The sequence below is a fragment of the Paroedura picta genome, chromosome 15, assembly GCF_049243985.1.
Source record: "Paroedura picta isolate Pp20150507F chromosome 15, Ppicta_v3.0, whole genome shotgun sequence".
Lineage (NCBI taxonomy): Eukaryota > Metazoa > Chordata > Lepidosauria > Squamata > Gekkonidae > Paroedura > Paroedura picta.
Window position 1 is genome coordinate 1,083,723 of NC_135383.1, and position 235,883 is coordinate 1,319,605.

The 235,883-nt window shown below is 55.6% G+C and overlaps 9 protein-coding genes across 20 annotated transcripts; 2 read left to right on the forward strand and 7 right to left on the reverse strand.

Moving 5' to 3' along the window:
- Positions 1-23,168: 23,168 nt before the first annotated feature.
- Positions 23,169-29,620, reverse strand: TAS1R2 (taste 1 receptor member 2). The gene is made up of 5 exons (XM_077311504.1): positions 29,345-29,620; positions 26,898-27,668; positions 25,875-26,087; positions 24,413-24,533; positions 23,169-24,176 (listed from the first exon to the last, which is right to left on the reverse strand). The coding sequence occupies exons 1-5, from the start codon at positions 29,603-29,605 to the stop codon at positions 23,248-23,250; spliced, it is 2,295 nt and encodes a 764-aa protein (XP_077167619.1). The 5' UTR covers positions 29,606-29,620; the 3' UTR covers positions 23,169-23,247.
- A 2,584-nt stretch (positions 29,621-32,204) lies between these two features.
- Positions 32,205-46,512, reverse strand: ALDH4A1 (aldehyde dehydrogenase 4 family member A1). The gene is made up of 15 exons (XM_077311505.1): positions 46,154-46,512; positions 43,587-43,680; positions 43,090-43,182; positions 42,347-42,394; positions 41,855-42,010; positions 41,470-41,619; positions 40,329-40,403; positions 39,710-39,897; positions 37,928-38,001; positions 36,731-36,927; positions 35,742-35,789; positions 34,740-34,892; positions 34,458-34,579; positions 33,889-34,007; positions 32,205-33,540 (listed from the first exon to the last, which is right to left on the reverse strand). Exons 1-15 carry the CDS (start codon positions 46,243-46,245, stop codon positions 33,428-33,430), a joined length of 1,722 nt encoding a protein of 573 aa, XP_077167620.1. The 5' UTR covers positions 46,246-46,512; the 3' UTR covers positions 32,205-33,427.
- Positions 46,513-47,112: 600 nt separating this feature from the next.
- On the reverse strand, positions 47,113-78,397 carry IFFO2 (intermediate filament family orphan 2). Of its 2 annotated transcripts, none has more exons than XM_077311651.1 (9): positions 77,586-78,397; positions 60,449-60,509; positions 59,450-59,545; positions 57,391-57,531; positions 56,069-56,211; positions 54,243-54,363; positions 53,770-53,859; positions 53,138-53,268; positions 47,113-52,132 (listed from the first exon to the last, which is right to left on the reverse strand). In XM_077311651.1, the coding sequence occupies exons 1-9, from the start codon at positions 78,380-78,382 to the stop codon at positions 52,027-52,029; spliced, it is 1,686 nt and encodes a 561-aa protein (XP_077167766.1). In that variant the 5' UTR covers positions 78,383-78,397; the 3' UTR covers positions 47,113-52,026. The 2 variants fall into 2 exon arrangements, with proteins under 2 accessions (XP_077167766.1, XP_077167765.1); XM_077311650.1 differs by having other exon boundaries at positions 53,770-53,862.
- Positions 78,398-87,943: 9,546 nt separating this feature from the next.
- UBR4 (ubiquitin protein ligase E3 component n-recognin 4) lies at positions 87,944-162,749 on the reverse strand. Of its 9 annotated transcripts, none has more exons than XM_077311640.1 (107): positions 162,511-162,749; positions 159,125-159,222; positions 158,774-158,877; positions 158,375-158,504; positions 158,130-158,266; positions 157,652-157,754; positions 156,863-157,004; positions 156,477-156,601; positions 155,687-155,811; positions 155,461-155,520; positions 155,171-155,361; positions 154,716-154,815; positions 154,420-154,557; positions 153,919-154,033; positions 152,939-153,126; positions 152,177-152,336; positions 151,854-151,942; positions 151,397-151,566; positions 150,722-151,004; positions 150,083-150,215; positions 149,463-149,542; positions 148,630-148,758; positions 147,660-147,842; positions 146,478-146,600; positions 145,684-145,913; positions 145,104-145,228; positions 144,716-144,813; positions 144,192-144,349; positions 143,561-143,770; positions 143,143-143,244; positions 142,557-142,657; positions 141,919-142,117; positions 141,438-141,626; positions 140,471-140,534; positions 140,147-140,338; positions 139,241-139,311; positions 138,939-139,086; positions 137,790-138,017; positions 136,969-137,139; positions 136,350-136,532; positions 135,770-135,928; positions 135,286-135,438; positions 134,856-135,083; positions 134,284-134,441; positions 133,843-134,014; positions 133,141-133,342; positions 132,686-132,849; positions 132,338-132,554; positions 132,036-132,252; positions 130,422-130,454; positions 127,391-127,454; positions 126,662-126,796; positions 125,976-126,150; positions 125,506-125,646; positions 125,252-125,373; positions 124,690-124,801; positions 124,144-124,271; positions 123,279-123,456; positions 122,923-123,027; positions 122,088-122,225; positions 121,256-121,430; positions 121,015-121,111; positions 120,678-120,785; positions 120,139-120,255; positions 117,957-118,166; positions 115,951-116,100; positions 115,607-115,834; positions 114,543-114,621; positions 113,822-114,061; positions 113,406-113,574; positions 112,747-112,891; positions 112,409-112,494; positions 111,734-111,821; positions 111,432-111,625; positions 110,091-110,330; positions 109,514-109,652; positions 108,744-108,869; positions 107,910-108,065; positions 106,661-107,004; positions 106,264-106,354; positions 105,842-105,926; positions 105,209-105,336; positions 104,578-104,707; positions 104,120-104,277; positions 103,630-103,739; positions 102,992-103,133; positions 102,389-102,470; positions 102,121-102,294; positions 101,690-101,811; positions 101,012-101,209; positions 100,543-100,623; positions 96,934-97,021; positions 95,969-96,114; positions 95,476-95,583; positions 95,250-95,369; positions 94,200-94,390; positions 93,768-93,941; positions 93,027-93,126; positions 92,724-92,942; positions 92,457-92,570; positions 92,123-92,265; positions 91,597-91,722; positions 91,173-91,367; positions 90,550-90,774; positions 89,131-89,221; positions 88,753-88,915; positions 87,944-88,360 (listed from the first exon to the last, which is right to left on the reverse strand). In XM_077311640.1, the coding sequence occupies exons 1-107, from the start codon at positions 162,732-162,734 to the stop codon at positions 88,296-88,298; spliced, it is 15,660 nt and encodes a 5,219-aa protein (XP_077167755.1). In that variant the 5' UTR covers positions 162,735-162,749; the 3' UTR covers positions 87,944-88,295. The 9 variants fall into 9 exon arrangements, with proteins under 9 accessions (XP_077167755.1, XP_077167757.1, XP_077167761.1 ...); XM_077311642.1 differs by having other exon boundaries at positions 122,088-122,219; positions 124,144-124,274; XM_077311646.1 differs by having other exon boundaries at positions 95,969-96,096; positions 107,910-108,038; positions 124,144-124,274.
- A 2,218-nt stretch (positions 162,750-164,967) lies between these two features.
- Positions 164,968-183,010, reverse strand: EMC1 (ER membrane protein complex subunit 1). The gene is made up of 22 exons (XM_077311648.1): positions 182,836-183,010; positions 182,127-182,251; positions 181,541-181,606; positions 180,898-180,991; positions 180,683-180,811; positions 180,176-180,302; positions 179,723-179,872; positions 179,318-179,485; positions 179,089-179,160; positions 178,269-178,391; positions 178,060-178,156; positions 177,436-177,552; positions 176,067-176,266; positions 175,089-175,238; positions 174,135-174,296; positions 173,936-174,055; positions 173,499-173,636; positions 172,880-173,053; positions 172,358-172,568; positions 171,849-171,933; positions 171,212-171,341; positions 164,968-165,823 (listed from the first exon to the last, which is right to left on the reverse strand). The coding sequence occupies exons 1-22, from the start codon at positions 182,940-182,942 to the stop codon at positions 165,644-165,646; spliced, it is 2,925 nt and encodes a 974-aa protein (XP_077167763.1). The 5' UTR covers positions 182,943-183,010; the 3' UTR covers positions 164,968-165,643.
- Positions 183,011-183,055: 45 nt separating this feature from the next.
- On the forward strand, positions 183,056-186,522 carry MRTO4 (MRT4 homolog, ribosome maturation factor). The gene is made up of 8 exons (XM_077311655.1): positions 183,056-183,289; positions 183,919-183,977; positions 184,233-184,336; positions 184,601-184,682; positions 184,773-184,840; positions 185,139-185,290; positions 185,597-185,673; positions 186,215-186,522. The coding sequence occupies exons 1-8, from the start codon at positions 183,262-183,264 to the stop codon at positions 186,404-186,406; spliced, it is 762 nt and encodes a 253-aa protein (XP_077167770.1). The 5' UTR covers positions 183,056-183,261; the 3' UTR covers positions 186,407-186,522.
- A 445-nt stretch (positions 186,523-186,967) lies between these two features.
- On the reverse strand, positions 186,968-191,125 carry AKR7A2 (aldo-keto reductase family 7 member A2). Its single transcript, XM_077311663.1, has 7 exons — positions 190,910-191,125; positions 190,132-190,319; positions 189,615-189,719; positions 189,094-189,190; positions 188,565-188,667; positions 187,881-188,010; positions 186,968-187,474 (listed from the first exon to the last, which is right to left on the reverse strand). Exons 1-7 carry the CDS (start codon positions 191,106-191,108, stop codon positions 187,313-187,315), a joined length of 984 nt encoding a protein of 327 aa, XP_077167778.1. The 5' UTR covers positions 191,109-191,125; the 3' UTR covers positions 186,968-187,312.
- Positions 191,027-197,527, forward strand: SLC66A1 (solute carrier family 66 member 1). 2 transcript variants are annotated; one of them, XM_077311665.1, is made up of 8 exons: positions 191,027-191,160; positions 192,634-192,870; positions 193,606-193,735; positions 193,927-194,014; positions 194,756-194,913; positions 195,428-195,520; positions 196,281-196,466; positions 197,026-197,527. In XM_077311665.1, exons 2-8 carry the CDS (start codon positions 192,704-192,706, stop codon positions 197,122-197,124), a joined length of 921 nt encoding a protein of 306 aa, XP_077167780.1. In that variant the 5' UTR covers positions 191,027-191,160; positions 192,634-192,703; the 3' UTR covers positions 197,125-197,527. The 2 variants fall into 2 exon arrangements, with proteins under 2 accessions (XP_077167780.1, XP_077167779.1); XM_077311664.1 differs by lacking the exon at positions 191,027-191,160 and adding an exon at positions 191,268-191,408.
- An 894-nt stretch (positions 197,528-198,421) lies between these two features.
- Positions 198,422-229,865, reverse strand: CAPZB (capping actin protein of muscle Z-line subunit beta). Of its 2 annotated transcripts, XM_077311666.1 has the most exons (10): positions 229,683-229,865; positions 219,823-219,912; positions 211,831-211,952; positions 210,728-210,841; positions 203,932-204,073; positions 203,069-203,185; positions 202,790-202,855; positions 201,673-201,749; positions 200,659-200,771; positions 198,422-198,713 (listed from the first exon to the last, which is right to left on the reverse strand). In XM_077311666.1, the coding sequence occupies exons 1-9, from the start codon at positions 229,683-229,685 to the stop codon at positions 200,669-200,671; spliced, it is 834 nt and encodes a 277-aa protein (XP_077167781.1). In that variant the 5' UTR covers positions 229,686-229,865; the 3' UTR covers positions 198,422-198,713; positions 200,659-200,668. The 2 variants fall into 2 exon arrangements, with proteins under 2 accessions (XP_077167781.1, XP_077167782.1); XM_077311667.1 differs by lacking the exon at positions 200,659-200,771 and having other exon boundaries at positions 229,683-229,863.
- Positions 229,866-235,883: the final 6,018 nt, after the last annotated feature.

Below are 235,883 nucleotides of genomic sequence, written 5' to 3' on the forward strand. Positions count from 1 at the left end.
TGGCTGCAGAATCCCGCCCTTGGGATGGGCCACTCCCTGCTGCGTTCCTCGTTTCCTTGTGCGTTTGTATTTACAGGAGCAATGGCGCGCACACACGTGCACACTCCCACACTCCAAATTCTCAGAGCTTCCCTGGCCAATTCCCCGGCCACCCCTCATAGGCTGAGGAAGACCAGGCAGGGGAAGGGCCAAGGGGGCAGCGAGCCACAAGAAGAGGCCTCCCCAAAATGGCATCTTATGTGGGAGGAGCCTCGAGCCTCTGTCGTGAGATGGGACTCCCTGATAATGCACGTGGCCATATCCCTTTGCCTAAAAGAGCCCATGCTCTGACGCGGCCACTGTAAATATTGGGCTTAGGAGTTGGAGAGGGAGGGAGGGGCACAGCTGTCTTCTCGGGGCTCCCCTCCCACTGAGGGCGCACTTAATGTCCACGAACTGGGCAGCCTGGCCCTGTGCAGCATGTTTAGAGAGAGTGGCCATTGTTCCCCCCCCCCCTCTCTTCCTCTCTGGGTTTTTTCTTTCCTTGACCCACGAGGAGTCCCGTGCTGGCTGGCCTCAAAGGGCTTGCAAAGGAGGAAAGGTTCAATTGTTCCGTTGGGTGTTTTCGAAATACATTCCAGGCGCTTTTGGGACAGCAGGGGCTGGATCCGTTGGCAGGGGTGGGAAAGGGGACAGGTCACTGTCATGAACTATATATATATATATGTATGTATGTATGTAAAAAATAAGGGTTGGCCGTTAAAGCAGCAGCTGTGGGCGGTGGGGGAGGGTGGGGGGGGGTCCAATTGCTGTATTTTATGCCTGGCAATCCAGAGCACTGAGGAATTCGCACTTGGAGGGGGAGAACGCATCACCAAGACGGACAGGGAGACTTCCGCATTGTCCACATGAACCAGTGGGCAGGATCCAAAGAGCTGCTTTAGATTCATTTGGTTTCTTTTCCATGGGGGGGGGGGCATCAACAGGGCCCAAAGTGTGCAGGTGCATGGCTGCAGCGTCTGACCCGGCCAGAGCATGTGGTGATGCAGCAATGCAGAGCAGGTCCGGCCAAGTTCTCAATGGCCTGTGGGTCTGGACCAAACTTCCTCCCCTTGGCTGACATTCCCTCCCGTGGGTGGGGAGAAGCCCTTCCCCCTTTGGGCCCCCACGAGGACACTTTTGCGTTGTCACAGAGCCGTTCCCCTCGCCCTCTTGGCCGCCCGACTCCTGGGCCGCCTTTGTCCGCAGGACTGCCTGAGTCCCATTGGCAGGCCAGCCCACGTGATTTTGTCAGCCACGAGATGAGGCCACGGATGGCAGGCAGGTGGCGAAAGCATGCGCGGGGTGGGGTGGGGTGGGGGGTCACTGATCAGACTCAAGAGCAGGTTTGCGCAAAAAGGACCAAGAGAGGATCAACCAGGAATGGATCCCAGAGATCTGGGGGGACAGGAAGGCGCTAGACGGCAGCCACACAAGGCAAACGCTCTGTAATTTTAGGTATATATAATTGTTGGTGTTGAATGTGCTACTTTGAAGATGAAGACTGGAGTCCGGGTCCCTTCAGTGGTGCTCAGCCATCGAGGGACAGCAGAAGAGACGGTCAATCCACGGTGATCCAACACATTCCAGGCTTTCCGATCGTTCCAGAGACTGACTGTCCCAACGTCTGTCCAACATTCTGTGTGCTGCCCACTCCAGGAAGGACACGGGCATCCCCAAACGCATGAAATCCGTGTGCCATGTGGGCGCTCCCCTGCGAAGCAGCCGTGGGATTCCAAAATGAGGAAATGCCCTTGTGTTTTCTGGGGTGGAAAGCCAGAGGCCGTTCCCGCCCGCCCCTCCCGGGCCTTTCCCTCTCTGTCATTCCAGCCGCCTCCTTGAGCAGCCCCCCAGCCAGGGCCTGGCCCCCCCCCAGCGAGTCCCACTGCTCAGCGATTTTGTGTACTTAATGTTTCTAACTCGACACCCCTAACGCCTCCCTGGGCCCCAACCTGGAGAGATATTACCTGTAGACCCTTCCCTTGCGCCTCGTGATTGCCAATATGTCGCTTCTGTGTTCAAGTCCTAGCTAATTTTCGCTCCATATGTACACGTGTGCGGATGCGTCTGTGTGGAAGTCGGGGCGAGTGGGGGCGCATGCCAAGGTGTGTGCCTGGGCGGATGTGGGCATGAGTGTGTGTATATATATAACCACCCCATAATTTATTCAGCTATATGGAGTAGTAGGCTAGCAAAAACGAAACTGGTATTTGCTTTAACTCCCAGCTGCCTGTAGGTGTCTCTCTCTGTAACTCAGGCGTAACTGTTATACATTAAAAACAATAAGAATTAAATGCTACCTTGCTTGTCTTTCCTTCTAATCTGATCTGGAGAGCCGGGTTTGATTCCCCACCCCTCTTCCACTTGCAGCCAGCTGGGCGGGCTTGGGTCAGTCACAGTTCTCTTAGAGCTGTTCTTGCAAAGCAGTTCTCTCAGGGCTCTCTCAGCTCCACCTGCCTCAGAGGGAGAGGAAGGGGAAAGTATTTGGAAGCTGCTTTGAGACTTCTTTGGGGGAAGAAAATCAGGGTGCAGAAAACAGCTCCTCTTCTTCTGAGACAGGGAGAAGGAGGAAATTTGAACTGTTCTGGGCCTGGGTGCAGAGTGGTACCATGGAGGCCGGACATTCTTTCCGAAGGACTGAGAAAAGGTATTCTCTGCCTTATTCCGAGCCCAAAAGCGTCTTGCACTCCAGCTCCTAGCCCTTCAAGTTCCCCAGAGAGCGCTTCGGTCAGCAAACGCCGACACGCGGAGCGTCCCCGGCCACGGGACTAGCAACCTTTGTGGCACAACAAGAACTTTCATGAAACAGTTCTCAAGAAGTGAGCAGTGACTCCCAAAAGCTCCTCCCCTGCCACAATTGTTGTTCAAGGCGCTGCTGGACTGTGACTCTTGAAAACAACGTTTGGGGCAGGAGAGGAGCCGTCGGGAGTCAAGAACTGGAGATTCCATTTAAGAAGAGCTTTTGTTTTCCACCCCTCTTTCGGTGCTGGTCCTCCCTCCCTCCGGCCAGGCCAGGCCAGGCCAGGCAAGCGGCTGCTTGAGGCCCCCCAGCCAGGAAGGCCCAGTGCATCAGAAAGGTCCATTCCTCCTCCTTCAATCCACAGCAGGAGACTTGCCTGGCATCTTGGGTTGCCAGCCTCCAGGTGGGAACTGGAGATCTGGAATTCCAACTCATTTCCAGAATACAGGGATCAGTTTCCCTGGAGACGATGGCTGCGTGGAAGGTGGGCTTTAGGCATTTTGGCACCCCCATCCTCCCCAGGCTCCACCCCATCTCTGTAGGAATAATCCCTAGGTGGAGCTGACAAATCTACCGGCTCCCCCTGCCAGCTCTGTGCCACAGGTGGCCAGGCCTAAGCCAAGCCCCTCCCCCCTTTACCTTGCTGTGAGTTGTGGGGGGGGGGACATGTTCCACACCTGGGCAGCCAACTGCCCCGGAGGAGCCCTGCCAAGCGCAGGTGATGCCTTTCTTCTGCCATGTGTAGACTTGAGTCCGGAGGCACCTTCAAGGACAGCAAAGGTGGGAACGGCAGGAGCCAGCACTCCTGGGGTCAAACCCATGATGTTGTGGATAGTGTGTGTCTCTAGGCTCATCCTGCAGAGAGTGAATCTGTTTTGCAGGAGAACCACAAAAAAAGAGAGGAAAGCCCACAAATCAAAGCAGCAGGCCAGGAAAATCCCAAAACAGCCCTCCTCCCTGCAGCTCTCGGATAGATCCAGGGGCTGGTGAGGCCGGGGGTGGGCCACGGGGCTTGGTGCCACATCAGCATTGGGAGATGGGACCCTCTGGATCACTTCCGCCGGGTTGGGGAGGGGGGTTTCTTCTCCCTGGCCCGGCCTTCGTGGCTCTTGGGAAGCTGCCAGGCGGCCAAATCTAAGCCCGGAATACTTTAGCATTAAAGAATTGCATGATCAATTTTTAGCCGTAGCGACACGGAGGACTCTATTATCATAGGCTGTGGGCCTGCATAAAATAAGGGCCTTTTCGTTCTCTCTTTTTTTCCCTTCTTTATTTGGGGGGGGGGGGGGTAATAAGAGGAACATGAAGCAAGGAGGAGCTGGAGGGCAGCGGAGAGGAGGGTGCCAAAATGCCTTGGGGTATCTAAGTCACATTCGGAAAAACAACTTTTGGGGGAACAAGTAAGCCCAGAAAACAAGGCATGATGTCACTGGCTTGGCTTGCCAACCTCCAGGCAGCCACCCCCTGGCTCGACCCCCCAATTCTCCAGGGGTTTGCCAGCCCGGGTCAGGGAGCCCTTCTGTTGGCCCATCCGGAGTGGACCATTTCCTCTGACCTGGGGGTTCATCTGAGGCCAGCCATGAAGCTGCCTTGTACGTCAGTTCCTCCCAGTCAGTCTTGTCTGCTCAGGCTGGCAGCTGCTCTCCAGGGTCTCAGGCTGAGGTCTTCCCCATCCCCTCCTGCCCAATGCAGTGAGGACTTTCTTCAGGCCAAACACACACTCTACCTGTTGGACTACAGGCCTTGCCAAGGTATCTCACACAATGCATTGTTTTTGTGCAATAAGCAGCCAGGTAGTAAGGCAAGGCTGTGCAAAGGGGCTGGAGTGCACAACTGGGAGCTCCGGGTTCAAGTCCCCTCTCTGCCAAGGAAAAGGGCTGGGTGGCCTCAACCTTGCGCCAGTCATGCGCCGTTCCAGCCTTGCCTACCTCACAGGGTGGTTGTGCAGATAAAACGGAGATGGGGAGAATGTTGTAAGCCCCTCTGAGTCCCCACTGAGGAGGAAAGTGGGGTATAAATAAAGCAAGCAAAATAAAGCAGGCCTCCAAGGCCCCAAGGACTCTCAGGGCCAAAATGTGCTGAGGTTTTCAGGAAGAGGATGTCACTGTAAGATGATCTTGGCCTTCAGAATATTCTTGGGATGACTCTGAATTTCTCTTCCCTGCTCCTCCCCCCCAAATTCCCTGTTTCAGTTTTGCCTCTCCTGTGTGGGAATCGAACCCATCCCATTTTCTTTCCCCTCCCAGTGAATGTTGCACGTCAGTTGGATGCCTCCTAGGGCTCATTTCTGCATTCCCAAGTCATTGTCCTAGCCAGGGTGCACAGGGTGCCTATAAAGGATTATAAACGGCCCATAAAAACCATGCAGATACGAATAAGAATCCATCATCGGCTCCCGGTCGCTGCTTTTAAGGACCGGGGAGCGGGCCAGTCTCCTGGTTCCTGGTCAGTTGGCAACCCGACCCTAGCCTGGCCTCTGTCGTGGGCCGCACCCCCGGACCCCTTTGCTCGCCAGCCGATCGACAAGCCTCCCGTCAAGTGAGACCAATCCCATTGGCTTTGCTTGCTGTAACAAGGCTTCAGGGGCGAAGGACTCTGCGTCTGGCCCAGCCCTCATTCAGCTTCTGATTGTCTTCAAAATACATCCCAACTAATTGCTTGTATTAGCAGATATGAGTATTTCAACCAGGAAATAGCCAAGAGAGGAAGGCGGTGGGGGGGGGGGGAGGCAGAAATGGACTGTGGAGACAGCGGGGGGGGGGGAGGGAGAAAGAAAGGGGGGGGAGAGCAAACACAAACCCACAAGAAACTCTTCACATTTCCCCAAGACGTCCACAAAGCTTTTATGAATATAACTGGATTTGCAACAAGGAATTGCAGCTGCATATAAGACACTCAGACAAGGAGACAATTTTACTAGATAATAGACTATCACGCAGGATACAATTTAAATTAAAAAATGCAATTTTCACCTTGAAATGAACAAATGATTACAATTTCTATACAAATTAAGGCATCCCGGCTGCTTTCAGGAGTGGCACCAGCCCATGAAATATGACATAATTGCCATGAAATACATTTTCAAATATTTGGGGGTTTTTATTTCTTTTTTTGTCTGCGGCTTTAAAAAAAGAGAAAGAAAAACACAACCCTGGCTTGTGTGTGTGTGTGTATGTGTGTGTGTGTGTGTGTGTACACATATGCAGCGCCTGCATTATCCCACCTTCTGGGGGAAGAAAAAAACACATTTAAGAAGAAAAGAAACTACCCGAAGATTAAGCTTTTCGCTCTCTCTCTCTCTCTCTCCCCGCTCCCTCCCACCTCCTCTCAACTTGCAAGATAAAATTGAAAAAAAGCAGATCAGCCTGAAAGAAAGAGTGGCAAGAAGCTCCATAATGCCTCCAGATTTATCTAATCTAATCTAAATTACTACGCTTATCTGCAAATATCACATCTGTTGGTTATCTACCAGCTCTGCAGATCTCCCTCTTTATCCCCCCCTTGCCATCAAATGATTATTTTTTTTATTCTCACTCTTTTATTTTTAATTATTTTCCCATTATGTCTCCTTTTTTCCCTATAAAGCTGGAGTTACAAGGCTAATCGGGGAGATTACTACACAAGAATCAGAAAGGCAAAGAAACTTTTCGTTTTTTAAAAAAAATCACATTATCTGTTTCTTTAAAGAGCAGGAAACTGGCCAAACACAGCAAGGCGGAGGCACAGCTGGGCCGCCATCTTGAACAGCCCTGGACGCCCATGTGGTCACTTGGGCTGGCGGGAACAGAAAGCCCACCTCTGGCTTCTGCACCTGACCTCCAAGAACCCGGACTGTGAGACACCCATCCTCCCCAAGCTTTCCTGGTTTCACATCCGTGTCCCTTAAGGTTTCTGAAGAATCTGGATGGTAGACGCCATCTCCAAACCATGCAGAGCTCCAGCTGCTGGCTTCTGCCCGTTGGGCTGTCACCAAAGGCGCAGGAGCATGCCAGGTTGGCCTCTCCCCCTGGGCAGGGGCCAAATAGTCCCTGCACTAACTCTGTGTCCAGGTACAGGTCCCATTCACACCGCAAGGAAAGTGCTGCCCGGGACAAATAGCCCACCTCCATCTCCTGTATTGTGGTTATCTCTCCCCCTCCCCAACCTGTTCATATTAGATAGAAATGTGTCCATGCCCTTTTACCCTGCCACTGAAATCCAGGGTCAATACCCGCATAACATGGGGTTTGTATGCCACAAGTTCAGCTGTATACAGCTTGAATGGTGGGTACATGAGAGCAGGCCTTTTTGGTGGCAGCCCCACAGTTATGGAACACCTGCCTAGAGAGGAACACCTGGCCCCTCCCCTTTGCTCTCTAGGAGGCGGCTAAGACAGCTCATTTAGGACTCCATCCTGTTAAGTTTAATAGCTCTGCAGAGTTTGGATTTAAATTCTGCTTTTTATGTTTTAATGTGTTTTATTCTGTGTGTTTTATCTCTGTTTGTTTGCAAGCCACCTTGAGCTCTGTAAGGAGAAAGGTAGTTAATAAAGGCTTCAAGTAAATTAAATAAATAATGCATCATGCACTGGCTGAACATGTGTTCGGGGTAATATCTGAATTGGGCTACTCTCATTTCTGTTTGATGTAGAGAAGGGGTAGTCAAACTGTGGCCCTCCAGAGGTCCATGGACTACAATTCCCAGGAGCCCCTGCCAGCGAACGCTGGCAGGGGCTCCTGGGAATTGTAGTCCATGGACCTCTGGAGGGCTGCAGTTTGACTACCCCTGATGTAGAGTATCCAACCAGCCTTGTTTGTTACCTTGAGGGGGGGGAGTGCTGGCTCAGGGAAAGGGGTAAAAAGAAGGGATCCCAGACAGACACAGAAATGAAATCCCAACAGGAGCCCTTAAGTGAGAAGAGCAAGGCAGGGAAACTCTTAGATGGAGAGCCAGAAAAGAGCTGCCATTTAAAAATGCAGGTCTCTTAACAAACCCAAGATATTGGCCCACAAATGAGGCAGCCTGCTGTATCTCTGGGTGATTTACTGTTCTGGCCTCCCATTACAAGTAGAAGAATCTTTGCCCCATCTCTGCACTGGATCAGTCAATCTCTGCTAATGAAAAGATGCACTGGAATTACCTTGCTTCCAGATGGATCCAGGTGGGTAGCTTGTATTTGGAGAAGGCTCACCTTCAATATACTTTGGTGGTGTTCCAGGTGCCCCTGGATTCAACCTTTGTTTTACCTTGCTTGAAACAAGACATGCCTGGAACAGTGACTCATGCAGATTCACAGCGATTTGACTCTTCTGACACAACTAATGTGGCCTTCTCCTTGGATGTGCCAATCGCTGCCTGCATTTTGCGCCACTCTTGATGAGTCTTTGGGCGAGGATGACGTCATTTCAAACTCTTCTACAGCGCGTGCTGTTTATATGCAGCCGAAGCTCCCCAAAAGTGATACATTTCATGGGGGAAATTCAGCATGAGGAAGAAGAAACGGGTGCAAAAACAAAGGCAAACCAAGGATGAACTCAGGATGTCCAGACAAAACTGCCCTGGCTTGAAAGATTAATTCTCATCCTTCTTCCTGCAGTTTCCTCATTGTGACTCTGAAATATTCCCTTTTGGACTCTCCCAGTTGCGGGGGGGGGGGGCTCCAATTTTAATTCAAAATAAAAATATACCTCTGCTGTTGAGGTCTGGGGAAATTCCAAGGAGCAGAGCTAGAGCCAGCCGGCTGAGGAAGGTGGATGCCCCCTCACCTTCTGTTTTGGGCCAGAAGCAAGCTTGGTCTCCCCTCCCCTTAATTCCCCCGAAAGCACAACAGCCCTGGGGAGAAGTGGGGGTGCAGGAGAGGAAGGGGGAGAGGTCGGCCGGGAGTTGCAACTTTTCACCTCCACTGGCAAATCCAAGCGAGGTCACGGCAAATTTGAGAAATAACTTTGAAATTTGATTACCCTGAGCTTGGAAAAGACCGGACTCTCCCCCCAGAGGCCGAAGAGCAGTGAACAGAGCTCTTTCTGCAGCACCCATCAGTGGCTTGAGAGGGAGGGGGTCCCTGCCCTGAGGAGCTTCCCAATCGAAAATTCAGCCCAGGGGAGGGGAGGGAGAGGGAGGCAAAGGAGAAGGGGAAGAAGACCCATCAAAGTTCAATTCCTCGAGTCAAGTCCACATTAGAAACCAGGAAGAACTTGGGGGCAGAAGGTTCCCTGAGGCAAAGGCCCTTCCTGCAGGTAGCAGAAGGGAACTCAAAAGGTTCTACCCCCAAAATCACAGTATGTTGATTCCAGACTCAAATCTAGCTCTGCTTGTAGGAGGCGTTTAAGACAGGGGGGGATTCTGAAAGGTTGCCTGACTGTAGCCCCAAGCAGTCTTCTGTCCCTTTACCTCCTCCCCCCCTTGCCCCAATTCTCCTGAATGTAGGAACTGGCTTAAGCAGGGCCTGAGGCTCAAGTCCACAGGGTGGTGTCCAGGGCTCCCCGGGAAAGGTGGCTGAGAAAGGGAGTGAGCCAGCACCAGGCAGGTCTCCTCGATGGGAACCTTCTCCGTGGGAAAAGAGAAGGGAGCTCTGAGCCACTTGCTGACGGAGCGTGTCCCTAAGGGGAGGCCTTCTCCCAGAAGCAGCCGGGCCACTCCCAGCCCACTGCCCACGAGGGCTGACCCGCCTGGGCCATTTCGAGGCATCCTGTTGGCCACGCAGCCCACTGAAGTCGCCCCTCCTGACCTGACCCCGGCGCTCACCTACGTGGCTCCGTTCCAGGCTCCCGGCTCAGAGCCTTCGGGCCAAACCTTTCAATTGCCAGGCAGCCGTGGCCCAGACCCCTTCTTGCTGACCCGTGTCGCTAGCCAGAACGAATCGAACGGGGGGGGGGGGGCGGGGGCAGGAGTCGAGAAAGGGGGGCTTGCACACAAAGCGGTAAATAAGCATATGGAACAAGTTACCGGCAAAAACAGGTCAAGCAGAGAAAGTAAATGAATTCAAGAAACACCTCGATTCCCCCCCTCCCCTCCCCCCCCAATATAGAAGGAGCCTGGTGGAGGCGGGGGAAAGCAGGCATTTAGGATTAAGATCAGCCTGATAGACTCTTCCTGTCCTTATCGAGGAGCGGGAATTACAAGATTCGTTCTAGGGAAATGTCCCCCAGCGCCTGGTAAAAGCACACAGCCCCCTGGCTGTACCACTGGGAGACCCAGAAGGGGGCTCTGGGGCCTGGCTTGGACTTGACCCCCATCCCATACACCCCGACACAGTGGCTCTGGAGGCAGGATTCGGAGTGGGCCCGGCCTCGGGAGGGGCTGGGTCACAGCAGGCAGGCGGGAGGTCCAGCCAATCTCAGGCGGCCGGAGCAGGAAAGGCCAAGAGTCCCGCAGGGCCACCACACCTGAGGCATGCCCAGTCGGTGCTCCGTTCTCCAGAGACCAGGCACCGGGGACCGAGGGGGCACGCGGGGATGAAGGGAAAGCAGGGCGTGGGCATGCACACAGAGACTCCGGCCCCGGAGGATACTTCTTTGGGCTGGACCCAAGGCCTGTTCTGCCTGTAGAGTGTGGTGCCTATGCTCAGGAGAGGAAGCGCACCCTGGAAAGAGGCCACTTCAAATGCCGCAAGCATGTCCAGTTTGCTTTGCGCCGTTCTACCAACATGGGCGTGTTCCTCAGGCACACAGAAGGAGGAAAGCAGTGCGATCGACAGAGTGACGGAGCCGAAGCCGGCATGTGGCAGAACGGGCCAGTCCCGGAATTCTTTCGGAAACTGGTTTGGCTGAATAGAAGTTAAAGAGGACGGATTCAGGAGAGAGAGAAAATCCAAGAACAATGGGACGCGTCCATTTGACTTGCAATCGTGGGAAATCCAAGAATTCCATTTTGGGGCACCCCAGAAAGGCTGCAGTTGAGGTCCTACTTACTTGGGAGCGAGGCCCTCTGGGGAACTGGGTCTGATCCCACCCCATGCTCCAAAGCCAAGTTATGTTTCCCTTGCATGTATGACTGTTGACAAGGAGCCTGTCCCAGGGAACGCACTGGGTTTAGGCTGGGCCTGACCCCAAGAGGCTGCCTGGTCCGTCTGAGCTGGTCTGGTCTACTGGAACTCGCACTGCTCTCCAGGGCCCCAGCCAGAGGTCCTTCACATCCCCTCCTCTCCAGACCCTTTACCTGGAGATGCTGCCAAGGCCTGGACCAGGCCCAGATGCTGCTCTGCTGTGGAGCCAGGACCTCCCCGGGTCCAGATCCCCGCCCAGGGCCACTCACCCTGGACAGGCCATCCCTGGACGGGCCCCTCACCTCCTCGGAATCCACCCTGCCTCTCAAGATAGCCGGGGAGACAAGAGAGAGCGGGATGTCCAGCAGGCTCCCCAAAGGAAGAGCATGGCGGGATGGAGAAAAGGAAGGGGAAAACGGGCGGTGGCCGAGGCTGAAGAGGACAGGCGCACCCCGCCCTTCTCCCCACGCCTGGCCTTGTCCAGGGCAGGTCCGGCCAGCGCAAGCCAAGGGCCAGAGGGATCCTTGGAAGGAGGACCCCAGCTGGGGTTGTCACAGGCTAGCGGAGAAGGCCGCCCGCCGCCCGCCCCAGTTCCCGCAGCCACCCTAGAGGCAAGCCGCAGCCGGGTCGTTATGTATTCATGAGCTGCGAGGAAGGGAAATAAAAGCCTTCATTACCACGCAAAAGTGTTACTAATGACATCTACCTGCCGCCCACCACCTCTGGAAATCTAATGCGACACACTCCGAGAGAGGGAGAGAAGGCGCCTTCGCCTATTCAGGGGGCCGGCCGCAAATGGAAAATTTCCCCTCCTTGGCCCGGCTTCATTCTGCATTCGCTAAAAGCGACACTTAAAATTCTTCTGCCATTATGTCCGACCAGGGCCTCTGAGCTCGCTGTCACGACCTTGATATTAGCTGAAAATTGGAAATTCGGCGGCGTGGCGGAGGTGGGGGGGGGCCCGGGGAGCAGAGCGCTTCTTCCTCTGGGTCGGCCAAGCGGGGAGGGGGGGAGAAAGGGAGGCTGGAAGGAAGAAAAAGGGCCTGGCGGGCAAGAGGGGTCCACGGGTGGGAGGGGGACAAGGGCACCTCCTGGCCTCTCCTGCTGCCCAAGGGCTCCTGGGGACAAGGGGGACGTCCCCACAAGCAGCCCTCCCAACACTCCCAACCCCAAGGAAAGGCAGGATGGCCTTCAGCTCCCTGGGGGAAAGGACACCCTTCATTGCCAGGGAATACAGCCTTGTCCCTTGGGGTGGAGAAGCCCTGAGAGGGCAGGAAACGGGGTTTGCCCCCCACTGCCCATGCCCCTCACCTTTTCTGCCTGCTCTTCTGCCCAGGACCTTGGGGCAGCAGCCCCTTTTCTGCACCCAAAAACAGCCATGGAGCGTTTTGAGTGAAAAGGGATTCGAACCCGGATCTCCCAGTCGCAGTCCAATGCTCTCATTCAGGGACCCCCAACCTTTTGGAGCCTGCAGGCACCTTTTGACATCTGGAACCGCTCGGTGGGAGCAGCCACAAACAGGTGCCATAAAATGGCGCCTGCAGGAGGCGGAGCCAGCCACAAAATGGCTGCTGCCACTTCCCTTTGGTCACGCAGCGAAGAGCCTTGTGCTGCAGTGGCAGCTGCCTAAGTAACCTTTGCAGAATCTGCACAGCCAATCCAGTCTCCGTGGCCTGTCGGAAACCCTGCTGGGCCACAGCCCCACCCGGGCCCACCCACTTCCTAAAACACTGGGGGGGGGGGTTGCCAGGAAAGGTGTCGGGGGGCCATGTTGGAGGCCCCAGCTGAAATGATGACATGGCCCCATCCATCCCCCCCCCCCCCAGGCCTTCTCTTAGGAAGGAGTGGAGTCTCCTCTGGGGCTTCACTCTGATGTGGTGCTTCCCGAGCATGGCCGACGCATGCCTTGGAGCCATGGTGCCGGTGGTGGGCCCTGTGCTGGGCTCCCGGGCTCCCTCTCCCCTTCCAGCCGAGGCACCGGTTGGGTTGGTTTTCCGAGGGCCGTCATCCTTCCGAGCGAGGCACCTCCCGACCTTCCCGCACCTGGCGAGTGGCAGAAGAGGGAGCCGGGGCTGAGATGATGCACAAGGCAGAAAAGCGCATCTGACGTCCTGCGAATTAATCAGCCCAGCCAGGCAGCCACCAGGCAAGCAGCCTCTGTCCAGCCCTTGATTGAATTAGAAGGTTCTCCAACTGATACACAAACGCCCTGCAGTAAACAGGCCAGAACAGGCCTAATGAAGTGGATACAAGGCAGGCTGACAGAATGACATGGGGGGCAGAGGGGGGGGGGTTGCAGCAGGGATAGACCAGCGAAGTCTATCTTATATCTTGCAGAAAGCTTTGTGGGTCTTCAAGGTGCCCCTGGACTCAGACGTTGCTCTCTCCAGGGGAATTGCAAAGTGGGCCCTCTTGCTCTCCTTGCTTTCCCTAAAAGTTTGCCTTTTTTCACTCCTCCCACTTACTGGGTGGACATTTCATTGAGCTTTCCCTACCCCCCCCCCCCAGGCCCCTTTCCTTCTCTTTCCCAACCAGCTCAGCCCCCACCAGCACATGTTTAAAATTAGGACTCTTTTGAGTCCCAGGCTGCCTCACCTTGTGCTCCCCCACCCTGCACAAAAGGCCATCTAGCCCAGCACCCAGCAGTGGCCAAAGTGAGGCCTGCAGGAAGCCCACAAGCAATGGACCAGGGCAGCACCCCTTCCGATAGATTGCCTCTCGCCATGGAGGTTCCATTCAGCCACTAACAAAGGGCAGAGCTGCCTCGCCCGTCATGGGTCACCACCACAGTTGGCGGAAGTGGGTGCAGCCTGTCAAGTGGGCTTCACTTCAGTTTGGACTGAGCCCCTGAACTTAAACCTCTTCTTTTGGGATCGGCAGAGATTCTGCTGGGGACTCCCCCGCCTTGCTCGCTTCCTCTAGTGCAATCCTTTCCCGGTCAGAAAAGAAAGGATGGAAAAACACGGCGTCCTTTGGAGGCACGGCTTCCGCCCTTCTCCTCCGCCCTCCTGGCCACCTGCTCCCAAGGAAACCCAATACCTCTTTTTTGTTTGGCTTCGCAGAGGCCTATTGAAATATTTGCTGGGCCCAAGAGGAACCTCGGATTGCGCTACTGTTCCTGCTTCTTGGGTGTGAATTCAATTAGCCAGGAGGTGCGAAGAGGAAGGCAAGGCTCTTTCTCCCCAAATCACCTGGAAGGGGGAGGGGGCATCCGGGCTCCCTTTTCCTGCTAAGCCCGTGGGGGGGGCAAGGGGGGCAGGATCCGCAGTCAGGGGGCTGAGGCAGAGATGCCCTCTCCCTTGGCACAGCTCGGCCCTCCTGGGAAACAGGGTGCTGGCCTAGACAGCGTGCCCGGCCCAGTTCCTTCCACAGCACCGCCCACTGGCTACTTGGTTTTATTTCGTTTTATTCTTCTGTTAGTGCTGGTCAAGGACTGTAACCGATTCACTTGCTAACCAGCTAACTTCTGCATGCCAAGCAGGACCTCTGCCACACAGCCATGTCCCCTTCCCACAACCCGCTTGGCAGAGCTTTCCTCCACTCTGCCAATGCCAGGCTCCCCCCCCCCTCCAAAAAAAAGAAAACAACAACTCCAGGCATTTCCTGGCTCCGAGCTCCCACCCTACATCCACCCAGAAGGGGGGGGGCAGTCCTGGCGAGGAAGGATCCTCCCCCAGCAGGGGCAGAAGGCAGGGGGGAGGGGGCTCCTCCACAGGGGCCATATATCCAGGTGTGCCTGAGGGCCCTCCCCTCTCAGTCTGACCACAGGTGCCCCTGGCCATCTGAGCCTCCAGGGGGGGCTCTGCCCACAGCCCCCCCCCTCCCCGCTCACAAGCCGGCCTTCCAAGATGCCTCCTTGGCCAGCTTCCCATATCTGCAAAGACCCAAGTGGAAGGAAGCATTTCATTAATCCCCCCCCACTGCCCTGTGCGTGGTGCCAGCTGGGGGGTTGGAGACGGTCCAGTTGTGACTGTCCCTGCCCACGGCCAGATGTGCCGTTCCCAGAAGAAGGGGCAGGGATCAGGGCTCCTCTGGCTGGCGGGGGAGGGGTTCCTGTGAGGAGGGTGCTTTTTGCTAATGACAAAAATGGGATGGCAAGGGTGGGTGGGGCAGGCGCCAGCCCCAGGCCAGCCGGGGGGGGGGCAGGAGAGCCAGAGGGGAAGGCGGCTTCCCAACCCAGATTCGGCATCCCAAAGGGTAGCCTGGGGGGCTCAAGGGGGCCACCGAGGGAGCGGAGGGGCTGCAGGGAGGGCGGCCGGCAAGGGCGGCGGGGGGGGGGGCTGCGAGAAGCTCCTGCAGAGGCCATCGGGGGCATCCCGAGGCCAGATGAGCCCTTGGCAGAGCAAGTCAGCCGGGCTATGGGGGCGCCGGATCAAAAAGCAAGCGGAGGCGGGGGGGAGGGGCGGGAGAGAGCCAGGGCAGGCAGGGGGGCAGGGGGAGGGGCCGCCACTCAGATTTCAGGGTCCCGGGGAAGAACTGGGGGCTGAAGTATTTTCCCAGGCTGCCTGAAGGCCGGCAGCTGGGCCCCTCCCGCCCCGGGAAAGCCAGGCAGGCGGAGGCGCCGCCCGAAGCGCGGAGAAGGGCGGGGGGGGAGGGGGGCGCGGGAGGCTCTGCCGGGGCTGGGCTGGGCTGGGCTGGGCGGCCGGGAGAGATGAGCCTCGCCCGCCCCGTGTGCAGCTGCTCCCGGCCTGGAGCCCCCTCCCCTTCTCCCCTCCCCTCCCCTCCCCTCCCCAGGCTGGGGGCCGGGGCCCGGGCTGCTCGCGGCTGAGCTCTGCGCACAGGTGTCGCCGAGGAATTAGCGCCGCCAGTTCCGGAGCATGAATCACAGGGGCGCCGGTGCCCCCGCAGCAGCAGTAGGGAGGGAGGGAGGGAGGGATGTGCCCGGAGCAAGGAAGGCGGCTGACCCCGGGGCAAAAGGAACTTAGGGCCAGCAGACAGTGCCCCCCGCGCCCCCACGCCCCTGCACACACCCAGGAGAGCCGGCTAATGGGGAGAATGCCGGATCTGGGCCCGGGGTCCCTGGCACATGGGCTCTGTGATGGATTTCGCCCTTTCCCAAAGGGAGCTCCAGTGGCAAAGTGGATTGGCTGAGGCCCAGGAAGCACACAATCTAAGTGAGGATTTGAACTCAGACCAAGCGGAGGAGGAGCATCCACCCTGGGGAGGTTGATCTCTTGCCACGTTGCTTTGCGAGACGGGCAGGTCCTCTTGACGTCTCCCCTGAGTCCCTGGCCTCGGGCTCCCCCAGGGCATGGCAGCCTCACAGACCGGAGCTGGGGGCGGGGGGGCGGGGGGCTTGGAAAGGAGCGTTTTGCCTGGCTCTCCCGAGCAGTGGAGGAGGTGCTGGGGCTCCCCTTCAGCCCTGGAAGGTCTTAGCCCTTTCCAGCCAGGCCTGAATTCTAGCAACCCATCAAGATGGGCAAGTCGCCCGCCACGTTCGGCCCTGGCCTCCTTCGCCTGACGCTCCTCCGTCCTCCCGACGGCCCGGCAGTGGGAAAGGGCCGGGTGGCCGCCGCAGGCTCTTGGCCAAGACCTCCCTCGGGGTCCCAGCAGGGCAGGTGTCCCGGGGAAGGCCCGAGAGAGCTGGACTCCGTGCCCGGCGGCAGGAATGCACGAGGAGAAGGAGGCGGGGGAAGCCGGTGCCCTTCCGCTCGCCTGGCCTCACAGCTGCATTGGCCTGGCAGGGCCAAGCTTACTTTGTTTGTAGTGCGTGCCCAGCACATACCCGGCCAATTCGTTGTGCCCCGGGCCTCCGTCCAGCTGGGAGGTGCACAAAGCGGGGAGATGGGAATGGGACCGGGGGCCAGGAAGCCAGGACAGAGCGGGGCTCGAAAAGGGGCAGGGAGGGCAGGAGAGGGCCTTGGGCCAGTTCCCCCCGATGGACCCGCCTAAGAGCATCTGAACATCTGAAGGGGAGGTCAAAGGCCAGGAGCATTCGAGAGACCAGCCACACTAGCAGACTGGGAGTCAACAGTCCCCCCATCCATGGCCATCAGCCTCTTCCGCGGAACTGCAGTCCCCCTGTCCTCAGCTAAAACAGGGTCCTCCACAACCCACAGCAGACACAACTGGGCGGGGCAGACCTCATCTTACGAGCTGGGGGTGAGTGGGCCCCGAGGAAAGGGTCCCTGAGAAGCCCAGAGGCATGTCCAGAGGTGCCATAGGCTTGTTTCTGCCGGCCAGCACCACTGGAATTATTTCTCAACTGAGATCTCCCACACCCATTTCTTGAGGACGCGTCAAAATGCAAGTGGGTTCAGACCAGTTTCACTCCACCAAGCAATCAGGTTCTTGAGCCAGGGAGTTCTGCTCCAGACAGGGCTTCGTTTTTCAGTGGGGAACAGGCAGGACACGGAACAGTTTATTTGAGGTTGACCTTAAGACATGTCTGCACTACCAGCCTGGACCAGGGGTCTGCATTCACTGCAAAATGATGGGCCAAAAATATTCTCACACATGAAGGCAACTTTTTTACCATTAAGAGACCCAGGAAACATTCTTTAGACTTCGAGGAACTGCAGAAATCGTGCAATTGTGCAAAATAACCATATGTGGTCATATCACCTGATAAATGTTTAACAAATTTAAAAAACATATGAAAATAATAATCTCCCAACCAATCAGGAAACCCAGGGCCATCAAAAAGCCCTAGCATTTTACAAAACCCTGGTTGAGAAATTTATTTATTTTATTTATTATATTTATATATTATATTATATATAATATATTATATTATATATAATATAATATAATAAATCCTGCATTAACCAAAGCAAAAGGGAAAAGCAACAACAGAACAAACACACATTAATTCATTCATGCCATCTCCTGGTGCCTGACTCAAAAAATCAAGGAGCTCAGACAGAGAAGCTGACAAGACAGTCAGGAAATAACGAAACTGGCATTGATACTTTCCAATCAGCCAAGACACATAAACACATAGAGGAGGAGGGGATTGATTTGGGAAACAGGAGAAAACAAAACTGGTGCCAATATGGTCCAGTTGGGACAGGAAAACAGATACTGCGAGGGAAACCAGAGAGGGTGGAGACAAGAGCCAGGAAATATGAAACTGCTAGAAGAGCCTCTGTTTGTTGCAAACAATCTGAATGGCACGCAACCGAGTGACGCTTTGGAAATGAAAGCAAAATCACACCTTGAGCCTCTATTAAAAAGGGGGGGGGGATAGGCCAGGGCAGCGTCAAGAAGTTTCTAAAGCAAGGCCTTGTCCAATGGCCAGAGCTGGGGCCTCTGCAGACCACCCCTTCTCTAGCGCTCCCCCCCCCTGTTCCCCCTTCTTCTCCCAGCCAGGGAGATGCTCTCTCCTCGCCCCGCTTCTTCCCGGCCCTCATAGCTGGCTTGTGAAGTCAGGGGGATCGGAAGACAAGCAGCTGTCTCCAGACGTTCTGTGACTGCCATGGGATTAGGGCGGGGGGGGGGAACTCTGAACACATTCTTTGGCAAAGTACGTCAGTTTGGCACCCCCGGCTTTTGTCTTAGGGTGGAGGGGGGGCTTTCCTTTTATACACACACACACACACACACACACACACACACACACACACACAAATATGAGTCTTGACCGGAGCCCGGTTGCTCACAGTCTGGACATTTCCATGCAGCATTTGGGAGGCATGAAGGGGGGGTCATGTGGGTCTGGGGAGGGCAAAGATCAACTCTGCCAAGGATGGGTGAGCACGGCCCCCTCCCACACCAAGAACTGCCCGATCTCCCGTCCTCACAGGCAGAATCTGGAACTGGGCTGCTCTGGCCAAACTTACAGAGTGGGAAGGAACAAATGTCTCTTCTAGTATGTTGGACCCCAAACAATTACTCTGCTTAGGGGTGTTTTTCTCCTGAGGAGCCCGTGAAAGCATACAAAGGACCTTCCTCACAACACCCCTAGGAAGTAGGGAAGGATGAGAATGACTAAGGTAAGGTTACCCAGTACATTCCTTGGCAAGTAGGGATTGGAATCCAGGGCTTCCAGTCAACAGGCTAGCAATGCTGGCTGCATTTATGGCTTCAAGTGGCTGAGACCCACCTTTTGCATTGGGCTGAGAAATTGAAAACAGGCTGTGCCATCCACAGGTGTAATTTGCTCATACCAAACAATCAGCCTGACTGGACAGGCTTCAAGGGCTGTCCCATGTAGAGCATGCAGCAGCAGTCTAACCTCCAGCCAATGAGGTTAACCAGGCTGGGTAACCAAGTCAAGAATGACCCATCACCTGCCTTGAAGACAGTCCCCCCACAAGGGATGCTACAACAAAGATGGCTCTATAGTGGCTAAGGGAAGACTGAGATCCAAATGGAGTGCCCCCCCCCCAGTCCTGGTCAAAGCTGTCCTTCATTTTTTTCGGGGGGGGGGGATATCATCCAGATTATTTTTGGATAGGAGTGAAAAGATCTTTTGCAGCTTTTCCATCAGTCGGTATTGTAAGCACCACAAGAGAGATTTCTCCTCTCCCCCCGCTGCACTCGGGGATGCAGCTTGGCGACGGGGAGGAAAAGACAATTAAATAGGTCCACTTCAGCCACGATACCATCTTAATTGGTTTTGTTCGTTCATTATTGTCCATTAAAGGAGTGTGTGTAAACCCGGCCAAGAAAGCGATAAACACGCCGATGGGGGTGCTTGGGAGGATCCTGCATGGAGCGAGAACCAGCCGGGAGTCTCTGGGAGCCAGAGAAGGAAGAGGATTGGGTTGTGCTTGGGGGGGGGACCAGAAACCAGACCCCCCACTCACACAGAGACACACTTTCCCCCTCAAATACTGCCACAAAAACCCCAGACTTTGGGGCAGAAGAATCTCTCAGACCACGGACAAGGGAAGCCCATCTTTGCTGGCAGCTCCCCAGTTTGACGTTTGTGAGTCTGATTCAGCCGGAAAGAAGCCCGGCGTCAGATTCCCACAAGCTTTTGCCCAGTTCACATCTCTGCTCAGCAGCTTCCCTTTGACGCATCTGGCTGGCCAACTGGAAAACTGGAAGGGGAGTCAGATGCTCCGGTGAAGAAGAGCTTTCCGTCCTCCGGCACGTGGTCAATGGGCCATTTTTCTCCTTTGGGGGTGGCCAAAATGGAGGGAGAGGGAACAGGATTCCCCACATGGGGAATATCCACAGGAGAAGCCCCCCCCCTGCCCAGGCCTAGGAGGACCTGCAGGGAGCAGCCTCCATCCATGGCTAGAGAGGCACCTCCCCAGCCTCCCCCCTACAATAGGGGCCCATTCCGTGAGGCCCAAATTGCCCCGTGCAGGGGCAGAACCCAAAGGATGGGTCTGGTGTCCCAGGAGGAGAAGGCTCCTCCTGCCCTGGCTGGGATGGCCCCAGGGGCTGGGTGGGAGCTGGATGGTGTTCATAAGGGGGCACCAAGGTAGGAAGAATGGTGCTTTGGGAGTCATTTCCTGGGTGCTGTTTACGCAGAGGCAGAGAGAAGCGGAGAGAGGCAGAGAGATGGCTTATCTCTGGGTAATGGAAAATAGAAACCCAGATGGAACTCTAGATACATTTTAAATACACAAATAAGCAGCGCAGGAAAGAGCAGGGTGGGAGTGCTGCAAAGGCCAACGTCACCATGGATCAGGACCCGGCCCCTGCCTCTGTGCCTTGTCATCAGAGTCCCCCCCCCTCTCCATTGGCACCTGGGAGCTCCAAGCAGCAGCAAGCCGGCATTGCAAGAGTGGAGCTCCAGTTATACCCCGAATTTTGGGAGGCAGAGACCTGGGCCGGAGCCCCCCACCCCAAGACCTGCGGATGCTGCCTCCCGGGCCTCAGGCCAGCCAAGAGCTGGAAAGACACGCTGCCCCTTCCCCCTCCCTCCGTCCACCTCCAGATGTAGCCCCCCCCCCCCCCCCGCTCTTGCACGCAAAGCCACCTCCAGTCAGCCAGCAGGGCTGCCAGGACAGCTGGGGCAGCAAAAGCATCCACAGAGGGTACGGGGGGGGGGAGAATATGGAGCGCCAGCCAACACCAGCATTCCTTCCCGGGCTGCAGCCACCCCGGGCCAACTTTCCTGTGGTTTCCCCGGCGGTCAGAAGTCTCTCCCCCCCACCCTCTCCTTTCCTGCCATGTGAACCAACCTCGTGGCTGCAACACAATTGCAAATAATTTATCTCTTGGGGGGCTCCCCAGAGAACCATGAGAGGAGGGGGCAGGAATTCGCTGGCAAGGAGGCCGACCAGCCCTGTTCACCTGTTGTGCTTCTCAAACCTCCCTGGCTCCAAATCAGGAGGCCTCAGACAAGGCTTCCCTGGAGGATCCTGAGAAATGTGGGGGTAGGTGGACTCCCCCCTCCCCTCCCTGCGAGGCCTGCCCCTGAACAGGATTCCCTACCTACGGGCTGGGAGAGAAGGGAGGCACGGCCAGAGCCCGCCGGTCCTCACGCTGGTGGGTGGGTGGCCGGGAGGTGGCGCGGGGTGGGCAGTCACCGGACCTTTGAGAGCCGCACATTTCTGCCAAGACATGCAGCAGCAGAGGGGGTAAATCTGTACCAGGCCTCCCCAGGGCAAGCTAGGCTTAGAAGAAGAGCTGTGTTTTTTTTTTTTTGTATCCCGCTTTTCACTACCCAAAGGAGCCTCAAAGCGGCTTATAGTCACCTCCCCTTCCTCTCCCCACAACAGACAGCCATTGAGGTAGGTGTGGTGGAGAGAGCCCTGAGAGAACTGCTCTACAAGAACAGTTCTAACAGAACTTAACAGCTCATGGTCATCCAGCTGGTTACATCTAGGGGAGGAGGAGTGGGGAATCAAACCCAGTTCTCCAGGTTAGAGGCAGTTCTTTCATGTGGCACCGCTCAGGGGCCGGGAGGGCAGCCCACCTTTCCGGCTGGTGTCCCACCTTGGGGTCTGCCCCCGAAAACACCCTGGATTCAGCAGCCGGGAAGAGGCAAGGCGGGCCGAAGACGCGTGGAAGAGCGCCATCTGGTGTCAGGCTGTGGGGTGGCACCCTGGAGGGGAGAGGAGGAGCCGCCGCGGAGATCTTGGGGCAGTTTCCGGAAGGCGAGGGCTGTTTGCAGGTGGCATTCCCCACTCTCCCTCAGTTCTCTCAGAGCTCTCTCAGCCCCACCTCCCTTACAGGGGAGATGAAGGGAAGGCGATTGCCAGCCACTCTGAGACCTTTCTCTCCTGACTGTCACCCTGTTTTAATCGAGGCAGTGGGTGGGATGGGGGCACCAGACTGACCCCACAGGGCTCTTTGACAGCCGTCGTGGGGTAGATGATGGAACCCCCAGGCTCTGAGACAGTCTATCTGTGAAGGCTTTTCACTGAAGGCCTCGAAAGGGTGAGAGGCGTCTGCAGCCTTTTTCTGCTCCGGGGCTGCCCAGGTTCTTGCGGCCGGAGACTGGAGACTGTAGGAGGCCCCTTGGTCTGATCCTGCAAGGCTCTTCCTGTTTTCAGTCTTGATTCAGACCGCCTTGGCCTTGGGACCATGCTCTGAGTGCGAAACATGCCAGCCAGCTGAGAGCAAAGAGTGGCCCGACACATTTCAGCACTTGTTTCCATCTCACACAACCGCCCCCTCCCCCCCATTCCCCCGCCCATGTTGCTCCTGCTCTTCCCATGTGGTTTGCGTTGCCACCTTGGGCAGGGTAGGCAGAATGGGGGGGGCAGAAGCCCCAATTTTGGGCTCCCTCCAAGACGCGACACACATCAGCATCAGGCCTGAAACGATCATGACTTCTCTGACAAGGGGGACGTCAGGCAGTTGGATTTGCCAATTAGACTCACGCCGGGGTCCTAACCAGAAGCAGACTGGCCCATGAGGCCTCACGGGCTGGCCCAGAACGGCTGATCATTCGGAAGCACTTTCCTTTCTGAACTGAAACCGGACACCGTGGTGGCCAAAGAAGGGCCAGCTCCTGGAGCACCTTAAGAGGAGTCACCCCCCCCCTCATGTCTCTGAGAATAATTCCTCTTCTGGGCTTCCCTGGGCATCAGCAGGACTGCCCAGAACAGTGCTTCATCCAGAGAAACAACAGGCACCCAGCCCTGCCCCTACACGCAGCTCTCTGCTCCAGCTCAAGACAAAGTCACCTGGTCAGGCTCCCCCAGGGAGGGAGAGATGCCAGGGCGGCCTCCCCGTTGAGAGGGGGCTGCGAGGAGTTGCGTGCCATCCATGGACGTTCCTGGACACCCTTGATGTCCCCCCGCCTCCTTCCAGGCAGCATAAGGCACACTTCCCAAAACGAATTCAAAAATCTGGGCTCCCAGAACTCCAGCCGGGACATCTAACACAACAAGGACCACCTGAAAAACAGCCATGGCCTTTAATCTCCCAGTCTGGGCATGCAAATGACCCCGTCTCCCTCTGGATCCGTTTGTCCAGCTGGCCGATTTCGATGCCACCCTCCCTCCCAGGAGCCCAGAGGTGCACGACACCCCTCTCCTCCGCTTTAGCCTCCCTGCAGCCCTGTGAGGTGGGCTAAGCTGAGAGTGAGGGGTGGACACCTGAAAATGTCATGGCAGGGAGGGGCCACTCTGGAGGCAGCCTGGCCCCGGGTCCCCTCCGAGCGCTGCCGGCCTCCCTAAGCGTGCCGCATGGTGTAGCTCTGGATGGCCGTCTGGAAGAAGGCTGCCGTGTTCCGCTCCGGCTGCAGGAGGATCACGTAGCACTTGGGGCCGAAGTAGCTCGCGAGGAAGCCCAAGAGGTGGGACAGCATCGTGGCTGCGTCGAAGACCGTGACCCCCACCCCTTCGTGGAGAGACGTCACCAGGAAAAGGGCGACCCAGGAGGTGAAGTAGCCGATCATGCACAGCGAGATGTACTTGGCCTCGTTGTAATTCTTGGGCAGCGCCTTCCCCATGTAGGCCAAGCAGAAGCACAGGGAGGACAGCGCCATGTCGAGGGCACTGGGCACCATCCTGCTGGACTTGTAGCTCGCGTCGCACATGAGGTTCACGACGGCTGGGTCGCTGCTCAGGGCCAGCTCCACGGGCCCCGGGGGGTGGGTGTAGGCGGTGGCCCCCACAATCAGGAGCTTGGCGGCAAAGGCGGTGCCCATGAAAACCCACTGCCCGTGGTACTTCTGCCAAAGGCCGTGGGCCACGGGCAGCCGGGCCGCCATCCTGAAGGCGCAGACGATCTGGAAGGAGCGGACGGTCATGCAGGCGACGCAGAGGGTGAAGCAGAGGGAGAAGACCGCCTGGCGGCACACACACTTGGCTCCTGTCGGCCGGCCCACGTAGAAAGGCACGATGAGGAAGCCCGCGGAAAGGGTGGCGAGCATGAGGAAGCAGAGCCGCCCCCCGGCAGACTTCACCACCGGGGTGTCGGAGTAGCGGAGGAAGAGGGCCAGGACCCCCAGAGCGGCCGAGAGGCCCAGGGCCGCGCCCACCAGCAGCAGCAGGGCGGAGAGGTCCCCCCACGCCAAGTACTTCACCAGGCGCTTGAAGCAGCGGCCTTGGCCTGGACCGGACCACATGTCCCGTGGGCACCGCTGGCAGACAAAGGGGTCTGCAGGAAGAAACAGAGGAAAGGCCAGGAGGGCCTCAGGGTCTCATCGGGGGGGGGGAGGGGGCAGCAAGGCCCAAGCGCCTCCGTCCCACCCCAACAGGAGCTTTCTGGTCCTCGGCAGCACCACCACAGGGAGTGGCCAAGGGTGGAATTGCAGCTCCCAGCTCAGCTGCGGAAGGGGGGTTCATGGGGTCTCCCTGGCCCTAGAATAGGGAGGGAGGGAGGGACTAACTTACTACTTTTATTGAGAAAAGTCCCCGCTTGGCAGGGCACGCACTCAAAACAGCAAGAGACGCTGCCAATGAGTTTCTTCTTGTGGCCTCGTTCACACTGCTCCGAGCAGATGGACCTGGGGGGCTGCGAAGGGGAGCAACACACAATAATCGGCCGAGGTTCCTCTCCAGACTTCTTCCCCCCCCCCCCCCCATCCTGACTCCTTCCTACGTGAACGCTTGTCCGGGATCCTCCTCCAGAGAAGGAGTTGGGGCCCCTTGCCAAGGCCCCGGGAGGGGCTCCCAAATTCAGGGCCGGTTTAAGGGGTCCAAGGAAACGGCCCCCATCTGCCTGGAAGAGCTCCCGGCGGGGAAATGGGGGCGGACGTTGTGCTCACAAGGGGCAGGAGGCTTCTGGGAAGGCGGGAGACGCTCAGAGGTGGAAAGCCCAGGACAGAAGGAGGCAAGCCGGAAGCCTGGAACACTCCTTAAGCATTTGAGGGTTTAAGAAACAACCAGCCCCCTAGGCTCGTGGAAGCAGAGCTTGTGCAACCTCTCCGTTCCATGCATGATCCGGGAGCCCGTTCTGGTCCCACTCTGTTGCTGCTTTCTTCTAAGCCCGATTGAATAGCCAGACGCTGTGAGCACAGTCAGTCAAGGGGCACCCGGTGGCCCCGCGTCCCCCTCAGCATGGAGCCCCATAAAGAGAGAGCTGCCCTTTTGCCAACCGGCACTGTCTCGTGCAGGGGGGGCGTTCCACCCATGGGGTGCCACGACCAAGAAGGCCCCGTCTGCAGCCTGCCCTTGGCCGAGGCGTCCCTGCAGAAGGCATTTGGCCCAGACAGGCCGAAAGCCAACCTGTCATTTGCATTCCCCACTGAGGCATAACCCAATTTTGCCTGTCCCCATTGCTGACTGACAGGGCCAGCCCCCCGTGGGGAACCGACCGGCTCTTCCTCCTTTGAATATTCTGACCCATTTCCATCCACGAAGCCAACATTAGTCGCCACAGGGGAGCGGAGAGGGAATGAAGGGGAGCAAGATGGCCACACACACACACACACACACACACACACACACACACCCCATCAGGGTCCCGCAAGGGAAGGCTCCGTTTCAGGTTGGGAGGGCACCGGCCCCCTCACGGGTCTGCAGGGCGGTTGGAGAGCCAACGACGGCCAGCCAGGGAGAGGTCCCCTTGGCTGCCAGCGGGGCAGGGGGGGATGGGGCTGCCAGCGTCAGGCGGAGGGATTTGGGAGTGCGGCTGGACAGAACGGAGGCCTCAGTGGGGCAGGATGCCCTAGAGACCACCCCCAAAGCCTCCCGGGATACTGAGAGCTGTGATTCGTGGGCATGCCCAGGTCCCCCCGGAGGCTGGCACCTCTAGCCCCCACCTCAGAACTGACTGGGCGTCTGCCTCTGCAATGGAAGGGTCTCCCACCCCCAAGTTTTGCAATGCGTCTCCCTCCCCCAGCACCAAACCGACCGTGTTGTTGGGGGTGTGCCAAGTGATGGCTTCCGTGGAGACGTGCAGTTCTCCCCGCAGGGCGTCATAGGTGGCCATCGGCTTAAAAGGCCGGCCGGGGACGTCCCACTGCCACTGGATGACCTCAAAGCCGGCCGGGGGGTCGCCCTTCTCGTCGAAGCTGATGGGGGTGTTCAGCAGAGAGAACTGCACCCGGCCCACCTCCTCCAGCAGCTGCGGGACAAAGAGAGCCACCGCCTGTGAGGGGGACCCTGCCGTCTTGGGGACTCAGGGCCACTCACCAGCAGGGGGCAGCATGGTCTAACGGCCGATCTGGTCAGAAGAGGAGCAGGGTCCGGCCTTGGGCGGGAGACCACCAAGGACGCCTCTGCAGAGGAAGGCCACGGCCAACCACCTCTGCCTCTCCCTTGCCTGGAAAGCCCCTCGTGGGGCCGGGGTGAGTCAGCACTTGGCACCAACAGGGCAGCAGGCAGAGGTGGTCTTTGAGGAGGGAGACCCAAGTTCGAATTCCTGCTTAGCAATATTCTACTGGTTTGGCTTTAGGTGACATCTGCCTTCCGCACCGAGATTGTTCCCACAGCCAGGAGACCCAGCAAATGCCTGGCAGCCCAAAGTCCCAACTCTTTAGCGTTATTTGGGATCCACCATGAGGAGGTGAGCCAGAATTGCACCTTTGTACCCTCCCTCCTCTGCGACTGAAAACTTCGACATTCCTGTTTAGCATTTGGGGGACTGCCCAACCTGTCTGCTGAGGGGCTGCACCCACTTGGCAAGGCCGGCCCTGCCCGACCTCGGAAACCAAGCAGGGCAAAGAACGGGCAATACCCAGCAAGGGGTACGAGTGATTATGGCCAAGCCTCCTCCCCTGGCTTCTGTGCCCCTGCCCGAGCATCAGGCTGGCCCTGTGACACTGTGGACTAGGCGGCCTGATGCAGCAGGGCTTTTATCCGGAGCCCTCAGTCAACCTGCGGTGTGGGAGACCAACAGCCCCTTCCCCGCAGAAAGGGCTGGCACGGAGCTCACCTGCCAAGGGAAAACGTGCTGCTTCCGGCACCCCTCCGGGCGGCCACAGCCCAGCAGCCGGTGCAAGGCCCGAGCGACGACATGGACGGCCGAGTACACGTTGAAGTCTATGCGGTCCCCGCTGTCCCTGAGCACCTGGTGGCGGAGCAGCATCTGTGGGAAGCACCGGTCACACACTTGGTTGCACGCCCCAGCGGCGCCCTGTGCCCCGGCCCCCTCCCCCGTGGGGCTGGAGGGAAGCCTGACGCGGAAGTCGGCGAACCCCGGCATGGGCACGTCCTGGGCAGCCACCCCAAAGACGGTCCCGATGCCCGAGAGCCCGGCGATGCCGTACACCGACGGGTCGAGGGCCCAGGCTTCGGACGCAATCCACACGCGGCCGGTGAGGTTCTGCCGGAGGACCTCTTGGAAGAAGGCCGGGAGGGGCAGCTCCAGGCTGAGGACTAGCACCACTCGGGCCGTGCTTTGGCCCATCTGGCGGACGGCGGCCTCCCTCCGCTGCTGGGCGCGGCCCTCCTCCCGGCTGTCCCGCGGGACCGGGATGGTCTCGTGGAGAGCGATGCAGAGCCAGGCGGCCTGGGCCCGCAGCATGTGCAGGCTCTGCTGACCGTAGCCGTCCTCGCTGGAGAGGACAACGACCCAGTCCCACTGGAACTCCTGCAGCAGCAGGACCATGACCGAGATCTGCTGCTCCATGCTGGGGATCGTGCGGAAAGCCACGGGGAAGAGGCGGGGGTCGCTCAGGGCCTGGCTGGTCGCACTGTACGTGATCTGGGAAGCAAGAGGAGGAGGCGTTAGGACAAATAAGGGGGACCCCTACCCAAAAGGCGGAAGTGGTGGGGAAGGGGGAATGGCGCAGGAGATGAGGGTTAATGAGGAGGGCAACAGCCTTGAGGAGGGCCTGGGGATCGCCCAGGCAAGCCTGACCCCGTCAGATCCCAAAAGCGGACCCTGGCTAGTGCCTGGAGGGGAGACCTCCAAGGAACATGACCCACGAGTGGCCATCATGACCATCGCCAACCACCTCCGAACGTCCGCTGCCAGGCAAGCCTGAGGTCTCCTGGCTACACGATACAAATGCAGAACAATCAGTGCATCATAAACAGGGACTGGAAAGCCCTGGGGCACCACACGTCCCCGAATTTTGTTGCTCAGTTGGTGGCCACCTTATGGCGAACAGGAATCTAGATGCAGATTGGGGCCATTTTAAAAGCATCCAGCTCCCAAACCTTGATCTTTGTTTCCCTTGTCCATGCCCTACGGTTGAATCCTGGGCAGTCGTGCCACTAGCTTTCCCCATAGAGAGTCCTGTCTCAAGCGAGGGCGCCCCCTGCTGGAGAGGAAGACCCCCCCACTAGCCGAAGGGAGCAGAATGATTTTACCCCCTGGATGGTTCCATTTGCAGCACAGAGGCCACCAAGCATCCAGCTTTCCAGAGTCAGGTGCGCACTAACAAACCTGCATTCCCTTGATAAACGAGGCATACTGTAAATATACCTGAATCCAAAAATATGACATCACCCTGTACAAGCTACAAAATTGGCAGCAAAAGCAGAGAACACGAACTGCTGGTGAACAACGGACACAAAGCTGGAAAAGCAACAAAACTGGGACCCCCCCCCCCAAAAAAATGGGCAAAGAAAACAGCCGCTGCTCTCTGGCTCCGGGTCGCTCGGTCTCCAGGCCGGCCGCGGTTCTGTGACTCGTGCTCCGTCCCTGAGTCGCCCGGGGCTCCTTCGTGCTGCTTGTCGGTTTATGGTCCGCGTTGTGCGCAGGCTGTGCTAAATCAAATTTAAACTCCGTACTGCATTCTGCGTTGGGACTAGCTGGATTCCACGGCCTGGATTTATTTGATTGGCTTGCTTTGTTTAGTTGGTTTTTATTTATTTATTTTTTTAATGCCATGGTTTCGCTGTCTCCATGGCTGGGCCTTGTTTTCATTGTCAGGAGCCCCAAGCAGGTCCGGGGAAGAAAATGTTCTAAATAGTGAAGAACTGAAGTGGAAGCCAGGATTCTGTAGGAACCCAGCTCTACGCTTCAGAAGAATCACCGCCTGAACCTCTCTGTATTGGGCTGATCCTGCCGTGAGCAGGGGGCTGGATAACATTCCAGGAAAGGGGGGGGGGGTGAGAAATCTGGGAGCACCTTAGAGGTGGACAAGATGGTGGGCACGGGAGTTTTCCAGAGCTGCAGGTCCCTTCCTCAGCTCAGACTCTGGAGAACTGGCACTCCAGGAATATCCAGGATGGGGAATTCCTGGACAGGTGGGTGGAGAGGAACCTTGCTTGGCTCCCCTCTCCAAGGCAGCCCTTAGCTCCAGGGCAGCGGATCACTCTCACCTGAAGATCGACTGGAATGGCAGACCCCCCAAGCCCCCCCCCAGTGGTTGGCAAACCCCACACTTCTGCCCCACACAGGCCACCCTGGCGGGGGGCTCGGCACCTCACCTGCGGGACGAGGAACAGACTCAGGAGGTGGGCAACAGGGACTGCCGCCAGCGAGGAATCCGGGCCGATGACGGCCACAACTCGGGGACGATAGTGAGTATAATTTGTCTGTATCTCCAGCTGGGAGTGGTGGTCCGAGAGGAAATAAAGCACGGGGTGGATGATGTTGGTGAGGTAGCAGACGTCCATCATCTCGTAGCCCAACGAAATGCCCGGCAGGAGGGCGCTGGAGTTGTTGATCTCTTCCACCGCAAAGCGCATGGCCTGCAGGGAGCTGTAGCTCACCACCCTCACCTGGTACCTGAGAGACTGGGGGGGGGATGACATGGGTGGGATTCCTGCCAGAATCTCAAACTTCACCGCCGGCAGAGAAGCAGATTCTGTCAGTTTATTTACAGCCAAAGAAGAGCTGAGGGAGGGCTAAACCTAATTCTTCACAACCTGAAGGGGTCTCAAAGTGCCTTCCATTCCTCTCCACACAACTGGGCACCCTGTGAAATAGGTGAGACAGAGAGAGCTCGGAGAGAACTGAGACAGATCCAAGGTCACCCAACAGGCCTCATTTGGCTCAAGGCGCCTTACGATAGCCTTCCCTTCCTCTCCTCACAAAAGATGTGAGGTAGGTGGGGCTGAGAGAGCCCTAAAAGAACTGTGACTATCCCAAGGTCACCCAGCTGGCTGCATGGGGAGGAGTAGGGAATTGACCCCAGCTCTCCAGATTAGAGGCTGCCGAGAGATTTTAATGATTTTAAATGTACAAATCTTAAGTTTTATTAATTTTATTTCTTGCTGCTACCTGAATTGTTGCAAACTGCCATGGGACAGTCACCTAAGAGGGGAGATTAAGAATCGAATAAAATAAATAAGTAAACCACACACGCTCCCTTCTGTCTGTCCTGACCTCTGAGTGCCCCTCAGTTTGAATCTCAGTACTGTGAGGGAAAAAAGCTCCCTCCGCTTTCTCTCCCCATGCCGTAATTTTATAAACATCTCTCATGCCCCCCCCCCCCCCAATAATCTTTTTCCTGAACTGAAAAGTTCTGGCCTAACAGGAAAGTTGCCGCAGTTCTTTTCTCGTCTCAGTTCCCGCCCTCGGTACCTTTTCCAGCTCTGCTCTATCCTCTTTGAGAACTGTACCAGAACTGTACCGTCTTGCGAAGGGGGGGGGGCCACGGCAGAGATCTCCACGAGGGCGTGACCATATTCGCCTTCATCCCCTGCCTCATAATCCCCAGCGTGGAGTTTGCATTTGGGCTGCTGCTGCTGCTGCTCACGGAGGCGACATTTCCTCCTGCTCTCTGTGACGTCCCTGAGATTTATTCCAGTCTCGGGCTCAGGCAATTCCGATCGCATCAGCATATATTTAAAGTTGGGGTTTTTTTGTTCCAGCGTGAATCTCCTTATGCTTCCCTCCACCGACTTCCCTTGGCCACGGTGGCTCCTTCTCGCCCGGCTTGGAGGGGGCCTCCTGCAGCTCTTCCCCATCCTGAACTCCCAGCTGGCTTCTTCGGCCAACTGAGCTCCCCTGGCTCCAGGTCACTTATGGACACATTAAGTAGTATCGACCCCAAGACCGATCCTTGTGGGGCCCCGTGGCTCACTCCCCTCCCTCCCTACCCTTCCTGTCACTGACCCCCCTCACATCCATAAGGGGATCTGTTATCTTATCCCAGGACTGTTAAATTCGCTCAAGCGCCTTTGGGGAGGGAACTCTGTGAGCACAAAAACCAACAAGCAGCAAAATCCTTAATCAGTGCAGGTACTGTTATTTTTCTTTAAAAAACAAGAGCTGTTTTTTGCAAACAACCCTGTAAGGTAGGCCAGCATTGCCCTCCCCCCAAAGCATGGCAGGGGAGAGGGGGATTAAGAGTGTGGCCTGGCAAATCTGTGGCAGACCCTGGCACATTAAGTGGGCAGGCAGGACCCCGCCCTCTTTCTGGCATTATTCCTCCTCCGTACTTACTCTTTACAGGTGGGCACCTGGGAGAAGCTGAGGTGAGGGCGGCCCGTTACGTCGGCGTGCAAGGAGAAGAGCCCCCCCAGGAGATAATCCCCAGCCAGGTGGAAATGGGAAGGGGGGGTGCTGGTGAAGTTCCCTGCAGCAACCACTGTGGTGAAGCAGGCGCCCACCAGGCTGGCCAGCCCCATGGCTCTAGGGCAGGTGTCCAAGGCAGGGAAGACGGTGGGCCTCTCTGGGCCAATCCGGCCCCCTAAAAACGCACTGACTAGTTTGCATCCGGGGGTGGGGGGCTCATTTGCATGCATTTACATCCGCTTCCCCACGGCTGCTGACGCACAGGCAGGCCCAGCTCCCACTGCAGCCTGGAGCAGTTCCATTTGGGTCTCATTTGTTTTTATTTATTTGACTTTGATTTTATACTGTTCGGCTGCCTGATCTCTGGCATCTCCCCCCGTTTCTTCTGTGGGCACCTTTCTGGGCACTGCCCATTTGGTCTTCATCCAAGAGACACAGTAGCCATGACCAGCTCTTAGGTGGGCCAGCTGCCAGCCCCAGGTCTGCAGCCGAAACCGCCTTGCCTGCAGGTGTCACTTGGGGCCAGTTCTGCAGCATCCCTTCTTCAAGGTCTCGGGAAGATCGGTCACCAAAGCCCCAGACTTGGGCGGGTCCCCAGCCAGTGGGTTTTTCCATCCCGTCTCCAACGGGCTAGTTTGTTTGCATGCATTTCCCTGATCTGGCCTTGACCATGAAAGCGGTGATTTGGATATGCACCAGAGAGACACCTGCCTCTCGCACCCACTTTCGGGGCTCTGAAGCAGCCCCTCGGCATCTGGGAGGGGCAGGAGGGCTCATTGACAACCGCAACCGCTCAAGAGAAGGAAAGCCCCCACACTGCAGCTGTTCAGAGTATTAGTTTAAAATCCTTTATTGGCAGAAATTATCCACAAACGGTCCCCCCTTCTGCATCCACCCAGCTAGCCACTTGTCATTCTCTCCGGGAAGGGCTGGCGGAAACACAGGCAGCTTCCTGGCCTGCTGGGGAAGAAGTCCACAGCGACCCAGTTTGACCTCTCCAACAAGGCCCAGCCTGGGAGCTGGGGGACCCAAGGGACCTCCATCGTTAAAGGTGCAGGGTTCCCTTCCAGTGTCAAACATCCAGTGTGGAAACCGCCAGCCGGAAACAGTCACAGGGCCTCCCAGGCTGGGCTAAAACTGACCATTAACATAAAGGGCCCTTTGCAGAGATGCACTAAAAGGTCTCAAAGAGCCCTCTCCTCGGACGTTCTGGCTGCCTGCTCTTTTGGGCTGGTACCAGCCCAGGGGTCCTGAAAGCAAGAGCACTGCCATGGGAGCAAAAGGCACTGACCGAAGGGAGCGTTTCCACTACAGGAGAGCTCCCAGCTTTAAAACGCCTCCAAGCCGAACCTGAGAATTTGGTGTCTCCAGCTTCAACTTGGCCAAAACTCAGGCCAAGGAAATCCCCGGACCACCTCCAGAGGCCATCCGGCTGGGCCTGCAGCGCCCCGCTCTCTCCTGTTCGGGGAAGGAGATGGCAGAAGGGAAACAGCCTCCGTTCACCAATAGAGAAGGGGTCCTATTTTGGAGACGATCTTCCCAGAGTCCCGCAGGGCTTCAGCTTGGCCCTTCTTTGCTGCTGAGCATTGATCTGAGTCTCCGGAAATTCCCTCTGGCTCTTGGCAGTCCTTTCTGGCAATTGCAGGCAGCTCTTCCTTCCGCCGGCTCTTCCGACGCTTGCAGGGGGGGGGGGCTGCTCTGGGTAGCGGCAAGCAGACGAGCCAGATTTCGCTCTCTCCCCCAAAGGGGGGGCACAATTTAGGACAGACAAAAGAGGGGTCAGGCATTTCAAAACTTCGATCCACAGCAATGTCAGACTTTGCTTGGCTTGATTCAGAAACGTGACGCAGGCCACCTCCTATGGTTTGTGGGAACCAGTTTGGGACCCCAAATGAGAACGGTCTCCTAAGTGGCTACTGGGGGTGGGGGAGAACACACAAATGCAGCTCCTACTTCCGAGTTGCCCCTTCCAAAAACCGCCCAAGCAGGTCAGCAATTGGGTTGGGCATCCCAGGGTGGCCCCAGCCAGAAGGGCCTTGGAGGGGGTCTCACTGCATGTACGGGTACATCCAGCCCCCCAGGGGCGCGTGGGTCTCCTTGACGGCCAGGGGAGACGTCCAGCGCAAGATGTAGTGAGGACTCCCTGGCTTGTCGTTGGTTCCTGTTTGCAAAAGGGAGAAATGCAGCCGTCACATGCCGAGAAAACACCAGTTTCCTTTTAGGGAGAGCCAAGAAGGCCACAGGAAAGCAGTGGAAAAGCGACCAAAATTCCCAACACCCAAAAAGGTTGGAGGAGAAACTGCAGTGCCCCTGAGGTATGGCCTTGTTTGGTTCCCAGCAGCATCTGGTAGACTGCCTCTGCACAGGAAGGCTCTGTCGCCTGCTGGGTCTGGCCCAAAGGGCCCATCTAGACCCCTCCAGGAGGCTCACAAAGCAGGCCACAAAACCCCCTCCCCACGGCTCGACCCGGCCCCCAGCATCCTTTGCACTCCCCCTCAAATCGCCGTACCGGAAGCCCGGGAGCCCCCAAAGGGCTGCTGGGCCACCACGGAGCCCGTCGACTTGTCGTTGATGTAGAAATTTCCTGCTGCATTACGTAGGAGCCGCCTGGCTTCCTCAACAACGGCCCTGGGGAGGGGGTGGGAGAGAAAAGAAGCTACACTCCCAGGCACCCCAGCAGTCTGCGTGCTTATCACTTTCCACCCCACCCCCCATACATGGGTCCCTTCTCCATTTCAGAAGACCAGCACCGCACAGCTGCGGATCCGGACCCCTTCATAGAGCCCCCCTCCCCCGGGTGCCTGGCCCCTGAACCCTCCCTTCCTGCCGCTCTCATTGAGCTACGGCAACTCTAGCCAAATCCAAAAAAGGAGGGGGAGAGGGAGCGGCCGATCACGGCGCCCTGGGCTCAGATCCTGAGAAACCCCAATGGAAGATGCCCGGTGGCACACAGGCCCCCGCCCCCCTCTTTGCAAGCCAAGGGCCCTGGCTCACAGGCAGAACTGTGGCCGCAGTCTGTCCACTTGGGCGCCGGATCTGGCCCCGGCAGTGGAAGGGGGGGGGAAGGGGGCTCCTTACTTATCTTGGGCAAAGACTGCCCCCGTGAGGCCGTACGGGGAAGTGCCGTCTATTAGCCGGAGGACATCTTGATACTGCTTCTCCGGGTACACGTAGACCGTCAGGACAGGGCCGAAGATTTCCTGTACGCCGGAGGGAGAAACCGGTAAGGGTCAAGGAGTCTGACTCACAAGGAGAACAGTCTGGAGGGATGCATGAATTCCTGCACCACTCCCAGAGGTCTCAGCACACGGCCATGAGTGCATGTTGGGGAGGGGGGGGGCACAACAAGAGCTGCTCCACCTCCTGCATGATGGGATCTCTTGGGTCCTGGGTTTCGATTATGCACGGCTGGACAAAGTAGCCCACGGTGTCGTCGCATTTCCCCCCAGCAAGGATGCTGAGGTTGGGGGACGTCTCAGCGTGTCTGATCCACTTCTGGATGCGCCCAAAAGACTGGAAACAGCAAAGGAAAGAGGGGCTGTGAAGAGCAGCCTGGGCCGCCCCGACCCCCTCCCCTCAGGGCCTGTCAGGACCAAAGAGGCCCAGGTTCGAATCTCTCCCACCCCACTGCCGGGTTGGAGCCCCCCCTCCTCCTCCACATGCAGCCAGCTGGGTGACCTGGGGCCAGTCCCAGTTCTCTCAGAGCTCTCTCAGCCCCCTGTCCCTCACTGGGTGTCTGTGGGGGGGAGAAGGACTGTAAGCCGCTCTGAGGCTCCTCTGGGTAGTGAAAAGCCAGCTTCTCCTCAGGGCAGCCACACAGAGGCGGGCGATGGCAAACCTGCAGGGCCACCATGGGCTGGCTGGGAGGGCAAGGGAAGAGGGCCAGGGATGGACCGGCAGCCATGTTGAATGCCAAGGGGATGCTGGGAAATGCAAGGTGCCCCTCCCGGCAGGCTGGCGCCTGGCCCCCCCAGCCCAAAGGGTGTCACGCGATCAACAGGAGACTTCAAAGGGTTCCCGGGGCTGGGAAGGGAAGCGCGGAGGGAGGGGGGGAGGGGGGGGAGGTGGCAGAGGCAAGGTTATCGTTATTGACAGATGCCGGCTCTTAAGCTGTGGAAATACGTTTTTAAAGGGAGCCTTTGCAGGCTCAGCCGTAATCTCAGCAGGGCTCCTCTCGGCTGAAGGGAAGCTGCGGAGCTCCGGAGAGGCGGAGGCGGCAAGCGATGGCAGAGGGAAGCCGGAGGGAAAACCGGGATGCGGACCTCGGAATGGGAGCAGGAGTGGGAGGAAGAGGACGGGGTGGGCGGCCACAGAGCCCCTGCAGAGACAGGCCCCCTGGGCAGTCAGGATGAGGCCCGTTACCTTCTGGTCGATCACAGCAGAAAAAAACGTTTGGAAATCTTCCACCGGCTGGAGAGGAAACCAAAGGAGAGAAGCCATGAGAAGCCATCAGCAGTGCCTCCCCCCTCCCCCCAATCCCCGTATGGGTCTGTCTTCCCAGAGAGCTGGGGGGCCCAGGATCCCGATCCCCCCTGGGCTGCAAAGCTAGTCCTTCTCGCCCACCCTGCAGGACTGTTGTGAAGAGACCGAGGGGTCTCTCCCACTAAAAGTTCTCATCAGAAGCTTCCGCCAGGCCGGGCCCTTCTCTGCTGGAGAGCCTATCAAGGGGCTGCCGGTCAGAAGAGACCAGACTGAGCAGGGCGGCCACCTCTGGGCTGGGCAATACCTAGAGATTTTGGGGGCCTCAGGTCAGGAGGGTTCCCAGCAGGATGGAATGCCACAGAGCCCCCCCCCTCCCAAAACAGCCCTTGCCTGCAGGGAAACTGGCCTGAAGCCTGGAGAGGAGGTGTGATCCCAGGGGATCCTGAACCAGAGGGCCCCACAGGCCGACCCAGGGGAAGGGGCCTCTCCACCCTCTCCAGCCCCCCCCCCCAAGCTGCAGAGAGAGAACTCCCGTCCCTTCAGACCCTGCCTGGAGAGTCCCGAGGACTGGAGTGAGCCCCTGGCCTGATTAAACCTGGTGGGAGACGGCCGGGCTCTTCGCTTTCTTTCTTTCTTTGGGGGGGGGGGCAGTTGCATATCCGGAGTGGGCGGGGGCACGCAGGCCTTTTCAATTAGTCCATGACTGTAATCACTCGTTCGGCACAAACTACTACAAGTTAATTTCTAATCACGCCCACAGAAGGGACGAGGGAGAGTACCGGGGGCCGGGGGGGGCCGCCGAGGGGAGGGGGAACCAGTGGATAAAGCCGCTCCCTCAATAGGTATTAGCAGCCTGCCCGCACAGCGCCTAATCCCATCAGCCACCCGTGGAGCAGCAAAACCCTTCAGCGGGCGAGAGCATCACTCACGTCCCCCACTTTGATCTTCTGGAGCTCCTCCAGGAGCAGGCCTTTGATGCGGGGCCACAGAGAGGCGGGGGCGTAAAGGCGGGAGCAGGCCGAGCACTTCTGCCCACCGTACTCGAAGGCGGCGCGCACCGTCCCGCTCACCACGCTGGGCACGTCGGCCGAGGCGTGCACAAAGTGGAAGTTCTTCCCGCCACACTCTGCCGAGGAAGGCAAGACTTAGCGAGGGCCAGAGGGAGGCAGATTTGGGTCTGCCCTGGAGCCTGGCAACCTCGGAGTCGCCGTCCCTGGAAATCCCGCATTTGAACTGCTCTCTGCGGACAAAAGGACTTTCCTTTTGTCCGGCCGCAGCCTGGCCCATCAGGCTCATTGGATGCCCTGGGCTGTGGGGAGAGGAAGGCATTTTTCTTTCTGCCCCCTCTCTGCACTCCGGGCATAATGGTATAAACCTCCATGAGGTTCCCCCTTAGTCATGTTTTTCCTAAACGGCAAAGTCCCGGACCCTTCCTCTCCTTTCCGCAGAGGGAAGGTCCTCTTTGATGGTTGCCTGCTGCACCTTTTGCAGCCCTGCAAGGTCGTTTTCAACATACAGGGACCAGGACGGTGCACAATGTTCCAAAGGAGGTTGTGCCACACAGCTGCATTACGGTACGGGACGTCTTATCCCCAGTCTCTTTCCTAATAACCCCTGGCATGGAGTTTGCCTTTTTTGCTGGATTGACACTTTCACTGAGTGATCCACTACAACCCCGAGAACGTTTTCCCTCTCGGTCTCAGCAGGGTCAGACCCCATGAGCCTCTCTGTGAAGTATTTATGTAGGCAAATTCTACGCTATCTCTCCCGGGAACTTGGGTCAGAGTTGCTTTTAGCGGCTTCCCACCACTCAGCGTCAATCGCAGCAGGGGCAGATTTTTCAGATCTTGGAAGTCCCAAAAACCGTGGCAAAGCCACCCCCGGCACACTGGGGACGCTCCAGGGGCAGTTGATTTTGAATGTGCCGAATTGTGAATCTACAATCAGATTTGTTCCAACCGGCCATCACCAGCAAGAGAAATTCCCTCTGGTGTTTTGCTGCAGACAGATGGGCTGCTTTGGCTCCTGGACACAATTCACGTCACTGCAGTCACCACACGTCCCACAGAGGAGTGAGATGAGCCGTGCTCCTTCATGCACGGAAGGAGAAACACACACAGCCTTACCTCCAGCCAGCCGTGGAAAGGTGCGATAGCGGTCCAGGTTTTCAGAGACCTGCTTCCAGAGGTGCTTGAAGGTTCTGAAAGGGGGAGGGGGAGATGGTGGGAAAAGGCACAAAGCAGCTCCAAGACACGGGGTAAAGCACCCTCCCACCCAACAATTTCCGGCTCCCTCTGAGCTCTCCCTGGCCTCCTGTATGCCTGTCCTGCCCCGTCTCCTTTCTCCAAACCACCTTTGCAAAACAGCAAGAGCCCTTGATCTGGCAGCACCTCCCCCTCCCCTCCGTCAAAGAAGGCAATCTCCTTGGGGCAGAGACCTGGGGGTCTTTTAAAGCCTTGTCCTACTAGTGCCCTGGGGCAAGGGGGGGCACAGTCTAGGCAGGACAATAAGATCGCCCTTTGGCACTTTCAGACTCGACTCCTCCCCGCCCCACAAGGACTAGGGCCTTGATTTAAGGAGCCTCCTGTCAGCTCCCTTGGAATGTGGAATTCCCTTCCCTCCTTGCCTAACTTTTTCCCAGCAGGGGCCTTCTTCCACCAGATGCTCCCCTGGGGAGGGGGCTGCTTCCACCCCACCCAGTCCCTCTCCTGCCTCTGCTCACCCCCAGCCTCCGACTCCGAAGGCTGCCAGACTATTAAAAAGCACGGAGGGCTCTGCAAAACCTCGCAACGCGGCTACGGTTGGCTGAGCCTCTCGCTTTTTAAAGATGGGGAGCTCATAAATTAGCGCCAGTGAGTGGAACTCCTGGTGTGAGGCATTAGCATTTTTATTGTTTTGAAAAGCAGGGGTTTGGTCACAGTTGGAATCCAAAAGAGGCAATTGGGGGGGGGGGGGGGAGAGAGAAGGGAGAAAGGACTGAATCATCTCTCTCTCTCTCTCTCTCTCTCTCTCTCTCCTGCTTTGCCAGGGCAGCGACGGACAGGAAGTGGAAACAGGCCAGCAGGAAGTGCAGCACAGAGGGGGGAATCTCATGCTTGGTTTTTGGTTTGGTTTTGCCCCACATTTGATGCCCCACCTCTCTGGTTCGTTTCTCACAGGGGCTTCACCCCTTCCAGGACTGGCCGTCACGCGTGACTTGAGTCCATGGGTGAAGGCTGACCAAAGTGCGGCAAACACAAAGACAATGAATGTGCCGTTCCAGGATCAGAGCGAGGATCACGGCTGGCTTTGCGCACAGAAGGTCCCAAGCGTGAACCTTACAGAAATACGGGGCATAAATATATAAATTAGTGAAGAGGCTGACCCCCCCTGGGCCCTCCAGTTACGAAAGCTCAAGCAGCAGGTTCCCAGGGAAAACCCTGTCGGCCGGAGACCACGGAGAGCAGCAGGCAGCGCAGGCCCTGGCAGGAGTGGCATCGGCCACATCTCCTCAGCCGTCCAGCTGCAGGCGGGAGAACCTCTCCGCGGGAAGGAAGCAGCTACTCCCGGAGGAGGGCATATTCTACCCACAGGAGAAAGGGAGTCTGGTCTCCCCAGCGGTTGATGGGCAGATCCCTTGGACTGCCTATTCCCTGTGGTGGAAGACCCCCACTCAAGGCCTACGGTCTCCTGTTTCAGGCAATGGGGGGGGGGCTTTATTCTATGGAAAGCTATGCTTCCTGCATGCAACTCTGCCATGCGACAAATTATAAGTGGCTTGCACTCCAAACATCTTTTACCAGGCTTGACTACAGCTCTTTAATAAACCAGTTAAACTCAACTCCCCGTCTGAAAACCATCTCGGCAACATTCTCCCCCCCCCCCGTTAAATGCGCCCCCCCAGCAGGCTGCCCACGCCCCCCACTCACGGGACGCTGCCGGTGAAGTTGAGCCCGCAGAAGTGCTCGGAGGCCGTCACCGTGCTGCCAAAAACGGGGCCTTGGGCTGGGACGAACTGGATGACGTTGGGAGGGAGGCCGGCTTCCAACAGGATCTTGTAGACGGCATAGCTGGACAGGACGGCCGTGTCGCTGGGCTTCCAGAGGATCACATTACCCTGACGGGGCAACAAGACCTCACGTCAACCCTCTGCCTCTGCACAGACCCCAGAGGAGGCCAGACCCACACGAGACAGGGGGACCTTTAAAACCCTGCACGTCCTTAAACTGTATCAGACCGAAGGTCCACCCAGCCCAGCCCAGTCTCCAGAGTAGCTAACCAGATGCCTCTAAGCCCTCCAAGCAGAGGCTCAGAGGCCAGGTGTCCCCCCCCCCGATATTCCCTCCCCCCTGCAACCGGCTTTCAGAGGTGCCCAATTTTCCTATGGGATTTTGTGAAGTTGCTACTACTTTTGAAAGCCCCAAAATGTTTCTCTTTCGATTCTCAGCTCAGCTGTCAGGAGGGGCCCCCGGATGGCTGGCTCCGGAGCAGATTCCTCGCAAGTAAGCCGTTCTCCTTTAGAACAGATGCAGCACCCCGGATGCTCACCATCAAAGCAGGGGCCCCGGCCAGGTTCCCTCCGATGGCGGTGAAATTAAAGGGAGAGACGGCGGCGACAAAACCCTGGAGGGGCGAGAAAGGGAGGAAAAACACGCTGTGTGAGGAAGGAAGAGGCGGGACAAAGGCCAGCCGGAGGAGGAACGCCGGAATACCTTTAGCCTCATCCTGCACGGGGAAATTTCAAAGGGACACGGAAAGCCGCAGAAAGGGGATACAGAGAACAGAATTCAAACCTCTGCTCTCAGTTTTAGTTTTTTCGGCAAGGATGGGCAGCAAATCATTACTATTTATTTATTATTAGATTTATAAACTGCAACTCCCTAATAGGATCGACTTTTTCAAATAGGCACGAAAATTTTAAATTCTTCATAAATATAATAAATGCTGATAAAACAACAAAAACAGTGAAAACCATAAAACTACAAACCTGAGTGCCCCCTTGCCTCATCTCTTATTCCTATTCCAATGTCTTGGGGGGGGGGGGCAAATGATCGTATTTGTTGGCCCTGGCCTCAACCGCATGGCTGGCGGGAGGGGGCTGTTTTACAGGCCATGCAGCACTTTGCTAGCTCCGTCCGGGCCCAGATCCCCACAGAGTTCCACCAGGCTGGGGCCAGGACGGAATGAGGGGCCCGAGTCAGTGAAGATAAAGCCCAGAAGCTGGTGCTCCTGCAGACGCCCAGGCGCCAGGGCTGGCCCTCCCCCACCACACCCCAAAGCAGAGACGTTGCCGGAACAACTGCATCATTTGAAAAGAGAAAAGAGCAAGCGACCAGGAGCACCTGGAAGACTTCAAGGCTTCTACACCGCGGCTAGAGCTACGCTGATGTTGTGAATTTTAGGCAGGAAGGGATGAGCCCAGCGCACAACGGCCAGGGCCATGCCAACCACCAATTTGGGGGCCGGAAGGAACTTTCTGCCAGGCCAGATTGGCCCAGGGATCCCGGAGGTTTTTTGCCTTCTTTGGGCATACGGCAGGGGTAGCTAGGGAAGGGGAGCAGGTAGCCATGAATTCCCTGCAGAGTGCGGGGGGAGAAAAATTCAGTAATAAAGGAAGCCATCCATCCTCCCAGTTCAAAGACCCCCCTGCCCATGGCTGGCTAGAGCCCGGGGTCCGCCTTCCCCATACCTCCAGCCCCCGATACACCATGCTGTTGGTGCTGGGGGGCACGCTGAGGGGCTGCTCCTGCTCCAGCTCCACGGCATACTTGGCATTGAAGCGGAAGAAGTCGATGAGCTCAGCTGCTGCATCGATCTCAGCCTGAATGACCGTTTTGGCCTAGAGAAGGGAAAGGAGGTCTCAGCCCTTCTCAGGAGGTGACCACACCGCGCTGGCTAAAGGAGCGGGGCCCCCTCCTGGGCCTGGTCCCGAATTCCACTCAGGAGAAGAGCCACAAAGGCGAGGTTTGTCCAGGTGAAATCCAGAGGACGAATTATCCCAGCCGCTGCTCCCACAATCCCTCGCACCCCCAATCCCCCCCCCCCGAGTTTTCAGTCCGGCCACCTTGACCCACCTGTCCGATCATCGTCTTGGCCAGGACTTCTGCCCTCCTGGGTCCACTCAACATGTCGGCTGCTTTGAAAAATATTTGCGCCCGGTCTTGGACAGGCCGAAGGTCCCACTCCTTCCGTGCGGCCAGTGCAGCATTTATGGCTTTGTTCAGCAAGTTCTGTTGGGGGGCAGAAGAGCCACCCTGCAGGACCACATCCAACAGAAGGCACCCGCCTCTCACAAGCCCCCTTCCGCCCCCCACCCACCAAATCCTGCCTTTCCGTCCTCCACCCCAACAGTCTGCCCAGCTGCTGGTAGAGGCTCAGTGCTAAACCCAAGGCTTCTTGACAAGCCACCAGCAGAGACTCCTGCAGAATCACAACAGACAGCCTCTGCTGAAGAGCTGTCCATCTGCCGGAGCACTCCACCCACACCTGATGCGGGGAGAAAAGTTATTCCCTGGCTGGCGGGGAAGCAGCAGCAGGCAGGCTTCTCCAGGCAGGTAGGTACTTACCTTATCGGCATAGCAGTATTTGGCCACTTTGTGAGAATGCTTAAACGGCTGGGAGGGAAAGGAAACAGGGGTTGAATGCAGGCTAAGGGAAAGAAAACCGCCCCAAGATAATTCTGCAGTTGCCAGAGAAAGTCTGACCAACTGCATTTCATCAAAAACTAGATTACATTGTACTACTAATGGTTTATTTATTTATTATATTTCTATCCCGCCCGGTCTTAATTGATTCCGGGTGCGTTAAAATTCCATTACAATATACATTAAATTAAAAACCTTTTCTACGTTTAAAATCAAAGTGCAATCCCTGTGCAATTATTAAATGTCTTAATTGATAACGTTAGGCACCACATTCTTTTCAGTAGCTGACTTTTGTGTGCGGTAAGATAGAATACATGGAATGCAGCCTGGAGGCAGAAGAAGCGTTTTAAATGGAAAAACCCACAAAACCAAATCAATCGATCGCCTGCCAGGTGACTTTTGAGAAACGGCAGTTCCGCGGACTTCTGTCTGCTTGCAGAAGCACCTGAATTTCCAGCCTGGGTCTTTTTGGGAATGGAGTGGTGGAGGCTGTTGGGCAGGGGGGGGTAAGCCTGCCCAATTAATAGGACGGTCTTCATTGATTTCATTTTTTTTAATGCCCTTTGGAACAAAACTCCAACATCAGCATTTTCAGCTGCAGATTCTGACTCTAGTTTTGAAAACAGGATGGAACCAGGTGAGACCTCTGTGCCCGTGAGACTCACCGACACCTGGTACTGCAGGTCTGCCGTCCACACCTCCTCCCCCCCCACCACACACGGGATTTCTTCGGTCTTGTCTTTCAAGTCGTTCAGAGCCTGTAAAGAAAAGAGGCGCAAAAAGAGCCATTAGAGTCCTAGCCCTGGTAGCCAAAAGGCCGCAGGCTCCATAAGGGGAATTTGCAACCCCCCCCCCCCCACACACACACCCCTTACCTAGGTCACAAGCATTGCAGGGAGGGGCAGTTTCTATCAAAGTGGAAGAAGTCGCCCCTGCCTCGCCCACTGCTACAGCCCCCCCTCACACCCCGCTGCCCCCCCCCCCGTATCGCTTTTCAAGACTAAGCAGCATTTGACCCATCCACGTCTCTTTGGGGTCAGGGTAGGAAGCACCATCCAAAAGATTTCCACCAGACTGAGCAAGGGTGCAGAAAACACAGACCAGAGGGGGGAGGGGGGAAAGAAAGACGACGAAGAAGGGACCCCCCCCCCCCCCGCAATACCTTCTGGAGAGCCTGCCGTTCGGGGCTCCCTGGTCTGAACTCCAGGATGGGTTCGTTGGCCACTTCCACAGCCGCCTGGTGGTGCCATCGCAGCCTGGAGAAAGGGAGAGGGGCTGGTGATCCACTCGGCTCTCACCCGGCCCCCGGGAGTCCCACCGCCTGGCCAGGCCCTCAGGATGTGGCCGAAGGTGCCCACGCCTCCCCCAAGGAGGGAGCTTTTGCGCTCCCTTGCCCACGCCTCCCCAAAGCTTTGCGCGCAGAAGGCCAGGATTCCAGTCTGTGGCATCTTAACCCAATGCCAGCTTGCCAGGCGTGAGAAGAAGGTTCCTCTGCCAAGGGGCACAGGAATGACCACCCAGGAAGACAAACTCCCTCTCGCTGCTGTCCTGGCAATTCCTTCCTTTGAGCCCAATCAAGCACCTTGAAGGCCAACAAAGGGGGTATTCAAAGCCTGAGCTCTCACGTGCTGGCACATGCCCGGAATAATCTTTGTTGGTCTTAAAGGTGCCTGATTGGACCCAAATGGCATTGTACTACTTCAGACCCACATGACGACCCTCTTGAATCTTGAAAATTTGGCTTCCTGTTTGCCAGGGATATAGTTCCTCACTTCTGCCAAAAGAACTGGAAAACTATTGTGCCCAAGTTTGTTCGGGACAAATAAACTTCCCCCAATTACTAAAAACGGGACTTCCGGTTTGAGCTCCTTGTGGGGACCATGCCCCAGGCCACTATGGGTTTTGGAGAAGGGGAGAAGTATTCTTAAGTCCCTCCTAAAATACATTTTGGGGCCTAAAGGTTCTAAGGTTATTTTCTGTGAACTATGGACAAGTCCGTTTTGTTCTGCCCGGGTGCACAAGCCAACCCACGCCGGCACAAACTCTGGCTGGGAAACATGATGACAAACCTGCGAGGTCAGCCAAGAAAGGGGGTTTTGTACAAAAAACATTAAGAAGGTGATGCGTCTGCAAATCCGTCCTTCCAAATGCCTGATTTTGAAGCTCAAAGTCCAGCGTGGAAAAAGTTTGGTCAGCAGCCTGGAGACGATCCTCCCAAGACAAAGGTTGGGCCACTTGGGCCTCCTGAGGCCCAGGCGGTCAGGCCCTGGCACACAGGAGGAACTTGGGCCGAGCCAACCCACAAGAAGTTCTGAGGGAAACAGAGCAGCTGCTGCGTGTTTCCTTTCTCCGGCCAGCGGCTGGGCCCTGCACAGTTCCCGGACAGCTTCCTATCGCTTGCGGGGCTAATGAACCTGCAGCCCACATCAGCTGCGATACGGGCCATGAGGAAAGGTGTGGGTCAGATGGGGACAGCAGCGGACATTCCTGTGGGGCAGGACAAGGAAAGTGAAGCAGGAGAGATAAGGAAACAGCTTCTGAGTAGGAGATGTTGATTTAGGGCAGCAGAGGGGGCTACTTTCCAGCCCCGCCCCCCCCCTTGCACAAGCACTTTCGATTCAGCTCTGCAGCAGCATATCTCCAAGGGCTAAACTTCGGGGGGGGGGGGGGGGGAGTCAAGTGCTTCGCATTCTAACAAGCCAAGCCCAGCCAAAGTTGTGGGGCCGCCTTCTCTCTCCCCAGTGCTGGGACTTCTGCTGCTTGTTTTCTGGCTGCACTTCTGGTTGTGCTGGGAGATTTTGATGACGCTGTTTTGTTTTATTCGGGCTGATGAGGATGAGGATGATTCTGTGCAGCTGAAGAGGCTGCTGGTGGACTGCTGCTGTTGCTGCTAGCTACAGTTTTTATGCCACCTTTTCCACTCATTTAGGATCCACAAAACAACAAACATTTTTTTAAAAATAGCTAAAATAATTAACATAATTCAATCAAAGCCACAGACAGACAACAGTAGAAGGCGAGCCGGGATGTCAGACAAAATAAAAAAGTCTTCGTCCACCGGCACAAGAGTGCCCAGGTTCTGGTGCCAGGACCGAGGAGGCCCCGCACGGCTCTTGCTGGGGCTGCAGTTCCAGGCTGAGACACCTGCAGCTTCTGGGTGCGGAGCCCAAGGGGGGGGGGGGGGGGCTTGGGGGGGCGCTTTCCCCAAGGGAGCTGGAATCCCAGGAGAGCTGCAGCGGGCCCGTCGAGGGTGACATGGGGGGGGGGGGGCAAGCAAGGCCTCTCCAGAGAACCGGAATGGCGGGTCGGAGGGGGTCCGGGGGGGGGCTGCAGCTGCCCGGAGGGCAAAGGGGGCGGATCTCCCAAGACGCCCCCGAGTCAGGAGAGGCCAGCTGGGTGCGCCGGAGGGCGCCTGCAGTGCAGCCCCCCTTTCTCCCGGGAGGGGCCGCGGGGGGCGCCGCGGGGGGCACCTCGGGGGGAGCTCTGGGCTCCGGGGGGGAGGGGGGGGTTTCCCGGAGGAGCCAGCCCAGCCCAGCCCAGCCCAGCCCAGCCCGGGAAGGCGAAAGCGAAAGCGCGGCGGGCGTCGACGACGGGAGTCGGGGGGGGGCTGCGCGGGGCGCCTCCCGGAGGGACCCTCCCTCCCTCCCTCCCTCCCGGGGGCGCCGCCGGCAAAGGGCGCCAGGGGGGGTCACCTGCGCCCCTCTCTCCCTCCCCCCCTCTTTGACTCACCCCCCCGGGCGCGGGCGCGGCGGAGCCCCCCTCCTGGGCGGCAGCGGCAGCAGCGGGGGGCGCGGGAGCCGGAGCGGGAGCCGGAGCGGCATGCCTTGACTGCGGGCGGGCAGGAGGGCATCCCCGGCGGGCGGGCGGCGCAGAAGGGAGCCCCTGGCCGGGCGGAACCATCCGCGGGCGCCTGGGGGAGGGAAGCAGCCGCCGCTGCCGCGTCGCCCGGGCTGAGCCACCGCTCGTCGCCCGCCTCCCCCCTCCCCGAGGGCCGCGTGTGGTTTCGCCCGACCCGCTACGAGAAAGGGGCGGGAAGGGGCCGGGCCAATCAGCGTCCGCCCGGGCCCCGCCCCGGCCAATGGGAAGGAGGCCCTGGGGAGGGCGGAACCGAAGCGAGCGACACCGCCTGGAAGCGGGGGGGGGGGGGGGCGATGGACGGCCCCGATCCCGCAGACGCCGGGCGCGGGGAAGGCGGCGGCTCCGCTGCGCTTCCTCCCTGCGGTTCGGTGGGTGGGGGGCGGGTCCTTTCATCTCCTCGGGGACCTGCCGGGGCGACCTCCCCCCCGAGGCGCGGAGCAGCGACGCCAGGAGCCCTTCGAGAGCCCCGGCTTTTCCTTTCTCTTCCTTCCGCGTGAGCTTTCGCATGATGCTTTCGGAACTGGCCGGAAGTCCGAGTCTGCCGGGTGTTGTTTTTTTTTTGATGAAATCTTGCGGATCACAAGGGAGACCGTCATATTGATTGGGCAGGCTTCCTCTCTCCGCTCCCCCCCCCCCCCCGCCCTTTGCAGGTGATTCCCCAAAAGACCGCGGCTGGAAACTGAGGTGCTCCTGCAAGCGGGCCGAGGCGTCCCGGCCTTCCCTTCGGGAGTGCCCGCGGCCAGTGTTGGGGGTTCCGCTGGGTGAATGCCCCTGAAGAGACCCCGGGCTCTGCCATTTGCCCGAGGAGAAGGAGAGACAGACACCAAGAATTCAGGCACCAGGAAGTCTGGCATTTATTTTTTTTTGGGGGGGGGGGTCTTCCTTTTCCCCAAAGGATCCTCCTCACCCGCTCCCCCACCCAAGAGAGCTTGACAGCAAACCCCAATCCCCAGAGAAGCCCATTTGGTGCACAACGGAGGGGAGAAGGGTTCTTTAGCTCTTCCTTGGGGAGTTGAGGGTGAACCGTGTTCCACAGCTCTGCTCCGGGAAGTAGAGCCAAGAGCACAAGACGGCCAAGCCGAACCAGCGGGTCCCTTTTCAAAATGGACGGAACTCATAAAGGGAGGAGGCCGGCTCTGGACTGGCCACTGGGGAGGTCAGAGGAGGGCTCCTTTTGGCACTCACAGGTGGGTGGGTGGGTGGGTATGAACCACTGGACAGGAAGGGTCAGGAGGGCCAAGTCGCCCACAGCTTTGGTAGGTGCTCTGTGACCTTCAGCCCCGCATGAAAGCACTCAGGGGGTCTGCTACTGCACTAGAGACCAACAAGTGGGGAGGAGGGTCCACATCGCCCAAGTGAAACAAAAGGGGGGGCCCACCGGAGCACACTTAAGAAACGGTTCACCCCAGGACCCCTCTCCCCACCAGAGCACAAATACATACACCTGGTCCTATCCCTCACACCCTTAAAATATGCTCATATACAGAATACAAAGCACAATATGTACAACAATACAAGACATTGCTTCCTTTCCCCACTCTGTTGTCAGTTCCAAGACTGTAAAATAAATTGGCATCATTTCAGGAATTCCTTGAGGGAATAAGCCACCTATGTTCTGCCCACCACCCAGCCCCCTTGGAAGCAGATTTCTCCCACCATTCAGGGAAAGCCATTTTCACCCCAGTTCAGTCAGGTGATGCCAACGGTAACCGTGCCCACGCTCCGTTGCTCCTGGCATTGCTTACCACAACGCTTACCAACTATCAAAGGTCCAACCAGGCACACTTTGGGTCTTCCCCACACCTCAGAGATGCCACCTGGCCCAATCAAGCACCTGCTCAGATGCCAGAGAGAAGCTCCACAGGTGTCAGCAGCTCCACAACCGCACTCTGACCTGCCCACCTGACAGAAACAAAACAGTCCCTTTCACGGTTGCCTGGAGGACACTGGTCCCCCGTCATGGTGAAGCAAGTGGCATTCCCACGCTTGTTGAAGGGACTCCAAGTAGATCAAGATGAACAGAATCTCTTAAAAAGAATCTTATTCTTGGCTTCACCTGCCCATCTTTTCCTTCCAGAAGTGACCAAATGTACCAAGAGGAATCCAAATTCCAGCCCAAGAACTAATACTTTAAAAGCAGGTTGCTTAAAAAAACAGTCCTTTCCTGCCAAGATGGGCCCAACCTTCCAGTTTCTCCCACAAAAAAAGTGAGTCGCCTTCCAAGTGATCCACAGACCAGCTGCAGCTGCACCACTTGCTGAGAAGCTGTGGCGGCAGCAGCAGCACATTTGCACAATGGAGACATCCCCCCCCCACACACACCAAGGCAGAGACTATGACAGCGGGATCTGTGATGGAACTCTGCCATGTGCAAGGTCCCCCTTTGATTTGCAGTCATTTCCCAGAGCCCCCTTTTCTGCAGAAGTAGCGTTTGACCCGTTTAAGCACACACCCACAATTCCAAATGGAACATCTTCATTTTCACTCCCAATTGACACGCAGAGGGAAATCGGATCCTGGAAGAACTCGTTCGGAGCCCCCTGGGAGAAGGAAGGCTACGGTGGGCTTGCTCTCCAGCGGCTGGGGGGGGGGGGGTCCATGCCAACACAGAGGGAAGAGCCCATCTTGCAGCACCTGCTCCCCAGTGCTGTCAAGCAGGTTAAAATGCCTGAACTTCACACCTCTGCTTCCAAGAGAACACATGAAGCCAAATAAAATCCATCTGTCTCGTGTCCTTAACATCCAACGTGGGAATGTTTCGACTTCCTCCTTCACCACCTGAGCCAAAAGGAAAGGATCAAATCCCCCGGAACACGTTTCATGTGTAGAATCCTTTGGAACCGTTAAAAAGACGCCTCTGCTGAGGAGTCCAGGGGGAGAGGTCGTGCTCTGGGCACAGGCTTAGGAACTGGATCTGGCTGCTAGCAGGCAAACCAAAGTGGGAGCTCCACACCCCGCCCCCCCCCTTTAAAAATCCTGACAGAAAAACCATTTTCCCATTTTACATCTAAAAGTGTGTCAATATGACACTTCCGTATGGACAGAACATAAAGTATTTACAGCTTTACAGAAGAAAAAAGGTCAAAGTTACCTCCAGCATCTTCACAATCTTTTTTTCCTGACAAGCTTTAAATCTGGTTGTGACCCGCATACAAAAGCCAAATGTAACAGAAGCAGGGTCTGCGTGGGGGCCGAGAAAGAAGACAACACAGAAGGGGAACTCCTCTGTGCTGAAGCGATTCTCTAGTTATGCTTACACTCCTACTCGCATGGTGAAGACAAATTGAAATCCTGGGAGCAAATAAGACACTGACCCCCCCCCCCCCCGCCAACCACTAGCACCAGCATCCCATTCCACCTTGACACCCCCCTCCCCACACACAGCTCTACACCTACCAAGAACACACCCCTCCTCCAGGAGCCCCACCCCCATGCAGCTCCAGGGTGAACCCGGAACTACTTCCCCACGGACACGCCCCGACAAGACCGACTTCCCCCAACCGTTCTCTACCTTAACATGCCCACCGTTAAAAGCAAAAGCAGGGAGCCATGCTTGGGAAAACAAATGTTTTTAAAAGCAGAAAGAAGCTTAGCAGCAACGAACAAGGACAGTCTTTAAATGGCCTGATTTCTCTCCTATGGAAGACACCCCCAAACAGCCATTCCCCTCGACGGACACACAAGCGCCCCCAGGCAATGCCAGCTCTGGCAGAGGATGCCCTGGCAGCGCCTGGAGAAGCCATGCAGAAAACAGCAGCAGCAGCAGCAGCAGCACAGAGAAGGGTCTCCGCCTCGGAGACCTCGCCCTGATGAAAGAAAGGCCCCTGTTCCCACCTCCCACAGGCCGGTGTGGCCCATCTTGGACAGATCCCATCCGTGGGCATTAAGGGGGACGATGTCTTGGCCAGAAAGGAGATGCAAAACAATCTGCACTGGAATGAAAGATTCGGCCCGCAAAGCAGAGGAAGGAAGTCCTCCACACAAAGGGCAGCTAGCAAGCACTGAGGAGGCCACTACCACACAGAACAAGGCTTGTGACTAGAGATGAGGAACCAGCACACAGTTCCGGAGAGCAAACCTGGACGCACCAGAAGTCTCAAGAGAGCAGGAACGCTGTCTCACTTCGGAATCTGCAGGCAGCTCTCTGTCTCCGCAGCAGCGACCTGAAGAGGTCAGACACAGCGGCGGAAGGGGGCACCCCAGGGCCCTGTCCGGCCCACGCCCTGGGCATCCCCTTCAGCGACCCCTGGGGCTGAGCCAAAGGCCTCCAACTCTGCACCTGCCTTCCTGGGGCTCATTTGCAATGTCTCCTCCAAGCTCCTCAAACCCTTGCTGGGCCTCCAGCTAGGCCTCCAAGTCTGGCCGCCCCTTCTTTTGTGGCACAGCAACGCGGCTGAGAAGGAAAAGAGGCAGCCGGAGGCCTCCAGCCCAGAGAGCTCTTTGGCAAATACCTTCTGAGGCAGAGGTCAGGGCACAGAAGGCCCCAAAAGAGCTCACGGCTGCGAGCCCTCCACTTGAGGGAGCCAACACTGCCACGTGGGCATTCTTCAGGAGACCCTGCTCCATACACGGGGCCCCAGGGCATCTGAGGGACAGACTCAGACTCTCGAGCATGGCAGCCTCAAGCAGACAGCGTAAGCCATGCTTCCTGCCAAGGGGCCTGCCCGCCCGCCCACCCCCCCCCCCCCGCCAAGGCAGCCGCCCCCCGGCCACTGTTATTGCTATTGCACTTGCCAACACCGCCCCCCCCCAAAAAAGAGAGAACAGAGGCAGCCAACGGTGGTGGTGGTGGTTGTGGGGCTTCGGAGGTGGGCAAGGGACGCCACACTCATCCACAGGATGGCGAGGGAGCTTGTCCACGTTTACGAAAGTGGCACTGGAGTCCCGTCCCTGTCCTCTCCCCCCCCCCACCCCCAACTTCTTTAGAAAAAAGCACTGATGGCTGAAAGGGGAGAACCCCCAAAAAAGCCAGAAGGAAAGAGAAGGATCGTGGAGCAGCCACTGCCACCCCCCGGCCTCAGCCCACACGGACTCCACTCTGCAGCCATGGGCAGCACAGGCCAGGCAGCTCGCCCTCTGCCCAGAGACACAGAAGCCCGGGGAGGCCCAAACGCTGCCCAGGAATAAGGCGAGGGCTGTTATTTTTTGCATAGACACGAACAGTGATGTTCCCGCCCCACTTTTTCCTGCTGGCAGCCTGCCCCCCCCCCCCCCCCACTGAGCATTCCTTCGGAAGAGCTTTCAGCTCTGGCAGAACAGTTCTGGGCGGGGCACTGGGAAGCCGCCTCCCACGTGCGCCGAGGGGTTCTCAGAACAGGCACCGCAAGATCATGATGGAGGGCAGGGCCTGGACGTCGGTAGGGGGATCCATCAGCACCCCCCCCCCGGCCCTGGTGGCCCCCTGTGCATCCTCTCCGGGCATCCTTTGCTTCTGCCATCCACACATCCCTTTGCTACCAGGTTTGTGATTACAAAAAGAACTCTTATAGTCCAGAGGAGCGCCAAGTGGCTGAGCTTGGGCAAAGGCACAATTTAAACACCATTTTCCCCACATTTGTCTGTTTGTTCCACAATAGAAAGTATCACAGCACCAGTCCTCAGGTGGGGGGGGGAGCGCAAGAGTCTTCTGGAACCCTGGGCCAGGGCTTTGAAGTCTTTGATGTCTCCGTGTTTCTTAACACATCCCTGTTCCCAAGTTCCCCCCCCCCTCGTCTCCCTTTTCAGCTGAACACTCTGGTTCTTCATCAGCTGACCATCGGCTCCACATCTGCTTCTCTGTCGAACTCATCTGGAATCTCGTCTGTGTTTCCTGAGTCACTGCTGGCTAAAGAGCTGGGAGAAGAGGCGTTTCTGTGGAGAGAGAAGAGGCGGGCTCAGGTGCTTGTCCCTCATGGGCCGACAAGCCAGGAGCAAGAGCCCATCTGGGCCTGGGCAGGAGGCAGCCGGAGGGCGGGCTCTGAGGGGCAGAGAGCCTCCTGCCAAAACTCGTGTAGGGAGGCCCCAAGGTGAGCTGGCCAACAGCCCTCTGAGAAAGCAATCCCCCCGCATGCCACCCACTCAGCCACAGAGCTAGATGAGCTCCCTTGAGCCCGTGTGGCCCACTTCACGGCAACACGATAAAAACAGGATGCCTCCCCTGCTGGCCACCTGGTCTCCCTGGGAGGAAGGCAGGAGGGACACATGAACTGGGACAAAAACTACATCAAACAGATTCAACCCCCAGCTTCCTTCCTTCTTTTTGCTTGTTTGTTCAATTACACCTGAAGCCAGACGGGTCACCTGGGGCCAGGCATCCTTCCAGAGTGACTGGGGCACGCGGGGGAGGCCCGTCATCCCTGACTGGCACTCAGCAGTGGTTTGAGTGGCCCCTCCAACTGCCCCGTTTCTGCGTTTTTGCAGGACAAGAAACAACCTTCATGGAGTGCTTTTTACGAGGGCCAGCCTAAACGACAGGCAACACGCTGCCAGCTTCCAAGCTGGTCAGAATTCTTCCTCGGGCGAGAGCCGCCTGAGGAGCCTGCAAGCTGGCCCAGTGCTGGCAGGTCTCCCTCCCTCCTGCCCACTTCAGGAAGCCTCTTGGGCAGAGCGTTCCCAGCAGGCCTTCCCCACGGAAGCGGATTCAGCCTGCTGAACGTGCGACTCCCCACTGTCAGTTGTGAATTGCTTGTTTTTCTCACACTCTGTACTTTAGATGGTTTAACTGCACTTACGATCTCGGTTTTAATATTGTTGTGAACCAGTCTGAGCCCCATTTTGTGGAGGAGGAACAGTCTTATAAATTGAAATAATAAATTAATAACTAAGCTGCACTCCTCCTCCAACCCTTGGCACACCAGGGAGTTGCCCCCCACTTACCTTTCTGCAGAGCCTTTAATGAGCCGGCGGCAGGTCTCCATCTGCACGTCCAGGCCCCGCTTCATGCTACACATTTCCATGTACTCGTGGAGGTGGCGGTTCATGTCACTCTTGGCCGTGGCCAGCTCCAGCTATGCAAAAGCAGAGGGACACGGCAGTCAAGGACTGGGCCAGGAAACGCCTGCACGGTCAACCGCCAGAAGCTAGCGGAAGAAAAGCCCCTGGAAACCAGGATTCTACCGGACCCTTCCACACCACGCAAAACACTCGCATTTGCTTGGGTCTGCCCCCAGAGGAAGCCCACGCCTGCAGGAAGCAACCTGCCTTGGTCTGCTTTTCTTGGGGTCACACTCTGTGCCCACTGTTCTGCCTCGGCCCATGCACAGCCCCCCCCCTCCATCAATAACCTTCTTCTCAATTCTCCAGCCCACGCTTCATCCTGCAGAAGCCCTTTCTTCAGTCCACACTGCCTGAGAATCATCCCAAGAGCAGGGCTGCCCTTTGCTCGCTCCTCCCATTTCCTGCCCCGGCAGGGTCCCTCGTGGTCCACATGAACCATCACCCACAGCACAGGGGCAGAAGGCAACCCGGACTGCCTCCCGCCAGTGGAGCAGAGACGTTTGGCTCCTCACCTCAATCTGCCCTATGGTCTCCTGGTATTCTTTGTCTCTGGTCTTGAAGAAGGACTCCGTTTCATGGATCAAATTGCCCAAGTTCTCCTCCTGCTGAAAGGAAAGGTGGCGGACAAGTGAGCCAAGGAGTGCCACGTGGGTCTCCAGCACAGGGACCGGGCGTGCAACTGGGTTATTACCACACAATGATACAAGAGGGCCCACTGAGGGGAAAACAAGAAAGAGGCCGGCTCAAGGGCTGTTGCCGCTCCAGAGCTTAACGGCTGAAGCCAGCCGGAGCATCTGAAGCGCCTGAATCCCACCTAGGGAGCCAAAGCCCCGAAGAACATGCAGAGCCAGACCAGGGCCGTTCTCCCACTCTCCAACCACAACGCGACACGCCCGTTTCATTATGTAATTTTCACCTAGAAGGATGTCAACCTCTTAAGCCTTTAGGGCTGCCGGGGGGGGGGGGGGGGTAGGCAGCTCCTCACCTCTCCCTGGAGCTCAATCGAGGGGTTGCAGTTGGTAAAGTCCTCCCAGAGAAGCAGAGTGTCCTCATTCTCCTCCCAGGTTAAGCTGTCACAGTCATCGTCAAAGTCAAAAGTCTCCCGCCTGTTGGGGAAAGGGGAAAGGGCTGACAGTCCCCCGCTGGAAAGGGGAGACAGGAAAGACTGTGCTGCACAGAAGAACCTGCTGGGGCTGGGAGCGAGGTCAGCTCTTCCCCTCCAGGGGGCGCTGTGCGTTAGAACAAAAGCAGCACGGAGCATCCATCCCCAGGCAAAGGATTTCGGCAAATTCACACTCTCAAAGGGCAGCTCATTATTATCCTGGAGCTTCTGGCATTGCCAACTCCCAATGTAAGCAGCTACGAGGGGACCACAGATCTGTGCCCACATCTGGGTCATCCTTTGCGCGCCCCCCCACCCCGGTGCTGAAGTCCCCAGAGTGTGAGCTGCTTTCGGCTAAAGCAGAGGGGGGGCACTACTTCCAGCCCACGGCCCCTGGAGCACAACAACTGCCTGCCAACCAAAGGGGGGACACAGCCTACATGTCTGAGTAAGTCAGCACGCCTGGGTCAGTTCCAGAGAAGGCCAAAAGGTACTCCCTCCTTCTTGTACATGTCCAGGGAATTTCCATGCCCTTCTATCAGTACAGGCCAGCAGCATCACAGGCTGGAGGCCTGAGGCCCCTGCAAAGCAACCAGACCCCCCACCCCCCCTCCCTTGCTGGAAAGCCATCTCCTGCACCGTCATGGGAGAGTCCCAGCCATCCTGCTGAGCAAGGAGGCATTTTTGTGTCCTGAGTTCATTTCCTTCCCAGCCAAGTTCACAGGAAGCAGGAAGTCAAGGTCAGCTCAAGTCTTCTGAGAAGTTCAAACCCTGCCAGAGCAGAAGCTTCACTGCGCTGCCCCACTGCAGCCAGGCACTCTGCAAAGGTTTTCCTGAGCCGCAGCTGTGCTTACTTTTCCAACGCTGCTAATCCAACCCCTTCCCTCAATACAGTGCAAGGCGACAGCATTTTAATTGGCAGTTTTAAAGGGACTTATTTGCTCTTGCAGTGTATTAACTAACGATTAGTCTACAGCCACCGCTGTCATTCTAAGCCAGAAACCAAACGGCTTTTGCAGAGGGCCCAACAAGCCACAGAAGGGAAGACACGTTTCTGGGGAGGTTCCTAGCCCTCAGTGTGTTTCTTCGTTACTTCAAGCTGTTCCTGCCAGGATCTCAGGAAGGAAATCTGAGTGGCAGAGCGCTTGGCCCCCATTACACTAATGCGTCACCGGGGCTGTGATCTGTAGGCAACAGGAGCAATAAATGCCAACAAAATGGCCCTTCAGAAAGAGTGGCTCAGCCACGGGGCTTTCCAGTAACAGCTACTGAGCATGAATAGACAGAATTTATAGGCTTCCTCCAGGTCCATCTTTACAAGTCGCCCTTACAGCTTCTGGTCTGGAAGTGGTCAGCAAAAGAGTGGGAATGACACCCCCTGTCGCTTCCCCGGGTCTATTTCCCCTTCCTTCCCTCACCAGGGCTGCCAACCATTTCAACCTCTCCTCCTAAACGTACTTCATTAGAGCAACTTTTTAAAAAAGGACACACAAAACAGTAAGGAGGAGAAGCCAAAAGTCTTCACCTGCTGGCGGAAGTCAGCCCCAGGAGGAGTCAGACCAAGGAGTCCTCCACAGCAAACAGTTAAAAGCTGCTCTGAGTGGCAAGGCTCAGGGACTGCCCAGGAAACGCCTTGGCTGAGGGGAGCACACAGACCCCTCCTTCGAGCGGCCTCAGCGGGAAGGAAGCAGAGCCGTCGCAATACTTACAGTTGATTGAACATCCTCTTCATTTCATCTGTGATGTTCAGAGAACAACTGACTTCGTCATCGGAGAACCTGCCGTTGTCCGTGTCCTGCTCAGAGGGGTCATCATCCAGCGCCGGCTTCCGCTCTTTCTTCTTGGAAGCCACCTTCATTGGGAGAGAAAGGCCGTGACTGGCAGCCCCAAGGGAGCCGGAGGGGTGGCTCGAGAACGGCCAAGGCGAGGCAGGACAGACAGAGCCTTCCCCAGTGGCCGTGGGGTGTAGGCAGCAGCTTCACCGCCAGGCTCCCCCAACATCCCTGGAAGGAGGCGGGACCAGAGCACAGGAAAGCAGACCAGAGCAGCACACAGCAAAGCAAGCTGCCTTCATGGCGCAGCCACCTGGGCCACAGCCTGCCATGCACAGGCCAGGATGATGACGCACAAGCAGCTGCAGGTGCTTGGGGTGAGAAAGCTGGAGAGCGGCAGGAGCCCCTTAGCTCTCTCCTCCCCATGTCGGCCAACGGTGACCCCAGGATCAGGAGACAAGCCCCACTTCTCTGCCACTTCACCCACGTTCAGAAGCAGAGCTAGACGGGAATGACATGGTGCAGAAGAAGACTGGAGCATTTGGGAAGCTCCAAGAAATGTTTTGGAGTAAGAGCTACTCTCCCCAACACACACCCCCGAAAGAAGAAGAGGAAGGGTTAACAACGGCCATAAACACAAGATTATTAGTGGAGAGCACCAGGAGCTGGTCAGATTCGGTCCTGATCAACTCAACACTTAGACTGTACACATTTGGTGGAAGAGGTGCTGTGCTGGGGGGGGGGGTGGCTAGGCATCTTGTGCACCAGTGCAGAACAATACATCCCAGAATGCAACAAAGGCTGCCCGCAGGGGCCGATTATAGCCACCGCCTTCACGCTCAACGTACTTCCCTCTACAAGGTTTAACTACTTACTGATACCTTAACTTCCGTAGCAAAAAATCTTTTTCTAGAATCCACAGGTTATCACCTGAGCCTATGCTAGTTAGGTAGTACTCTGCACTGCTTCTTCTTTTTTTGGGGGGGGGGGGCCCTACTAGATGCAAGCCTGCTCTCAGAATTCAGAGGCTGAGGTTTATTTGGTTTCTTTTTTAAACACTGGCGATCATCATGGTGCATTTGGGGGGAACAGGGGCCAGATCGCAGGGGAGGGGGCAGGCAGGTGCCCTGTGCAGAGGCCTGTCCTATAATCCAGCACCTTGCCTTACCAGTGGGAGCTGCTCAAGAGCCAGCACCAGCTGTGCCCCCCTCTCCTTCCTAGCCCTGCTCTCCGGAGGACAGGAGGGGCCTCAGCATCACCTGGAATATCTTGGAAACATCCTCCGAGTTGCGCTGCTGGGCTACGTCACACAGCTTGGCTGTGATGTCGATCCTTCGGCAGATGTCCATGTCCACCTTCATGGCTTTTTCTTGGATCTTTGTGTCCAGGTCTGTCATAGGCTGCAGGAAGGACAGCAGGGGATTATCTCCCATTGACACCGTTCAGAGGAGAAGGAGAGAGACCCTCCAGTGCCTCTCTCAGCTCAGATCACGGCTGCCTCAACACAACTTTTGAGCAGAGAGGGGCCACGTTCACGGGGCAGCAACACTGCAGCTGGGTGGTCAAATCGGAGCAAGTTAATATTGATTTCTAATAAACACGGGTCCACGAGGACAGCTACAGAGTCTGAGAGGCCCCAATTCAAAGACTCAAGTGATAAATCCATTTCTGTATAGAAAACAAGTCGGAGCATTCATGGAAGGGTGTTATGGGAAAAGACAAGCTTCCTATTAAACCATTCTTCAGGAGCTAGAAGATGAAGTTTGCTACAGCATCGCCTTCAGGAGCAGGAAGTATAACCTAAAATCCTTCCTTCCATCCTTCTACGTTTCCTAACTTTGCTCAGAACATTTTCACTTTCCAGACACATCAGTGGAGATACATCTACCAAAGCCTTTGCTGAACAGATTGCCCTGAACTCTACAGGACAGATTTTCAATACTACTAAACGTATTCTTCCAAGATGTCCTGGGCCCTCATCAAAAAAGCCAGGCAAGACAGAAGTCTCTCTGAAGCCAATTGAAAAGGAACCCCACACTGATCAACGCCAAGTCTGCTTGCAGCATCTTTTAATGCAAAACTCTCATCAACCCAAAGTTTCTTCCAAACCAAATGACTACATCAATATTTCTCCAACACTGTATCAGAGCACTGTTGTGAAAACACATTTGGAAAGAATTCTTGTGTCGTATGTGATAGGCCAGTAAACTGGAAGCTCCTAACGTCCAATGAACATATCATCTGTGATGCACAGAAGTCAAAAGTTAAGCCCTGTGGGTTTGCAAAATGCCTGTTTGAAGGCCGCTCCATTCCCAGCCATCCTCCTTTAGTCCAGGCAAAGGGCCCTCCCCCTCATGAACAGGGCACCAAGATCCCAGTGTGCTTCTGACGTGCTTTGTTGGCCTGGGTATTTCCCTGGAGGGAAAAGGCCGGGGTCTCCCCCAGGGTGTGGACACATTTCATGCTTCCCGTGGCAGAAACCAGCACAGCCTGACACACGCACTACTAACGAGGAGCCCTCAGTGAGGTGGCAGCAGACAAAAGAGAAGGGGATGATCAGGTAGGCTGGCTCTGGAACCGCAGGGACACGAGCAGTCTAGAAAAGGGAGAATGCTGCAGAGGGCTCCTTCCGCCCACCTCTGACAGGCAATGCCCTCTTTGCTGCACTAATCCGAAGTATCAGCTTCTCAAGTCAAGTCTACTAAACAGCTGTCCCGTACAGGAGATCTCCCATCACTTCTGGCCATCTGGCTCCCCAATTTATTCTTTACAGCCTCCGTCAATTCTCTAAAAGAGGATCGTTCGCGTTCCGAGCACAAGCCCTTGTTTATATGCCGCGCTGATGTGCATAAATACCAGCCTTGGAATAAAGAGATCCTGAGAAATGGGCTTCAATTTACCACTAAGAGGATTTCAGAATCTGAAGGAATCATTTTAGCTTTGCTGACTGACACGTTCCGGGAAATGCTCCTCAAATCCTGTGCTTAACATGAATGACTAAACCCCTTAAGTACATGGGGATTCTCCCCTGCATTCTTGTCAAAAGCTGCAGGCAGGGGCGGGGGCGGGGGAGGGGCATCAGGGCAGCGTGATAAGCAGCAGGTTACGGCATCTCTGCGGACCGGTCGGGAAGCAGGGGCAGGGCAGGGCGACCTGGCTGATGCCTTTGATCAAACCAAGCAGCCAAACACTAGGCGCAAGCAGGCCCACTGACCCCGCTGCCACGTTTCCATTAACAAAGCTATGGAAATGATTTTATATTTTATATGCATAAAAAGGCAGGGGGACCGGGCACAGCTTGGCTCACCGGATACTTACGTCACTCATCAGACCCTTGAAGACCACCAGCTCAGCTTTCAGCCTCTCAATCTTCTCGTTTAGCTCTTCCCGGAGCGCTTCAGCTTCCTGTGCTTCCTAGAGGAGAAACGACGGGCCAGTTTTAAGAGGGAAGATCCAAGAACAGAACATGTCATGCGCCAGCTACGCAATCTGCCGCTTGCTTGCTTGCTTGGGGGAATGGCAAAGATTCCCAGGTGAGCAGAGACGGCAAGCTGCCCTCCCACCACCGCTGTGGCCCTACTTGCAGGGCTTTGCTCTGGACCCGGTGGGAACCAGGGGTTGAACGTGAGAAGACGCATTTCAAGGGCCGGGTGAAGCAGCTCTCTCACGCTGTGCTACCAACCGTCAGCCATTTATTTATTACGTTTTATGCCGCCACTCCTAGGCCAGCTAGCTGGCAGCAGCTCACATCAGCAATAAAATACAGTAAAACAACAAGACACAATTCAGTCTCCCCACCCCAAAAGATCCCTCCCCACAATCCCCCCCAAGCCTCCAACCAGCTGTTCTCTGGACCAGGGATGATGGGAGTAGGTCAATGGAGGTCTCCCTCAACCCGGCCTGCACCAAGCGCCTGGTGGAAGAGCTCCATTTTACTGGCCCTGAGAAACTGAGCCAGCTCCGTCGGAGCCTCAGCTCACTTGGGATCTCCTTCCACCAGGCAGGGGGTCAACACCATTCATCGGATTAAGGGCAAGGTGAATGAGGCCCCCAAATTGCCAGCAGCTCAGAGGGCCAGGCCAGGTCTGAATGCATCTCCCAGGAGACCTGATAGCTAACAGAGCATTTCTGACCCATGCGGGAGGGGTTGATATACACCCAGAACAAAAGAGAACAAAAAGAGAGAGAGAGAGAGAACAAAAGATATACACCCAGAACACCCAGAACAAAAGAGAGTTGGGTCAAACTGGAGGCCAAATAACGTCAAAGCGGACCAGACGTCAGCATCTGGAAAACTGCTGCCCCGCCAACACCTACCTCTTGCAGTGTCTCTACCACTGACTCCAAATGTTTTCTTTTTGCCAGTTCTTCTTCCCATCTAGAAAAAGAAAAAAAAGGGGGGGAGATGAAGCAATTACACAATAAAGCAAAGTCTGTATCATCTTACATATGTACCCAGTGATCTAACTGTTTACTGTTTACAGGGCCTCACATCAAAACCACAAGATGTCCTCGTCCCGCTTATACCGCACTGGTCAGGCTGCACAGGAGTCCTGTGTGCAGTTCTGGAGGCCTCACTTCAAAGTGGAGAAAAAGGCAGAAAGGGGATGATCCGGGGCCTGGGGACCAAGCCCTGTGAGGAAAGGCTGAGGGACTTCAGCCTGGAGAAGAGGAGGTGGAGAGGGGACAGGAGGGCTCTCTTGAAGGATCTGAGGAGGGCAGGGAAAGGTTCCTGTTGGCAGCAGAGGACAGGATCTTCAGCAATGGGTTTAAACTGTGTGGAGAATGAAATAAACTAGATATCAGGAAAAAGAAATGCACAGTCCAAGCAGTGGAAGGGGCTGCCTCAGGAGGTGGGGAGCTCCCCCTCACTGGCCGTCTCCAAACAGCGGCTGGACAGATCCTTCTCCTGGATGCTGGAGGCTGATCCTGCATTGAGCAGGGGGGGTGGGACTAGAGGGCCTGCATGGCCCCTTCCCACTCTAGGATTCTCTGATCACCATTAGTCATCTGTTATTCAGTTAACAGCATATCCACACTGATGATTAAAATGCTCTTGGGTCATCTGATAACAAGGCAGGAAAGGGAAGCTGCAATTGCTGCCATTCGATTTCCGAATATTAACAGGGCCAGAAACCAGATGGGCAGGGGAGAGATACCCATATCAATTTAGTCCAATTACAAAAGGAAGGATTGGTGCAAGAGACAGGAAAAAGTATTTCTTTGGTAGATTGAGACCATCTTTCACTTGCATTCACTCACACAAGCACGCCTGGTAATAACATTAACCCCTCAGCCCCACTCAGAATCCTCATTGCAGAGCCACCCCATTCCCACCCCCAAGGGAGGGGGCCTGCATTTAGAATACAGCCACATGCCGAGAGAGGAGCGTCTCAGAAAGGAAGAACAAAGGCAGCTGTCACACCCGCATGTTCTGGCCTAATCCTCCCCAGCCTACCCTCCCGCAGGCCGTCTTCCTTGGCCCAAAACAGGAGCTCTGAGTCAGCTTCGCCCAGCGCAGGACGGCCAGTCCCACTTTTGCCTCAGCAGGCCAACTGCTGGGGCGAGGTGAGGGCTCCAGAGAGTTCCTGCACCCGGGAGCAGAAAGTGGCCTCCAAAGAGATATTTCGAGCCTGGCCTTTCATCGCCAGCCATTTATAGGCTGACTAAAATATTTGGCCTGGAATGTATTTGGCGCAAGTGTTTAGACTTACGCCAAGGTCACCAAACTTTTCGCTAATGAGAACTACTTCCGAGTAATGAAAATTATCCCATGCTCATCTCCGACTCCCTTCTACCAGATTGTTACCAAATGTTGTTCTGTTCTAGAAACAGAACAAGGACAGGAAGAGCATCGGAACGGAAGCTACCCGCTAAGCACCTTGCTGGGTCTTCTCAGAGAGCTCTGCAGCACCTGCGAGGAAGGCCCGTCTGAGTCGCAGGACCCCGTTCCAGCTTCTGATATGCAGGGAAAACACAATGTATCTTATTGTCCTTCTCATCATATAGGTAGCTAGCTAGCCGGACAGATTCCTGCTCCAGATGTTGCCTAATAATTCCCCTGCAAGCCCTGGCATGGAAACGCCTAGGAGCAAGGGCCATACCATGCGTCTCCAAGTCATCCCTGTCATATCCTAGAGCTATGCTGGCTTATTCCAAAATCACATCCCATTTCCCACAAACCCCTTAGCAGGAAGAATCTTGGGTGGCAAAACTCTCATTTTGCCCAGCAGCAAGGAAACCGGAGGTAGAGGCCGGGCTAGAATTCACGCCTCCCGGACGTGGGAGCAGTGCTGCAGCCAGCCAGCTTCCCCCCTCTTGCCTCCTCCTCCCACTTGCCACGCTGGTCCGTTCCCCCTAGGGAGCTATGGGGGCAGCCTTTGAGGAAGGAGCAGACCAGCACGGAGACCCACTTGAATATAGGAAAGGGGTTTCTGACAGTGAATTGCTTGGGGGTATCTGTTAGTCTCTTGTCACACCAGCTAAGAGATGGGGAGTTCAGATGAAGTAGATTCTCGTTGAGGAGAAAAAGCCCAATCTGACCCCCACACCTCTGAGAAAGGAGCTTTGCCCTGGGATCGCATGCACTGCCTGAGCCTCCGTCTGAAGAACAAGCCAGAAACCTTTAAGTTTTCCAGAGGAAAGATGGGCCATGATCCCCCTGAACAAGAGCCAGCTGCTGCATTTCACTAATGGGAAGCCAGGGTTCCCCGTCATCAGCCAGCCAGCCAGCGAAAGAGCTCGAGATGGCTTCTCTCATGACACTGATTCATTTCATGCCAGACCTGCATGAAAAACTGCAAGGGAAAGGAGTAGGGGGGGGGATGGGAGTCCTGCAAGTCCCCCACTTGTTTGTTTGTTTATTTATTTTATTTCTATATCGCCCTTCTTCCGTATGGCTCAGGGTGCTTTCCATACAACATGGGGGATGCATGGAACCTTGGTGTCACGGTTAAGAGTGGTGGCTTCTAATATGGCCAGCTGGGTTTGATTCCCAGCTCCTCCACATGCAGCCAGCTGGCCTTGGCCTAGCTACAGTCCTGTTCCCAGAGAGCAGCTTCTCTCAGAAGCCTCTCAGCCCACCTACCCCACAGGGAGGAAGGGAAGGTGCTTGTAATCTTTGAGATTCCTTCAGGTAAAGAAAACCAACTCTTCTTCTAATGTTGTATTAACATTTAAAAATTTCAGACTATTCATTAAGAAAAACCTTGCCTTTAATTTCACTCCTTGCAAATTGGGGGGGGGGGTTGCATTAAGTTTTCATTAGTGTTCCCCCAAATGTCCCAGTTCTTCCACTGGAAAAAATTAAGGAATTCCTCAGACTTTTTCATATTATACATCTGGAATGGAGTGAAATGTTTTTCTCAAATAAAGCATTCATAGGAGGCTTTTTCTCTCCCTTCCCCCCAATGCTTCCCAAAGTTCTCCCAATTTTCACACACTCACACACACACACACACACGCCGGCCTTCATACATCTCCCTGCTATCTTTGCCAAGCACTGCAGAGCTGAAAGACTCTGCTGCAGCATGTTTTGGCTGCCCACAAAGAAGCCTGACTTTGAAGCAACCCGAGAGGCTGTGCATGGAAGTGGTGCTGATGTGAAAGAGCCTCGGAAGATGCTGATGCAGCAGTTCCTGAGCACATATTTCTCCTCCCCCCAAAGAGAAAAGGCCAGGCTGCTTAATTAGCATCTCTCAGGCGGCAGGAACCACCAACTCCCTCGCTCATTGGGGAGGCAGCCCTCCTTCCAGCCAGGCCGGGATGCATCTGAGCCCACAACTGGACAGGAGTTCTCACACTTCCGCTGCAGACAGCTGCTCTCGCTAGTCTCAGGTTTTTCTTGGCTCCAGCTTCGCTTCCCACAATGTCCAGCTGCAGCCAAAACAGGCTATTCAGGGCCTGAGCAAAGCGCTGCCAAGCAGAATTTACAGACTGCAATCATGTCATTAGCAGCCTAGTCAGAGTCTGCTGCTGCTGCTGGGATTTTTTCCTTTTTAAAGATGTCACTTCCAAAGCATTTAAACACTGAGCATGGCCTCCCCAGGGAAATGCCTGCCCTTCGTGTGTTATAGTTCCCAGGAACTAATGGGCCAGTCGGGTTGAAGGGAAGCAGCCAGGCTCTGGCCCTGCGCAAGACTGCATTCCGGAGGCATTCGGTCACAGCGCCTTCAGACCTCGAGCTACCTCCGACTCCACATGTTTCCTCTACTGAGCCCAGGAGAGGAGGCAGAGAAGATGCGCGCTTTCTAAAAGTAGCCACATGCTTGAAGCATTCCAGATGAAGCCAACCCAGGAAAAGCCGTCAGTGGCTGAGAAAAGCAGGGTGACGGCCAGGTGAGTCAGAGCTCAAATATGGAGCTCAGTCACAGCAAGAAAGGACTGCCCTCAATGCAAATCACCGTCCGAGAGAAAACTGAACACCGGGACAAAACAGTGGGCACTACATCATGCACCTCTCAGGCAGTCCCCAAAGCCCCCCCCCCTTCCCCATTTGTGTTTCATTCTAATTCCCTGGCCGGCCAGACAGCCCCATCCAGGGAGTGGGCGGAGCCTCCTGGCAGATAAATAAGTCTATGCATTAATTCCAAGAATGCTACTTAGATAAAGCTGTCACTTGGGGCTCGGCCTTCCAAGAGGCCACCAGGTTGCAGATGGCATTCCCAGGTCCCCTTCCCTGAGTGGAAGCACCACTGGGAGCCACCAGAAGAGTTTGGAATGGCCTTGAGGTCCCGGAACGGAGCAAAGGCACAGACTGCCCCAGACCTCTCGACCGCAAGCAAGAAGGAAGCTCATTTGCTGCATTCCGAAACAGAAGGAAGCTGCAGAGAAAGAAAAGTCGCCCCTTCTTAAGGGAGGTGTAGATCATGAACGCTCAGAACCATTTTCGACCCTCCAGCCCCCAAATGCATAGAATTACTACAGACCACAGATGTCAGCCACTGCTTCTGTTGCAGCCTCTTGGGGAAAACGGCCTACTGGCAATTTCTCCCAGTTTGTGGCGAGAAAAGGACCATCCTCCTTTCGACCAGCAGCTGCCATCCCAAAGTCATGTTACCAAACTCTGCACCTTGGAGAGCCTCAGGCAGGCTAACAGGAAAGACTTCTGTAAGAGGGAGAATTATGGTGCCTTTTGGTCACACCTGCTTTGCTCATCTGCTGCCTGGAGAACCCCCAGCATATTGCCCGGAGCCCACGCCGAGCAGCCGGGGAGGTGCCGATTGCAGCATCCCGGCTAAGAGTCACCTTCAGCTACACAGGCCCAGGCCGGAGAAATGCTTCCCTGCCTGCTGCCCCACGGCAATGTGGCTTGCTCTTCTGGCGCTTCCTTTTGGCATGCCCATGCTCTCCAGAGCAGAAAGGTGTGCCGCATCACTTGCTGACATGGACAAAAGCTCGATCGCTCACATGCTCAAGACTGTCAATTTATTTCCTTTGATGATAGGATATTAGTCATGGCGGCCTCGTTTGGTCCTCTTTCCTGGGCCTGTTTCAACAGGCCCACTAAACCCTCCTCTCAGATCTAACCATTTGCCAGGCCCGTATCCTGGCCTGCATCAATGGCTTTTCTCTTCACATCTAACTAAACGCAGATGAAAACCCTGCTCTGGAGACTCTCGCATGCATGGGAGAAGGCGGGCAGGACTGGCGAGGGCTTCAGCTCTCATTCCACTGTCCTGCCTCTCTTCCCTTCACAACCCGCAGCTTCTTAACTCCCACAAGGGAGCTTTTCACAGTACAGAATTCAGGTAACGCAGGATGCAAGGATCTGAGGACACCTGACCAGGGCACGCTGCATCAAGAGGCACATCCGGACCCTGGCATTCCTTGTTGGTCTCCCTTCCAAATATCTGCTCAGCTTCTGATAAGAGCAGCCTCGCCTGGGCTACTCAGGCCAGGGCTGCTCAACCCTTCCCTAGCAGAAAATATCCTGCCCCAGACTGGAGCCATTCAGTGCTCAGTAAACACCTCGCGGCCGGAGGTAGAAAGCCAGCCCCACATTATCTGGAATAACCACATGCATTTTAGCAACACTGTTTATTTTGAGACTCTTCAGTGGATCCCGAGGACTGGGTGTTTTAGCTCCTAGCGTCTTGGGCTCTTATTGAAAGGCAAAATTAAATGCTAGCTGAACAGCTCCATGCAAGACCTTTTAATTTAATAGGAACATGATCCCATTAAAGCCTGGCTCAAGTGCAAGCCCAGCACAACTGTGCTCTTGCTAGTCAGGGGGAGGGTCCTGGGGAGCTCACCACTCTAAGCCTCCAGACGAGAACTGGCTGGGCCTTTGATATTGCCCTAAATCTTTATCCACACTGACCATTCCCCGGTGCCACTTATTTTAGGGGCCAGACAGGCAGTGAGGAGCTCTCAATTTAAAATTTACTCTCGGGGGGGGGGGGGGGGGCTACAGAAAAAAATAGTTGGTAAATGCCTCAAGATGGCTGAATGTATTTCTAACCTAGTTCTACTGACATACAAAAATGGAAGGGACTTTCTCCTGATAACCATGTGAGTTCATGAGAATGGCAGTTCCTCGGGGATGAGCTTGTAAGCACCCAGCAATTACACGTTCACCTGAAGAAAAGCATGCCAAGCATGCCGTTGAAGCCGCAAGATCAGGAAGCCATGAACAGGGACCAAGCAAGTAGTCAGCAAAGCTCCTGCATCCTGAGGCTTCTACCCAGCTTCCAAAGGAATGTGCTGGGCCGTGGTTTTAGCTGCATTCCTTAAAGTTCTGGTTTTCATTTGAGCAGGACACGCCCAAAAGCAGCTCCTGTGCAAGATCCCCCAGTTTAAAAGATCTCAGGCTGCTGTGATCAAATCTGCAACGCTCCAGCCCCCCCCCCCCCTCCAAGATATCCTGGGCTGGCATCTCTGTGTCCCAGCACTGCTCTCACAATGGGGAGCCTGTTCCTCTGCTTGGCACCACCCAGAGCCAAGTCCAAAATACTCTTTTCCCACAGACAGTTCAGTGTAAAAAGCTAAGCTGGCGCCATTTTTGCAAGGGTGCCACCGTGATGACTCCGCATACCCTTGTGATCTGGGTGAGAGAAGGGAGATAGGAAGGTGCAGAAAACAAGGCGCATTCTATCTTGAAAGCTGACCTGGGAACAATGCTCCCGCAGGATCTGGTTAACGCGCTGATGCTGTCAGGCAATTAACTGACGACCCCAGACAAAGTACAATCCAGAATTTAGACTAGTTCCCAATTGTGCTCCTTTACTGAACAGCACACACTCATTTAAGGGGAAATATCAGGCGTCTTCCCCCCCATCCACCCACCCACCCACCCACCTGCGGCCTAGGGGTCTTTCCATTTAGCTCACACAGTCATCATTTCTGCTGCCTGTTCTTAAGAGAAGACCCTCGTAGGGACGGAGTGGAAGGCCAGCTTCATCTGAACAACCCGCCTGAAAAGTGTGCAGAAAGCTAATTGTGGGGTACGTTTTTATTCCCAAAACTTAATGTTAAACTGCTTCCATATGATCTAAGTCCTCCTGGAAACACAATTAGCAGCATGGCTTATGAAACAGCTGTGGCGAAAAAGCCATTCTTTGCTTTCTGTACTCCTGTCATGATTATAACTGGAGGTAAAAACAGAACTCTTTTGAAAGAGGTAATTATTTTGGCAATCTGCAGAACAGAGGATTAGGCTCACTGAAAAGAGCTCCAGGGTGCAAGATAATTAAATACAGAACTCCTCTTTTAGAATGTGTTTTCTTGCCTAAGCAGTATCTATATCACCACATTGTAAACTACCTGTCAGACTAGCTGCATTACATGAACACTCGACTACTGAATTTTAAGCAACTTTACTGGGAAAAACTGAGATGTTGATGCTCTACTAGCGTTGCTGGCATCACTGACCATTTGAAGATTCAACAAGTGGAGGAAGGAAAGTTGGCTGAGTGTTCCCCCAAGTTAATCAAGTTAACAGAAGTTGAATTAAAATCATTCCCCAATGCCCAGCCAATGTACAGGAGCCTGACACACAGACCATCTGCACGACATAGACGCTAAGCAGCTTTACCTAGTTAACTGTACAAAGTACAGGATAAATTGATATCGCCACGTGTGCTGCCTTCTCCTTAAAGACTGCAGCCTCGTTTCTTTGTAGGACTGACAAACTGCTGCTTTCGAAAACGGTGAGAGTTTGATATAACAAGTCAAGCTGGTCGAGAACAAGGTTACCTGAAAATGCGAGTAATCTAATCTAATCTCCAGCCACCTGGGAGCCAGTTCTTCCTATCAACACAGGATGGATGGGCTTGCCATGTTTGAATAAGACCCCGCTGCATTCACAAGAGGCACACGAGCTTATCTGCAGGGCTCCACACCAATGGGCATCCTTTAAAGGCCACAGAGCCAGAACCCCTGGATGGCTTTTCTCCAGAAACTGTGGCTGGCACCTTCAGAAGTAGGACATGGCAAAGTGGGAATTTCTCCATGCCAAAGTGAGATGCTCCTTTTATTTATTCATTTTTATACTTGTATGCTGCTTAAGGTCCCCTTTCTATAAACTTGTTTGAACATAAGCATGTCATCCCCCACTTTTTCAAGTTTGATGCCAACAGGTATCAAAATCTAGAGCTCGGAGGTATCCTGCTGCGTTTCCAGTCGCACGTAGGAAGCAGCCCCTGCGAGGCGGGCACCCCAGCCTCACGTGCTTACTTTGCAGGCACCACCATAGTGATGCAGGCCACTTGGGTCTTGCAAAGGTCTATTCCCATTTGCAGACTCTTGCTACTTATCAATTTGCTTGGGCCTCATCGTTCATGGGCCAGCTTGGTGCAGTGGTTAAAAGTGGCAGTTTATTCTCTGGTGAGCCAGATTGGATTCCCGGCTCCTCCTCCTCCACATGCAGCCAGCTGGGTGACCTTGGGCTTGTCACAGTCCTGATAATGCTCTCTCAGCCCCACCTCCTTCACAGGGTGTCTGCTGTGGGGAGAGGAAAGGGAAGGCGATTGGAAGCCACTTTGAGGCTCCTTCAGGTAGCGAAAGGCAGGGTATAAGAACCAACTCTTCTTCTACAGCGCTGTGTCCTGCTTTAATATGCAGTGCTACTTGGCCAAGTTTCCCAGCACAAAGCTCCCCAAAAGGACACCAAGGGGATGTCTCCCGGCCTCGTTCTTCAGCTGGGCCCTGGGAGTCCCAAGTTCTCACGCTGATTTCTCAGGCTATCTTGCAAGGACATTCAAGAGCAATTCTTTGCCCTTCATTAGTGGAGCCTGATTTTTTACCCCCGGCCCCAGAGAGCTCTGTGAAATCTGGCAGAATTAGTTCAGGGAGTGAGTGACTGTTTGCCACATGACTGCCAGCCACCCCTTGGCAGATCTGCACACACTCACATGCATCAACTGTGATTCAGCTTCCCACGAACCATGCAAGGCCAGGGCAGACTTGTGCTATTAACTAGACACATCACTAATGGGCAAAAGGCTCTTCCCCTAATGGCCCTCGCTTGGGGAGGAGGCTTAGGGACAGGGCTGATGTCATCGCCTAGATGAAGCAACTCTGTGTTCGGGGGCCTGAATGGGAGAGCGAGGGGACGCCTTCCCACAGTTTACACTGAAGACTAATAATCAGGAGGTTGTGCAGCAAAGGAATGACTGGGAAAACTCAAGGTCGCCAATTACGAGAGTTTGCTAAATGTTTTGCGGCCAGGATCTAAAGAAGGGAGAAATTCCTTTCTGATTAGGATCAGCGGAAGAGCAACAACTTATGATTAACCTGCAGAGTTTCTTTCAAGGTGGAGGCAAACTATTAGATGGACTGGGAGTTGTCATAATCCTTTAAGAAGTCAGCATATTTCTTGTTTATGCAACTGGCAAAAACAGAACCACCTAGGCATGAGGCACGAGCTGCAGAGAAACCAGACTCAGCCACGGAAACTACTGGTAGACCCTGCAGGGTAGGGCCCCAGGAAGGCCGGGGGAGGGGGCAGGGGGGGGCGGGGCAGAATAAGCAGCATGCCCAGAAAACGGTTTCGGCCAACAGCTTTATGATTCTCTCCCAGCCCTTTTTCCTCTTGTACTTCAGGCATTTTGTACTTAGGCTGCCTTAAACACTATGAGAGGAAAGTACCATTCAGACGTATTTCACAGAACACTGAATAAAACCTTGAAATATTACTTCTGTGCTGGCTAAATCAAGTCCTTCAGCCGGATGGACCCAGGCTGGATCATGGCCATTCGGTGGAAACAAGCTGAGGGCCACTGAACGTCTAGCAGAAGACGTCTTAGAGTTCAGTTGAGTCAAATGCAGGCCTGGAGCAGCCTTGGTGGCCCTCATTGCCGGGTTTCCTGCATCATCATCTGTGGTTTCATCTCTGTATACTGAATGCAATGCAGCTGACTACTTCAGAAGCAGCAAGTTTTAAAGCCACAGCTCTGAGACAACAGTCCTGGAGAGAAGTAGCTGCTCGGGAGCAGCTCCTGGAAGGGCTCCTGCGAAGCCCGAACCACAGAAAGCTCCACCTCAGCCTTCTTCTTACTTTAGCTGCAGACTGGAACTGCATGATGCAGCCATTTAAGCTGCTAAATACGTATAAGGAAGAGCCAGAAATACCTTGTGCCTAGGCTTCTATTTCATTGGAGTCTTACATGGCCATGTCTTCAGATACTATTTGAGCTGAAGATTTCAAATCCGTTCAGTTACACAAGGGCCCAGCTCTTCAATGGGTGGAATTCCTTACACACCAGAACATACAAACAGCAAATGCACCTTTCAGATAATTGGCCACCCACCCCCAGCAAGCCAATATACTCATGGCTTTATGAACCAATCTTCTCAGCTCGCATCTATCGCTCATTATTTGAGCTTTTGCAAGGGAAGATGCTGGATCACCCGGATTCTGACCTGATCTCATTTCCATGGAAAGCTTGGAGGATATCCAGACCACATCTGACACAATAAGCAGTCAGATCCCATCAACGGAGACAACCTAGAGAAGGTCCCAGGATGAAATAACAGATTTTTAAATAACCTCTGAAGCAAGAAGGCAACGAGCTCTATCAAGCCTGGGATTTAGTGCTGGTTTACTCCACTGTCTTGTGGAGTCACTATCAGTGCAGAGTCTTATCCTAATCTTTGCAAAACAGTTCTTTCAAACTTGATTCAATTTTGCTAGAACCACAAGAGTACTGGGGAGGGTGAACAGACTCCAGTTCCCCACCTGAGTACTTCAATGTACAGATCTACCGCATATTCCTCCCCTTCACACCAAACCATGTCCCACCGGAAAGACATGTATTGCATGACATTTGTAAATTAAAGAGTGTCTCAGATTAAAATTTAACTTTAGCAAGAACAGCTTTTTTAATGGATATGCAGCATTCACCCTGAAGGAGGCTTTGCCACACTATATGACCACTCCCTGTATCTAAAAATATGGGCTCTAGTCCACACAAACACAACAGAAGAAAACCTTAGATTCCAGTGGGGAGAATAAAACCTTGCAAGTCTTCCGAGGAACCTACAGAACCTTGCCCGCTTGCCTGCGCAGTATGAACTATTTATGGGGGGGGGGGGGGGGTGTTTTCGCACCATGTTTTTGCAAGCAGATGAAGATGTAGCAGTAAAGATTTTTTAAAAAGAAAGACGAAGTTAATGAAAAATATTTGTGTTACAATTACTAGCATAGTGAGACAGGCAGCCATGAAAGAGTTACTTCTTGGCTGGAATTCCTTTCCATATCCAAAATCATTTGTTTTTGATTGGTCTGTAGTATAACATTTGCATCTTGTTAAGAGTGATATTTTAACTTAAAAGTTGATTTAGACATTCCTCTCAGATTGCTTTTAAGCACATTTTTATTAAGTTCCTTATTTTTGAAAAACAAGAGTTTGTTAGTTTTGTCACGCTCTCCCTTTGGCAATGATAACCTTTACCCTTTCCAGCTGCAGCAAATTTGAAACAATCCCTATCCTCAACTGGACTTTATTAATCTGCCGAATCAAAGTGCAACCTGAGGAAAAGCAATTATTTCCAGCTCAACCACCATGAACCGTTTGTTTCTGTCCACTGCGGCCAGGAAGACCCAACTGGCCCAATTAAAGACCAGTTTGGAACCATAAGACACAAATGCATTCAAACGCAAGAACTGAAGCCCCAAACAAACTGATCAAGAGTCTTTGTTCAGAAACTTCCAAGAGGAAAAGCCTCTTCCCAGATGAATACAGAAAGCTCTAAGGTTTTCAGCCACTGGTCCTTAGATGGGCAAAGTTATTGCTCAAATCACACACAAAGCCTTCCCCGGGGTGGTCACCAATACAGTGCAACATCAAACAGCAGTTTGAATTTTGCTGTGTTTTAACATTATTCCTAGGGCAAAAACAAAAATCTAGCCCAGCTGATTTTAGAGTAAGCCTAATTTGCTACCAAGATATTTAGGGCGGCAAGTTTGGATCACAGGGCTGGTTTGTTCAATAAGCTTCTTTTTCTTTTCCTGAAAAGGGTTGTTAGATGGTCCTTGGGACCATCTGCAGAGACCAAAGGCCTTCAGGAGCACCACTGTCACACCAGAGAAAACCAGCTGAGCATCCTTCCGTGGGCAGCAGAGTTGCCACATGTCATGCCATCCCATGTTAATCATAGCCCCAAGCAGTGATGTGGGTTTCTCAGGAAAATTCTCCTATCCAGATCTAAATTATTTACCTGTTTGAAAAAGGTACTACACACTGTCTGTGCGGTTTGCACAAGCTTCTTGCCTCCCTTCCATCTCACCTATAAGACCACTGATTTGCAGCCCAACAGCCCTGACTTCTACAGACAATCTATATGCACTTACGTGGGGCAGAAAAGTAACCGTTGAAACACTTTCCCCCCAAGTCTTCAGAAAAGGATTCTTCCTCATGTTATATGATCAGTGAAAGTTAATAATCAAAGAAGTTAATAGCTCGACCCATAGGCTGGGATTGCTAGCTAGCTTTGCAGGTTCCCATGCTGACACTTCTCCAAATTTCAGAAATGATTGGCCAACCAGGATGTTCAAGGAACAGAGGTCCAGACCTCTTGGACACAGAGAACCAGCCACTTCACTCTCTGCGTCCCAACTAGAATCCATTAACATTTTCCATGCCAGAGTTGAAGGGGGGGGGGGAGATAAAGCTTCAGATGTTACAAAACTACAATGTGCAGTGGCCCCCATTCTGAGTACCGGCAGCAGTTCCCCAATGGAGAAGCCGAGAAGATTTCCCATCTGGCTGTATGGTTTATCTGCACTGGGCCATGTTTCACGGCATCTTCGGGACTAAAGACACGTTCAGGCAACAGCGGTGCTCCTCACTTATATTACCAACCACCTAACAAAGCAGCAGCAAGAGAGTTAAAAAGTGCCCTCCGGATGTCAGCAGCAACACAAGAAGAATCCACGGCATCTAGGAAGCAGCTTGCAGCTCCTTCTTCCAAAACAAGAGAGGACTATTTAAAAACAGCACTAGGCATGTGTTGCACAGACAAAAGCCTTTTACGGTGGAAGGCCGAAGAATGAAGTTGTACTTCATCATTTTGTTATCAAATACCGAAATAAGAAAGCATTTGTCAAATGCCTTTGTCGCCAAGGAACAGCCTCTTTGGATTTCCAGATTGGCTTCCTCTCTTTGCTCAGCCTCTGGACGTTAGCCAGCGATACAAAGGGAGGTTTGTCAGAGGCTGACGAGTGTTTCAAGCCCATTTCTACGGGGCAGACCAGGGCACACACCAAAGGGCAGCTTCTGGCTCGTGAGTCAGGCGATGCTGTAAGGACAAGCCGGAAACCAGGCCAGCATCACACGCATGCCCGCAGGCCGGCCTTTTCGGTGCCATAATATCGTTTGGAAAACACGAGGGGTTACTTCAAAGCAGATGCAGGCACTCAAAACGTTCACTTTTTACGGGGGATTGCTCAGATCAGGTCATAGCAAACTATTTTCCTTTATCAGAAGGCAATCAGTTCATTAGCTGTGTGCTTAGAAGGGTCAGCAAAGTTCATGAAGGGTTTGTCTGTTGCCTGATCAGTCAACTGTGAATTTCCAAAAGACCGAGAAAGTAATCATCACACAGGCCTCTGCATGTCATAAGAAGCTTACACAGACAAGGAACCCAATTTGTTAATTTAACAGAAGCAGGAGAGGTGGCGCAGATCTGAAACAATCTGTACACCGCCCGTGGCGCCGCGGGCGCCACGGACTAAATAAAACAGTAAGCCCTTGGAAGGCGGGCTGTGTCCGGGATGAGGAAGGGTGCCGATTGGCCCCTTCCCCCGGACAGACTATCGGAGGGACCAATCGGCAGGCGCGAAGCGCCTGCCGATTGGTCCCTCCAATTCCTTGCTGGAGCAACTGCGAGCCGCGCGCAGCGCGGCTCGCAGTTGCTCCTTGGCTGGTGGCCTGACGCCTCGGGAGGCGCGAGGCGCCTCCCGAGGGGTCAGGCCGCTGGCAAGGGAGCACCCGCCAGCCGCGCATAGCGCGGCTGGCGGGTGCTCCCTGCCCGGCGGCCTGACGCGGCCGGAGGCGCGAAGCGCCTCCCGCCGCGTCAGGCCGCCGGCTACTGAGTCCCCGGCAGCTGACGGACCTCCCAAAATGGCCGTCGCTGCTGCCAGCCAGCCGCCGACGCCACCAGCCAGCCGAAAGCCAGCCGTCACCAGCCAGCCGCTGCCCCCGCCAGCCAGCCCTCGCCGCCGCCAGCCAGGCCCCGCTGCCGCCGAGAATGGCCGCCGACGCCACCAGCCAGCCGCTGCCGCCGCCAGCCAGCCCTCGCCGCCAGCCAGCCCTCGCCGCCTTGGCTGGTGGCCTGACGCCTCGGGAGGTGCGAAGCGCCTCCCGAGGGGTCAGGACGCTGGCTACTGAGTCCCCGGCAGCCGACGGACCTCCCAAAATGGCCGCCGACGCTGCCAGCCAGCCGCCGATGCAACCAGCCAGCCGTCGCCAGCCAGCCGCGGCCCCGCTGCCGCCGAAAATGGCCACCGACGCCACCAGCCAGCCGCTGCCGCCACCAGCCAGCCCTCGCCGCCGCCAGCCAGCCCCCGCTGCCACCGGAAATGGCCGCACATGGCCGCCGCCGCCGCCAGCCAGCCGCTGCCCCCGCCAGCCAGCCAGCCGCCGCCGAAAATGGCCTAAAATGGCCGAAAATATCCGCCGCCGCTTCCGTCAGCCAGCCGATCCTGCCGAAAATGGCCGCCGCCGAACATCGCTGACCTCCGCAAATGGCCGCCGCCGGCCCCAGCTAGCCGCCGCCTCCAGCCAGCCCAGGATGCCCCGCCGCCGCCGCCCGCCAGCCCTCAACGACGGCTCCGGTAAGGTTCGCTCATTTTCTGCTTGCTGCCCTTCCCTTCCCATTCTAGCGCCCATTGTATTTGAATTACAATGGGCTCTTTTCCTAGTATAGAATAATTAACAATGTTTTGCTCTCTAGAAAACCATCTCCAAAGAGTTATACACAGGTGGGAGACATCCAACCCTGTCCCAGAACACATCAGTGAGGACAAGCAAAGAGGCCCTTCCATATAGCAGGGGGAAATTATTAGTTGCTGCACTCTTCAATCGCAGGCCCTACAGAAAAGGCCTTCCTCCAGCAGACCTCTCTCAGCAGCCACTTTCCCCTGGACCCCCTTTCAGATCCATAAGCAAGCCTAAAACAGACAGTCGGTTAAACAGCCGACTCAATAAGCCTAAATTCAGTTTGCACAGAGGACAAAGGTTGGCAAGTAGCTTTCATTTCAAGGATTTCTTTGTTTAAAATAAGCATTCCTATAGTTGTGACTGGATGCAGGCCTCTGTAGTGCCTTCAGCTCAAACACTGCAGTACTGAACCAAGTAATGACAGCCAGAAGGCAGAATCAACCAGGAGCCACCAGGAAAGCAAACACACAGCAAGGAAATCCCCCCCCCCCCAAACACAGGTGCCGGCTGGAGTTACCTTTGAAACCAGCCCATTCTCCAAGCTCCACACTCCAAGGAATTTTCCGAGGAAAACACATTTTCTACCCCTAGTTTTTGGCATTAAGAGTACAAGTGGTTCATTCTTCCATCAATTGCTCTGGCAGTGTAACTCTTCCGTCTAATGGGGCATCACTTCCTACGCGAGATTCTACCCATTCTAAAAGGCATTTCCTTTCGGTTAAGGCCTCCATCTGACCATGTCTCAAAACAGAACACTCGAAATAACATCCCACAGGGAGAATGATTCCGACACACCAGCCCACTCCGCTGAAGACGATGGGTATTATAGCCATCTCCCTCCTGGTGCATCACAGCCACTGGCCAGGCAGGATGCCCATCTGATGGATATCCCTGTCAATGTGTCATCAGTCAGCTCCCGTTGGCTTCTCCCCATGTTGCCCTGGGGGGAGTGTGGAGCCCATATCCCCTGACACCCACCTCCTGCTCAGCACCTTCCAACACTCGCACTCCCAGAAATCAGCAGAAATACTTCCTCTCTCCTTCACACTTAAGCAAAGGGGATAAAACCAAACCCCAATCTATGCTTCACACAGCTAGAAGGCCAGACAAGAGGCAGCCCTCCAATCTCACTTCCTCCCCAGGACCTGTCAGGCCACAGTGCTGCAGTAAGTCAAGAAACCGCAGCCAGCAGTATTTTCCTTTACGTGACACCTCTTAAAGGCACAGGAGACTTCTCAGGGCCTTGAGCTTTGCAGCTCTGAGCTCTCTGGGCATCCAGCCTTCTCCTCTTCAAGCCTTTGTTTCACTGACCATTCCCTTCAAGATCCTGTATCCACTGCTTGTCCTACTCCTCTCCTGCGATCGCTCAGCCTCTGGAATACTTTGGCTTCCCTCCCACTAGTTTAGCCTCCCCCACCAATTTCCTTGCCCAACAACCATGCCTTCCCTTGGCAACTGTGCTGGCAGAGCTCCTTCTGGACCAATGGGATGGCGGAGCACACCAACTTCACCTATGTTTGGGGATGGACTACCAAAAGCCCAATTGGCTATATAAATGCCCCAATGGCATCCTGTGCCCCATACGCTGCTCCCCTAATGCACCCCAAAGGTATTTGTTCCACCTTATGCTAGGGCAATTCAGACTCCAACGTCTCCCTTTGTCCTTCATGGGGCATTTACTCCTCCCTCCATGCACCAGAGCTGTCATGCAGGTCCCCGTCATGGTCCTTCAAGTGGCCAAAAGAAAGAAAGAAAGGCACATCCTCACGTCCACTGCCATCCCTTCCCCCACAGCACCCAGGCTGTCACTTCCTCTGACACAGGGGAGGGTGGATGCGAGGAGGGGGGCCATTCCGGGCACTGGCATTGCTCACATCCTGCTCCCTCTGCACACTCACAGTGCTGGGCTGCAGAAGCAGCAAGAGAAACTGGGCAGACCCAAAGCCGGACTCCCATCGGCCCCCTTGGAAGCCACCCATCCAGCTGCGCCACTTTGCCCATGGGCTACTGGCTCCCCCCCCACATCACACCCCTCCGGGCCCCTGGAGCCCCGTGCACTTTGGGGGCCTCACCTGCGCTTGTAGTCGTCCCTCTCGCGCTTGACTTTGGCCAGGACGTTGTAGAGGGCGCGCACCTCGGGCGTGATGGTGTCGATCTGGACGCCGACGCCGTCGGGGTGGGTCCACGAGACGCCGGGCCCCTGCAGGGTCTCCAGGCCGCCGCCGCCCGTGCGCCGCACCTGCGTGTAGCTCCAGATGGTGCCGGGCAGGCGCGCGTAGGCCGGGGGGGCGGGGGCCGCCGGGGGGGGGCCCTGCGGGGCGGGGGTCTGCGTGGCCTGGTGGCGGGGGAGGCGCGCGTAGCGGGGGGGTCCGCGCCCGGCCTGCTGCTCCTGCAGCTGCTTCTCGAGGAGGCGGTTGCGGCGCTCCAGCTCGTGCACCTTGGCCAGGAAGCAGCGGAAGCGCACGTTGAGCCCCTTGAGCAGGTGCAGGTGCGAGCCCAGGTCCTGCCGCAGCCCCCGCGCGCCCCCCGCCCCCGCCCCCGCCGCCGCCTCGCCCCCCAGGGAGCTCATCGCCCCGCCCCCACGCCCCCCCTCCGCGGCCGTTACGAGACGACCGTTGGGCAGCAACCGCCGCCGCCGCCGCCAACCGCCCGCCGCCCGGCCGGACCCCGCGAAGCACGCATGGCGCCCCCAGCCAGGGAGGGAGGAGGAGGACGAGGAAGGCGCCGCTCTGCGCTCCCGGCCCGGCCCGGCTCGGCCCGCGTCCCCTCTGCAGTGCTCCGGCGGCGGCCCGCGGCGGACGACGACTGGCTCAGGGGCCGCGGGGGCGGGGCCTCCAGACGGCGCCACGCCCCGCACGCCCTCCCCCATTGGCCGCGCCGCCCGCGCCGCGCCACGCCCCCTCGGCGCCCTCTGCGCACGCCGGCCCCGTCGCCCACTGGGGCTCCCTGCCACGCGCCGGCCCCGGAGACGCCGGGACGCCCCTTCAGGGAGGCGCAGGGGGGGGGGGGAGCCTCGCGGGCATGCGCACTGCCCAGACTCGGGGGGCTTCAGGGGCCAGGGGGCTCAACGACCCCCCGCAGGTCCGCCAGACTCCCCGGAGCCCCCTCCAGCACCTGCCCGCCCGCCCGCCTGCCGTGAAAACCTTCGAAAAAGGTCCCTAGAAAGAGGCAGTGGCTTGCACCCTTATTTATTTTATTATTTATTATATTTTATATTACCTTTATTATATTATTATAATAAAGGTAATATAATATAATAATATAATAAAGCCCCCCCCAATGCTGCCAAGCCGTGCCAAGACGGGAGAGAAGCGAAAGGGACCCCACTGCCCCCCCCCCCCCCGTTGCTGAGGCCGGCAGCGAAGGCATCGAGCCAGAGGCGACTGACAGAAGGATTTCCCCTCAAACCATAGCTGCGCTCTAAAGGAAAAGCCTTCAACTCATTCATCAGGCTTTAATTCGCCTAGCAAATAAAAACGGGGAACAACAATAATAAAATGTTACAAAAGCAGAGGGAGCCCAAAGGAATGCTCTCTGAGGACAGGCAGTTTGTCCAACATCACGTTGCGTGGGAAGGCGAGAGGGCCGGAGCTTCCTGCCCAGAAGGCCGCCTTTGCATTTCACAGCCCCCCATGTGGGGTGGGAAGGTTCCCATTTGACCTCTGCCGCCAGGGCTTCTGAAGGGGCCCGCGAGTGGTCTGAAAACCCCCAGGTTTGGGTTTGCTGCGCTGTGGCACTTTCTCTGCCGGGCCAGGTACAGCCTCCTTGGCCTCCCTACGGCATGGGAGCTGCTCCCAGGGAAGGGCTTGTTCTGGCTGTTAACTTAAACAATTATCTGGGGCGGGGATGCTAATAAGGGTGAGGCACAAGCCTAACAAGGAGGCGTAAGAGCATCAAGAGGCATTACACCACAGCCCCAAAGAGTTGCTGTGTCACCCAAGAACTCAGTGGTTTGGCCATATTTGGGAAGGAGGGACTAGGCTGGCATTAGAAGCATCAACTAGCTGACATGATAAATTTGGGGGTCAGAGAGAGCAGCTTGGAACAATACTTATGGTACAGGTGGCCACCAGAAAGTCATGCAGTTGCCACAAATATTCAACGTAACAAGCCATGGGGGAGGCTGCCCGCTGCATCTCTGTATGAGTCATTTCCTGCCCTTTTTCTCTATTTTATTAAGCAAACCTTTCAGCCACCTTTCTCAGGCAGCTCACAAAGTGCAAAAAAACCCTGCAGCCTCTTTCCCGAGGAGGCGGGGGCTGGACTGGGTAGCCCTTGGTGTCCTCTTCCAGCTCCGTCCTCACTCTTGACATGACTGGCTCTAGCGGAGCATTGGGCCTCTGCTTGGCATTCAGAAGGCCCTGGATCTCCCCTGCCCTGGATCTCCCCTGCCCTGGATCTCCCCTGCCTGGCCACCCAAGACTCCGGGGGCTCCAGAGAGATGCTTTGGGTCAGGTGAGACAGTGGTGGGCCAGAAGCACTCAAGGGAGACTCGTGGGCTCATCCTTAAGGGCCATCATGTCCAGTTCTGGTGGACAGCACATCTCTTGTAATGCCAGAGCAGCGGCTGCAGCCGGACCCCTCCACCCCCCCCCCACCACTCCATGCAGCATTGGGCCCCAGTCAGAGTGCCGGGAACTCCTGAACTGTCCCAACCTGTGACGTCTCCTGCCCTCACCTGCTCCCTTGGCCTGCCCAGGGAGAAAAACCCTGAGCAGCACAGGAGGGCGTGTGACGCCCAACCAGGATCAGTCCGCGTAAGGTGGACAAGAACTTGCACGCTAGAGAAGGTATCCAGGGTGACTTCATTGGGGTGATTCAGGGCCTGCAGCACAAAGCAAGCATTGACTCTGACGCCAAACCCGAGCAGCTGCACCTCTGTTTGCAGGGAGGGGAGAGCAGGCAAGGGGGGTGAGTCACCCAGGTGCTCCGTGTCTTGCCTTATAAGGGAGGGGGCGGCCTTCCCGTCTCTGTGCCGGGAGCATCACCCATCACCCAGTTGCCCGGGCCAAATGGCGAGCCCTGCCTGGCTCCTTCCCGGAGGCACAGGGGGAGAAGAGGAGGAGCACCACAGCGCTTTGACTCACGGCTAACATGGCGACCAACACAACAAACATCCTATGGGCCGGCTAGGAAGGACTGGGCCGGGAACTGCAGAAGCGGAAGGAGACTTGATGGCGACACTTCACATTTTTAGTTTCACTTGTCAGAATATATACGCCTGGCATATGACGTCTTTCAAAAAGCTGTGCCATTTCCCTCCAACGAAAGGAGTCTTCCCCTGAAGCAAGAGAATGGATCCGTGGACTCCATCCCAATCTGATCTAAACAGCCCACACAGAAAAGCCTCCCAGATGTACTGTGAGCCCCAAATCATCGAGCTAGAAGGGGCCATGCGGGCCACCTAGTCCAGCCCCCTGCTCAATGCAGGATCCGCCTCAGGGATCCAGGAGAAGGATCTGTCCAGCCACTGCTTAAAGGCCACCCGTGAGGGGGAGCTGGCATCTCCAGTGTGGGTCTTCCACATCACCTATGACCTCTATACAGTTTACAGTGCCAGAGATTGACCCTGGGATCTTCCACATGCCAGCAGACACTTGAGCCCTGAGACGTGCCCCTCCCCAGTAAGACGCTTCTTCCAGGACGAGATGGATTCTCAGCCCAGGGCAATTCTGGCTGCCTGGCTCCCTGCAGTCCCTCCCTGAGTCCAAACTTGGCTTAAGAGTTTTGACAGATTCCTCCGAATCTTCTTACTGGTTGTTGGCCAGCAGGCCTGGAGGTTTCATGCAGATTGACTAGCACGGAAGACAGGCTGGAACCTTCCAGAGCCCCCTGGGCTAGAGGTCCAGCCGCCATCTCCCACCATGGTCTTCTGGAAGAAGGACAGGAGGACCTAGAATGAAGCTGCCGTGTCCCTCCATTGGTACAGGACAGCACGGGCTGGTGGTGCTGGAAGCCCCAAAGAGGTCCCTCAGAATGGAGATGAAGCACGTTCTTCTACTGTTTAGTCCATGACTCCAGTCGGTTCAGTCCCCAAACCAGGTCAAAATACAGATTTGGATCTGGCTCTAGCTAATGAGTTCCAGAGCAGCTTGGAGGAGACACCACCGCCCATTCCAAAACCTCCTGTGAAAAGACACTGGGGGATAATTATCTCCTGGGCTCGATGAGGAGGGCCAAGTGGGCCACGCCCTCCCACAAGGAAGCACTAATTACTCTCAGTGAGTCCAAATAGACAAAGATCTAAAGTATTAGTGGCGGGGCCCATATCTCTGGGGATCTTTGCCCCATCTTTGGGTGGCACAAGATGAAAGGCATCCTGCCTCTCTGGGTCTCTGGCGCCATCAAGAACCAGCCCTCTCAATATGGTGGCCTCCAAGCTGAAGCAAAAGGATGAGCAACATTCCCTGCAGAGCGCTCAGCAGCAGTCCTGGGGGGGCCCCACGAGGGCTCCTCTATCTCCCTTTGTGAGGCAGAACATCCAAGTGTCAAGGCCTCAAAGGGTTGTTGCGGGGACAAAATGGAGAGGAGGTCCATATCAGCAGTTTTGGGTCCCCTTTGGGGAGAAAGGCGGGTACTCCATGACACAAGGGCTGCCAGTCTGAGAAGTCAACACTTACCCTGGTAGGCCGAGGACCTGATTCAGAAGGAGGCAGCTTCACGTGGGGATGAGTTCATGTGAGGGTTTCCGGCCTCACTGGGGCCAGAGACTTGGTCGGGATTTGGGCAGTCGTCAGCAAGAAAGTCGGGGGCCGGTTTCAGGTCACCTGATCCCAAACCGGGCTCAATGTTAAGGTGGGACCCCACAAGGAATCATTGTGCCGGGGGGGGGGGTAAGCTCATGGGGAGGGCCTCCAGCTCACATCTCTGGGATTGGGCAGACCAATTCCAGGGGACTGGAAGCTCCTGGGGGCTTGAAGGGGCCGGTTGCGCCCTCCATGGAGGCTCTGACAGTCACTGACGTTTGGCTCCCTAGAGGGCAGGAAGGAGCTGGTCTTGGGGAGCATCTTCCTTGGCAGCCTAAGGGCACAGACTGCCCCCTCCCTCTGCCCGGAGGCTCTGAAGCATCAAGGTGGCCCCCAGAAGGAGCAGCCAAAAGGAGCAGCCAAACAAACACGTCCAAAGCTCAACAAAGCGAGCCTGCGGGACTCTGGTGCGGCTCCTCCAGAGTATTTGCTAACATCCCAGGAGTCTTTCAGGGCAAGGAGAAGAGATAGGAACGGCACCCGCCCAGCCACAGCGCTGCCAATCTCCCTGGGTGCAGGCTGTTGCACCAACGGGTGCCTCTGCCAGGCACATCAGGGTGATATCCAACACGTCCACACGGAAGGGAGATCTCTTAGGAAACGTATCGGTGTGCCCAGGCTTGCTTGGACCCAGGTGGTGGCAGGGCAGGGATGCCTTTGGGCCAGAGTTCAGCCCCTGCCATGCATTCCCCCCCCCTCACTGGGACAGAGGTCTTGGGCAGAGAAGAGTCTGGCTGGAGCTCTCGGCCGCCTCTCACCACCAACATCGAGCGGAGCGAAAAAGAGCAGCAGCGTTGCCATCGACAAGCCTGTGCAGTTGCCCCACTTGGCTGCTCCCGGGAGGAAGCCGGTGCCCAGGGAAGCCTCCAGTTTTCACTTGCCTGGCTAATAAAGGGTAAAGCTGGGAGCTTAATGGCTCTTCCCCTGGGATCAAAAGAAGAGGCTGGAAGCAAGCAGGCGCTTTGATATGCCCAGGTGCAGATTATGGTGGAGGGGGGGGGGGGGGAGAGCCGAGAGCTGCCCAGAGGCCTTGCCAGGGGACTGCATCACTGTGATCCCCAAAAAGCTGGGACACAAGGCAGGACAGGCAGGGAGGCTCCTGCAACTTGAGCCCCCCCCCCACACACACACACACATACTTGGTCAGTAGGTCTGTCCTGATCAAAGCTGAAACGGTCTACTCTGGTCCTGCTGCATTGCTGCAAATCTTCCTATAAGCCCTGGGCTGGGAAGATCCCCCCCCCCCAAGTCCTGCAGCTATTCTGACCTTGTCCACCAGAACGAGGCCACAGAGTTAGGGGCAGCGGAATGGCTCTCGAGGCCAGGCCTGCAGCAAACAGTGTCAAGGCCTTGGCTGGGGCTCTCCAGCCACGGCAACGGAGTGGGCAGGACACGAGCCGAGCCCCTCCCCCTCGGGGCAATCCCTTTTCCAACGTCTCCTTCCTCCGAGCAGCTCAGGCCGGCCCTCCCTGGGGCAGAACGGGCACTCCAGGGCCTCCGAGCCTCTCACGGCTAGAGAAGAGGCATAAAGGAATTCCTCTTTCTCCCGGGGCCCAGCTAAGCCGCCTGGAATGTCCCCAGCGGAGCATATCGATCAGCCCAAAGGTGTGACGACACAAAGCCTCCCACACGTTCATGCTTCTGGAATGAGAGCCTGCCCAGACTCGGGTCTCGGTTGTCCACAGCCACGTGCACGAGCCACGGCCGTGCGAGCCGTGGGGGTCACACAGGGCGGCATTAAGTGCCACAGGCCCCCTTGGGAAGAAGAAAGAGTCAGAGGAACAAGTAATCAATAAGAGTGACCTGGATCTGTGTCCTCGTGCAGCTCCCATCTGTTTGAAGAGAGCAGCCTTTTGGCTGGGTGAGCCCAAAATCTCTTTCTTTGGGTCTTGTAAAATGTGCTTCTTTGTCTGGAGGAGGAGGAGGAGGAGGAGGAGGAAGAGAGCACAAAGGACAGCAGGAAGCGTCGGTCCAGAGGGAAGACGGAAGCAGACATCTTAAAGGCCTTGACATACACAACTGGGGGGAGGGGGCAGGCAGAACCGGTCTGGTATGGCCCTTCCTTTTCCTCTCCCACCCGTCAAGAAGCTCGGATGACCTGGGACTCCCTGACAGCTAATCCAAGACCCACACCCTCCATTCCTCCCCACAGGCTCCCTGAAGGAAAGTGGCACAGAGAGAAGCTCCCTTCTCAACACCGGGGCGGGGCGGAGCAAGTCTGGTGGAAAGGCAGCCCCTTCCCCAGCCGGATAAGGAAGGCCCCCCCCTGTCCCCCGAGGGCTGGGGGCCTTGCTCCAACAGCAGCTCCAGGCAGGCGGAGGCCACTCGGTGCCTTGTGAACATTTTATAAGCGCCAGTTAAGGAGGGATCTGCCGCCAGGCTGCAAGTTGCCACAAGGGCAGAGAAACAGTCTGCGTTGGCACATTTTGGGCACAGAATGGGAACAAACCCTTGCGGTCCAGATAGGAGGATTGCAAGGCTTCTCAGCCGAGCTTCCCAAGGGCAGCACAGAAGTACTCTGGGCACTGATTCAACCCCCCCCCCCCACAGGTTGATTTGGGGTCTGTTTTGCCCAGGTGGTGCTGCCTTCCTGGCCGACCGTTTTTGCAAGAACCTGCTGGTCCAAAACGTCCCTCCAGCCCACCCCCTGGCCAAGAGACCCCAGCCAGAGGGGCTTGCGAGTTCTCCTCCACGGCAGCGGTGCCCTCTGGGTGCCCTCTTGTCATGAGCCCAGCCACACGCTGGAGAGAGCATGGCTTCGAAACTCTCCTGAAGTGGCCAGGAGGCCCCGCCGTCCCCACCCCACCTCAGCCAAACAAGCATCCCTGATGCAACCACTGAAACAGGCTGGATAAACACCCTTTGATCCACCCACCCTGGGAGGCGTCTTCCCACACCCAAGGTGCCGATCGGCTTCTCCCGCCGAGGTCCTCTCCTTCTGCCACCACTTCACCCCTGGCGGTCAAGGCAAGCCACCCCCCCCTCCAGATCCTGGGCTGGCTTGTGGAGACCTGGGTGGTGGGACCAGGTGGGCCTTGGCCGGAGCAGGGAGAGTGGCTTGCTGGTGCCAGGCGTGGGAGAGCGAGCAGGAGCTGCGTGCTGTTTGGGGTCACGCTCTCCATAGTAACCTTTGTTTCTCCGGTGCTCTGGGGCCGAGGTTAAAACACACAGGAGCCTGGAGCACCTTAGGGCTTTCATGTGCTCCTGGCTCCAGCTGAAGCAGGGCGATGGTTGACCCCCCCCCCCCCGCCTCCTGGCTTCCATGTTCTGTCCGGCCCCTGCCACTGAGCTGGCGGGAGCCCAATGGAGCATGCCCGGGCCAAGCAAGGGAAGGCTCAGCATTTCAGGGCGTGATCCAGCTTGGGAAGAACAGCTCCTTGCCGGCTCTTGAGAAACCATCTCCATGGCGCTGAAGCAGAAGTAGTGCTGGGGCAAAGAGGGGAGGGATTGGGACCCTGGAGTTGGGCGCTCCCCCAGCCAGGAGGGACTTGTGGGGCTGGCTGCTGGAAACAGGCAGTCCCTGAGCCACACCAGTATTCTGCCCCCGCAGCAAGAAACAGCAGCTCTGAGCCCCAACGAGCACTGGCTAAGGAAACGAAGCTCTCCATGAACCCTTCAGGGCCAGATCCTGCCACGACTAGATTGGAAAAGGGTTGGCCGGGCATGTGCAGAGCCGTTGCCGAAAGGAGCCGGCTCCTAAAACCGCTCAAAAAGCGCTTTACAAAGTTGCCCTCTGATAGACTCTTGCTTCCAGCTGCTGCTGCCAGGGCTTGGGAAGCCGGAGCCTGCCGGTCTAGGCCCATTCGTCTCGGAAGCCAGTTTTGTGGCTGCCGCGGAGCGGAGGGAACGGTTTGCCCTGACCGCACAGCTTCACTCTTGGCGGCCGCTTTGGCCCCCGGAGCAGCCATCCCGGGGCTTCAAAGGGAAGGCGAAAGTACAACCCTGAGAGAGCCCCACAGCGGGCCAGGCTCCCTCGCCACGAAGGCTCCCTTCCGAAAACGCAAAATAATAAGCACCTTGTGTGTCTGGCCCACGTGCTCCTCACTGCCCCTGGCAAACAGCTGGGAACTCGCTTGCGGGAAAGGCCTGCCCTGGGCCCCAGAGGGGGATTCAGCTGCCCTAGGCAACGTGCTTCTGAGGAGGGGCCGCCCCAGACCACATGGAGCACAACTCCAGCCACTCTGGAAGGGCAGCAGCAAAATAACTCAGCAGAGCTCCATGTGCAAATCCAGCAGACTGGGCCTAGACAGTGTTCTGCTCACCCCCTCCGGTAACTCCCCCCCCCCCTTCTCCCTGTGATTCAGGGGCACGGGATTCAGGGGCAATTCAGCAACTGGCCGACTTGGTGTAGTGCAATCGGGCGAGCCAGGCGGGATTCCCCATTCCTCCCCCACAGGCAGCCAGCTGGGTGACCTTGCCCTAGTCACAGTCCTGATAGAGCTACTCTCACTGAGCAATAATCTCAGGACTCTCTCAACCTCCCCTCCCTCACAGGGGGTCTGTTGTGGGGAGAGGAAAGGGTAGGCGAATGGAAGCCGCTTTGAGACTCCTTCGGGTAGAGAAAAGTGGCATACAAGAACCGGCTCTTCTTCTTCTCCTTCAGCTGGAGGATGGCCCAAAAGCAGCAAGGGGCCTTGCTCAGGGATGGGGAATGAAAGAATGTAACTTAACTCAGTTCACATGAATAAGCTTACAGTTGCAATAGATTGAGGGGCAATCACCCAGGAAGTCCAGGGCTGGTCCGCAGAGGCAGGTGATGGCAAACAACTGCCTCTTGTGTGTCCTGTGCTCTGCCTTCACTGCCCACCAGCCCAGACCCTGGTCAGAACTTGCTTGCGAGACGGCCAAGGAAGACTCTGCAGAGTCAGGCTGTGAAAAGCCACCTCTGAGCATCTCTTGCCTTGGAAACCTGCGGGGGGGGGCTGTCATTTGGAGATGAGTGAAAAGGGTTAGCCCGACTGCTCAACATCTCCCCACTTGCCCCCCTCCCTCCCTCGCCTGGCCCTGAGCACAGAGCAAGAGGGACACATGGCGATTCCCGCAGGCCCACGTGAGCGGCTTTCACTTTGTTCTTTAGCAAGTGGGCAAAGCACACCCACAGCTGCCAGGTACCTCAGGCAAACCACATCAAGGATCCACCTTGTGAAGGGCGGGGGGGGGGGGGAGGCCTTGCCAAGAATGCAGGACGGAACAAAGCCGCTTCGTGTCTCCTGTTTACGGACCACCTCTGGCTTCTCTTCCCTCCTCTTTCGCCCGAGGGGAATGCAGGAAAGGGCCACGGAAACACATTTCCTTGCCAACTGGGCCGGTGGCTCAGGCGCTGCATTAAGCTGCCCCTGGTGGGCATCAGAGATGGATTCCCCCCACCCCACTCCGGTTGCCTGCATTTGCACCGCAAGGGCTCTGTGCAGTGATTTTGCTGCTCTCATTCCGTACACAACGAAGACACGTCTCAACAGAGGGCTCCTGGGCAGAATTGCCACATCCTGATATCCCAGCTCTGACCCAAACCGGGTTCAAGACGAAATTGGAACCAGCAACTGCCAGGAACCTCCCAAGGAGAGCAGCCGGCTTGAGGGGAGCAGGGCTCTTCTCCTCTTGCAGCCCACCCACTGGGCAAAGGGCCAGCTCTCAGGACAGAAAATCCGGACGGACCCAAGCCCCTCCTCAACAGGCCAAACTCCTTGGACTTAACTTATTTATTGGCCGGTCAAACAGTCACACGCAGCACACAAAAGCCAGAACACGGACTGGGGCGGGCTTGGGTTCTGCACCTCCGGACGCGATTCCTGCCGGGAACGCCAGGCAGAACGTGCTGAGAAGCGAGGAGGGCCCCGGGGAGGAAGCAAGCCAAAATCCAACGTCATTCCAAGAACAAGACTGAAGGGAGCAAATTAAAAAAAAGGAGGGGAGGGTGTCGGGGGTAAACTACCACGTTCTTGCAGCGGGGAGGGGAGAGGGGAAAGACAGAGGAACGACGGGACGGGCAGCACGTCCTGCTCTCTCTCTTCACGGCGCAGCTCCAGGCAGGAGGGCTCAGGGGATGGAGGCAAAGAGGTCCTTGACAAAACTGTCCGGGTCGCTGATTTCAGACAACAGCCCTGCAACCAAAGCAGGTCAAGTCAGTGCAGAGCGGCCAGGCACTAGGAGCAGGGCGCCTCTCCCTCCCTCCCTCCTGCTACATTTCAGCCTCCAGCCCCAAGAACAAGAAGAGAAGCCCGGGCCACCCGAAGGCCCCCTGGCCCAGGGCCAGCTGCTCCCATTCCCTACATCAGGCAGCTCTGGGCAAGCCCCCAGGGGCTGCCAACAAAGAACAAAGCAGCCATCCCAGCCAGCATGATCCACGCTCTTCCTGGGTCTGCCCAGGGCTGCTGCTGTGGCTTGACAGCCTTTTAGCTAAAGACGGAACAGAGAACCTTCTGCTGGAGCACTGCTTACAGATGCCTCGAGTAAGCGAGCCAAGCTGCGTGCTCCAGTGAATATCAGCACTCACCAGCCACATCCAGAAATTCCGAGAAGGTCTCCACTGGCATGAACTCCTCCTGGAAAGTCTTGAGGACCTTGTCTGCCGCCTCGTGGATGGGCATGTCGTTGTGACGGATGTACTCGGCCAGGGAGTAGGACCAGCCCCCCTCTGTGTTACTTGTAGGCACCTTCTGAGTGGAAGGAGAAAGAAGGGTTAGGCGGCGGCTCCCTTGGAGAGGGTGCTGCAGCTCAATGGCCAGGGTGCCTGAGACTTAAGACAGAGGCATCTCCCCTTCTGCAGGAGCCCAGCGGGGAGCAGGGCTACAGAGGGAATCCCCCCCCTTCTTTTGCCTAATGTTTGTGAGGGGGGCCACCTGTGGGATGCTGCCCAGGCTGAGTTCCTTACTTTGAATATGTTGTAAGTCAGATCCACGAGGGCCCAGAAGAGGAGGCCTGAGCGATAGGCAGCGTAGTCCTTCACCGCTTTGTCCGTTAGCCTGTCAGGGAGCCGAAAGCAAATTCAAGGCCTGGAATTAATTGCTTCCTGCTGCTGCCTACAGTCCTGCTGATGAATAGTCTGGCTGTGATAACAGCCAGAAGCCCATCAATGAGCCATGGGGGAGCTGGGAGAGGCCGGCCTTTCTCACAGAAAAGCAGTCCTGAACTGAGTGCAGTTACAGCTGCAAGGATGGCGTGCCATGCCAACTCTGGCAAAGGTTCTGAAAGGCAGTCTCTCGTTTCGAGGGTCACAACTTTAAAAAGCAGGCATGCTTCTAGACCTCAAGGCAGGCAAGCCACTGATCACCACCACCACCGTGTGCCCAAGGGTCAAGTCAAGTGAACGGTGCTTCAGAAGCAGTTCTCCCCCCCCCCCTCACTGACAGCCAGTGTCAGGCAGTGGCTACAGCCCTGGACCGGGGGGGGGGGGTTGGGGGCTGGGAGTCCCCGCTCTGTCAAGGAATCTCACTGGGGGTGGCCTCAGGCCACCTAACCGGCCTCACAGGACTGCTGTGAGGAGAAAAGGTGGTCAACCACTTTATGTCCCCGCTGCGGAGAAAAGTAGCAGGGATGCGTGTTTGTATATATAAATAAGTGGAATGGGCCTCTGCTCCAATTCTCCCTCAGGCATCCGAAACCTGCAGGCAGCCCCTTGGGAAATGCCCCCCCTGGGAACCAGACCTCCTTTCCCAGAAGTCAGCAGCAGACGTGAGTCAAGGTCAGATTTTCCCAGCGACCAGCAGAAAGCTGCAAAGCAATCAATAGCGCAGTGTGCAGCCCCTCTGAAGGTTGCCAGCCCCCTCCGGCCTGGTCATGAAGCGCCCGAGCAGCTGCCTTTCCAGGGCAGACCCACGGCGCAAGAGCCAGCCCCTGACTCCCTGGGAGGCCCCCTTCCTTTCCAATGCAGCAAATCCAAAAGTGGCACTCCAGTAATTCTTGGTGAGGAAGACAAAACATGAGGCCTGAAGCCATTTTAGCTCAGCAGGGCTGGAGGCACAGGCAGCCAGGGCTAAATCCAGACCCAGAGCAGGGCTGCAGCAGGGGGTGGGGGTGGTGGAGAGGGAGCCTGAACCAAAAGCAGGCAGAACTTTCTGCGCCAGGGACAGGCTCTATGAATCACGGGGGCTTCCCCTGATCTCTTCTGAGCTGGCTTGAGCAGGCTTGAGCCTGCTAGGCAAAGGAGGCTTTTTGCTCCTGCACGGTGCGTCCCAAAGAGGAGCACGCCTTGGCCTAGCCAGGGGCGAATCTGACGCAGAGACCACTCGGAGCTCAGCCGGAGTTCCCGCCCAGGGCAGGAGCCAAAGGAAGAAGGGTGCGGGGCTCTCACCTGCTGGCCCCCCCTGGCGACACCACCCGGGCCTGGCAGACCACCAGCAGCCGCCTGAGGATGTCGATGCGCATGGCCTGCCACTTCTCCGGGGGCAGGATGTGCAGCGCCATCACCGTGTAGTAGTGCGGCCCGTCTACCTCGAAGGCACTCTCCACCCACTTTTCCTTCGGCTGCTCCAGGAAACTCTGCAGGCTCTTCTCCTCGCGGGAGGTGGCTCGCGTCCTGCAGGGGGGGGGACACCCCATCCCTTAGGATCTCTGACCACACAGGCAGCGACAAAGTGCATGGGTGACCCTTGGCCTCGGGCCACACAGGCTGGATCAGGGCCACGCTCAGCTCGGTTCCTCAGAGGCCAACCAGACTTCGACACCCCCTTCATCAAATTCGGCCCCCTTAGCTCCACGCCCCGGACCGACTGCCCCCCTGGCCACAAGCTGTGCAGGCCACTCCCAAAGGCTCGCCTTGAGAGGGAGCGGGACGCGGAAGCGCTGGGGAGGGACCTGGCCTCGGTCCCTCTGGGCCCTGCTCCAGCCCCTCCCGCCCCCGGCCCCAGTGAGCTGCCCTTTGAATCGTCTCCCGCGAGCCCAGAGGGCGGCCGAGAGAGCAGCCGGGGAACTGACGTGTTGAGGACGTAGAGCACGGTGTGGATGATGTAGGGGATGAGGTGGACGTTGCTCTCCCGCCCGCCGCCGCCCGTGTCCACGCTGAACGACTGCTCCATGGCGAACCGCAGGAAGAGCAGCTTGGTGTCGTGGACGTTGAGCTGGTACGTGGGCTCCCGCTGGCCCGTGCACTCCTGCAGGTAGGTGTTGTGCCTGCGGAAAGACGCCCCCACCCCCGATGAGGCTGCCGCTCTGCTACCCGGGCAGGCCAGGAGCTCTCCAGGGCCCAGCTGGCCTCAGGCAGGGCTAGAAAGGCACAAGACTGTCTCTTGGCAGGCCTGCAGGATTCCCAGGGCAAGGCTGGCTCCCGTCCTGCCACCCCTACCCCAGGAGGGCACATGGGGGGGGGGTGAAGGGCACCGTGGCTGCCCCCCAGACTCACCTCGCTAAGCAGGTGGCGAAAGCGGATTCAGGAACATGGGGGCCCCACACTGGCAGCAGCCCATTGCACTTGGTGTTGGCGTTCTGCAGGGCAGCGCTCTCCCACTCCTCGCGTCCGCGGGCCAGCCTGCGCAGGGAGGGGAGGGGGAGGGAGGGAGAGTCAGGCCCCGCAGGAACGACGGAGCCCACCCAAGGCCCTGCAAAGAGCCAGCCAGGCAGTCCTGCTGACACCGGTGGAAAAGGCACTCTGCTGGAGTTTCACCCAAGCTGAAGAGGTTGGCTGGGCATGACCTCCCCCCCCCCCACCCCCGCCCGGGGCTATGTGGCAGCAGAGGGAATGACGTGGGGCTGGGGGTGGATCAAGCCACTACCTCACTCCCCTATTTTCAGCAGGGGATCTTAATGCTGCCCTCCTTCACGAGGATGGTGACGAGCTACGGTCTGGTTTGCGCAGGAGCCAAGCAGGAGACCACTGCCCAGCCCCCCTCCGTGGCCGCCAGCCATGCTGGGGAGGGGCCTGTCCTCACCTCACGGCCGCCAGGTGACAGTCGTAGTGGACGATGTTGAAGTGGGAGACGGTGCTGTAGCCCTGCTGCTTCCGAGGCTTGTTCTCAAACTCCTCCAGAGCTACCCGCTTGGTGAAGGTGTAAATCCCCAGCACTTTGGTCGGCTGTGAGGAGAGCACAGAAGGGACGGCCCAGAGTTGGTGGGGCCGGGCTGCTCACGCTGCTCCCCTCGGCTCCCTCTTGAGGGCGTGGACAAGCAGTGACCCGCAGGCTTCTGCTGCTCTGGGCCTTGAGAGGCTCTCCCCCCCCCCCGACTTGCACCCCCTTTCCCAGTGAGCGGCCCCTGGCAGCCCACCTGGAACTTGTAGCCCTCCCGGCAGATACAGCAGGTCAAGCCGGGCTCTTCGATCAGCTCCTCCATCTGCTTCAGGAGCGCCGTCTTCGTCACCACTTGGCCTTTCTCGTTGGTCTGGTGGGGGGAGGGGAGATGGGGGGATGAGCCCCTCCGGAACTCTCTCGGGGCTTCCCGGCTGCTCCTTTCCCCGTCAACGGCTGCCTGCCCCCCACCCCAAGCGGGCCCTGGCCAGTGGCCAGGAGGAAGGGGGTCCCTGGCTGCTCTCACCGTCATGCCCAGCGTGCCCAGGGCCTTCTGCCGCATCGCCATGGCCATGCGCTTCTTCTCCGCGCGAGTCTCCCTCCGGGCCGCATCAATCTTCTTGTTCACTTCTGGGTGCTCCCGCAGGGCCTCCAGCAGGTTCTCCGCAAGGGTCCCGATTCCTTCGTCACTGGACACTTGCTCCAGTTTGTGGAGATTTGGGATCGAGTCCGTCCCAATCAGCACCTGTGGGGGAAAGCCGGCCACGCTCAGGAGCCGGTGCGCAAAGGCCTGCTGGGAGCCCCATGTGAGAAAGGCCCCCCCCCTCACCTGTGTGGCTGGGTGCTGGGTGGCCAGGCCCCGCAGGAGCCTCAGGATGAAGGGGAGAGCTGGCCGAGACAAGAACTTCTTCCAGACGTCAGCATCCAAACTGCACAAGACGGACGGAGAGGTTAGAGCAGCAGAAAGGCCGCCCTGCTCCCCCACAGAGCGCCTTTGGAAAAGAGGCTGCCCCCATATGGACATGGGGAGGGGGGAAATGAGTCCAAGCCCACCCATGCCGTTCCCTCACGGTCCTCACGTTCTTGTCCCTGGGCAACAGTCAGACCCGCCATGGGGAAGCCATGCAGTCTGTCTGCCAGGAGTGACTCCCATCTCCCAGAGGCCCCAAGGAGAAGCTGAACTCTGAAAGTGGGGAGGGGAGGGGCTCCCTTGTTTCAGCAGGCCCTAAAGGCTCCCTCTGGAGCCGGAATGGCTCCCCTGACAAGATGGGGGGGGGTGTGCTCAGAGCCAGTTCTCCGATGCCTCGTCTGAGGTGGCAGAGCATAGAAAGGCCTTTCCTGGCACCCAAGAGCCTCTAACTGGAAGTGCCAGGGAAGGAACCTGCAAGACCCTGAGCTAAGAGGAGCAAAGGAGGCAGGAGCAGAGCACCCTCTAGGCAGGAAGGCATCGGCCATCAAGGCTCACCTCCTGAGGCACCCCAGAAGCCCCTCCCCCCTTGCCCGTGATGGCCCAGCCCCCGAGACCAGCGGTCCCAAGTCCGGCCCTGCCCAACCCCTGGCGGGCCCTCACTTCTTGGCGCTGGGGATGTGCTTCTTCATGTAGTCCAGGGCGCTCTGGGTGATCCCCCTCTGGAGAATGCGGTCCTTCAGCAGGTGCCCGTTGCTGTTGTTCTTGATGCCGGCAGCGATCTTGCAGAAGCAGTCCAGGAAGACCTTGTCGTCTCCGCTGTGCTCCTCGTCATACCTGAGGGAGAAGGAAGGCCGAGTCCTGCCATGCGCTGCGGGGGCTCCAGCTCACGAGAAACACCAGGAGAGCCGGCTGGCTCATGCAATCCCAGGGGAAAGCAACACAGCCCCTAGTTCAGAGCCTCAGCCCTGAATTTCAGGCGCCCAGACCGGCGTGTGGAGAGACTTGTCTGCTGTGTGTGCCGCCCCCCCGCCCCCCCAGTAGTTCCTCCCTGCCCAGGAGAGAGGGCCTAGCCTTTTGCTGGCCGTCACCTACTTGTCGAAGTTGCAGTAGGGCTTGAAGCGATCCACCAGGATCTGCATCTTCTCTGTCTCCCCAAAGGACAGGTAGGGGATGATGCGCAAGAGGCCTTGGAGGACACTGGGGTTGGAGCGGACAAACGTGCTGTTGATCTGGTCCAGCAGCATTACCAGCTGGTCCTTGTCCCCCGTCAGGAGGAGGTTGCCCTGCAGAGGAGGGGGAGACAACAACGGGTACATTCAGATGAGTCCCCCCTCTGTTCTGAGCACCCTTCCTCCTCCTCTGCTCTGTCTCCTTCGCCCTCCAGCAAACAGCCGTGTGCCCCTCCTCACAAGGGCCCCATGGCCACAAGGAGAGCAGCCACTCAGGCACACCAGGGGAGGAGCATCCTGCTCTGCCCCTGTCTCATGTGCGACTGGATCACATGGGTCAGAACCACCCCAACCTCAACCTCCCAAAGGCAGATTGGAAAATGGCCTAGGCCAGAGCCATGACTCACGCAGAGCTGTAACAGGCCTCCTCCTCCTCCTCCTCTGTGGGCACTTCCCCAGACTAATTACTCTGTCCATTTATTTTGAGCGCACACGGTGGAATAAGAGCGGCCTCCTGGCACGAAGGAAGAAGCACTCCCAGCTCCTCCCCAGGAGAGCAATCCAGCAGTGCAAGCCCTGCCGGCCATTAACGCTGTCTTAACCCCAAGCCTCGAGGCCGGCTCAGCCATTAGCGAGCCCTGCAGGAGCGTCGGGGGAGGAAGGACGGCCATAACTCAGGCTGGAGGAGCCTTGTCTGGACAGAGCTCTCACCGGACTCAGGGCTTCCGGCGGCAGGTGAAGGGCTTGCGAGGCAGAATGCCTCCTGCGCCTAAAGGACCGCCAGGCCTCCCAGGTGGGGAGCAGTGCCAGAGCATCTGCTTAGTGTGTGGAAGGTCCCCGGTTGAGTCCAGTTAAAAGGAGCAGGTGGCAGGTGAAGGGAGGGGCCCAGCGGGCGGAGGAGGCTCGACAGAGTGGGGAAGGAAGACCCCCCCCCCCAGCAAGAGAGGCAGACTCCCACTGGCCCTCCCCGCACCTTGTCTTCGCTCAGGGGCTCTGCGTTGGACTCATCCAAGATGATCTCCATGATGCTGAGCACCTGCTCTGCCACGGCCGCCCCTCCGCTGTCTTTGCTCTCCTGCTCGGCCACCAAAGCCTGTGGGGAAAGGGACAACACGGCCGTTGCAGCGCACATCCCTCTCCTGGCCGCCGGCTGGGTCAGCAGAAGCGGAAGGCGCACCCGAGCGGCCTGCCCTCCTCACCAGGTTCAGGGTCCCCAGCATGACGTTGAGCGTGTTCATCTCCAGCTTGACCAGCTGCTGACGGTTCACCTTGACCTTGACGCAGTAGCTGAAGAGCTTCAGCAGCACCTGGAGGAGGGGCAGGAGAGCAGGGCACAGCCGCTCAGAGCCCACGGACCAGGCATCCCACTCTTGGGCCACGCTGCCCCACTCTGCATTTGCACCCCGCCCTTCTTGTTAAGGAGCTCCTGCGACAACAGCCCAGAGAATCATCCAGCTGGACCAGACAAAACTGGCAGCTCACCTTTCATGCAAACAACCAGCTGTCAAACACCCAGCCCAAACCAGCAGCAGCCCCGGTGGATTTCTGCCTGGCTGCCAGCAATTGAATTTGCCTGAGCCTTACTGAAAGAAGGATGACAGAGAGGCGAGGGACACGTCCCAGAGCCGGCCTCTGCTGCCCAAATAGAAACACTCCTGCCCCATGACCCAGCAGAGCTGGCGGGAGACTCACCGTCAGGAGGTGGCGCCCCTGTTTGAAATCCCGGATGCCCGTCAAGCGGTTCAGCATGCAGCCCAGCCCCCCACACTGGGCCATCACACCCGCCATCTTGTACACTTCTTCCTCATCCTCCTCTTCATCTGGGGAAAAGAAAGAGGCTGACAGGAGAGAGGCAACGGCATCAACAGAACGGAGAAGAATCCGTGCCTGCCAGCCAGCGGGGGGGCGGAGGGCCCAGGAGATCAGGCAATACCCCCCACAACAGAGCCACTCATGATCGGGGCAGGGAACGCCCACTGTGGACTCCGCTGGGCATCTTGCTCAGTTGCGTGGTGGGGAGACTGACTGACCATGTGCCAAGGGGTGTCTTGTGAATGTGCTAGGCCATAAGAGCATCAGAAGAGGCCCGCTGGATGAGATGACGGGGCCTCCCAATCTAGCTGTTTCACACAGTGGCCCACGAGTCGCCCCGGAGGTGTCCCAAGCAGGGCACCGTGGCTGAGGCCCTCCACCATGAACGCCTAATGCAGCTTTCTACTGAATCAGACTGCGAGTTCATCCACATCAGCACTGTCTACTCCAGGGGCTCATGGGAATTGTAGTCCCCGGACCTCTGGAGGGCCGCAGTTTGCCCACCCCTGGTCTACTCAGACTGACAGCGGCTCTTCCAGGGTCTCAGGCAAAGGTCTTTCATGTCATGCCTTGCCTGGTCCTTTTCGCTGGAGATGCTGCTGGGGATTGAACCTGGGACCTTCTGTATGCTGCTTCTAGGATGGCTTTGCTCCCTGGGAATGTGGAGGTTACTCCCTACGTTAGTGACCTTGACCAGTAGCCATGGATTCAGTGAGCATGTGGGCTGCTGGCCAAAGAACTCTGTTGAAACAGGGCAAGATCACAACAGCCTCCAGCCCAAGGCAACACCCTGGGCCAAAGGAGGAGCCAAAAACACAGCAGGGCCAAACCTTCTCTCCGCGTACCTGTTGTGGAATCCAGCGACTCAATAAACTCCTCCGTCGCATCTCCCAGCAGCCCACGCATCCGGTAAATAATCCGCATGGGCTCTCCCTGGGAAGGACACAGAGGAAACAGGATGGACTCCCTGCCGCAGGGGAGGTGAGAAAGGAGGCCCAACTCACGGAGGAAGTTTTAAAAAGTTTTGCCCCAGGCAGCTCTTTAGTTTGAGCATCACTGCCCCTTGAAAGGCCTCAGCACACTCACAAGGAGGGCCCTCTCATGCGCTCCCAGGGAGCCACCAGTGAGATGCAGAAGCTCTGAAGGGGGCCACATCCTACCGGACGCCCTGGGCCCCTGCTGCTCATCTGTTTTGAGAAACGGCTCTTAAGGAGAGGCTGCCGTTGAGTGCTGAAGTTCCCCCCCTGGGAGCCCTCCAGATCAAAAATAAGACCCAGCGGCAGCAGCAGAGGCCTTGAAGGGCTCCGGGACCCAGCAGACCCCCCCCCCACTCTGCAGCTGGTCATAATGGCTAAAAACCCAAAATAATGCACTCTGAGCATTCAGGACCGGACTGGGAATAAGCCGTCATATGTACAGAACAGGAAAAGAGACATTAATAAGACTGGCACTCGGGGGGAGGGGGGGGAAGCACGGGGGGGGGGGAAGAGACATCTTCGACTGATGAGAACGGGAGGGGGGATGGGAGGAGAGTGACAGTTTAATAGGCTTTTAAGTGAAACGGGGTATTAGGAAGGCGCCTAAGCAGGAAAAGGGCTTGCTAAAACTTTCCCTAAAGGAGGTGTTGGTTTCACGCCAGGAGCTCTGGCTGTTTGTCTGTCTCTCTCTTCTTCTCCCCAAACTTTCTATTTTAATACCATTTAAGTCTACAGAGCAGAAAAGAAAGTGTGTGTGTGTGTGGGGAAGGAAATCCTAGCTTTGGGAGACAGAGAGCATATTTGGGGGAACTGGGAAGATGGAGCAGGGGACCTGTCAGGCAGTCTGTTGCTAAGCCTTACGTGGAATAAGCAGCGCTTACTGTCAGAGCAGATCCTGAAAGCCCTGGGGAAAACCCACTGCTGGCGGGAGGGGGGGGCAGCTCAAAGGCCGCGCAAGAGACCCTCAATTAACACTACAGGGAGCTCTGGTAAAATGGCAGACGAACAAAGAGAAAGCCAGGGAGAGGGAGAAGCCAGACAAAGCAACCCAAGGGCTGATACTTGTGTGCCTGTCTATCTCCCAGGGAACCGAAAGAGCTCCAGAACGGGGGGGGGGGGGGGGGGCTATCAACAACGGGAGGCAGATGAAAGCGGGTTTGCTGACAGTAATGCCACGGAACTCCCCAACGGGGCTGTCAAAAGCTGTGGCGCATGCTGGGAAGGGGAGCCATGCCAAAATTCAACAGGCGGCCAGACAGCCTGCGGATCTGGCCCCACCTCTGGCCCCTCCTAAGCTCCTCAGCCTGAAGGGACAGCCGGGAGGGGGGAGGGCTCAGCGGAGCGTGTGAGGAAGGAGCGCGTGCAGCCAGACCCTCCTCCTTCTCTTGTCCACACGCATCAGATGGGCTCATGCATGCGTGTGCATTATCAGAACCCATGTGAACAAAAACGCCATTTCCAAAGCTGGCCTCCTGTGCCAGGCTCTCGGGTCTTGTGCAGGAGAGTCCGATGCCCAAAGAGGCCATCCTGTGGCCAGTGCTGACGAGGCCCACCCCTTCCGTCCAGCAGCCCTGTCCCAGGACTTGCGAGGTCTTCTCCGGGGGAGGCCCTGGGTCAGACGCAGATCCCATGTGGGGCTGCACAGAAGCCGCGGAGATGAATAAACTGTTGCTGTCACTTCCTAGGCTCCCGGCGCCACCGTAATGAAAGAAGAGGATTCCTTCTTCCTTTAGGTTAACGGGTAAAAAGTGTTGCATGGGCTTCTCATGCTGGGCCTTATTCTGCAGAATAAATCCTTACTGATTTCCACTCTTTGGAGTTTGGGATTGCTGGGACCTGAGGCCACAAACAGTCGGCTGTCAGGACAGAGAATGCCTCTGCTCCAGAGTGTGCCCCACTGCGGACGGGTTGCTTGCCCACCGCTTCTCCCCCCCCTGCTCCCAGGACAATCACACACGCAACAGCGGCTCCTCCAGAAAACAGCTGCCGTCTTTCACTCCCTCTGGGCTCAAGGTGTGCGGCTATTTTATCCTCAATTGAAGAAATGACCCCGCCCACTTTCAAACCAATTTGGGTCCCAGCAGGAACAGTTTCCTTCACCAGGCTGCTGCAAGATGCATTTTTCAACACAGGGCTCAGAAGAAAGGGGGGGGGGCAGATGCATCAAGCCGACAGGGCCAGGAATATTTTAAGGGGCAGGGACAAGAATGCGAACCAAAATTCTAGCAGCCTCCTGCCAGCAAAGTTATATTTGAGAAAACTGAGACAAGAACATCAACACCCATTAAGGACAATAAACCAAAGATCTGGGACAGAGACAAGCTAAGGCCCTTCCCCGAGGCGTTCAGCTCTGCACACAAACCCCTCCCGGAAAGAAGGAGCTGGAGGAAAAGCCACCCTCCCAGCCTCAGTGCCCACCCCCCGAGGAAGTCCTGGGTCACTTAAAAAAATATGGCAGGCAGGGCTCTGTTCGAAACCTGTCAGTGCACAGAAACACGGGCCACTTGAACACAGAACATCGTAACATATTAATCTCCCAGCTGCTTCCTGACAAAACATGAGATCCTTTTGAACATCGGTGATGAGGAAGGGTTATTTTAGCATATTCATTCCTAGAGGATAATACCCAGCGTTTGGCACTAATAGGCAAGCCAAACCATCAAATGCTTACAAAATCCCCCCTCCTCCCACACTCCCCTTTCAGGATTTTTTTTAAAAAAAATAAAAAACCCTTTGCTTTCAAAAACGTTCTGCTATTTTGCATTTGCTAGCTGTCATACACCTCCGGCCTTTTCCCCTGCTTGAATCTTAAATTGTAGATCATTTTCATAATTTCCATGCATTTTGTGTTACTGGCGGAAACCATGACAGTCAGCTGGCCTAACGTGGGCCGCCTCGTCTGCGCACCTTCCCTGCCGCTGCTCACCGGCACTCCACTGCCAGAAGGGAACGGGGCGCTTTCTGCTTCCCAGCCGCGACAGCAAAGGCCTGTCAGGCCGCTCGCAAAGCACGTCCATCGCTCCGCTGCCAAATGTTCTCGCAGGAGCCAACGCCAGGGTGTGCTCCCACACCGGCAAGCGGACTGCTGAGACCCGCAAGCCCGGCTGCCCGTCAGGATCAGAGCCTCGCTAGGCCAGTATGCAGCCACACACCCTGTGAAAGGCACAGGCTGACCATGCTAAGACCTGAGAGACTGAAGGAATCTATGGAGAAAAAGAGGCTGGCAAACAAAATCCCGCCCCTGTGGGAGCAGCCAGCATGCTGGCATTTGGGGCTGTTCTGTCCAGAGCCACTAGGCTCCCCCCCCCCCACTCCCGCTGAGCCAAACACGCTGAGCTCTTGCCGGCCTCAGGAGCCCTCCACACACCCTCTCTGCCCTTGGGGGGGGGGACAGAGAAGAGCACTGATGGCTGCAGGAGAAGTGGGTCAGGGGAGGCACAGTGGCAGAAGGCAAAGCAGGGAGGTTACGTAATGTACCTCGTTGGTCGGACACCAGACTTTCTTGTAGACTTCGGCCACTGGGAGGTCCAAGCTGATGATCTTGTTGTTCACTAAAAGCTGAAAGAAAACAAGCAAAATAAAATAAAAAAACACCTGACTGGAGGCAGCTGTGGGGGGGGGGGGGCTCTCCGTTCAGGGTTCTTTTTCACACTGATGGGCAAAAGGCAGGAGGCACTGCAATCTCCCACTGGAGAGGACAGGGCCTTGTACCCAGCCAGTGCAGTGACCCACGCCAGCTCTGCACAGGAGACATCAGGGAGAAGGCCCAGAGCAGTGGGAGAGGCCTGGCTTCCATCCCTGTCAGGAAGGGCCCTTCACTCCTATGTCTCTGGGGAGAAATAGTTCTGACCAAAGCTGACCCAGAAATCCAGCTCAGGAGGCTACCAGGGGATTAGGAGGCACTGGAAGGCTGCCCTTTCCTTCTTGGGACCTTCCCTGCCCTCACCTCCATGCCACTGTCATCCTCCAGCAGGGCCACCAAGTCGCAGTCCTGGCAGATCTTGTTCTTGATGTCCCTCATCAGAGGCCCGATGCCCGGTTCGTTGCTGCTGTAGGGGTTGCCGGGCATCCGGCCCTGCAGGAAGTCCTCCTGCTGCGGGTCCTTCTCCAGAGTGACAAAGAACTCTGTCACCTCGTTCTCCTCCTGAGACGCGGGGAATGAAGCCAAGGATCAGGGGGACTTGCAAACCTGTCACAAGGGAGGGGCCCCCTGCCCCTCTGAGCGAGCCAACCCAGCTCCTTGCTGGGGCAGGGAAGGAAACCTGACCCTTCTCTGCCCCGGGTGGGAATTGTTGGCTCAGCCTCTCTGGCCATCACATTTGGCTTCCTATCACCTGTACAATCACTCCTCGCCTGCCCAGGACAGGGAGATGTGAGAGTGAAATCTCTCCCTTGCCCATTCATGGTCTCTTGCCAAGCCTCAGGGCTCAATTTCTAGCACCAGAACATGGCTGGCGGGTGAGGAGGGAAGGGCTCCAGTGGGCAGGGGTACTTGCAGGGAAGGACGGGTGGGAGCCACAGAGAATTCCTCCTGGCCGATGGGCTATGAAGCTCCCTTCCCTCTCCTGCCTGCCTGGGCCGGCCCTAGCAAGAACCCGCCCGCCAAACTCTGATTGGTCCCTACCGGATAAATAATACTGCACAGCCTCTCAAAGATGAAGACAGGCGTCCGGTAGTCGTCCAGGCTGTACCGCTTGGCTGTTTCGATGCAGACGGCCATGAAGGCCTTAGTTTCCGACTCGGTCCCTGCCGAGGGAGAGAGGGGAGGGGGTTCAGTTTCACAGGGAAAAGCAGCTTTGTCTGTACGGAGCATGAAGAGACCAAAAACTCCTGCAGACACATGCAACCTATTTGCAAGGCCATCCGCACTGCTCAAAGGAGCCTAACTCCAAACACATTAGCACAGATGTGCAGCGTCCATGATGGTGATGTGCCACTGAAGAGGCTCAAGCGACTATTTACATCTACTGGTGGTCATTAAAACTGCGACCACAAGAAGCCTGGGCCATATAATAAACCTCGTTAAGCACAACCCTGACCCTGTCCCTTTCCCACCTGTCGTCATGTCCTCCAGCATCTCGAGCAGCATGTCCTGGGTCTCGTCGATCAGCTTTGTCCGCTGCACCACCAGCTTCCGCAGGCACAGGTAGCCGTTCAGCACCGTCCCCACCAGGCGGCTCTTGAAGTGCCGCTTGATGGACTCCACTTCCACAAAGGAGGAGAGGAGGCCTGGAAAGCAAGAGAGCACCGGCGTCAGGCTTCGGGCGTCAGGGAAGCAAGGCCGGTGGGCAGAGGGGAGGCCAAGGCCGGGCTGCTGACTTACCCGTGATGCTCTTCAAAGCGTATCCCTGCTGCAGGTCAGTGCTGAGCGTGGCTTCCTCCAGGGCAAGCAGGTGGGCGATTTCCTAGGAAGAGAAGTGAAAAGTGTGAGGAGAGAGCAGAGCTGGGGAAGCCCCCTGGCTCAGAGACCACCGGAGACTGTTCACGTGCTCACGCAGCCTCAGCCTCCTTGCTCACAGAAGGGGGAGGAAAAGAGGGCTGCCTGGCCCACTTGAAGGGCTGCAGAAAGGCCTAGCTGGGGGGTGTTCTCTATATACCTGTCCATTCTTTTCCAGCTCTTCGCACTGGCAGGGATTAAACAGGGCTGCACTTACCTGTAGCTGTTGTTTGCTGAGTGGTCTTCTATTAGCCACCCACAAGCAAATGGAGGGCCAGCCGGACAAGGTCCCAGGACTGGGCTTGGGCCACCATTCCCTGCCTCTGCTTTCCAAAGGGCCTGGGCCTGAACCTCGGCCCCCTCGACGCAGCTAGCACTGAGCAGTTTGTGTGGCACCCGGCCTCTGGACTGGGGGTGGGGCCAGGGGAGTTCGTGTGCAAACGTCACACCTTCTCGGCACGAACTGCATGGCACAAACCGAGGCCCTACCTTGGTAATCAGGTTGCCCACATAGGGCAGGACCCCTCTGGCTGCCAGGTAGACCTTCCAGCGGGCAGGTTTGATGAGCTTCTGGTAGAGCGCCAGGTACTCAGCTGCACACTCCCCTGCTACGCTCAACTCGTCCAGGTAACTGAAGGAAGGATGGACAGGAGAGAATGCAAGCTCCTGGCAAGGAGAACCCAAGACAGGTGTGGGGGGGGGGGGCAAGGACGGCTGTGGGGGGTAAAGGCAGGGCTTGTTTCCTGAAGCCCCGGCCACGTTCAGGGGAGCTCCTCAGAAGATAACTGGGGACTCATCGAGGAGAAGGTCAGTAACAGCTGCTGACAGACCTCTTGTTCATCCTGGCTGACCTTCCCCTGCAGCGCAGACCGTGCCCTAAAGCTGAATTCTCTGCTCCTGCTGAGCAGCTCTGAGGCAAACCGAAGGAGGCCCCAGAATGACTGATGTGTGGGTGACCCTCGGGGTTGAATCCTGCAGGGGAAGGGGCTGCCAGGAACAAGACGCAGCCTGTCTCTTGGTGGACTTGCAGCCCAAGAGCCAGTCCCACATCCACCCTACCTCTTGTGGGGCGGCCCTCAAGCAGAGCAGCCCTCACGCTCACGGAGCTCCTGGCATCACCGACATACCTGGTGAGGAGGTCAAGGACTTGCTGCTTCCGGCTCGGGATGGTCGCCAGGGCCTCCACGATGGTGCAGGCGGCCTGCCTGGCAGCCTGGGTCGCAGGTGTGAACAGCACCTACAAGACGACCAAGGCCAGAGGATCAGGGAGGGTGCTGGACAAAAACCACACGGATACGAGCTGGAGACAAGCAGTGCCAGCCAGGTGATACACATCTGGCCCCACGCGGGAGAAGCAGCCTCTGGCACCCGCCTAGCAGGGCCCCTAGAGCTCCCCTCTCTCACAAGCCGCCCTGCCACACCCACATGGCCTTGCAATTGGGCCACACCACTCTGATTGGTACCAGCTGCTCATTCTGATGACTTTACCTTCTTTTCAAAAAAGGACCTGTTCGTGGACTGTGCCGTCCGAGCTGCTTCCAGAGAGCGGGTTGCCCCAAGGAGGGCAGAATGGTTCCCCCGGCAGAAACGGAAGCCTGCCCCCGCCCTCCCGCTTACCCGGCGCAGCCAATTGTTGTGGCCCAGCTTCAGGTCCAGGGGGCAGGTCCTCTTCCCCCGCCGGCTCATGAACTGCTTCCACTTCCACGTGTACTTCTCTGCCAGGTAAAGCTGGCGAAGCTCCAGCCGGGTGGGGGTCTTCCCGTTTGCGTCGATGCCTGAGGGTGGGTGGGTGGGGGGGGGGCGAGAGGAGAAGCAGGAGTTGGCAGAGCAGAAGGAGAATCCTCTCCTGTTGCCCAGCTTGGTTCCTTGGATGAAAGCCGGCTGAGGAGCTTGGGGTCCAGCTGAATGGCTCAGAGGGCCAGAAGCCTTCCAAGGTAGATTGGCTGCCCCCGGAGGGAGCTACCTCCAATATAAAACGAAGCACACTGGACACCAATCAGCAAGGGCAACGACATAGTGGGCTCTTTTCCCCAGGAGATCCTGCACTCGGACTAACCGAGAAGCCCGGCTCGTACCTCTGGCAGGGAGACATTTCTTCCAAGCCTCGTACGATGCTTTCGGTTCCCTCTTGAGCCACAGCTGGGCCTGAGCATGGATTTCATTGCTGTACGGCTTGACAGTGGTGAGGGAGTCAACGGGGATATCCTAGGAAGCAGAGGCAAGATCTCTGAGGCAGCCTCACATCTCCTGATCGAGGGAAACCCTAAGGGAAACCCTAAGGAGGTGGTGAGCACCCCGTCACTGGCAGTCTTCAAGCAAAGGTTGGATACACACTTTTCTGGGATGCTTTAGGATGCTTTAGGCTGATCCTGCATAGAGCAGGGGGTTGGACTAGATGGCCTGTATGGCCCCTTCCAACTCTATGATTCTGTGATTCTAACCCGCATAGGCCCTGGGCCCACCTGCTGAAATGTTTCAGGTTTCCCACAAACTCCTGACCACCATAAATACACAGTCCAAATCTACCAGGCAGTGTGAATCACAAAAGGCCAAGGAAAGACAACCTCTAGAGGACTAAGAAGAAGTTGGGGGGAAGAAAAGCAAGAAAGAGGGATCACATCAATAACTTTGAAAACCTACAGGTTTTCAGGGCTCTCTACTAAATCAAGGTGCAGAAGAGGCCTACAGTGCAAGCGGGGAAGGTACCTTGTTCTTCTTGCTAGTTGGGGCAGGAGGCTTGATCAGCTTCTGCAGAATGCGCAGGCACATCAGCGTGATGTTCTCCACCACCACCGGCGTCTTAATGTTCACAGCCATCAGGAAGAGGCTGAGAGCTGGAAAAGGCAGAAGAGAAAACACAGGTGGAGCAGAGAACTCGGAGGAATGCTGCTTGCAGGATCGCCCGACCTCCCACTATCGCTCTCCTCTTTTTGCTTCCACCTCACGGACGCTCTCGATGCCGAACTGGAGGGGTTTCTGAAACCATCCCACGGCCAACGAGACAGGTTCTCAGCCCTTCGCTGGCCATGAACGGCTATGTCTGTGAATGTACCCCAGCAGCCTGATGCCATCCCACCCACTTGGTCCTCCTGGCCATGGCTCTCCCAGGGCAGAGTGAAGACAAAGACCTTCCACCAACAGTGTAAAGGCTCTGCCACTGAGCCAGGCCAGCTGACTGAGCCACGATTGAACTGACTGGCAGGAGCTGTCTGGGGTCTCGGGGAGAGAGAAAAAGCCCCCCGTAGCCCCAGCAATGGATGACCCGAGATCTGGACCTGGGGCCTCAGGCCCGCAAAAGCTCCTGCTCTGCCGGTCGCCCTCTGGGATGCAGGGGCTCACCACAGCGCAGCCGCAGCTCCCAGCAACTGTCCTCCTTGGAGATGGAGTCCGTCAGCAGCAGCATCTCGTACTGGAGGCTGCTGGCCTGCAAGGGAGGGAAGGAAGAGCAGAGACGGGTCAGTCAGTTACTCTCCTTTTGCCACCAAGACAATCCGACATCTGTGCGAGAAAGCGGAAGGAATTAAATCCTGAAGAGACACTTTGGTTCACGCCAGGACTGCAGCTTTTTAGAAACAGACCCACACAAATGTCCCTGCAGGGTTGCAACAAGGGCGTGTCTGTGGGGAGGCTGCGTGCACTCAGAGCCGGTTGGATGCCGCTCCTACAGGGGTCTGGAATCCCAGGGGGCCTGACTGCCCCTCCCCCCCCGCCACCCAGAGGTGGGGCCTGGAAAAGAGCCCAGGAAAGACCGGCCTCCTCACCAGGTCAGGGTTCGCCCAGTGGCCCTTCAGAGCAGCCGACACCTTGCCGATGATGAGGTCATTCACTTGCTGGGTGGCTTCCGGGTGGTCCCTGTTTCCGGGCAGGGGAGAAAAACGGGGATTTTTGCTCTTTTCTCCCCCTACCCCCAATTTCCTTTATTTATGCAATTAGAAACATCATAAATTTTACAAAGAGTACAGGAAAAAGCTATCATTAAATATATACAATGCAAAATTCCCCTTTTGAAGCTCATTGGGGAAATGCCTAGGGAATTTTTTGAACATTTACTTGAGTGATATATATAACATGATGATTTAGCACCATTGGCCTTGGCCTTTTTTATCTCAACCCCCCCCCTCCCCCCGCAGGCCCTGACCCCCGAGTGGATGGACAAACCTGGTCAGGAGGCACACGAGCTGGCGGACCTCCTCGCGCATGGTGGCCGCCCCGCGCCGCAGGTTGTAGTCGAAGAGCTCTCGGATGAGGCCCTGGGACACGAGGATGTGCCGGATGGCGGCGTTGGTGGCCAGCGCCCGCAGCAGCGTGATGCAGTGCTCAGTGACAGCCGAGGCGCAGCCGTAGCACTTGGTGGAGGAGGTGTGGCCGCAGCCCAAGACAGAGAGGGCGCGGTACTGGCTGGCGGTGAAGGTGGGCTGCACCGCGGAGCGGGAGGACTTGCTGGCGGCCTCTCTCTGCTGCAGGTCGTACTCCAGGAGCTCCTTCCGCGAGGCAAAGACTTTCTGAGGATGGATACGGGAGGGGGAAGCCCAGGGATGGTGAAGGCCACCGGCTCAAAGCAGCCCCACCGGGGCAAAGGCAAGCCCTCCCTTTCCGGCCAGCCAGGAGGTCTCTCCTTCACCCAAGCCCAAAGTGTACCAGAAAGGAAGCTGTAACTACAGCAGTACCCTCTAGTGGCCACATTCAGCCACAACTGCGGCAGCTCAGAGATGCACCACAAAGTTGGCAAAGAAATCCCAAATTAGAATCACTAACAGGTTGTTGTCATTTTTAATTAGCAGCCTTCAGTGCATTGCTTTGAAGTTCAGAGCAAAGTGCTGTTTAACCTTCTCCTCTGGCTCTGCTGTGATTCAAATCACACTTGCCAAATCCCAGTTCTTCCCACCGGGCTGGGGGGTGAAAAAAAAAGAGACACTGGTCTCTTTCCCAAGCTACAAGAGTCAAGGCGGAATGGTGGGGGTGGGGAGGGGCTGGACGGGAGAGGAGCCCCGGCAGGATCAAGAGGGCTGCCACCAGCGTCCCTTCCCAGCTCCAAGGCAGAGCTTTGGAGAAAAGGACCCTTGAAGCACAGCTCTCTTACACCGTTTCCATTTTAACCATAAGCAGAAAACTCTGCCAGATACACAAAGTGGCTACCGAAAACCAGCTTCAAGGAAGCAGGAGGGGAAAGGATCCTCCCCTCCTTCTCAGAATCAGCCTCTTTCCTGCCTGGGCTTAGAAGGCACATCCATCCCCACCTGGCCCTGAGGATGTTTTAAAACAGGTAGCTTCAAAACAGGGAGCTTCCTGCAGAAGGGGCACCTGTCCTCCCAGGGGCCGGGAGCCAAAGCCCTTGGGTTTGCACGGACAGCTCCCTTTGCAGTCGGCTTCACTTCCCCGCGACCCCTGCGGCACGGAGGCTGCTTACCTGGATGATCTTGGAGAGCTCATCGAAGGAATTCTTGCAGTCGCCACAGTATTCCTGGGCCAGCTGCAGGATGTATCTGTTCACGCTGGCCGAGGTGGAGCTGATGCCTCCGCTGCCGCCGGAGTCATCCTGAAATACGAGGGGGGAGAGAGAATTCTGCCAGTGGAAGAGTAAGAGGGAAGGGAATGGCACAGAGAGGGGAGAGAAGACACCCAAGAATTGGGGGCCAAGTTTAAACAGACATCTTGGTACCAGCACGCAAACTGGCTATGCAATGCTCTGCCATAAAAACTGCACAAGTGTAAGGCGGCCAGAAACTGGCATGTTTAGTTAGCAAGTTACTAGTCCCTACAGCTACTGAGCCTCAAAAGCAGGCAACTGACACCTCAGGAGGTCTGTTCCAGCAATAGCAGGATTTCAGTTCAAGTGAGCCCTTCCCTGGGACACCAGGTGTCTCCAAGTTGTGCCTCCCTTCCTCAGGAACACACCCAACTGCAGGTAGTGCCTGACACAGCCCAGGGAGTATGCTTAGGGCACAGATACGCCCGGGGCTCCGGGCTAGTTCAGGTCTACTGGCCCAGATCAGGCCAGGACACACCAGCCCAGAGCAGACATTCCATCTGCCAAACCACACAGACTAGGATTTGCACACCCCCTCTCTTCTCCTGCACACTGATGCACCCCTCCATTTCCTGCTTTCCTCTAGGTGCAGCAAGCCACTATCAGAACACACAATTGTCTCTGTGTGTCGTGGCAAGGCCTCGTTTCCCCGTTGGCTGAAAAAGCCCCGCCCTGCCCAGCCCCGCCGGCTCTCCCTTCTCCACCTGCTGTTACCTGTGGCTTTTCCGGCGCAGCCTCGTTCACCTTGCAGAGGAGGCTTTCCAGCTGAGGCCGGTGCCCCATGAGCTGGTGGTAGACTCTGTCCGCCTTGTCCAGCAGGGTGTTGATGTTGGTGACTGCCTGCCAAGCACAAGAACGCGGGAGGGGGGGGGGGTTATTTGGCTGTGCGGATAAACGCGCATGGGTCATTTCAAGCCCCGTGTCCTGCAAGAAGGGTGTCTGATCCCAGTTCACATCCTGCCTGTGCTACAAAACTCACTGCATGTCCACAAACCCACAGGCTCAAAATGGTTGGGGACCCCTGGAGGGAGCCCCAGACAGAATGGCACGAGGCCCTTGCAAAGAGCAGCTGCTGGCAAAGGGAACCCTTGTCCAGCTCCCTCTCTGCCCTGCCGAATTGGCGGATGGGGCATCAAAAACTAAGCACCTCCAGTGTGGAGGAAACCCAAAAAGGAGACCTTCCGGACACTTCCCTTTTCTGCTCTGGAGTCTGCAGAGCTTCCTCCACACCAGAAGGGAGAAGGCTCCCTTGGCTCCCTTGGCCACCCCCTGCAAGAGGGAGGTTCCTCCAGTGAGAAGGAATTGCGGGGTCAACCTAAATGTGGCGGCTAGCAGGAGAAGGGCAAGTGGAGCCAAAACCTGGGCCCTCCCCCAGCCCTTCTGGCACTAGGTCACAAGGGGTCCCTGAGCCCCTCACCCTTCAGGAGAGGCGCTGCTCTGAGGGAGGGGTCCCCACCCCTGGCCACCTTCCTGGGGCAGCTCACCTTCTTCCTGTCCTCCTCATTCTCAATGGGGTCCACTGCACAGCAAGGCTTGGCGTAGAGCATGAAGTCGAAGCGGGCGTACTTGCAGAAACCGCAGGCGTTGCAGAGGAAGGGGTCCTTCTCATCGTAATTGATGGACCTGGGCAGCGGAGGACAGCGGGCTTGTTGGGGCAGCTCCAGCCCAGGCCTGCGCTCAGCCAGGCCCCCAAGGGGGGAGGAGGAGGCAGCTCTGCCCTCCGTTTGGCTCGGAGCCTCCTCCCTCCCTGCTGCAGCCTGACTCTTTCCTCCTGCTTATTTTAATATAGACATCCCCACACCCAGGGGAGCTGACACAAAACCTCTATGCTCCCCACGTCTAGTTTCACACATGCCTGGAGTGTCTTCTTTCTGTCACCTGTACCCAGTAGAGATACAGGCCGGACACCAGACAAGTATGCCTATGCAGGCGGACCAGCCCAAAGAGAGCCCAAAATCTGGGCTCCTGCTGGACCAGAAATGGACCACGTCTGTCCGGGGGGATCCTCTCGTGGCCCGAACCCCAGGCCGCACCCTTGGCTGCTGGGAAGCCTCAGCCCACCTGCACTTGTGACACTGGTAAACGTTCTCCCCGCAGTTCCCGCACACCCCGGGATTGGCCGGGACAGACGCGCTGCACCGGGGGCACTGCAAGGTCTCCGTGGATGCCTGGTAGTTCTCGTAGAAGTCCGCGAACTCGATCATCAGGTTGGAGGCCACAATGGGCAGTGGCAAGTCGATCTTCACCTCCGTCTGGCCCGGGGTGAGCTGCACCTTCTTGGCTTTATGCCAGCGGGCCGGCCTGGAAGGTGAGGGAGGAGAGCGGAGTCAGGCGGAGGCCGGGGAGAGACCGTATTGCCGGACCCCACTTCATGCCACAGCCCGTTTCTGCTGCCTCCGTCAGAAAGCCCCTTTCAATGGGACAGAGGAATGCAGAGCAGCTCTCCGAGCAGGCTGCTCATGAGGAGGTCTTCCACTGCCTGCGCGTCTTCCCCACTTGGAACCCTCCCATTGTGACATCCCAAGCCAGCCTTCCAGGGCATCACTTCCGCTAGCCCAGAGTGAGCTGGTGGTCCGGAAGCGTCTCTCCCTTTCCCAAGCCCTGCTTCCCTTCAAACAGAGGATGCTAGGAATGGGGCCCAGGCCCTTGGGCTCAGGAGGCAGGGCAGCAGCTCTCTCAGAGTCTCAGGCCCAGGGAGTCATGTTTTCCTGCACGGGCTGGTCTCTTCTCCAACCTGCCCTTGCCCCAGTAAGAGTCGTTGCTGAAACAGATGGTTCCTCGCTCCCCCACAAACAAACAGACCAAAACACAGTCCTTTCCTTGCATCCCAGCATGACTGCAATGCGCAATTACGAGCAAGAGGATCCTGCTGGCGGGTGGCAAAAGATCCGGCCAGCTGTGTGTGGGGTCAATCAGGGGAGGGCAGCAGAAACCCTCACAGTAGGGGACAAGGGGAACACTCCCCCCCCCCTGCCAGACCACCCTCAGCAAACGCCTGGAGCACAGACTGCAGAAGGGAAGAGTGGCCCTCTGTGACGGCAGCTATTCCCCTTCTACAACACTAGCAATATTTCAATTCGTTTGTTTTTGAAGATCAGTCCCCGCCTACTGATGCCAATGTGAGCAATGAGGTTTAAGGACCAGCTTGGCATGGAGAAGGCCCCAAGGCCTTGAGGACCCCCACTGGAGACTCTTAGGAACGCAGAGCCCTGGAGGCAGCAAGGAGGCCACCTGGTCCTCACCGGCACACCGGCCCTCTTCCCGCGCCCCCATGTCCTGAATACACCCATCCGATTTGGCCAGGTCCCCGTGAAGGAAGGGATGGCCGAGCTGGAGAACTCTCCGCCCGTTTCGAGGGCCCGGAAGAGGGCCCTTTCCCAGCCCACCAGCCCTGCTCCTCACTTGTTTTTCAGCTCCACGATGGCCTGCACCGTCCGGTTGTTGTAATACAGGTTGATGGTCCGGACCATCTTGGTGCGCTTCAGGTCGCCGATCTTCACGGTCACTTTGCTGACGGTGTGGCTGCCGATGAGCTTCACTACCTGCTGGGTGGTGGTGTAGCGGGTGTCCACTTTGATGGAGGAGAGCTTGATGTACTGGAAAGAAGAGCCACGGGTTGCCACAAAACAAGTCTCTCCCACCAAGCCGTGCAGAAGCGAAATGCACTGAGCCCGCAATGCAGGGCCTGCGAAGCAGCTACTCACGCAGAACGGCACTTCCGGGTTGTTGCAAACAAGGCAAGGGTCGCTCTCCAGATAGTAGCCATCAAACTCCACCAGGCCGGAGAGGGTGCTGCAAGGGAGACAGCCCAGCCACTGAGATCGCAAGCACTGCTTGGCTGGGTCAGACCCACCGCCCGCCTCGTGCAGCATCCTGCCCACCAGGAAGCACAAGGACAGCCCCCTCCCGTGGCTTCTCCACCAGCAACCGATACCCAGGGACTGACTGACTGCCTTTGGACCCAGAAGAGTCATTGAGCCACCATATTTGGCAACTGACGAGAGACCTTCTGGGCAAATAACGGGAGAAATAAAAGGTTCGAGCCCTTTGGAAAGCTGCCTGCAGCAAAGAATGCCTTTGGGTCAGGGGGCGATGCAGCAAGCCCCCCTCCCCAATAGGAGGCAGTCATGGGAGGAGACAAAGGAGAGTAGGGCAGGGCCTGGGGGGAGGGGTACGATGTGGCAGAGACGGCAGACCCAGAGCAGGGCCAGGGGAGGCCGGCCGGACAAGCAGAGCGACGCCTTCCGTGAGGGAGGCTGTGCGCTCCAGCCAAGAGAACTGGCTAGACTCCGCCCCTAAGATGGGCCGCCTCCCCCAAACATACTGGGGGACGGGGGTCTTCCCGGTGGGAGTGGGAGGGGCAGGCGGGAGAGACTCACTTGTAAATGTTGGAGTTGGGGTGGTTTGTTAGGATGTGGTTTTGCATGCGAAGGATCTCGACCGCTTTCTGGGAATACTCCTTCAGCTGAAACGGAAAGCCAAAGGAAGTCATGAAGGGAAACCTGGGAAGTCAGCAGAGACCGCAGCTGGACCCAGAATCACTCCCAGGGGTGGGGGGGGGATTCATCTGTTTTTTGCAAACACCCCCCTTCCTCCATCCCTGCCTCTCTCATCCTAAAGAAGAAAAAATGGGTAGGGCAAAGGAGGGGAGACAGAAAAGCAGCAGCAGCAGAAGGCGGCAGTGCCTGTTGCCTCCCCCCCCCCCCCACAAACACACCTTCTTCTCCGTCTGCTGCGTCTTCAGAGAGAAGTAGCCCAGGAGATCCACAAACTGGGCAGCCTTCCGCCCATAAGCGGGCAGTTCCGGCCAGATGGACCACATGAGGTCCAGCAGCAGCTCTTGCTGGGACTTATTCGAGTTCCTAGAGGGGGGGGTGACAAACGGAGGTGGATTACCAAAGAGCCCCTCCAGCCCCCTGCTAACAAAGGGGTGCTCTGCTCTGCCTTTCCCCCTTCTTCTCTCTCCCAACGGCGTAATTCAGTAAACCCACCTCTCTCTCCCTGCCCCGTACAAGAGTCCCAGAGTCCACCTGCAGAGGGAGCCCTTGCCCCCTTGCCCCCAGCCCTGCCATGCATCCTGACAGACCTGCATGCGAGAGAGGTGGGGCTGCCGACCAGAGAGCCACATTTCCCCCTCTGGAGGTTCTGTTCCTCTCTGGCCAGAAGCATAGCGGAGGCCACCAGCCCTGTGCCCCCCCCCCCCAGCACTTTTTCCACACCAGAAGACCACTGCAAGAAGGGGCTGCTTTGTGGGAGCTGCCAGAGGCTCAGGTAGTTCTTGGGACCCTTGTGTAGAGGGGCATGGAGACCACCATCAGCAGGATGCTACCCTAAGCAGTATGAGGGGCAACGTCAAGCAGGCGTCCCCTCGCTCACCTGTAGATGTGGAGGGTCAGGCAGTGGGCCTGCCACCGGACAGAGGAGGAGTTGGACTCCAGGAGGAAGCAGCGCAGGAACTGGATCAGGGTCTCCTTGTCGGCAAACTTGTTCAGCTGGTTCACCAGTGCGGTGCACAGCTGGTCTTCCTGGCTGCCGGAGCCCTCCCCTGAGAGACAGAGGAGTGAGAACGGATGGACACCCCCCCCCCCAGCCACAGATTCATTCAGCAGACCGGCCCCCTTCAGTTGCCCTGTGCTGGGGATGCAGGATGCTGCCCCCGGAGGACTTGGTGGAGCACATGAGGAAGGCAAAGCAGAGCCAGTCTCCCACAGCAGACCCCTCCTCCCTTTCGCTGAGAAGGGCAGCAGCACGGAAGCCGACAGAGAGACCACAAACAGACTCTGCGCGCTTACCGTCCCTGTCTTTCTCCTTCTCCTCTTTCTTGCTCTTCTTGGCAGAGGATTTGCTCTGCCCGGCCGGCTGCCCCGCCCCAGAGCCTGCAGGGGCTGAGGCAGAAGTGCCGGAAGTCCCAGAGGAAGAAGCGGCCGACAGGACTTTGCTGCCACACAGGGCGCAGGAGAGCAGCTGCAGCAGGACTGGCGATACCCCCTCGTCCACCAGGAAGCTGACTTGCAGCAAGAAGTAGAGGACAGCTGGAGAGGAGGAGGAATGGGGAGAGGGGGAGAGAGCTCAACAAACAAACCTCTCACGTCTTCCATGCTGCATATTATTGAAACCACAGTTTGCAGGAGCAACGGAACAGGTTCTGAAGGCACCAACATCTGTGCTGTAGTCAAAAACCTCCCAGCCACAGGGACAAACTCAGAGGAGCAGAGGCCTTGTTTTGCTGAACCTGCTCAGTGTTTCGTAGTCATCCGGCAGTAGATGGCTATTCGCCCCACCCCTGATGAAGCCCTTCTGCAAACTCACTACCCTCTCCCTCCTCCTGAAGCCGCAGCCTTACGAAGCCTCCTCCTGAAGCCTGACAAACTTTACAAAGGCCACAGAACCTTTGCAACAAGGTCTCCTCGCTGTGGGGAAAGGAGGTAAACTGACCGCGGAAACTGGGAGTCTCTAGCTCAAGCACAGAATCTCGTCCCCCTGAAGCCAACCCACCCCCGGGAATCAACTCACAGTCATCTTTGATGCAGAACTTTTGCCAGTTCACTGTTCGCTGTGTGGCGATTTCTGCACAAGCCTTCAGGTGCTCCATCTGGAAAATACACAGAAGAATTTGGGTCGGAAGGGACCAAGCCCAGCTTGTAGAGATGTCAGGTCATAGACCCTTCTGGGTAGGAGAGAAAGACCTGAAGCACCGGAAAGATCAGCATCACCAGTGGATAAGGCCCGTTTACATTCCAAAGTATTCTGACCTTGTAAAGTTTATAGAAAAATACAAAAGTCAAGTGCTTAAAGAACATTTACGCCATGGGAAATGCAGCTCTCCCTGTCTTGAGAACTAACTTCAGAAGGAAAGGCTCCTGTAAATCTAAAACCCCACCCACGTTGGAAGCCCAAGTTCCTCTTCCAGGGTCCCACACCCCCTGTGGTCTGAGACTGATGCAGGTGTGGAATCTGGCCCTGTCTTTGCACTGGGGGTCAACGAGAGATCCAGCCACTCCCACGGCAGGGAATCAACAGAATCACCCGCTCTCAGACATGCTGCATCTCTGCAGGAGTTATCAGCCTGGGCCTACCCCAATGAGGAAGCATGCTCAGAACAGTGACTCATTTAGAAACACAGCTCACATGCCCCAAAAGTTTCAGGTGCCAGACTCATGCATGTATTCAATTTTCTTTGGGGGGTGGGGCGAGAGAAGACTGCTTTGGCAGAATTTTAAGAATTGGGGGGGGCAAGAGAAGACTGCTTTGGCAGAATTTTAAGAATCTCAAATCATCCCAGGCCTTTTTAACGGTCCCTAAACCAGCCCTTGGCAGTAGCCAGAATAAAGCTGGTGACCAGTTCGATTAATCCCACACTGCTGCCTCTCTGTGACGGCTGAGCTTTGCTGCCTTCAGGCTCTCCCCTCCCCTCCGGCAGTGGCCCACATGGATTTAACAAGGGCAGAGCCACGAACAACGAGACAAGCTCACAAACGGAACAGCTTCCACAGGGACACAGAATCTTCCCCTCCTCCCGGAAGCTGCCCCAAAAGCTCACGTGTAGCCCAAGCGGCACCTTCCGCCCCCTTCCTTACCAAATTGATGAGAGTATCGTACTGTAGGGCGGAGCCCGAGCTGGCGGTGACCACGCTGGCCCTCAGGAAAATCCCCTGCTCTTCCAAGAGCTTTTTGATCCCACGGACATGGGAATCCAGCGTGTGGAGATCGCGGAGCTGCCGGTACTTCTCCTTGGAGCCGCAGATGAAGAGCAGCAGCTTGCGGACTTGGCGGCGGACGAAGGGCGTCTGCTGGATCATCAGGTACTGGAAGGAGAAGCGGGGAAGGAGGACGCACTGAGTGCCACCTCTCTGTCCACCCAAAAGAGGCCCGGACCGGCCTCACCACCCCCTTTCCCCAACAGCCTCGCGTCACCCCCTACCTCTGACAGGAAGTAGAACCAGGAATGGTCGAAGACTGGCGGGGGAATGCGGGAGTTGGTGTCGGCAATTTTCTTGATCTGGTAGGGCAGCCGCAGCACCATCTCCGTCAAGAGCTGGGTGTAAGCCTCAAAGACGTCGGCAGCGTGGCCCTGGAGGGAAGAAAGCATCAGCATCAGCCACAATGTGTCTTGGTGATTCAAAGAGGTGGTGGAGCCTGACCATGACCTGTCTGCCTTTCACTGGCAGAGGCACCCAAAGTCGAGGGCACAGCCTGCTGTTGCAAACACTACAGGGCCACTTGCCTGGCCTCACCTCCAGGGCTCCTCCATGCAAGATGCGTCCCTTGGGCAATGGGCCCCTCTCATTACGGCCGAACACACCGCAAAAAAAACAAGGGTGGGACGTCCTTGAGGACAAGAGCATGGGAAGAAAAATCTGTGCATTCCCAGTAAGTACAATGACGGCTGGCCTTTGTACCACCTGCTGTTTCATGCCTTTTGCCTGGCAGAGAAGACACTAGCTCCCCATATCAACACGGTGGGAAAAGGCGCATCCCAGAGTGGCTCAGCGGGAGTAAATTATGCTGTTTTTCACTTGCGGCATTCAGCACATCTTTCTGCTTAGTCCTTTCCTGAGGTTTTTAAAAACTGTGTTCTGGTGGCTTTTGAGTGGCGCCAGCTGTATTCAGCAAAGGGGCCAATTCCTTACAGACAGGGAGGGCCACTTAGCACTCTACGAGGCAGGCATGAGGTGGAGAGAAGGAGAAAAGAGGGGCTGCTGGAGGGGCTCTTTTGCTGCTAGTCACAGATTGACCCGGCAGAGTATCCATCAATCCAGCATACTATTTGCCGCTCAGTTCTCCCTCTAGTTATGCCTTTATAAGCCACACAGCTGCCCCCATGGACTCCAAGGTTCGCAGCTAATCATTAAGAGCTAGAAACTTCCTTTTTGAAATGAACTGTGATGCTGTTCCTTCCTCCCCACTTCCTTGCCTTGGCCACCCTGAGAAGATGAAGTCCAAGTGGAACAACCCAAGGCCGGGTGGGGGGGGGGTGCACTCCCATATCAGCCTTGCAGGGCCCAACTGCCTCCTGAACACGACAGGACCATTTTTCTAGCCACACGAAACCACCTTCTTCTTCACGCTTTAGTACTGAGGAGTCTTAGTGGTCTTGCCCACCTCCAGACCCTCGGGGGCTTCTGCAGCAAGGGCAAAGGCCTACCTAGACACGGTACGACTAGAAACAAGCCTGCATGCTTTTTAAAGGAGCTATCTGCATTCCACCCGGCCGATCCTTACTGGAATCTCTTTCTGTAGCTCCGGAGCAATTAAAAAAAGACCCTTGACTGACAAGCGTAATGTGGAAACAGCAGGCCGCTTTGAGATGAGGGAATAAAAGGCAGAGCTTAAATCGGCAATCACCTCCACAGGCCTCCAGAATTTCTGCACATTCCCTTCTCCAGGCAAAGAGCACCCTAATGTTTAATGCGGCTTATACCATTGTGCTGTGCCGGGCCAGAAATAAAACGAAAGCTGCACCACCAGATGTTCAGAAGAAAGGCAACGCCAGAGCGGCTGAGAGGGCCTGAAAGCTCGCCCGAGAGAGCCTGCCGGGGAGCCGCCAGGGGCCGCTGCCACTTGCCCTGATGCTCGCGAGGCGCCTCCTCAGCCGCGGAGAGGCATTTGCAAGGGCTCCCCCTCCCCCCTGGAGGAAAGGCAGGACAGAGATATTTAAATGAGGAAGGCTAGGGATTATGGGCAGCCGGCCTGGACCCCTGCGCTCCGACCAGTCCCAATCCTCCGGACCCAAGGGACGAGCATAATCTTGTCCAAACAGCCCCACTTGGCTCCACCGTGCCTTTTTAAACAGAATCCTCAAATCCAGCTCCCTTTTATGAGACATCTCCTTGTAATGAAGTCCAACGATAAGGCTCAGCTGGATCTTTTTTAACTAGCTGCGTTTGTGCTGCGGGAGCTTCCTCTTCGTCCCAGCCTGGCACTCACCTTCACGTACTGGCGCAGGAAGAAGGGGCTCATGTCAGGTGGGGAAGAGGTGGCGTGAGGCTTCAGGAGCTGGCTGGTCGCGACGGGCTCCTCATCGCTCTGCTGGCTCTTCCAGTACTCCAGGAGAGACTTCAGGACGTGCAGGCAATAGTCCACCGCACCAGAGCTCAGCAGCGCAGCTGCCGTAGCGCTGGAGATCAGGGAAGAGGCCTGAAAAGGAGTGGGGGGGGGGGGAGGGAGAAAACGGTCCCTGAGGAAGGGAGAGGAGAGGCTGCCTGCCTCTTGTCCTGGAGGGCCGCACAGTTCTGGAAGGGCACCACGCTGCCTTCAAATCCCCAGCAAGCTTCTGCACCTGCCTTCCACAGACTCAGGCCACAGGCCCCCTGCCCTGGCACTGTCTCCCCAGGGTCTTGAGCAGAGCAGGGGCTTTCCAAATGCCTGCCATGATAGTCCCGTTAAAAACAGAGGCTCCCGAGACGTGAACTTAGAGCAGGGGTAGTCAAACCGTGGCCCTCCAGATGTCCATGGACTACATTTCCCATGAATGCTGGCAGGGGCTCATGGGAATTGTAGTCCATGGACATCTGGAGGGCTGCAGTTTGACTACCCCTGACTGAGAGCTTCGGCATACCGCGTGCCTGCTGTACCACGGAGTCACGTATCATACCAAGCTTGTTTCAGAGGGGCTGCCTGGACCCCGTGCTTAGGGTCAGGACGTGTTAGGATTGTGCCGCCTGAAAACAGAGCCTTGGGCCTCAGAAGCCAGCCACCGGGGGTTCATTAACAAGCCAATTGAGATGAGCAAACTGGGTTAATTTTCTTTTTCTTCTTAAACGAGAGTGCACCAAGTGACAAAGTGAGATGCTTCTGAACAAATGCCTAGTTAAAAAAAAGAAAGGAGGGAGGGGGGACGACACAAAACCCCAAATCGCCTCTCGAGTCTAATCTCCCACCGACACACGTGCCAGGGGGCATGGAGCTGGGGATTAGCAAAGGAGAGAGATTGCTCAGCCCTCCTTCCTTTCTTATTTCCCCTCCTTAAAGACAGTTGCAATCCCTGCTTGCTTCTCTGGACCGTGGCCAGCTGGGGCGTTCAAAGGGCTCCGCCTGAAAGAACCGGCCGCAGCCCTACCTGAGTGGGGAAGCGTCTTGCACCTACAATCTTGAAGGCAAGCACCCTTGGCTTTGATATCTCTCCCCCCCCCCCCACACACACACACCACCCATCCCAGAGATACACAACAAAAGGCTGGTGAAAAAGCTGCTGTAAATAAAGCTATTAAAGCCACCCTGGCAAATCCAAACAACCCCCCGAGCTCATAAGCTCATTAACATTCGATGCAGTTCAGGATCTATTTTTAACCTCTGTGATTTTGTTATTAATCTCCTTCCCTCCACATGGGCTTGCTGACTTCCCTCCTTTGAAAGAGGAAGGCTCTATTACTGCACCTTTTAGCAACAAATATCAGCGGAATCCTCTTAGCAACTTCTAGAGGTTGCTGCTGCCGTCGCTTCAGCCTCCCCCGTCTGAGTGTCTGAGCAAATCCCCCCATCCCTCCCGGCTTTAACTTGTGCTGACCCCGGAGCTACAAGGGAGAGAAAGGGCAGGGAGCCTTCGAGATGCAGCGGGAGCTGGGCCAGTTCCATAGGAAGAGCCACCCTGGCCGCTGAAGGAGGAGGAGGAGTGGTCCAGTCGATTTTTATGCCGTCCTTCCTCCCGCTGAACAGCTTGTTGGTTCCCTTTCCTTCATTCTAGTTTCACAACGACCCTGCCTGGGAGGCTGGGCTGAGAGACAGCGACTGCCTCAAGATCAGCCAGGGGGCTTCATGGCTGGCCCAGTGAGGGCTTGAAGATCAAACTAACACTTTAACCGCTCCACATCTGGCTCCCACGCTGGCCTGGGCCACTGTGTAGCATCTCTCAACATGTTTCACAGGGCTTCTGAGGGATGATGGGAAACAGGGATGTGCAGCAGTGTAGGACCGTTCTGCTTGTCTGTTAAATGTCATGCCTCTTTAGTCCTAAACCTTCTGGTTGCCTAGCAGCCAGGAGTGCTCCAGGGGACATGAGCAACTGCCTCTGAAAAAAACTGCTGGAGGCCGATCACAGCATTTACGCACTCCCTCCACACACTCTGTCTTGGGTAAGGAGCTGTTCTCACAGGGGCCCCTTTGAAAATACCTCACAAATAGAAGACTTGGACCCGGACTTTGTCCGGGACATGAAGACGCTCAGAAGCCTCATGATCACCAAGTGAACCTCATTCAGGGCACAGCGTTCGTTCTTCTTGGACACGTCCTGGGTGAGGGAGAAGGAGAAGAACCAGCTGCCCTCAGACAGAACCAAATCCGCTCCCTCGAGCCCCAACACGGAGAACCTGCCACTTTGAGGCCCCTTGGCTGCTCCCACTCGAACTCTTGAGTTTCCTGCCAGGGACTAGAGCTAGAGAGCTCCAAGGATGGATTTGACACAAAGGCTGCCAAGGGCCTCACCCCACATACTGGCTAAAATGGTTACATCCCACTTTGCCAAAAAGAAGTGTCCAAAGTGGCTTACAAAAAGATCATGCGGAGATGCCGATCGTGGGAGGGACTGCACAGAAGCCACGAAGATGAATAAGGGGACAGCTACCCCAGGCCTCAGTAGTCAGTGAGCCTCAGGCCCTCAACGTGGCAGGCCACAGCGGGCCCTCTGTCTGGTGACGCAGGCCACAGCCTCACCTTCTTGTCCATGCACAGCTCTGCAATGAGCTGAGCCAGGAGGTTATCCAGAGCGCCCTTGTCCTTTTCGTCCTCGCCGTCCAGGTCCGTTGTGAGCATGAGGATCACCTGGGAACACAGACACGGGCAGGGCGTGAAGCCCAGAGTCAGCCGGGGGGCGACCAGGGTGGGGACTGCGGGAAGCCGTCCGGCCACTATAACGTGAGAAGGACTGCAGGGATGGAAAGCCCAGGGGGCAGGAGGACAACATGGAGAGAAAACTAACATTGGCTTCAAAAGCAAACCGGGGAAATGGGGCGGGGGGAGAGCACCCCCCCCAGAGGTCCACTTCAGCTACCTGCATGTAGGGGATGGCCCGGACTCCGCCCACATTCCGCAACTGGGGAAGATTCTGCAACAGCCTCTCCAGCAGCATCAGACGGACCATGTGCAATCTAAGAAGCAGAGAAAACCAACAAAAGTGAGTGCAAAGGCAAGACCCACCTGGACTCGAGGCCAAACGCCTCCCTGTTTTCCTCTGCCCACCAAGCAGAAGGCTCCACCTGAAAGCCAGGAATCAGCTGCAAAAGAGCCCCCACCTGTTGCTGGCGTGGACGTCTCCTTCGGCTTCCCCTTCGCCCTCGCCTTCCGATCCTTCGCCCTCTTGCTGTCCGGTGGTGGTGCTGATGGCACCAGTGCTGGAACTGACGCTCCCCGGCCCGGCAGGATGGCCTTCCGCGGTCGTGTCCCCGTAGGCGCTGCTGCGGCCAGAAACTGAAAAGAAATGGCGGGGGGGGGGGGGAATCCATGAGCACCCCCTGATCTCTGCTTCTCAAGTGCATTGAGATTCAGGCGCCTGCCCCCGGCTTAGAGAGGGAGCTGCTCAGAGGGACTGGATGGCCCGTCCGGCCTGATCTCATCTGCGCTTGGAAGCCGAGCAGGACTGTCCCTGGCTAGGATTGGAGGAAGTCCCGGATCCCTCTGCGGAGGCAGCCAACGGCTAACCACCTCTGCCTGCTCTCATCCGGACTTGGCAAGTGATGCCAGGTCGACCCTGATCCGTCCGTGGTGGGGAGACCACCAAACAGGTCCCGAGTCACTGTGCAGAGGCAGCCAGTGACTAGAGGGCATTTCCCGCAACCATTCCCCAGCAGGGCTGCTGAGCCACCAGGCAAAGGTATGACACGTCCTGCTCCCTCCCCCACTCTACTACGCTCCTCCTGGCCCCCTGCAATTCCGCGCCCTCCCTGAATCCTAAGCCCTCCCGCCCCATTTGTGATGGCGAGTTCCCGAGCCCAGGAGCAGCCCTGTTGGCTCCCCTGCCAAAAGCCACCCGGGCCAACGGAGACTGGCCGCGCTTCCTGCCAGGAGGGCCCCCGAGATACACGGCTCTTCCTCCTGCTGCAGGGGCAGCCAAGGGCTGGGGATTACCGCTGTGTTCGCCCGCGACAGAATCCACCGCGCTGCCGCCACTCTCGGAACCCACGCTGCCGCCGTGGTCAGCCGGGGAGGTCCGGAGGGTGGAGCCGTCTGTGGCTGCCGTGCTGCCTTCGTCATCCGAAGCTGGAGCTGAGAGAGTAAGGAGAGCTGTTACAAGTAAACACACAGCCTTTGAACCACTCGGGCACGGAAACCGCCGCAGGAGGCTTCAACACGCTCCTCCTCTCAGCCTCCCCCGCAAGCTTAGTTTTCCGGTTTCAGTGGCAAACCTTTGTGGGCACGAGCCCCAGCAGCCCACTACCCTACCAGGGCTGGATGTGTACAAAGGGCAGAAAAGAACGTGGCAAATCATTCACAGGAAGCTCCTGAAAAGGGCAAAAAACCCCAAACCAACAAAACGCCATGAGTAAAGAGCTCTTTGGTTGGTCAATTTGGTTTTTATCCCACCTTTCCTCCCGAGAACTGGGAGTTGTGTGATTGTCTTCTGCCCATTAAGACTGTGAGGGAGCTACTTAGAAGGACTTGGCCCATAGACACCCCAGGGGCTGGCTGGCCCAGCAGAGCATACAAGCCGGGGGTCCCCTGGTCAAAGTCTGCCCTCTAGAGCAGTGGTGGGCAAACTGCGGCCCTCCAGATGTCCATGGACTACAATTCCCATGAGCCCCTGCCAGCATTTGGGATGGAGAAGGGGGGGAGCATGATACAGAAAGTACCTTCCTTTCTTTCAATGACCACAGGGCAAACTGAGGCAGAGAGGCCTGCATGGCTCTGGACGGAGGCACCTGCAACCCGAGCGGCTGCGCCTTTCCCTTCCGTGAACAGTTACCTGATGCCGTGGTGTCTGAAAGTGTCCCGGCGTCGAGAGAGGATGAGCTGGGCGCTTGGCCAGACAGCCCCAGGCTCTGCAGGCCAAGAGCGCTGCTGCTGCTCCCTAGGCAAAAGGGAAAGGGCAGTGTCCCTAGGCCGTCCCCGCTCCCCAGGGAGCCAAAAGCTCTTCCTACGGCATCCGGTTGGCAAGGATCACCACACGCCTGGGAGCCAAGCCAAACATGGAGCCAAACTTGGGAGAGAGAGAGAGAGGCTTGCCAAAGGCCACCCAGCGAGCTCAGGCAGAGACAACGCTCAGACCAGGGACTGCTCCCCCCCCCCAGCCACCCTGCTGTGCTGCACCCATCTCCTGACCTTGCTGATCTTGCTGCAGGCTCAGAGCAATGGCCAGCTCCACCATGGTCTCGTCATCAGCATCCGGGGGAATGTCCAGCATGGGGGGGAAGCCCTCCGCTCCGGCCAGCAGCGCTTCCAGCGGGGAGGGGTTGCCGTTGTTCACGTTCTCAGCCGTCTCCAGCACCATCGACTCCGACTGGGGGGGGAACACGGGCAGCTGGGCAAGGCGGCGGCTTCAAGAAGGGCGGCCATGTGCGCCCGGGTAGCCCCCTGACACCACTCTTCCAAGGTATTTCCGCACATGAATACACGTGCACATTAAAGAAGGACCCTCCCATCACAGAGTCCTCAGAATCACACAGTGCAGCAAGGCAGAACAAAAATGACAGGAGCAGCCAGAACATGCCGCCTCCCCCAGGGGCCAACTGCTCGAGGCCTGATAAGATCGAAGCCTCTTGACAGGACGCCTGAAGGCAGGCAAGGCTTCGCCTGCTGAGAGACCGTGGGGGCCCTTTGGTGGCTGGCCAGACCCAGCGGCCTCCCCCTCCCCCTGCTAAGGTTTATTCACTGTCTGCTTCTGACATGAGGAGCTGGCAAAGGGGATCCAACTTGCACAACTCATTTATTTCTGTTTTATTTATTATATATTTATACACCACCCTCCCCCGAGGCCCAGGGCGGTTTACATAGAACTTAGCGAACAGGGAACGATACAGACAACTTAACAGTTGTCCACAGTCACACTACAGTGATGACAATAGGACAGTGTGCTGGAACTGTGGAACAGCAGAACAACGGAGAACAGCAATTTAACTGCAGCGTGCTGACAGCCCCGCTGCCCCCAACAGGGCCCGACTGTTTCCTTTTCCATGGAAGGACTCACCACCATCTCAAAGTCCCCGTGGTCCACCTCGTTCTGCTCCTGGCTCTCCTGCCGGATGTGCTCACCGTTGGCCATCCCGGAGCTCTGCATCTTGTCCTCTGCATCGTCGTCGTCGTCATCGTCCTTATCTCCTGGGTCACAAAAGTATCGCTTACACACAGCCTTGCACAGTTGTTCCACAGGAACACACAGCTGCACAATGCAGAGTGATCTCTCAGCAAAGCCAACATTGGCCTCTTTGTTCCCCCTGCGGAATCCTCTCCCTGGAGGAGCCCTGGAGCATCTCTGTGCCCCCGGATGCCTCTGGAAAGGGCAACCATCCCAGCTTCCCTAACCACCCCCTACGGCAGGGGTAGTCAAAGTGCGGCCCTCCAGATGTCCAGGGACTACAATTCCCAGAAGCCCCCTGCCAGCATTCGCTTGCTAGAATAGTCTTCTGGCCTCTTTCAGGTCCTGCCTGCGGAGCTATTTCGGGGGTAGAGGATCCCGCACGGCTGACCCACACGGCGAGGGGCACGACTGCGCTAGCCAAAAACTGAGTTTTACCCATTGGGGTGTTGCTTCGGGGGGAAGAGGGCAGCGTCACGTGTCTCCGCTTGTTCCTTGGCCTCAGCACTCGGATTAAAGCTTGCTTGCAGGAAAAGCTCACGGCAGGATCCTAGAATGCAAGCAATGCTGGTCGCGTGGGCATCCAAAGCTGCCATCCTGGCCCTCTGTTCGTGTCTAGAGCACTTGGCCCAAAGGCTGGGTCACTGGCAGGCAGCTGGGCCAAGGCTGGCATTCAGCAGCAGACAGAGTCTCCCCTCTCTTGCCCGCACGTGCTTCAGTGTGGCCTAAGGAAGGGGCTCCCAGGGCTCGGCTGCGCGCCCTTGCACGAGAGACAGGGAAACGGCAGTAAGCAGACAAGGGCACCCGAAGTTGCCAGCGCCTCTGTTGCTGGCACCCACCAGAGCCCTTTGCCTCTCTTACACAGCTGGGGGTTTTGCCTCTCCAGCTCTCATCCCACCAAAAAAGCCCTGTCACAACTGCACTGTGCTCAGATCTGGCAGTCCTTGCAAAGAAATTGGGGGGGGGGGCACACCCCAGCCAAGAGATCAGGAATACGTACTGGGCAGAGCAACATCTGCATGTAGATTTTGGAAGCAGTGTTGATACAGTCGAGCTCGCAGCTACAATATCCATGGATAATGTCCACCAGAGCATTGACAGTGGCTTCAATGTGGGTCAGGCCTAGGAGAGAAGGGGAAGAAGGGGGCGGTGATCTCAGCAGCTGGCAAGCCGTTGCAAAGGAAAACAACAACAACGGTTTAAACCCCCCCTCATCCCCCAGCCAGCACAACGGAGGCTGCTTTAACAGCATACCTGGCAAGCAAGCGGGTGCCAGGAATGCGTTTTTGGGTTTTGATGCATGCAGTCTCCAGAAATGGTTGATTAGCTGCGTAATAAAACTGCATCCTTCTCCTTCCAGATTTTTCTGGGCCTCCTGCCCTTCTTCACTGGTTTCTGAAAGATTCAAAATGATTTCTAAGAAGAGCTGTGGTGTCCTTTGCCAGCACCCAACTCCTGGCCAACAGGTCGGGCACAAAAACCTCGGGAGAGGCCTGCTGGCCCTTCAACCAACCCAGCACCCGCCTTCCCCCGTGCCAGTCAGGGCCTCCCGGGGAGCTCACTTCCAGGCCAGGGAAGGACCCCTGTGCCGGCTGGTCTTCAGAGGCTCCATTTCGCCTTTATAGCGAACCCTTGTCTGCTCACTCCATTGCAGAGCCAGGGATGCACATGAAAGAGGCCAGAGTGGAAATACAGCTGGGGAGGGGAAGGAGAGACGTGCGCACCTGTTTCCACCTGCGGCAGCTTCGATTCAGTGAAGTGGACCAGGTTATTGGGCCGCATGATAGCGATGGAGCGGGCTGTGATGACCAGCCTCTGGAACACTTCCGGGTCGAGGTCCTTCCCCTCTTTGCTCGACGTAGTCAGGTACTGGATGGCTTTACTCAGCAAGGCCTGATCCTGCAATGCAGAAAGAGGGGTCAATCTCAGGGGATGCATAACCCTACTCTGCCCCATAGCAGGAACCCACCGGACCAGAGATTTCCAGCTGTGTTTTGGGTGCTCTAGAGCAGGGGTAGTCAAACTGCGGCACTCCAGATGTCAATGGACAGCGTTTGCTGGCAGGGGCTCATGGGAATTGTAGTCCATGAGCATCTGGAGAACCACAGGTTGATTACCCCTGCTCTAGAGGTTCTTGGAAGCTCACTGGGGGGGGGATCAATGTGGTGGTCTGAAATAGCAGGCAGGCTTCTCTGAAAGATTTCCTGGCTCACCCTACTGTTCTCAATCTCCCGCCCAACTGGAGGTCAGCTGGGACATGTGAGCAGCCTGCAGCCAATGACTGGTCAATACTCCACAAAAACAGGGGGGGGGGCTCTGAATGCATTCCAGAAGCCTCTGCTTGGCACAGGGGGTTCAACCGCAAGCAGGAGGTGCCCGGAAACAGCTGCAGCAGTGCAGGACGCTTCACCTTGTGGTTGTGGTATGCAGAGCGGCTGGTGTGGAGACTTGCCAGGAGGCTCTTGGTCTGCTGCTGGACACTGGAGGGGGCCGGGGTGGACAAGAGCATGGTGGCCAACTCCTGGGCTGCTGCTTTGCTTTTCTCCTGGGGGGGGGGGGAGAGAAACGCACCATGGGGCAGTTGGCTCCTGTTACCCCTCCTGTCACTGGAGGAAGAAGCACTGCTCACATCCCTGTGAGAGATCTTGGCTCCCCCTTGGAAGCTGCCCAGCAAAGTCACTTTAGTGGCTCCCCCAGCAGTCAGAAGGTAAGTTCTTCCAAGTGGCATCCAACATGTAGCTTGGCTCACTTGCATGGGTCTGTTCCAACAGCCCACACTATTCCCCTCAGCTCTTTCAAGCAGGCCCCTCCCAAATTCCGGGACTCTCTCTGCGCTTCTCTTGACCAGCTAGTCAAGGAGATGAAAAAGAGCGGGGAAGGGACTGAGGAGCCTGGCCCAGCCGGCTCATTCCTGTCCACCCCACCCGGGAGCCAAAATACAAACTGCCACAGTTCTGAGCCAGCTCAAATCGCTTCTTTGTGAACCAGACTTCTAGGTTGGTCTCTGCCTGCTCTAAGCGCCAAAATACAGACCCTCCCTCTCTTTGCAGGATCTGGTCCCTCCAAGGCTATGAGGTCTGTCTTCTGCTGCTGCTCGTCCCAGCCCTCCCCCAAAACCCCTCCCAGTAGAGCGACTTGCCTTCTCGTTGACTGGCCCCACCGCCAGGCAGCTTTCCAGAGCTTCTAAAGAGCTGACGACTAGCCTGGAGGGGAAGGAGAAAAGGGGGTTCAGGGAAGCATCCGCCTCCTCAAGGCTTTGCTTCAGCGGGGCTTAGAGACAGAGCCCCAGCACTGACGGATGCCAATCTCCCCCCCCCTGCAATGCCATTCCCCCCGCCCCCCGGAAAAGTATCAAAGCAAGATAAAAACTGCCACAGGCGCCATGCATATCTCGCTCTTTGTGCTGCAAACCAGAGAGTTAAACCTGGCTCAGGCTCACAGGCAACCAACTTGGGGCCGTTTTGGCAAATCCAGCGATGAAAGGCAAGGGGGCTTTTCTTTCCCCAAAGAGGATAGAAGACGTTTCCTCACACAGCCCGCAGCGGGGATAACTTGGATTGTCTTGACAGGGCCGATTCACCATGCCGCTCTGCCCCCCCCCCGTGTTCCGATCAGGGGGTGCTGTGACATGCGTTTCAGGACAGAAAGGAAGTCTTAAGAGGCTTTGTGCTGGGGGGGGGGAGAGGGAGCCTTTGCAGGCCCAAAAGAGGCCACTCCTGCTCCCAAAGAGCCCCCCATGACTTCTCCGCCAACCTGCACGGCCTCAAAGCCCTCAGGGGCCGGCCACCTCTTCTGCAGTACCCCCTGTCCTGGTCTCGCCCAGAGCTACGAGCCCAAATGTCTTCCGGGCATCCCAAAGCTCTTGCATTAGAGAGGGGGAAAGTGTCTTCAGTGGGGCACAAGGGACCCAGAGAGCAGGAGCCTGTCTGGCCAGGCAAGCTTTCTTTCTGTGAGTGGGGGGCAAAACAATCCAGCTTTGTTTGTGCAGAGCTGACAAGCAAGAGGCAGCTGGGGACCGCAACGAAGCTGCTCTCTCGACCCCGGAAGCTGTCATCTCCGTAGGCCCCGTGCCCAGACGCTTTGGTGACAAGCATATCTTTTCAGCCCCAGAGCCTGAGCTCTCTGTTTCTAAAAGGGAAGATGGGGTTCTTGGCAGGGAAGAGCCTATGTCCAGGCCCGATGGGGAGCAGACACACCGGCCCTGTCTGCTCACAGCCTCTTCCGAGTCCTTGCAGGCTGGCAGCTCAACACAGCCCCCCCACTTAAGGGAGCCCAGAACGGAGCAAAATTTGGGTTCTGTCCTAGCAGGGCCCTCCTCCGCCCTTTCCCAGCAGCTGCCCAGTTGCTGAACTTGCATTGGGCAGTATGGAGCAACCCCCCCCCAACACACACACACACACACAGACCGAAACAGGAGGGGATGAGAGGACGAAGAGTGAAGGCAGGTGCATAGATCAGGCAGATCAAGAGTCAAAAAGATGCAAGAGAACGTGTCGTGGTGGGAACGCCATATCATGGAAAACAACGTGATTAAAAAGACATCAACCAGCCAAATGCAGCAAACACCTTTGGCTTGTGAGCATTTCTGCACCTTCCCCACAGGCAGAGGAGCAGAACGGCAGCTCCACGTGCCCCATATTCACACACACAAAACTCCCTGAGCACACAGACGACGAAGGGGAGGGTCCACAGGGCACGGTCCCCTGCTTGGCCCACCGATGGGGCTGGGGTGAGTCCCGCCATCACTGGCTGCTGGATTGGGCACGACCCTTCACAGCAGGAGCCCTTAGCCAGGACACTCTCCGCCAGGTCCGGGAGGCCGGTCGGAGCGGGAAGCTGGGGCAGGGGATGCAGACTCCAGGCCCAGGCAATCCGTGTTTTGCTCAGGAGCTTTTGTTAGGAAGTACATCCAGCTGCGCCCCAAGGGCAGCGGTCTGCTGGCTGGCCTGCCCCTGCAAACAGCAGACTCCCTTCTTTCAGGCCCCTTCCCTTCCCACTGAACCCCCAGGTTTCGCCCCGCCCCTTCACTCTCACCCTCAGGGCAGCCAGCCCTCCAACTGACAGAGACCCCCACTGGTGATGAAAGCAGATTCCCGCCCACCCCTGCCTCACCATTAATTGCTTTCTCAAATTATTCAGAAGAGCACGTACAATGATATCGGTGGGCTATATAGATCAGCCTGCAAAGTTTCAAACTAGGCTAGGATTCCAGACCCCCCCCCCCTCCGGCCAATGACAGAAGTGGTTTCTCTGCGTGTCACATGGCAGCTGCCACGCCCTCCCCAAGAAGAACACCCCTTCTTCTCACAACCGCATGTCCCCAGCAATTCTCATCACTCCTCTGTCCGGTGTGGCTGGGCGCCTTTTCTTCTCTGGTTCTTAATTCTGCTTGAGGGGATTCCCACAAAAACAAGCTGAGCTCAGATCAGCCCCCCCTCCCCCCAATGCAGACAGGGCGGGGGGCAGAAGCCGCCTCTTGACCACTGAGAGTGCCCATCAAGGCCCCCAAGGCCAATCCCCAGCATCTGTACTCCAGGGGGACCTCAGGCCGCAAAAGGCCTCACTCTGCCCAACGCCTGGGAGAACCGTGGCTCATTGGGACAGACACAGCAAGGGGTTCTGGGGGCACCTGGGGAGCAGCCTTGGCTCGATGGCAGAGCACAGGCTTTGCATGCAGGAGGCTGCAGGATCAGTCCCCAGGGAAAGAGGCTCAGGGAATCGCTTCTGGGAAAGACCTTGGAGGAGAAAACACCAGACGGGGAGAGAGGAGGGGAAGAGGCAGGCCGGGCTCGAGAGACCCCTGCCTTGCCCCCAAACTCATGGTCGAAGCAAGGCTTATCCCAGGGGCTCCCGGCTCTCGTTCATCTGAGCAGTGGGGACAGAGGAGCGGATGCCCAGGCCGACCAGCAGCCAGAGGAGCAGAGAGGGACAGGAGGAAAGCCAAGCAGGACAGACAAGCAGCTGGGACACCCCGCTCTTGGGCCTGGGCCCACTCACCTGCCATGCAAGGAACCCCACAGGAAAGCGGCACAGCACTGCTCAGAAGAGACTTTTTAAAAAAGGGGACATAATAGACACGCTCAACAGCCAACAGAAGTAAAAGCGGAGTGTTCTCTCTCTGACACACAACCACTCGTGCAGAGAAGGAGGGGAAAAGACAGTATACTAACCGGTCCAGGTTGGTTAGGGACTCAGTTTCAGAACTTTGGGGGAGCAAAAGGAAAGGGAAAAAAAAAAAGATATGAAGCTCACAGAAAAATACCCAAGAAACACATCCTACAGCGAATTTAAAAAAAGAGGGGGGAAAGGCAAATCAAAACAAAGGCTGGGAAACAGAGAGGGCTAAGGGGCTAAATCTCTCTTTCTTCCAGGTTGGGAGGTGCGGTGGGACAGGAGACAAGCATTTTTGGCTGCCAAAGGAAATCAGGGAGCCCTAAGGCAGTGGGGTCTAGAGAAAGGCAGGCAGATTACTACAACAGCTACTTCTAGTAATCATCTGGAGGGGGGGGTGTCATGTGGCATGGAACTGGAGTCGCTGTGAGTGGGCAGGTAGTGGTGAGTTTCCAGCATTGTGCAGGAGGTTGGACTAGATGACCCTGGAGGTCCCTTCCAGCTCTATGAATCTATGCCCTGCACACCTCTTCTTTGGACAAATTGCAGAACTGAGCTTTTTTCGCCGCAGGTTCAGGGGGCCTTCAGCCCCAGCAAGTGTGAAGACACCCCAGCAGCTCCCAACCACCGTCCTTCTGGCGGCTCCCAGCCATGCGGTCATTTCCTTGTTGTTTCTTGTGAACCGCAGTGCGCAAGGCTTGCTCCACAGAGGCCCACTCGGCCTCCTGCAGGGACGCACCTCACGGAGCCGTCATAGAGCTCCCGGGGCTGATACTCCCGAGAATCTTCTGGGAGAGCAGGCCCTTCCCTGTGAGGATTCTGGCCATAACAAGCCGATAGGCATTAAGCTGCCCCAAGATGGTAGCGGGGAGCCAGGCACACAACTGACCTGAGCCCCAGCATGGCTCAACAGCTGGACGGGCAGCAATTCCTGGTGGACCACACGGTGCCCCCGGGGGCTTTGCCAACACTACCGTGATTGGCAGGCCTTGGTCTGACCCAGTAAGATACACGTCTGATGTTCAGGATTGCTTGGGATACCTTGGCTCCTGAGAAGCCCCAAACGTGCACTTTATTTTTTTTAAAAAGGAAACTCTAGTCTTCAAAGATTTTAACTTTTTTTTTTTTTTTTTAAGAAAAAGACAAGTGACCTAAAACTGAAGCCGGGCCCTTCCTCTGCCAAAGCCCCCTGAAGCCCCACATGCTGCTTCCCCGGTCTCCTGCTGCAGCAGCTGCTGTTCCCTGCCCCATAGAAATGTCCTCCTCTGCTTCTCCCCTGCTCCCTCTTGCTCACCATGATGGCTGGGTGCCCCATGGGAACCGGGGCAAGGAACAGGGAATAAGCCTCACGCTCACTCAAAACTGCATTGCTATGGGCTTCCTGCCTGCTACATAGTCTGCCCCTCTGGAGAAAAAGAAGGTAAAAGAGAAAACAACGGCCGGGATGGAGAAGCGGTTTTCGGACAACAGAGGACAAAGCAGCTGCGTTCCCTGCGCTGCGAGGGAGGAGCACAGAAGCACTGAGAGCAGGGAAGGAGGCCACGAGAGCTCTGGGCCCCAGCCCTCGTGCTCTGGCCCCACTGCACACAGTAGACAGAGAAGCCTTGGAGGGGACCCTACATGCGGCAGGGGCTGACACAGGGAAAGGGGGAAAGCGAGGAAAGGACGCTCACCTCTCCAGAACGGTGCCGCTCGTGGTTGCTGGGGCGGCCGCCTCTGTGTCTCCGGTCCCGTTCCCCTGATTCAGGTTGGGTGGGCAGACGTTGCTCACCGACGCTGATGGGAAGTCCTCTGGCGGCTCATCTGGCCAGCCAAACTGCTCCTTCGTCTTGCCGTAGATCTTGATGGCGTCCAGCATCGTGACCCCAGCAGGATCCACCGAAGCCCCAACTGCGCGGGAGAAGGAAGCAGGCGCATGAGGGAGACCGGTCGAGGCAGCACAGCCTCCTCAGACGGCCCACGCGCACAGCCTTACCAAAGATGGCGAGTTTCTTGTCGGCCTGCAAAGCCTCCTCGCGGGTGAACGGGAAATCAAACCAGCGCGGCCGGCTCAGGTTCAGCTGCATGGTGCGGCCAAAGATCTCCAGGTAGGAAGGGGCCCGCTCGATGGCTTGCGTCCCGATCTGGACCCTCATGCCGGTCATCACCATCGAGCTGTTGTTGTTGGTCACCTCGACTGTGAAGCCCCCCGGCTGCAGGAAAGACCATCAGAACCCATTAGGGGGGGGGGGGAGCAAGGAGAAGACTGTGGCTTCTGTGCCCACACCTCTCTCTTTTGAGGGGGAGATGGCTCCTGGGGGGCCCACCAGCCTCAGTCTCTTACCTTGGTGTTGGCCACATACATGCCTGTGGAGTTGAGGCGGTGCTTGATCTGCTGGGCGTTGTAGACCTGCAAGAGGTCGTTGCCGCCAAACTCCACGTCCGTCAGCTGCTGGTTGTGCTCAAAGAAGTCTATGGGGAAGTTCACCTGGGTGGAGGTGCGGGTCGCTGGGAGGGAGGAAACGGGTGCAGCGTCAGGTCAGAGGTCACAGGCTCAGAGTGGCAGCTAAAAGGAAACTGCCCGTGACCCCCGCTGGGCCAGGCACTCTGCAGAATCATCGCAGATCAGAGACACGAGCCTGCTGAGGCCCAGCTACCTCTGACCAGGCCTCCTGCAGCCACCTGCATTGCAGATGAATCCTAAAGAACGGCCTCCACTTTCTGGCGCTCAGGCTGCAGAATTGGGAGGACCGGGAAGAGAGAGATTCCCCCCCTCCCCCCGGCAGCTGCCTGACTTACTGACGGCTGCTGCCTTGCGCTTCCGGACGGGTTTCATGATGCTGATGACGCTGCTGGGCTGGAGGGAGGGCTGCAGCCAATAGGACGTGTTCTCCACGTTGGCCATGTAGATGCGCAGGCTGCCGTCCTCGCACAGCAGGATCATGGTGGTCCGCTGCTGCTCGTTGCAGGCCGTGTGGCGGATGGCCACCATGTCCTGGATCTGGAAGGCAGGGGCAAGTACTGGAGGGGGGCAGCTGGGGGGGCACGGAAGGTGCTGGACGCCCCAAAGGCAACAGCTTCGGGTAGAAGCCGAACTGGAATTGTAGCGGTGAGCTGCCCTGCGAGGGCTCTTATTCGCGACCTTTTGAATATTTAAATGCCGGAGACCGACAGTCGTGCTCCAACAAGGAGCTGCCGCCTCCCTCAATGGCCAGCTAGGATCACTGGCCTACCTAGCCCAGGGGTGGCTTTGCAGGCAGGGCTTTCTCCCCAGCCCTGCCACAGCCTTAGGGATGGAAAGGGTGGCTCTTGGGACATCAGAACGCAAAGCATGTGCCTGCTGTGGAGATGTGCATTACGCTCCAAATCACAGCATTATGCAGACAAAATCCCACTTTAAATCACAGAAACAGAACTCACACCAGAAAGGGTTTTTTTTTTTTGCCTGTTGTGGGGAATGCCCAAATCTTCAGAAGCAAGAACGGACCACCAGAGACTGACCTTTGCTTTAGCTGGCAAGGTTTTGATTTCTTGGATGAGGAAGGTGTCTGGCTTGACCATGACCACCAGAGGGACCCCGGTGGTCTGCTGGACGCAGCAAACCAAGCCCGGGTGGTTCATCACTTCCGACCACTGGCAGAGCGCCGGGGAGGTCTTGCTGCCTCCATTGGAACTATGAGAGAAGGGGAATTTCAGCAAGACTCCTCAGAGGCCATCAGAACTGGGGGAGCAGGAGATCTCCAGAGTCAGAGCTCCCTTCGCCCAATAGAAGAAGCAATGGGAGAACAGGAAGAGCCAGGCCAGGAAAGTGCTTGGACTCCTGTGCCCAGAGGAAACCAGCAGGCCTCAGGAGATTCCCACCCACTCTTAAGGCGGCTACTGGCTAACAGTGGAAACAGTCAGGAAGGGGGAGGCGTGGTGTGACAGGCGGACGGTCCTCACCTCTTGACGTTGATGGGGAAGAGGCGCATCACCTCCAGCGTGGCTCGGCTGACGGTGGCCGCGAAGGATTTGCCTTGGCAGTAGCTGAAGAAGAGCATCTGCAGGACGTGAGAGTAATACACGGACACGCCCCCTCCAGCCACTTGCCCGTTACTGTCCTGCAAGGAAAACGGGAAAGAAAACACATGCTGGGATCGGGGCCCTTGGAGCATGCCCATGGACATTCATTGCCAGTTTTCTTCTTTGCCCACAAACGTATCCAACCAAAGGGTCATCTCATTCTTGAAGGCCTCACTGCACGTTGAAGCCAGGCCACATACCTTCCTTCACGGAAGGCTCGCCACGGCACTGATAAAACTGTTCTGACCGAGCAGTGATATCAGGGCTCTCTCAGCCTCACCCACCCCACAGGGTGTCTGTTGTGGGGAGAGGAAAGGGAAGGCGAATGTAAGCCGCTTTGAGCCTCCTTCGGGTAGGGAAAAGCGGCATATAAGAACCAACTCTTCTTCTTCTTCTTCTTCTTCAAGGCCATAAGGAACCCCCAAAAAACCAAGCAAGGCACTCGATGTTACCTTCAGGTCCTCGTGGGCAATCTCAAGGACATTGGTGACGTAGAAAGGGCCATGCTGGGCACTGCTGGCTTCCTCCATGAGCTGCGTGTAGATGTAGCCCGCGGAAGACATGATGACCACAATATTTTTGCCCTCCTCGTTGAACAGGAAGGTGATGTCCCGGATCTTGGAGCTGGGCAGCAGGAAGTAGAAGGTGGGGCTCAAGGCGTCCACCGAGAGGTCGTAAATCTGGCAGGGGAGAGGGCAGAGCCCACCGTTAGCACAGGGCAGAGAGGGCACAGCGTCCTCAATACTAAGGGCGAGGAGTTAACGTCGGTGAGATGCACGGTCTGCCCAGGCTTTGCTCCAAGGGGCTCAGGAAGGCTCCCAGGACACCCCCCCCCCTCCTGCCAGCGGAATTCTCAGGACGGAATCCCCCGGGGGCCCCCACCTTCACAAAGTCCGCGGTGACGATGGCGAGCTCCGTCTGCGATCCCGGCAGCCACACGGCCTTGATGATGAAGTTGCCCGTGGCCAGCTGAGGGTGCAGCACCAAGTGGTCGGAGACGGACCCGGAGCTGCTGAAGGTGAGGACGTGGCAGTCCTGGCATGAGGCACAAAGACAGTGGAGAGGTTAATGCTGGCTCAGCGCCCCCGTCCCCCACAACAGCCCAATAGGTGAAAAACATCAAGCAAAACTCAAGTCCAGCGGCAGTTTAAAGCTTGGCAGACCTGTTTTCCCAACCTTGGGCTGGACACACAGTGGCCTGCGCCTACATAGCGAGGCCTCCTTTGTTGCATGCAAAATGCCCAGAATCAAAGGCTGCCCGCTCAGAACTGAGCCACAATCCCATCCCTCTTCACTACTCGACAGGCCGCTGTCCTCCCAAAACAGAGCACCGCTCAGCACTGCGGCCACTCAGCTGCCTTCTCACCTTCAGCCCGCAGACGGCCAGGTAGTCTTCTTTGCAAGGATTCCCTGTCAGGCTCAGCACCGTGAAGGGGACGGGAGCAGACGCCAGGCGGGTCAGGGTCAGTTTGCGCTTGCTGGAATCGGCTTGCTTGAGCAAAGCGGAGAGTTGCAACACCGTGATCTGTGTTTAAAGACGAAAAGAAAAGGCAGTGAAGACTTGACTGCCCCTCCCCACATTTCTGATACATCTAAGTGAGAGCATGCGCATGCTGCAATGTCTCAAAAGAACCCCACTTTGTCTGCGTCATGAGCTTTAACACAGGAAAGCACAAAGCTTAGTCAATGGTCTGCTTAAAGGTGAAAGGGCTTGACTGGACTAGTCCAAAGCAACTAGACGGGGGCACCTGGCCCAAATTTGCTCTTTCCCACATTATGCCTTGCATCAGTTGCCATTCGGAAGTGATCGTTGGTCATCTGCAGCATCTTTTGCAGCTGAAAGCATGTGACCCTTGTGGCTTCTGATTCCTGTCTCCAGGATTCTGGCTACACTTTGCCCTGGCAATCCAGGTTCTGTAGTGTGAGCACCACCCCCACAGGCTCACCTTGCCCTTCTCGTGGCTGACGGCCAGGTGCTGGCGGCGCCCATGAGGCGAGGAAAGGACGCACATGGCCACTCGGCGCAGCACGTGGGCGCTGATCAGCTGCCGGATGGTCTGGCCCTGGTCTCCACTGTAGTTCATGCGGACATTCTCAAAGGCTCCCTCCTGCGAGCCGAGCGTTGGCACCTGGGCAGTTGGGAAAGCAGACAAGCAGGGTGGCTGGTAGGCCCTGCTCCATGAAAGAAGCTTCACGTGGGCAGCAAAGCAGAGCAATGCTCGACTGCCTTCTTTGGGGAAAGCAGGACGGAGGACTTCCAGATCAGCTGACTTCAGGAGGGTTGGAGGGCAGAGTTCCTCAGGGCACCCCAGAGGCCTCTCCTGAGGAGACTCCTATGACCCCCGTCCTCTTCCCACTCTCATTTTAAGCAAAAGACGCTCTTGGCAAAGAGAAAAAAGGAAAGCAAGATCTACAGCCAGGAACCCCTAGCTTGAAAGTGCGGACCCAATCCTTGGCACTTTCCCGTGGGTTGCCAGTCTCTACCCGCATCTGCTCCCAACCCATGGAGTCAGTCGTGATTTCCCCATAGCGGCCCAGAAAGACAGAGAAAGCACGGGTCCTCACCATCAGCTGATCCGTCATTTCCACAGTCTTGTCCAGCGTGTGCAGCTCGTTGAGAGCCTGCTGGGCCCGGCTGCTGCTTCCCATGGCTGAGGCCTGCTGGAAGTTGACCTGGATGGCTTCCATGAGGAAGTGCAGCATGTCCAGCACCAGTGGGGCGAAGGAGAAGTTGGCCTGCAGAGCAAAGGGAGAAAGCTGGGACTTCCGCTGCCGCTGCCTCAGCCCTCCAGGGGCAAACCGAGCAATGCTCCTGATTGAAAACCAGGCAACAAAGATGACCAAGGGACTGGAGCCCCAGCCCATGAGGAAGGCTGAAGAGTCAGGACTTTGGGGCTTAGAAAAGAGGCAATTGACAGAGGATGCGATACAGAATGATCAAATCATGCATGGGAATGATCAAGTCATGCATGGGGTAGACAAAGTGGACAGAAAGAACTTTCTCTCCCCAAGGGCCTAGAACTCGAGGGCACCCAAATGAAGATGATTCAGTAGAGACCAAAGGAAATTCTTCTTCACTCAACAAGTGAGTTAAATGTGCAATTTGCTGCCAGAGGATGCAGTGATGGCCACAGGCGTAGACGGCTTTAAGGGATGCATTTAAATAGGGATTAGAGAGACTCATGGAGGAAAGGTTGATTTGTGGTTATTAGCCAGGGTGACTAAAGGCTCTGAATTTCAGAGCCAGGAGGAGGCAACATCAGGGGAAGACCTTGGGCATGAGCCAGCAGGGCCCTTCTTGTGTTCTCGGGTCCACCCCCTTCCAGCAGCAGCAGCAGGAGGAAGAGGAGGCTGCCCTCCCAGCACTGACCCCGCCCTGGCCCTACCTGGGACTGCAGCTGCTCCCGACAGCCCTCCACGTTCCTGCACAGGCTGCTCTTCTTGGGCTTCTCCTCATCGGAGCCTCGCCCGTCACTGATGCACACTTTGGACTTGTCCGTGGGAGAGGTGCTGGAATGCCGTGTGACGCTCTCAGGGGCCCGAGGCTCACTCTGGAAGGCCGACTCCTTCATGGTGGAGCTCATGCCGCTGCTGGGGGTTCTCTTCACCAAGGCCTTGGGAATTGAGAGGAACGGCAAACATATTCCTACTGGCCTTGAAACAGCCACCCAGCAGTTCCGGCTGCCTGGGCCCAGCCCCCTACCCAGGAGCCACTTTGCCTGCTTGTGCCACGGACTGAACTCTCCCAGCACCGAACCCCCCACCCCCCCTGGCCCTGATGCAGGCAGAAACCCAGGCCTGCCACTGGGTCAAACAACTCAACAAAGAGCAGACTTCATACAACAAGGCAACAAGAGGCTCACAGGGGGCAGGACACTTAAGACACAGAAAACTTGGCAGCATCTTCCAGACCTGAGGACCAAAAGAAAAGCAACCTGGGCTCCGAAGGATTCTACCCACCCACAACAGTGAGCTCTTATCCAGCTGCTGTAAAAATCAAGGCCACAAAGTCAGAACTGGAAAAGGCCTTAAAGATCAACAAGTCCAACTCTCTGCTCAGGGCAGAAGTTCCAAAGACACAGTGTTCCCAATAGCTGACTGCCCAATGAGACGTCCAGGGCAGGAAAGCCCAGCCCCCGACACTCCCAGGTAGCGGCTTCTGAAGTCAAACCTCTCTCACTAGGAGACATTTCTGCTAACGTTCACTGACATCTACTCTCCTGGATCCTCAATCCCAGCAGATCTAGCCTTGCACTTTGGAGCAGCAGAAACAAAAGGATTGTCGTGTGGGAAAGAAAAAACAATTCTCCATCCCTGCTCAAGATTAAGGACCGCCCCCCCCCCATCTTTCCTTGCTGGACTTGCGTCTGAGTCCCCAGTGACCTTTGCTTCCCTCCTCCCTCTGACCTTTTCCAATCGCAAGGCCCCCTTCTTAAGGCACAGAGCCCACAGCAGCAGCCGGACCGTTCTCTAAGGCAGCCTCAAGGTCCTCACCGCTCTTCCCGTCCCCAAGCCTCCTTACAAATCCAGCTTACCAGGCAGCTGCCATCTTCTTTCGCTCCACAGTCACAGAAGAAAGAGCCATACTTGGCGTAGGAGATCTCATGGTCCTTGTGGCAAACTTTGGCGCAAACAGTGCAAACGCCGACCCCATCGACCATCTTACAGGTGTGGCAGTGGTACCTGCGTGGTCAGAAGGAAGCCACATCAATGACTCGTGGGAGGCCCAGGAGCCTTCCCCAGCAGGCGACAAAGGAGCCCACGAGCACCGAGGCCACCGGACAGTGGGTGGTGCAGAGACGCGCCCAACTAGATATACCCAGCAGGAATAGCTCACCAGTGCTGGTTCATGAACTCTTTCTGTGTGATTGTAAATGTGCAAAGTTTGTTGCAGAGGGAGTCTTCGTCCTACCCACACACGCAAAAACAAGAGAGACACTTAGAGCTATAAAAGGCCGCCAGCTCTCAGTGGGGGGAGAGGCCCCAGTTTTGGACAGAGCCCTAGGCTCCACCCTGCAAAGCAGCCATTTTCTCTGGGGAACCGGCTCTCCGTTGCAACAGGAGGAGAGCTCCACACCCCACCTGGAGGTTGGCAACCCTACATGCCCTCACTAATCACAGACAAGTCGGTAAACTTCTTTCTGGCCTATAAAGCTGCATGAGCCAACTGGGCGTCCACAAGCCTGCCTACCCTCCCACAGAAAAGCCCGGCCTGCACACAGAAGAGCAGCCTTCTCCAGCCCAGTGTGGTGTGGTGACCTCACACAGCCACAGCCACATGGACCCTGATGGAGCAGAGAAGCTGACCTGAGGGAGGGAGGGAGGGAGGGAGGGAGCGTCCCCTGCAGTGCCATTCCAGGCCTCGGAAGGAGCATTCTGGCACAAGGCCTGCACTTGTCCTGGAGGACTTGCCCTCTCTGTCCACTGCTGCACAACGGGACGGCATTCTTGCGGCACCTGAATGGCTGCCCTTCCTTTCTACAGCAGCAGGCTAAGAGGGCAAACCTTCCGCACTGAGCATCTTCCTTACACTGAAGCGCTTGGGCCATGTGTGCTTTCCAGTCAGGGCCTGGCACTATGCCCCTCGCCCCATCCGGCCCCCTTTAGCTTTCTCCCGCATACATGGTGCCATCCTCTCTGGACTCTGCAACTGAGGTCAGGTTGGATCTCAAGGCCTTCTTGGCCCACAGGCCACCCTCCGGTGCCTCTGAGCCATCCCCCACTCCGTTCATGCTGCACCCACCGAGTCCTCGGCCTGTGAGTCCTCCTCTTCCACAGCCAGCTCTTCCACCCAATCGGAGTCCACCTCAATGGCCCTCTCCTCGCCGTCCACTGAGAGGTGGGGGGTGCCCTGGCTGCCTGTCTGGCTCAGGGCATTGGTGACGTCGGCCAGGTAGGACACAATGTGACAGGTACACTCCAGAACGGTCGCGTGCTGCAAGAGGCAATTCCGTGGAGACCCGACTTAATTCACAGTCCTCTCCATTAGATTTCATCCTCAACCCACTGAAGAAATCAAGTCCAGGAATGGATCGCAAGGGACTGACAGGTGCCGTCCTCCTCTTACCTTGCCATGCATGACATTGGCGTTCATTTTCTCAATCACGTTCTTCTGAGACAAGTATTTCTTGCTGGAAAGGAACAAAGGGTGCCTTAGAAATAAAGCAGCAAGCTGGCGGGCCTGTACGTCTAGCCTTGGACTTTACCCCTCCCCCAGCCTCCCACCTTTCGCCCCCAAAGCCTCAGGAGATTGCAGGGACTGAGGGGAGGGAAACCCAGGGGCCTACTGCCACAGCAGCCACACCACAGCTCTCTCCCCTCCCCAGCTCTGCTGCAAGGTGGGCTTGTGGCTCCTTGCTCCTCTGCAGCTTGGCATCAGCCATGAGCACCCACCGCTAGCGCACCCCAGGACTTCAACTGAACACAAGAGACTACAACTTAAACCTGGAGTGCACCGAAATCTCACTGGCTGCTCTGGCCAGACCAGCTCCTCAGGGATACAGGTGGCTCGAACTGCACAGCTGATGGTGGTTTGGGCTGGATGGGAACCTCACCCACGGAGAAGTCTCACAAAGCTTCAAATTGCAGCCACGACTCAGGAAAGGTTCCTTTGGGCACCTTCTCCCCCCCTCCCCCAGCAATTTCTGACCTTCTCTATTTTAAAGCAGCCCCTCCCCATAAGAGGAGTTTCAAAGCGCACAGGAGGGAGGGAGCCTGGCTGAAAGGCCCTGCGTGGGCACAAATGTCTGCAGTGCGGCTTAAAAAGCGAGGAGCAGAAATCGCAGCCGACGCCTCCCAGCTCTGCAACAAAGCAGCTGCCTTTGGGCATAGGAGGCCTCTGGCTCTACTCCCTGACAGCGTCAGCAGCAAGACCTGGAAGGTCTTCAGTCTAAGATTAGGAGGCCAAGAAGCAACACTGGGTGTAAAGAACAGTTCATGCCAAATGGGCTGCCCATTGGTCTCCACAGCAGCTCCTCAACAGCCCTGGCCAGTTGTCAGCAGCCCCAGACTGACCCCCACACCACCCCTCTTACCATCTCCCCAGCCAATCAACGGCTGCACTGTGAAGCTGGAGGTGCCCCGCTCCTTGTCCGGCGCTGGCCAGGGTAGCCATGACAACCATGAGCTCCGGAAAGCCTGTCCCGTCGCCATTGGCCAGCATCTCCGTGGCCATCGGGATGAGGGTGCTCAGGAGGACAGTGCAGGCGCCTTCGCCGACTTGGCTGCGGGCAAAGATGGCAGGTCAAAAGCTGAGCCTCCTCTTATCAACAGGAATTCCTGGCTTGAGTATTTGAGAGCCCCAATTGCATCAATGAGCGTCCCCCTATTTGAATCCGAGGCATTCAGCGAGTGCCAAAGCCAAACCGCACGAGGGACCCTCCACAGGGGATGTCTTCGCAACCGCACAAGTGAAGAGGTTTGTGTGTGTTCCACACCACTTGTGTCATTTCAGCCCCTCGCACTTTCCACCTGGCCCGGCAGCTACCTTGGGGGGGGGGGGTGTCCAAAACTCACCTATTGTCTCGGACAATGTAGGTCGTCAGGAGCTGGAGCAGCTGCCTGTTCTCCTGCACCGTGTCCGGCTGGTCGGATTCCTTGGGCGGTGCGGTGGTCATCCTTGTCAGCCAGGCCTGAAGGCGCACCGGCTCCACGCAGGCCAGCTGGGCCAGGGAGCCGCAGAGGCGTAAAAGGCTGGGGTTAGGGCTCTTCTCAGCTGAAAAGGAAAGGGGAGATCAGAGGAGGAGAGCCAGTGGGGGGACCACCCAGTCCTCCAGCATTGCTCATCCTGATCAACACTCCCAGTGGGCCAAGCCGCTCTGCTTCTGTGCCAGGCAAAGGCACATGGCACACCTGAGGGCAGATCCCCCCGCCCCCCAAGCCAGCCCATAATAAGTCATAAGCCACCAGAGCAAATGTAGAGTAATGGCTAGAGTGCTGGACCCGGGTTCAACTCCCCGCTCTGCCATGGGAGCTGGCTGAGTCACCTCAGGCCAGTCATGCACTCGCAGCCTGGCCTCCCTCACAGGGCTCTTGTGAGGCAAAAAAGGAGGAGAAAATGGAGGAGGGCAGCTGCTTTGTCACCCCACAGGAGAGAAAAGGCCAAGGGCATCAACATCAACATTAACATAGAAATGCAAAAGTGAACCACTCACTCAGCTGGAAGAGCTTGGTGAAGAACTTCAGCACCCTGTTGCAGAACTTTGCAGAGAGGTTCTCGTTGGCCGTAGCCATCATGATTTGGACCAGTTCTCCGCTAGGCAGGGGAAAGAGCAAGACTATGAGCAGAGAAGGGCTTCTCAGAGACACACAAAGTGGCCTTCTAGTGACTCAGGCCCTGCGGCCATCCGGGGCAGCACCGCCTACTCAGAGGGGTAGCAGCCCTCCCGGGTCTTGGCCAGGGGTCCTTCGCATCGCCTCCCACCTGGCCTTTTCCACTGAAGGCACCAGGGAATGAGCCCGGGACCTTCTGCGTGCAAACCAGGGCTCATGGAATCTGTGGCCGTAAGGTGTGGGGATCGCCACGGCCTTAAAATGGCTTTTAATCTGACACAGCAGCACAGGGCATGCCTGTACGCAAAGTGGAACTTCCATGGCCAATGGCAGCATGTCACTGACCCCACACTAGACAAAGGGTTGGACGCAGCACAGAAGCACTCGCCATGGGGCCAGCTCTACCGGGACAATGTTCTTAACAAACGGTCAAAATCAGAAGGCACCTGACAAATAAAGGGGGCTCACCTCTCTGAGAAAAACTCCTCCATGGCTTTGCGTGCCTGGCTGCTCTCCAGCTGTTTCTCCAGGTGCTGCAGGCACTCCTCCAGGATCGTCTCATCAAGGCCACTGGGGGGAGGGGGGTCATGATAAAGGCTCTGTTGTGTTTGGGTTTAAAGGAAGCAACACCCTTTGAGGCCAGCAGAGGGAAGCTCTTGGACTGGGCTAATCTGTCGCTACTCCAGTCTGGACAGACTTTACTAAAAGTGCTTTTGTGAATGAAATGACATTTGACAGAAGGCCAAGTCCACTCTGTAATGGCGAACACAATCGCAGTCCTTGCTTACTGTGGGGGGAAGGGGTCAGGTAGGCACATGGGGGGGGGGGGTGTGCAAGAGCCAGCCAGCCACAAGCGGTGCAGGACGCTGAAGGTCGACGGGAGTACCTGTTGGGGTCGGAATGGTTGGCCAGGATGTTGTAGCAGCCCATGATCAGCTTCTCATAGACGCGGGACAGGAAATCGTCGGATTCTGCCGGGCCCAGGATCCTCTCCAGGGAATTGCTGCTGATCTCCGCCACGCTCTCCGTGCTGGTCTCCAAGAGGAGAGGCAGGAGCGTGCGGATCACCTGCGAGGGGTTCAGTTCGTCTGACCACCTGGAGGGAGAGAGAACAGGCTGTCAGAGAGCTTCCCTGCCAAGAAGGAGGAGATGGTTTTCTAGACGCTGCTTTTCGCTACCCAAAGGAGACATACAAACCTCCTTTCTCTTCCTGTCCTCACCACAGACACCCTGTGAGGCAGGTGGGGCCTGGGAGAACTCAGAGAGAACTGCTCTGCTAGAACAGCTCTCGGAGAACTGTGACTGGCTGCGTGTGGAGGAGGAGTGGGAAATAAAAATCCGGTTCTCCAGATTAGAGGCCGCTACTCTTAACCACTAGACCACGCTGCCTTCTCAGGACATGCCCAAGATGACACACAAGCAAAGGTCGCCAAGGTCTAGGCCCTGGAACCATGTGATTGAGTTTGCAGGGCTGGTGGGAAGGAAAAGGACGCAGCACCAAAGAGGTTTGCACTCACACAACAAGGTCCCCGGTGAGTCTGACCAAGGAGAGGAGGGTGCGCTTTAAGGAAGCCGCGAGAGGGAGGCTCTGGCTGCAAAGAGTGCCGAGGTGGGCCGCCTGAACGGCGCTGATGTAGCTCTCTGACGGGATCGTGTCGTTCGCAAAAGCATTGCGCTGAAAAGAAAGAGCACCAAGGAAAAAGGAACATGGTTCAGGGTCAGGCAAGGAAAGAGAACGTGGAGCAAAGGAGGGACATCGCTGCCGAAAGGTCTGACATGGAGCAGAGAGCTTTCCTAGGCTGGGCAAGACCTGGACTGAGTTTCAGACTATCCCCCCCCCCCCAAACACCCCCCTTGGCTGAGCCCAGCTCAACAGAGGGGTGCCACAATGAAGCAAAAGGCAGGACCAGGCTGATGAACGGTTCCTAGGCAGTCCACCCAGGAGGGAGGGGCCACAGCAGCAGTCTCCCCCTCTTGCTGCACCTGACTTACTGGAGGCTGCATTAGCACAGCTGGGGGGGGGGGGAGGAGCAGGACTCACCCACGAACCGATGTTTGGGAACTCGTTGGTATGGATGTTGTTCCATGACTCACACAAGGCTTGCGCTGCTGAAGGCAAATTCTGGACAAGAGTCGGTCCTGCCTCAGAGAGAAGTGAGGGTCACATTCCGCAGACCCAGCTGGCCCCCGGCCTCTGCTGCCCATGCTCTTGCGAAGCCACCCTGCCAGGGGGGCCTTTAATCCCTCTAGCCCAACAGGAGTCTCCTGGGACTCGGGAGGGGAGATCTCGCATAGCTGTGACGGCTGAGATCCTTTCCGGTAGAGAGCGGATCTGAGCCTTTTCAAAAGGTATCTCTCCCCCTCATTCCCCACGCTCATCCCTGAGCACAGCAGCTGTGCGAGGAGGAGGAAAGGAGGTGGCGGCTCACCCAGGGTGTTGGCCTTGCACCGGCTGGACCCGATGGCCAGGACAGCCGCGTAGCCCTGCAGCTTTTCTTCAGTGGGCTTGTTCTCCGGAGAGCCTTCCTCAGAGAGGCTCTGCAGCAAGTAGGACCTGTGTTGGGAACAGAGGAAAGGCCCCAGGGAGGCTGCTCAGATTCAGAATCTCAACGATGCCAAACGGACGGCAGCAACGGATCCCGGGAAGCTGCTCTCAACTGGACCTGGCCCTTTTCCCCTCCAAGCTCAGGACTGTCCACTCTGATGGCCAGCAGCTCTCCGGGGTCTCAGGTCGGGGCCTTTCACAGCATCTACCCACTGACCCTTTTCCCTGCCCGGGACTGAAGACGGGCCCTCCCGGATGCCGTGCAGAGGCTCTGCCATCGAGACACGCGACTTGCCCCCAAACTGGGAGTGGCCTATCAGTGCCAGTGCCGAGACTGGCAGCAGTTGTCCACTCGGGACATGGGACCTTCTGCAGGCCAAGCAGAGACTCCCTCCCAGGGCAAGAGCCCTCCTTTGGGAACACTCTGGGCACCAAGGGCTTGCCAGTGTCAGCTGCCATCGTACCTGGTGAACGTGGCATAGGTGTCAATCAGCTGCAGGGTAGCAGGAAGCAGGTTCTTGGTGATCTCCGAGGATTTGTGGGGGTCAGTCTCAGCGGCCAGCTTGGAGAAGTGCTCGTCAAGGGAGACCTGGACTTTGGAAATGGCAGCGTCCAGCGTATAGATGGACTGCAGGCTGGGGACCTCGTGCAGCTGAAGAATGGTGGTGCAGTCAATCCCGCAGAAAGAGGAGATCTTTGAAGAGAGCAGCAACGGATTGCATCTGCCAGACCTCACCTGGGCAAGAGCTGGAGGCCAGCAATATCTGGTGCACCCACTCCCTCCCAAGAGCACTCGAAGTCCCACTGCCCAGGCTGAGCTGCCAAAGAGGCAGAGCCCTTCTCCTCCTTATGCACCTGGCCTACTCATCCCAAGGCCCCAGCAAAGGGTTCTTCTGTCCTGTTCTACCTAGAACAGAGAGCAAGAGAGGCCTTGGCAGAGCTCCCCTGTTTTGCACCCCTTGTCCGTTAGCTCTCCCTGGCCTCATCCGTGGTTTGTGCGGGAAAGAGCATCTTGGGGCAAGTGGGGAGAGGCCTCTGCAGAAGCCTCCAGGCAGAAGAAGAGATGGACTGAGACTTTTGCCTGGGACATCTTCAAAGAAATGGCCCTTAGGATAAAAGAGTAAGCAGGGATCCAGGCAGGAATCTTGGGGGAGGGAGGGGCATGCTTTGATGCCTGGGGCCCCAGCTGCCTTACTCCAGTCCCCCACGGGGCCACCTTCCTCACAGGCAGCCGTGTCCTCCAGGGCCCTCAACGCACCTGCCGAGCAAAGTACTCCTCGGCTATCTCCACGTCGTACTTCACTGAGCTGCACTTGGCAGACGTCAGCTCCACGAGGGAGGCCGCGTGCTCCGCTTTCATGCCCTGCTTGATGAGATGATCCTAAGAGACAATCGGAAGAGACAACTGTGGGCCACACGCAAGGGAAAAATGACGTTTCATGGGCCGCTCAGGCATAACAAAGGGCAATTTAACGAGACGCACATCTGATGCTGGCAGCCAGAACAGCCTGGCGATAAGAGCGTGGGAAAGAGAGCAAAGGAGGGGAACTCGCCGATTCCCCTCCCTTTGAGCAGCTGCAAGAACACAGATTGCTGACTTGCCACCCATGCAAAAGTGGACTTAACACAAAACCAGTCTGGGATTACCTTCTACAATAATCTAATCTTCTAATATTCAATAAAATAACACCATAAGAGCAAACAGAGCGAAAGACCCACAAACTGTTATTGTGTTGTTGTTTTTTTGAGAAACAATAACATGTAAACAGCAGTATTATCCATGTCAGGATTCACATTTATACAAAAGCAAACAAAAGACAACTTTTCTTCCATCCCAATGTAGGAAGTCATGAAAGGTTCCCTTTAACATGTTATTGCCTGACTTCCCCTCCCTTATAGGAGCACTCTGGGAAAACTGTACGACTGGCACTTTTTTTTCCCGTCATCCTCCTTCTCAAATCCTAAAGTTTAATATTCCTGATGCAAATTGTGTTTTGTGATGGCACAGCCGTGTTCTTTGTGGTCATTAAGGGCTCTGCAAAAACAGACTAAAACAAAGAACAGACCACAAAAAAGATTCAGGAAGGAAAGCTTCCATCCAAGTTCAGCACCTCAAAACTTGGCAATAAGGCTGCAGAGTATTGAGAAACGTCTAAATGTTGCAAATTCTCAAGATGTCAAAACTGTCCGAGTTCTTTCCACATAGCCCAGAGAGTTACTGCTGGTGCGTATGTGACCCAAAACTGTTCCTAGAAAAATACGAAAAAGCTTTTGTACCACTTCCTGAAGGTGTTGTGGGGGTTGCAAAGAACTGCCAGGGAGACATTTCTAGGCCTTACTGAAGCCTTTGTTTTCAGCTTCTCTGCTCATGGCTCTGAGGGAACGCCCTCCTCTCTTTAGAACCAAGCACAGCTTGGGGGTGGGGGCTCCAAGAACAAACCTTTATCCAGCTGACGTAGGAGCCGATGCGCAAACGAGAAGACCACCGCAGCGTGTGCAGGATGTCGCATTCGCTCATCTCGGGGCTGTTCATGGCCAGCTGGTTCATGTAATTCTTGGAAGGAGGCAAGATGCCCAAGATCCGCCAGAGGATCAAAAAGTAGTACTGAAGCGCACAGGCCTCCTGGACAAAAGAGGAACCAGTCAGCAAGTGAGCAAGAGGTAGCCAAGAACGGGCAACGAGCTCAAAGGCCCTGCCGTGAGTGACTTCTGTAAGTGGGACTTGAAGGAGATGCGTGGCCCAAATTCACCTCCAGCCAACAGAAGGAAGCCTCTTCGCCCCCTGAGACCTTGTGATTGGTGGTTCTAGGTAAAGGTAAAGGTATCCCCTGTGCAAGCACCGAGTCATGTCTGACCCTTGGGGTGACGCCCTCCAGTGTTTTCATGGCAGACTCAATACGGGGTGGTTTGCCAGTGCCTTCCCCAGTCCTTACCATTTGCCCCCCAGCAAGCTGGGTCCTCATTTTACCGACCTCGGAAGGATGGAAGGCTGAGTCAACCTTGAGTCAACCTTGAGCCGGCTGTTGGGATCGAACTCCCAACCTCATGGGCAAAGCTTTCAGACGGATGCCTTACCACTCTGCGCCACAAGAGGCTCTTGGTGGTTCTACTTGGCACCTAAAAAGTCTTTTGGGCTGGGCTTCACCATGCCACCCAGCAAAATGAGGCCCCTGCTGCCCTGTTCCCTCACCCCACCCCGGCAGTCCAAAGGCCTCTCTTTTTCAGACCCCTCCACTGCCCCGCTGCCACCCAAGCCCCTGCTAAGACGGAAGAGCACTACCCCACCCACCCTTGCTGGCTCAGCATCTGTCTGAGAGCTGTACAGAGAGGCACCCTTGCCCGAAAAGGCCCATGTGTGAGTGTTAGGAGAAGAACAAACTTTGGGGTGTCCCAGGAGACCATTCCCTTACCAGGGCAGAAACATTCTTGTTTTCCTTCCTGCGGAGGGTGTCAAATTGAGACCCAGCAGCCAGCAGTGAGGTCAGGGCTGCATACAAGTGGTCATATTTCATTGCCTTGACGAACAGAACCTCACACACCTGCAAGGGAAGCAGAAAAACCCAAGTGATTCTGCTGCAGCTGGCTCTGCTCACCTGTTCAGCCTGAACCCCAGAGCAGCACCTTCAAAACTAGGTTTATGAGGACATTGGGAGCTCCCTTATGCAGAGTCAGACCACAGGCTGAGATCCTTTAATTAGCGATGCCAAGATCAACCTCTGGCCCCGCTGTGCGCACATGAGTAGAATGAACAATGATGTCCCACGTGTGGCCAGCAGGCTAACTGCAAGAGCCTTCCAATATGACCACTAAGAGCAAATGCTGCCAAGAAGCACACCGTTCCCCAAACCAAAATGCCTTTAAAGGTAAAGGTAAAGGTATCCCCTGTGCAAGCACCGAGTCATGTCTGACCCTTGGGGTGACGCCCTCTAGCGTTTTCATGGCAGACTCAATACGGGGTGGTTTGCCAGTGCCTTCCCCAGTCATGACCGTTTACCCCCCAGCAAGCTGGGTACTCATTTTACCGACCTCGGAAGGATGGAAGGCTGAGTCAACCTTGAGCGGGCTGCTGGGATCAAACTCCCATCCTCATGGGAAGAGCTTTCAGACGGCTGCCTTACCACTCTGCGCCACAAGAGGCTCATAGTGGGCAGTGATCAGTAATGCCTTTTCTGATCACTTAACAGAAACCTTCCTTCTCTCCTGCACTCGACCAACCCAAGGGAGAGAGGGAGGCTTTAGGTACCGTGCTGTCCAGGCGGTTCAGGTCATCTTCAGATGCTTCCGGAGAGAGAATGCAGTAGAACCGGGGTTGGGGAACAACATCTGAGGGGGAAAGAGAGAAAGGGAGTCACGGGGCTGGGTTTCAAAAGAACGGAGGGAGCACGACGATACCATCTGATCACCTCCCAAAAGTCTGATACGGGATGTCAACTGGCAAGCTGGGTATTTGCACACATCATCACACAAGGATGCAAAGGTGGGGGGAGGGACTAATATATTACTCAACCAAGCAGTGCCACTTGCAACCTGTCAAAAATAACCAGAAGGCTGATCTACAAGCTTGCTGGTCAAAGGTGTCCTGGCAAAGAACGCCAGACTTTTTGCAAATGTGACTCCCTCCTGGAATGGACGATCGGGGTTAATTGAACAAAACAAACAAAAAAAAAAGGCAGCCCACCCAAGACTGAAGTCAGGCTGGTACGAAGGCTCTTCCCCTCTTAAATAAAAAATAAATAAATGAGAGTCAGCCCACAGAGTGTCCCTGCAGGAAGGCGACAGGATCTCAGACAGGTTCTCTTCCTGCTTGCTGACCCCACTGCCCGGTCCTGCCTCCCCTGGCAGCTCCGCCCATCCCCGTCGCACCCAAGGAGCAGTGCTTAGTCCAGTTCTCTTCCACTTCCTTGAATCCGTGATAGAGAGGAGAAGAGGTCCGCCTACTCCCATCCGGGGACCCGTTCGCCCAAACAATGGGTGGCGTCAGGAGATTGTACTGCACCTAAGTGGCAAGCAGAGAAGACAGGCAGGGTGAACGCCGGTGGCCGGATCCTGCCCCAGAGGGACCTCGTGCAATGGCTGTCACTGGGGAAGGGACCATCTCGTACGGGTTGAGGAGCTCTGCCTTCCACCCAGCTGCTGAAGCCGAGAAAGAATCTCTTCTTGATGTGCAGGAAGGAGGACTCAACCCTGTCGGCCCCACCTGCACTCTGAAACGGTCCAGGCCAGGCTAAGGTTAACTGCCTCAGTGAGAGCTTGGCCCTTGGAAGTGGGGCAGGGTGGGGAGAACCCCGCCTGAGTGCAAGAAGCAGGAAGAAGACTCCTGATATTAAGTCACGATAAAGTAGAAGCTGGCTGACTCTTTTAATTTTCAGACTGGCAGGAGGGGTCTAAAGGGGTCTTAGATTCATGCCTTGGGTATGCTGAACCCTGCCTATAAGCTGCCGCCAGATTCCTATGCACAAGCACACGTTCCATCCTCTATTTCGACACCCCTGCCAGCCGTACCTGCTCAAACAAATACACGGGGACCTTGGAGTACTGGTGAAGCAAGTAATCAAACACTAAAAGCAGGCGGGCCAGGAGGAGTGGGACGCAGCGCAGCTGAGAGTCCAGGCTGGCCGTCAGCTCCAGGATGGTCTGGATACAGAGGGTCAGCACAGACCGCCGGCCCTTCTCAGAGAAATTGTGGAAGATCAGCAAGAGCAACTGGAGGTGCTCCACGTTCAGGTCTTCCGTGTCGCCAGGGAGAGTCCCTTGCATGGCGTTTTGCTTCAGGGTCCCAATGAACCTGCCAGAAAAGCAGAAACAGGTGCACTTGACTAGCCAACCGGATGAAGATCGTCCTCCTTATTGTGCGATCCCACAAGTTACCCAATGCTGTCTCTCTGAGGTCTATGACAGACCAGCAGACTAGTTAGCTGCCTGCCAGACTGCAAAGAAGGCTGAACTAAGAGGGCCATCAGACCCCGCAATGCAGTCCCTACACGCTGGATTGCAGCACCTGGGAACTCTGGAGGGAGAAGAAGGTGAAACTGGAGCCTGAGACGTGCCTGGATGCTGCCATTCACCTGGACAGTCCATTTGTCAAAACACTCAACCCAAGACATGCTCATGCACATACCAGGGGGAGAGAGACCCCCCTGCCCATGCAAGCCCCCCCCCCCCCAGCCACCCTCTTACCTCTCCCAAACTTTCAGGCACTCTGGCACATCAGGGTCTCCCTGGGCACTGGCTTTGTGCTGCCAGATGAGGAGGAGCCGAGAGAGCACGGACAAGCTCTGGGGGTGGATGTAGAGGGGCCAGGGCCCTTCAGAGAACGGGGCCACGCCCAGCTGCTGCAGGAGAGTATTCTGGCAAGAGACAGAGAGACAGCAGCAGGCTGGTAAGGGCAAGTTCTACGTCAGGAAACTGGGAGCAAGAAGAAGAGTTCTTGCTGTCATGGGAACAAACCACAGGAAAATGGCTTCCTGCGTCTATCAGGAAAGCACAAATCCAGACCTGAGTAGAAAAGCAGGCCGCTTCTCAGTGATTTGTGGCCATCGGGAGACTCCTGCACAGAGCCAAGTAGAGGGTTAAGCTCAAACCAGTTCTGGTAAGTGGCTTCGCGCAGCCCCGGTTTCAGCCCCGCCAGACTCACCTGCAAAGTCGGGGACTGGAGGTCAGACGTCACAAGGGAGTGGTTGAAGTGGTAGAGGGCAGCAGCAAACTCTTCCTCCTCTGCAGTTCCTGCAACCCGGTGGACAGGAAGCAGAGTTACCCGCTGGGGCTCAGCCACTGGGTCTTCCCCAGCAACTGCTCCCAGGGATTCCCCTCTCCAAAGATGCTGGGGACTGAACCTGGACCCACTGCCCCACGGCCCTTTCCTGGACCCGCTGCTACCGGTAGACTCTCTCTACCGGAAGGCCTCTCAGCCTCAGTTTATTGACCTGGAACACGGTACTTCTGCCGCTGTTCCCTGACCTTTAAGCCCATCCTTGTCCACCTCCTTGATGATGCTGGCCAGCGTGGCCATGTGCTGCTCTGTGAGAGAGACGCTCAGGTAGTTGCGGATGAAATTGTTCCTGGAGTCCAGCATGGAGGAAGTGATGAAGTTGAGGATGTTGGAGGCCAGGCTCAAGAACTAAAGCGAGGCGGAAAGGCAAGACGAAGGGATTGGGGAGCAGAACACCACCCAGGATTAGGAGCACCTCCTCAACACCCCCGCCCTTGAAATCCACTCTGTGCACTCCAGATCTAAGGGCCCACATTCACAGGAAACGTTCTGCTCCAAAAGGCCACAGTGCTTGACACAGGACAGGCTCAGTTCAGGCATCACACGAAATCATGGCTGAGGAGGAATGCTTACCGAGCGTTTGGCAACCAGCAGGCCAATCATGAGCCACAGCTTGGAGGGGGGTTGCAGGCCACGGCCCAATTAACGAGCCACATTTAGGGGCATTGTGCCACCTTCTGAGGCTGATGATGCCCACTTAGGAAGCTGAGCACAGAAGGATGGAAGCAGACCTAAAAGGTCCAGCTATCTCTTTGGGAGTGCAAACCCCAGGCTGGGGTCTAAATGGTGCGCCCCAAACATAAGCTCAACAGAGCCAGCACCTAGAGCACCGGAAAGCAGCACAAAACAAGCTTTTGGTTTCCCAGACTCTCAGCTGCATCCCCTGTGTGGGGCTCTACCCTGGTTCAAAACCCCAACAACAGAAGGGCACAATCACACCCGCTCCTCACCAGTTCTGGGTCTTTGCGGCTGGCCAGGATGTTCCCGTTCTCGCCTGCCGCCTGCTTATTCGGGCTCTTCACTCGGGGAGAACTTTCCAGGGGAGGGGGGGGCGGAGGCGGGGGAGGGGCCGCCTTCTCTTTGCTTGGGGAGATGGTCTCTTCAAACCACTGGCCGAGGATGGGCTCACTGTCGTCATCTAAAGCGGCGTGGAGGGGAGGGGGAAGAGATGTCAACACCTTCCGTGCCCAGGTTCCCGCCCTGCCCCCACCCAATTGCCAAACCCTGGCTTAAAAAACACAGAAGAAACTCCAAAGGTCCTCTAGTCCAACCCCCTGAACAATTCAGGGAATTCAAAACGCCTCCCCCCCCCCCCCCAGTGACCCGTGCTGTATGCACAGAGGAAGGCAAAAAAACTCCCAGGATCCCTGGGCCAATCCAGCATGGTGGAAAACCCTTTCCTGCAGCCAAATTGGTGATTGACATGACCCTGCACGACATGCACTGGCTCATCTCTTCCTAACAACCTGCCCAAAATTCACGAAATCTGCGTGGCAATCAGAGGGTCATCTAGCCGCTGCGTGTAAAAACCTCCAAAGGAGGAGAGCCCACCACCTTCCGGGGAGGCCTGTTCCACTGAGGAACTGCTCTGACTGCCAGGAAGTTCTTCCGGAGGTTTGGCCAAAAGCACTTTTGATTTAATGCACCTTCTGGACCACCCCCTTTAAGGCCATTCTAAATACTTGAAGATGGCTATCACATCACCCCTCAGGCCTCTCCTCTCCAGGCCAAACATACCCGGGGGGTCCTTCACCCTCTCCTCATAGGACTTGGTCTCCAGACCCCTCATCATCTTCACTGCCCTCCTCTGGATCTGACACAGGAAAGCTAACTAGGCGCCTGCAGCTTCTTAAGCACCCGCCTACTCCGACATCCGACTGGCCCAGGGATCTGGAGCCCAGCACCGAACATCCGCTCTTGCTGTACCCACCCTGGCTGCTGTCTTCGGTGCTGCTGAAGTCGTCCTCGTAGTAAGTGTTGGAATCCGTGGAGGCGCTCACATCACTGCTCATGGAACCCTTCCGCTGCCGCTGCAGCACACAGGCCTGTGAGGAAGCGAGCAGAGGTTACAGGCCCAGGCCCTTGCAGGGTGGGGCTGGGGACCCCGTTCTGGGCTGTGGCATTTGGAATGCAGCTGGGGACTCCCTCAAAGGGAGCGCATCCCCAGAACACTCTGCTCAGCCGCCTCAGGCAGGCTGGGGAGTTTTAAAGCAATGGGTGCAGCCCAGACACTGGACCAATCACCACGGTAAGAGCAGGTCCCTTCCCCACCCAAGGCCAGGCCTCTGCTTAAGACGCTGTGCACGTTTCTGCACTTGCACGCCCACCCCTCCCTTCCACTCCGGCGCAGAGACCAAAGCCTCCTGCTGTGGTCTCCTCTCTTCCACCGACACGTCTGCCCCCCCTTCCGAAGACGGGGGCCAGCGGGTACCTTTCGGTAAGATGTGGAGAGCAAGGTCAGGAGGAGGTTGGTGAGAGGCACCGAGTCAATCAGCCGCTGAATCCGCTGGATCGACGTGCTCTGGGCCATGATGCTCAGCACGGCCGGAGGACCATCCGTCTCCCATCCCTGGAGGGGAGGAAGAAAAGCAGGGCATTTTTTAAAAGTGAAACCCCATGACTCAGGGAGCTTTGCAGTTCTGCAAGACATTTGGAAAACTATGCCATATGGCTTTTATTTATTAAAAAGTGAGCTCACCCCCCCCCCCCATGCACAGGAGTTCTCACCTTGTGAAGCGCTTCTACCTGCAGGTCTTGGAAGAGGGAGGTCAGCAGCTTGATGGCATGATTGGCCAGCACCACGGCCAAGACTCCAAATCCCTGGTGCCTGCAGGAATGGGGGGTGAAGGGGGGGGAAGAAACAGCAGCACAGGAACACTTGAGATGCTCACCTGGACCTAGCAGAGCTGTTAACTGGAGCTTGTCCCAGAGGATCAGATGATGAGGGTGATCCTAGGCCTCAGCCAAATGCCTGGTGGCCAAGGAAGCCCTGGCACGCCCAGCTGCCCAGCATCACACCCTGATCCAGATCTGATCCCCACCGCAGCTGCTTGAGAGGCTGAGCTGCACTCTGGGGGACCCTATCAGCAAACCTCAGTCCTTTACCTGTATCAAACACCTGGTGCAAAAGGGTCAGGAGGGGAGAGAGAACAAAAGCAGCGGTGCCGGCACCCTCTTCTTACCCTTTCCCGGGGCCCAGCTTGGGAGAGCCCACTCCTTCTTTGGACCGAGCAATGATATCACGGACCCGGAGTGCAGCCAAGGGGTCCTTCTCCTTGCCCTTATCTGCCAGAGCTGTGGGGCTGAGGTTCAAGATGAGGAAGAGGCTGTTCAGCAGACACCAGGCGCCGAGCAGCTGGAAGTTCTGGTAGTGCTACCGTTCCGGAAAGGAGATCAAAAGCAGGGTTAAAGCCAGCTGCCCAGTCAGTGAGGTCACCGCTGGTGGAAAGTCTAAAGGAGGGCGGATTCTTACCTCCCCACCTGCGCGGCGTGAATTGCTGATGGCTTGGCCGATCATGTCATAGATTTCAAGCTGCAGCCAGACAGAAAGGGGTTAATAAGCAGAACAAGAAGCAGCTGCAAGCTAGGGGAAGCAATTGTCCCCCACACCCTCCGTCTCTGAATGCTCCAAAGCTGCACATGCCTGAAAAGTCTCCCTTCCACACCCCACCCCACCCCACCCCTGGTAGCCAGCTTACACATTTCTGCACAATAGTGGCTGCGTCATTTTCATAGTCTTCTTCTTTCGAACTTGTGGATCCCGTGCGGACTTGCTGGGTGCTGCCCACATGAAGGATGGCCATGCAGGTCGCCACACTCACCCCTGCGTGACAGGAGAGGATCCCAGAGTGAGGCTTATGAGCACCAGGCAGCAACACGCATCCCTATCACTAAGTCACTCTCCTGGCCCCTCAGTTCTCATTAGGACATAGTCTGAGTCCAGCGGCACCTTTCAAGACCAACCAAGCTCACTGCTTTTGTGTGCAGAATCTACCCAGAATTAAACTTAGCTGGTCTTAAAGGTGCCACCGGACTCAACCGTTGTTCTATTGCTTCAGATCAACAGGGCTACCCACCTGAATCAATCAGGTGTGATGTCATTCCCTCCACCCAACTCAACCCCCAGCTTGTAGCTCTGCAGTGCTACAAGGAGAGACAATGGTACTCTTCAGTGGGTCAGGAGAAAAGAAGAACTGATTTTTATATCCCACTTTTCTCCACCTGAGGGAGTCATAAAGCGGCTTACTATCACCTTCCTTTCCCCTTACAGGCAGCTTGTGAGGGAGGCGGGGCTGAGAGGGCTGTGGCTGGCCCAAGGCCACCCAGCTGGCCTCATGGGGAGCCCAGTTTTCCAGAAACATTGCACCACAGGAGAGTGAGACTTGTCCTGAGCAATACGAACACAGATGCCCCCATCTCCTCTTTTGACTGTCTTTCCAGCGTGTCCCAAGACGCCAGGAAAAGCAGCAGCGGGGAGCGAGCATTCACCTGCGTAGAGGCAGCTGAGCGCCAGCACGGTGACATCCTGCAGTCTTGTGGGCGTGAGGGGCTCCAGGACAGGGAGGGAGAGAGTGTCCAAGGCCATGGTCACATCAATTACCAGCGAATGAAACCTGCAAAGGTAGGAAAAGTCACTGCTGGGTCAGCGGCTAGTTATTAAAAGCTAGCCCTGGTCGATAACAGCAATAGTGATGCTAGCAAAATGGAAAAACGATCTCAAGGGAGAAAAAGATGACCTCCCAAGTTCACATCTCTGTCCCCCAGCAGCAGCCCCCAGAGACTCACGAACAGCAGGAACCGAACCCCCCCCCCCCCCCCGGCCTGGAACAAAGGGAAACGGCTGGAGCGGGAAGACGGGGTGGAAAGTCCCTCACCCATTGCGGACTGCGGTGGCATCCGCCACCGTGGCTGGCATGACGAAGAAGGAGTTGGCAGACACAGCGTCCTGGAAGCGGTTGATGTAGCGCAGGAAGTAAGGGAGGTTGAGGCAGACGCGCAGCAGCTTTTCAGAGCCCCCTGCCAGGTGCAAGTGGGGGAGGGGAAAGGCTATTACGACACCCGATGATCCGAAAGCATTTTGAAACATGTGACATTACTCCGGATGAGCACAAACTGCATTCTTGCAGCTCAATTCACGGATGAAATATGAACCGGACCCATCTAAACTGGGAGGTTGAGTCTCAAACCAACCCAGTTCCAGTCACAGTTTGTGAGTCACGTGCCGCTTAAGCCCCCGCTTTCAGCTGCTCTTCAAGGAAAGCAGAGGTTGCACGAACTGCAGCAAAATTCATGGAGGGGCTCCCAGGCTCCCCAACTCCAGCCTCCCCACTGGGCTTCAGCAGCACACTCCGGAACATCAACACAGGACGCCCTCCCCACCTCCCCCCATCACCTCCATCACATCTCAGGAATGTGGAGACAAGTTTAATGCGATAATTTGGAGCACCTTCTTTTAGTGGAAAACAACTGGCTTGTTTGAAACATACATGTATGGAATTTCTGACAGTGGTCAGCTACCCTGAGACTTCTGCAAGAGAGGGGCAGTCTAGAAGACCAATAGACCTGGTCCTTTTTCAAGAAGGGCAGAGCAGTTCCACGACTGACCCAACCGCCCTCCTCAGGGGGCTCCCCATGACGATAACCGAACAACCGCTCCTTCCTACCAAGCTCTTGGAGGCTGGACACATTCTGCGCAATAAACAGGCTTTTGGTTTGGGCTGCAGAGGCCTGGTCCGTGGATATCTGATCGTCGCCTTCCCCTTCTCCCTAAGAGCAAACAGACATTACACAGCCATGATGATAAACCTGCTTGGCCTTTGGGAAGCACTTTGCCAAAATGCCAGAAATACGTCACGTTCGGCGGCCTTGTCAGGCTCAGCATTGCCTTTCAGCTGAGCAGGGGAACGCTCTTTGTCACCAGCACCCAGCTCACAGACATGGAGGCTCTGCTTAGCTAGGCCCCATCCTGAACACTTTTATAGACATCTACGTCAACAACTACCACTGCCTGATCTACTGCAAAAAGAGTGCACTTTATTTATTTCATTTCTTAGATTTCTATCCTGCCCTGCCTCAAGTGACCTTCTCTCACCGATTCTATCCAATCGGGCCCTGCTGTCTGCAAAAGCCAACATGCGCTACCTGGGCCTGTGGCGTGGATGGCGATGGCGCCATTCTGGGATTGAAGACTGAGGTCAGCTGGTTGAGGAAGTTCATTTGCACTTCCTTCTGTCGCAGCTCAGGGCTGACTGGCGAAGCGAGCTCTTTCTGATCCTCCACTGCAGAAAAGACATAAAAGGACGGTGGTCAATGGTCACTCTACAGGAAACGCAGCCATCCAATGGTGCGCAAGAGAGAAACAGCCACGCGCAAGGCAACAAACTGACCATCGGAGAGGGTCTTCACTGTCTGCGGCAGCTTGGCCGATTTCATCATAGCAGTGAATGTGATTATTTCGGTCCGGTCCAGACGGCTGCAGCCAGTACACAGGCCCTTGATCAACAGGATCAGGTGTTTCTAGAGAAAAGATCAACACCAAGGGATGCCTTCTCAGCTAGATCTAACAGCTGCAGAGGACACAGTCGTCATCAGACCAACCCTACAAGAGCTAGGCCTGGGTGAAGCCAGAAGGTGGGCAGGCAGCCACGGAGCGGAGCGGTACAGCCTCACAACCTGACAGGAGGCCGCCCATCCAGTGGAGGTGCCAAGGACTGACCCTGGCATGCCGTGCAAAACAGGACCTCGACCCACTGAGCTGCAGGACATGGTGTGCCACTGCCTCTTACCTGTGACACAGCGCAAGCTTCATCTGGGTTCTCCAGTCTCAGCAAAGAGAATTCAATCAGAACTTTGCAGGCAGCTGCCACTGACTGAAGCTGGTTCCTGGGCACTGGGAAGTCAAAAGGCTTACGTCACTCACGTTTAAATGCAACACACTCTTAGCGCCTCCCCAGTTCCTTCCTGTTAGGTGACCTCCTAGGCTTTTTCCCCTTTTGAGTTCACCTCCCTCCCCACTCCCGGATTCATCTGGAACCTGACATGGTTCCGTTCTGGAGAAAAAGAATCACGATGCCGGTGTGTCACCAGGTGAAGGAGAGCCCCCTCTTGAGACCGCCCAACCCAGACTGAGCACTCACCCAGCCCACACACGGTGGTGATGTAGTGTGTCGAGAGGGCAACGAAAGAGGAATAAAATGGCTCGTACTGCTTGTCATGGTGCAGTATTTCAGACTCGCTGCAGAGAGAGAAATAGAACAGGGCAATTTTTATTTATTTATTTAGATTTATATACCGCCCTCCCCGAAGGCTCCCCGAAGGATGAAATTTCTTCCTTCACCATTCAGAGACTGGACTGTATTTCACTGCTATTATTCATACATTTGAGCAGATACAAGGGACCTGTGTAGAGTCATCCCATCAGTCCACCTGCCTCGTATCACGTACCAACAGTGGCTTACCAAGAGCTCTGCTAAAGAAAGAACTTCCCATTGAATGCAATCCTTCTTTAAGCATGGAGGCTGAGGACCAGACCTGGAGTTTTCTGTATACAGAGAACAACTTCTGCCTCTGAACAATGACAGCTCCTTGCCAGCACAGGTGCTGCTTCTCCACAGGCAGCCTGGGCACCACACCTGGATTGCCACCCGCCCCGCTACCTACCATGCCCTGCTACTAGCAACAACCCACTGCCTCTCCCAGCATCATTTGACAGAGCACTGAATTCCACTAGGGGCATCTTTCACCTCTGCTTTCCCTGGCAAGTGACCTTGAGTCAAGTTTTTTAACATGAGTAAGAAGCACAGCAGCCTCATTCCCTGGCCTAGAGCAGGGGTAGTCAAACTGCGGCCCTCCAGATGTCCATGGACTACAATTCCCATTCCAGCGTTTGTGGGCAGGGGTCTCATGGGAATTGTAGTCCATGGACATAAGGAGGGCCGCAGTTTGACTACCCCTGACCAAAGGGTTGCCAGGTCCCATCCCACCCCCTGCCGGCCATCAAAGGAAACTGGGTGGGAAATTCCTGGAGATTTGGGGGTGCAGCCTAGGAAAGACAGGGACCTCAATGCAGTCAGCGCCCCAGAGTCCAGCCTCCAAAATTTTCACTTTCTCCAGGGGACCTAATTTCTGTCCTGATTCTGGGGCAGGGGTAGTCAAACTGCGGCCCTCCAGATGTCCATGGACTACAATTCCCAGGAGCCCCCTGCCAGCATTCGCTGGCAGGGGGCTCCTGGGAATTGTAGTCCATGGACATCTGGAGGGCCGCAATTTGACTACCCCTGCCCTAGAGGCCTTCAGAAGTACATGGAAACCATTCAGCCAAGCTTCCCCTAAAAGCCAAACTGAGAAGCAGCTGAAAGTCTTACAGGCCCGAGGCCTCCCTCTCACTTAAAGAGCAGGCCAAAGCATCCAGGTGCATCTTAACACAATGAAAACGTTGAACCCCAGCAACGCTTTTTAATACACAGAGAAACCATAAGGAGCTCTGAAGAAAGCTTTCCAAACATGCCAACCGTCTGGGGAAGGACACCGCTAAAAATCTATGAGTTGTAATTTTGAAGAAGGGAGCCGATGGAGCCAATGCAGCCGTTCTGTGCTGGCCGTGGGGAGCGATTTTCTTCTTCTCTGCTGTCTCAACAAGGTCAGTTCTGTTTGTTTTGTTAATGCCTTGCAGGGCTCAGCAAAACTTTACAAAGGTTCACATTCATCACTGCCCATGAAAACAGCCTACATGACCAGCTGAATTCTGTGCAACTCTGCAAGAAGGCAGGGTTCAAAACAATTATCTGCACAACAGGAAAACACGAGCAGGAAAACGGCCATTTTGCTAGAGCTCCTAGCTGCTGTTGGAGAACCATGCCTCTGAGTGTCACTATTTTTTAATGCATTAAAAATCTTGACTGTCAGCAGCCATGAACAAAGGTCCATGCAAGTGAGTGGCAATGTACTTGCTCATCAGCAGACCTTGAGCGGAGATAATGGCAGGGTCTCAGTTAATTACTATCAGCATTCCACAATTAAAGAGGGTACATCTGCCCATCAATCTCCAATTCTGATATATTATTTATTTCCTCCACTATGTGAACACCCCCCACCCCCGGAATTAAACCCAAACAAAAAGTAATATATAAACGAAGCTTGCTATTCCTGTTTGGTCCTTGAATCTGTAAAACATCTTCCTAACATCACATTCTAATTGTTTAATAGTCTGTGCAAATCATACCTTCAGTTCAATTCTTGGCATGCTCTTGAGAAGCAGAGCCAAGAATGACACCAATCAATGGCAGCCTGGAGGCCTGATGGCTGCTCCGGGGCACCCCGATGTGTGGAACTGGGGACCCCCTTGTGAAGCAATTACAGACGGCATACTTACCACCTGGACCAGATCTAGCATTTCAAGACTTTTGGGCCCTGCTGTTTACGTTTTTTGCACATGTACACATATACATCTAGGTCATTTTCAACCTTTCTGCATGCATCTGCTGAACCGATCCTACTGTTCACAATATCTCTCCTCACAGACAGGCAGCATGTGCTCTTGTACATATACAGATCTACCAAGTGACCCTGCTTTTGATGCACCCACTGAGATGGGCTCTAGCTAGCGGAAGTATCTGAAGCCTCTAATATTTATCGGATATTTTTCTTATTCCATGAAGCCAAGCAGAAGATTATAAAACTATACATGGAGTGTTTGGGGGCCACACTGGGGGAGGGCTTCTGGAGTTCGGGCCCTGTTCGGGCCCTGCTGGTGGACCTCCCAACGGCCTGAGTGACACAGAGTGCTGGACTAGATGGGCCATTGGCGTGATGCTTGATTATTTTATATTCTTACATCTGGGGCTGTGATGCTCTATCTTCTTGGGGGGGGCAACAGTTGGAGGGCTTCTGGAGTTTTGGCCCCACTGGGGGACCTCCTGATGGCATCTGGCTTTTGGGCACTGTGGGACACAGACTGTTGGACTAGAAGAGCCATCACCCTGATCCAACATGGCTTCTCTTATTTACACCATATCTTGTTTGGCGTCCAGGGCAAGTCGTTGGCCGCTGCAAACCTGGCCAGATGGACCTTTGGCTGGACCCAGTGGACTCTAGTTATGTTCAACGGAACAACAGGAACCTGAGCCACCTTTAACAGCATCAGCCCCCATTGCACAGCCATCGTCCAGCTCAATGTGAAACACGTCCACTTCCACTGTAAATTGCGTGAAGCCCAATGACAACATGAAACAAGCAGAAGAGTTGACTTTCTACCCCACTTTTCACTGTCCGAAGGAGCCTCAAAGCAGCCTTCCCTTCCTCGCCCCGCAACAGACACCCTGCGGGGGAGTTGGGGCTGAGAGAGCTCTGAGAGAACTGTTCAGCAGCAACTGGGCCAAGGTCGCTCAGCTGGCTGCCTGTGGAAGAACCAAGAGCCCTCTGCCCCGAGGCGTCCCAAGCGCATTCCCTCCCTCTCCCTGCGGGGGAGGAGGGCTGAGAGAGCTCTGGGAGAACTGCCGCGCGAGAACAGCTCGGCCCCGCCCACCTCTCGATGACGGAGGCCAGCAGCTGCGGCAGCTCCCGCATCTCGAAGGCCGAGTAGGAGGCGGAGAGCAGCGGCCGCACCGCCACCTCCCAGCCGGGCTCCCGCTCCGCCGCCCCCGTCGCCGCCGTGGGGGACGTCCCGGCACTGCCGCCCCCGCCGCCCGCGCTGCCGCCGCCGCCTCCGCCGCTGCTGCTCCCGCCGCCGCCGCCCCCCGAGGCCGCCATCTTGCCGCCGCCGCCGCCTCAGCCGGGCTCCGACCCGCGTCTGCGGCGCTGAGGGGAGGAAACGTCTGGGCGACTCGCGCTGCTTCCGGCGCGGGGCGGAAGTGACGTCGAAGCGGCGCTCGGCCTCTCCCCCTGGCGCGGCCGTGGCCTCTGGGCTGCTCACGCGACACTTCAGGCGCCCGCGGCCAGGCGGAGGGGCCTAGAGCCTCAGAGCTGGTCCGCAGCTGCCGGTCCTGCCCCGCCTATGGCGACGGCCGCACGGAGCCCGGAAGTGGCGGCCACAACCGTCAAGGTTTACCTCTATGGCTCATTTTGGAGGTTTACTTTCTCAACAGGGCAGGAGCCCAACACTGTCCGAACAGCGCGTGCGCAGAAGAGTGAGTCAGCTACTTTCGCTCCTCCCGGAAGCTTTGCGCATGCGTCCCGCATCCCGCCCTCCCTTTGGGGGGGGATTGGAGTGTGTCGCGTGCGCGCACTAGCGCCCCTACGAGCTGCTCAGCCCTACGCGCTCCCTGCTAGGTAGGCCAGGCAGAGGCTTGCATCCGCGGACGTGGAAAGTGTCCTGCCTCCCTGCCTGGCACACGCTCCGGGATGCAGAGGTAGACTGCCACTGCACTTGGAGGCGCTTTCTGTGTTGAGAAGGCCGCTGTGCTTTTAAAAAATTAAAATGCACACGACACATCCCTATGCAGAAGGACGAGCCCTGGCGTCAATGGCCTGACAAGCAAGGACAAAACACAGAACATTTTTAAACTTGCACACAGCCAAGCTGAGGCCACCTTCCCCCCGTTATTGACCCAGCACTCTGGTCCAGAATCCCAATTTATCGTGCCAGGCAGGGGAATCCAGGGCCAGCTGAACTGATGCCCCAAACCCCATTCTCCTGTATCAGAGACAGCGCTTTCCTTCTAGCTCTGTGTGAGAGGCCCTGTCTGTGTTGAGCCATGAAGGAGGTGGCCTTTAACTTTCTGCATTTTCCACCCCTGCTGTCCTGGCTTGCTGGGCGGCCATTCAAAACAAATCTTTTTGTGCTGAAATTCCCACTGGTATCTGCACGGCCCTGGAAGCCTCCCTGTGTGACACCTACGCAAGGCAGCTCAGCCCTGTGGGGGGAGAAACTACCAAGGACAAGCCAAGTTCAAGGACTTGTGGGCTGTGCACCGAACTCCCCTTCAGCCACAGCGGGATCCAGGCTGTCCCTCCTGCAGCCTTTCCAGACCTACCTCTTGTTGGCAGAGAAATCTGCATTAGTCAGATCATACTTTGATTTCTGCACCCCAAAAATGAGGCGGGCACCTCAGACCACTCCAGCCAGAGCCCCATTGCAACCAGAGACTCCCCTTCTGCCAGCCCTTCTGAGCTTATGTGATAAAGCTTGCAGAAACATCACACACCTGGGAACGTGGGGGTGGGGGGAGGCCTAAGGACCTCTAGGCAACTGACCAGGGAACTTCTACAAAAAGATAATGAGTTTTTAGTATCCTAAAGAAGTTGCCCACCGATTACTTTTTGTTTTGTACATGCCAGGCTGTTGGCTAATACCACAAGAACAAGGTTTGGGTCCAGGGGCACCTTAAAGAGCTATAAAACGTTACTCAAGGTATGAGGTTCTGTATGCATGCACAGTACTTCAGATCAAGCACAAAAAAGCTGCCACCTTGAATAAAATTTTGTTGGACTTCAAGGTGCCATTGAGACTCAAATTTTGTTCTGCTGCTTCAGACCAACATGGGGGTGACCCACCTGAATGTACCTGCCATGAGGTTATACTTTCAGCAGCGTATCATGGCAGCGATCCCTGGGCTTGAAACGCACAGGTAAACTGAACCAAGCAGGCACCTGCATCTGTGCGGAAAACCAGCCTCTTGTCCTGGAGGAGCAGCTGCATGTGGCTTTTGCCAGAAAGCAATAGCCCCCTCGCTCACATCCCACTCCCAGAGGACCCCCCCACCCCCCCACAGTGTATGGAACGCCTCCCACCAACAACCCAATAATAAGCCCAACCCTCTTTACTTCCATTCCTCCAGTTGCATTTCATTGGGGAAAGTCAGTCACCAAGGAAGGCAGAGAGAACACCAAAGAACCAAATACTCGCCAGAAAAAAATGGTGGAGGGGGAAACACAAGAGCGGTTTCCATAACAACAGCCAAATGTATCTGTTATTCTCAATGAGTTTAAAGTAGACCCAAGAGCCAGCGAGGGGGGGGGGGGTCAAGTAGCCACCTTCACTACAGATCGTTCAACATAATTTAATCCCCGAGAAAGTCTACGGAACAAGGTACAGCTCCACGAGGAAAAGGGGAGAGAGCTCAGTGCAGTCAGAGGTGGGCTGCTTGGGGCTTTCATGGCTTTCCCAAAGCCATCACATGGCCCTGTTCAGCCTTTCCATCCATTTTTACTAGTATCCATCTCCCAAATTTCCCCTAAGCAGCCCCACCCACCTACCTTCCATATATTTACAAAGTATTTCTAAACCACAGGCAAGCTTTTTTGAACCTCAGATTTTCGGATGCTGCTTTTAAGTGACAGCTGGGGTGGGAATTGCTCCCTCCTCCCCTAATCAAAATTTTAGCAGAGACACAGGCTGAGGACTCCCATATCCATTCTCAGGGGGACAAAGTGACATAAGAAGAGAGTCTTAAAACACAATCCCCTTGGTCAGACACAGCCCAAGGGGAAAAGTAGTTTGACATTCTCTTGCGGGGGAAATCCCCTGTGCCTTCTCCACTAGAGAGTCTTGCATCCTGCCCCGCCCCCCAGTCACCCATGTTCTGCTTTCCTGACAAGACACCCAACCAAAAAACAAAAGAGGTGACACCCGTAGTGTCCCTTGCATGGCAGCCGACGACCCCACCCAACTCCCCGCAGCTGGGCTCAGCCGCTGGAGCCAGGCAGGCCTCTTCCCCCCATTATCGCCAGGCCCGATTCAGCAGCTTCACTTGCGCCAGCCGCTTTGTGATCATGGTGGCAAAGATCAGTCCGAAGAGCACGCTGCTGATCAAGACGTAGTCATAATCATCCTTCAAGACGTCAAACTGCTTGGACGGATAGACGCGGGTCTGGTAGAGGTCCAGTCCGTACGCCACCACCTGAGAAAACAAGAGGTCAAAGCACCGCTGAGTCCCAGCACAGGCCTACGTGGCTGTGTGTCGGGCAACAGGGTGGTAGGCGAGGTTAGAGACATGGAAAGAAAGGACCGGATGAGCCTCCCCCAGCCAAAGACCCAAATGGCGGCTGCATGTCAGGCAACAGGGCCTGGTTTATACAGAGGAGGCATGAAGAGGAAGTCCAGGCTGATCCTGCCTTGAGCAGGGGGTTGAGCTAGATGGCCAGTATGGCCCCTTCCAACTCTAGGATTCTGTGTATTAAAACACGCCCTTCAAAGACTCTCTGCAGTATGGTATGTGGTGAGCATTTTAAAAAGGAAAAACCCTTACAAATGGCAAGAGACCTTGAAATTCTTAGAGGCTCAATTAACAGATAAGGACTTTGGTGGAAACTGAAGAGAAACAGCAGTCTTTAACCCTCCGCTCCCCACAAGACGCTGAAAGAGCTGCAAACTATTCTGAGACCTACATTTTTCAAGAGGTGGTGTTGCAAATTATGCTGAGAGCCTTTGTATTTTTGTTTTTAGCCTCAGAGGTTCAGAAAAAACAGTGCTTTTGGGCAACGAGCATTTCTGCCTCACTCATGCAGAAGCAACGGCTGAGCTCTCTGAATACAAGTGCAGAACTTCCATCCGGAAATGCAGCAGGTTCCCCCCGTCCCTCCGCCTCCTGGACCCAGCATGGCCCAAACTGGTAACATTTCATGATCGAGATGCAGCTCAGCTCAATGCAGATCAAAGCCTGTGTCCAGTGCATGTGCACATGAAGGCTTAGACTCTGAATAAAACTTTGTTGGTCCTAAAGGTGCCTCTGGACTCGGTCTTTGCTTTGCTGCTTCAGATCAACACAGCCACACAACTGAGCCGATCAGCTAAGTGCATTAAGTTCCCACAAGTGGCTGCTCTCAGGCTAGGCCTCCCCAAAAGCTTTTACAGTCCCTCTTTTTCACCCTGGGGGGTTAAAGCCACAGGCCAAAGTCAAAGCTTTGCAAGCCCCCCTCCCTCCCGCTTTCAAGCACAAAGAGAGAGAGATTTCTGGCATGAGCCCAGCACTCCTCACACTGGAAGGCCCTGACAGCGGTGTAGCCTGAGCACGGGGGCACGGCTCCTTCCAGATGGCTTTGGGGGGCAGTGCTTCATTCTGCTCTTGGGAAATGGATTTCTAAGCCCTGTTAGTTTTTCTCCCTTGGAAGAGATAACAGTGGAAGTTTTCCCTGCACACACACGCACTCCCGCACACACCTACACAGCAGAGCCTGCCTCCTAGTGTGGATAGACGTTACTGGCCCGCTCGTTCCAGAAAAGCTTCTGCTTAAGGGATCCACAGTTGAACGGCCACAGCCGCACCCTGGCCTGCATCAGCCGGGACCCTGGATGTATCAGAGCTGTTGCGAAAGAAGACTATTCTTTGTTAGCACGCCCTGCAGCAACATGAGCATGCCGAGGAGGCTCCTGTGGAGGAAGACGCCGATGCTGACGCCAGAGGATCAGAATCCGGAGGAGACTGTCATGATGGTGGGCGACCGAGCCAGGTGGCCATCGGAGGCGTCCTTGGCTAAGCGACAGAGAAAGCCGTGCAGCGTGTGGAAAGGAGTATTATGGGCAGTGCTGCTTGGTTTTGCCCTCTTGCTGCTTCTGGGGGTTGCCTGCTATGTCATTCTGATAATCCAGTGGAATGCAGTCATGCATGCGCTGCAGCCTCCTATCCTGTGGAATACCACCGGGCCTTCGGAAGACCCCTCTCTTTTAACCCTGCAGACTCCCGAGGCCAGACAGCGGAGGGCCAGGAGGCATTCCAACCATTCCGAGTTTGAAAACATCACGGCAAGCATTGTGCCCATGGGGCTGCATTTCGAGCCCTACACGAAACCCGTGATTGTCCAGAAGCAAGTGCTCGGCTTGCCGGTGGTGCTGCACTTTGACAGTTCTCAGATGGCGAAGAAATATCACTTGGTGAGCAGAGAAGCGCACCAGAGACTTGCGACTCTCTTGAACGAAGAAATGCAGAGTTTATGGATGGAGCATCCAGATTTTGAGATCCCTTTCGGGGGACCCGAGGAGCAATCCAGTTACCAGGAAATGATGTGCTATGAAAACTTTGGCCACTGCTATTTCGTTGACTTTGGGACTGACCGAGTTTGGCCTACAAGCGAGATCATAGCAGACCACTGCGAGCGCCCGCATCATGAGAAAACCCTCCAGGAAAATATTCTCCCCCAGTGGTATCTGAATGTCACCAGTCCGGATTATGGCTATCACATGGATGGGAGATACGAAGGAGCAAAACTGGAGGAGTACCGCATTCCTGGGGGGAGAAGGCCAGCCAAAGCGGCCGTCTTCTGCACCACTGACTTGTACCGCCAGCAGGCCGATGAGCCGCGGACCGGAGACAAAGCCAAGCTGGTTCAGGCCCTGGCGAAGTGCCTTCAAAATGAGACCACCGGGCAGCTGAGAGGCCCCTGCTTGCCTCCGGAGTGGCACCAGCACGGCCAGGGACTCCTTTTCAGAGCAATGACGGAGGAGGACTTTTGCCAGCGGCCCCGCTTCCCGGCCTTCCTGAACAGGACCTATTTTGAGCAGTCCTGCACGGCCATGTGGTGCGAGGAGCAGAAGAAGCTGGTCTGCACGCTGCCCCAAAGCGAAGACTGGGACTGCCTCTTTTGCAGCTGGAATGTCAGTGAGGTGGGCTGGAGCCACAAGATCGACCTCCCTTACTGGGACAGAACGCGGCACCACACCTCCTGGTGCGTCAAGGCACACCCAGTGACCGATGTTAGCTACACGGTCTATTCCTTGATGCAGCTTTGCACGAGCCAGGCCAGGCACGCTTCCATCGACGGGGTGGTCTCCTCCCTACGGCAACTCCTAGCTGTGCCACAAGAGGCAGCGGATTTTCCTTGCGACCAAAAGGAGAGCCGATGCGTGCTGCAAAGCATCCCGGACATGGTCCAGGCAGAGGCCGTTTGGGCTTTCAACAACACATTTTCGGATTTTTGGGAAAGGCTGTCGAAAGGGTCGGGGCAAGGCTCCCAACGTGTCCACCGGCGGGCTAAGAAGGGCATCTCTGCTGGCTTGGCCTCAAGAGCTCTGATCTCCAAAGCGATCAAAGTGCTCTCCCGTCTTTCCGACGTGAACGACCAAACACTAAAAGGTGGCATTTTGTTAATTAAGAAGTACCTGATCTCTGCTTTCAGCATCATCCAGCACGACTTCTCTACTTTCTCGGACGCTTTGACCATACAGAGCCTGCACGTCCGGGTGATGAAGTGCGTGCTGCAGCTCTCCCAAGAGAAAGCCCCCTGGCTCCTCATCAACCAGACGGAGATCCAGCACGCGCTGCGGCTGAGCGAGGAGCAGATGCAAATTGTGCGGCACACGGCCAAAGCCTACGTGTACAGAGTCAAGAAGCAGCGGGACAAAACCTCCACCAAGGTCTGGAACCCGGAAATAGCTTCCCGGTGGAGTATCTATTTTTATTTGGAACTGCACGTTCCGGGAGAGTTTTACATGACGAACTGGAAGCTGAAAAACATCGGCTGGCTCGTGGCCACCGGGAAGCACCTGGGGCTGTCCCACCTCATCCCGCCTTTCCAGTTTGTGTCCTTCCTACGAGGACAGCAGAAGTTTCTGTCCGTCCACGGCTGCGTGGATTACGGGTATTTGTTTTGTGAAGAAATAACCGAGACGGCTCCTTGCAACAAGAAAGACTTGGGGGGAAACTGCCCCGTTACCCTGCAGCCCGTCAACGCCTCATATCTCAAAGTGGAGCCCCTGAAAAACGGCTCCTACCTGATCTTAAGCGGGGCTCCCGGCTGTGGGGTCGCTGCCCACAAGCCCGCCATCGTCACTCTCGACACCCGCCGGGTGTGCTTCGGGCAGGAGCTCTCCCCGCCCTTGGAGCCCACTGCTCTTTCTCAGCTGGTGACGATCCAGATCCCGATTCTGAACCTGCACTTCCCTCTCTTGGCAGGAATCATTGCCAACCTGAAGGAGCTGCAGATCGAGCTGTTCAGCACCTACGACCCGGTGGAGACCATCCTGGAGCGTGCCGAGAGAGCGCTCTTCAGCGCCAGCCTCCACGAGCGGCGGTGGCCGGAGTGGCTGGGCCTCCTCAACGAGGCGCTCTCGCAGCTGGGCCCGGGGGCCTCCTCAGCCATGCAGCTCCTCACCCAGCTGATGGTGACCCTGAGCGAAGGAGCCCTGGGAACGGTTCTGGACTTCGTCTATTACTTCAAGTTTATTCTCGTGGTCTTCCTCTCCATGTTTTTCACCTCCTTAATTGCTCAGTTTTACAGGAAGTGACGAGGGGACGTTTTTATGAATGTGAAATACTGTCTGGGCGCAGCAAAGGGGATTCTTGCGGGGGCCGTTTTTATGCAGGTCAAACACTGACCCAATTTTCCCATGACATCCTCATTTATCATTCAGGCTTCTCCTGGGTATGTACGATGTATCCTGGTTTGTATCACTGTTTTCTGTGCTGTACTGTTCGTGCAATATGGCCCTTTTGGGGGGTAAATGGCTTTATTTTAAAATGCGTAGGCTTTGTTTTTCCTAAGGGATCACTTCTGGAAATTAAGCAGAAAGAGGCCTCTCCTGGGGCCAGTCCAGCAGCCTTCGATTTTGCTTTGGGCTTGGACTGCCCCTCTAGAGGAAGAGCAGGGACATCTGCAGCCTTTGCTGACTGGCTGACTAGTCTCAGGCCAGTGGGCTCTGCTATGACCCCAGGATGAGCCTCCGGACAAGGGGGAGCAGCTAAGAAGCCAGGCCAAACATCCCCTTGTGCAGAGGGCATGGGGGGGGGGGAGGGATGCCAACATAGCAACACATCTCCACTCTTCTGTTTACGTGTGTATTTTTTACATTTTTATACCACGCCCCCTCCTGTGCTGTCTGAGAGCAGATGTTTGGGCAGAGACTGTAGTTAAGATAAACCACAAGGAGTTGAGGACTTGAAGAGTCAACTGGATTTTTAATCTGAATTCTGACTACAGTCTATATTTTATTTTCTGACAGTTTATTCTTTTTGTTCACTTCCCCTCCTCTGGCTAGAGTTAAAAATAGGGTCTAAAAAGCACAAGGAACGCCCCCCTCCCCTCAGTCTCAGATCTCTGCATACTGAACCCCCCCCACCCCCAGACATCTTCAGTGAATGAAAGATTTTGGGCAAGAGGTGTGGAGAAGAACTCTCATCTGCATAGGCTCCAAGGAGCCAAGTGGAGGAAACCACACTGGGCCAGACTGGGGTGGGGGTGGGTGGGGGGAGAAGACAGCTGCACAGGGCGGAGACCCAAGGAGCTGAAGAACAGGACTGGCTGCATACAGCTCCCCTCCTCTGTGGTTCAGCCCCCTTCCCTTCCCAGGGACTTACCAGGCAGGTGGACTCCAGGCCCGAGGGAGCTGTATAGATCCCCCTCATTTGGGATATGGTTTGGTTGTAGTTGATGAACCTCTCCGCATGGATCTGAACATCTGGGGAATAGGGGATCAGGTTTTCTTCCCTGAGAAAAAAGAGGCATGCAAGAGAAGGGTCAGGATTGCGCCACCAGAGACAGGACCCCTGGAAGCTTCTGGCTGCTGCTTCCTCTGTGGCTCCTGACTGAGCCAGGGGACACAGGCCTCCCTGGACCCCACTCTTTTGGCCTGCAGCTGGCTGCACATGTTGGAGAGTGCAACAGCAGACAGGGGGGGGTCCTTCATAGCAGAGAGAAGAAGCAGAGCTGGTTTTCTGCACCCTGCTTTCCACTGCCCAAGGCAGTCTCACAGCAGCTTACAATTACCTTCCCTTCCTCTCCCCACAACCGGTGCTCTAGGTGAGGCTGAGAGAGCTCTGAGAGAACTGGGCCTGCCCCAAGGCCACCCAGCTGGCTGCATGTGGGGAATCAAACTTGGCTCTTCAGATGCGAGGCTCCCAGGAGACCGAAACCTCAGCCGTTTGGGCCACTCGGACCCAGCAGAGGCACCTTCACAGCCGTTCTGCTTCCGTTTCCCAGGATTGGGGGGCTTACCTGGTTTGCTCTGTTGGGATTTCTGGCCGTCGTGGATCCAAGAGAGCCTTGGGGAGGGAGAGAATGGCTCCCGAGGGAAGCCCAACTGCAAAAGGAAACAAAGACACATCCTAGAGACAAAGACCATTTCGGAAACTATCACCCATAGACCACACCTCCTCCAGTGTAAGAGGTACCTCATGTAAGTGCCCAAGTAGCAAGGAGAGCAAGTATGGGCCTGATTTTGGCAAAGGGAAGGGCTGCGCATTACCCCACACCCTTTGTTCTACCTCCGGGACGACATGTTTGGGGAGCTGGCAATTTTTAGGCCAGGGAGGGAGGGAGGGAGGGAGGAGGATGTGTGATTCTGAAGCTCTTCCTTACAAGCTTGAGAACTGCAAGGCCAAAGAGGGAACACAACACCAACCCACAGCACAGCAGGCTCCAAGAACACACTTGCCCCTGGCTGGAAGGAAGCTGGGCCCACAGGAGGCCTCCCCCGCCCCGCCCCGCCCCGCCCGCCTCTTAACTGAGCAGGTGGCGGCTGGTGATGCCCCGCTCCGTGATGGTGACCTCCATGGCGCTGATGGCTGAGGGGAAGATGTAGGCCTGCTGGAGGACCTGCGGCAGGAAGGGGCGGTCCAGGGAGCTGAAGGCCGTGGCGTTGTACTGCTCCGTCCCCTCGTAGAGCTCCAGCACCGTCAGCTCGTTCCGCCGGGCCTTCGTGTTCCAGTACTGATACTGGGAGGGAGGGAGGGAGGGTTGGCCTGGCTCAGGGAGGGAAGCTGCGACCACCCTGCATCTCCTAGGAGTGATGTGAAGGGGAGTGCGGGGGAACCATGCTCTTGTATTCAGCCAAAACTCTGTGGTATGAAGCTGATTCTACCATAGAGATCTTGACCACAAACCAGAGGGTTACCCCTGATGCCGCTTTCGGGTGACACAGAGACATGATATTTACTTCTCCTCCCGAACCCTTTTGGCAAAAAACGTGGCACTCCTCAAGCTCCCTGCAGCATAAGGGGGCAGAACGGGGCGAGGGTCCTCCTTACCACCACCCAGTTTTCCGAATGCACAATGTGGACAGGCCCTCTGGCCTTCCTCTGCACCGAGGAGTGGATGATCCGGCCAGTGACGCTGTCGATCAAGTAGATCCCGATGAATGTGCGCTCATGGTGGCTGTCTGTGCTCTCTGTCACCACCGCCAGCAGGTTCGGGTTCAGAGACTGAAAGGGGTCAGAGGATGCAGTTGACAGAGAGGCCACGAGCCAGGAAAGAGCCCCCCCCAGCCCTCAGAAGACAAAGGCTGACAACGGAGGAGAGAGCTAGGAAGGAGTAGGCTGCTACGAAGGAGACCTCAGGGGGAGCCTAATGACTCTTTGGGCCCACTGAGAACGGGAGGAGAAAGGGCCTCTGGGAGGCTGGAACTGCCCTTTCTCTCTTCCAACCTCATCCAGTGGTCTGTTATTTCTGTTAGAGTTTAACAACAAGACTTGGGATTTTTTGGTGCACAACCCGATGTCATTCTCCAGCCCCTCCCCTGTCAATCACCTACATACAGCCCCAACGCATCACCAGAGCGGTGCGTAGCCCTTTGGACACTGACCTTGGTCTCCAAAAGAATGCCCCCTGCCCCCAGCAGCCACGCCCCCAAGCCCCCCCCCCAAGCACCTTGTAAAGCACGCTGCGATCCCCCATCACGCGGCCCTGCGAGTGGACGTGCTCGTTGGCTCTCTTCCCCTTCACAGTCACAATCTGCTGTATGTCTGTCGGGATGGTGATTTCCCAGCTCTGCTCTGTCGTCAGGTCCTGCGAGGGGACCCAAGAAACCCAGACCGCTCATGTCAAGCCAGTGGCCAGCGGCCCCCAAGGCCAGAGGCCAAATTCCCTGCACTGCACCCAACACAACGTGCGTGAAAGTGCCACGGTCGCCCAGACTGCAGGAGCTGAGTCCGACCCAAACCGGGCACTCTCTGCCGGCACAGGTGCAACATCCCTGCAGACTTCCCTGTCATTTCCAGATCAGCCGTCCCTCTGACACCCACCAATGACCTCACTTCCTGTGGGCCTGGCTCCTCCCCCTCCAGCTATCAGACAAAACCGACTACCTTGCGCAGCCGCCTCCCGGTCAAGCGGCCCTCTTCCACGTTCGCCAAGTAGAACGAGATGGAGGGAGCCATTTCCTCCAGCTGCCGGAGGACGTTTCTCGTCGCCGGGAAAACAGTCACCTGACAGGGAACGGGAAAAGAGCAGGTCAAGAGAGCGCTTTGGGGTAAGGTGGAGGAGGACCCCCAGACAGGAAGGTACCTTGTATTCGTCGTCGATCAGAAGCAGCACTTTGGCGTAATCTTGGTCCATGATGGGCAGAAGCAGCGACTGGAGGATCGGGCGCTTCAGCACCGGAGGGGCCACTTGGCTCCACCGCCCAAAGATGGGGTTGAAGACGTAGAGGGTGCTCTGGCCGGTCTCCTGGAAGACAGGGCAGTCGGAAGCTCAAGGCTGGTTCAGGGGCCGGTTGGCAGGACGACAGAACGGCATTTCCCCCCCTTCTCTCGCCAAGCGTACCATGAGCAGGAGGTTCACAAGTAGTTAAGCAAGCCTTGGCCAGGCTACAAAGACACACTCAGGACATTAAGCGTGAGCTCCTTTGCACCAAGCCTGATTCTTAGGGCCTTTTCCGTGCTCACGCCGCAGAGTCTCCTGTGCATTTCCCACTTAGGATCCAGCCTCCGGCCGATCCCCAGAAGGCCTCCTGTCCGGGCAATGAGCCAAGAGGGGCCTGCTGAGCCTCAGCAAAACGGCCTCCTAGCAAACGGGCACATTCATCTGGCAGGTGCTCAGAGGCTTCCCTCCAAGGAGTGCAGAAGAAGAGCCTGAGTCCAAGAGCCCTTTAGAGACCAACGGGAGCTTCTGACAGTCAAAGCTTCCTTTGTCAGGTTGCCCCCCCGAAAATCTTGCTGGTTTCTAAGGTGCTCCTGGGTTTGATTTTAGCTGTTCGATAAGCCGGTGTGTCCAACCCCTTCCTCTCCTTCCTGCCCACTTTTGGCCAAAGATCCCTCCCTCCTTGGCCTGGGCCCACAATCCCCTGCATGCCTGTTCATTTGGAAACAGCCTGTGGAGCATCTGCTTCAGGGGGGGGGCGGGGGTTCAATTCCCCGAGCCTCCCACGCGAGGCTGAGCTTCCGGGACCCCTGGCAGGACTTCCTCCTCCTCCTGTCTGCCGTGCTCTAAGGCAGCCCCGTCCAAGCAGCAGGCACAGACCTTGTCCTTCACCAGGAGGGTGCACTGTGGCGGGTGGGGGAAGTGAGCCGTCGTCCTCTGCACCATCAGCTTGAAGGAGGAGCCTGGCTTCACGTCCTGAAGGTACTGTTTCCACAGGATGGTGCCGGAGCTACTTTCAATGCCAAAGAGCTGAAAGGATGGAGCAGGAGGTCAGCAAGGTGGGAGGGTGGGGAAGAGGAGTGGGGTCTAGGCCACACAGTGCCCACGTGCAGGGGAAAACTGGAGCAGGCAAGAGGCAGGCCCTTAGGTCACGGGTAAGATCCTGGCATCATGCCAGGCAGCAGTCTGCACTTACAATCCAAAGTCTGGCAAGCCAGTTTCACAACGGCCAGCCAGCTCTCCTGGGCAGTCCACAAGCAGGGCACAGAGGCTTTTCCCCCCATACTAAAATAAATCCCTGCCTCTTGAATGGGAAGAGGCTCCAGTTTCCCAACTGGATTGCCCTCTGCAATAATCCTTTGTGATGTCACCCCACCTTCCGTTATATAGACAGACAGACCCACATTCGAGCTGCATCTGAAGAAGTGAGTCGGGACTCACAAAAGTTCATCCCCTGCCACAGATTTGGTCTCTAAGGTGCTGCTGGACTGTTGCTCTTTTCTACCAGCACACACCACAGCCTCCCTCAGGGGCATTACGTTTTTTCCCTACACTTTCCTAATCATTCCTAGCCTCTGCCACAAAGCTGGCTCCACATATCCACTGTGAGCCCAAGATCTCTTCCAGCCTCAGTCCCAGCCACTGCAGACTCCACCTTTGCCTACCAGGGAGCTTTTATGTGAGTTAAGAAGTGCAATGCCTGCAAATCAGGAGGGAGCCAACCCTCCAGTGTCAGTGGCTCCTTCTGTGTTAAGTGGTATCAGGAAACTATTTGGGTCCTGCCAGCTGGGAGCCCCTGCTTCACCCTGAGCCCAGGGCATGAGAATTCCACACAGGCCTCTTCTCCACCCCCCTCACCTTGCCAGAGGCCGTCACCACCACAATCATCTTTTGCAGGTTAAACTCATCCCTGGCCAGGTTGTCGATGTTGATCTCATTCTTGATGAGGCTCCGGGGCTTGCGGGCGTCGTAGAACATCTTCCAGAGGTGAGCGGTCCAGGCTTGCAGCAGGATGAGCTGGGAGGACAAGCGCTTCAGAAACATGCCCAGCAAGCCGTCTGAAAAGGAGAGAAGAGGCTGCAGAAATACGGAGGGCCACAGCACAGCAGGATGGGTCACGCACAAGGGGAATCCCTGATCCTCTCCTTAAAAGATGTGGCAGGAGAGCTCGGGGCAGGCTCCCTGATGCCCTCGAGACTCACTGGTGGTGAGGGCAGGCCAAACAAAGCGAGAGGGACCGGTGGCTGGACTTGGTGGCGGATGGACAAGATCGCACAAAGATTAGCCCCAGTTAGCCAGAACATTAGTGGCGCTACATCTCCAAGTGGCTAGCCAAATGCTCCCGTTGACCAGCACTCCACAAAGAGACCAGGGAACAAAAGAACACATGCCTGAGCCAACCAAAATCCCACATCACAGAAATCACTGCAGGGACAGCATCCATAGCTGAGCTGAAAAACCCCAGCTCTGGTCTCTTCTGTCCCCTTGCCCAGTAGGAAAAACCGTGCCTGCCAGGCTAGCCTCTACGCGAGTCCTCAAGGAAGGTCCCAAGGACAGAATAGGAGGAATTAGTTACTTCAGAATGTGCATCAAGCTATACATCAACATTCTTCTTACAGAATGAGTAAGCAAGCGGTAAGCATGTCACAGAAGCAAGGCTTAAAGAAATTCTGCCTTACCTTGAATGGCTGGTTCCCAGGCAGCCAAACACAAAGCAAGAAATGCCATTCAGTTTCCCCCCTCTTTGCCAAAAGCTGCAAGGAACACCCCAGAAGAGGCTCTCCCTGGCCCCCCGAAGGCCTCCAGGGTCATTTACACGGCCAGAAACAGGCACTCCTCCAGAGAACAACTGGCATTCTTTGAAACACATCTCTGGAAGTATTTATTTCTTTAAAATATGTATTAGCCCCTGTCTCCTTGATGGAGTTTATGAAGGACTACACTATTTATATACATATATATATATTATTATTATTATTAATAAAGCACATAAAATAGGTTCCATAGAAATGGAACACCAAAATAACTCTCCCTCCAGCAGAAAACATCCTCCAACAAAGGTTCATGATTCTTGGGAACCAGTTGCCAGAAAACACGCTCCCTCCCTCACCGGTTCTGTTCCCAAGAGGCCTCCCCCAGTGGGAAGCCAGGCATCCTTGCTCCACAGCAGACCCAGTGAGACCCTGGTGTGGGGGGCCACGTCTCAGCACTGAAGTGGGGCCCTTACCGGCTTTCTTCCCAAATTCGCCCTCCAACTCGGCCTGCGCGCCCGTCAGGGGGAGGTCCACCATCTGCAGACTGACCACTTCGGCCAGGGACTCTTCCCTGCTCCACAGAACTTTCCCTGCAGAGAGGAAACAAAGACCGGTTTCCCTTTGTGGAGAGGGCAGGGCTGGCCTCCAGGCATCTGAGAGTGGATTTCAGACAATTTAACCAGGCTGCTGCTGGGGAACTGGACTTTGCAAAATGGATTAAGGGGGGGGGGACTGACTGGGCTCAGCAACACTCCAGCCCGGAGTTTGATACTCAGCATCTCCGACTAGAAGGTCTCTGGAAAACAATCTCGAAAAAAGCCTCTCTCTGCCTGTGACCCTGGAGAGCCACTGCCAGACAAAGAGGGCAAAATGGACCTAGGTGGACTAAGGGTCCGATTCTGTACGGCACATCCATGAAGGATGACTCCCAGGTTGCCAAATACACCTGCACTTTACTACAGAGGAACCCGGCCACCTCAAGGAAGGCTTGGATTGGTTTTTTGGCTGTTAACTTCCAACAACGCAGCTGCCAAAGGTGAAAATCTCTGGCCAGGAAGTGCTCAGAGAGTGCTGAACCAACCCATATGCAAGATTACCTGGTTGCTGGAGGAACAAGAGCATGTGATCGGCAGTTTGCACCAGAGCACGGTAGCCCACAGAATCATCCTTCTTCAGAAAGACCTGTATGTAGAGCTAGTGGGGGGGGGGGGGGAGAAAGCACCATCTTTACGCCTGTTGATTCAGGGGTCACGGCCCTCCTTGCTGCTGACCCACCAGGCTGCAGGGTTGACTGGGTTCCTCTTACCTGCTCAGGCCTGGGGCTGCTTTTCTCCAAAGTGAAGGAGATGGTTGTATCCAGCAGTCTCTGCCCAGTTTCTGCCAAGTACAAGTTAGTTACATACGACTGGTTGTGGCAGGACAGGAAATCCTGCAGAAGGGAAGAAGGGGGGAAAGGACTGATTAATCAGGGCAATTTTAACCCCCAACGTCTTGTCTGATAAGCAAACATGGCCAAGCAGGGGAGATTCTGAAACGAAGAACTGTGTGAAAAATGCCTGTTTTGCTCTTACTTCCCTTTTTGGGGAAGCAATTCCACCCCCCCCCCCTCTTTATTCTTGCCACTGTTTCCTCATGCTACTTTCATAAGAACATGAACTTTTATTTTCTTCCTTCAACAGCACAAAACAAACCAGGACCACGAGCACAAGGACTCCACGAAATGAAAAGGCTCATGAGGGCAACGTCTGAAAGTTGAACTCAAAGAAAGCAGCAGAGTCTAAGGCAAGAGGAGGAGGAGGACACTGCAGAACTGAGGCGGCAATTAAACTGCTTCCTTTTCCTAGGTCTCCTGTCCAGACTTAACCACCCAGCACTGGTTTAGGTTACTCTCAGTTTTTATCACCCTACTTTTGCTGGCAATCCTTAGGGGAAACATTCGCCCCCAAGGCCGCACCAGCAACCTCCTCCCAGCCCCAGCAACACAGAGGCCTGCTTTCCCACCTTTCGCAGAAGGCTTCAGCCATCTTCAGCTACTTCTGGTTTCCAGGCCTGACGAGTGGCTCATGAGAACCACAGCTGGCCCGTTCCACAGACCATCAAGGCAGCTGGTGCCACTGTGCACTTACCACTTCGGACTTGCAGGTCAGGACTGCAGCCACCGTCTTCTCGTTTGTTGTTGCAAAGGTCACAAGGCCCGCCTGGGAGACAGACAGGAGGGGGGAGAAGGAACGTTTTGGCAAGAAAAGAGAAAGGGACTTCCCAAACACTTTCCAAAGGGGCCAGATTCTCACCAGGCCATCTAGCCAGGGCTATCCATCCCTCACATTTCAAAATGCAGCAGCCTCGCTTGGTTACCTGTGGGAAATCCCGGAGAAGGCTCAGCATGCCATTCCTGTACTGTAGCAGCGCAAAGTGGGACAGGGAGAGCTGCACAAAGAACTGAGCTCGGGAAGCACTGGCAGGATTCGGCTGAGAGGACCAGAGCCGGGTCTGGAAAGTCTCTGTGAATTTAAGCCCAAGAGACTGCAGAAGAAAAAAGACAATCAGCCAGGAAAGCAGAGACGGGGGCACCTCTGGGGTCACAATCATCCTAGCCTGGCACCTTTTAGCCCCCCCCCCCGGAAAGTTTGTCCTGGAATGGGGTTGCTTTGGCCCCTCTTCCTCTGTCCCTTTCATGCTGCCCTTTCTCCAAGGACCTCACAGTGAGGTCCAAACCCTTCCTGGACATCTTGGGTATGAGCTTGCCTCTAGATCCCTCACCTCCAGCAGAACCTGCTTTATCTCTTCATTGAGGTCCAGGGACAAGGTGTAAAGGGAGGCTGTGGCCCCGTCCACGCACACCAGCACAGCCTCTCCCGTGACAGTGCAAGACTGGCTGAGACTTCTTATCCAGGGGGCTTCCACCCTACTCTGTATTGAACAGAGAGAGAGAAATAGAGAGAGACATTAAAAAGACAAAGTCACTGCCAGTGGATGCTAGGAAGTTGTGGCTTAGTGACAGAACACCCACTTTGCATTCTGAAACAAACTGGCTAAAAATTATTTACAGTCTTGGGGAGTGTCATGGGACCTCATTCCATGTAAGCACATCTAAACTTCAGTCTTAACTGGTAGATTCTTAGCAGCATGGGTAAAGCTCTCTTTCCAAAATATCAATCAAAGCACCATCTGGAAAAATCAACCCAATGGCTCCGACCCCAGAGTATGCTCTACCTGCTTTGTGATTTCACCATCTTCAACACTGAAGGCAAGGACGTTTATGTGGCTCTGAGGAGAGGCCCCAAGGACGTATACCACGCCAGTTCCATAGGAATACACCAGCTGATACTGGACTGTCTTGCTGGCAAGGAAAGAGGAAGTTAATGTCAGCAGTCATCACCACAACATTTTTGCTGGTTGAGAATCCAGCTGTAGGAGCTCCTGTATGTGGTCTGAAAGAGAGATGACCACTTCAGCTGCTGCGGGTTAGGACCAGGAAGCTGCATATTCCCTTCTCACAGCAAGTGGTTTCCCTGCATTCATTCTTCCTACATCATTTCTATCTATAGGTACTGCAGCTTTCTACTTATCCCAGCTGGTCAAGCCACTCGTTTAAAGTGGCACAAGATTCCTCTCCCCCCACCCAGCCTCATTTCACGCTGGTGAGAAGCAGCCAGGCAGACGGCTAAGATGATCTCATCAGTTGCTAACAGAAGAGTTCAGCTCATGATGAGACCCTACCTGTCAGGTAACTGCTCCACCCATTTCTGATGGCCATTGGAGAGGTAGTGAAGGGACAGAGCACCTTTCTTCAGAACCGCCACATATTTCACAGAGTCCTGCAGTCCCACCAGACTTGCCATCTGAAAACTTGTATTAACAAATACACCATTTAATGTTGTTTGCGAGTACTAATAACCCCCATCAGTCTTTCCCAGACCCCTAAACCCCCTCACCTGCCCGAGTCCATGGAGATCTCCCAATTTAAGCCTCCAATGTTGGTCTCCCAGGATCGCAAGATGCGACCCCCATTGGAAACAGTGATGGCATCTGCAGAAGGGGGCAAACATGCAAAAGGGGGATGACAGGCAGGGCCCACAAATACAGCACAGAAAAGAGCAGGGGACCCACGTCTCATTTCCCTTGTTTTTCGTCATATTCCAGGACCTTGTAAAATCTGCTGGATTGCACACTTGAACTGCATCTCTTAACACTGTAGCATACACTAGGCTCAACAACCTGCAACTGGTTCTCTAGAGTCAAGGAAATCCAGGAAATACCCACTCCACACCCCAACTTTGTCACAAATTTATTATGTGGCCATAGGCAAGCCAATCCCAGCCTCAACACTCCAGTCATTAGAAGGTCAAGATTTAGCATTAGGCAAATGTGATTCCTAAATATATACATCGCTCGCCTGGAAGTTTCAAACTGGATTTAAACTGTGATGTCATAAGCATGTTGTTCCTTCATGGCAAGACCCAGCACTGCTCAGGTTGGCCAGAAAGATAAAATTGAATGACAGTGAACTGCAGCTGACGCACAGAAGCATTGTAATGATCACAAATGACGTGGCTCTGGCCTCAACCGGTTGCTTACCTTGCCCATGAGACAGCATGGTGTCCACCACCCCTTCCGGGGTCCCCTTGTCCACATGGCGCCACACTTGAAAAAGAACCAGGAGTCATTAGAAGCTGCCCTATACAGAGTCAGACCACTGATCTGCCAGGGGTTAGTTAAGGCAGGGGCTTCTTACCCTCCCCTTCTGCCAGAGATTAAACCAGGGGCGTTCCACATGCAAACTAAGTCCTCTGCTGCTAAGCTCTGGACCCTCTGAAATACTGAGTAAAGCATTTAGCAGCTGCCCTCCAGAATTAGGGGACTCCATCCCACAAACAATATCATAAACATTCTAAACTGCCCTATATTAAATAAGGGTTTTTTTTGGGGGGGGTAATCCTCTGGGCATGGAATTGAGATCCCTGTGGGTAGACAAGTAGTTATGAGAGTCCTGCATAGTGCAGGGGGTTGGACAAGATGACCCTGGAGGTCCCCTTCCAATTCCATGATTCTAGGACCAGGAATGATGGCAAGGTGTATCCACAGTTATCTTGTTGGTACGCACTGCTAATGTGTCCAGGAATCCCTAGGGGAATAAGGAGCCTGCCACGATACAGGTACTCACAGATGTCTCCTGTCCTGGAATTGAAAGCAGCCATCACATTCTTCTCTGTGGCCACAATAAGTTTCTTGGAGCCCTGGGAGGCCTCCAAGGAAGCAAATTTCAGCTTTCCCACATACTGTTGCCTCCTAGTCAAAAAAGGAATCCAAAGAATGTCAGCTGTGAGACGTCCCCCTGAATCAGGGTGGTTGTGGGGTATATACACACACACATATATACATATACACACAAGAATAGATTCAAATAGGCAGCCATGTTGGTCTGAAGAAGCACAATAAAATCAGAGTCCAGGGGCACCTTGAAGACCAACAAAGATTTATTCAAGGCGGGAGATTTCGAGTGCAGGCCCTCCTCCTCAGACTAAGCAAGTTCTCAAAGTTATTTATTCCCCCCCCCCCACATATATATATACAGACTCGCACTTGCAAGCAATCTATAGAGGCCAAAGTTATGAAGGCTTTCAATATCTGGCTGAACGAGGGGGCAGGTTCCCAGGGAGGGCCAGCTTTTAAGAACCCAACAGGCGGCTCCCACCAGAGACCAGCCTGGACGGGGACTGAGTTTCCAGAGGCCCCAAGCCAGACGCCCCTCGCGGGCCCACTTGAAGCGGCGATGTTTTCATGCCAGCGGGGGAAGCGCCTGAGGAGGACCCCCTTCCCCTTCCCCCCCCCTTGGGCCTGGCCCCCCGAGGCCGGCGGCGCGTCCTACCCACCAGTCAAACTTGCCCACTTGGTCCTCGTAGACGGCGCCGGCCGGGAGGAGCAGCAGCAGGAGCAGCGGCAGGCCGGCCGAGACCCCCCTTCTCCTGGGCGCCGCCATGACAGCCGCCGGAGCCGGAAGAGAGGCCCCGGCATCCCATCAGCCACCGCGGGACCGCCGAGACGAGGCCGGCCTTTCCTCGCCTAGGCGTCTAATCCGGTGCCGGAATTTCCGGTTCCTGCGGGACAGAGAACGGCGGCGTGGAAGCGCTGAAGGGCAATTCCCCCGGAGGGGCGCGCCGAGGGGCTCTGGTGCGGGGTCTGGGGCCGCCCCTGGGAGGCGCGGGTGGGCCCTCGCGGGGTCAGGCATCTCGGGGGACGCCTCTCTCTCTCCCGTCGGCCCCCGCGGCAGCAGGAAGGCGGCGCACGTGCGGGGAGACATGCCCAAGTCCAGGCGGGACAAGAAGGGTGAGCTGGGGGGGGGGGGCGCTGTTTTCGAGCCCCCAGCGGGCAGTTCCCGGGGGCGGCTGGAGGACGAGCCAAGAGGGGGGCTGGGGACCCGCCTGCAGGGGGCTGCCTTGCTCCACTGGCCGCCAGGCAGGCAGGCAGGGGGCCCTATGGCTGCCTACCTGCCTGCCAGTGGAGCAAAGCAGCCCCCGCCAGGCGTGTTCCTTTGAAGACACCCGCCCAGCGGCCTGTGAGAACCTGCTGCCTGCATGGAGGCCTCTTTAGGAGGCCGGGACGTCTTAAATAAATGGCCCTTGTGAATGCAAAAGTGGGGCATCCCCACTGCCGCGGCTGCCTTAAGGCCGAGGGAGGGGGGCGTGCCTGGAGCCCCCTGGTCAGGGAGGTTGGGACGGGCTCCTTCCCCGTCTGCAGCTCAGCCCCCGAGCTGTTGTGCTGTGCCCCAGGTTCTTTCCCACCCCTCTCTGTGTGCAGCCCCTGCCCATGTTATCGCTGCGCCTGTTAAAGCCTGCCTGGGCCTTATTCCGAAGGCAGCCTTGCTGTTTTCCTTGGCGGACACTTTGGTGCTGTTAACTTGTTCTTGTGGTTATGTGCAGACCTTGTCAAACTGAAGCTTCGTTTTTCTTTTCCAGTTACTTTGACAAAGACCACCAAGAAAGGTTTAGAATTTAAGCAGAACTTGATAGAAGAGGTAAGTTGTGTCCTAAACCACAGGCGTGTATTTTCAAAGCAAAATTGATTGAAAGGGCAACAGTATTGAAGAAATCCTTATTTTGGTGTAAGAATACTCATGAGGGAATAATTGTCATTTGGGCGGTTCTTTGCTTGCATCATGTATGCTACCTAAGAGGGCGCGGACCTTGATTTGTTGCTCAGAGCCTACCAGAATTTTTGCTGGAGGGGAATTTCACCTTTTGACGTAACACTCAGATCTCTCTGCCATCAGCTCCGGAAATGTGTGGACACCTACAAATATATCTATATCTTCTCCATTGCCAACGTCAGGAATAACAAACTGAAAGATATCCGTAATGCCTGGAAGCACAGCAGGTGAGGCCTCTTCTCCAGCCTTTAAAAAGAACGGGGTGGGGAGAGGATGCTAATGCCCCCACACATTTGAAAGGCTAACCTCAGTCTCAGCAACAAATTAGGCTCATTGGCTCATTCATTAGCAGCTTTTTTGAATTTTAGAATACAAACTTAGCTGACTAATCAAGGAGAGTATTTTAACTCTCAGAGCTGGGATTGAAGGCAGGGTTGGACAACTTCATTCCCTGATCTTCCCCCACTGCTAACTTTGGGTTTTCCTTGCAGGATTTTCTTTGGGAAGAACAAAGTGATGATGGTGGCCCTGGGACGTAGCCCGGCTGATGAGTACAAAGAGAACTTGCACCAGGTAAGCCCTTGTGGCACAGCTTCAAGAGGGGGGAAGGCATCACATCTCTGGGACTGGAGCCCTAATTCTTCGGGCCTTTCCGTTTTCTAGGTCAGCGAACATCTGCGGGGAGAAGTTGGCCTCCTGTTCTCCAACCGCACCAAAGCTGAAGTTCTTGCGTAAGTATCTGTACCCATTTTAAAAGCCTGGCCTTCAAGCTGAATATACTTCCAATGGGGACCACTGCCGTTCACTGTATGTAAAGACAGCCTTGTTTGGCACAGGATTGCTGCTTGCTTTCTGAATACATGAATGACCCTGCATTCCTTGCCCCTGCGTTCACAGATACACTTAGTGACACCCCCCCTCACACACACATCAATGATAACGACCCAAGAACTAGTGCCCATTGCTTGTCCTCAGCGTGTCCCAGTCACCCTCCCCTCAAGACGGCTTTGTCTCCATTTTTCTCCCCAGCTGGTTTGCAGAGTTTAAAGAGACGGACTTTGCCCGGGCAGGAAACAAGGCAACTTTCACCATTGGCCTGGATACGGGACCGTTGGAGCAGTTTCCCCACTCCATGGAGCCTCAGCTGCGGCAACTTGGGCTGCCCACAGCCCTGAAAAAAGGTTTGTGCCTTCTACTGAATCAGACCCTTGGTCCATATTGCCAACTCAGGCTGGCAGCAGCTCTCCAGGGTCTCAGCAGAGGTCTTTCACGTCACCTCCCTAGACCCGTTTAATTGGAGAGACTGGGGATTGAACCTGCGACTTTCTGTATGCAAGCAGAGGCCTTTCCACTGGGCCATACCCCTGCACATGCCCCAGAGTTGTATGCTGTCACAGTATTGTCCAGATTAGGCTCCTTGGGACAGGGGGGAGGAATTCATTCTAGCCTGTTTTTCTGCCAAAGCTGGATCTTTCTGTGTCTTGCAGGTGTGGTGACGCTGATTTCAGACTACGAGGTCTGCAAAGAGGGAGATGTCCTGACTCCTGAACAGGCACGCATCCTGGTAAGAAGCCAGTTTAAGGCCTGGGAAGGGTCTCCTCTCACTTCCTTGGCCTAGAGTCTTTATAGGACAACAGAGTACAAGTCAGGAGTGTGCAAGGAAAGACTTCCTAGGGGTCTCTGCAGGCGGATCCTTGCCTTTAAATGAGGGAAGGGGGCGGGGCCTCATGAATGAAGGGCAGCCCCAAATAGTTACCTCTTCCTACTCCAGGTTCTGATCCTTCTTTTGTACCGCGGAAATGGAGGGGGGGGGGGATGCAGGCAGGAGCTGTCCTGTTGTGAACCTCCCAAGAACCTCCCTTGTTGCTTTCTCCTTTTCCACTGGGAGGCAGAGCTTAGCTCTACCTTCAGGTCTACAGCAGCATGCCTGGGTTGGGTAATTTCTTTAATTGGCTAGTCCTCCTTGATCCAAAAGTGATCTTGGAGAGGGCAGCAAACGGTCTAGAGCAGATCCTGATCCATCTGCCCCAGAGCATGGTTTTCACAACAGAAGGAATCCTGGATGGAGGCCACTGACATGTGTGTGATGGGTCCTTTGCTTTTAGAAACTCTTCGGCCACAAGATGGCAGAGTTCGAGGTGACAATCAGGAGTGTGTGGCATGCTGAGACCGGGGAATTCGAACAACTCACGGGAGATGCTGCAGGACAGTCGGGAGACGCTACAGGACAGTCGGAAGAGGGGGATGAGGGCGATGCTGATTTGGCGGAAGGAAGCAACGAGGAGACGGAAGACTGACCAACCTCCACAAAAGGGACGTTTTTTTCCTTAGGGACACAGGACTGAGCTGATAAGCCAAAGACTTTATCAGAAGACAGACGCTTTTTGTAAAAGCATAAAACAAGTCAATAAGGCCTTGGTCTGTCTGTCTCCTTATGTAAAGGGGTCTGAGTGGTGCAGCTAGTGCTGCCTTACAGCAGTCCAAAACCTGTCCTGGTAACCCTTTCTGGATGCCAGAATGTGTTCAGAACTGCCTCGGACTCTTCACAGACCTCATGTTCTGTGCCACAGGTACGTGAGCAGGGCGCCTGACCCCCCGCTGTGAGCTGGCTCCTGACTGCTGCGGGTCACAAACAGTTGTTTGGGGTGCTGCTCCCAACGCTGGCTGGATTGGGGGGGGGGAGTGGAATTTAGGCTCCAGCCAAAAGTGGCTAAGATGATGGGGAAATGAGGCACAGAAAGCTCAGTTCTTTATAGGTGAGAACCTTTGAGTGCTACCAGTATGTGTATTATATTCTAACAGGAGACTCTGTGTAGAACCCTGGATCCTGCTTTTTTCCAAAAGAGAGGACACCTTAGTTCAAGGAACTATTTATTCAGAACTGATCAAAGACCACTTCAAAGCAAGGAGTGACATCATAATCTGTTGCTTGCATAAATCATGATGCTTTGAATGTCCTCTCTACATTGATCCCTTTTCTGTGGAAAGGTAGAGAGAACCCATAAAAATCAAAACTCTGTTTATACTAACTTCTAAACTGGGGTAAGGGAACACGAGAGATTGAAGGCAACCATGGCAAGATCCCAAGAAGGGAAGGGGGGGCTCTGCGGCAGGAGGAAAACCATGACACAGATACCCCTGGAAGAAACAAGCAGTCATGCCCCCCCACCCCTCCCCCCCGTTCTTTGCCCGCTGTCTTGAGCTCAGCGGAAGTAGTTGGGGCACTCATGGGCATTGAGGTGCCAGGCCTGCTCAAAGGCGTCCACCACGCCTGCCTGGAGGGGGCCCTCCTCGCTGCACTTGAGATTCTCCTCCAGCTGCTGCAAGGTGGACATTCCGATGATCACGGCGTCCCTGCGGTCACCCTGCCACAGCGGGAGAGAGGGAAGCAAGTCACCTCCAGCTAACAAATGCAGGGAGCAACAGGTGAAGTCTCCGTGCCCCAGAGGAGGGGGGGAACTGGTCACTGGTTCCCCAGTGTGTTCTGTGGCAGGCTCCAATTCCTCCACTGCAAGCCCCCAGTTGCCCACTGCCATGGAAATCACATCACTGAAGGGCCTGCTTCCTGCATTTGGAGCCTTGGGTGCTTCCTACCCCTGCTGGGCTTTTGCAGCATAGAAACACAACTTCGTTCAGAGCACACCTGAACTTCTGTCATTCAGAAGTGACTTTAAAGGGGTCCCCTTTGCAAGTGGAAACCGGTCTCAAGTTCAGCCTCAAATCCAGCGGGGCCGGCCTGCCTGCCTGTGCCTGGCAGCCGACCTTCCTTACCTGGAGCTTTGAGTGGTGGTACATCCAGCGCAGAGCGGCTGAGGTCATGCTGGGTGGGCTGGATCCATACTCCTCACGGAGTGCCTTTTCAACCAAGGCGACCCCTTGGAAATGATGCTCCTTCCAGTACCTGTGCAGGAGGGCCAGAGGGGAGAAATGTACTTCCAGATTTCTTGTAGTACAAGACCATTTTCCTTCACCAGCTAAAATAAGCAGCTGTTTAGAATGAAAACTATCCCCGTTTGGTAATTCTGCAGTCCTCCATGGGGTCAAGTCTATTCTGGGCTTTGACAGAAGTTGACCTGTACATTTGTTCCCATTTGCTGATTCTTGCACAGTGATCACAAGGAGGGTCCAGCTGGGGCCAGGAAGCCTTGATCACTTGGACGGCTGGATCACCCCAGCCATCTTGAGGACTGGTGCCTTTCCAAAAACAAAGTTCCTTGAGATTCTAAACACAACGTTGAAGTGGGGACAGCTTTCTATTTCTTGTACTTTGCTTCATGAATAGCTCAGCTTGCCAGTTTCAGGACGGGGGGGGGGGGGTGATCCCTGCCACCCCGTCCTTTCCTACTCACCAGCAATCCTTGGGGAGATTGTGTGTTGCCCATCAGTTTGCCGACACCCTCTCCCTTGGCTCACAGCAGCGGGGATGCTAATGGGGGCTGACCACTGCAAACTCACCTGTCCCTGTAGACCTGGGCCCAATCATTGCCGAAAAACCTCCCTGTTGGCTGCTCACTCAGGTCTTTGTCTGTGTATTTGTACTTCCCAGTCAAAAGGCCGCCTGCGGAGATCCAGGCACAGTGGTTATAGCAGCCCAGAAGGCTCCTTGGACGGGGCTAAGTGGGGGCAGGGGGTGGCGGTCTCATTTGCACATGCTGCTTTTATAGCTTGGAGGCTCTTTATGGCCCCTCCCCATTCTTTTTTCAAATGGGGGTGTCTCTGTAGGCCTACAGATGACTCCTGACCCCTGGGTGCCTCTAACCGGAAGAGAAAGCAGAAGAGTTACTTGAGTCCAAGCCACTCCCTGCCTCTCCTTTTATAAAGATTTCTCAGCCTCTCTCTCACACGCACCCCTGCCCACTTTCTCAAAAAATACGCTTTGAAGAAACTGGGACTGGTGGCTTTCATGCATGGGCAGGGTATAAGAGCAGCATCTCTTCCAGATCCCCAGGCCTCCCCCCCCCCCCGCCCTAGCCCTGTCCATTACCTGCCAAAGGATTGTAGGCATAGAAACGGATCCCGAAGTGCCGAAGGCAGGGCAGCAGCTCCGACTCCACCTGGCGCGTGGTGGCGTTGTACATGCCCTTTGTCAAAAGAGGAAGGGGGGGGGGGGTTCAGGCCAACTGACCAGGAACTCACAGTCCTGGCTGCGCTGGGGCCTTTGAAGGAACCACAGAAATCTGCTCTTGGCAGCAGTGAGATGCAAATGATCCTTTCCCCACTTTCATTTCCCCCACATTCACAACAAGGAGGAGGAGGAAAAATGCAGTTTTTAAAAAGGGGATCAGGAATGCTCAGCGAGGGTATTCAGGAGGGTTTCCGGGCTCTGTTGTGTCCATTACGCCCCCGGCCTGACTGCAGCTTGTCCACAAGTCATAACGAGCGTGGCCCACAGGTCTCCCACATCTCTGGCCACGGAGCCACGGCAGAGCATCTGGGAAGAGCCCCAGGAGGGGATGCAGAGGACGGTACGAAAGCCATGCAGCTCAAAGAGGCCAATTCGCTCACCTGATACACCGTTGGCAGGACCCAGTTGTGGAATTTGCAGAGGGTATAAATCTCCGCCACTTCCCAGGCAGCGTAGTTGGAGAGGCCGAGCTCCTTAAACTTCCCCTGTTCAAGTCAGAAAGCAAAACATCTCCACACATATACTGGCACCAATGCAACAGAAGAGAGGAGGCCAACTGGATCGGGCCAGAGGGGCACTTCCAGCGTCACTCAACGCCTCAAAAAAGGAGCTCTGCGTAAGGGACTGAATTCCCCTTTTCCAGATTTGGTGTAAGGAATTCCACCCCTCTGGGCACCAAGGGCCGGGCCACACCATGGGGGAGGGGTGTCTGCCCATGTTCTAATTTACTCCGATTGACTTGACAGATTAAGATGTGTCAGATCAATTGGCTACAATTTTGTTGATGGGCCAACTGCCTGGCCGTGCAGCCCCCAAGCCCCCTGCTGCCATACAAGTCCCCCCAATCTGAAGGCTTCTCTGCCCCTCTGTAGCCGGGGGGGGGGGGGAGGTTGGCACCTCTTTGTGCAGCTTGTCGCAGGCCTGCAGGGTCTCTTCCACGGGTGTGGTGTGATCGGGAGCGTGAAGGTAGAAGAGGTCCACGCTCGGCATCTGCAGCCTCTGGAGGGACGTCTCCAGCTGGGAACGCACGCTGTCCGCCCTCAGGGTCTTGCCGTCCCACGGATTGGCCTTGGTGGCCACTTGCACTGGGGGGTGGGGAGGGGGAGAAAGGGGCAGGATGGGAAATGTGCCTTTCCTCCGGATTCACAGAATTCAAGGGGCGGGGAGGGGGTGGGGGAGGCTGGGACCACTGAACAGTTTGGCTCCTTAGTCCAGGGTGCCCTTTGGGGACTGGCCCCTTGAGGGCTTCTCAGGCCGATCTAGAACGCTTCTGGATTCGGCCTGCGGGTGCCTCTGGCAGGCTGGAGGAGAGGAGGGTGGCTCTGGCACTTTTGCAAGCCCTGCCTTGGCAGAGGAACATCTCTGAGCATGTGCAGAGCCCATTTCCTTTCCTGCTTAGGCACCTGGGCGCTGCTTTTCGCTACCTGAAGGGGCTCCCTGCAGCCGCCTGCCCCTCTTCGCGCCACAACAGACCCCGGGGCGGGAGGGGGGGCTGGGAGAGCTCGGAGGGAACTGGGGCCTGGAATCCCGCCCTCGGCCCGCGCGTGGCCTGGGGGCAAAGTCCGGCTGCTCGTTGCCGCGAGCCGGGCTCCTTCGGGCGGGCGGGAGGGACAGGGGCTCCTGCGGGCGGGCGCGTGGCCAAGGCTCCTGGGGGCGAGGGGTCCGGCGGGGCTACCTTGTCCGGGCGGGCGCTGGGCCAGGAGGGCGCCCAGGAGGCGCTCGGACTCCCCGCCCGCGTACATGTGCGCCGTGTCCAGCTGCCGGTGGCCGCGCGCCAGGAAGGCGCTCAGGATCGCCCCGCTGGCCGCCGCGCCCGCCCGACGCCCGAACTCCATCGTGCCCAGCACCGAGCCCAGCGGCGCCCGCGACGCCATCCCCGCCGGCCGACCGCCCGCCCCGACCGCCCCGACGACGGCCCCTCCGCAGGCAAGGCAGGCAAGGCAAAGCAAGACGGCCAGGCGCAGGCGCCCCCCCGCCCCCCCGAGGCCCCGCCCCCCCGAGGCCGCCGCACTGCTCCTGCCCGGGGAGGCGCCCCGCCCTCGCCCCCGCCCCCCTTCTGCCCGCCCCCCGGGGGAGGAGCCGCGCCGCCGGCCGCACGGACAAAGCCGCGGGGGACGCAGCAGAGCCGGGCCGGGCCGGGCTGGCCGGGGATGAGCGCGCCAGAGAGGGAGCGGGTGAGTCGGGGGCCGAGAGGGGGGTCGCTCCGGACGCCCCCCGCCATTCCCCTCCCCTCCCCTGGCGCGCCGAATGCCGCGACCCCGGGCCACCTCCTCCCCGCCAGGCCAGGCCAGATCGGAACTGGGGGCTGGGGAGGGACTGGGCAGGCCTGCCTCGCAGGGGTGGCGTCCGGGCAGGGGAGCTCTGAGCCGGGGCTCCGCGGCCATTCAGCAGGGAGGCCTAAAGGCACCCCCCCCCCACTGCACCCTGCTCCATCCCCGCCCTGAAGCTCCTTCGCCGGACCTCTCCCCCCCCCCCCGGCTTCCGTGGGGCTCCCCCTCCCCACTTTCCTACAGAAGCCGATATGGGGGGGGGGGGTCAAGAAACTCTCCTTGGGAAGGCGCCAGTCCTCAAGAGGGCTGGACTTAGGGGGCCGGGGGGGGGTATCGGGCCGCCCCCCTTGCCTGGCTGCCAGAGGCCGAGACCTGCCCCGGTGTGCTGAAGCGTCAGGTCCCCGCAGGACACTCTGTTGTTTTCCGGGCCTTTTAGTGCTGGGTGGGCGATTCTTGGCCCTTTGCTGACCTGGGCGCTTTCTCGGCCGCGGCCCTCTGGCAAAGCAGCCAGCCGGCCTCCCCTGGGCCAAGATGGCCTTGCCGGGTCCTTGCGGGCAGCCGCCGTGAGCTCCCCTTGCTGCAGGATGGTCCTGGGGCCCCTTCCTCCAAAGAGGCTGCTTGCATCCAAGGCTGAGGACAGAGAGCCTGCCATTACGGAGGCCCCAAGAGCGCCGGGCTGCCTCGGCCGGCCGGTTCCCCGTAGGGGCAGCCGAAGGCAGACGTGTCGTCATCGCCATCCCACCCCCGCCCGTATGTGTTGCCTAGAGAGAAAATGCTGACTCCGGAATTTAGGCCTCAAGAGGAGATTGCAACGTGAGATCACCGAAGCTGAGTTCACCAATTCAGAACAATGGGTCGAATTCTTCTCTCCCCACCGAAGCTAATATTCTGCCCCCCAGCGTTTCTCCTCCACCCTGATAAAGCGGATTGCCTCTGCCGCCTCTCTTACACCCCTCCCACCTTCTGACTTCGGCTCCTATCTGAGGATAATTAGAATGCCCAGCTGTCTGTGAAGGAAGCAGCTGTGGTTAAACCAGTTTAAAATCAATCTCATTTGGGTGTTTACAACCTACTTGTGGCCATGAGTCAGATCACGGCTAGATTAGAACTCGGCTCTCTTTCCTGGCAGGTCTGCAGTTCCATTATGATGGAGAAACCCTTCCTCCCGTGTCCGGTGTGAGTGGAGCCAGTCGGGCACCATGGCTGCCCAGCTGCGGGCGTCCCTCCGGGGGAATTTCTCGGACTGCCCCAACGGCTCCCAGTGGGTGTGGCGGGTCTTCTCGGAGTGTGCCCAGGACGGCAGGGACATCGCGAGCGTGGTGCTGGGCCTGGCGTCCATCGTCTGCTTTGCTGCAGCTTCCTTCCCGTAAGTCGGGGGCCGGTCCAGCCAGAGAGCAGAGGAGCTCCTCGGAGGGGGGGTGTTGCGTGTCGCCTCTTCTGCACCAGGATGACCCGGGCGGGTCTGTGGCTCCGAGCAGGGCTGGAGGAGTGACTCACTTCCTGGCCAGGGCCGCAATCCTCCTCCACCCTTGGGTTGCCCCAGCTCCATTTCCAGCTCTTGGGACACCCCAAAATGGCTCGACCCCAATAGAAGCGCTGGCAGGACCCTGAACGCATAAGCATCTCCCAAGCGGCCAATGAAAAGAATCGGAGTTGGCCCCTTTGGCCAAGGAAAGAGCCGGCTTTTCTTAATAATTCCTTTTTACTACTAGAGGCCCGTCTGCTACCCCAGGGAAGCCCAGTCTGAGCCAGTTTGCGAGCCCAGACTGTGGGTGAGGTGCCCGAGCTTGAGTGTTCAGGACAGGTGTAGCTCAGGTGCCTGCCCACAGTATTCAACCTTGACCTGCAAGCTTTCTGGCTGCACCATGGAGGATCCTAATGGTGCATCCCATGAATTTCTGGGCAATGTATGATCGCTATTGTATCCTGTCTTGGGGAGTTTCAACCATTTAATGATGCCCAGGGGCCTTCCAAGGAACACCCTGTACTTGGCTCTTCCAGGCCAGATTGGCTGCAGGCAATTTATTCTCCCTCCCCCCTCCCCCATTGGAAATGGCTCTTCCCAGTCCTGACTGCTGCACTCTCTGCTCACGTCCACCAGGCAGTATTACCAGGCTTGCAAAACAGGCATCATGGATCAGGCCCTGTCCGTCTACTTCCTCTTGGGCTGGCTGGGAGGAGACCTGTTGAATTTCATCGGATCAGTCTTGGCTGACCAGCTCCCGCTGCAGGTAAAGCCCCCCCCCCCCCGTCCTCCTGTTCCTCTGTGCAGAAAGCAAAGCCGTGAGCCAGGTTTGGGGAGGAAGACGTTTGTGCAGCTTAGCCACAGTTGTTAAAATCTGGCTGCTCTTAGCACCAGGGTGGGGTTGCCTGGGGGGAGAACTTGGGCATCTTGCCACCTGCCTCCCTCTCCCGCCCACAGGTATACACAGCCATCTACTACGTCCTGGCCGACCTGCTCATGATCTCCCTCTACCTGTACTACAAAGTAAAGAACCAGAACAGAAACTGTGAGTAACAGATCGACTGAGCACCATCAGAAAAGGTGCCTCTCTGGGGCTGAGGCCTTTTGAAATCCCACATACCTGCTGCTTGTTCTCCTCCATCCTTGCGGGCTTCGTTTGCACCACAGCCCGATCCCTGGGCCCGTTTTCCGTGCCGGGGCTTGGCCCTGCAAAGGGCAGCTTGACTGTTTGTGGCTCCTGGTCTCAGACCCTTGAGGTGCAGAATGCTTCTCCACGCATGCTCTGGGGCACACTAAGTCATCTCAAATCTCCGCTGGTCCCCTGCCCGGAGGAACGAGCCTAATCCCTACATTTCTGTCCCCAAGGCTCTCTGGTCGGCACGCTTGGAGCCTCTGGCCTAATCATTGCCCTTCCTCCTCCTCCTCAGGAAGGCAGTTGAGCCGTGAACAACTTCCTGTGTGCAGATAACTCTATCGCTCTCTCTCCCCCTCGCTGAGACATCCTAAGGTTTTGGGGGTTAAATTGTGGCCAAGCCCCTTTGGTCCTTTAGCCGCCCACACAGAGCAAATCTACTGCAAGGGGCTCAGATCCTCCCTCCTTGGTCTCTGTCATGCTGAGTGGGAGGGTCCGATTTGTTATGAGGCCGTTTCATTTATTCATGTATGAAACAACAACCATGATGAGAAATCAGTTAAAGCCTCCCTTGGGAGGCAAAGTGAGGGCCAAATCCACTTGAGGTACGTGCTCAAGCCTACCCACAGTTTCTCTTTCTCTCTCCCTCTGCAGTTTCTGCCCCCATTAATGCCGTCTTCACCATCCTTTTGCTGGGAACGGTGTCAACGACAACCCTGCTGGGCAGGCCTGTGCCTCCCAGCGGCGAGAGGACGCAGCTGTTCCAAGGAAGAATGCTTCTGTCCATCAAGACAGACGACGCTGGATGGGAGGCAAGTCCCCCCTTGTTGTGAAGTGGTGGGGGCTGGCTTTGGACACAGCTCTGCGGTGGGACAGCCTTCAAGCGGGGCTGCTGGCGGGAGGCCTCAGAGATGCTGCTCCTGAACAGTGGAGGCTCTACAGAGCTGAGATGGGAAACAGCCAGGGCCCTCTGTGGCCCATTCCAGTCTCCTTTGCGCTGCCATCTTGTGAATGCAAGACTTTATTGCAAAGGATTTGGAATGTTCTCTCTGCCCATCCCTTGGACCACAGGATCCCAAGTTCTGTTGCTGACCCCCTCCCCGCCCCCCGGTCTCTCCAATCCACGTATAACATCCTTCTCCGTGGTCAAGCATGCCCCTTCTCAATCCTTGTTTCCTGCCACTGAACAGGCGCCTCTAGAGCTGTCTTCTGGCTGCCCCTTTCCCAGCCCTAGGAGACCTTGTGGGTTTGGGCTTTGTTTTCTGGGTGGGGCTTTCTCTGGGCAGGACATTCTGGAGCGAGCCTAACTGCCTCTTCCTTCTGCAGCCCTTCACCAAGAACGAGATCATCGGCTTTGTGATTGGGTCCATTTCCTCAGTGCTGTACCTGCTCTCTCGAGTCCCCCAGATCTACAAAAACGTAAGAACTGCAGGCCAAGGCCTCTAGAGGAGAAATGTGCTCCCCTGAGCCAGACTTGGCTTCTGCCCAACCTTGCTGGGGCCCAGAGCTTGCTGCAATCTCTTTCCATGGGGCAAGCTGAGAAAGACACATTGCAAAGGTCCTGAGTTGGTAAAAGAGGTTGAGAGGGGTAGAACACAGTAAGAAGACCCCAAAAACGGGGCAGGGGTGTGGGAGGGTCTCTTCTGTGGGCCAAGTCAGAATCTTCACTCAGAGGCCTACTAGTAAAATCCAGAAGGTAAGCTAAGGCAGACTGCCTCTGTAAATGAAAGTTCCATTTTGTTCTTATAACTCGTAGCTATAGCTATGTCCAAAGACCGCACCCCTTTAAAGCTGATGTCATTAGCGGGCGTCATCGTCTTGTGGCAGCGAATCCCACATGCTCAGCTGTGCCTTGTGGTCGAATGCTTCCTTCTGGCAACTGCGAAATTAGTCCATTTCCCAAAGTTTGTGTCCTCGGAGGGGGAGGATTCTTCCCCTGCTGCTCTCCGCCTGCATTCAGGGTTCATCATCATAGAATTCTCCAACAGCACCTCCTCCCGTCTCCATTTTTTCTCCCCCCCCTTCCAAAAAAACCAGCTCTACATTTCCTGCATCCTTCCATGCTCCAGCAGAACTTTTTTTTTTTGAGGTGTGGAGGACGATTCCAGACACACCTCCAACTAGGGTGGAGTGTTTCCTGCCCTGGCCTGGGACTTAAGCCGGGTCTCTCTGCTTGCAGTTCAAGAGGAAGTCCACCAGCGGCATCTCCTACTCCCTCTTTGCCCTGGTGATGCTCGGGAACACCCTGTACGGCTTGAGCGTCTTGCTGAAAAACCCGGACCGGGGCCAGAGTGAGGCCAACTACATTCTGCACCACCTGCCCTGGCTGATCGGCAGCTTGGGCGTCCTCTCCCTGGATGTATTTGTATCCTTTTAACTCTCTGGAAAGACAAAAGAGTGGGCCATCCTGACCCGGCTGGCCCACCAGCACATATTGGGCAAAAGGACAGACACAACTGGCAGACAGAAGGTCCCACCTTTGGTCCCCAGCGCCTCCTCCAGGGCCTTGGGCAGCAGGGGACGGGAACGTGGATCTAGCTGGACCACCAGCCCCCCTTGGCTTAGTGATGTGCGCAGGTCAGCTTCCTCTTGGACAAGCTCACCGGTAGGGGATTGGAACCTGAAATGCTGCTTCCTGGGGCCAAGGAGCTGTGCCTGTGCACCCCCTCCCACAAACACCTTGAGTTGGCCCCCAAAACCCCCCATTGGGATACCCGCCCACCCCAACACCGGCCAGCCAGAGCTACACGAAGGATTCCCAGCAGCTAATACCCAGTGGAGCCTCTTCTCCCAGTAGTCCCCACACCTTCCTACACAATGTCTTAGTGCTAGCACAACCGGGGGTGCGGGGGGGAGAGACTGTTCCAAAGAGCCAAAAAGCAGCTCTGCCAGTTCCCCCAACAGTCCTTCACTCTCTGCTTCAGATTTCCTTCCAGTTCCTCGCCTACCGGCAGCAGCCCCCTCCGCTACTCGAAGAGAGAGATGCTCTCCTGGGGAAGCAAGAGGGGACCCTTGACAGCTGATGGAGGCTGGCGGCTGGGCTGGAGACGCCCGGCAAAGGGGCTTGGGACCTGCCCGCTGGTGCCTTCCCTCTGCCTGCAGCCTGGCCCAAAGGCACCAACTGCTCCTCTCTCAATGGACGAAAAGGAAAAGAAGAGCCAAGAGGGGTTCTCTGTCCCCACCAAGACTGCTGGGGAGGAAGTGGAGGTCTCACATTTCAAGCAACAGAGCGGAAGCACAACAGGAATTCACGACGGGTGCTAATGGGAGAAACTACCTCTTTGTGGGTTCTTATTTTCATGTATCAGGATCCACCTCTTGGCTTGGGACAGGGGCTCTCTGTTGCGCACGCATGGGACAGTTCATGTATGGTATATGTTAAGCTGTACGCAGCCGGGAGGGGCAAAATAAAGCTCCTTTCCAGTGTCTTGCGGTGGAGGCTCTGAATGCTTTTCCCAGGAGGTTGTCCTGGAGACTACCCCTCTCCCTTTCTGATGTGGGAGCAGCACACAAGCCCCACCCCCAGGGCAAGTAGCCTTCCCTGCAACCCCCCCCCCCCCGTTGGCTTTCCTCAGTTGCCTGCCTGCCCACCCCCAACATAAGCTGCTTCAGAGGCTGCTGCTCCAAAGGAAAAGCAGAGATTAAAATCAAGCAAATCGTACACATAACAGCAGATTGGCAAAGAACAACAAGCACACGCGCCCGACACACAAAGTCGCCAATGGTGATGAAGAACCAGTCAGGGGGAAGGGAAAAACTGGGGAAGGTCAAGGAATATTTTTGTTTTGTGCAATTTATTCTTTTTAGTATGGAGACTCAATAATAAGATGTAGGTTCAAGTTCAAGCATTACAAATAAAAAATAACCCTTCTATTGCATTCCGTAGAAACCACCCCCCCTTCCCCCCCAGTCCAGGTCGACCCACCGTCGCCCAAGCGGGCCGTTCTCGCGCAGCAGGGTGGGTCGAGGGCAGCCCTCCGCTGCCCCCTCATTCATCGGACCCAGCTCCCCCCCCCACACACACACACACCCACACTCACACACGGAGCAAAACCTTCCGGGTCCCTCTTCTCCTCTTCCGCACACACCACAGTATTTAATAAAGTTTTTTTGTTGCTCGTTTTACATTTTTTACACCAATGTAACAAAAGGGGGGAGAGGAGGCAGCATCGGGGACAGAGAGAAAGACGGAACGTGGGGGGGCCGTGGGCATTTAAGGGGGGGGAGCCAAAAACAAAAATGTTGATTTCTTCACAGAAATGCATCCCAGGTTTCTGATAATAAAAAATGTGCTGCAAATTAAGCTGCCGGAGACTGGAAAAAGTTTATACAGCTTTATTCATTGGGGAGGGGGAGGTGGCGCTCGCAGGTGGGAGAGCATCAGATGCGGGACGTGATGTGACCAAAAATGGCGGGCGGGTGGGCGGGCAGAGGGCGCAAGGGGGGGGGGAATGTCTCCTAGGGCAAAGGGACCTAACGAGTGCAGGGCGTCTCCCGTCGGCATCGCCACCCGCAGAGGCGGTTTTAACTTTGCTGCTTCCTCTTCAAAGCCTCCACCAGGTCGTTCTTCAGCGCTTCTTGCTTTGATTTGTCTGCAAAAGTCTGCACAGACCTGGAGGGGGAGAAGGATGGGGGGGGGACCACATGGTGAGGCGAGGTGTGGCAAATGGCGGGCAGGTACCGGAATAGGGGATTCCTCCCCACTGCGAGGAAGGAAGGATGGAAGGAAGGAAGGGAGGAAGGAAGACCACACACTCACCCGCACAGGGCGGGGCACGGCCTGCTTCCCTGGAAGGGGGTCTAAGCCTGGCCCCCAGAGGGCAGGGAGGAGGGGAGAGGAGCCTGGTCTCTCTGGGGAGGAGCCTGGTCTCTCTCTCTCCCCCACGGCTGCCTTTCCCTTGCGCCTGGAGGAGACTGGGGACACTGCCTCAGCAGGCAAGAAGGGTGCGTGGAGACAGGATGACTTGGGACCAGGAAGGGAGAAGAGGGTTCTGTATGCCTCTCCCTGCCACGTATGCACCTGTCTGCCTTCTTCCAAGTCCAGGGCGTGTATGGGCCTCCTTGGCCCCCTTTGAGGCCAGCTCCAGTTTGGAGAAGGAAGCCAAGGGTGTCGCTCCTGTGTTCCACACTGCCACAGACAAACCGGGCTCACCCTCCAGGCCCTGAATCAAGCAATTGCTCAGCTGGTTCCACGTTGTGGCTCAGTGGGAGAGCCTCTGCTCGGTACGCAGAAGTTCCCAGGTTCGGTCCCCAGCATTCCCAGTTATATAGTAGTAGGGGGCGTAGACCCCTGCCTGAGAGCCTGGAGGACATCAGCTATGCGGAGCTGGCCAACTGGACCTTGAGGGCCTGATTCAGGCAGCAGAAGCCAGACCGGCTGTACAAGTCTTGACAGCAGGCTGAGGGGGCCTCACGGGTGCCCAGAATGACAACCAGCCCAGGCCGGGCCAGGCCAGGGGTGCATCAGGAGCCCCCTCTTCACCTGGGCCCAAAGGTTTCTTCAAGCCCCCCCCCCCATAACCTCCCCGCAGGCATCGCAAGACGTGCAAGGTCAGGAGCATTCCAGAGCACCAGCCTGCCCCCCCAGGGGTTCCCCCCCCCAGCTCTCACACAAGCTTCTGTCGGCCTTCAGACGGAGGCAGCTGAAGAGGAGGTCAGTCGGTTAGAACAAGAGTGGTGAGAGGACGGTCGGGTTGATGCCTGGTTAGTCGTGGCCGTGTGGCATGAGCAGCTGCAGTCCAGGCAAGCCCCCTCTCTGTGCAGGCTGGGGGAGGTTTGGGGGGGAGCGCTGTGCCACATGGCAGGCTCCAAGGGCAGCTGGCCTACCCAGTGGCCACTGCTCCGGACTTTTCCATAAGGCTGGCTGGCTGGCCCCTTGGGAGTGCCAGCCAAGGAGCACAGAGGGGGCTTGGTCCTTCGGGGAGGGCCCCGAGGGGCCGAAGCCAAGCTCTGTTCTCCCCACCCCTCCCAAACTCTAGGGGCATAACTCACGGAAGAGCAGAAAAGTCAGCTCTCTCTGGGAAAAACCAGCCCTTTTCCAGCCTCTTACGCATGCGACAACACTTTGGGAAATTTATGTTGCCTTGAAAGCTGGGGGGCTAAGAGAATACTGCGGGGAGGGTGCCCAAGCCTCTCGCCCCTGCCCCAGTTGAGGAGAAGGTGGCCACGGGGGCTCACTCTCTGCACAACTGCAAGATCCCCGTGCCGCACGATCTTCCCTTTCCCCAGAACTGAGATTTCAGAAGTCCTGGTACAGAGCTGTGAGTTTAAGGTTACACACCCCATGATTTTTTCTTGACAACCCTCCCCCCCCCCACCTGCATGCACACACACACACACACAAAAACAACACACAGTCCTCGCACATTTCAGAGGCCAGGTGGTGACCATCAAGGGTCTGAAGCACGAAAGAACCCTGACTTCTGCGTGGGGCAAACTAAGTTAAGGGTTAGTTTGTGAGAATGCAGCCAGCATGCTCAGGTTGAAACTGCGTCCCCTTGGCCACGTTAAGAGTTGTTTTAGTGCTGAGTGGTGTTCCTCGCAGGAGGGGCGGGTACCTGGGCCGGCTTAGTTATCCGGCTGAATGTACATCTGGCGCTGGGTCAACACCTGGGAGAGCTCCCTCTGCAACTGCTTATACTTTTGGTTGTCAGGAATAGCATCAATAGATCTAAAGAGAGCAGGTGTGGAAACGGAAAGGGGGTGGGGAAAGCAAAGGAGGAGAAAGAATAGGTCAGGGAAGCCCAGAACGAACGAGAGAAACCAAAGGAAGCTGCTGGGAGACGCCCAGAGCAAGCTAGAGAAGGAACAGCAGGCAGAGAAAATCGGGGGGGGGGGGGGAGCAGAGCTGCAGGTCAGAGATGCAGCAAGGGACAGTCCCACTAAATGGGGGGGGGGGCTTTACCAAGAAGCCCCTCCCAATTCAGAACAGAGGAAGAACAGCATGGCATGGCATGTGGGGAGCAAGCTACCCTGCGCCACCAAGCTGCTTTTGTGGCACGCCTCCTCCTCCAGGGGAATCGGAACTCAAGTTCTGCAGAGAAGGGAGGTGAGGACTGCACTGAATCCTAACTGCCCTCGCTATCCAGCTCTGAACACTTTTCCTGGGGCATCCGCTGGCGTCAGGTGATTATGATGCTGTACTTTGTGCTACCACAGTCTGGTGGGGATTTGTCTTGCCTTAGTCACTTTTGGTATGTAAAGCTCCCTGGATTTATCCAAAGAAAACAAGGCCTCCCAAAGATTCCCAATCTCCCCCCCTCCCCCCCACCGGGGCCAGGGAGTTGTCCGGGTGAACAGAGCTAAAGGGATCCAGCAGGTGTGAGAATCTGCGAGGAGTAAGAAATTAAGCAGGCCTCACAAAGGGATGGGGGACTTTATCAGGTCACCCAAAGATCCATTCTCTGAAAGGGAACTTGGTGTTATAGGCAGACGAATGGGGTGAAAGGGGGGGGGGCTTATTAGGCTTGAGTGCTCCAGTGTGGTTCGAAGTGGCCGAACCGCACTGGAGCGCCCAGCCCCATCATAAACTACTTGGAGGGACCACTAGAAGGCCACGGCCTGCTCATTACCTCAGCCCATTGACGATGTCCTTCGTTTTTCCAAAATAGATCTCGTTCAACGTACTTCTGATTTTGTTCTCCATGTCCTAAACAGAAAGGGGAGGGGGAGGTCAGTTCAAGGCCCCTTCGTTTGGCCACAGTTTGTTCCAAAGGAGCGCACGGCAAGGCCCGCTGGGGACTTCAAGGTCAGCAGGGGATGGGGTGGTATCCCACGCCATCCCCGAGGGGGAAGGAGGGTCTTGCAAGAGGGGGAGCTGGCGGGTAGAGAGATTCCGCTAAGCCAAAGCCAAGGAGTTGGCCCCGCTCCAGACGCCAAAGGGACCCCGAGCTCCCCAGGCACACCAGTCGCTGCCAGTTGCCAACTGGGGCTGCACATGGCCCCTTCTGTGCGGGAACCGCCAAGGCACAGAGCAAGCCTATCACAAACGAGAGGAAGGGGGAAGAAGCCCTAGAATGTGTGGCAGGGGGCACCTCTTTGCAGGTTCTCATCTCGTCCACAAGAGGGCAGCAGCCATCCATAACAACCCCCCCCCCCTTTAGCCAAGGACCTCCTTGCCAGGGCTCTTCCCTTCCCCACTTTAGACTTCAAACTGCACACAGACTCAGGAGCTTGCAGCACTTTGGGTCCTATTATTGGGGCAGGCCCACTCCGTCCCAGTGGCTCCTTGCAAGACGTGAGGAGACCAGCTGTGGTGTGAACCATTTTGCAGGCTGCCCTTTGGTGCCAGGACACGGAGGTCCTGAGGAGACCTGCTGGATGTGCGGAAGTTCTACTGCCCCCCCTGGGCTGATCTACACCTTTCTCTTCTCTTCCAGTGATTGAGGCAGACACAACACACAGGCCCGCTTCCCACCAGGGTGCCCACCCCTTGGGAAAGAGATCTTTCAATCAAGGGAATTGACCCAGGTAGCTGTCCTTTTTGCTAGAGAGTCAGGTGCCCAATTCCCTCAATGCCCCCCCTCCCCCGAGAGCAATGGGGGGGGATCAATGGGGAAGGAATCCACCTCTGTGCAGTTCCTGGGTGGGAAAGGGGCGGCTGGGCTGGCGCTTAGGAGCCAGATATTCTCCCGAAGTCCTGAAGCCCTTCGGGCCGGGGTGCCAGCCACAGAGTCGGAGGCCACTTACCTCTACCAAACGGCCGATGTTGGCTATGTGGGGCGAGGAGTCGCTCACAGTCTCGTCTTTCTCCATCTGGAGGAGGAAGGGAAGGCGAGAAGGGAGGGCCCGTTAGGAGAGAAGCGGCAAGCGGTCACAAAGCGGGACGGAGGAGCGGCAGAGGCTTTACACAAACCGGACGGCTGGCCAGATGCCAAGCCAGGTCGCCCGCGAGCGGCAAGCCCCCCCTCAGAGACCCCGCAGACCTCAACCCACACATTCCCCCCAGCGGAGTGACGCCCCCCCGACCTGTCTGGTGAGGCTGCCCCCGAGGTTCATTGTGCCAGAGCCGGTTTTGTTCGTCTGCAGCCACAGCATGACTGTGGAGGTCAGCTTGTAGTGGGCAGTGCGGCCGCTGGATTTCTCCTGGAAGAAAGGGAAGGTGTTGCAAAGAAGAGAAACCGGACAATTCTACAAGGAGGCCGGGGGGGGGGGGCAGACCAGGCCTCGGCCTCTTCCGAACCTTCTGGAGCCTCTCTGTGCCTCCCCCGACAGTCCTGTCTGCCATCCTGCTGCACCCACCCCTCCGGGCCTCAGCGCTGCACCATGGTTCTCTCACCCACCGTTTTATTCACTCAGTGGTCCTGCCAGGCGGGGGGGGGGGGAGTTAAGCCATTTAAGAGTCCCGCTGGAGTGAGGGGGTTCGTGCCCCACCTGGCTGGGTACAGCACTCACAAAGGACAAGCATCCGTGAGCATTCAGAGACTCACCCCCCCCCCCCACCGCCCTAGCATTGCATTTACTACCTAATTAGGCAGAGGGATCTGCAGGATGAAAATTATAAGAAGCCAGCCAGACACTGGCCAGAAAAGAACATAATTTTCAGGCCTTTGGGGAACTTTTTGGTCACTGCTCCAACTTATCTTTCTCCAAAGTACTCCAGGGAGCCTTCCAAAATTAACAGGAGGCACGGGGCAGGGGGAGGGAGGGCGGAAAAGGAGAGGGGGAAGAGAATTTACAGGCCCAACACAATATTGCATTGTTCACCCCCCTAGCACCTGTGCTCATTAGCTGCCCGGAATTCAAGCAGGAGTTGGAGGTGGGAGACCCCCTCCCCGCTCAGGAACCATCAGCTGCTGCCCCCCCCGGCCTCCCCACCAGCCAGGCTGTACCTGAACTTCCACCACGTGGATGGAATCCCAGCACCCCTTAATCTTCTTTGATCCGTCGCCAGCTTTCTTAATGAGAATCACGCCTGCAAATCCGTGATCCAGATCCCAGAGGTAGACGGAGGAAACACCTCCTTCAAAATACCTGCAGCAAGGAGACAAAACTCCGTCTCATTAGATAAAAAAGAGCACAGGGGACGTCATTCTCTCCCGGTTTCCAAGCACAGCTCCCCCCCCAAGCAGAATGCGCACAAAACAGCCGTCTGTCGGGAACACACAATACGGTTCTGAGTGGCGAATTCCCCTTTCTAGAAACACACCTTCCTTCTGTTCTCCCAGGGGCCAATGATGCACTTCCCAGGTGTAAGGGCTCTCCCTGCTCAGGCAGAAGCGTGGGGAGAGGGGGGATTGCTCGGTTCCCAAAAGGCCTGAGACCAGGGCGACCCAGGAACTCTCCTCCAGACAAACTGGGGGATCTCACCATGAAGGGCCCTGCCTTCCCAGGTCAGACGGGCACCCACTGGAGAAAGTGACACATAGTCATGCCCACATTCTGCCCGCAAGAAGGCTTTCTGGCCAGGTAGCCTTCTGCCAAGGCAGTGAGGGTCCCCTTCTCCTGATTTTTTGTGCCCTACCTTCCCAGGAAAGGGGAAACACATCCCTCACTCCCTGCTTTTGGAATCAAGGTAGGAGTCCAGGGGCGCCTTTCAGACCAACAAAGTTTTATTCTCTCCCTGATTTCGGATCCTCCTCTGTTAACTTTGGGTCTTTGCGCTGCCTTGTCCTGATCCCATCTGGAGGACAGGAGACTGTAGAGTTAAATATGTTAATATCCTGTTATGGGTCATTATCTGCCGGCTTAATTGACTTGTATTGACGGCTTTGATTATTCTGTTTTTAGACTTCATCCGGAAGCCTCTTTTCAAAGCCTTTGCAGGAAAGGGCCATGTACAGTCGCAATGTACATTCTGCACAATGTATACCGGAGGTCCCAGAATGTAACGGGGGGGGGGGGGGGGACTGTGCAAGTGCAAAATTAAGTTATTAAGTTATTTCAGCCTGGGGCAACCAGGCAGCTCTTGGCTATTTTCGGGGCCTGTCTGCAGAACCTTCCATCGAGCACGTGAGGGGCGGTGCCTCAACTGCTTTGCCTCCTGAAGCGCCCCTCTGGGAGTGAAAAGGACTTCACTAATTCCCTAGCATCTTCCTGGGGACCACTACTGCCAGTCAAAGCCCTCAAAGGCCAGCCTGGGCCACCTCGGTGGTGGGGCTGCTGCCCCTTCCGTGGGGGAGGCAGGAGGGAAGAGCCAGGGCCCTGTTCAGGCTGCTTCCAAGTCTGGTGTGACCATGCCTTCCTAGCTTTAAACTCACCCCCGACTTGAACAAGGCATAGCAAGAAGAAGCCCCACGTCACATCTGAAAAAGATAGTCCAAAGCAAATTCCCTCTGCACTAGCTGCAGAATTCCACTTCGAACGTTGCACAACCCCACCGGCTCCAATTAATGGCAACAAGCTGTTAAAAGAGCGCGCTAGAAATCCGGCTGAAACTTAAAACGGTGTTTTATAGTCGGGTCCCTCCGAAGCCCCTTGTCACGGCCACGGAGCGGGGCTGGCGGATTCCTTCTCCTTGCGCCGTTCCCAGCGAGGCGGCCTAATTAAGACTAAAGGGAACCGAGGTCTGCGGCTGGTTCGGCCGTCTTCCTTTTGTGAAGACAGGATATTTTGATTTATTGCAGACGGCAAACAAGCGGAAAGCCCAACGTCCGCAGAAACCGAGTCCCACGCCTGGGCTTAAATGTTCCCACACCTGGCAGCCTGCTGTAGCATTGATGCGCACCGGACGACGGCGGGGGGGGGGGGGGAAGCGAGATCCAACTGCAAGCACTGCCGTCTCCCCGGGGGCTGCAGAGCACTCTTGTGTAAGGCTGCCTGGCAGACAGACAGAGCGGCCCCCACACCTGCGCTTCTGCTGAGCCAGGTTACACCGCGGACACAAGTTCTCTCCCTCCTCGCGCACGCGCATGCGCATGCGGAGGCTGCCTGAAAAGCGCCTGAGTGAGCCTGGCTTGCGAGAAGGAAGGCACCTTGCTCCGTAGTCCAGCACACGCTGCAGCCCTTGAGAAGCCGGATTTGTATCAGCCTGCGCTCCTTAGCAAGGGAGAAGGGCAAAGCAGCCGCATCCTGGAGAGGCTCCATGAAAGGGCCGTAAAAGAAAGGTCCACAAAGAACAGACCAGGGAATCGGCCACCTCCCGTGTGTCTCCGGGGCACTGTGTGTGTGTTCCAAAATATCTGGAAACTTCTGGATTGGCCCAAATGGACACCGGGACTGTGGCCTTCATCCCCCACCTGTTCCACGAGTCCTTCGTTGGGCATCAAGCCTTCAGCCACCAGCCTCAGGGCTGAAGAGTGCCCCCAGCACCTCTGCATGAGTCACTGCTCTGGCTTCTTGATCTTCCAGGAAACCCAGGCAGTGGGCTCCCAAGAGGGAAGAAACCTCTGCTGTCAGGAGTTTGTGAAACAACTCCAATTACACATTTTACCAGCTCTCTTGGAGCCCGAGATGTTAATTGGGGGGGGGGGAGCAAGGGCAGGGGCTTTTCTTTTGCTTTTTTAAAATTCTTACCTTCTGTACTTTTTGATCTTCATGACATGAATCAAGGGTGAAAAAAGCTCCAATTTTTATGCGCTTCGCATTTACGAGATTTTACATAAAGACTTTTGCCGGTATATTTTTTAAGAACGTGCTAAACTGTCGTCCGAAACCACACGAAGCCCCTGGAGAATCTTTCCCGCCAGAACTAACAAGCTCACACATGGAAACACTCGAAAGCACCTTTGGACTGTTAATGAATCAAGTCGAGTATTAATATTGTTTTAAATACTAACATGCTATTTGAAGCCAGTTGAAAGTTAGCCGTTAAGGGGGGGGGGGGGAGGCAGAGAACAAGGAAAAACAGCCGAGTTCTGCCCTGCAGTTCAAAGGTACTCCGGGGCTCAAGTCAGGATGAAGCCGGAGCTGGAAGACTTGCCTGCTCTTTCCTCCCCCAAAGCTACGGCTGGACAGACCTCGGCTCTGCCCAGGGGAGTTGGCCTCAAAGTGGGGAGGCACAGCGGAAAACACCAGCCATGAACGGTGACCGGAGCGGCAAACATCCTGTGCTTTTTTTAAAGGAATAAAGTGGCAAGATCCGTATCTGGGCAAATTCTGTTCCAGGTAAAGGGGATACACAAAGCCCTGTGCTGCTTCTTCCATTGCACAAGATAGACCACAGGGCTTTCTCCCAAACCCTAAACTCACAAGAACGCAACAGCAGCCCTGCCAGACAACCAGATGTCCTCGGAAGGCCAACAAGGAGACCCCCAAGTCAAAGCCCACTGCTCCAGGCAAGCCTCCCCTCTCCACTACCCCCCCTTTCAAGCTTTCCAACCTAGTGGCCACAACTTGCACATGTGTGCATGAACCTGCCTTCTACTGCCTATCCATCAAGGTCAGTCTCGTCCGCTCTCCCTCCAGGGTCTCAGACAGGGCTCTCCCTCCAGGGTCTCAGGCAGGGGTCTTCCCCATCACTTCCTCTCTGGTCCTTTTAACCGGAGATGGTGGAGACTGAGCCTGGGACTTTCTGCATGTCAAGCAGATGCCCAGCCCCCAAGACCAATGAGCAACTGCTTGAAGGCAGGACAATGGTGCCACAGCCAGTGGACATCTTAGGGATCCGTCTCTCTCAGGCCTCCAAGAGATTCCAGGAGGTTGAATCTACAGGCACCTACCTATCTGTTGGCAGGAGTGAGGTATGGCCTCAGACCACAAGCAAGCTACATCAGGCAGCCCCATGCCATGTGTTTAAAAAACAACAACACTGCAGCATACGTGCAGAGCTCCAAGGGCCACTCTGCAAAACACAAAAGATGGCAACAGCTTGCAGGAAAGGGGGGTGGGGGCTGTAGCTGCCTTGGGTCCAGCTGTTCTTCACCGCAGACTGTCCCAAAACAGTGCCTGTGGGTTCCATACAGGTATTAGACACATTCCTTCCAGCACACACGCAGGTGCAAGAATCCCTCAAGCAAACATACCAATCGGGTTAGGTATGCACACCCTCCATGCCAGGTACACTTAGACAGCACATCTGGTCAGCAGCTGGGAGGCCTAGGCGGTAAGGAGAGGCAGTCAGCCCCTGCCCCAGACCAGGGTGCGGGGGATACAAAGGGTAGATTCAGTAGTCAGAGACTGCTAGAAACAGAACCCCCCTCCCCCTGGCCAGTAGCTACACAATGGGAAGATGCACCTCTGAGATCTCCCCCTGCAATCTGAGTGGATTCTCCAGTCCCCTCCTTGGGGCCAGGTGTGGTCAGCCTTCAACAGAACTAGAATCTGAGAGACCCAGGTTGGAATCCCCTCTTCTGCCACGGAAGCCTGCTGGGTCAAAATCCAGACATTGCACCCAGACTCAGGAAAAGGCTGCAAGCCGCTGGAGGAACCCACTCTGAGCAGGACGGAGATCCAAGGAGTTGCCAGGAGGGCAGATGCAGGTATGGAGAAGAGGCAGTACCACCCCCTCCCCCAAACGCAGCTCTAGCTCCAGGTTTTAGCATTGCGTAGAAAGCAGCTGTTTCAAATTCAGAGCATTCAGCTAGCAAAAACACACCAAGGGCCAGCAATTTCAGAACTGCGCAGGAATCCTGTACTGAGAGGCCCCCTTATGCTAAGACCACAGGCTGTGTAAACTCCACTGGAAATGAATTTTAAAATCCTAAATTTTGCAGTACTGAAGAAGAGCTTTTTTTTTAATACTCTGCTTTTCACTACCTGGAGGAGATCCAAAGCAGTTTACAAACACCTTTCCCTTCTTCTCCCCGCAACAGGCACACCGTGAGGTCGATGAGTCTGAGAGAGCTCACAGGGAACAGCTCTGCACAAACAGCCCAAGGTCACCCAGCTGGCTGCATGTGGAGGAGGAGTGGGGAATCAAACCCAGCTGTCAAGAAGAAGAGGACTGGGGATAGGAGTCCTGTGCTAGGCATGCATACCTGCCCACATGAGACCTCTGAGCCCTCTTCCCTCTTGCTTCAAACAACCTTTGGCAACAGGTGTGCACGAGGATGAGCCAAAGGAGTATGGCAGCCAGGATGACCGGGTGGAAGGGCCACAGGAAGGCTGGCCCGGGGCAGAGGATGAAGATGGGGCTCCTGATTCTGTTCAAGATGCCTTGCCCTGAAACCCGGGAAGGCCAGTTTTGTTTGTGGTGATCCTGCAGTGAAGGAACCCTGTGTGCATTCATCTTGCCAGGCCAGAAGCAGACTCCGGGAGCTTCCACACACACAGAAATGGGGCCATCTGGAGTTCTTGTTCTCCTGCTGCTCCCCTCTCCTGACCTCCAGAACACACATTCAGCCTTCGCATCTGAAAAGTCTTGTTTGTGGTTGCTCTTAGTAACATGCCTGTTACCCCTCTGGCATAAACAGAACAGCACGGAACTATTTTGGGGACGCTTTTTCGAGCACTACTTACAACACATCCCCTGAACGGCAGGATGTTTAGATATCCCGGTTGCCGGGCGGCCGACTGCACACAGGCCCACACAGCACCTGCTCCGCGCAGCCACAGAAGGAGCCCTGCGGCGAGGGACCCACGGAATCTGCCCACGGCATGGCAGCCCAGCCACAAAGCAGCTGCTGCTGTTCAGAATTAGGCCACCACAAAGGGAGCGGCTCCCGGGGTCCTCAACAGAAGGCCGCGCTGCTGCTCTTGAAGAGGCTAGGGGGACAGCTGGGAGGACGGGCTGCAGAACTGGACTTCTAATGTCTCAGCAGTTCCCTTCTGAGGCAGCCAGTTTGGCCTCCTGGAAGCCCCCATCTTGCTGGTCTCTAAGGGGCCACCAGGCCTGAATCTCACTGTTCTGCTCTTTGGGGCCAACTTGGGCCTCTCCTGAAGTTCAGCTGAACGACGTGGCACCAGGGTCGTCGTGGGGGTGCCAACTACCAGCTCCCTTCTCTCCAGCCCTGTTCCCTCCACTCTGAAGCCCCGGGCAATGACCAGGAGGCCGTCCAGCCTGCAGAACTGCAGGGGGGCTTCCGGCCACTGGGAAGGACCCTCAGGTTGTAAGCATCTACAGAACTGCTGCTACTTTTGCTGCAAATGCAAATGCCCAGTGAAAGGAACAGCAGGGGAGGCTGCCACCCTCCAGGTGGGGAACTGAAGACTTCCCAGAATGACAACAGATTGACAGACCACAGAGATCAGCTCTCTGGGAGAAAACAGCTGCATGTGTGTGTGTGTGGGGGGGGAACCCTATATCTTAATTCCACCCCCCCCCCACACACACACCTTGGCACACACAAAGCGCGCACTTTAAACATGGGCTGCCAAACTGGAAGACGAAACCTGAGGAAATCACCTCTGACTGCGGCCTGCTGAAGAGTAAACGCCTGTTATTCCAAGACATTCCAAACCCGCAGCAGCAGGTTGCTTCCTGAAGCTTACGGCTGGCTGACATTTTAGCAAAGGTCCATCTGCAATTCCATGGCTGGGGGGAGACTAGAGGGTCACACTAGGAAGACCAAAACCCAATTCCTTTGACAGGAAAAAATATATATATATATATACACAACCACGTCCTTCTATTGAAAGCGAGCTGCAAAAATTCAAGAAGGGGGCAGACAAAAGCAAGGAAGAGGTATGTCTTCACCCACTAGAGTAGCAGGCTCTAAGCTATTAAGAAGAGCTCATGGGCCTTCTCTCAGCTGCTCCCACCCCAAAAAACTCCCCAAAAGAACATGCAACGGACGACTTCCAACGTACAAGTCTCTGTACTGGTCAAAGGCATTGTTTGCCTCCATCTCCAGTTTGCGCAGGCGAGCAGATGGCATGGCACCGTCTTCCAGAGGGGGGTCATACTTGTTGCTCCAGGGTGATCTGCATGGGAGAGAGAGAAGACATGACACCAGTGGGAGTTACCTTTCAACCAGAAAACTTGCTCTGTCCAGTGGGGAAGGTGTTGCAGTGCTAGAAAAGGGCCTTGTATCATTAGCAGGATAGGAGAAGGTGGACCAGGAGAGAACGCACTACAGGGGGCATCTAAGCAGGTTCTCCTGCCACTTTAAACAACAGCCATCCAAGTCTGGAGCAGGCTGAGCAAGTGTTCAAGGTCCACCGCCCCCCCCTCCCCCCGCTCTTTAACAAGGTGGGCTTGATTTAATTGTGGTTAGCAGATCTCTTCCGCAGAGCGCAGGGAATGGAATTTCAGAGCAACGCAACCATACGCTAAAGCTGTTCTGGCTAGCAGAACACGTCCTTCCCCTCCAACTCTTTTTTAAAGGAGACAGAGTGCTAGCTGCAGCAGTAATTTTATCCGCAAGAAATTCATAACATTGCCCCCCCAAAAAACTGTTTTTATAGCAGACAAGCACTCAAAACACATTTAAGGACTTAAATAGGAGGCTGTTTTGAAGAAAGACAGATGGACGGGCCCCGCTGGAGTTTCGAGAGTGGGACGCCTGACTTCCCTGCACCAGAGAATCGTTTCTTTTCCAAGCAAACAGGTTTTCTAACTGAGCTGCTGGCACCGACTCCCACCCATAAGGATTCCATTTAAGGAAAGTGATCAAAAGCAAGGATAAGAACCTGAGGAGAAAGTCAAGGGGCCTGGGAGGTTTATATGAGGGGGGGGAAGGGGGCTGTCTTGGCTCCCCAAGCAGTGCCAAAGGGAAACCGTTCCCAGCTACGATTATTGATAAGCCCTTAACCCCTCCCACCTCCCCAAAAGCACCCTTCAGCCACAAACTGAGTGAGGGGGCCAAGCGCTCAAGAGCCAAATGTGCAAACCAAACGCCAGGACGAGGGCGGAAACCTCCACTCCTCAAACGGAGCTGCTGCTCTGTGCAGGTGGAGGGACAGCCACTCACCTGTACGAGTCTCCATCTCTGTTGTAGTCACACAGCAGGTAGTCCTTCCCCACCACCTTGTCACGGGCAATCTTCAAAGGCTGGTCAACTGAAGACAGGAGATCTTCACAGAGGCTCGGGACCTAAGAAGTGGGAAAGTCAAAACATGGTCTTGTGAAAGTGCTCTGCGGGCATCACCTCGGTCTCCTGGAACTAAAAGATGCGCCTGGCCCACAGAAGAAATACAGCCCACTGTGGATCAGAACTGCAAGATGCTTGCTTAGCTGCCTCCTCACTTTACCAACCAGTGAGAAAGTTTTGCCAGGAGTGGAGCAAAATTCAATGTTTTCTGGAAATTTTGAAGACATGGGGGGAAATTCTTGGGAAAAACATTTTGTGAATAATGGTAACATGTGCAATATTCACTTTATTAAACCAAATTTCCCATAACGCAAATGCATCATTTATCATTAAGCAAACATATACCTTTTTACATGTTTATGCAATGGAGTAGTATTAAGGCACGTGTTCTACATGCATAACTGCCAGTACTCCCAATACGAAGGGGAATGGCTAAGCCTTATCCTAAGCCAACCTGTGTCTTAAGTCTCCAGCATCTGCTTGGATTCTCTTTGACTCCCCTATTCAGACTGACAGCCTAGCCTCTCCTTGGCCTGACGCAGGCACGGGTCCTCCTCACCTGTCGCACCAACACTTAAGAGCTCGCATTCACACGCATACCCGGGTCTGGTGCCAGATTTACCATTCCAGCACTGGAGAAAATAATTTATTCTCCTAGAATTTTAGGGAGCGTTCTCCTTCCCAGCCACTTCAATTCCTGCAGTTGAATTAACTGGCTACGTTCTGGCTTTCTCGCTGCAGGGTCAGCTTAGCGCACTCGCTAGTTTTAATGGCCATGGGGAATTGCTGGGTCCAGATACTTACAGTAGACCATGTCCCTGGCCATCCACAGGTGGTTGGTTATGGCTGCCTTGGACCCTCCAGAGAAAACTCTTCTTTCCACGCAACCCAGCACTGCTGAGAACTCAGAAATATCGACACTGCAGGCCACGGGGCTGGTGTGGACCCAGAAGATGGACCATGTGAGAGCGCGCGTGTGTGTGTGGGGGGGGGGTCAGCCTCCACTTCTACCATCAACGATACATACATTTTAAACACAAGAGCAGTGGTCTGCTTCAGATCTCTTACAGCAACGGTAGTCAACCTGTGGTCCTCCAGATGTTCATGGACTACAATTCCCATGACCCCTGCCAGCAAACACGTTTGCTGGCAGGGGCTCATGGGAATTGTAGTCCATGAACATCTGGAGGACCACAGGCTAACTACCCCTGTTTCACCGCATAAATGACACAATAGTGTTTCCACGTGAACTGCGTGAACACGTGCTTATTCTGCACTGCATCACAGCAATGGTTCCCTCCCACACCGTTACAGCACAAAGCGTACACACACACACACACAGACACACACGCCACCTCTCCAACAAACTCAGATCTCACTCCACGGCCACTGGTGTGGTCTCAAAGCTAAATGCATACATAGTCACGATCTCTGCTTCTTGCCAATTTAGGCCTGTAAAGTGACTGCTAAGGTGGGGAGAGAGGGAGAAGAGAAAAAGTGGTAAATATTTATAACAGTGGAAATCCAAGAGCTGCAAAGAGAATACGCTGCCCATGAACGGCAACTTAATTTTTTCCACTAGCTCATGCTCTGGGTGGAGTTTAATATAGTTTCCAGGCTTCCTGCCAAACATTACCATGCTGGTTAAATTCCTTTTTTTCCTCTCCTTTAAAGCCACATTTACCTGATCTGTGTGCCGTTCCTTCAAGGGAGGACCATCGCAGAAACCTCGCTGTCCAAATTTCACAAGCGCAGCAAAGGCCTTATGGCATTTATTAGACGACAAAGAGAAGCCTTTTTATCCTCGCCAGACACAATGTTTTTACCCTTCCTCAACTGAGGTTAGGCATGGCTCTCCCCCCATGCGTCCTCAGTTCTGTTCTCACGGCCGCTTTCCCTGTTCGGCTGAGAGCGCATGACCAAGTCAAGGTCACCTTCTGAGCTCTTTGATCAGGTGATGATTAGAACTCAGGTCTCCCCAGTCCTAGCCCAGGACTCAAAGCACTACATGATGGTGGTGCATACCTAAGGGTTGGCTCTCACCTCTAGCTGGGAATGGAGGAAAAAATAAACAACACAACTCAAGTGAGCCATAAGTTCCCCAAGGCTCTCCAGGCTGCAGAGAAATCTCCTTAGCCAAAGGAGCCTTGAAGCCCCACAATGAAGCGAGGATCTGTGGGGGGCAGTGATTCACCAGAGTGCACTGGTGGGCCCAAGACCACCGCCAAACGCAAGAGACAAGTCTCTCAGAGAGCAGGGGGTTTTGTTCCTTAAGAAGGGCTATGTATGAATGGGCCTTCTATCTGAATCTGGGTTGCCAAGGACCAGGGAGCACAGCTGCGCACAAAGAGGAAGACAAATTGAAAGGACAAGGCTGCCATCTTGTCGAACAAGGAATCCGTTGTCCTTTGGAAACGCTAATCTGGCGGGATTCAGTGAACCAGGTATTGGAACAAAGTTTTAATTAAAAATAAACCGTCTTTCCTACCACCGGGACAAGCGGTCACCTGTGCACTGGGAGAAACCCTACACCGCCCGGAGCAGCCAGCCAAACGCTTCCTTCCTGCAGGGCTGCTTGCGAGGTAGGAGGCTGACCAACTAATTTTAACCCTTTGGGTATGAGCGAGTCACGATTAGACGGGCAGCAGGGCCAGGTAATTTCAAAGTCCTAAGAACTGGACTGAAAACGGTGTGCCTTTGTTTTTTTTTTTGTCTGAAAAGTAAAACGTCAACTTTTTGTTTACGGGAGACGTGGAGGAGATCCAGTGTCTGGAAGTTATTCCTACTCTTAAGTTTCCTACTCGTAAGGCTACCTTAGGACACCAAGTGCTGAGGGGGAGCCCTGGGCGACATCCCTGCTTGCTGGCTTCTTGGAGGCCCCCCCCTGTCTGGACACCTGCATCCCACCATCCCCTCTCTGTCCTGGGCCCCACTTGGTGGAACGAGCTCCCAGGGGAGATCCGGCCCTGACAGAGCTGGTGCAGTTCTGCAGGGGCTGCACAAGGGAGCTCTGCTGCCAAGCATGTGAGGCCAATGAAACTGACAACTGCTATGGGGCCCTCCAGAAGTCATCCATCCCCCCCCCCATTTGACCAACCTGCAGGCTTAATGTTGAACTGATAAGCAAATACTAAATGTTCTTTATTATGGACATTAGTTTTGCCCCATTGGGGAAACTGACGGATGCCGTGACCACGCGGCACCTGTATTACTGGGTTTATGTTCATTATTATTATTATTATTAATAATAATAATAATAATAATAATAATAATAATAATAATAATAATAATAATAATAATAATAATAATAATAATAATAATTTATGTTCTCTGTGAACCGCCCTGAGCCCCACCCAAGGGAGGGCAGTATAGAAATGTAAGAAATAAATAAAACTGATTATATTTTGATCATCCTCACTCAGAATTTTGAAGGCCAAAATCTGGCTCTCTTCAAGGGGCAGAGACTCACACGGACCACTCTGAAGGGACCATTTCTCCCTAAACGGGTCCACACCGAAGACACGAATTTGCTTCTGGAAACAGCCATTGTGGTCCCCACCAGCAGCAGCCCCAGACGGGACTGCGAGGATGGTGGGAGACCAACACAGCCAGGCCGCTGTGGCACTGTAAGAACGGAGCTATGAAGCAACAATACGAAATACGAACTGAATAGGCCACAAAGGGGGTCCCAAGACGGACCACGGAAGGCAGCCTCCTCTGGAAAGAAGACTTCTGGCAGCGGAGCCACCTGGGGCTTTAGCCGCATTTCACGGCTTGACAAGCGCGGGCTCCCGCTTGAATTCTTGCCGGACTGATGTCACCGTAGGGAAGTGAAAAACCAGGGCCTGAAAGCCACTTGGAGGCCGGAGCCGACGGGAGCCAGCCAGCAGCTCCAACCCCACAAATCACAGCGGCACCTGCCATGCGAGCCCTGCAGCTCATAAGGGTTGGCTGCAATTCTACTGAGTCATCCGAGAGGATGTCAAAATGTCTTCTTGCGCGCAGAAAGCAGGGCCAGCCCAACGGATGTTGTGGCAAAGATGGAGCACCGGGGTGGCCCTGGCTCCTGAGCACAACGCAAAGTTCACTCGTCTGGTACGGCCAGCAACAACCCTCCACGGTCATGTCAAAGCGCTCGTCCTCTGGTGCCCCCAAAGCCTGAACTCAGATTTCTTAAACGTCCCTGTGAGCAAGCCCCGCAGTTTCTCCTCTCCCCTCTGCCACTTAGGATGGCCTGGAAATCCGAAAATACACCGGGCTGCAAAAACTAACCTTCCAAGTTCCAGTCAGAGTGACAGAACACAGTTGTGAGCAAACATCTGTCAACACCCTCCTCCCACGGGCTCCCTGCTTGCCATGGATGTCACTCCCCGGAAGCCGTGCTTGATGGGAATCGGCACGCTTAGCAAGAGCCACGGCCAAACTGGGCAGTTCCGGTTTCTTCACGGACAAGGCCGGCTCTGGCATGGCCACCCTGCACTTCACGTCAAAGGCCCAGCTTACGTGCCCAGGGGAACCATGGGGCAGAGCTGCTCCTGGTGCAGACTGCAATGCTTTAAGCGCAGGGAAAACACCCCATGGAGAGAGAGAGAGCACAGAGCATCCAGGAGAAGCAGGGGCCAAGCCTGAAATGGCACAAGTCAGGAACAACTTTCTCGCAGAAGTATGCACTGGGCATGAACTACGCAGCCACTACTCTGGACAAAGGTTTATGCTCTTCCAAAAAGAAAGAAGCAGCAGTGTGTCACTACGCTCACCTGACAGTCAACACAACCTTCCCTGACACCCAAGCTTGGCACCTAAGTTGCCCCTAGCCAGGAGGATATTTTCTGTGCGAATCAGGCCCAGCCAATGATAACAGGATATGACACATGCGTGTGAGTCGACCCACCCTGCATTCATCCTTGTGACCCCTCCCGTGCCTCTGGAAACGGGCAACATTCCTCCATGCCAAGAGGTTCTGGCTTAGGAAACTCTCATTAAGATCCTTGTCACAGTGCCCACAAAGGGGGGGAGGGGCTTAAAGTTTGGAGCAGGGTCACGTCCAACAGATTAAGGTGTCTCTGCAGCCAAGCCCCCCCCCAAACACACAGCTGCCTCCACTGGTTCAAAAAAGGGCCTGGCAACCCATTCCAAACATCCCAATGCTAATCTTGCCTAAACTCAACATATTCCCATTTACAGCCAGGCTTGCTGAGTGGAAAACTGGCTCACGCCGAGGGGGTAATTGGCGAGTTGTGCCAAGTCCCCTCATGTCAGCCAAGCAATCCCCACCGAGGAGTCTCCGGGGCTGCTTGAAACATTAAGCACGGCAAAGCACACCGTGACCGGCACACTCAGCGTCCTCCTGAAGGGACGCCAAGTCCATAAAGGCCGCCCTTTTGAACCCACAGAGCCATCGCAGCCGCCGTCCCCCCCCCACATCGAGGTGTCCAGTCAGGCAGGACAGAGAGGCCAGCCCAGTGGCCCCAGGCACGGCTGCAGCGGCTGAGACGGATTCCCCCATCTGTCCCCACAGCCAGACAGCACGAATCCAAACGGCAAAGTCAAACGCTCTCTCTCTCTCTCTCTCACACACACATGCAGAGTTTAAGACCCCCCCCCCCCCGCACAGCACAGTCAGTCTTACCCAGGAGTAAGCATTTAATCAAGGCACATACAGCACCACGTACAGGGCCCAACTCCACAGGAGCACAGGACATGAACCAGTGGATCACATTTGAGCGTGGCAACAGGATGCGGATCCCATGCAGGCAAGGGGGGTGGGGGGGGTGGGATGCCCTGTCCACGGATGCCCTGGCTTCCCACGTGCAAACTCTGCTCCGCTTGAGCCCGTGTCTCCCTAAAAGCCACCCCCACCTCCAGTCTCCCCCCCCCCAGCACCCTCGCCTGCGTTGCCAAGCCCTTCCCCGTTGGCAAACCATTTGTCACCCGTTTCTGAGCACTGTTTCCTGCCAAGGTGAATCACCAGCGGCCTCGACCGGCTCCTTTCAGGGAGGCCGGTGACTGACAAGGGCTCTAATGGACTCTAATTACCGGCTCTGCCGCCTGAAGCAGCAACAACAGCTGTGGGTGAGAGGCCGAGCCACGCCAGCCCGCTAATGAACTGAGGAAGTGTTTGGGGCAGACGAAGGGCGCTGACCCAGAGAGGGCCTCCCCACCAGGCCCTTTCGCTCACGTTCAAGTCGGGGCAATCTTCCCTGCTGCTGTCAGCAAAACGGAATGCCGCACGCTCAACTCCTCACCCCACGGCGGCTGGGGGGGGAGGGGGGGGATTAAGCACGAAGCAGCTCAAAGAGGGCCTGCTTCGTCTGGCTCCACCAGTCCAGCCCTGAGGGGGGCTTAATCGGGTTCTAACTTGGTGAAGGGAAATCTGGAGATGGAGGGAGAGAGGCTCCTAGATCTTAATGGGTGCTAGTTTGCTCTGGCCGCCACCAAAGACCTCGTTCTGTGTTTTAAAAGGTTTGAACGTCTTTCTTTCCACACCTTTGCAATTTTTGCTGTTTGCTTCGGAGACCTTGAAGGGTAAAGGTGTGCAGAAGGTTTTCAAAGACAGACTTCAACAAAGGCCACATGCCCTTTCCATAGCCTTGAGGACGGCAGAAATCTCTCAGCTCTCGGAGGTCACAAGCCATTTCTTTCTGCTCCAGACAGACGTGAACCTTGCCATGGGTCAACGTTGCACATTCCCACCATCCCTCACACAGGACACCAAGACGTATGAAAGTCTTCCAAAACACACCAGTTAGCCGTGACACACCAACGAAAGTGCCTGAACAAACTGGAGTTAAGTTTCCTGCCCAACAACTAGATTTCTCAGTCGGAGTTAAGCCCTGGTGAAGAACGCTGGCAGCGAGGCAGCGAGGCCACCTCATGACTAAGCAGCGGCCCCTTGTAAACTTCTGCTTTTCATCTCAGCCCAGGGGAGGCCAAGCGGGCACACGCTCAACTCTCTACCAGGTTTGTTCCTGCTGACATGATCGGGCTCAGTCCTAAACCAAAACAAAATTGCCTTGACCACAGTTTAGCACGGTGTCCGAACTGCCAAACCATCATTTTAAACCAGCTTGATCTGTAATCGGCTTAGACGCCTGGTCTGCAAACCACGATTTCAGCCAGCCAGGCTTTGGCACAAGGTCCAGCAAACTACAGCTTCCTTTTAAGAGGCCACTGAACCTAAAGAATCAACTGCTGGGCACAAGGAGAACAACGCAAGCAGACAAGCAGCGATGCTCCACTTGCCAGAAGCCCAGCCAAGATTATTCGTTTATTGTATGACGTGTCTGGAGTATAGCCAGGAGATCCTACAATTTTTGGATTGTCTGGCGGCCGGGTGTTCAGAGGCGGCTTGTCACTGCCCGCATCTGCATCAGGACCCTAGCAGTCCTCTGAGGTCTCCCATCCAAATGCTAACCAAGGCCTGTCCTGCTTAAGTGCCGAGATCAGGAGTGCCTGGGCTACCCAGGTCAGGTCGGACCAGCCTTCCTCAACTTTTTTACTGTTGAGAAATCTCTGAAACATCCTTTAGGCTCACAGAAACCCCAGAACTGGCAGGATCTTGCAGAATAGGGTTGGGAAGCACAGCTGTGGACACCCCCAACCTGGGCCCCTCCTCTTCCCACCCCCCCCCTCCAGGCCCATCACTGATCACTGAGGGGGGGCAGTTGACTGACCATGTATCATGTCATATCCTCTGATAAATGTTGAACACATTTAAAAATATATTCAAAATTAATTCACTCCCACCCATTCAGGAAACCATTCTGGACCCTAAAATCATCAGACGATGATTCTGGTCCATTCCTGAAGCCAGGTCAGCACCCACCATGGCTTGAGAATGACACCTGCATTCAACTAGACCATTCCACTCACCAAATCGATCAGATCGCTGAGGTTCTTCTCAATCTGCTGGGGAGGCAGACGCCTCATCAGATCCAAGGCACAATCCAGCTGCTGGTCACTCTGGGGGGAAGAGAGAGGCAAGTTGAGGCACTCACAAGAAGCAGAGTACAAGCATGTCGGGCTGCGTGGTTCAGAATCAGACGGCCGGTCCAGTTAGCCCAGCACTGTGAACTCTCCCACAGAGGGGTCTACCCTCAGCAGGGGCAACCGGCTGGGCGTTGTAGTTAAGAGGGGAGGCTTCCGATCTCGCGAGCCGGTTTTGATCCCCCACTCCTCCTCCACACGCAGCCAGCTGGGTGACCTTGGGACAGCCCTGTCAGAGTTGCTGGGAATGTGGCCTGCCGTGGCACCCTCAAAATGATTCCGGCTGACCTTATCAGGAAAAACAGAGATGCCATATTTATGAATAGAAGCGGAAAGGAAAACAGGCAGAACGAAAGGACTCGGCTGGAGAGAAGCACGCACTGCGGGAAGCGTTCTGGAATCTGCCATCTGCGTGTGCCCCTTCCTCGCTCAACGGGGAAGAGCCCCAAGCCCTTTTGCACACTGTTCTCAGCACCCCGGCTGTCAGGAGCCAAGACCACGCAGGGCCCCATCCATCACCAGCCAACAGTGTCAGCGCTTGCTGCTTTGCTGGAGCCTGAAACGCTAGCCGTGGACAGAATCTCTGGTATGAATTCTTCAGAGGTCACAGCACTGCCAGAGCGCCATGCGTGAAAACTCCCAGGCAGACAATGGAAGACTTGGGATGTTGACCCAAAGAAGTACCAAACCGGCTTTCAAACACCTTTCCCTTCCTCTCCCCACAAGAGACACCTGGGAGGTAGGTGGTGCTGAGAGAACTCTAAGAGAACTGAGAATCAAGCCCAGCTCTCCAGCGCTCTCCAGCCGCCACTCTTAACCACTACGCCATGCTACCAAATGCCTGGGCAAGTCCTCATTCCAGCTAGCTCAATATTGCCTAGCCATGGCCTTGCTGCCCCCTTTCCCACCTGCGCGCCACACTTGCAGGGAACCATCTAGCTTTCTGCACAGTGCCTGGGTTAACGACCAAAGCAGACCCACAGTATCTACTCAAGGAAGAAAAGAGAAGCTTTTCCCAGGTTAAGCAGCAGCCAAAACGTTTTAGAGATGGAAAACCAGAGCTTGCTTGATTTTGAGATTCTCAGAGTGACACCAAACATCAGTATCTCTGAGCGGCCAGGGACTTTGAGGACCAGGAGCTTTTCCAGGCCTCTCTGCAGGACTGCAGCCACCCAGGGAATTCTAGCACCACCACCTCACCACAGGTCTCTGAAGGGCCGGAGGAAAGGCACCATGTAACAAAAGCAGAGCTGAACGGAGCAACTGAGCAATATGGAAGGCGACCAGCAGAAGCTATTTGGTGTGCAGAAGTTGAGTGCTTTTGTTTTAGCACAGAGGCAGGGATCCATTTCACTCTCTCCTCTTCTCCTCCCTTCGGGGGGCTGCGAGGCTTGTTTAGTTTGGCCGGCGAACACGCAGCTCTCGCTGCTAACCTCGGAAAGGGGATCCTTCTGACCACATATTGTCATTGCCTCCCACCGCTTCTTACACATCTCTGTAACAAGCCCACAAATGCAAGGTCAGGCTCTCAACTCTGGGATCGTGGGAACCCTTCAGAAGATGGTCCCCTGCAGCAGCGCCAGATGGAAGGGTTCAGCGGGAGGGGAAAGGGGGTGGGGAGAGGCACTGGGACGCACTGGCGATTTCCGCTAAGCACTTTCCTCTGACTCAGAGGTTGGACTGAGAGACGGAGACGTCAACACACCTCCTCGGAGACCGCTGGTCCAGTGCTACCCAGCTGGATCACAAGCAGGTCAACTGCAAGTCGGTCCAAAGCTTGAGCACATTTTTGTGTAAGCTACCTAGGAGCTTCTCGGAGACTGAAACCCAGACTTTCAAGGCCCGAGGCCTCAGCACCTCTTCCTCAAACCAGAGAACGTGTTGTTCAGCTCACAATTTGCTCCTACGGTCTTTTGTTTCCAGGAAGCCCATGCGGCACAGGTCAAGAAAATCAAGGCTGGACATCAAGGGCCTGCCTCTACTGCTAGCTCTCAGGATGGCCTTGGGGTCCGCTAGCCAGATTAGAGTCCAGAGAGCCACAAGCTTCTGAGAGTCAGAGCTCCCTTCTTAAGATACAAACTGACCTGCATCTGATGAATGGAGATTTGACTCTTGAGCGTTTCCACACCCTAAAAATCTTGCTGTGCTCTTTTGCCGCAAACCAGCACGGCTACCTTCTGAAACTATCTTTGTGTGCCACGAGAACAACGTTTGAGCCCAGTGGCACCTTAAAGGCCAACAAGGTTTAACTCTGGGTATGAATTTGCGTGCGCATTTCATTTGCTTTGGTTACCCGGAAGAGATTCTCGCTTGCTAAAGGTGATCCAACAAATGGTTACGCACACAATTGGGGCAACAACTAGACGTCTCATCTTGCCATCTCCCGGAAACCTAAGCATGCACTCGCGCATGCCAGACTTCTACCAGTTTCCTCCAGGAGAGGATTCTCGCAGAGGAGAGGAGAGCACTAAATGAACTTTTTATTACAATCCCAGCCTCTTATGATCTCCTAATCCTGGAGTGGCTGGAAGTCAGTGAGGCTTTGCCAAAGTAAACTCCTTTATTAGGTCCCTTGCTAAGAGGTTTCGCTTGCCACAAATTCTCCTCTTCGGCATGCGTCTTGTTACAGCAGAGCAGCCCACAGCACATGCGTGCGCACACAGATAAGCATGTACATCTCCCTTCTTCTATATCCCAGAGGACTACAATTCACAGGTTACGGGCTTTAAATTCACCTCCCTGTAAACAAAAAATGACGTCAGCATCAGCAAGGCTGTTCATAGGGGCAATACAGAAGGCAGAAGGGAATGCAAAAGCCTCTAAGTGTCCCAAGACACCTGAGTCAACAGAACTGGAAGAGTCCAAAGACCATAGGGGCACAGCTCGCTAAATCCCAGACACCACGTCACCACAGAGGCTGGTATTTTAGCCATGGTTTCATTGTTGTGTCTACTGACCTTTCTCGGCCTAAATGCAAAGCTTATTTATCATTTTGTGATCAGCTGTGATTGGTGGATCCCGCCGCAAAAACTGCAGAGAGAAAAATCAGGGCAAGCAGCATCCTTCACAGCTGCCACCCTAGCGCCACTGCATTCCCACCCTGCTCTTCTTTCAAGGAGCCATTGTCCGTGCATCTCTCCTTTCCTTCTCACCTCGTAACAGGCTCTGGCGCTTGCAAGGTAAGAGACCACCTGATGTGGTGTGCCGTTGCCTGCCTGCTCTGTGGACCAACTCCAAGGACTTTTAGCCCAGTCCAACACAAGCAGCCTCATAGGACGACTCTGAGCCGAAGGGTTCGGGAGGAGGGAGAAAGTTCCCTCATGCACCAGGCATAATTGGCTTTTAATTGATAAACTTGTATGATGTCTGCTTCCATTGTCCTCACGACTGAAATTAGTTTCAGTGGAGCAACTGGCACATTTCAGGACTTCTCCTTGAGCAAGGCTGACCTCATTGTGCTTCTTTAGCCAGGGGCTCTTCTCAGACATCGCCAGCTATTTTCAAAAAGCCAGAATATTAGTGTTTTATTAAACAGCTGCACCCTTGGACTATATCAAAGCTGAAGAGGGGGGGGGGTCAGATGACCAAGTCATTTGGCAGATGAAAGGGACGGGGGGTGGGGGGGGGAGAGAGATTGCTTCATCTATTAGGAGGACTTCGCCATGCTCTGGCACAAACAACAAACGCCCTAATTCTACACAAAGGAAATTTAAAATCTGTACTCAGAATGAGTGATGCAAAAGCGGCAGGCAGCCTGCAGAAGCCAGGATATGCAGCAGCCTTTTAAGAAAGGAGAGCAGGAAGGAAACAGCAGCAGCAGTATTGCCAGTTGGTTCTGGGCACAAAAGAAGCTGAACGCAGTAAGAATTAGGCAGATGCCACAGAAGCAGGGGGGAGGGGGGTCCCTGCCTCCGCCGGTGGGGGACATAACACCTCGGGAACCCCTACTAAATAGGATCTCTTGCCTGCCTGGTGTCTTAGAGGAACCTCATCTGTCGACAAAAAGAAACCATTTGTGCAGTTCTGCTCTCCTCAAGTGACATGAAGCAGAAAGCCATCCCACCCGAGGGACTTCCTTTGAAACCGGAATACGATTCAAGAATGGAACCAGTTTCTCCCTCCCTCCCCACCATACCAACCACTATAGCACAATGCCCTCTGGACGTCTTGTTGGCATGGGGGAAAGGCTCCGATCTGCAAACACCTGCAACGTTGACTCTTCAGAGAGCAATGGAGAAGCAAACCCTGGGCCTTCTGACTCTTTGGCTTGGCATCAGATAGGTCTACTTCGGAGGCTCCGCTCAGCCACTGGCATGAAAGCAGCGGGGGGGGGGAGAGAAGACAAGTAGCCTGAACCCATGGATGTCCCTGGGAAACCACCAGGAAGGTTATCGCAAAAGTCTTGACTGCCGCACCCTCCTGAGCATACAGAACCTTGTGCTGCATCAGTGATTCACAGGCCAAATACCCAAATCCATGCCTGTGCACTGGCAAGCCCCACGTTGCCTATGCTCAAGAGTCAACACTCTCACAAAGACGGGGAATGAAGGTCACCAAGCCACTACGAGCTGCAAGAGGGGCCAGGAGGGCCAGGCACAGGTGGCTCTCTTCTTGATGCAAGTCCAGCTTCACCAAATTTCACAACTACCTCACAGCTCTCTGCCTAAGATTTGTGGCTGCAGCTCCCTTGGCAATGCTGCCTTTCTCCACTTCCAGTAAAAAGCAGGGCTTGCCTTTCCAGCCGCCGGCACACACAGGATGCAGCGAGAGCAGAGCACAAAAGCCACGGGCGCCAGCCCTCCTGACACTCAAAATAGAAAGTATGGACCAACGCAGAAAGCTAAAGCAGGGAAACTCAGGTAGCCTTTCAGCGGATCAGTTTCCGACTCAGTAACACGGTCAGCTTTTTTTATTACTACTATTAAAAAAACAGGGTGGGAGGCACCTTAGAGACCGGCCAGGGAGGCTTTATTTACAGTGCCTTTCAATCACTCACAGGCAGCTTCTCAACAGCCAAGAGGAAGTACAGCTTAAGAGAGCCAGCCTACCATGAAAGCGGCAGACCAGGAACTGCGAGGCCGCCCGACAAAATGGAAGGCCTTTTGGAGGCCCCTGAGGGTTCCGAGTCCTCTTACAAGGGCCTGAGAAGCCGCATTTTGTTTGGACCAAGGCTCAGCCCCAAAACCTACGTGCAACGCTGGGACTCAGCCTGGGGAGTGGAGGTCTGACACGAGTTTCTCAGGGAACGATATATCCAGCAGCAGCACAGATCAGGGATCGGCCGCCAAGGCCACAACGCACATGGCTCCCAGGCCTACTTGAGCCACACCCACACTTCAGGGCCTCATTATTACCAACTAGAACTGTAGCTTCTTATGCCCACCATAGAGCCTCCACTGTGGCCGTGTAGCAGTTAACCCCTTCCACAGTAACTCAGTGCCCTTACTCAACGTTCTGTAATTGAATGGAGGAGTGCATGTCCAGTGTCACCTTGAAGGCCAACAAAGTTTCATCCTGGGAAAAGGATTTTGCGTGTATGCTCAGAATTTGTTGGTGAGCTCCTGCATGGTGCAGGAGGTTAGACTAGATGACCCTGGAGGTCCCTTCCAACTCTCTTATTCTGACGGTGTCCCTGGACTCACACTTTGTTCTATTGCTTCAAACAAACATGGCGACCCACAGCTCAAAAGCAGGTCTCCAAGGGCACAGAATGCCTGCCTACAGCAGTCTGAAGGCCCTGATCCCCTGGGGCTCCAGCTCTCAGCTGGACTGAACTGCCCAGTTCCTACCACCCTGTAAATGATTCCCTTCAAGGCTTTCCCAAACGGGCCAGTCCACTGGCTCTCCCAGCCCTTTGTAGCTGTTAAGGAAAGCTTCCTTCCATGGCAGCCTAGAGGCAATCTCTGCTGCTGGCAACAAGGGGCTACTTGCCAGATCAAGCTAGTGCTACCCACGTAATTGGCAGAAGTTTTCACTTTTCACCACTTTCACCAAGCCTCCTCAAGAGTAGGAGGGCAGCATTCCAGGAAGAGGATTGCGCTCAGTGGGGAAAGCACAGGATGCAAGGAGACTGCCACACGTGAAGATGCCTGATACCGAATCAGACCACTTTCTATCAAGGTCGGTGCTGCCTTCTCAGACCGGCAGCTGCTCTCAGTGTCTCAGGCCTCCTGCCTGGTTCTTTAAGAACAGGAAAGTGTAAACCAAGATCACAGGCCCACAGGGAGGACATAGTCCCTGTGTCTCCGCATGAGTTACTGCTCTGGGATTGCCTCCTTATTGGGAGGCAACAAACCGTGGTTCAAGAACTGCAGGGACACAAGAGCAGCCTCTTCTGAGAAAAGGTGGGTCCATTGCACTGTGTTGGGTTTGGTTCACCTGATCACGCCAAACACAAAACCACAACAGGATTACTCAGCCGCTCGAAAGCAACTGGGGATTGGCAGGAGGTTTTCTCCCAGCAATGTTCCCTGCAGAGACACGGCAGCAGCACCTCCAAAGACCACAGAAGGATAATTATTCAACTTCTTGGAGCAGGTTTGCTGCTCTGTACACCCAACGCTTTACAAGTCAAGAAGGCCAATCCTTTTTGTCAATCTCTCCTGTGACAAACAGTAGTCTGGAGATCCTTGCCGACTCTCAGTCCACGGCACAGACCCAAAGAAGAACCGCAGCGCAAGGCGCCCATGTCGACCAGAGCCCTGCTTTGAAGCACCTCCCCACCCCACTTCTGGCTCCACTGCTAAGTCAGCTGGCGGGAGATAGGAAAGGGCAGCCTGGCTGCAGCCTTCGCCTCCTCCAAAAGGAATCATTTCTGCAGACAAGTACAGTATCAGCCATCCTAAAAATAGACCTGTGTTACATTATACTGTATGCTTAGGTTTTACTGCTGGGCGACAAGCACCGTAGCGCTCCTCCTGGACATGCATACCGACCAGCGGGCATGCCAAGCTGGGACTTGCCACATTTGATTGGGGAGGGGGGAAACTAAAAAGGTCTCCAGGCTAGTTCTGCAGAACAAATACCCAAGAGAACAAGTATCCAAAGAAATAAGGTAACCTGAAGTTTGCAGCAGCTTTCACTGTCTGCCGTCATTAATAAAAAGGAAAGATATCAATCTACGCAAATCACTCTGGAAAAAATACCAACCCAATCCGCATCCGAGTTAATTGACAAATCCGCCCTGAGTTTGCCAAGAGAGGGCGGGATAAAAGTTTAAATAGTAAATAATAAAGTTAATTGGGCAAAGTTAATTGGGCAAAGGAAGTGTCAATCTTAAAGCCAGCATTTTCTCAGAATGTCAGGCGCAGAAAGACTAACCAGAGGGCATCAAACGGAAATTAAGATGAGCAGGCCTTTATCATTAAAACAAGATTGGTTTATGGAGGCACAACGATCCCCTGTTTCTTCTCCTGGATGGATGAAGAGTTCAGAAGACAGCGGCCTACTTCAGACAGCAATTTTAAAAATAATTATGGAGGCAGCCTTGGTTCTAAGAAGCAGGCACCATCCTGAAATTCTAGAACATGACAGAATTGCACACCCAGCATGGGCATTAAGACATAGCCCTAATCCAAAAACCAGAAACCAGCTCCTTTTAACAATGTCCTTTTCCACACATCTGTAGCATGAAATATGCTTCACTAAAGTGCACCTCTCAACACAGTTCCACACGCCTGTGTGTACCAGAAGACTACGTATTAGAGTAAATCAGAACTCTAGCTATGTCCCTGAAGCTATACCTTTAGTTTTGTTGTGTGTTTCCTCAGAAACTTGCCAGGTATGACCAATCCAGGATACTACTGGTACCCACACCACCTGACTCCAGTATGCAAAGTAGATCTCACCCTGCTCCATGTAGGGTTTACTACAGGTGGAGTGCTGTCCAGTACTGGGAAGGATACTGCATCCATTTTTCACACTCTTCCTGAGCCACATGTGTATCAAGTGACAGTTTTCTACCTAGTGAAAGTGCAATTATTTGAGGTATAACTAATGCCCCCACATTTGAGGCAATGTTGAATACGTGTCCAGCTTTCCGGTGACCAGGACAAACAACATGTAATTAGCTAAGCTGTTTTGGCTGTTTCCCTATTAATTCTCCATAATAGAAGGAATGTAAAGTTTGAGATACAGATTAAGAAATAACAATATTAATACACAGATATGGGGGGAAGGGGGATAAACCTGAAAGACAATTTGAAAGTGAAACCCACATGGTTAAGACACGGAAAAGGGGGTGGAACTATTGTTTAAAGCAGGGGTAGTCAAACTGCGGCCCTCCAGATGTCCATGGACTACAATTCCCAGGAGCCCCCTGCCAGCGTTCGCTGGCGAATGCTGGCAAGGGCTCCTGGGAATTGTAGACCATGGACATCTGGAGGGCCGCAGTTTGACTACCCCTGGTTTAAAGGAATAGTCTTGTACAGACAAAAAGCAGAAAGAATTCCGATAACTGCAAATGTTCAGAAGGAAAAGATCATACCTCAGTGGCACAGCCCATAGTATGCCTTCTGTCTCAATGCCCAGCAGCCCCAGTTAAAAGGATCTCATGGCTGGGAAAGACTTAAAATATTGGATGGCTGCTGCCAGGTGAAATAGAAAGTATTGCAGTGTATAGCTTGACTCAAAGGCAGTTTTGTGTGGAAGAACACAGCATATAGCTCATTTAGGACTCTCTCACTCATTCCCACAATACCAGGCTTGCAGTCCAATACTAGCCCAGGGCAACACATTCATTCTGGGTGAGTTAACGAGAAATTCACCACTCAAATTATACTGTGCCTTGAAAGACATTTGGACCAGCCCACAAGGAAATTTAAGCCAAACCATCCCAGATTTCCACCTGCTTTAGAGTTCAGGTACATACCCACACCACAACCAAAGCTGAAAACAGGAAAATTCTAACTACTAGTTGTGCACCAGAAGATGGGGTCTAGGAAACTGTCCTTGGAAAGCACTAACTTTCATCACACAAACCACAAAATAAATGACTGTTTACCTCACTACACAGCATCGTATTGCCAAAATCCCACCAGCCGAGAGGAAACAGCAGTGGCTTTTCAACTCCTGTCAGACCACATTTTCAGCGGCACCCATCCAGCTCCAGGGCCTCCCCACAGCAATCAGTGCCCTGTCCTAAAACTCTCCTGGCCTACCATGAACCATCTCCTTCAGACGATCATCAAGAGCCTTGTGGTACACCAAACACCAGCAACCTGCTTTTGGGAAGGTCAGCCTGACGCTCACCTGAAACTGCTACTACTCCCACCGCTGCTGGCCTGCTTCAACCCCTGGGTCCTCCTCGTTTTGCCACAGCACCCATCTGGGAGACCCTTCATGCCCACGTCTTGCAGGGTCTGCGGAAGAGTGCTTGCACTTGAAAGCTCACGCCTTAAATAAACCTTCGTTGGTCTTAAAGGTGCCCCTGCTGGACTCTGACTGCACTGAGGAACTCCAAGGTAACTGTTTTCCTGACACCTCCTAGCAGCCAACTAAAGGGAAGGAAGCGGTCCCTGCCCCAGGGAGGTTGCAGTTGGGTCAACAGAGCCTTGCACAGCTGGGAATCCCGCCAGGGGCCCTTCTCCTCGCTCAGCCGCATCGACCCCTGCCCCTGCCGCCCCTTCAACGCCCACCGGCTCTTCTCTCCTCCCCTCCCCCCCCCTCGCCTTCTCCTGCCCCGGGGGGGGAGGCGGCCCCCCAGGCGCTGGGGGCGGAGCTTGCCCTGACAGCCGGGCCCTCCTCACCATGGTGCCTGGGCTCCCGGGGGGGCGGCAGAGGCGGCGGCGCTCGGTCCCTCCGTCCGGCCTCTCTCAGCTCTGAGCCAGGCCGCGGCCTCTGCCTCCTTCTTCTTCCTCCTCCTCCTCTTCTTCCTCCTCCTCCTCCTCCTCTTTTCCCCACTTCCGCCGTTGCCAAGCAGTTGAACATCCGGGTCAGCGGCGCAGGCGCGCTCCTGGCCACGCCCCTCCCTCGCGCCTCGCCGGCCGCTCAGCCAATCCGCGCGCGGCTCGCCGGCCATCGCCAAGTATGGAGCGGGAGGCGCGCGCGAGGGAGGGCCGGGGAGCGGGAGAGACCATTGGGCGGAGGGCCGGGGGGGGGGTGGCGCCGGCCGAGGACCGGAAGAGCAGGAAAGGAAAAAGCCATTGCGCACGGAGGGGGAGGCGGCGGCGCAGAGCGGCAGAGAATCGGGCGGGAGGAGCATGCATGCATGCATGCATGCATGAATGCATGCATGTGCAGGGAAGGGGCAAGGCAGGCGGAGCCGACGGCAGCGGAATGCGTATCTCTGGGCATATTTAAGGCATTAATTTATACCGCCTTTGAGCAAAGGGACTGGGCTGGGGGCTCCAGCAGTGGGTCCAGGATGCCATTGCCGTAGGCATCACCTCACTGACGCCACTTGGGTTTTATGCGACTTCTGTAATGCCATTTTCTGCATTGTTTAATGCAACAGTCTCTGCATTGTTAGAGGCTGCTCTAATCCCAGCTCTGTGGCGTGCCTTATTAGATGCCTCGTTGCCTTAATTGCCTTGATTTGCATTGTGTAATCTGCCTTCCGTGTCGGAGAGGAAGGCAGGGTAAAATCAGTAAAAGAAATAAATAAAATGTCCAATATATTCCTCTATTTGCATGGTTGGATCTCCACCTGTGTGTTTGTATTTGTGAAAATCCATAGACATAAAATATACATTTACTGTATATACAGGCACAAATGTACACCCAAAAATTGCCTAGTAATTGAAAGTAACTTCAGAGGGAAAGGCTTCCTACATAGCCCTTGCTGAGCTGCGTTTCTGCTTGCAGGGAGTTTTTCACACATGCCAAAATGTGACTCCGCCTGTAATCTGGTCTTGTTGGTTCCTTCCTCTGGGCACTAGCTCAAAGGGTTTGAACTGGCCCTGATGGGGCAGTTCTTTTCCCCTTTGCTTCACAAACGCCCCCAATAGTCAAGCTCACCTAGAGAATCTGCTCTGAGCTCTTTGTTTTGTTTTCACATTTCCAGCTTTCCCAAGACGGGAGATGAGGTGAACAGTGGAGGAAACTGAGCAGTCTGCACAGGAGCCCCCATTACAGGATTGGTTCCTGGCAAAAAAAAAAGTGAGTGTGTTGGAACGAGTAAGGAACACTCTTTTTGATACTGAAAGTGCATCGAGCTCCATGAAGTTGGAGCTCTATCAGGAACCACATAACCCCAGAGAGATTGTTTCAGTTTTTCCATCAGCTTCACATCAAACAGGAAGCCCGGAGGCTGGGGAGTGGCTTTGATCTTGCCAGAATTTATTTTGTGATAGCTGGCTCAAGGTTTCAAGCCCCAGCGCTGTGTATTGTGGCTGGTGATATGCCCAGCATTTTTGAAGGCTCGGGCAAGGGGGAAGGAGAAATTTCCCTCCTTCCACTTGGCTCTTCTTCCAGGGATTTGTTCTGCCTCACACCTTACACCACCTTCCTTTCCTGTTGAATTTAGAAGCATCCATAATTAATTTGGAAATTTGTGTATGCTTGTTTCCGAGCACTGGTTTCCTTAGAATTTATCCATGCCCACACAGCTGCCTGTTGATCAAATCAGAGACAGAGGGAGGGGGGAGTCTTGAGGGGGTCCCATAATTGCATAAGGATCCCTGTTCATTTCATTTATTTATGGCATTTATAGTCCATTTATCTCCCTGGGACTCAAAGTGACAGAGTGAGCCAAGACAATGGGCAGGATGGAACATATTCACCATCAATACTATGCTGGGCGAATGACCTCTGAGAGCGGAAAGGGGAGGGCATGGTTTGCCTGGGTGTATGCAAAGCCAGGAAAACTCTTTTAACAATTTGTCAGTCTACACTGCATCCTTTTAAAAATTATTCTTTTGAACACAATCCAAGTTCAAGGGAAGGATGTTTTCCTTCATGGCCCGGAGATGAGCGTGGAGGGGCTCTCGCCTTGCTCTTAAGAGGTATAAAAGGACAGAACAGCTGCTTTGCATTTTTGCCCCAAATATTTGCGTTGCGTTCACCGGCCAAAAAATGTTTGCTCTCCCAGAACATGGTTTGAAATGAGGACCAGCTGCTTGCTCTTGAATGTTTATTGCTGGGCACGTCGGAAGAAGACATGTTTGTGTGCTTGGAGCAAAAAACTCACAAGCAGCTTTCAGAACATCCGAAGTGCCCTGCAGGGTCAGACCAGGGGTGTCGATAAGCCAGCATTTTGGTTCTCGCAGGAGCCATCCAGACAACTCAAACAGCACCTTGGCGAGGACATCAAGGCCCAAACCTCAGACTGATCATCCACCCAGTCCATCATCCAGTCTCCAGCAGTGCCTGACCTGTTCCGCTGCAGGGCCAAGATTAGGGAAGAGAATTGGAGGCCTTCCCCGGAGGTTGCCTCCTGGCTCTGTGATTCAGAGGCTTAGTGCCTCTGTATGTGGAGGTTCCTCTCAGTCACCATGGTAGCCTGATCCATTAATCTCCACAATCCCCTCTGAAAGCTGTTGATTCCTGTGGCCATCACTACATCCTTTGGCAGCACATTCCACAATTTAATCATTCTTGGGGCAAAAAATTGTTTCCTTTTGTCCGTCCTGAACCTACTGCCCATCAGTTTCATTGGATATCCTTGAGTTCTAGTATTTTGGGAGAGGGAGGGAAAGCTCTCTTTGTTAATTATCTCCACCTCATGCCTGATTTTATAATCTATCATGTCCCCGCCCCCCCATTCCCTTGTTGTCTCTTTCCTAAATTGGGTCTCCACTGGACAGAAAGGTGGGGTATAAATTAAATAATAATAATAATAAAAATATATCAAGATCAATTAGCCCTGACAGCTAAATTGTCAAAAACAGTCTGCATCTTGAACTGGGTGGTGGGGAAACGGGCGGAGCCAGATCCTGCCTGGGTCAGCAGCAATCACCGGGTAAAGCTTTAGTCAAGGTGCAGATCTTTCAGCTCTCTCTGCAGGGCCCGTCCCAGGGAGGCAACATACATGCCTCATATCGGCTGCTGGGATGAAGGGAAGGGTTGGTTCTCTTCCAAGTGAGCGTCCTGGAAACATCTGGTTAGCTGCTGCTAGGGGAAGAAAAAACACGCATGCCACAGGGGCAACTATACAAACAAGGCCAAAATCCAACTGGCGCAGGAACCTAAAAATCTGGTGCCATTGTTGATGGCCTCATGGTCTTTTTCCCCCACCCAGCTCATTGTTTTCAAGTAACCTATATGGCAGCTTAGAAGTTTCTTCAGGAACTGGGAGAGGGAGACAAGAATGTTTAACATAATAAATTGACCGGGAGAAGCACCCTCATCTGTTTGATGTGTTCAGATTAAGCAACAGTTAAAGGCGCAGGCACACAGCTAAAAAGTTGGCAACCCTCTACGGCATAGTTCTTAAGGAATGGTGGCTATTTGGACAGGCCCAGAGGCTTGCACTGCAAGAAGAACAACACGGGCTATGGGGAAAGGAGGCAGAACATTTTGCCGAAAACTGTCACACTGCTAGAAGTTTTGAAAAAGATTTAATTGCATTGTTACCACAAGTCCAACATATATTCAGAGGAAGGGCTTTTCTCGTCAGCCTTATGCATCTAATTAAAAAAGAAAAGGAACCTCTGAGCAAAAAGGCTGACCGCTTAATTTCTTTGCAAAACCACATGAATGTGCATTTAACCCCAGCTGGTTTTGCACTGGCTGTGCTTTTTCACTGGGCCTGGTCAGGCCATAGCATTGGTGCCTTTGCTTTATTTACTACCAGAAAGGATTTCTTTAAAATGTGCCTTAAGAGGACCTGTTTTAAGTCAGCGGTAATGTTATCTTCTTGGTTTTTCTCCAAGCAAAGAGAAATCAGCAGGAAAGCAATGCTTCCCTCTGTGTCAGTAATTTTGCACCAGTGCAGACGAGTGACTCACGAGGTAATAAGAAAAAAACGGATGAGTCCAAAGGATCTGTCCACCCAGGAGGGTCCCTGTTGAAGCACTGCATGTCTTAGGGCTTTGCTCCTCCCTTCTGCCAGCCAGCCTCTGCTTATGTGCTCTGAGGGAATTCTTCCGTGTAATAACTCAATCACGCCCAAGACTCAGAAATTATCCAGCTTTGGAGGGGGCTACCTGCTGCATCTCAGAATGAGTCTTTGAATAACAAGTTGCAGAATAACGGCAGTCAAAATCTCAGGAGCAGATAGTCTCCATTGACGGTAACTAATTATAAGTTGATGGAGGCCAGTAATTGTGAACCACCTTTTCATCTATTTAATGATTTGATCACACCCAGTGCTGGGACAAGGCAAAATTATGCCCAAACCCTCATGAGAGGATATAGTCAAATCTGTGAACAATGCAGAGGGGTAGCTTCTGAATGAGTATTGTCATGTCTAAAAGTACAAATATGAAAACAGACTCACGTGGGACTTTCCAGAGGGCAAAATTCTTTGGCTCCAAACTAAGTGTGGATTGGGACCTCAATGTTGGTTATAACTGTCTCGTGGTAGAGGAAACTGCACTGCGGGTTATATAGCTCTCTCATGGAGGGGGGCAGGAGGGGGAGGAAGGGCAGAGTATCCCCAGTAAGTAGAGGCTTTTGATGCATGGGGGGTCGATGCAGGACTCTTCAAGCATTTTATTAATTGGTATTCCACAGATTAGTTAAAAAAAGAGCAAGGGGTCCAGTGGCAATTTAAAGACTAACAAAAATTGTGGCAGGATAGGCAGTTTGTGAGCTTCAGACAGAAGCTCTGTATCTGAAGAAGTGAGCAGTGACTCACAAAAGCTCCTACCCTGCCCCAGATCTGGTTAGCCTTTAAGGCCCTACTAGAATTTTGTTCTTTTCTACTCATGAACTGTTCCCGCGAACACAGCTTCTTCACTTACTGTCAGCCCCTGATTCATGTCTGGCTCCCTGATGTCCTTAAAACTTCCCTCTCCTCTCCCCCACTCCCCTATTTATTTATCAGGCTCCCCTGATGAAAAGTGCTCGTAAAAGTCGTGTAATATGGTGGGGAGAATTTGGAAATCTCGTCATCCGATAATAAATATCCACTATTGCATTGGAGGAGGTTAATAGCAGCCATGTATCTATAGCAACTGAAAGGGAGAAGAAAAAAAATACCCTGACCTTTTGTGTAAGTGTTGCTCCTCCATCAACTTTTCCCAGGAGGTGGGAAATGGATTCAAGGCTGTTAATGGAAAACGTCTTCCAGACCACTCTGTGATTGCCCAGCGACTCCCAGATTAAAACGAAGCAGACAGAATGTGCAAAAAGGAGACGTTGGACCTTGGAAACAATTATGCTAAATACTTTCCATATCTCTGAACAAGAATTTTGTACACAGGGGAGCTAACGCAAGACTATCAAAGGCACCAGGGAGCCGTTCAGCGTCAAATAACCCATATTAAAGAATGGCTTGAGACAAAACTGAACTTCAACTATGGCTTGTACAGGTTGCCAAATGACCCACAATAGACTGGCCTGGCCTGCTCTTGTGCAATTAACAGCACCTGGACCTGCAGAGTTAACCGTGTTAATTTTGCCGAGTTATGGGTTGGCTGATCTCATCAGATCATGGAAGCTAATCAGGATGGCCCTAGTAAGAATTTGGATGGGGGACCTTCAAGGAATAGAAGGCTTTGAAGACCCCAGGCTCACCATGAAACATTTGTGACTTAATTAGACTTCCCATCACCATGCATTGAGTACATGAATGCCTGTAAATAGCTGAAGATAAGCTACTGCTAGAGGCAGAGGAGTAGAGCTAGTTTTTAGAAGTTGGCCATCCAAGTCTACTGTGGCCAAGCTCCTCCCAGAATCCAATCTATGTTTCTGTGGCTGGCCCCCTGCATGTTTTACTTGGACTGAAGCCTCTTTCTGTTTAATGCCGTTTACAGCTAAGTAAGCGATCACAGGACTGCAGCCTTTTATTGCGAAGAGGTCATGAAGCCCCCCCCCCCTCCACGCTCATCCTAGAAATAGGAGGG

Coding starts and splice junctions, on each gene's coding strand:
- CAPZB (XM_077311666.1), bottom strand. Junction 204,074..210,727: donor TTTGACCAGTACAGAGACTT/GTACGTTGGAAG, acceptor TCCTTGCTGCAG/GTATTTTGAAGGAGGTGTTT. Junction 200,772..201,672: donor GACATCGTCAATGGGCTGAG/GTAATGAGCAGG, acceptor TGCTCTCTTTAG/ATCTATTGATGCTATTCCTG.
- EMC1 (XM_077311648.1), bottom strand. CDS start 182,942: ATGGCGGCGCCCAGGAGAAGGGGGGTCTCGGCCGGCCTGCCGCTGCTC. Junction 179,161..179,317: donor TTCTCCGGGATTTCCCACAG/GTAACCAAGCGA, acceptor TCTGTCTCCCAG/GCGGGCCTTGTGACCTTTGC. Junction 177,553..178,059: donor CTTGTTCCTCCAGCAACCAG/GTAATCTTGCAT, acceptor TCCTCTCTGCAG/GGAAAGTTCTGTGGAGCAGG.
- AKR7A2 (XM_077311663.1), bottom strand. CDS start 191,108: ATGGCGTCGCGGGCGCCGCTGGGCTCGGTGCTGGGCACGATGGAGTTC. Junction 189,191..189,614: donor TCCTGCCAACGGTGTATCAG/GTGAGCGAATTG, acceptor CTTTTGACAAAG/GGCATGTACAACGCCACCAC. Junction 188,668..189,093: donor TGCCTACAATCCTTTGGCAG/GTAATGGACAGG, acceptor GGATCTCCGCAG/GCGGCCTTTTGACTGGGAAG.
- TAS1R2 (XM_077311504.1), bottom strand. CDS start 29,605: ATGCGCTTTGCGGTGGAAGAGATCAACAACTCCAGCGCCCTCCTGCCG. Junction 26,088..26,897: donor AGCACGTTTTCCCTTGGCAG/GTGAGCTCCGTG, acceptor TTTGTCCCGCAG/CTGCTGGAGGAGGTGGGCCG. Junction 24,177..24,412: donor GACTTTTCTCAATAAAAGTA/GTAAGTTAGTCC, acceptor TTCTTCCTGCAG/ACCCCTTTGTCTGCCAGCGG.
- SLC66A1 (XM_077311665.1), top strand. CDS start 192,704: ATGGCTGCCCAGCTGCGGGCGTCCCTCCGGGGGAATTTCTCGGACTGC. Junction 192,871..193,605: donor TTTGCTGCAGCTTCCTTCCC/GTAAGTCGGGGG, acceptor CACGTCCACCAG/GCAGTATTACCAGGCTTGCA. Junction 195,521..196,280: donor TCCCCCAGATCTACAAAAAC/GTAAGAACTGCA, acceptor CTCTGCTTGCAG/TTCAAGAGGAAGTCCACCAG.
- IFFO2 (XM_077311650.1), bottom strand. CDS start 78,382: ATGGGGGAGGGCGTGCGGGGCGTGGCGCCGTCTGGAGGCCCCGCCCCC. Junction 53,269..53,769: donor AGACCATAGGGCAGATTGAG/GTGAGGAGCCAA, acceptor GCTTTTGCATAG/CTGGAGCTGGCCACGGCCAA. Junction 52,133..53,137: donor ATTAAAGGCTCTGCAGAAAG/GTAAGTGGGGGG, acceptor CTCTCTCCACAG/AAACGCCTCTTCTCCCAGCT.
- ALDH4A1 (XM_077311505.1), bottom strand. CDS start 46,245: ATGCCGCTCCGGCTCCCGCTCCGGCTCCCGCGCCCCCCGCTGCTGCCG. Junction 42,395..43,089: donor ACCTGCAGTACCAGGTGTCG/GTGAGTCTCACG, acceptor TTTCCCTCCCAG/CCGTTTAAGCATTCTCACAA. Junction 38,002..39,709: donor AACTTCACCGGCAGCGTCCC/GTGAGTGGGGGG, acceptor TCCCCCTTTCAG/AACCTTCAAGCACCTCTGGA.
- MRTO4 (XM_077311655.1), top strand. CDS start 183,262: ATGCCCAAGTCCAGGCGGGACAAGAAGG. Junction 184,337..184,600: donor AATGCCTGGAAGCACAGCAG/GTGAGGCCTCTT, acceptor TTTTCCTTGCAG/GATTTTCTTTGGGAAGAACA. Junction 185,674..186,214: donor CTGAACAGGCACGCATCCTG/GTAAGAAGCCAG, acceptor CTTTGCTTTTAG/AAACTCTTCGGCCACAAGAT.
- UBR4 (XM_077311638.1), bottom strand. CDS start 162,734: ATGGCGGCCTCGGGGGGCGGCGGCGGCGGGAGCAGCAGCGGCGGAGGC. Junction 102,471..102,991: donor TGGGCAACCTGATTACCAAG/GTAGGGCCTCGG, acceptor TTCTCTTCCTAG/GAAATCGCCCACCTGCTTGC. Junction 92,571..92,723: donor TGGGCACGCTGGGCATGACG/GTGAGAGCAGCC, acceptor TCCCCCCACCAG/ACCAACGAGAAAGGCCAAGT.